Source organism: Rhamphochromis sp. 'chilingali', assembly GCF_963969265.1.
Source record: "Rhamphochromis sp. 'chilingali' genome assembly, chromosome: 18".
Lineage (NCBI taxonomy): Eukaryota > Metazoa > Chordata > Actinopteri > Cichliformes > Cichlidae > Rhamphochromis > Rhamphochromis sp. 'chilingali'.
In genome coordinates, this window is record NC_137945.1 from 12176655 (window position 1) to 12404032 (window position 227378).

The 227378-nt window shown below is 42.3% G+C and overlaps 6 protein-coding genes across 8 annotated transcripts in view; 3 read left to right on the top strand and 3 right to left on the bottom strand.

The window, feature by feature from the left end:
* gli3 (GLI family zinc finger 3) overlaps positions 1–73956 on the bottom strand; it is a 98225-nt gene extending 24269 nt beyond the window's left edge. The window contains exons 1-5 of the mRNA XM_080865790.1: positions 73518–73956; positions 56206–56379; positions 36523–36768; positions 21571–21676; positions 2697–2902 (exon numbers count right to left, since the gene is read on the bottom strand). Coding sequence (XP_080721916.1) covers positions 2697–2902; positions 21571–21676; positions 36523–36768; positions 56206–56338 — 691 coding nt within the window. The 5' untranslated portion in view covers positions 56339–56379; positions 73518–73956. The remainder of the gene's footprint in view (positions 1–2696; positions 2903–21570; positions 21677–36522; positions 36769–56205; positions 56380–73517) is intronic.
* Positions 73957–87065: 13109 nt separating this feature from the next.
* On the bottom strand, positions 87066–89505 carry LOC308385926 (C-C chemokine receptor type 9-like). The gene is made up of 3 exons (XM_080865137.1): positions 89461–89505; positions 89218–89264; positions 87066–88395 (listed from the first exon to the last, which is right to left on the bottom strand). Exons 2-3 carry the CDS (start codon positions 89257–89259, stop codon positions 87358–87360), a joined length of 1080 nt encoding a protein of 359 aa, XP_080721263.1. The 5' UTR covers positions 89260–89264; positions 89461–89505; the 3' UTR covers positions 87066–87357.
* Positions 89506–96590: 7085 nt separating this feature from the next.
* lztfl1 (leucine zipper transcription factor-like 1) lies at positions 96591–104237 on the bottom strand. The gene is made up of 10 exons (XM_080864276.1): positions 103966–104237; positions 103523–103647; positions 103184–103378; positions 99625–99682; positions 99144–99215; positions 98965–99030; positions 98795–98872; positions 98324–98500; positions 97792–97895; positions 96591–97612 (listed from the first exon to the last, which is right to left on the bottom strand). The coding sequence occupies exons 1-10, from the start codon at positions 103966–103968 to the stop codon at positions 97594–97596; spliced, it is 897 nt and encodes a 298-aa protein (XP_080720402.1). The 5' UTR covers positions 103969–104237; the 3' UTR covers positions 96591–97593.
* Positions 104238–108032: 3795 nt separating this feature from the next.
* On the top strand, positions 108033–143751 carry dnajc13 (DnaJ heat shock protein family (Hsp40) member C13). Of its 3 annotated transcripts, XM_080864954.1 has the most exons (57): positions 108033–108196; positions 110944–111024; positions 122548–122623; positions 122955–123104; positions 123506–123547; positions 124203–124403; positions 124518–124724; positions 124903–124998; positions 125183–125274; positions 126303–126469; positions 127169–127248; positions 127347–127516; positions 128349–128448; positions 128849–128956; positions 129110–129265; positions 129388–129444; positions 129538–129659; positions 129845–129920; positions 130095–130190; positions 130285–130425; positions 131391–131408; positions 132342–132424; positions 132815–132968; positions 133183–133286; positions 133383–133542; positions 133624–133686; positions 133777–133878; positions 134633–134737; positions 135356–135558; positions 135682–135766; positions 135858–136012; positions 136130–136175; positions 136266–136420; positions 136546–136747; positions 136838–136953; positions 137127–137205; positions 137304–137439; positions 137570–137754; positions 137900–137974; positions 138082–138201; positions 138300–138695; positions 138801–138914; positions 139008–139124; positions 139219–139396; positions 139486–139577; positions 139658–139757; positions 139858–139932; positions 140047–140159; positions 140284–140453; positions 140551–140593; positions 140678–140851; positions 140941–141120; positions 141242–141382; positions 141463–141606; positions 141699–141798; positions 142050–142154; positions 142607–143751. In XM_080864954.1, exons 2-56 carry the CDS (start codon positions 110957–110959, stop codon positions 142103–142105), a joined length of 6744 nt encoding a protein of 2247 aa, XP_080721080.1. In that variant the 5' UTR covers positions 108033–108196; positions 110944–110956; the 3' UTR covers positions 142106–142154; positions 142607–143751. The 3 variants fall into 3 exon arrangements, with proteins under 3 accessions (XP_080721080.1, XP_080721078.1, XP_080721079.1); XM_080864952.1 differs by lacking the exon at positions 142050–142154; XM_080864953.1 differs by lacking the exons at positions 131391–131408; positions 142050–142154.
* A 1469-nt stretch (positions 143752–145220) lies between these two features.
* Positions 145221–158814, top strand: topbp1 (DNA topoisomerase II binding protein 1). The gene is made up of 28 exons (XM_080864818.1): positions 145221–145640; positions 145819–145912; positions 146006–146140; positions 146232–146375; positions 146457–146638; positions 146769–146962; positions 147047–147223; positions 147318–147487; positions 147623–147786; positions 150007–150251; positions 150380–150714; positions 150793–150965; positions 151354–151565; positions 151929–152245; positions 152340–152525; positions 152700–152815; positions 153302–153425; positions 154021–154179; positions 154336–154432; positions 154650–154842; positions 155193–155416; positions 155714–155856; positions 156098–156191; positions 157167–157330; positions 157571–157699; positions 157782–157871; positions 158249–158410; positions 158566–158814. The coding sequence occupies exons 2-28, from the start codon at positions 145826–145828 to the stop codon at positions 158692–158694; spliced, it is 4545 nt and encodes a 1514-aa protein (XP_080720944.1). The 5' UTR covers positions 145221–145640; positions 145819–145825; the 3' UTR covers positions 158695–158814.
* Positions 158815–160848: 2034 nt separating this feature from the next.
* On the top strand, positions 160849–226046 carry tmem108 (transmembrane protein 108). Its single transcript, XM_080864819.1, is given in 6 exon segments — positions 160849–161457; positions 198965–199048; positions 215581–216792; positions 217828–217969; positions 217971–217980; positions 225799–226046. Coding segments are annotated over 5 exon segments (1521 nt in total). The 5' UTR covers positions 160849–161457; positions 198965–199008; the 3' UTR covers positions 225916–226046.
* Positions 226047–227378: the final 1332 nt, after the last annotated feature.

The window sequence follows — 227378 nt, forward strand, 5'->3', positions numbered from 1 at the left end:
GGAAAAGAGAGAGATGCAAAAGGAAGGGGAAAAATTATTAGCGAGTTAGAAAAACATGACAGGCTGAGCACCTGCACTGCGTTTTAAGTCTGCATTCATTTACATTAGATGATAATCAGCTCAGCAGAACAGTAATGAGCACATTAGCAACACCATCAAGTTTAGCAAAACAGCTGCACAGGGAGCATCACCTGAAGTGGGGAGCCTCACTGGGGATTACCGGATGCTTGCTCAGAGATTACAGTGAGTGTGCATTAGTGTTTGATTGATGCATTCGTGTTGTGAACACCAGAACCGATCGCCTTACAATACAATGCAGTTTTTAAACAGCCTTCGCTCTTCGTGCCGATCACCCGGAGAAAGGGCATGAGCGTGTACATGAATATATATATTTACTGTATGTGTGTGTGGTAAGATTATGTGGGCTGGTGCATCCTTTGCCAAACACGGCGCTTGTGCTGTGCGCATGGGGGCTGCAGATGCAGATATGCAACCTGCTCCTCGACTCTGCACATTTAAACTCTGCAGGAAACAAAAGGCCTAAATCTGCCCAGATAGATCTGCGTGCTACAATGTCTCTCTTTTTCAAGTCATTCCCTTAGTTATAGAGTACTGTAAGTCCTTGAACCATAGCCTAAAAATAAACATCTGGTGGTGGGCTTCCGTATGCAAATATTCTAAGAAAGAGAGAGGAAAAGACTAACACTGTGGTTTTGGATGCAAATATGGAATCGGTTCAGACCACTGAGTGCTGCAGATCTTTTTTTCTCCCCCAATTGAAGAAATAAAGAGAAAATAAATAAAGAAACAGTGTATGAGGAGATTTCCTCTTAAGGCTGGCCTGTATGCCTGCAGAACACATCCATGATTGGTTAAATGAATGGCAGAAAAAAATTCTAAATTAATTCGATCTGGCTTTTATGTCTTCAGTGGAAGGGGGGAGTTTCTTAATTGTCTCCAGTGTTCCGCCTTAGCTTTGCTTTTGCATTCAACCATAATGTGTCCCATTCAGGAGCCGTGCGCAGAAAAGAGCTTTGCAGAATTTCTAAATCAGAAACGCTGGCATCCGAGTGCGATCCTCGGAGCAAAATGGGGGAGTGGGGGAAGGCTGTCGGTGTGGCACTCAATGTAGGGAAGGCAGAGACATGCCTCAGGACTCCGTGAGCCACCGGGTGCTCCAGCATAACAATAGGAACAGGGGCGAGCCTAACTCTGAACTCGGTCTCATATAGAAAAGAGAGAAATATTGAAGGCGGGAGGGGGGCACAAAAAAAGAGATGTGAAAGCAAATGTGTGGCAGCAAGAGGGTGGCACTAAATCCCACCCACTTTAAATCTCCATTAGATTCTGTTAATTAATTCATCATTATTCAAATGTACTTTTTGCTGGGAAAAAAAAAATCTTTGCATATTGAAGGAGGCTCCCTGTAAGCGCGGTGATATACTAACAACACAAAAGCTGATGGGTTAATTAATCACCGGATTGATTAAAGGAGTAATTAGGTGCCTCATTCACAATTCACAGCATTATGGAGTGAAAAGGGGATCATGTGGTAGGTTGGAGAAACTATTTTGATTTAAAGCAATCCGAGACCAGCGCACATTATTTTGCGGTAATGGAAAATTGGAGGGTAGAGAGTCGGAGCTTCGGTATATCGCTCTAGTGCACGAAAAGGAGCAAGGGGGGGAGGGGGGGGGGGGGGGGGGACTCTTGGTCGTTACTTAGTCACAGCTTTCAACAGACCTGGATGAGAAGAGGTCGAATGCACGGGTGCAGAGGAAATGTCCCAGCTATTTGCCATTTCAGAAATACACTTCAGTGCAAGGTTGTGGGCTAAAGTGGGTCTCTGCTGCTGCTGAAGTACCAAAAGGCTGATGGCTGAGAAGGTGAGGGCCATAAATGATTATTGGGACATTTGGAGCTCTATGAGGTGAATGTAGATGTTTGGCAAATAAGATCTTACATAAAAATAAAAGATATTGTTTTTTTAATTAAAATATGACCAAAATCATGATGAAAATAACTCAATATGTTTATTATTAATTTAAAAAGTTTTGTTCTTTCTCTAAGTTGCTAAGACTTATTTTATATATTTATAAAATAAGGTATAAAATAAATGAACTGCTACACATCAGATCAATTGACTTCCCAATTAAAATCCATATTAAGATGTAAAATTGCTCTCAGTAGGATGCGATACGAATCACCCCCCTTTACACCACCAAACTGTGAACTTGAGCCCGACCCTCCCTCCGTGTGCACGGTGTAACTGTACGTGACCCTGCCGCTCACTGATGCATCCTCCAGAGGTCTCCGACATGACTCACAGATCAAAAGGATTAGCCTCCCTCCAATCTGAGCCCCCACCCACACGGATGGCGCTACACTCATAATACTCCCATCTACCCGCTCCCCTCACTCAGATAGCATCTCGCCAACCCCTGGGTCTTAATAGAGATGGATCTGGTTGCCTCTCACCTGACCTCTTTTGATCTCGAACAGGAATTAAACGGATACACACAACCGAGATTCCCCCTAATAGCAATCGAACCTCCGTAATCAATTCCAGCCGTTATTTTTAAGGGTCTTCTGAGGCCTTATCACCCTCTGCTAGGGTTGTGTGCAGCTGAGTGTGTGAGTGTGCACGCGTCATGCGTTGTGTGTGCGTGTATCAGTTTATGTTTCATTTTACTCACCATCTGCAGGGCTGAGGCCCCGGGTGGCTGACAGAACGGAGATGGAGGGGCTGCTGTGGAGAGAGCGGATGTAGTCCATGTATGGGTTGATGTAGGGGTGTGGATGGTGGAAGGGCGACTCAGCCCCCACAGACGGGTTCCGCTGGGGCGAGATCCGGATGAGGGAGATGTCGGAGAAAGCTGGACTGCCCGCCAGAGCAGGAGGCCTGCAGAGAAGAAAATATTAAGATAACATGACACATATGATACAAGCTCAAATCACAGGTTTTCACTAAAGGCGTCACATAAAGGGGGGTGGTATCGTGCTTTTCTTTATTTTCTGGCATTTGAACGCTCTTAGAGGGGTTCCAGTGATACAATAAGGGATGAAGTAGTCGCTTAGTATGATGTAATAATGAGGAAATATCATTAAACTGTTGATCTTAGCCACAAATCTCTGGCCATCTGCACAGAAACCTGCACCCACCAACCTGCTTTAAAAAACATCTGTTTATGAGGGGCAGCCAATCAGATTAAAAGCTGACTTAAAATGAGAAGAACAAGGTTGAGATGAATACGGATTATTTGAAACTGTGACTCATGCAAAGCTACTCAAGAACCAAAGTATGGAGCTAGAAATTTCGGCATATTTTTTTTTTCTTTACAGGAAATTTTTTTTGAATAATAAAAAATATATGTGTAGAAAGGAATATTAAAAACACACTGTTTAACAAATGTTTATCATTTTTTTAATATATATTTATATATATTTGAAAAGTCACATATAAACTTGATATTACAAAACTGAATGAAAAAATAAAAATAAACTAAAGGAGGCTTTCTGTAAAGAATTGAGTTGAATTGAATTTATTTATTTTTATTATTTCTTATATTTTTGGGGCTATCCTGGTACGTATTACTTATTTTACTCTTTTTTGTGCACAATGCTTTGTGACCGTTTGTCTGTAAAAAGCATTTAATAAGTAAACAACTTATTTTTCTTTTGGTATTTTTAACCTGATCTAAAAAGTTCAGCAGAAATTAGTCAGCTGTTAATTTGATGGATATATGGAGCTGATATTAACAGCAAATGGGGGGGAAGTAAAAAGCCTTCTTTTTATGTATCTATAAATAAAAGTAATATTTTAAAAAAATATATTTATTTAAAAATTAAATTTAAAAATTAATAAAATTAAGAACATTTTTATTAAATGATGATTTCTTTAAAGTGGCCCTAATATCTCTTCAATCTTTGACTTATAAATGAACTTACTTCAATATTGCTGTCACAGACTCCCTCTATCTGACACCATTTAGAGACCAGTTAGCCCATTAAAGCCAACATGTGTACAAGAATAAGATCTTTTGATTCCACTATGTTGTCATTTTTGAGTAAATTAAACATAAATAAGTCAGTTTCGCCACAGTTGAACCAGGGACATCAGGCTTGTTTCAGCCTGAACATCCAGGGGCCTGTTCTTCGTACCGCGCTAAGTGAGTTAGCTGGATGAGATTGTTGACGATTTCGCGTGATCCTGGATCGTTCGGTTCCCCGAAGCCCATCCGGGACTTGCTGTCATAGCAACAGAGCCGTAAGCGTAAACCTGCTGGGGAGCAGGTTTACTTTATGTAAACAGGATTAGATCGCGGCCACGCAGGTATGTCCGCGTCATTCATACGAAAGCAACAGCGATATTCCACCACTGTTTCACCATAAATAAATAACATCAATGTAACTAAAGATAATGCAGCACTTGATCCTTTTATTGATTTCACACAGATACATACAGGTCATTCCCTAAAAAAGGGAAATGTACTATTAACATTCTATTACATGTATGTGATTATTACAGATGTAATTCATATTTCAGAGTAGTAATTGTAAATTACTTCGTGTAATCAAGATGAGAGACCACGGCTATAAAAGCGAAGGTGGATTTGGGAAGTCTGTCGCAGTCATATCCTGTCCGTTTACGCGAGCAACCCATTGCGGAAGGTGCAAGATTGATAAGGAGAGTCCTCAGAATTCAGCGTATATTGCGGGACAGACAGGATCCTTTAGCTCAGCGCGACAGTGTGCTCATAGAGAGATATCGATTTTCCCGTGAGGGTATTATTCACTTAACCAACTTGTTGACGAGGGGGTGCAGGACCACCACCTGTCTTTTTTTTTCCTCTGCCCTTTTCTTGGTTGCTGTTATGAACAAACAGAGTATTTCAGGGTCTCTTTCCAAGAGACGACAAGCAATATAAGTGATAAATATTACCATTCTGTAGAATATTCTTATATTTCACTTTTACTTGTTCCCATGTTCTAGTGGGTCCTGTTGTGGCTCTAATGTGAAAGGGGATATAATATAACATATTATAATATAATATAATGTAATATAATATTGGATAATATGGTGTGATATGATAAATCTACCCTACCGCCTACTGGTGTTGGCCAGAGGGGCCGATGGCGCAATATGGCAGCCTGGCTTCTGTCAGTCTGCCCCAGGGCAGCTGTGGCTACAACCGTAGCTGCCTCCACCAGTGTGTGAATGTGAGAGTGAATGAATAGTGGCATTGTAAAGCGCTTTGGGTGCCTTGAAAAGCGCTATATAAATCCACTCCATTATTATTATTATTATTAAATTACCTACGAGTCTGATTTGTCAGCAACTTTCTGCCAGCCCTCGCTCCTTGCTTTTGCAGCCTTTGCAGTGTTCCCTTGCGTTTTAATTAAACTCTGAAACTCCTGAAATCCCTCACTCAAGAGTTCTTGCTCTGCTGCCGAAAAATACCGAGCGCGCTCCTTCGACATTTTCGCCGACCAATCAAAGGGTTGCCGATCAATGTTTCTACTATCGATGCGTAGCCCCTGTTGGGCCACCCAGTGATCTCACATTACTTCATCCAGCTATACTAATCGTCAACAACAGGTGTGTTCGGGGAACCGGAATAGCGAGCTCAGAGTTAGCGCGATGATTTGGTCTTGGATGTTTCATTTGATCTTGGATGTAGTAAGCGACGTACGAAGCACAGGGCCCAGATGTTAATTCGATTGGCAGACTGGCAGTGGCGAGACCAAACAAATAGACTGTGACACTATCTCTCTCCCTCCATCTGCAAAGCAGAGAGGAGAGTGCTGCATTCCAACTGCTCCCTACGCAGACATTTCCTCAGATCAAAGGCAGCTTTCACCACTGCGTCTTAATCAGAGGGAAACGTTAGACCGAGCTCACCGCTAGCCAGGGCCAGACAAGCAACGCTGCGCCGCAACGCTACATTGCTCAGATGGCTTCGAACTTGGCTTGGAGATGAAACCGTGTACAGAATTGCACATGACGGATACAATTTTGTACAAAATCCACTGGCAAGTCTCATACAAATTCTCATTCTTTAAATAGAAAATGTGAGCGCTATCAAGCTTCACTTTATCAGAAACCTTTACTATCAAATTTCTCTTTTCTGCGAGATGTGAAATAAAGTTGAGAACAATCAGGAAAACTTCTTAGCAGCAGAGTTTGAGATTAACTAATTTGTGCCCACTTCTTATAATTGGTTAGGAGCGCCTGGAAACTTCATAATGATGGCCTACACCACAAAGGCCTTCCCCTGAGGATGTGGAGAAAGCCCCATATCAGGCAGACATTAACGGGCTAAAAGATTAGACTGAATTAGCCCCTCTGCTTCTCTGGGGCTCCCCGATGGACTGGTCTACTGTGACAAAAGACCCCAGGAGTAGGAAAGGATGAGCGAAAAGAGGGAGAGGAAAAAGTCTGGCCCAACGTTTGTTTCGCAGTGACCTTGAGCAAGGCCAGAGGGAGTGGAACAGCCCAATTACGACCTCTGCCCCATCCCCTGTTCCCCTCCTGGCCCCTTCGTCCCTCCACTTCACAGCCCCCCTAATGAAAGAGCTCAGGCCAGGGTCAATAATGAGCACTGAGGAGTGGAAACGACACACACACCCACTGAGGAGCAGACCCAGAAACACACAGTCACACGTGAACTTCTTCATCTTCAGAAGCCTTTCTGTAATTAGACCAAAAAGGGGCTATGGGGCAATTTTAAAGGCCTGCACTGCGGTCGACAGTGTGACAACATGTCTCGCGACGCTGAAGCAGGTGGACGGGAAAAAGACGCCGGCGCTCTCCGGAGGAAGAAGAGAAATCCTGAGCAAAACCTTTTCTGTTTGAAGTGCGCAAAGGTGGCGACTTTCAGGCTCATACCTGACATTGCAACACAAACGGTCGTGGAATTTTTCTCCACCTCCATATGATTGGTGTCTTTTTGCACGTCAGCTGGAAGAAATCTCCTCCTCGCCGAGAAAGCCATCGTGAGAGCAAACGGGCACTTCAAAACAGGTGTGCGAACGAAAGAACGTGCTCACGATAAGCAAGTCATGTGCCCCCACGCCACCATCATATGCCTCATTTGCAGAGATCACAACATAGCTGCAGGGTGATGTTTGCTTTCTTGTCACATGGCAGACCTTGAAGCTCGTACACGTACGCACTCGGGGGAAATATGTAGCACGGGGGAAACTGAAAAAACCTGCTCTGTCAGTCATTAAAGAAGAGAAACGGACATGCAAACACACATTTTTAACCATTACCTGCAAAAAAAGGCATTTGGTTAGCAGCAAAGTAAGCACAACTAATATCTCTGGAAGCATTTTTCACATTTTCTGTGTTGAAATAAAAACCCAGGAGGAAGAGCAGAGGAATTTCATGGCCTGTTTGAGGGAAGCCAGACATCCACTCTGCCATGACACTGATTAAACCTGTCATGTGTTGGCTGCGTCCCCGTACGCCGGCCTAAGCTAAATGCCTCTACCTTTACTTAGTTTTTTCCAATTAATTAAAAATAAGATCAGAGCAATCGCCTGCATGGCCGGAATACTGGTGGGAAAATCGTGACAAATGGAAGAGATGACTGTGAACAGTAGTCTCAGGGAGGGGAAGGAGGGAGTATGTGAACATATGACCTATGAATTTGGGAGGGAAGGGTGGACAGGGAAGAGTTAGGGCAGAGGGGGAGTTGGACAAGGAGGGAAGGGGGGAAAAAAAGACGTCTCAAGGGGTCCGCAGCCAGGTGTGAGGGGATTTAAGGAGGACAGCGGAGAGATTGATAGTTCGGAGGAGGTTCGGCGCGTCTTTAAAAGAAAATGCAAGCGAGTGGCCGATCCTCCGTGCTCAGCTGCTCTCTGTAGGGCCGTGATCATCTCAGCATCTGCCAGCATGCATTAATCAACATGACAAAAGGAAGCAGTCTGACAATGTGCAGCGTGTGTTTGCAGGAATGTTCGCCCTGTGTGTGCGCTAATGTGAGAGTAGGTGTGTGGGTGCGGAGAAGTAGCGTCTCGGATACACCTGATTTGAGATTTACATCAAAGTTGTCCTGCAGGGTTTTACATACTTCTTCTTAGAAGAGAAAAACTTCACTCTTCTGCGTCCTTCACAGGTTTAAATAAATTCCTATTAACCCTTAAAGAAGACGTCCTGCAAAACGGGCAAAAGGAAAGCCTGAGCTCCTGACATATGGAAGCTATTTCCTTTCACGTGGCCTTTCTTAAACCAGCCAGCTCCTCTTTAAGGCATCGCATGTTTACACGGGGCGGTCTGTGGATTTTAAACTGTCGTCTTATTTCACCCAATGAATATACACTTGCCAAGTGTAAATATGTCCCCAAAAGATTTTGAGTTTTTGTAGAGTGGGAGTGTCGAGACCTTGAATCTTTGTTTGGAACAAGATTATATCAACACTAATAATTTTTTTTTTTTTGGAGTGGGGAGAAAGCGACAGAAACATGCATTTGCGGTGAAGGCTGATGACTTCACTTAGGCACACAAGGTATCATTGTGGTGCAGCAGCCTGACCTGGTGGTATTGACATAGCGGTGTGCTAAAATAGGAACCGGGCTCTGTAAAATACTTTTAGCTCAAGCATGAAATCGTTGCGCATGAAAGAAAAAAAGATGAACATTTCTTCATGTGTTCTTTGGTGACCAGCACAGGAAATTGGCGAGTCCAAATCCAATAACCCAACAACTGTATTCATGGACCTTCAAATTTTCATCTGTGAGCTGCCAGTCTACTCCCACAGAGAGTCGCGAAAGAAAAAAAAAGGCACTGAAGCCAGCAGTCATGACCCTGCCGAATTGAGAGGAAGTCTTACTAAAACCAGTCTGTACACTGCAACGGTTCATGAGTGCTGGAAAATGTAGCTTTTCCATGACACAGGCCAACAATTACATTGATTCGATGTCACATTTACAGGGGAACTAATGAATATGAAATAGCATAGATGCATCTCATGTTCACACTTAACTACTGCCTGTAGCTGCAGCTATGAATAATAGTATACTGTAGCTAGCTGTAGCTCAGGAGGTAGTGCAGGTCACCCACTAATTGGTAGGTTTGTGGTGCTGATCCAATCTGTATGCAAAAGTGTCCTTGGGCACGATACTGAATCCCAAGTTGCTTCAAAGTGTGAAAGTGTGAATGTCTATAGATAGAAAGCACTTAACCATAGAAAAAGTGCTTGTATGTATGTGGGCAAAGTATCAAAGTGCTACATAAGAACCAGTCCATTTAGCATTTAGCTATTATTACATATACATTACATATTATTACATAGTCCGGTGTCATTAACTTGATAACAAGGTTTTTTCTTCTCTCTTTACACTCGTAAATGCAAATTATAAGCAGCCAAGTGCGTGGAAGAAGCTCAAGCTAAAGTTAGTGATGGCTAATGCTCTAGACTTGTAGACAATCAGTATTAGGGGCAACAAAGAACTGCAGTTCCCTATAAGAACACTTGGTGGGCTGGCTCCAAAAGTCAGTACATTCCCACACACTCACCTGCTAAAATGTCCACTTCTAGACATCTTCTAAACATTTTAGCTGTAGCCTAACTGTAGCCTTTTTAATGAGTATGCTAACTTTCATAGGGATGCTATGGTTAGCAGCTTCGCCTCACACAATAGAAGGCAACTGGTTCAAATCCCAGCTGACGCCATTCTGTGAGGATGTGAGGTAGATAAAGTGCTACATGAATGAGTATAATACATTTCTTTTTTTAAAGATAGGTGCTTTGTTTAATTATGTTAACAGTATCTGTAGCAGTTTAGTATGATAGTATGTAGTATGCTAATAGATAGCAGCTACCTTGGTCTGTGCTATTGCTAGCACTACACTGGCTCCAAAAACCCCTGACTGTGATTACTCTAAGCACCTGATTGATGGTAATATGGGAAAATATTGCTTTAATATGTTATAAGGATGGAACTTTATTCACCATATATCAAAACCTGAGCATGTTTCCTATCCATATGCTCCCCTACTGTCAAGGAGTGCTGCCGCAGTCAGTCTGAACAAGGCCTAACCCATCACAAAGGTCTCTGTGATTCTATTATTTTCTCTGTTTGACACAAAAACATTGCAGTACTGTGAACTGACAGTTTTTTGTTCTCTCTTTTTTTTTTTGCTAACAATATTTAGTAGCAGATGGATGATTTAGTAACAGAACACTGCACAGGACTTCATATTAGTGAAAAATAAAGAAGCAGTTTACACACACGTGGCCACAAGGGGCTGAGTGAGGTGGGAACTGAGAGTTTTAGAGGGAATTGGGATCTGTCAGGTGTCAGTACCTCTCCTGACCGAGGCTGACAGCATCACATGCCCACCTCCCCCCCTCAAACCTCACCTCAATCTCACCACCTCATAGAAGCCGGCACTCCCACCCCCCTCACCCCACCCACTCTCAACCCTCTAACCCACCCAGCCACGGCACAGCACTGCCACCGCTCTGAAAGCCTAAACCAGAGAGGTGGAAGAGAGAGGCTCCTGACAGCGGAAACACAAGCACTTTAAAGCTCCAAACCCTTTCACTGAGATCAAAGGGCCATAGGAACTGAGCCAGCTGAGACCCAAGGAGAGAGAGGGAGCTGAGACAAGGGGAGAGAGAGAAGACAGAAAGAGACTGAGAGACACAAACAGAGGAAAGAGAATTCAGGGGTTCCTTCATTAAGACTTCATTAAGACCTGCAGCTAACACACATTCCAGTGCAAACTGGACTCCCTCTTCCACAGCAATCCTTCATGGCCTTTGTGACAAACCATTTTTCTTGGGATGACGAACAGAATAATAAAAAGAATTTTCTCCACACTGCGCCAGTAAGAGTCGTGCAGTGTTTTGTCTTAACTTTATTCTATTGGTGCCTTTTAGGCAAATATCTGAGAAAAAAAGGGCTTTTTATGCAGTAAATTTTACTAACACCCCTTCAAAGAAATGTGTTCTCCACTTTTTTTGCTTTTGAAATGCTCATTATTATCTTAATTGCCCCATATTAAAGAGAAGGACCTGTACAGGTTGTATCCCACCTTTTCCTCTATGGTTGCAGTAATAGACTCCTTTAACCCCAATGACCATGAACAGGATAAGCAGTCAAGAAGATTAATTGCTGGAAATAACAGTCGTATGCAGTGTATGGATGCACCTAAGCTCCAGACTGGTCACCTCGTCAAATGTTGAAGTTTAGAAACTTCAAAAATCAAATGAGTGATTCATCAAATAAGGCTGAAAAACTCATTCTTTGGCCTTTACTGTCAGCACCATCTAATCTGAATTTCCTCGTTGCAGTCCAGCAGCAGTGTCTGCTTTAAGCTTTTCTTCTGGGCAATGCAGGCGGCAGAGCTAGCAGGGTATGGTGAGGTTGCCAGGCATTCGGGGTAAATATGTTCCCCGAACGCTGCGAGGGCTCTGCGTGACCCTCAGACATCAAAGGCCTGGGTGGGTCCGAGGGGTGGGAAGGATTTCTATTCATGGTCACATCAAGCAGGATTCCCTCTCTGCGGGATACCTCTGGGGGCGTGCCAGACATTCCCATACACTGCGTCGTCAGTTCACACATACTCTCTGTGCAGTTCAATTCCCAGCAGTCTCCTTCAATCCCCCCCAACTCCTACAAGTGTGCGTTACAGTCACATTCACACGCAAGCAGAAGATACACACTCGTTCTGCCAGAACGGCATATAGCTCATCTCTGTGAGCACGTATCACTCCACGCCGCTGGAGCGGTAAGACATGTTTATTAGCAGGAGTCAGAGAGTGTGACAGGGTTGAGTCATAACACACGGGTCCAGGTGTCAGCGGCTCTGGTTGAATCTGCCACCTCTGTGAACTCCAGAGGAGTCATGAACCTTAAAAGTTGAGTCACACGTGAAAAATGCTTCTTGTTCGAGATCAAGGCGAAACGCTCAGAAAGAAAGGGACTGGGCTTTATCGAGAAAAAACAAAAACACAAGACAGATTCAAATCTTCTCACCACTCGTGCTGGTTTCAAAATGTGACTGAAAACAGTCGTCGTTTTTGAAAAGTTTATATTTGGCTTTGCCACGCAGCAGGGTTGGTTTTTTTGTGTTTGCTTTGTGTTTTTTTATTTTGTTCACAGGCAGTTTTAAAGCCTTTTTTTTTTTCAACGAACTGCAATTAAACGTAATTTCAGCCATCGCGATAAGAACGTCTACCAAAACGAATCAACTAAGTATACGGCGAGAAAATGAAAACATGAAAGTGAAATTGCACAAAATGAGCCAGGCCTTTTTTCCTGTAATTTCAAGGGGGCTGGAATCAGGGAACAAACATGAGCTCAGGGGAAAAAAACAAGAAAAAAAAGAGGATTTTCTTGTTTCTTTTTGGTCGTCTCCCATGCTTGATTTTGCTCTTTTACAAGTAGAACACCTTCATCTCTGTGCGCAACCAATTACGTACTTGATTGCTGTTTTTTCCCCCTGCTTTTCTCTTTTTTTTCAAAGCGAGAGAGTGAGTACAGGTGGAATTAGCTCTCAGTCAGTGTTTTGAGTTCCTCTGGCATGCCTCGGGCAAGAGTGAAGACAGGAGGGGGACTCCTGGGTGTTAAAGTGTTAAACTTCTGAAAACATGGAGGAAACACATCTACCTTTCTTTTCCCTCTCAAGCCGTGTCTCGATGGCCCCGATGCCTTTACACAGAAACTCAGCTGACGCCTGCAGCTAAACAGGGTTCAGGGTTCCACACCCCATCGCCCTAGCTACCCGACGAGTCAGGTAATGAGCATGCGTGCCTGCGTGTACGGCCCACAGGTGAGGGGCGGTGTTGGAGAATGAGTGTGGCCCAGGGGCTGCGAGGAGCCTCGTGGATCCGTGAGACAGCTCCGCACGATCCCCTCGCAATTCGACACGTCACACTGGGCTGCCGAAATGAGCAGCTGCACGGATGGGCCTGAGCAAATCACAAACAATACACAGCGCTACAAGACAGCAGAGACACACTGCTGGAGATGGTTAATCCTTCAGACAGAGATCTGAGGTAGAACAACAGAAAAAAAAAGGTGGGGGTCAGGAGGATGAGGAAGGGAGGGAAAGCCGAGACACAGAGGAAGAAGAGGAAGAAGCAGAGCGGGAGCATCAGGTAAGAGACAGAAATATGTGTTTCCTCCTTGGCACTAAAAATCTCCTTTTCAGAGCGAAATCCATCACGTTTTCCTAATACATACTTCATGCAGAGGAAGGGAGAGAAAAGAAAAGCCGGACAGAAGAAAGGCAAGCGCTGGTGGGAAAGTGAACAGACACAGCCTACTTTATTCTGCCCATTTCATCCATCTTGTTGGGCTAATAAAATGTCAAGTGGAGTTCCTTGATATTTAATCATGAAGGGGCCGAATGCGTGGCGGTGCCAAGCGCAGGCTCGATGAAGCTTTGGGAAGCTTAAACACAGACCTGAGGAAATTTTGGATAAACCCAAAGAGAGGGAGGACGTTTCACAAACCTCGCTACCCAAATGAAGCAAAACTGTTAAGAAATAGGAGATCCTAATAAGGGAAACTTTTTTTTACTTCCTTTGGCTCCAGGAACAAGTTTCCCAGCTTTACTCCATCCCCTTGAAAAAAAGTTAATTCCTAATTTAGTCAAATCGGTCAGAGAAATGATGAAAATGTGACAAAAAAAGAAGAAAAAAAACCTTGCTCTGTCTTATAAGCACCCTGCAGCTGCGTGCATGACTCTGCATATTTGCGAGCAGCTCCCGCCGGACACTCGCCATGAAAACATAAATAAATAAATGAAAGAACTTCACAAGCTGACGCCCTCTCAAAGAAAAGAGAGGCACCATGGGAGACAGAAATAGCAACGGGCTTCTCTTTTGACCCGCGTTGCAAACTGCACTATTAGAGGAAACCATCCTATCGGGCTATCAGATGTAATGGACGCCACATCTGATAAGGGAGATAAGGAAGGGCTGAGAGAAAAGAAATCGCTTTATGTGATATGAATTAATTTTCACTGGTGAGGAAAGTGTAAAAGAAGCGATTTAAGAAGAAAAAAATGCGATTCAGAAGATAAACAAATAGAGAAAGGGAGGGGAGGAGGTCCAGAAGCTGTAATGAACTCATTTCCTCCCAGCATTAAAACTTTCATTGGTCTTTAGCACAATGACTAAAAGCATTCTTGTAACCGACATGTGGGAATGTTTTGCATTGTTGCGTTTGGGTTCCCTTCAATCATTTACCCAAGGCTCGACCAGGAGAGTCGGAGGCGAAGGAAAGAGGGAAGAAAGGAAAGGAGGGACTGAGAGAGGATGGAAAATGAGGAGAGTTGGCGAGGATTTATGACCCTGTTCCCTTGGTCTCGTTACTTGCTATAACTGGCCCCCAGAGTGGGATCGCAGGGTCTGGAGCTCAGAGCCCAGAGATCAGAGTAATGGAAATTCCACATTTCTACACTGCTACAGCGTGACGGCTTTAGGGCACAGGTTGATTCGAAAAAAGAAGAAGAAAAAAGAAAGAAAAAAGAAGCTGAAAACTGACTCTCAATTTTTTAAAATCTGGAAGCAGAATTGATTTTTCTGCATTAGGTAAGAAGCAGCCTTTCTGAAGCTCGGTGATTCCTCAAACGCAGCAAAGGTGCGCTTAAGTGATGGCTTCTTCTGCCGGGAGGCTCTTTTAAACGCGACTTATATGTGCGGAGCAGACACCAGCCTGAGGTCGGGGAGGCGATGTGAGGCGGCACGCCATCTGTGCTGGGGTTGTATCTCGGGCCCCGCCAATGAGAGGAGGGTCTCGTAAAAGTGACACTCGGCCACACCCACCAAATAAGCCACTGCGTTTACTTCTCTACTCCGCATGCACCATAGCACGTCATGCAAAAAACTGATTTTTTTCAGAGATTACTCGATTAATCAGACGACTTACACAAAATTAATCAGCATGCTTTTTCTTTACGCAATTTCTTAACTATGCTTCTTATTTTTCAAGCTAAAATACCATAAAGTGGAATTTTTGTTACAGTTGCATTCTGAATATTTGGTGTTTCATCATATCTAATGAATGCATTCCACAATAGTGACAGAGACTACTAAAATACAGTTAGCGCTGTTATTTGTATATAAATGCTTTAATAGACGCCTTATTTTGCAGACGATAAATTGTCAGACGTCTGAACAATGTGGTGCGGACAATGAAACCGGTTAGCGGCAAACACAACAAAGAGCAGGAGTTTAGTCTCAATATCATATTAAGGAGGACAATAAAAGTTGACGGATGGCGATCAAAATAACAACAAAAAATGGCAGCGGAATAAATGCTAAAATTATTTCCAAGCACGCGTCTATCTGCGTGTGCAAGCACGGCGGCACCAGCGCACACACACGCGCGTCCAAACACACACACAGCTGTTGGCACCTGCCTGTTATCTCTTCTCCTCAGACCTGGTTTTTCATTGTGCTCCTTGGGAGAGCTACAAATTGAGATCTCAAACATGAAGAGGGGGCAAATGACTTGTGTACGGGAAATCAAATCCACTAATGTGTTACATGTGCAAATTCGCAGGCCCCTCGTATTAGAGATTCATGTATTCCTGCTTTATCAGAATGTACCTTTTTCAGAGCCGTTTTCAATGGAGCCTCAAATTAAATTCAACCAAACACAGAAGAGAATATAATTAATAGGGAATATTTGTCGAAAGGATAACCAGACAGGAACTGATTTGCATTAATAAAATGCTCGTGAAAGGGATCAGACTGGAAATGCTGTAAATTCTTTGACAATTCCCGTTTGCCTGAAAGACGTATTAAACCAGTAATGAACTATTTAAAGAGGATTAAAAACATTTAAAAGAAATGCACGTGATATTTAATAACCAGGGAGACATACAAATATACACACAGCAGCAGTAGCAGCAGCCCTGGCAGCAGTGGCCCCAGCATAAGTAATCCTAGCCTGGTAAGTAGAGTTTTGGAACATGTCTTAACAGATCTCCACAAGTAATGACTAAACCCTAAAACCTTTACAGGCCTTGTCAAATATCTGCTGTGCCAAACTCGTTTTTTCCCCCCTCTTTTTTTTTCTCTCTCAACCTGCTGGATCCATCATTCTCAAACTACACAGGTGCCTTCAAAATATCACGGTCCTGTGCACAGGGTGAAGGAGGGGATGGGAGGCAGGCTACACTGCCCATTTAGGGTTCTGAAACTAGTGTATTACAAAAAAAATAGATATACTGTAACTTCAATCTGCCCACATTTCTGCTTAGGCATTTATCTCCTTTCTCTCTAAATCCTGAAATTGCCTCAGAAAAAAAAGGGGAAAAAAGAGGGGGGTATTTTCCTCCTTTCTTGCACATTTTCAGAGTGGCGCGCAACTTTCTTTCTTCCCCTGCTCTTTTTTTTCTCCCCCTCCTGTGAAAATTGAAGAGGCTTTATGTCAAATACGGCTAAAGCCAGCCTCTCCATATCAAACAACGCAGCGCGAAAATTACTGTGGCGATGATAAGGCTGCCAGATAGAGTGGGAGAAAGAGAGCAAGGGGTGGAGTGGTGGAGGAGGGGGGGGGGGGGGGGGGGGGGGGGGGGGGGGGGGGGACTGAAAGGAAGTGACTCTACTCAATTATACTGCAAAATTGGTATGACTGAATATTTTTCATTCAGGTGACTGATAGTATCAGTGAAACTGCAATGCAGATAAATAAAGGAGCCTTCTGTCAAGAATAAACACCATTAATCATGAAGCCAGCTACTGCGTGACCGCCTGTCCCCCCGACTTACTCCACTGAGAAAGTATTAAAGAAGGGGTGGGGGGATTGTGTGCATGTGTGGGGGGTGGGGTGGGGGGGACTAAGGAAGGGGGCGGGCCGGTATTGGTGACTCCACCAGAAAGGGGTGACCTATGAAGTCACACAGAATGGGTTTTTTGGACAGTTAAGAGAGGAAGATGAAAAAGCAGCCTTCATCTTTCAGCCACTGCTTCCTGGTGACAGAAGCACATCTGGATGGAGATTATCAGATGTGATGGTGGAGCGGTCATTTACACCGGATGCAATTTATGGCTACCCTTCTCATTCTATGTTAGTCGAAAACAGATTCAAAAGTGAATAATCATAAAAAAATCTTTACATATATTATTTTTCTGTAGAAAATCTGGACTGTATTTTTAGAAAGTGGCTGAAAAGAACATTTTAATGATTAAACGAGGCCTCAAATCGCACTGTAAGTAACGCTCCGTTTCCACCAGCTTCTAGAAAAGATACGCCAGGTCCTTTTTTGTCTTTTTATTGTTGATTGTGTTATTGTTATGCTGCTTGTGTGCACATCTGTGTGTGTGTGTGTGTGTGTGTGTGTGTGTGTGTGTGTGTGTGTGTGTGTGTGTGTGTGTGTGTGTGTGTGTGTGTGTGCAACGTATTGCAATGCTCGCTCTCATCCCGTCTGGAAGGAGGTGTTGAGATAAGGCCGTGGTCTTTATGCAAAGCAACACTCGGCTCCTCCGTGAGCAGATTGGGCGCTCTGACAACAGTTTATGTAAATAACAAAAGGAACTCGGCGCACATCTTAAAGAAAACAACAAAAACCCATGCGGGCGCGCTCAGTGAGGAAAGCGGGGAGGAAGAAGTGCGTATGGGGCGATGCGTCCGAACTCTTGCGTTTTACTTCTGAGCTGATTGGATTTAGAGGGTAACAAGGTGACTCAGTCAAGTTGGTGCCATGTTTAAATGAAACAAAGCTTGAGAAGCAACAGCTCACGCAGCCTTGGAGCCAATTAATTCCTCCCTGCTTCATCGTTTCTGAGCTGAGGTTTTGTTGTGATGACAGAGATGTGCCACAACTCTCCCCCCACACCCTCCCCGGTCCTCCAGAATACCTTCTAGTCAGCCCTGCAGCTGAACAAACACTGGTCATGAATGAAATAACCACACAGGCCGGGAACATGGAAACACACCCGCAAAGCCCCCCACCTGTACCCTAACTCCACATATAGAGAAAAATAAACCGCTTTACTTTATTTATGAGACACATGAGTCCTTAAGGTCTGTTAATATCTTGAGAATAGAGAAAACTGACAGCATCTGAGCTAATTTTGCATTTTTTGGGGGGGTTGGACGTATACAGTGGGGAATATATATGCATGTTTTACTTTATAGGAAGGGAAAGCAATTTAAAGTAATAGTTACCACAAAGAAAACCTTTCATGAAAAAAATCTCTTTAGAGTGCTCGTTTACTTTTACAGCTTTATAGACTCTTTAATTGACTCCGCTGGCTTGACTAATTCTTTTTTAAATCCACATACGGTAAATGAGCGAAAGGTTGTGAGTCAATTGCTTATCCCCTAAGAATGTTTTGTCGTTTTAGTGGCCCCCCATTCACAGCACGAGGGCCCGGGACTCCAGAGTAAATTCTGATGCCGATAATTGACTTGTGACGAATACCTCTGTTTGTTCTGCACGGTCTCCGGGTGACCCAGAGCCGGCGTTGAGCTGCATGAGAGGGCTGTTTTGTTTTTCTGTATACCGCGGTCAGGCAATAAAGCTGGAATGAAAGGAGTGGTCTCTTCTGTTGGAGCTGGCCTCACCCCCACACCCCCCACCCCACCACCAAACTCCCATTAAGCCAAACCAGCACAAAGGGGACCAAAGCTCCCATGGAGAGCCTGCTCTTCACAGATCAATGTGTTTATTTAGGCAGGAAAGACTCTTTCTCTCTTTGCTAAGTCTGGAGTTAAGCTGGTTCCAGACCAGAGACACACACAGACACACAGAAAACTGGCCAAGTTTAAAGGAGGAAAAGACTCCAGCTGATCCCGGATCAGTGCAGGACAGTAAAGTTTAGGTTACTTCAGATAAAAAAGAAAGAAACCTGTTAAACGCTTCTTGTTGGTTGTTGGGATTAGCTTCAACTCAGACTGAGATTGTTGAAACTCTTGTTAAGTGCTGTTCTTGCACGTGAATATAAATTTCTCAGTAAAGAGAAATTGCCCCCCACCCCCCACCTCCTCTCCTGACCCCGAGGCGTTAATATTGAATGGCACATTGGTACCTTCCCCACAAGAATTCATAAACTAAACGATTAGCCTCTGTCTGTAATTGCACTCTCCCTTGCCTAATAGGGGCGGTGAGGTAAAGAGGCGAGAGAGAAAAAAACAAAGGACAGTTAATTTGTGATTTCCTCTGCTCATTTGAAGGCAAATTAAGTGTCAAACAGCTAATACAGAGCATATTTCATTTTATGAGCTTTTAATTTAATTCCACCGCCTCATATCACTGGAGCCCGTTAGCTGCGCTGCTAACGCCCGCTCCTCGTCTGAAAACGAGGGCCATAAATAAACACGTTTCAATTAGGCCCTTCACAGTAATAGGATATGATTCTGTTCATTTGCCACGTACGGATGGTGTATGTGTCATTGTGGCACAGAGGAAACAAGCTGCCGGGCGCTCGTGGTGTTTTTCTCCGGCCACGGATGCCCGGTGGTGGCTGGCTTGTGTGCATGGCGGGGGGAAGCCGGCTGGATTGATGGAACTGCCGCAGGGCCAACCCAACTGTAATTACAGGCCCTAATGAGAGGTTGCATGGGGAAGTACTGCAATAATAGTCCCTGTGTACTTAGGCATATCTTTGAGGGGGCTAATAACGATTAATTCTGCTCACCGAGGAGAACTTGTCTTAAAACAATTCAATATTTCTCCATAAGCCGCCTCCTGTCCTCCATTTCCCCCGAGCGACAGCTATACGTTGACTGCCTCGCGTGGGCTGCCTACAAGCAGCATTACCGAGCAGAATGCATCGCTTAAATCCTGGCAGAGATTTACGCTTTTGCGGTAGTTTCACAGTCGTAAAGTTTAGTTGCTGAAACTTGCTCAAAACCTAAAATCTGGGAGTGTAATTAACTCCAATTTGCCATCAGGTGGTTGGACGCAGCTGTAATACCACAAGTGATGAGCGCATCTTCCCACCAAGGAATTCAGGGCTGCTTTTTTAATCAAGCAGGCAATATTGCTGCTTCCCTGTGAAAAAGAATCCAAAGTAGATGAGAACAATTTCTGCATGAAACCCACGTAGGGCCCGCAGATAATGCGCATGACAGTGAGCTCACAAGACTTTATTTAAATAAGGCTGGCCACTCAACAGCTGTTTTATAATCATGACAAATAGTTTCCCTCAGCGCAGCGTGTCATATTAAACAGCTCCACGTCTAATGGTTTGGATAAACAGGCCCTAAGTAGCGTGGCAGGAGCATGGCCGTGTCTCCAGTGACAGCAAACCAAGCGCGCAGATAACTCCCGTCCGGACAGAGTGACTGAAGACACCGTTGCTGCATAACTTCTCCCCCTTAATTCAGTTCTTCAGCTCCGTGTTGTCCCTCTAACCCCCCCCACCCCCGCCTGCTTCCTCATTTTTCTCCTCCTCCCTAACCTGCTGCTCCGCTTCGTACCAAAGCGCTCCTGACAGATAACAAGCCCGGCTGTTTGTTTGAGCTTATGTTGCCTGAGCGTGTTCGCCCCATTATCTGCGCATAAGCTAAATGCTAAATTATATTTGCCATTTTGTTTGCAGTGACACGAGGCATCAATCACCTCCCCTTGTTTTTTTTATTTCCTCGCCTCGACCCCCCCTTCCTCCTCTGAGCAGGAGACGAGGGGTTGAGAGGTGGGGTGGGCTGGAGACGGGGGTGGGGGGGGACATAAAAAATTCATTACGCTTAGTGGCACATCAGCAAGGGAGAGATATGACTCCTGAGGAGGAGAAAGGGGGGAGTTGATAATGATGAAGAATATCAAACATAATGCGGCCCAAGTAGCTGCCCCATCCAATTTGTCCTCGTCGCACGCTGATCGCTTCCTCCGTGTCGGCGGGTAGGAAACAAGCGCCACAAGGACGAGGACTCCTGCACTGTTTGGATGCAAAGAATACAAATGACCGAGAGAGTAGAAGAGAAGGTAGTGACTAATAGTGAGGAGAAAGGAGCAATTTGTGCATGCGAGCGAGCTCGCTGAGCACTTTGAAGTTCTCTGCTGACCTGGCCGGCACCATCGGACCCACTCCACAGGGGCAGACTAAAGCAATAAGAGTTACCCTGTTTATAATAACTTACCACTGGAGAGCTGAGATGGCCTCGCTTTTACTTCACTTCAAAACGAATCGAATGCACACAAATGCGATTGGAAGAGGCAGGGAGGTTACTTGTACACAGTTCATGTGTCAGGAGCTCATCTGTGTCTGTCAGAGATGGGTAGATGTCAGCAGAGGCATTGCTTCCTTCTCTTGACAGGGCTTGATCACTGCTCTTATGAGAATTGCGCGCTCCCAGGCTTCCCTCGCCCTGCTCTCATTTCCCTGTCTCTGACACATGTTCATTTGCGTGTCTCTGACATGCGGATCATGTTGCGCACGTACGGGGCCGTGGCCTTTGATCCTGAAAAGGCAAAGAGAGGCGCCCCGGCACCCATGAGGAGGATGCTCCACGCCCACAGGCGGAAGGAAGTTTCGAAGCTCGATTTGTATCGCCGCTAGTAGCGGACCATGCGGCTGAGTCAAATGTGTTCTCCTGTGTTATGATCAGCAAAATTGAAGTCTGCGGTTTTGTGCTTGAGTGCGAGACACTTACACGTGAAGAGGGGGCACAGGCGAAGGATCGTAGATGTACCGTCCCTGGGTATGTCTGTCGTCGATTGGCACAGGAGGGTGGAAGGTGGGGAAGAACTGTGGAGCAGCTGTGCGGGACAGAAAAGATAAGAAACATGAGCTGTTTTTCTTTACAGTTTATAAAAGTCCCAGTTCTCCTAAAATACGTCTGCAAGTGGATCCATTCCCTCCTCGGCTAATCTAAATAGCAGCAGTAATGAAAGGCAGTGGTTGATGGCTATCTTTCAGCGGACCCACCCAAATGAGACCTCATTAAACGCGCCGAGCTAAAAGCTGCGCCGCTCGAAAAATGTTAGCTGAGGAAGTCTTTGTACATGTCTCAAGGCTGAGAGAACTCAAAATAAACAGGGATAAATAAGCGTAGGAAAAGCAGCCAAATGGCACATTTCTCACCGTGCCAAGCATAATATGGTTTTGTACAAAGGATAACATTTGAGTACAACCACTGAAACGAACAAAATGGGAAACAAAAACATCCTTTTCCATCTTGGTGTTTTATCACAGAGAATCCAGAGGCTTCTTTTACTCTCTCACCCCCCCCACCTCCAGATAAAACATTAAAATATTTGTATTACATGAGTTTTCAAGCCTTTTCTTTACTTTTACCCTCTCTATTTTAATTTTTACAGCAGAAATTGAAACTGCCACAACCAGGCTGACTTTGCACACGTACGCACTCATCGTCGAACCCTGACTTGCACTCGTTGTTATATAGTTGTAACTTGAAGCTGAATTTGTGTGTCGCAACCGTGCACCCACTGTTGGACGAGTCGAAACAAGCAACCAAAAGGTGCCTGCTTAAGTTTTGACACGTTAGGTTAAAGTGTGTATATCAAGGCAGAAACAGCAAATGACCATTGCGCACGGATTAACTGCATCTCACTGCTAGAACATTAGCCACTTTATTACCTGTGTTACTGAGACCAGTGCCAAGTTGCATTATCATCCCCCCGAGGCTAAGCATGTGTCAACATCTGTATAACGTCACGCAGCAAGTCTCTGAGGCTGCTAGCTATATATATATATTTTTTTTTTTTTTTTTATGGTTGTAAACATTTGGAAGCGTGAGCCAAAAGGGCACATTGCCAAACGGTGAGGTGCCCAACAGCTCCACGAGTGTTGAGCCATGACAGATTCAGCTGCATCGTTGGGCAATACACCAGGTGTTGATCTCGGGTCTCTGCTTACCTCATGGCTCATTTATTTACTGGGTTAATCACTGCCAGCTTGGGGCAACAGCTACAATTGAGAGGTGGTCACTTTAGTTTTGCTTAGGCTTACAGCTTTGCAATGTATTGAGTCTTAATAAGAGAAATGAAGCAGCAGAAACCAAGCGAGAGAAAAATCTAGATCCTAAACTAAGTGTCAAAGATCTTTTTTTTCTGGGAAGCTCCAGAGCTTCAGTGATGATCAACACAAACAACCTGGAGCTTTAGCCTGCTTTAGTCTGTCTGAAGCAGGAGAGCAAGGCTTTCCGTTCAGTTCCAATCATTTATCTATATCTGGCTACAAATCAGAACAACAGTCATCTCAATGCGAGACTCAAGGTGCTCTATAGTGTAAGGTAAAAACCCTACAATAACATAGAGAAACCCCAACAATCAGACAATACCCTTTGAGCAAGCACTATTCCCAACAGTGGGAAGGAAGAAAGCTCAACCAGAAGCAGGCTCAGGGAGAGGCAGCCATCTGACGTGAACGTTGAGGAGTGAGGGAAGGGAGACAGGGCTAGAGGTGAGTGAAGAAGTGCGTCATGGGAAGGCCCAAGCAGTCTAGGGTCACCTGATCCAGCCCATAATGGCATGCTTTAACAAAAAGGAAAGCTTCAAGCCAAACTAGAAGACGGCTCCACAGAAGAGGGGCCTGAAAGCTGATGGCTCTACCTCCCATTCTACTTTTAAATACACTAGAAACCACGCTTAAGCCCATTAGAGACATGCTCTAATGGGGTGGTTCATCTGTGGAGACGCACAAGTTGTTTTTTAAGAAAAGAAAGTTGCTAAAACTGAGGGCAAAGTTGCAAAGTTTGCACCCCTGCAATGATGAGTGAGAAGGATGCCAGTCAGACTTCAGGATGAAATTGTATATATTTACCCCGTGTCCAAACAGCTCTTAAATCCAAGTCATAAGTCAACTTCTGCATCATGCTGTATAACAGTACGCTATAAAGTTCTCCAGTTTCACAGAAAATTTGTTCAACAAGTGAAGAGAAAACTTAGGCAAACTTCTAGAAAGCACTCGTGGGTTTTCATCCTGTTTTTCACAATAGCAGAGATAAGTGGTAAAAGCCTCCTCCATGCAGCTCTGGCAAGTATCTGACCACTCCGTCTCTGTCTGTTTGATAGTTCTCTCCTGATGACTCAGTTTTGGCTTGGCTCACCTCAGCTGATTCCAGAGCTGCTGAGGGCGGGAGGGATGAGGGGATGCTGGGATGAAGGGATGGGCTGCTGGTAGACAAGAGCAGAATCTGCTTTGTTTACTCTCCACAGCTCCACTCCCGGGCTGTCGGCCCTTGGCTGTCAGACTCGGAAATGAAGCATCAGGTTTACCAGCGTCTATGGGAGTAAAAGCTTCATGTTCTCTAATCTTACTCATCCCTGCCCACATAGCAGGAACTTTATTATAGCCTCTGTCATGTTGTGCAATAACAGACAGCTACTGAGGTTAAAAAAATGTGCTATCAATTTAAATACTCCACCCCTTCACCGCTGCAACGTACACCTTCATTCCTACATCCGCCGTTCCTCGTTGAATTACCCAGATCCCCCTTTTGTTTATGTCTCTGGAGCCACTCACTCAGCACAGCCCTGTACTGAAACAAGAGCCTTTTTCTCACTCCTTCCCTCCCTTCCTTCCTACTCTTTCTGCTGCCCACGACTTTACAGCATGGCAAACCATTCCGCTGAGGTTTATTTAAATCCAAGTCTGAAGTTTACTTTACCACGGCCCTATCTAAATAGAGCCTGCCACCTCTTTTACACCAAGCACAGCTCCCCATTAGCAAGGCAAACCGACCCGTGTCACTACAGGGAATGTATACAGTCACGAAGAACAGAGAGCAGAGAAAAAGAGGGGAGAGCCTCCATCCTGCAATCTATCTCCAGTGTTTCCTGTAGGGACTCCTTACTGTTTACTCCCAAACTAAATTGCCCCTGCTTCTCTGGATATTCCGGGTATTCTCTTTGTCAAATACAGAATACAGCTGGAAGGCACACGGGAAGCCAAAACACATGTCACAGTTTTTACCTTCCCACTGTGGCCACACACACCACGGCTGCTCGAGCATTCCTAAAGAAAGTGTAATCCTAACGGTTTTTCTCCCTGTTACGTATAGTTAAGTTAATTATGTTTTTAAAGCATGTCAGCCAATCAAATACTGAGAATCAGGAACTTTTTGTAGTAGCATCTTTCATAACTTTCAACTAATTCATTAGCTCTTCAGAGCTCCTCTCGAACATTTTAATGACCTCTGTGCAACTTTTCAGAGCAGCAGTGTTCATTTTTGTTTTGCCCCCCTCTTTTTTCAGTCTTTTAGGAGAAAGGATGGAAGGTATTAAGACATGATCACAAATGGGTCTTAATGAAAGGGCAATTAGAAGCAAACTTTGACCAGGCTCATTAATTCTAATTCACACAAACACTCTGTACTCAGGACCAAAAGCCAGCTTCCACCTCATTAAAGAGAGGATGGTAATTGACTTGTCCTTTATTGGACACTTGAATAATTTCAAAAGAATGGGGTGGGGGGTGGGGGTGAGGACGAGGGGAGGATAAAGCCTAAAGCACATCATTTGCAATATCCTTATTGGTTAATCTCCTTTCATAGTGGAAGCTTTGGCACAAAGCGTCTTAAACGTGCTCCGGAACAAGCGTGAGCTGATACTTTTGCAGAATTTGAGCTGTCACTTGCAATTCTGATTTGGGTGTTGATAATACAAACAATTTCCCCTTGTTGCTCTTTTGTTGTCAACTCAGCATTGTGAGTTTATTGTCTTGACGGCAAAAACCTGGGCTCCTCCTCTCCCGCGGTGAGGGTTCACTGACTCTGCTCGCACAGAGTGTCACCCGCAGCCAAGGACGAAACACTCCACCATAAACGCTGCACTTCTCATCGACGCTCCACTGCGAGAGCACAAAGAGCCAGTGACAGTTTGTCATAAGCGACTAAGGCGGAGTGAGAAAAGGGCTGCTGGGGCCTGCTCCAGAGGTTTGTGAATTGCTAATGTGGAACATATGAAGCCTGTGCCGGGGCCGCGAGTGCCAGATTTCATTATGCCACCTCTTTCCTCGCTCGTGATCTCACTGTTCAGGCATGCTCGTCTGCAGCAGGGCCCACAGTTAGAACCCAACTCTGCAACACTTTGCAGCGCGTCAAAGATGCTCAAGACTTTGTGTATTTGCACGTTTAATAGCGCACGTGTGTGCCGCTCCTTTCTGGAAGTAAGTACAAGTGGAAAAGAAGACAGAGAGTGTTATACTCACTCCTGCTACATTGTGACTTCTAGAAATAGATGATGTGAAACCCAGACAGTGCTTTCTTCGATTGGTCCATTTGAATAACTTTTCAAGCTAAAGGAAATGAATGTGTTTAAAGGAGAGACTACAGTGGTCAGGTCTTTGTACAGCTGTTTTTCCAGCTTTCTTCCATTCCATCTTTTTATGGAATAAAGTCATCTATAACTGATTTGTCTAATAGCGTAACCCCACAAAAGTCCCCATATTAGGAACTGCTACAATAGCTGTGGTTAACTCTTAGCTTTTTACTTTTTGAAATAAACTGAGCACAGGAAAATGCATTTGTGGGTTTGCAGGAATGCATTTCCTTACATCTGTGCTAAAATTATATGTTTATTTATTTAAAATAAATGTATTTAAAAGGAGAGGCTGTGAAGCCAAATTATTCTAATGTATTGGTCAACGGCTAACAAGTCGTGAGTTTAAAATTCAATGGAATTTTATTGCTAATAAATCAGTCGACAAAGTCCAGCTCAGCAACATTCCTGACAGATTGGTCAATCCGATGCTATTTCGATGCTATTTAAGCCTGCCTACAGTTGCTGCATATCTGCAAGCCACTTTGCAACCCCATCTCCACCCCCAGCTTCTTTCATGGTGTGCTCCTCAAGCTTTGATTATGCAGCACATGGACACATACAGCTGGAGACACCACGTTTCTCTTATACTTTTTCTTAAAAGTCTGCTTGAACTTTTGGGTGGATGAGTCTGTACGGTCACAAAAATTAGGCGTTCATCCGGACGCCCACGGGGACCCTTGCACTCACTGTTTGATTGCAAGCAGACGCTAAAAGACTCACTGACTTTTTTTTTTTTGCACAGACACAGAGCAGGAACAGGGTTTGTTGAATACAGGGCTGAACCTGTAATCGATATCATCACAGAGATTCTTAGTATTGTTTTAACTAAGCTAACCTTACAAGATTTACTTGCGACATTTGGTGCTTGCCAGGTGTTATTTTCGAACCCTGCTTCCAATATATAAAATTGTAAGAGTATTACACCATATTTTCCTCTTTATGGCATATCTGCAGACAAGCTTTACCGTGAGTACTCAGAGTCTGCTCGAACTATTACATGATTGGTGCGTTTAACACTTCTGATCACACTTGCTTCCAGAGATGTGACGCTGAGCCTCTCATCATTATCAGGCCGGCCGGAGATTGAAAAAAAAAGCCTTCAACAGACTATCAGCAGACATAGTTTGGAAGCTGCCTCTAAATTCCCCCTGTGATCAATCCTTTCACACCCCGCCTCTCATCATGTTTGCTTACACTGAGACCTCAAGCTGTTTGGACATGTAAATAACACTTTTGGAGACTGTTTAGCTAAGCTCAATGGGAGTTGCTGTTGACTTTTGGAGCGCTTTGCTTAATTACAGGTCCCAGATTGTTTCAGGTCTAATGGCCTAATTACCGCTGTATAAATTAGCCTAATGTTCGTGCTGTGCAGAGCTTTCTCCGCTGTATGTAATGCTCGGGCACGAGAATAGAGAAAGATAAAAACAAGCCTTTATTCAGCAAAGACCAACAGTGAGAGTGAGGCAGAAGAAAGAAAGCAGAGAGGTTAAATAAAAGAAAAATGTTAAGTGTTGGCTTGCCAATCTCTCTGCCATTCATCATATGTACGAGGCTGGCAGATCACACTCTGCCCTTCCTCTGTAAGTCAATAGATTTTTTTTTTTATCTTCTCTGCTGTTCGTGCTTTCTCTGTCTCTCTTGCTCAGTTGCTCTCACACCATTAAACACAAGCAGTCTTTCTTTTGGTAAAAAGCAATTAACACAGCGGAAAAGAAAAACAAGGCAGAGAACGGAACACGAGCGTGAAAGAGAGAAACGTCTGCACGATAACAGGCTTTCTGTTTGAGCATACATTCCATCGCTACTCGCTGTCAGACGTCGACTGAACAAGTCAGTCAGTGCCCGCAAGTCTGTGCATATTTGCTCTGAGACTTAATGTTCAAACAGATTATTTATTTGTTAAGTACTGGATCTTTTTATTTTTTCCCTCCAGGGGTTTACTTTGCTCATACACCACCTGCAGGACATGCAACAATTCCCTGCCAGACTTTATCTCAAATTTTTAGAGGATTTACAGATGACTACCCATTAAAATATGTATCCAATTGCAGGACATTTAGACATAAGTTACACAAATAACTCAGCAGAGCTCCACAGCTGCAAAACATTTACGAACCAGAGTCGTAATCTTAACAAATTGCACTCCAATCTAAGGATTTTTTAATGCTAGAGAGTGGAGCTAAGCACGCACACATCTCTGCCAGGGGCCCCCAGCACTACCCAACCTCAGCAATGCACCCTCTTTTTTTCTCTTCCCCTGTATCCTAGTAAGGTTATTTCACTGGGCTGCTCTGGAGCACCCATCTATCTCTTACATTTCCCGAATTTCTCCAGATTGGGATAAGCCCGGGAGTAGAACAAAGAGCTACGCGTTGGCCCTCTCCCCTCACTCCCGCACCCTCTCTGCCCTACTCCACCCTCCAGCCTCCTCTCCCCGACTCGGCTGAGAAAAGACGCAGCAGTTTACCAGCTAAAACTCCACACTACACCTCTCTCTCCCTCCACCTCCTCCTCTGTATCTCTTGCATCTGTCTATCTCCTTTTCGCCAAACAATGACGACTCAGATAAAAGGGAGTTGATTTAAACCTCAGGTTAACTCAGCAGGACTTGGCTACATTTATTTTGCTTCAGCTGCATGATTTATTCCACTCAAATTCAAGGCCAATACTGGGCTTGGAATTTTTTGAGATCTTTATTTAGAAAAGAGTCCACTGATGCATTTAAATGCCTGTATTAGAGAAAATGCACGATAAACTACTCTGATACAAGCCGAGGTCGTATTAGAGAGTGTGTTCACGACTGTCCATGCTGCATCAGGCTACCAGGACAGTCTGACCCTCTATGCGGTTCAGTGTCACATCACATCCTCAGGCCTCTATATGCAGGTGATACCAAAACTGCATGTGGCTGTGTGACAGTGACTGCGAGGTTAACACACCTGCATTCTAATAACACACAGACTGGACGCCGCCGCCTGGGGAAAATGGACGACTATTCAATTTTGACTCACGCTGAGAGGCCACTGACCGCAGCAAGCAATGTTAATGTAGTTTGTTCGCTAAATGCATTTGCTGGTAGCCATTGTTGCTGTTAGTTCACCTCTGGGTCTTGATTAAGATTATAAATCCCTCACAGTGAGTGAGAAAAGCCCGATAATGTGACTTAAAGTGGGAAATACAATCTGAGAGAGCTTTAAGTATGAGCAGACAAAATGCATCACATTACTTAACCGCAAAACACTCTGTTCCACTTCATTTTTTTCAAAACATGACCTGGAATCTTTTCAATGTTCTTCTTCCTCAATAATCTTCAATTTTCAAATCCATGATATTATATAAATGCTGGTGTCAAAGAAATGCGTAGCAGTCCTGTGGTACCTGTGTCTTGACTTATTGCTGGATGCCAGGAGATAACACTGCGTGTTTAAACCTGCCTCTTTTTCTGCTCATGGAAAAATTATACTTTCACATACGTTTTAATGGAACACTTTCAAGAAGAACGTGCTAAATATAGTGTATGTGATGAGCTGGAAATGAGAACTGTCTCACTACTGACATAAACCTGGCACCGAGGCCACGGGCCACCATGCATATTTGTGATATGCCGGCAGCTTTGACTGCAAGGTATTTGACGCCCTGGGAATGAAAACAAGCTGGCAAGTCGAAAGCCAACGTGAGTTAATTTTCATGCATTTTTCATGCTGTGAAACCAGCAGCTAGAACATGTGAATTAAATCTAACTAATCATCCATTTTCATAACCACTTATCCAGTGCAGGCTATGCCTGCTGACACAGGGCGAAAGGCAGCGTATGACCTGAACAGCCATCGTAGGACTAACAGAGAGACAGATAACTCACATTTGGGATTCCCATTAACCTAACATGCACATCTTTGGACTGTGGGAGGAAGACGGGAGTTCCCAGAGAGAACCCATACACTCAAACTCCACACAGAAAGGCTCCAGCTGGCAGGCGGTTTCAACCCCATGGCCTTCTTTCTGTGAGGCACAAGTGCTAACCAATGCAGCACCACTTGATTGCCCAAATCTTTTATCACCATAAACATTCAAAACTACCAGTGCAGTCCTTTAAATATCTAGTTCAGAAATGGCTTTTTCTCCCTGGGCTGAGTGGCTGTTGCTCTATCTTCCACTGAATCCAGACATTAGACAAAGTCTGCTCAGGTCTCTAGAGGTATGTGGCCATTATTTGAGGCGGGTGGAAGGAAACTACGTGTCACAGAGTAAAGACAAAGCCCAGTGTTACAACAATCAGACAAATGGCTCCTGGGCTCTGTAAGACCAAATACAGTTTGATGCCTCTGGACCATTTGGGTCTTATGAGTAAAACACCATCTGTAACTCTGAGTCTCCTTCCTCTTCACTCTTTGTACAGTGTGCTTTGCTGTCACCTTACCCTCTCTTTCACCCTCTCACTCTTGCATTGTATTCCTAATTCCTTCAGTTAATCCCAGTTTCTGTCTATCTCTGTTTCTTTGCCTCTCTCGTTATTCAAAGCACATCCTCCCCGATCTCTCCCTCTTTCCCTCCTCACAGCATCCCTAAACAAGGACAAAGTTGTAATCCATTTACTACACTGCTGTCAACAGATTCCACCCAAATAATCCTAAAAGACTCAGAACCAGGCCTAGGTACTATCAAGGGAATGGCAGGAACAAGGAGGCGGAATGCACAGGGGACGGATGCAGGAAAAGAGGGAGGAGTGAGAAGAACATACAAGGGGTGTGGAGGAGTACAGACGGAGGGAAGTTGTGTCACAGTGATTTGAGTCTTTGTCACGCAGGTGGCGCCCAGGGGTTCCCTCAGTCTGGGCAGAGAGACAAACGGAGGCCCATGTAAACCTTAAAGAGGATTAACCCTGCCGGAGCGCTTTAATGAGACCTGAAAGTGCCGGGCACCGGAGAGCCCCGCTGATTGAGCCGCGCTCCAGTCGGATCCCAACGGTCCGCCGGCCCAGTGGCCCAGCAGCGCTGCTGCAGCCCCGTGGCCTACAGCTGCCCGCTCACACTGAGCCACATCAAAGCGGCCCGTCTGGGAGAACCCCGAGATGGGAGGGAGGGGGGGAGGGGTGGGCATGAGGGAGGTGGGGTGTGTGCGTGTGTGCACGCAGGAGAGGTGGGAGGAGGGTGCCTGGATGGAGGAATCCCTTATCTCGTCCTGAGAGGATGCTGCTCTGTGGTGCGAGATTGTCTGGAGCTGCCACCTGTCCCAGGCATCTTTGAAGGCAACACTAAAGCCTGTGATGGGCCTGACCTCCTTGAGCTCCCATTCTTTTATGTCTCTCTTCATTTTCTGCTTTGTTACACCCCCCCACCCCCTACACTCTCTACTGCTCTTCTCTCTACTTCTTAGCCCTCTGTCTCACTTACACCCTCATACTCAGCCGTGCCTCCCTTTCCGTCTTTCTCCTCTCTCCAGCGATATCTTCCACTTCACCACGCCGTTAGAAACATTTTAATTATACTATGTTCATCAGCCTCTTCTTCATGTAGAACAATATATACTTGTGACCCTCCAGAGACAAGAGCAAGATACGGGTTGTTGGTTGGAGGGATAAGGGTGCTTATCTTTGGCACTATGTGAGAGGAATGCAAATGAAAAAAAAAGTGATGAGATATGGATTCAGAAGAAACATGTCGGACTCTATCATACTGGTGAATACGGGGTAACTCAAAGCGGAGAGGAAAATCTTGTGATATTGTGGCTTTAACCGGAGAGCTGAGGAGAAGCCCTCATGGGTATTTAGTCTTCTTCTTTTCATAATTTGGTGCTTAATGTAAGCAGGAGGGAGTGTTTATTCTCCTTTTGGATGGACAAGACACAACAAATCTTCATTTTTAAGCTTTCCCATCGACAAAGCGCCATTGTTCCTATTTGCATCTGCGACTCGATTAACCAATCAGATTGGAAAAGAGGGTAAACACAGTGGCAGATGATGCTACAACGGCACTGAGAAACACTGAGAACATCTTCAGTCCTCTAGAAATTCTTCTTAATTCTTCTTAGCTCCTTCACATTTAATCTCGTCATTGTTAATAGGAACTGCTACTGTTCAGAGATATGCCGTTTTCACACACACACACACACATCAGCTTTGTGGTAAAAGCGCCGCATGACCTTAAGATGGTATGAAAGTGCATTCTTGAAGCACTTCAAACTCCGCTTAACCCTCTTAAATCATCAAGAACTACAAAGAGGCACATGCATGCGAGAATACTGCCTATCTTACGGTGCGAGATGCCTCTAATAAGCTGTATAAAAGGGGATCATCTGATTATCCCTGGTGTGCTGGACCAAGGGGCCACGGCAGAGCACAGGCCCATGTTGTTCTTTTTTGATGAAAGGAGGTGGATGGAAGGGATCCCTTTCCATCGCCTGCAGTGTGCCCCAGGCTTCTCTGTGCCGGCACACCACTGGGGGACTGCACCATGCCACCACGCTCAAAAAGCCAATATTGAAACAATCACAAAGACAAACACTTACCCTTGAAACAGGCACGTGTCCTCTCACCCCAGGCTCTCCTCAGTTGTTTGAGGGGGGGGGATGTTTGAACCTGCATCCAAGCCGGTTGTCACATTTAAACCAACAAGAGATCAGAAAGTTTGTTCGGTGAGAGCACTCTGCTACTTTTTTCTCCTCGTACACATGCACACACTTTATACTTTACATTATACATAGCGCACAGTGCTTCCTCTCTCTGCCACGTATAGAAAGGCCCTGTGCAGTCCATACGAAGTGAGCGACCAAGGACTGTAATTAACTGTAGCGAGGCCAGGGCCATTGTTGTGTGGATCACGTACAGTTTGATGACAGCTAATTCAGTTCAGTGGTCAGCTGCATTTTGATATAGAGGCAGACAGAATGACGCCGGGGCAGCGGCCGGCGTGCTACGGCCGAGTAGACCTGAGATCAGCTTGGCGCAGCGGTTCAGAGTTTAACCCCTGTGACTGGACACCCACCCCCCTCTCCCTATAACCATAAAATCGTGGAACAGGTTTTACACCACGGCTCAGCGTTCCCGGTAGCTTTCCCCAAACACAGGGCCAGTATGATCCATGCAGTCACCTTTGACCAGGATCAGAGAGCAGGATTCCTCCGGCCAAAAGATCCATACCTCCACCGCCTGTGCGTAGCTCAATTGGTTTCTGAGATCAGTCAAGGACAGCAAGGCTTTGGTGTGTGGGGATTAAGCCCTTGCAGCCAGATCTAGGCTAGATTTTTAAGGAGCTAAACCGAAGACTATTGAACTGATAGTTATCCATCACAGCCTGAAGATACTTGCTGTGCCTGCTCTGCCCAGACTAGATATAACACAGCAACAAAACTTCTCACTTCAGGGACGAAATTCTTTAGCATCATCTCTAAAGCTTTGCAAATTTACTGGTTGCATTCATCAACCATTCAGAGTAGTTTCAACATTTGTAAGAAAGCCATTGAAAAGCACGCGATTTAAGTCCCTCCATAGATGTGTTTAGGCTGGCAAAGAAGGGAAAGATGAGAAACTTTAAAAAAGAAAAAAAAGAGGATCCCTTTGGAGGAAGCAGAGATGCGTCGCCAGCAAGTGGGCTCACTGTTGCTGCACGACCACTGACCGGCTAATCAGCACACAATGTAGACAGATGTCAGCGCACAGCGTCGCATTCACACTTCTACACAATTAAAGATCTTAAAAAAAAAAGACTTCTCCCTCATTAATCCTCATCTCAATCCTTTCTCCTTATCCTGCAGCAAAGCCTCATGTATTAGCGTTGTGGTAAGAAGGATATGGACTCTTATCCAGTGTTTGCCCAAGAAAAGCGGCTAAGACTCAGGCATCACCACGATTAGCTAATGCTAACAATAGGAGCAATGTTTCCTTGGTGCCTCCTCTTTTCTGCGCTGAAGTGGGTGTTAAAACCAGAGTAAACAGAGACTTAGGCCAAGGACATAAGAAGAGTGGGAGATCACAAGTCTGGGTGAATAGCGCAGATTTACTCAGAGCGCGAGGCCCTGAAGATAAACCCCTCTTTCGGTCTCTTGTGGTTGCTCGACTCCCACACCTCCCAGAGCTTCGCCACCATGTTAACGACCCATCGGCCAGGTGTGGTGAGGCTGCAGGTGCCATCGCATTTAGGCACATTAAGCACTGACACACACTAGCGGTAAGAGTAATCGGATTTACCTGGCTGTCTGCTGCATGGCGTGGAGCGCTGTGCAAGCGCAGCACAACGGCTTAGGGCCCCCTCTCCATCACACACACGCACACACCTGGGATGAATTAAGGAGGTGACAAAGCCCTCATAGAGAGGGACTGCCACAGGAGAATTAAGTGTGTGTGTGTGTGTGTGTGTGTGTGTATGTGCAAAATATGTGTGCTCAATTGTGTACTGAACCAGAAACCAGAACAGGAGCCCGTAGCTTTTTACACCTTGTGGTGCAGGAGTGGCGACAGATGCTATAGGCTCCTGGTTCAAAGCAGCCGAAGAGCAGGGGTTGGGAGGGGGCGGCAAAGGTTTAAGGGGGACCCCTTTCGATCTGCTGACCCTCAGATCGTCAGAGCTCATGGGGATTGAGCTCTGGTACTGGGTTCAATCAGACAGAATGGGACCGCTGCCTTTAGGAACTCCCCATGTCCTCAACACCTGGGGCCAGAAGGAGGTGTTTTACACAGCAATGCTCTCATCTCAAATCATAAGTCTTCCTGAGCGAAGGAGAGATCATAGAAACATCAATGAAAAACACCAGAAGTCACTGACACCGACCTTGTTGGTGTTTTCATTCTTCCCTGAACACCGGGAATCAACTTTTTGTGTAATTCTTAAATGTTTGTGTTGTTTTTCTTAGTTTATTAATATTTTCATCATGCCTGTGATAATTTGGCAGATCCCAACATGATATGTAAATTGTTTGTTTTTCCTGGTCGACACCAGAAAAGAGAGAAACATAGTAAATCCTTGTCTTGAAAAACCAAAAACTACAAGAACCTTGCTGCAGATGTCTGTGCATCATGCCTACACATCCCAGCATCACTGCTATCACAGTCCTCTACTCCTGTCTGCTCCATACGTCTGCAGTCTTCCACCCTCTCGAGTCCTCGTGCACGAAGAATTCCTCTTGAAGCTCTACAGCCCTTTTGACTTTTCCTGCTGCTTTTGAACTCTCCATTTCAAGACTGTGACTTTTCCACATGACCCCAAGCCTCAGACTTAACCCCCTCCCCCCAACCCCCACCCCTCCAACCTTCCTGACTCCTACCCCAAGGCTTCAGTGGTCTGGAACCACCAGAGTTCCTTCACACATACCCACACACATACATAAAATGAGAAGTGGCAGTGTTGCTGAGTTAGGTCAGGATGTAATGGGCAGTAATGTTCTGCCCTCGAGGGTTCTGTCCAGAGAACTGCCTGGTTTTAAGTAACCTTTACCTTAAAGAGGCACCTTGATGACTCTCAGGCACCCAACCACGATGGAGAAGCAGTTAATGAAGTGGCTGAATAAATAGAGTTACAGTATAAGGTTGGGGTCCACTGGACTTTCATTACTGCCGCTGGATTAAAATCCTTCTGGCGCACTCCTCCTGCTCCCTTTCAGCACCAGTATAACCAAACTAAACAAGCTATCACATCAAATCCTTGTCTGCAGTTAAAGTCCTGGCCACCAGATTAACTTCCAAATCAGCCCCTTTGCTCTCCAAACACCCTTCACCAGCATTTCTTTTACTTAACCGCCGCTATGTGTCTCACCTTTTCTTGGAATTATCTTTGCCAGCTTCCTTCCTTCACCCGATTCTCTCGGGCTTTGTCTCTGTGAGTCTCTCTCGCACTCTCTCCCTCTCTGTGTCTTCCTCTCATACAGTCTCTGAGTCCCAGAGAGACCGAGAGGCAGAGTAGGGGGTGGTGAGGTTTGACTCTGCGTTGCTTTTGGGCTTTGAAGTGTGTGTTGATGAGAGAAAGCGGAGTACTGTGTTCAGACAGGCCCCTAATGAGGGAATTAAGAAGCTACGCTGGCCGTTCCCCATACTAACTTCCCAAGCGCAACACAAGGCGAGAGTGCGTGCGTGCGTTCACAAGTGTGTGTGCCTGTATCTGTGTGCAGAGGAGAGACGGAGTGTAAGAGAAGGGCTAATCTGTCAGACTTAATCAAGCATCTGGCGGCCCTGCCTCTCACCTACAGTAAAAAGGGAAACTTGGCTTCAGCATTACGGGTTCTGCAAGCATGTCCTTGAGCTGTGTAGCTTCTCAACTTTACACGTTAAAGTTTCAAGTTTACCATTTTAAAATGAAGTGAGCGGCTCTTGTGTTTGTGGCTCGCGGACTTACGATAGTGCGAGTCTAGGTAGCCGTTGCGAGGGTCCATTGCAAACAGCGTGCCCCGGTATGGAAGTGCATGGTCAGCCAGATGTGGCAGGGAACCGTGCTGCTCCTTCTTGAGCAAGGAAGGGCGTTCCTCCGTAGACGTAGAGGGCTCCTCATTTATGCTTCTGTCAGGGGCGCCAGGCGTCGGGACCTGAGAGCTGATGGCGTTGCGTCTCTCACGGTGGTAAGGCGTGCCTGAACTCTCGTCCTCTGCGTGGACATGAAGACAGAAAGACAGGAGAAGAATCCAGTGTTATAAATTTGGAAGGGCAACACATTTTTCTTTTAAACAGATATCAGAATAAAAGCTGTAGCTATGAACGCTGCTCATGTAGTGGGGGAGCTCATAAAAGGAGGAGCTGCTTTGCACACCTGAAACCTACGGTAAATCTGCCTTCCTTCAGCCCCTGGATATGAGAGTTCAGAAGCAGTCAGCGTATGAGCAAACGGACACCATGGAGGAAAAAATTCCAAACATCTGAACAAGTGTTTAAATTCACATCTGTCTTCTCTTTTTATATAAAAATAAATTCTCATGAAGAAAACAACTCAGGCGTTCAGTCAGCATTCAAAGATGCCCGTTAGCAAGCATCACTGGCTACACCAACCCCACCCTGCTTCAGTCTCCAACCAACCCCCACCTTTCACTCTTAAACTAAATCTTTTTCTCTTTTTCTATCTGTGTCTAAGGGGGAAATTAGGAGGCCCTCTGGAGAAAGCTGCTTGGCATGCTGTATAAAGCGGATAAATGTGGAGCTGAGTTCAAGGGCTAAGCTCCACCAGAAAGACCTGACCTCTGACCCCTTGGCTTGACCTCTGAGATGACATATATAAGGGTCAGTTATCCTCGTGACCTGGTATTAGCCCTTTCTGTAGTCTGATACCACAGAGACTAACTCAGAAAGAAACATGCCATCAAAAGTATGTCATTTTTTTTCAACTGGGTTGATTTAATCTTTAAAACAGGAGGACATAAATCCTGCCTGATGATTTAGGCCCGGACGTCATGATGCTCAGGGGCAGACTGAACTGGGATATTTTAGTGAACAGCACTTTAATGTGTTTGTGGGAAATTCTGCAAAATCACTGGTGACATGCTAACTAGATAGGCAGGCCAGACCTTAAAAGAGTGTGATTGTTTGTACGTGGCCTATTTTAAGAATTATTTTTGTTTTTATATATTTTGACATTTTGCACTATCAAAAGGGTCAAAACATGAATTCCAAATGATCTTCAATAACACGTGATCTTAGGGACTTGGGTACTTTCTTAGGTTTTGCTTTGAACTGAGACATCTGTATGTTATAGATTCAAAAAATCATCATTTGTCAAGAGCAAGCCCTTGCTTTTTTGCCCTGAGCCAAATCCTTCAGTTCCAGCTTGTGTTGCCCGCAGGTCTCCATGTTCAGCCCGGGTTATATGCAATTATGAGTTCACCACTAAGGCTGCTGGTCATCAGTACACTCCAATGTTCTTTCTTGTATTAACGCTTCTCACCGGGAACCTGGCAAAATACCGTTGTGCTGGCGCCAGAGGTACTGCAGTATTAGCAGCCTAACAGCGTGAGCAGCTCCCCCACTATGTGCCGCAACCCAACAGCATCCAACTGCCAATTAAGAAACAGAGGCGAGGGCCAGATTAAAGAGCGCACTACCTTAAGCACTGAAGAGTGCTGCTATAGAGCTGTAGCACTTCACAGAAGAAAAGAAGCGATCAGAAAGGAGGAGGTTAAGAGAGAAAAACAGAGAGGGAGAATGAGATTGAGAGAGGCGAAGAGAGCGAGAGAGCAGGAGGAGCAACCCAAGGGTCCTGCTTTTATTCCCTTCACTCTCCCACATCCATTACCTGCGTTTGGACCAGCGTGCCCTCGTGCAGCACTGGCAGCAGTTTCAAGGATTCTTAACGCGGAACTGACAACCAGAGAAGCAAGGCGCTCTCATCCCCGGGAAATGACAGTGTCAGTTATGATATAAGTATTTAATCCTATACTGCACAGCCAGTGATCTTATTAAGGGAATAATGCAACTTATACGGTTAAAGCTGGATTAATAGGTCTGCGCTTGCAAAGCGCAATATTAACATAAAGGGATTTCAGAATTGGGTTCATCTCCTGACATGAATTGAGGAAGTCGAGACTGTAAACTATGCGGGGAGCGAGCGATGCTAAGGGCAGAGCGTGTGGCTGTGTGCAGCTCCGGCTCCTACTGTGCACGCTCAATTCTTTAACATCCAGAAAAATCTAGCATTACATCTGGGAAAGTAGAAACTTTCTACATATTCATGAGCTTGTTTTTGTACTTTCATACATATATTTGATGTTTTATAAATACATTCATCACTGGGGCTTGACATGGTGTAGCGTGAAGTTATGAAAAACTACAAAGGAGACTCAAGCGTTTACTTTTTTTAAAAAAAATCTATACTTTACATTTCTATTTGCCAACTATTTCAGTGAGCACTACTCTTCTTGTCCTCAATCTTTCGTGTTCTGTCTTTTTCTTTCCTTTTACTTTCTCAGTGACCCCCACCGCTATTCAGATGTGTCTTTCTCCCTAAAGGGAGGTCAAGCGACTAATAGTTCAATCACAGCACTGTCACAGTACCACCATCCCCCCTCCAGTCACCCCAGCAAGCCCTGGGTGGGTTTCATCATTCTACCATATACCACCTAGAGGGAGTTCATTACATCAGTTCATAGGACCTTAAAGAGTTAAACAAACACTCTGCAGCACAAGGGTCAATTGACTCCTTGACTCCTCAGTGGAGGAAAGAGAGTCTCTGGTAAGGTTTTTCTTCTATGCTGCTTGTACCTGGCGAGTGGAAACTTTTTACATCCTTCTAACGTGTTGAGCATCTGTCAAGAAATGAGGTAATGAAGACAGAGAAGACACAGGTAAACACATGCAACTTTGAAAAGTTCAACCCTGCAACACTTCTCCAACTCTGACCATCAGCCCAGCAGACCCTTTCCCCTTTTCCCTCCCTCATTTTTCATTCCTCTTTTATTTCCCTCTCTTTTCCCATGGTTGCCGCATCCAGTCCTCTACCAGTTTGCAGGTCTATTCAGCCCAACACAAAAGCAGCAGGCCGGTCCTCTGTGGACCAGAGGAAAAGCATGCCTCTCAAAAAAACAGAAAAAAGAACTATCCCGCTCTCTCTATGGTGATTGAATTTCTTAACATCTTTTCAAAAAGCGCTTAAATGCCTGGAGGCGAGAGGAAGAAACAAGCTAATGGTGGATGGGGAGCACTGAACAAATTTCAGAGCCCTTTCCTGCTCGCGTTTGAGGTTGAAAGCGAGCTCCTGCCTTTCAAGTTTCAAAGTCCTCCTTCCTCCCGCAGTGTCACTGAAGGATTTGAAAAGAAGGTAATTGTGCTCACTGCCGTCCTGATCAGAGCACACGCCCCAGCTCTAGTATTTCAGGAGCTTTCTCTGCCACTATAATGGTACCTGGTGCTCCATTCCTGCATTCTTCCTCCCTTACTACTCTTTCTCCTCCTTCTCTCTCTCTCTCTCTGACCCTCTACAAATGCACTCTGTATTGCTCTCACTCACTTGGTTTCTATCCTTCTTTCACCCCCAGCAAGCCGCTCATTAAATCCTAAAACCCAGGTTTCTCCCTTTTTTCCTCTTGTCTGGGGTGTCTATTGTAGGATTCTGGTTCAAATACCTTTCAAGAAAACCCTATGCATGGCCTTTAATATGGCAGTATAAAAGACAGCGTGGATGCAATGACAAAATGAAATTTTGAAAGAGATAATGAGATATGGAGTGGGGCCAGTACCTCTTAGAACTGGGCCCTGGGACAAGAGGGGGGCTAAAGTTAAGGATGCCCAGCCAATTCAAAGAAACAGCAAGTGAAACAAAACGCTCAGCTTGTTGTTTTTGAAGGCATTTTCTAGAGGCGCAGGTTAAGAACGAGGACTGTTGTTCCTCCACATGCCAATCGGTCCCTCACTCCCAACCGTCTGATTCGCCTTCTGGCCTGAACTCAGTCAGAGTCTCCAAAGTTGGGACATGCATGTTGTACAAAGGGCCATTGCGCACCATAGTTTCCCCCATCCCCAGTTACCACTTTTTCTAAAAGCTCAAAATATCAGAAGGGGTGTTCTTGTACCTCTGAGCCAAAGCCAGACATGCGCTGTATTCCACCTTCGAACTTCTCAAAGCGCTGTTTGTCAGTGGCACAAACACGTTTTGGCTGGGGAGCACATGGAGAGCGAACAAGGAGAAGAGGAGTGGAGGATATGCGGTGAAATCACAAAACACTTCTTCAAAGCTCCTCTCCTCCTGTGCAATAATCTCTTGCTCCCTTTTTCTTTCTCTTGCAAATCAACTCCCGGGAAAGACTCAAGACTCCCCAATTAACAATGAGAGGGGGAAGAAAAATTCCAGCAGCTGGCTAGAGTTTAATAAGACTACCTCTCCAAGCAGCTTAGGCTTATGTACCTGATTCACCGGCCCTGGCATTGGAGCTAAAGACAGAGGGAATCATTCACGATTAGTGCAGGCTGAAATACGAGGGAGAGAGCGAGAGACCGTTCAAGCTCTACCAAACCCAACAGCAAGCGCGTAGGGGATTACTGCAATTGTGTGAGGTATTTTTCTGATCAACTTCTTGGCTGATAAGCTCAATGCCACAAGGAGCTTGGGGCCTTCCACAGAACAAGGTTCAGTTATGCATTATGTGAAGGTTAGCGAGCCTTGATGTATCTGACTAAAAAGGTTGACTTTTGAACAACTTCCTTAACAAAGACATCTAAATGTCAGAAGGCAGAATGAGGTCATTACTCTGATATCTGTGGGCAGGATAGTTAGCAATCCCCCAGTCTAAACGTCTGGGGAACTTCAGCAAATATAAAAGTTAGCTCCCTCTCACTCTGCACTCGTGTTTGATTCTGTCTCTGCAGAGTGAACCCGCTGTGGTACATTATTTAACTATCAGTGCCTGATTGATGCTTGGACGAATTGCAGAGAGAGGTCAGGATGTTCCCTCTCCTGGTTAGCAGTCTATTGTCGGCGGCTGATTTCCCACACAGCGTCCGCAAATGCCCTCTTCAATATTCATCTAGGCAAATTTGACGACTCCCACATCTCAATTTGGCTCTCGGCAGCCTACGCCCCAGCCCCCTGCTCCACCACTCGCGGTCCCAGCTTGCTCTCTCTGCCGCCGGGGGTCTTCTGGGATGCACCCAGAGCCTCAGCATCTCACAGTCCCAGCCTCCAGGCCCCGGGGCTGGGGAGGGGCAAATCAAAGCCTGCTTGGCTCCTTTCTCTTTCCTTGCGCTCACCTCAAATCAGCCTCACAGCAGGGTTGTGTCGTGCCAAGCCTCCGCCTGCCCTAAGCTACCCCTTATTCACCCATTAGGGGCACAGGCCCACCGTAGAGCTGCCCGAAACCCCACTACCATTTCATCAGGGCCACATTGTGAGGGAGCAATGAGCATCGCAGTGAGAGAGCTGAAAGCCCTGACTGTAAAAAGCACACTGATGCCTTTTTGACCACAGATAGTTACAGCTTTTAAGGTTTTTCACTCAAAGGGCACCTTGGCCTGTATTCTTTGAGGAATCAAACACCAAGAGATGCATTTGATCAAGGCTTCAAAGCAAAAAGATGCCATTTAGTGCTCTGATTGGCTCATAGACTGTATTAGCATTGCTTCAGACTGTCACAAGCCAGCTATCATCAGCCATAACCTGTTAGACCTTTGTAATGTCCTCCGCAACAATATAAAATGATTATGTGCTAGGGCAGATGAGGGCATAGTCATGTCCGCATGGGATAGTTTGTCTTCGAGGGTGGATCTGGGCACACTGCCCACCAGACCAGAGTGGGCCAGCTTTCCACTGGGCCATAGCACTGGAATCCCGCTTCTGACACCACAGTGATCCGGACCAAGTCTGTGGCACTCAGATTAGGGACGGCTCGCCAAGAGAAATGAATATCCAGCCAAAGAAATGCAGAGCCAACAGTTGGGATAAAATTATAAAAAAAAATAATACAGTAATTTCAAGCACATCAAACATGATCCAAAATTCCACTGTGGCTATATCTCACCTTTTAGTATAGAATAAGAATTTATAAAGCTCTAAGCATGAATAATCAGCTTTTATTAGCGCAAACCTTGTGCATTTATAATTCAAATCCTTTCATGTAAACAAAATGAGTTTTTACGTAGAGAAACACATCCACACATTGGGGTAAAGGTTTTTAAGAGCTTTTTAGTGCATTGCATTGAGACATTGAGAACCCCATTAAGATAGTTTGCCCACACTTACTGGGAGTTGGATAATTAGACACTTCAAAGGCACCTGCCCGCCCTCCCAGGGGAGACAGAAATCGCCGCCCCACGACCCGTTTAAAAGCATGTTAACTCGTATCTGAGGCTAGCAGGCTAATTTAACTTTTGACATTTGATATCTGAGGAATGAGAGAGATCAGCCATTTAGCTGGAACAGGATTACCCCCCCGTACACACCCCTCCTCCTCTCCCACCCGTTCCAACCAAACCCCCCCCCCCCCCCCCCCCCCCCCGCTCCCCCAGTCAGGCCGGATTCATTAATTTTCTTGCTGCTAAGCACTTTATCAATGACTAGTGAACATCTAAGTCCAGAGTGGACTCTCTCCCTCCCTCACTCACTCCTCCATGGTGATTAAGCCCGTGGATGTTCAGATCTGTCTGTCTAATTCACTGCCTGTGCTGTTGCTGCTGATCTCTTCTCACACCTGCAAAGCAGCTAAGTAAACAGAGGTGAAACTTTTTTGAGAGTCAAGCTTGAACATTATTCATACCGCATCCAATTTAAACAGCATCTGACGAGGTCAAAATGCCAGAAACACTTGTACAAATAGTACAGCTCTATTGCTACTCAAACACATGTCAGCTCGTGGTTTTTATCATGGTTATGACCGTTTCCTCTTTTACTATGCACCTTATAAATAGGTGAAGTCGTTCCAGAAGCCTCTACTTTGGAAACTGTATTTAAAAAGCACTTCCCAAATGATTTAAAAATGCTGTAACAGTAGGAAGAAGGCTGATCGCCTTCATCCTATTTCAGTGACTGAGTAGACCATTTTCCACCGCACAAATTATTGTGCAGTTTTAGGGTGGGTCACAGCTTTGTGCACATTCCCTACTGCAGGATGCACAGTACTTCTTTCAGAAAAAAGAAAAAACTGCTGGGGCTCTATGGGGATTCATTTAGGTTGAAAGCAACCAGTTTTTTATTTATAAATTTAAAGAAAATAGCAGTAGCAAGAAAAAAAGAGATGGCAAAGAAAGGTTTGTTGGCTTCTCATGAATTGAATGCGGGGAGATGTCAAGAGAAATCAAGAAGAATAGGTATACCTTACTTCAAAAAAGGACTATAAACATCCTTAGGATCACAACCTCAAGCTCTCCAGATTAGGAAACTACCACATGTTACAGTTACAGCAATACAGCGACAAATGCTGCGTTACATTTGCCTCAGGAGTCGGATGCTGAAGCTGGGAATGACTTAATTGCGGAATTGAGCTCCTCGGAAAGGTAGAACATTCATCCACCACAAGAAATACAGAACAAAGCTTTTTTTTTCTTACACTTAGCACCCCTGCAGCACACTCATGAATAGACCCTCATTAATGCTCTTCTTTAAAAGTTTAAGGACTAAACATACCAGCGCATTACGCGAGCACAAAACTGGATTTTAGCATTTTTTTAAAAGTACTGTCAATATTTACGTAGCAAGCACATTGTATTTTGAGAATTTTGTAACTGACCTGTTGCGTATGTATTTTGCAGAGTTTTTCTTGTCAGCGTGCAAAGAAAATATTTAAATCAATCATTTATTAACGTGAGCAACAAACAGTTTAGTGCTAAGTTTGTCAATATTTAATGCAAGAAAGAAGCGTGTCTTATTTTTTGCGCTTGATATTTTAATTAACTAATAACCTTGTTTCCAAAACGATGTAACTTTTGTAAATGACCCGTAAAACTAACCACACCTATAAGCACTATTTGGGGATTGCTTAACCACGCTCAGCCTTGCTTAATAAACCCTTACAGTTTTAGTGTTTACTGTTCTACAGCCGCCATCTTGGCTTACTTAGTCATGTTGGTGGGGTTGTTCCAACTTTCTGTCTTGAAAATTCTGACTTCCGACTTCAACCGGAATGCAGTGAAAGCTGCTAGTGTCGATGCTTAGCATACAGCAGGGGATAGCATCACAGCAAGCAGTCTGGAGATACACCCTGAAGGGCAAATGACTGACTAAATACTGTTTTATCAAGAGTTTGCTTCACATAGCATACAGCACAAGCAAGCTAGTCACCGCATCGGTACATTTCTAAAGGTGGTTTACTGGCCTGTATTTAAACACACAGCAAACATTCTTTCCTCCAAAGTACGCTTTGTTGTGTTCAGGCTAAGCTTGTTGAGAAGCATAAGGTTTGGACGTAATTCAAGTTTCTTATCTTAGTTTGTACAAACTGTTAGCTGACTTTTGTTTAGCTTGCTAATGTTGCATGCTACATAACAAGCAATCAACCATTGCAATGCAATTTAGCAGGCCAGTGGAGTAGATTCAGTTTTGGGCTCATGCAGGTTTCTCACGGAGTAGCTCGTGATTTAGTTTATCTCACCAAACACCTCATGCGAATACCCTTTTTCTGCCTCCTCCTGCTTTCTGTCATCACTTTCCCCAATCACAATTCAGCTGTCGCAGTTAAATCATTTTCTGTTTAAGCTGCAAGATGAATGACCTGCTGATTTCAAACTTGTCATACCTGTGAAACTGAACAGTCAACCAACGTAAGTGAAACAAACCTACAGGGATACATTTACTTGTGTTTATTTAAAGTACCTCTCCAAATATATTTAAATTTAGCTAGCAATCATTGACATATCACAGTTTGGGAGTTTTGAGGGGAGTTAATTTGCAACCATAAATCTGCATTAGTCCCAGTCTCATGCTTTCTGCTGAATGTCTACATTACAGGTTGAATCGGGGGCTACATGTGAGTGTGACGGATCTGGGTTAAACGAACAGCATGCCTGCAGCTTTGATGCTGCAGCTGGTAATGCTTACAGTTTCTAACCCATCACATTTAAACGCAAAGGTCTTTTTTTTTCAGAGACCATGACAATCAGAATTCCAAACTACAAGCCAAATGCCATAAAAATAAAACAACTCAACAGACTCACTTCACTGTGCTCCCACAATGAGGGGCTGTTCTTTGGCACGCACGTTAATCCACCCTGGCTTCAAAAAAGTGAATCAACACTTTACTTTTGCAACTCTAATTATCTAAAATAACATTGGCCCATTTTCCAGTTTAATCGTCAAGACTGAGCAGCTAACAGTTCACTTCATAAAGATTTTCCAACATGCTGTCATTTTATGACGCTTAATAGTCAGGCCACATTTCCTACAGAAGACCTGACCCTCACCTGCCCCCAATGTGTGATATCAGCGGGAGTGCCGGCTTAATAACAGAGGGTAGTTTAGCCCTCTCCTTCTCAAAATAAAGGTGAGATGTGGACAACTTCATTATAGTGTCTGCTGCAGGCAGGGAAAGCCCTGCAGATTAGAGGATCTGCCATGTTGGCCAAACAGACTTAACCACTGTCTGTTGGGAAGGGGCTGAAGGTTGGAGGTGAAAAAGCACAAGATTTCTATGTGATTAGATAAATGCCTCTGTAATGCGAGAGAAAGCACAATACACAGTGAAACTTGCAGGTGTGGACAATTTATGGGACTAGCTGCTGGAGAAATTGTCTCATATGTCACAGGTTAGATCAGACAGGATGCGTAAAGTATGACTGAGGGGCTATATGCTCGTTTAACGTAAAGTGTAGTATGGAGTATAGGGAATGTTTATCTGAGAGGATCCTGGAAGTTAAAGATTGTTTGTACATGTCACTCTTGAGTGACATGTACAAACACAAAAACCATAATTTTAAAGTCCACAACTTTAAAATTTAAATCCACTTCAGACGAGTACAGTCAAAGCAATGTTGTGGGTGAACTGAGACATTGTGGAAAAATTGTATTGTTACTTGTTCTAGAGAAATATGCAATATGAATAAATCTGCTCCAAAGGACCATCTGCCAAGTTTAGCTGCAGTAATATTTAGAGCACCAAAACTTTAATATTTATATGTGAAGGACTCACTTCTCATGGAGCAAGTCAGGTTTGTTTTTTGAGGACGATGAAGGGGATGCAAATACAAATACTTAAAATGTGAAAAGTGGAGCAAGCATCTTTGGCCACATTGTTACAAAAATAAACTTTTTAATGGATACTTAGCTTTTCTTAAAATGAAACTATGATGTCAGACTGATAACTGACCCAGATTTAGCATCACCTATCAAATGCATATATATTTGTTTAAAAAATATCCTAAAATCTATAAATCGAAGCCTTTACCATTCCCTGTACCGTTCCACATTCTTCTATTTGACCAGATGTATTGCAGTCTGTCCTTGTGTTTGTTTTCTCGACCTTTTCACTCCTCGTTTTTTCCTCATCAAATCTCCTCCGTCTACACTGCGTCCATTTACCTCACTTCCCATTTCCCCGACTATTCCCCCCTGCATCTCCCCTTCCTGTGGATGTCCCTGCTCAGTAATAAGCTCCTCTCATGTATGACCTCTCCTGTCATTCCCACCACTGGAATCCTCCTTCTCTAATCTCTGCATTACTTTTACATTAATCCCACACTCGGCCGTTGGAGCTCATGTGACACATTGCCATCATAAACCGCTGCTCGAACTGGAATGAATTGGTGTGATGAGGTAAAGCTGACTTAAAATGCTTAAGGCTACCACAGGATTCACCTGTAGGCTGTTGCTTTTCTTTTTCTTCTCCATCCTTAAGTCCCCCAATTTTCCCTCTCAACGCCCCAACTCCTTCAGTGCATTTTCACTCACTCCTGGCTTTCAGCTCACACTCCAAGCCTACTTCCTGTTCCCATGTCTTCCCCAAATCTTCTCAGTCTTCCTCCATCTCCTCTCATCCCTTTCCCCTTGCATTTTCTGCCTCTCTTCATCCACTACCTCCCAGCACCTCCATCCTTCTCCCTCTCCCCTTTGGGCCGCAGTGGGACTGTTGGACTCACGCAGCCCCATGCTGAGCTCCTCCAGAGCCAAGCCAGAACAAAGAGCCCATTGAGCCGAGCAGAGACATAATGTGGGCCGCCTCTGACAGCACCGAAGATGAAGTCATGAGGTCGCCAAACAGTTAATAACGACGGCCCCATCCTCCAGCTGCACCAAATGTGCATGTACAGTTTTGGTGCCGCTGAGAAAAGTGAGAGAAAACGAGGGTGTCTGCAAGTACGCATGACTGAGTTTCCACAGTCTGCAACGCGTGTGTACATATCTTAGAGCATGTGGACGGACAAAAAGCTTTTAAGGGCATAATGAGATACTCCATGACACCCAAAAATGTGCTCAATCACTGCGTAAATACCACAGAGGAGAGACAAAACCATCAGAGAATTGCACTTTTAGTTTTGGCCTCGCTCCAGCTGCAATGCAGAACACCCACCCCACCACCACCACCACAACCACCTCCCCCCCTTCTTCCTCATTGGAGTCTGTCTGGCGCAAAGTCTGACATGAGACACATCTCCCCGGGACCGGAGCTGTCGCTGCAAGGCCCACACTCTGAACATCATTAGACTCACAGCTCCAGGTGAGATCATGCAGGGTAGCAAAGACCGGAAGATCCAAGTGTATTTGTGTCTGTGCAAAAGCACGCATGCTGGAGATCTGGTTCAAGCATTCATCTCCATGCCACTGAATGACCGTGGCCTATTAAAATGCCTTTACAGGACCACTTGCTTGTCAAGAGGCCTCCGGGCTGAGTTGTGCGCGGGATAGGGGAGGGAGGCAGAGCGGGCGGGAGGCGGGAATGGTGAAAGACAGCTATGCAATTGATTAACATTAGAAGGACTTGCTCAAGTTCAAATTGCACGACCTCCTCTGCTGTAAGCTACAGACGTTTGTTTCCCCGCAAGTAGAAAGCTTCTTTCAAACCCTGTCTGTGCTACACATCTGAGTTCAATTCTCCGCATGCCCTCACTCTGAAAATCAATTCCTCCTCCTCTCCTCTGCTCTTTTCCTCCAGGTCTGCGAACAGACCAGGGCGAAGGGATTACACTGTCCCTCCCCAGATCCGAGCAAGACAACAAATGGTTCTTATCAACTGACACCCCCTCTGCCGTCCAGAAAGAAAAGGCAGAAAAACTGGCCAAGCCGCTTCAGCACGGATGTGTTCTCTGGGTTCTGTCTGCCAATCGTGGCAACTCTTTTCACACTTAAAGCCTGAGCTATTTACCAGAGCCCTGGGAGAATACGTGCACAGCACCGGAGGGTGGGAAGAACTGAGGGGAGAGAGTTGCTGCTTCTCAACCTCTGCTTCTAATCAATCACCAGAAATCACTGCCATGGTTTATGGCCTTTGATCCTAGCTCCTCTTTCGCACTGGAAGGGAGAGAGTTGGGCAGAGAAAGGGGAGGGAAAGCACAGGGAAGGGTGAGAGTCAAGGCCCAGAGGGTGTAGAGGTCAGGGGAGAGAGATTAGGGAGTACAGAGCCTTTTGCGCTCTCAAATCTGAAAGCATGTCTTGATTTAATCCAGTGAGTTTAGAGCGCAGAGCAGCAAATGGCCTGGAAATATCTTTCATGCAAAAAGCTAATTATAAAAGGCAGTAAGTACCTCACAAAGGTAAAGAATATAAAATATATTTAAAAAAAACTGACTCTAGCTCTTTGTGCACATAACATATGATTTCACAACTCTATAATATATTAATAATTTTATATTTTTTGGCTTATTTATGTATTTATTTTGCAGAAAACAAAGAATCCACAGGTTATTCATAAGCCAACTAGCTGGTATTATTTCTGAAAATGTTTCACTGTGCATAATAAATACATCTTTGTAAATAAAATCAAACTATACAGACAATATCGAAGCCTATTTTTCTTTTATATAAAATCCAACCCTGGTGGCAAGGCCACTAGTTGCCCCTTCATCCAAAGAGAAGAGAGCAAACAAACCAAACAGAGAAAAACACGCCACAATAAATCCTCCCGGTCGGGTCGTGACACTCCTGCTTTGTTCCTCCTGGCAGGTGGGAGGCCACTGATGCCTCCCGACAAATGGGCAGAATGGTAGAATAATCAACTACTGTTTCCCCACTTTATTGGTTTATGGGTTTACGGGTTTACGAGGCCGCCGGCCTCGCACTCTGAGGGGAGCAGCAGGAGCCAGCAGGACCTTAGATACAGCAGATTGAAGCTGGTCAATACGCACCAATCCTCTCTCATGAGACAAGCTGATCTGTCATTAAATGGCTGGTCATTGGTTTAGACTTGCATGACCTTTGACCCCTGGGCCTTTCTGGTAAAAATGACCTCGGGTTTGTTTTTGTTTTTTTAAGGAGCCGCTGTGACACGAACTCTCACAACATATTAAAAATCTAAGACTTGAGATGTATGCATGCCATGAATTCGAAATCATTTAACTACAATTTGTTTTAGTATCTAAAGATACACACACATAAAAAAATACCCCACAGAATTCAGCATCATTGCTGAAAGACAACATTAACGTTAAAAACAATACTGAGATTTTTAACAAAAGCTGAGATTGCCAAACTTACTCGAAGATAAGGAAAAGGGGTAACCTTATCTAATACGGTTTGCAGACTTCCTGGTTTAGACTATTGCTGTGCATTCACTCAGTTTCCTTTGCAAATCGGTAAAAACATGTGGCTTATTCAGAGATGCTTCTATTGATTATCATTTCCTGTTTTTGTTTTTTGCCCTGTCTCTTGTCTTTGTGGTGGATCTCAGCAGTTGCTATATTAAGTCCAGTGTTGTTGTAACAGCTGGCTAGCACAAAAAGAAGATCTACATTGTAATTAAGTTGATTTTTGTTCTATCTACAACAAGTAGCACTAAGTGGAAAAAAAAAAAAAGATGCAATTCCACTACAGCTAAATTGTGGTGGCACCACTGCAGTGTTCAGAAGTCTTGAGGCGGCGGCTTATATGCATCCTCCAGCAGTGAGGGAGCAGCGAAGCCCCAGCAGGCAGATCTGGGCAGGCAGAAGTGTGCCAGACGAGAGAGGCCAGGCAACGCTGGAGTGGGTTGGGCTGCTGAGGTTCCCCTCCGCCCTGAGTAGCAGCGAGGCTAAGCTAATCCTGCGCCTCAGGCCCCTGTGAGGTGGCTCTGCCAAAGTCTGTCCTCCTGCTGCTGCAGGAAATTGCCTTCAGTGCAGAAGTCCATGAAATGGCTATGGCTCACCAGTGAAGGCAAAGCACATCCGCCTCGTGTGCACATGGTGATTTTACAATTCTACAGGTAGCTTCAATATTTATCTTTGAAAGCTCATAATGTACTATCATAAAAGAGCATGCTATGGTTACATTTTGTCACCTTCTATGTATACCTTCTAATTCTAACACAATGTGTTTTTATGCATTTCTATGTATTATGCATGTAGCATACAGCGGTCGTTTGACACTTAAAGCCACTTTTCCTGTGTGGGGCTGCATGTCAGGGTCTATAACGCCTCCTCCATTGTGCTGTTTGACCCACGGGCCAGGCAGCGCTCCCATGAGGTCCCTTATCCCTCCATCAGTTCTTTCTCATTAGCTCCCACAGGCAGAGCCCCCAGCAGGATAACATGAAGAGGCCCCTGCCTTCCTCTTTGGTCCCCATAAAAAAAACATATAGCACAAATACAGATGACACAGATCACCTTTTAGGAAAAGAAAAAAAAACAACAGTTCAAGAAAACAGCACTTAAAATATTTAAGGAATCAATCCTCCCGTTAGATCTCCTCATTATGCTGAGTCATCTGATAACAGTTATAGTCAGGCTGTGTTTGAGTGTTCCTATTAAATTTATGCATTCATGAATAACTTTCCTTTATGGTAGGTATTGTTCTTTTTGTGTGTGTGTGTGAGTTTGTGTGTGTGTGTGTGTGTGTGTGTGTGTGGGGGGGGGGGGGGGGGGGGATAAGCAGCAGGGACAAAAAAGTGGAAAGCAGAGGTGACAGCATGAGGAGGGAGGAGGAGGGGGAGGAGATGGGGCAGGACACAGTGGAGAAACAGTTGATTATGAGTCCCATCAAGTGATCAATGATTTCATTAATAAGACGGATCATGCGGCTGTCATAGCTGTGACAAGGGCTGAGGGATGATCCGCTCCCAGTGCTCCATTTCAAGCCTCCCTCCCTCCCTGTCCTTCCAATGTTGCCTCCCTCTGCCAACGACAAGGGAACGCCAAGGAAAGAAAAAAAAGGGGGGCTGGGTGTTCGTGGGGATGGAGGGAGGAGGGGGTTAGTCATGAGGGAGGGAGCAAATGGAGAGGGGGGAGAAGAGGGAGGAAGAAAAGTGAAAATCCATTTTGAAACCCATTTTCAATTAGGGGTCCACAAGCTGTTATCACAGGTGTCCCAGAATGGGGGCCCGTAAGTGAAAATGTCTCCTATCCGTTTCTGAAATGAAACCTTATCTGGGAGGCACAAAGATGGCGGGGACAGCGTATCTGTAAATTACTTTCCATCCCTGCTGTTAACGGGAACTTTATTTCTGTCAGATGACATTCCCCTCTATTTACTGTTGATCATTTAAATGGCTGCCTAAAAAGAAGGAGGCCCCTCACTCTTCCTCTATCACCCCCCCTCCTCACCCATCTCTCTGTATCATTCAACCTTGTCTGCCCATCTCAAGATTTTTTTCCTTTTTTTTCAGTGTAGTCAAGTGCTCCTTTTCTTCTTTAAACACTTTAGCCACGCTCTCCATTTGCTTGGGGATTTCTGCAGTAACCTACACGAAAGCCTAACATTTGTTGCCCTTTAAGGCTTAACTTGTTTGCCTTCTGAGACCCTCACTCTCTCACCCTTTTAAGCACGCCCATTAAAGCATCCCAACTCGCCCACTTAATAACATGCTTTGCAGAGGCTCTGCAGTCGAAGCGGCGTTCACTGACAATCTTCTAAACTGAGCCCGCTTTTTCAATTCCCATCCTATTATTTACACTCGCTCCCTCTCCTTCCCTGGATCGGCAGCACTCATATCATAAACGTCCAACCAACCAGAAACTTTTACTATTCTTTTTCTCCTTTGCAAATAACCAGTCCTTTAGCTCCCCCACCCTGTTATTTATTTTATTTTTTTTATTAGCAAATTATCCCATGACGACAGGATTTATCCAACCAAGGAGCATGGACATCTTTTTTTTAATCGTAGGACCTAACAAAAGAATCAAGGGACTTTGTGGTCCACCTGCCTGCTGAATGATGAGGATTGGCAGGGAGAGACACCCCCACCCCCCACCCCCCTTCATCCCCACCCCCCCTCATCTCCAAACCCCTCCTAAAGAGCACCAATCACAGCATTGTTGTGGCACAGTCGGCTCTTTTGAGCTGTCACTGCTAAAAGGAGGGGACACAGAGATGAATGGTACACAGGATGAAGCCACCATTTAGCTAACCATGTGGGAACGCTCTACCAAGACTCAATAATTACTCCGGGGCCTGTTCATCCCGGACAAACCCAACTATGGAGAAGAGAGCAAAGGAGCAAGGAATGCTTAAGTTGGGAATTATCGCTGCAGTGCACACGAAGGGAGGATTTTGCAGCTTAAGGTTATCATCACTAATAAGCTCTGATCAGATCAATACCCGTTTCCGAGCTGATTCACGGTCACAGAAGACGTCTGTGCTTCCTGGTAGCAGAGATATCTTTGGAAACATGCGCACTAACCAGTCCACCTGCCCTCCCTAATTGTTTTCCACTTTTCACAACTTATCATAGCACGCTATTGCCAGGCACTCCGTGGGGGTTTCTGCTGTGCTGAGATCAGGGGCCGCTACTCTGCCTGACGGGGGGAAATATTTTGCCGGCCCTTCATAAGATGAACCAGTCACTGGGGTTCCACAGCTGCTCACAATTACCTTTTGTTTGGATGGATGCATTGGGGCAGGGGCTACGAGGGTTAAAGTTGAGGCGAGTGTAGGGTTACACCTGATAAGAGGTTATGAGTTCTGGGGCCGAATGGGGAATGTGCTGTAATTATAACCACACAAAGAATGTGTAAGCTATCTTATGATTCAAAGAGAGAGATTGAGATCTAAAAGGGACCTTTCTCTACAGATAAGTATCATCCCTCCCCTCGTCAAGTGAGTTATGGGACTACTGTATTTTAGGGAGTGCAAAGTCGTAGCACGCCCTGTGACGTGGCAAACGGGAGATTTTTAAGACAAAGCTTGCGCCGTTTAGAGCTGTAATTATCAGCACATTACTAAGAAAAATCCACAATCACGGTTCCAAATTACAGCCATGCTTTTTCCGTAGTAAACTTTTTCTTACTGTCCCTTTAATGAATGAAACAGAGCCAGCCATCTGGGAATGAGTAAGAGTGAGAGTGTTCCCAAGATGCTTCAGGATGCATTAGCTTACCTACTTCCTGTGATAACTTCCATATGGAGAGCAAGTCACAGCGACTTATTTACCCCTTCCTAGACTGTTTGTCTTCCGTTCACACTTGGAATGATCATGTTTGACATCAGCAGAATGAAGAGGAAGTCACAAAACACTCTATCAGGCCACCAGCTCTGCCTCCGAGAGTCAAATCTCCATACCCCCAAAAACCTTCCAAATCCTCTCACTGCTAATGAGCGCAGCTGCAGCTTAGGCCATGGTGATCTCAGCTCCAATTTTGTTATGACTTTCATTTGAACAAAAGAAAAAGTCTAATATTTCTACTCCAAGGCTCAGAACTGGGAATGAAAGGCTGAATGACGACAAGCTTAATTAAGCGCAAGCTCCGTGCAGCTTTTAATAGCAAGTGTTAAAGACATTGCTAAGTAAACATGTCAAAGTTGCTACCAGTGAGCATTGTATTTGACTCACTGTTAGCCATGAAAATAAAGAAAGAGTTATGTCAAAAAAACAGTGGGTGTCTAAATCTTTAGATGGTCGTTTAAGTCCTATAATACTCGTTGGACTGCCGGTTAGTTCAGTGGCCCTACAGCTCGAACATGTTGAGTGATGGTCGCTGATACATATAGACTGTAGATAGAAGATGGATGTAGACACCATCACGTCACCCTTTGTGGACTTTATTGTGACCTTGCAGCAGTCATTGTTGTGATTTCATGGACCAATATGTCATCGTATGTCTTTGTTATTAGCTAGTACAAGCTAGCTTGTTAGCAAAGTGCATCCATTGCCTGAAAGGATGCATCACACAGAAACAGATACCTGCTAACTAATGCTAAGTTAGATACAAATAAAATACATGCATAAAAACTGGAACACTGACTACTTTGTTGGCCTGTTAGTACAAGTAGCTTCATTTATGACTAGCAGACAGGTAGCGGTTACATAGTGGCCTAGCGGGAAAGTGGTAAAGAAATCAAATATGGGAGTGAAAACAAAAGTCATCCAAAGGTTTTGCACCGTCAAAGGCAGCTGCGGGTGCCTTTGGTTTCAGACTATAATACTGGACCTTTTTTTCTACGAAGGTTTGAACTTTGAGAGTATTTAAACAAGAGAGAAAAGCGTGAAAATGTTCATGCCTGTCTGAGAAAAGTTTATAAAGTGTGTAGTGAGGGGTTTTACAGCCTTAAAACATCATTCCTGTAGCACTTCACTTCCTGCGGCGCATGCATTGTAATGTAAATTTTGCTGACAAGTCTGCAAAGTCATAAAAAACAGACATCTTCACAGACCCTCATGCTAACTATCTGATGATGAAATGTACATCATGCAGACCCAAGTGGATCCTATTGGATCCTAGTGAACTTGTGGATGCGGAAAGCATAATCCCAGTATAAGTATTCAAAATGTTAGGCCGTGACACAATTAGAACCAAACCCAACGCTTGCAGTACCTTTTGATACAAACATTCAGAGGTTCTTGTTTCTTTAAGTGTAGTGTATGTAATGAGGCTGCCTGTCAGCAGCAGTCCATTTTAAGTATATGCACTGCCACACTATGCCTATGACTTAAATGACTTCTTAATAAGGAAGTTTATATTTAAGTTCATCAATCATTTTGGGGTTGTTTGTTTTGTTTTTTTACCTTTACCGGGGCATCAAATTTATTATTGAGAACCAAATTTCTCTTTTCCCAAGTACATATCCATATTTCTGCTGTAAAACCCGGTCTTGTAAGTCTAAGACAACTGTAAACCAGTTACAGTTTGGAGCTGGTGGCTATTTTTGGAACTGCAGGCTTTGGCACTTAATTTTTCAGCCAGGAAGTGACATATTGTAACCAAACTCACAGAGGTCTGAAATTCATCTGACCAAAAAATGCTGAATAACAAAAGCTTTTGTGACTCCAGCAAAATAAAACATGAAAATGGATAGGAAATTTTCATTCAGTAGTATGTTCATGCACACATTAGGATAGCATTTGTTATCTGATCTGGTTAACCTGAATGCACTTTTTATTTTCAGTCGTCCCAGCTGAAAAAACAACACCTTAATATAAGTTGTGTGCATTGCATTCCTTCAATTGTGGACTTTTATTACTCAAAGAGTAATCTGACTAATGGGGCGGCTTGTGGCTATATTACGAAAGATCAAAAGGTTATTGGCATAAATTACTGCAGCTCAGTTAGAGGTGACTTGTACCGTTTGAGGTGGTGCTGGAGGCCACTGCTTTCTCACTGATGTCACTTCGTGCTAATGAGCCCTTGGTAGCCACGATGGTCTCCACCCTCTTCTTCTTCTCAGCTGCTGAACTGGCCTGGGACTGGGTTTCCATGACGATTGTTCATTCCTCAAGACCTCATGGAGACGGGATAACTAATGGAGAAAAAACAGAAGATAAACCCGGTGAATGCAAAGATTAAGTATATATTTAGAAGATTAATAAGTTAGCAATAAGTTTACTTTTTCTAATGTTATCTGTAGAATGCTTCAGAAATAGACTGTGAACCCTGTGAGGAAAACTTCAGATCCAGTCCTCCCTTTTCATGGTGCCCAGAGCACACTGAGGGTCAATCCAGGAGCTCACACTGATTTATTTTAACTCAAACCTGCTGGGCTCTGATCTGCTTGTCAGGGGCCTGATTTCCTTCCTCGCTAACTGCGGTTAAATATCCAAAACCAAAATTTAGTGCGACTGTTTTCAGCTGTCACGCTAAACTTCTGACATCTTGTCAAAAACACAACAACTCTATAAACAGAGTGCGGCAGGACATCCCGACTAGGTTTTATATCTCAGAATAGAAGTAAAGGCAGCTTGTGGATATACTGATAATCCCACTCTAGCAGTCTTTCCAAAGAGAAAGGAGAAACCTTAAGGGGATACCACAGAGAGAGAAACATTCACAGTCCTGAAAAAACAAGGGTTGTTTGAAGGCCCTTTTGGGAATATCATGGTGCCGGGCAATTTTTCTTTCAAAGAATAAAGGTGGTTCAAGTTAATACTGTCTGTGGGTTTAGAAGGGGTTCAGCCAACAGTCTAGCAGACATGCTGCTCAGTTCAGCACCTCAGAGGCTGTCTACAAGCTCAACTGTATCTAGGTCATGGAGGTCTCTGATTATGGAGACAACATGGTGATACACCACAACCACTCATTTACACAAAGTATAGGACAGTTTCATTTGGTCCGTTACAAAGCCTTTACTTAGACCCCGTAATTCTTGGATAATTACTGGAAATATTTAGTCTGACTGATTTTCTTTACAATAAAGAGCAGCTAATTACCCAACTGTACTATTTAATTGTCCTCCTCTCTGTAAACACGCATGGATACAAAGGCAGTAAAGTCAGCTGTGATGCAAAGAGAGTAGTGCTGCTCAAAGAAAGAGGGGGGCGAGCTGATTTTTACCAACTCCCCAAGGAAGGAAGGCAAGGGGGAAGTGGTGAGGGGTAAACTTCAGACAAACACTGTGCGCTTTGTTTGTTTTTTTCCCCACCCCCTGAAAAACCAGAGTCTGTCATCCATTCTGACCCGACAACAACATCTGTAAGCAATTGCTGCCTTACAAAAAAAAAGGAGAGGAAAAAAAACACAATGCAATTACACCACTACCAATCAAAACAGAATTAAACAAGAGCTTGTCCTCTAATCACTCCCACATGAATACATGCGTAGCCGTCATCTCCAACCAAAGACATTTTTGTCCTACTTGAACTGATATCATCTCAAATCACTGCTGCATGTGTTTGATAGAGTGAATGCTTTCATTTCTGGGGTGGGGGTTAAGCAGCCTGAGCGAGTTATAATCATTAGAGCGTGTGCAATACATGTACAGTGCTATGACAAGGTATGTTCCTCTTTCCTGATTTCTTAGTTCTTTGCATATTCGTCACACTTATGTGTTTCAGATCGTCAAGCAACGTTTTATATTAAGTAACTTAAGTAAAAATTCAGGTTTTAGATGATGATGATTTTATCCAAACCAAACTGGCTCTGTGTGAAAAAGTAATTGCCCCCTAAACCTAATAACTGGTTGTGCCACCCTTGGCAGCAAGAACTGCAATCAAGAATTACGTTAACTGGCAATGAGTCTTTCACATTACCGTGGAGTAATTTTGGTCCGCTGTTCTTTGTAGAATTGTTTTAATCAGCCACATTAGAGGGTTTTGAGCATGAACAGCTCGTTTTGAGGTTGTGCCAAAGGATCTCAATCTGATTTAACTCAAACTCTCCTGAGGTCACTCCAAAAACTTCACTTTGTTCTGGTTTTTTTGTTTGTTTTTTGTGATATTCAGAGGTGGACTAATCTAAATGCTCTTGAGCTTTCGAGACACAAACTGCTGGCCGGATATTCTCCGGGAGCAGAATCCATGTTTCCATCAATTACAGGAAGTCCTGAAGCAGCAAAGCAGCACCAGGCCATCACACTACCACCACCATGTTTGATTGTTGGTGTGATAATATTTTTTATTAAATGCTGTGTTAGTTTGATCCCAAATGGAGTGGAATCAAAACCTTCCAACGAGTTCAGCGTTCGTCTTGTCATTCCACAGAACATTTTCCCACATTTTTCTTGGAAATCATCAAGATGTTTTTGGCAGACTTCGTGTTTGTTTTTGTCAGCAGTGGTTGTTTCTCTGGAATCTCCCATGGATGCCATTTTTTCCCCAGTTTCTTTCTTATTGAATCATGAACTTTGACCTTAACTGAGAGACGTGAGGCCTGCAGTTTGTTAGATGTTGTTCTTGGTTCTTTTGTGACCTCCTGGTTGAGTCATCGATATTAAATTTTGGTAGGTTTCACCATTGTTTCAAGTTTTCTTCATTTGTGAAGTATACTTGAGAGCCATGATGTTATGATTTTTGAGATCTTTTAAACAACTTTACTTTCTCACACAGGTTCTGTTTAAATGAGTTCTTGATCAACAGGTGTGGGGTTAATCAGGTCTGAGACTGGCTAGTGAATTTGAAGTCTTTCTTTCTAAAAAATGTGGTTAATCTCACTTAATTCATGATTTAACAAAGTGAGATAATTACTTTTTCACATAAGCTCAGGTAGGTTTGGACAGAAAAAACAGTATTTTGTATTTACTCAGGTTATCTTCGTCGAATATAAAATTTGTTTGTTGATCTGAAACATTTAAGTGTGAGAACTGTGCAAAAGACATCAGGAAGGGGCAAGTACTTTTTCGTGGCACTGTGCATTCATATTAAGTTCGTGGGTGCCACTCGTTCACTTCATCAGCATAAAGTCAAACAAGAGCACGGTGAGAGAAAACTTCACCATTGCCCCGGTGAAACTGTCATTACATCATCTGTACAGCTGAACTTGGGTAAAATCAGTGAAGGAGAAAAGAACAAGAGGAGTCCTGAGCTCCCGACATGCTCGTGTGCCTAGCTCACATAAACATGTGTGTATTCCTATCACACCCCAGGTGAGTCAGACCAAAGCAAATGAGCTGAAAGTGCAGTAAATATGAGGTTCTGGATTGGGGATCATACCAGAAGGGGGGTGGCTGAGGAGAAAGCGGGGCATTCCACTGGTCGGGCAAATATTCACAAGTCCAAGCCACTGAAGCGTGTCTGACGGGCCTTTTGTGCTCCACAAGGCAGGCCACAGTTCCAAAGCAGCAATTAAAAGCAGGACCTTTTCACCCATAATCCCTCTGACCTGGACGCCCACACCCAGTCGTGCAGATGTTGCTGTCTGTGCCCTCGTTTTTCGTGCTTGCTCATTTTTACCCCATCCACAAACACTCAAAATCATACCCTCACATAGACACATCAGTCTATGTTTAGAGAAAATTTACAGCTTTTTTTTCCCTTAACGTAAAATGTCAAAAGAAGTTTTAATTTGCCATTTGGCCCTTTGACCCCCTCGCAAGAAATCACGTTGCTACATTTACACTGTGCATCACAGAGATAATCACCTGTACGTGGACTTTCTTACAGCCCCACAGTTGTCTCCACAGATCCCTGGCACATACAGAATGACTCACAAGTAGGCGCTGGATGCCGTTGTTAGTCAGAATAAATCTTAATTTCACATTAATGTTTCTGCCATTGAAATGTCCTACACCCAATTAGAAAAACGAGGGTGTATCATTATTTGCGTTCAACTGTAATCCCTCCGCACAGAAAGGGAGGCGATTAAACAGGTTTAAAATGCCACAATTCAAAGTGTTCCCTCTGAAAAAAATGAAAAAAAAATCTTATTTTATAAGCACATTAAGCAAATCAATTTAACATAAATTATACGCTTCGGTGAAAAAGGCACTGAGTTGAAAGTCATCTGCAAATTGTACACATCAAAGTGAACACACTAAAATAAACTTTTGCCTTTGATAGAAAAAAAACTGTTTGCTTTCTTTCACGCAGGCTTAAACGAGCACTAATGCTATCAAAAAATCACCGCTGTTTGTTATTTAAAGCCTGCAACTTCACAAGTTTAATTTTATAAAGCTGCTTTAGGTGTACCTGCGTGCTCTCATCAGGAACACATTTGCAATTGCATGGCACACGCACTTACACATGCACGCACACAATCAAAAACTGGAGGACATTTATATATAAACTCTTGAAGTGTCTTCTTAGATTTGGCAACACCCCCCCCCCCTCACAGACAGGGTACTGTATTTGTGTTCATTTCATTAGGGCGACTGTTCAGTGTCGAGGGCCCCCCGAGGGGGAGACTGGCAGCACCGCAGCATTCATCATCATTACATCAGCGACCACCGAGATCTGCTATCTTAGGCTTATCAACACTGCACAAACGCACCGCGGCGCAGCGAGTTAGAGGGGAGAGATGGGAGATGGAGACGATTGAGGGAGATTGTGAGCAAAAGTGGGATAAGGGAGAAAATGAATGGAGAAAGGGAGGAGTGTGAGACTGAGACTATACGTGCACGTGTGTACGGGTGTTCACGTATGCACGCATGCGTCCGTGTGCACCTCACTGCGCCCCTGCGTGCCTGCACATGTTTTCCTGCATGCACAATGTGTGTTTTGCACGTCGCGCAGCTATGCCAACAATATTAAAAGCTCCTTCACAGCTGGAACAACTAAAACACTGAGGGGCGAAGAAGAAGAGGGAGGAGGAGGAGTGTGAGCCCTTCGGCGAGATTAGCTGAATCTAGCAATAAAACAAAGTGTGCTTCCTATGGACTGCATGTGTTTGCATTGGATCAGGTCAGTGTGAGGGGATGAGATGCCTTAAGGAGACTGTAGAGGTTCTCGGTGGTGGTTAGAGGACCTGTAATGGGTTCAAAACCCCTACTGAGGAGGCGCAATAGCTTCACATGCTTAGGCCTCGTGTTCAATACTGCACTTTTACAGCATGCCCTTGGCCCTGAAGGGCAAAGGGGAAGGGGCTGGGGGGGATTTGGGGGCTGTGGCTCTCATTCACCAGCAAAAACTTAACATTGTGCCCAGATGGCACTAAGTCTGGCCTACAGCTGATGGGGACCAGACTCTCAAGTAAGGGCCATTTAGCAAGAATTAGTCACACTCTGACACACACACACACACACACACATATCCAATCCCAGATACACACATGCAAACTGGTTTAGTGCTTGATCTTCTCACCCTTTTTGTGCAGTGTGGCATGTCTGAGTCATTAAGTTTGTTAGTCATTTACACGTTACTGTGTCACGTGTGAGTTCAGCTTTTTCTAGTTACACTGCAAAGCTTTATTGAGACTACTTATGAATGACAATTTGATGTTTTTGTACATTTTAAACATACTGATGTTCATGATTTATCTTTATATTAAAGATACGTGGTCTTAAAAGCATCCCATCAGCAAAAAAACAGCTTTCTACCACAAGTGTATTGCACAACAATTAGAAAATGGAAAGCCTGTTTCAAATGAAGACTGATTTTATTTGTATTTTATTTCCAAGGACAAACAGTGCAACAACACAGAGCATCAGTAGCTTTCACCACAGTTAATAAGATTATCCTCGCATGCGTCTTGGTCCCTCAGACCTCTCCATTTAAGATGCTTTGGAGGGCTGGTGAGGGACCTTGTGTGTTGCACAGCAGAATGAGCCGAGCGCATCTTACATTCCTGGGTAACAAACCCACACGATGTAATCACGACGCTTACACGACGCCTCTTTTGCGCTCGCTACCCAGTAGATAAGGGGCAAATAAAGCGAGCGCCACAATGGAAGCCTTGCTCCTTTTCCCCACAGCCCCATGCTTATTAGATTGTTTATTTATATATTTTTGACTTTGCATTTGTTCACGAACCACTTGTTTCAGGGCAAGTGGGGCTGTGACAACTGAGACAATGGATAATACGGGCAGCTTTGATGCTGCGGTGGCCCAGTTATGCAGTATCGGTTTCCCTTGTTCCTACTTTATCCATTTTCTTCCCATGCTAAAACACAGAGCCTTTGTTTGATCAGACACTTTTTCTGATTCTTAAGGAGAAGGAAAAGATGCTTGTTCAGCCGATTACTGAAGCCTTTCGCAGACAATGCAAACTAATACTTCAGCAAAATATCCCAAAGGTCCTTGAAAAGAAGAGAAAATGCTAGACTTGTTTTTTTTTTTACTGCACACCTTATTTTTTATCTAAAGTTTTCAAACTAATTGTTGCCAACTGCAGCAGCCCGCTACACTCTTAGCTAAGTTTTCCATTCAATTAGCCCGTGCACATGGCAGATATTTTAAAGCACAGGAGAACGGGCCTCCAAACTGCAGCGAGAACAGCTCTGTGTCTGTGGAGGCATTCTTCATACATGTCATTAAAAGGCACTCTACGCTATGCCACAACCAGAGACGCAAGAACAGCATCCTTCGCTGTGCTTTCACAGCAAAAAAAAAAAAAGTAAATGTTAAACAGCGGCTGTATGTAACCCATGTGTATGTGAACACGGCACGGGAGGAAAAGAGGAAATGTTTCGAGTAGATTTGACAGTATGCGAGACCGGCTGTGTAACAGTATGTATGGACGTGGATGCATATGTTTCTCTACATCCCTTTCAATATGCAAGCGCAATCACTGTGTGTAGAACATGAGCAAGAGAGGGGGGGTGCCCAAGGGAGGGGATGAGTGGAGGAAGTGAAATTCCTCCTCACACACATCTTTCTCTCTGCCTCTGTGCTCAGAGGAGGATCAAGCAGATGGAGGGTCCTGTGTAAGTGGAGTGGCAGCACGTATGATTTTGACAGTAGATCTTCCACTTAGCCCAGGGGACTGTAGAATACACTCCTCTTATCCTCTGCACCCCAGACAGAAGTCAAACCAGCGCTGTTTGCAGCAGCTGAACTACCGAGTGCAATCCGATGGCTGTACAGCTACAGGTTAGAGTGTTATTGTGAAGCTGTCCTGCCCACTCGGACTTGAATTTCCTCCTCTTTTCAGTTCAGTTTTCCTCCTTTCTCATTTTGCTCGCACTCCCTTTCTTTCCCTCCCTCCTTGCTTTCCTTCATTCCACTGTGTCATTGGAATAAGTGTTGAAGTGGAATGAGTCAGTGCCGCAATGTGATTAATGACGTGCTCTGGCGTCTCCGGGGCCGAACGCTAAAAACAGCCAGGGGGCAGCGTGATAATGCACAATAATAAAGCCAGCAGACAATCAGCCAGGCAAAGCAAGGCCTATTAGCTAGCCCCATCAGGACGGCTAAGTGAGAAATTAGCCCTTCCCAAGCTTCGCCGCAATTCATCAATTGCCGCGCCTGAATCCCCCCTCAAGAAGTCATAATGTTTACTTAAAGACTGGCCTCGATGCCCCAGCGGCGAGCTTTATTGGCTCTTATTAATTCCCGCCCTGGCCCTCGCGGCCATGCCATTTAAACCGAATTAAAGGGGTGAAAATTGGATGAGATGAAGTTGTCTTGGTGTTGGGCTCTCGTATGATAAAGCCGGACGTTAACGGAGGAAGACTTGGAAAAAAAAAATAAGGAGGGAGGGAGAGAGGGAGGGCAAACAAATCGGCATGTAAAGGAATGCTGAATGAGGCTGTCCAGAAATGTGCCACAGTCAGTCAAAGGAATGCATGGAGAAAAGGAGGAGCACTGCTTTAATGCTAGACTTCCTGTGTAGATGGGAAGTGATCCAAAAGGGTAGCACTGAGTCACATATTCCACAGATGGAGAAAATTATTAGGATTTTTTTTGTTTGTTTGCTTGTTTGTGGCTTTGCATTTATCTTCCATCACAAGTCATTAAAAAATACCTTAAAATAGGGTCAGCACTTCAACCTTAATTCAACATGTCAGTAATAGACAGGAAAAAAGAGGCGAGGGAATGAACTCACATGTGCAGGCTTAAACTAGCAGGACTCTTAAGCACGCTACCTTTGTCATTACTGATTACACCATAGTTGAGAATATCTTATTTAAAAAAAACCATGCATGCTAAATCTGTGAGTCTAGATCCTTAAAAGTTTGCATTTCGGACTCCTTATCAGACAGGATGAGCAATATGAGGAGTCCTCCTGATTTTTAAAAACTTTCCCAAACTTTACACTCTACCCGAGTAATTAATACATCCTAAAAAAATTAATAAATAAATAACCAGTGTAGTCTCTATTGTCATATATTTCTCTGACAGTTGCTGCTTGCAAAGTTTCCACCTCAGTTTTTTAAGTGCAGTTGCACTGAGCCCTGCGTTGCCGTAAGTGCAAGTATACAAGTTAAGAGTCTCATCTATGCGAGCTGTGAGTCTGTGTTGCTGGATCGGCGGCAGGTGAGGGTGTTCTATAGAGCAGTGTGGAGTGTACCGCAGCGGAGGTGTGAGATCAAAGACAGCTGAAGCTCAGAGGGAGTCCCAAAGACTTCTAGCTCCCTGACGGCTCTCCCCACGGCAGCGTCGGGAGACAACTCTCTCCCTTCACTTTCATATCAGCCACAGATTCCCCACCACCACCACCACTACCTCTCCCTGCACGGGCTCATAGGCTCCACACATGCACACACACACACACACACACACACACACACACACACACACACACACACACACACACACACACACACACACACACACAGGCAGTCTCCGAGGATTTGCTAGTGCTGCCAAACCTGTATCCCACCACCTACAGCAACACTCCTACACACGGAAGCGCGCACGCACACTGCTGCGCGCCAGAAACCCGTGCATCAAAAACACACAGGATTTTGAAACACCGAGTTCGGAAGAAACTCTCAGCCCAGTGAGAAAGACTCACGCAACTCAAATACCAAGGCAATATCACACGGCACGACGCCGGGATGAGATGCCTTAACCTAACAGTACTGCCGAGTGTTCGTGGAAATAAAACTTCCCATAAACTCCAAAGAGAGCAGGCACAAAATGGCCCCCTGAAAATCCCCAGCATAGAAACCGAGGAACAAGACTTGTCGTTAGACAGACAGCCCCCCCCCCCCCCCCCCCCCCCCCCCGCCTGCCAACTTGATTGTGAAGAAGCCAAACATCTGGGTGTATTTACTTCATTCAGCTGTTAGCAACCCCACCTCAAATAAATCTGGGAGCTATAACGCCATTTCTCAGGACAGCTCCTAAACAAACACACTCGGCTCGCTCACCGCCGCATGTTCGAGCGTCTCCAGCAGCCCGGCAAACGCAGGCAAATACATTTGCGAGGAGGAGGAGGAGGCCTTAATTGGAGCGTTTGACGGGCGCCTGGGGTTAATTGGGAAGCATGGAGAGCAGCTGGCTCCACCGTGGAAGTTGAGACAGGGATAATAAGTTCACCCTTTGCAGGAGAGACAGTTGGTGATGAATCAGATCAGAGGAACAGTGTACTGTAATCATCCTCACATCTCCCCTCCTCCACCTTGCACTACTGACAAGCAGAGACAACCTGGCTCCCAGCTACGCAATCTGGCACCTATCACACAGGACTGGCAGTCGCAAGGAGATCACCCAGCAATGCTTCACACACACACACCCGCGTGCCCGCACACACACACCTACTCTAACCCGGGGTTCATTCAGCTAATCACTCACACACACAATAATTCTTACCTCTAGGACACGGAACCTAGTTTATCACTTCACCGGTCGATGTATGTAAATCTCTGCAACAATGTGTGTACTAATGGCTTATTACCCTGCGTTAGCTGGTTTGCATTGATCTCTATGCCAGAGGGAGATGGAGAAACTAGAGCAGTTCGCTGCTCATATGTACCAAGCAGGACTATAATCACATTCCAGCTTGTTTCAATAAAAGACAAACATTAACATAAAGCATCTCAAAAAACACGCTAAATAAAAAAAACCTTCACCCCATCAGTGTGTGCAAGAAAAAAGGGATGGGGAAAAAACTTTCCTGGATTACAGGGTAATCAGGGCCATATGGGATGGTTCTGGGTAACTTTGTGTGTTGCTCTGAAGTGCACGACTTGTGTTTGTCTTTGCACATTATGACTTTCTGAATAAGAAAACTTTTTTGTTTTTTACAGAGGATGAAAATGCTCAGCGATTGCACATAAAGAAAAAGAAAGTAGCAGCAGCAGCAGATAAAGGGTTTAGCTTTAACACCAAACTCAGTTCCTTCGGCTGGGAGGGTGGCTGAGGGAGCATTTGGAGCTGAAGGAAGCCCAGGTAGAGTCATAGGCAGTAATGGGAGGAGACAGGGACTTAGGGCGCCACACAAAAGCCAGGCTTTATAAATAATTCCAAAAGCTAACAGGATCCCTTGTATGTGTGAATCTGTGAAATACATTCACACGTGAATGCACACACACCCACAGACACACACACACACACAAACACTGCCACCAGGGGGAATAGGTTATTCACACCGCTCCACTGGGGCTGTTGAGCGTCTGACCTGTCTGGATTGGTAAATTTGACCAAATCTTTTTTGCATAGATGATGCAAAGAAGAAAATAAGTCAGGGAATAGAAAAACAGAAAGGCCCATTTTTCCAAGTCAAACACACACACACACATTTACACACTCACTCATAATGCAGGGCAGCAAAGCACACCGGAGACCTGTCTTGTAAATCTCTTTGTGAAAGCAGCTTTGGGGAGTAGACAGGGGCTTACATACTGAACCCTGAGGTAGAGCTACAGACTCCACTCCCTCTAACCCCCCCACGGTCTTTCTCCCTCTCCCACACACATACTCTGAGCTCCCATGTTCTCTTTTCCTCACTTTCCATCTACCCCACATTTCCTCCACTTTTCTTGCCCTTCTTTCACCTTTTTCACTTGTTCCCTCCCTCCTTCCCTCCCACCGTTCTTCCTTCTCCCCTCTCTCCTCCCCTCTGTCCGACTCGGGCTCCAGAGCGCTGGTCCTTAGCCCCCGCAGGCTCCCGTGGCGTTGCAGTGACTAATGTCCTGCCTTTGCTCAGACAATGAGTTTGAGACTGAGCCGGGAAAGTGTTGAGGAGGGGAAAAAGACTCTTGCACCTTTGACAAATGGAACCCTTCGCACTCCCATGCCCACTGAGGGAGCTTTTACAATGTTGCGCTCCACGCTCCACGTCCTCCAAGGGACGACTGCGACCCACAAAGCCGCATCTGGGGGAACATAATGAATTCTTTGGGAAGTCTAACCTGGCTTTCTTCATGAATAAGATATATTTCCAAAGCATGTCGACCCCTCTTAATAAAAACACCAGTCTGGCAGGAATAGCCAAAGCCGTTTTAGGGCCCCATGTACACGTTAATATTTCTGTTTCTCGATAAATTTTCTCAGGCCTGCTTCTTTCCAGGCCTGTCACTGCAAGGCCAGCCCAACAAATTCCCTGGAAAGTAGAGAGGCCACAGTGACAAACTGTCATTAAAAACGGCTCGAGTCCATCTCTTTCAAGGAACTCAAACTCTTGCTCGCTCCCTCCTTTTCTCCACGCACCCTACCCCCCATGCAAAACTGAAAGGAACCGGGCTTTGTCTGAGGAGCAAAGGAGAGAGGAATCCCCCCCCCCACCCCTCTTCTCTACAACCCTACCTCCCCTCCCAGAACCCTGTTCCTCACTCCCTGCGGAGTATTGTTAAAACACAGCCCCCTCTCTTTCCGTGGCCCGGGCTCTTAAAACAGCGTGCTTTGCATGAGAAAAAACGATTAGTCTTCAAATGCTGCGCTGTCAAAGGAGGGCTCTTTCAGGTTCGGGTAGAAATTTGCTCAGATAGTAGAGTTCCCCTTTTGTTTTTCCAAGATGAGGCATTATTAGAGCCAGAGTCTGTTAGCATTCATTACTGAAAAGAACACACTAAAGGGGTTTATTTGGGATACCCGCCCCACACGCCCCTCCTTTTCCAACTTGCCCCAAGTCCACGGCAGACGGAAACGAAGGCGGCAGAGCGGGTAAAGAGGTACTCATCTAAAACATGTTTGGAGAGCAAAGAGAATGTCTGGGCCTGCTCTTCTTTCAGGTATTAACCTTGGGATTTATATGTGACATCCAAACAACAGACACCCCCTTGACCTCCACTCGGGGACTCACCAAAGCTCGGCGATAACTCCCACTGAAAGACAACTACAAGCAGCACGGGGCTGCAAACACACAGCGCGAGCATCGTTGCATGACAACACATAACTTAATTACTGCTGTGAGTGCAGGTGTTTTGTGCAACAAAATGCACTACACAGGGCTCAGTTTAAACAGTTATGGCAGAGGGAAAAAAATTAGTGCCCAAACTGATGCCTCGGTGCAGCCTAGCCCCACACGTCAAGAAGCAGCGGTACGTGACGGATCATTGTTCACAGCAAGCGGCCAGTTCATCTGTCTCCCAATCGCCACCCTTGACAGGAAAGCACAGACCCCCTCACGGATGCCACAACCGGCTCCCATCAAAGCTGACACAATGCCACATCTGCACTAAGAAAGAGCCCCCACCAAACCCGCCACCGCCCCGGAGCCCCAGGAAACTGTCTCTTTAGGCGCACAAACTTTACACACAAACAAATGGGCCCCCGGACTAAAAGCACTTCAACTCTCGCTGCTACACTTCACACGGCGGACTTAAAGACATTTTTACAGCAGCTACAGCAAACAGAGGAGGAGATGAGCGGCAGTCACACGCAGGCGTGACCTGTCCGCTTCTCTTCCAAAGTGTGCGAGAAAAGAAAACACCAGTCACGAGCTGGCACACCACTGGATCCTCGCACACAAGCCCGCGTTTCTGCCGCAATAAAATTTACCGTCTCCTACAGCAGGCTTTATGTCGAGCTGTCAAACACAGCTTCATCTACCGTAAATCCGAACCACTTGATTCAAATTTATGTGAATGTTTCCCCACCCCCACCATTTTTTTTTATTGCCGTTTTCTTCACCTCACTCTGGGAGGCAAATTGTCAGGTGCAAATGGACTTTCCAAAGGACGAAAGCTATAGCAAAAAAAAACTTTTCCAACTTTTTTTTCCTTTTTATTTTTCATGCAGTTAAAAGACAAAAAAAAGACAGTAAGAAAGAGAACAGCACACACACAAAAACAAAAAACTGTATGAATGAGAGAACAAGAAAGAGAAATAAGAGTGTGAATGAGCACGAGAATGCATGTGCACTCAGAGTACGACTGTTTTTGCTGGCTAGCAAACACCCAAGTGAATTACAATCCCTGAATGCGAGTCATATACATATGTGAAATTACATTTTTCCCTTCTCGAGTCTCATATCGCCTTCATCACTATTTTCCCTCCCCGCCATACGCCTTATCCAAAGACATCACCCCTTGGCTTGAAAGGTGCCTTTAGCAGGCTCCTTGAAACAGCGAGTGAGGGTCCCGCTCTGGGACAATGATGGTTGAGGTGGAGGGGAGCCGGGGGAGCAGGAACACATAGCATATTAAATCTGCTGGCGGAGCTGGGTCGTCCACGCACAGAGCCAGAGAGCCAGATCTGAGGCATGCCCTGAAGGGATGGCTGGGCCTGGGGATTAGGAGGCCAAGGAGAAGCCCTCGCACACCCGAAGACCCCTTCTTGTCTCTGCTCATACGCAAATGCATCCAGACATTTTGACGCTCCTCAGGTTTGCTGTCTCAGCCCAAGTTTTCAGAGCACTCCTCCGTGCCTCACAAACTGCACTTACACACACACACACACATTTCCACCCGCTCTCATGAACAGCCTTTTTTTCCCCTCAATCACTACCTCTGTCTGACTTGTCCTCTTTCTTTCCCCACTGTGTCTGTTTCATTTGATGTCAACATATCAAAGTACCAAATCATCAAAGTAAGAGAGTAAGAGATTTCTTTTGGGGGCCATCTATTCAACTACGCCAGCCGTATGCAAGGAAAGCAACAGCTAATCACAATGTGAGCTGATTTTTATTATTACATAAAATGAAACTGTCAGTTTTATCCTCTCAGGAAGTTTTAGGAAAAGTACAAAAAAGCGAGGGAAAAAAAATCAACGAACCAACAGCAACCTGCAGGAAAACCCACAAAGTGAGCACGATTACACAAAACCCTCACATCTGTGCTCATTATCTAAAGGATAATCAACTTCCCTCACATTACCCTCGTTTTAACAAAACGTTTGCCACCTCTTTGAGTGCTTCAGGTCGTGGCATTAGCACAACAAAACAGCTCATTAGGGCTTCTTGCATACAAACCTGATAACAGGTATACTTCCAACAGGGCAAAAAAGGCCTGAGGACACAAACTGCCTGTAACTGTGAATGTAAGGCCCTTACAAAGAGGAGCAGGCCATACCTCAAAAGCTAATAGCACATCATCTCCCTGCATTAACATGACATCCCCTATTCTGCCAGGTCACCAGGTCACAGGTGTCCTCGGCCAACGTCCCCATGCATAAAAGAGAAATTTTTAAAGTTGAGATAAAGCAGCACGCTGCTGCCGCCGCCGCTGATATCTGACGGACCGATTCCTGCAGAGGGAAACGTTATCCGCCTTTTCCTCGCGCGTGGAGTTATGAAGCACAGAGCGGCAACGATACATCTTTCCTGGCTACAGTAAGCGAATGGCTCTAAGTTGTGCATCTCATTCCAGAAGATTAGCATCTTAAACAGTGCTGCATTCATCCTTGCTGCTGCATTGTAATGAGACAAAGTCCTTTATTTGGAAAAGGTGCACCACTTTCAGATAGTATCGTGCGAAAGCAGAAGCAGCAAAATTAGATATACACACAGACAGTGTGCAGATTTATCTTTTACAATTTTTCACAAGGTAGACTTCCTTTCTTATGATTTATTATTTATTAGATATTTGGAAAATATATATTACATACATTAGATTATTGTGTAACTATAGAAATTGAAGCCATTGTTTTTTAATTGATTTAACCATTTAAAAATGTTACATATTTTGATCTATCAGCACTGAATTGTTGATTAATCGTCAAATTTAAATGTGATGTCTTATACTGAAAATAAAATGACAAGGGCCTCCTATGATGATATACAGGGAACAATATTTATCGGTGTAATTTTTTTAATTACCAGTATCATCTCAAAATGCTTAATTAAGAAGTCACACGCCATAAAAATGCATAAATACATGCAAACAAAATTTAATTACAAATTGTCCTCAAGTTGTCATTTTAAAAATAAAGCTTAGGCCTAAAATTTTCAGATTTTTAAGGCCTGACTTGTCTGCTTTTATTTTTTTAACTGAGTGCAGTGGTAAATTTTCCAGCTTCAGCCCTGCGAATGTTATTTTGTTATTATCAATAAAATAGAATGGGGGAAATATTAAATGACAGTTTATGTGACAGTGCCTATTTTATTTTATTGGACAAATGTTACCAAGACCTGCAAAAGCCCCGCTCAAAGCCAAATGCTCAGACAAGATGAACGATGAGAGCAACCTTATAAAAAAACACCCAAAAGGAGATTTTTTTTTTTTTTATCTGTGTGTCCTGTTAAACATCTTATTTCGCATGCGTTCGCTCGCTGCTCCGTCTCAAGGCAGCCAAACCTCCGTTAATAATTTGCCATGTGCCAAAAAAAAGAAAAAAGAAAACCCACACACACATACACAACACTCACAAAAAAAGGGAGGATTTGAGCTGCACCGCATGGCTGAGCACCTCGGACCCTCGTCGTCTGTATGAAACCCGAGAGCAGAGGAGCAGATAAAATGTGGAACAGCTGGCGAGGAACAGGAGGGAAAGTTTCAAACAAATATCTGCACATGTGGAGGCTCGAGGGTGGGGGGGGGCTCCCAAACGTTTTCATGTCCTGGACCCCCAAAATGAACACACCAGACTTCTGTTCCCCTGTTCCCACATTTTTTTTAAATCTGCACAAGCCCATGTGAGAGCTTTCTATTCTTCTTCTTCTTCTTCCTATAATTATTATTATTGATGTAACTTTTTAAATGACACCTTGCATGTGAAGTATATCCATCACTTTTTAAATACTAACAAACTCTAATCAACTAAAATACAGAGGATTTATGCTTTATTTAATTTTGCTTGGGTCCCCCATAAAACCTCCCCCATGGACCCCTGCAGGGCCACAGACCTCAGTGTAATGGGCTTAAATTTCTCTGAGCACATGCGCATGCCTTCAAACACACTGTGATGTACGCTTAAATATGTTCTTTCTTAAGGGGAAGAACATCATTTTAAAAATTTTCCAATGCAAATCAAATTGACAGAAGCTCTGGAGAGTCTCTTTAACTACGTCAGGTTAGCGGATGCTGACAGGGAAAACAAAGATTTATATGAAATCATCCAAATACTTTAATTTTCTCCGTTTTTATAACTAAAAATAATTTCATGAGGAAATTTAATGTTATAATTTATTGTCAATTTTTTTTGAGTTTTTCCAATTTTAAGTCTCGGCTAATTAAATATTACAAAACTATAAATGACTAGGTGCTCGATAGTGAAGCAAGGGGAGGTCAAAGGTCAAGGGGAGGGTCAGCCACAGGTTTTGGGTGGATTGAAATAAAAAGTTGAACATGTATGCCGTCACTAAGTGTTTCCCCGAGTCTCTCGCTTGTTAAAGCAAATCAATAACAGATCCTGAAATATGATCACAAATGCACATAAATATGACCCCCCCCCCCCCGTCTCATCCCACGCCACTATACACCACACCCCCGCGCGCGCTTATTTGAGGTCCAATAAAGTTTCACTTCCAAACTCTAAGAGTGTTTTTTCCCCTCTCTCTGTCTTATTAAACTTTACAAAAACACGTTTTTCATTAATGTGAAAGTTTATGCAACTGGTTTGAAAATGCACATCTGTCTGCGGTGGATACTTGTTAAGTCTGCCATCCGGGGGTTTCTAACAACCGACGCTTCTTTCACAGATTAAATCACAGCCGGGCCGAGCGTAAAACAGACAGTGGTGCATTTACGCTGTTTCTTTTTTCTTTCTTCTTTTTTTGGAGGGGGGAGTCCCTGATCGAGGCTTTCTTCGCTAGTTTCATAAACTGTTCTCGCAGTTGGTGCACTTCACCTCTACATCTGAACTTGTATGAAATTCCATCGTTTTGAAATATGAAACCTCCGCTGCTTCACAAACTCTGAGTGGCTTTCTCAACTTTAAAAGCAGACAAACGAGCGCAACAATGTTCAGAAAGAAAAAGAAAGTGTATTTGTGTGCGGTGTGTGCGAGCTTTCAGCAGATTACTTACTTCTCTCTGGGTGAATTCCCCTCTAATTCTCGACTTTAAAAAAAATCTTCTCAGGCGAAAAAAGAAAAAAATATATAGATGTGTCTTCTTTCCTCTTCTCCTCCTCTTCCTAACTTGCAGATGTGCCTCTAGAGTTGCCTGGGAGTTTTTTTTTTTTTCTTTTTTCTTTTTTTACGCTGCAACTCCAACTCCAAAACGGCGCTGCCAGACTTTTTCCTCTTGTCTGTCTTTCTCCTCCTTCTCACAGTTTGCTGTGTTCAACCACCGCCGGACTAACACCATCAGCCTGCCGATAATATCTGCCGATAGCAGACCGCAGATGTGCGTAAAAACAACATAAGCGTCAGAGAAGCGCATGGAGAGTTGTTATTACATTTAGAGCGGTTTTTTTTTTCGGGAAGAGGGAGAGAGAGAGAGAGAGAGAGAGAGTGAGGGCGAAGTGTGGGACTCCAGCTGCTCCTTCCCTCGCTTGACTCCTCCCTTCGGATTGCTCCCTCCTTTACTCACTGCCTACTCCTTTTTTATTTTGTGCAGGCTACCCCTTTCTTTCTCTTTCTTTCTTTCTTAGTAAGCATTTTAAAGACTTGTTCCTCAGTAGTACTATTTCTGTAGTAGAAATAAAGCTAGAGGGGCGAAAGAACAAAATAAAACTGAAGTTTCAGTCCTTACACCACAAAGAAGAGGAAAACAGGTCCAGGTTAAGCATGAATGACTGCATTTTAGGGACCAAGAGTTAATTGGATCCAAGCTTTAACTAAAATAGCTGAAATAATCTCATAGATCTCAGTTGAAAACACCCACTTTTTAATGTAGAAACTCATACATACATTTAACTGCAGATTTATGAGAGCCTCCTGGGCTCAGCCTTCAGAGTCATACCTACTAATGCTTCAGCAGAGGGAAGCCCTCCTGTAGGGTTAGGTGTAATCAATATACATAATCAATATACAGGGAAATTATGTGGTAAGAGAGGTCTTTAGGGTGCAGTTTCAATCAATGAAGAGGTGGGAGTTTGGGAAGGAAAATCAACCGTTTAACCAGCATTTGAATGTGTGTGTGTGGCCGAGAGGTCAGGTCCGTCAAGTCTATTTGTTCCTCATTGTAACACACATCCAATCGGCTGCTGTGACAAATGACTAAACCGTTTGATTTAAAGACAAATATCCGTCTTTTAAGGCTGCCTTATAATCACTTTCCTGACACTTATTATGCTGATAAAGTCAGCAATGACTAATTACCGCCCAATCAATCAGAGCTCAGGATCTTCTGTCACAACTGTCAACGTCTTTGTCATCGTTATAAGTGTCGGGATTTTGACTTTGTCGCAATGTGAAGATGGATTTCGGATGTCAGTTAGAAGCAAGGTGACAAAACTGTAAACTGTGATGAGTGTGTGAATGACAATATTGGTTTTCATGGGTGTGAAGTTTCTTTGGCATCCATAAATTTTTTTTAAAGATATTTATGTTTAGTTATTATTTTAAGGGGAAACAGACAAAATAAACAAGGTTAAGAGGTCATAAAACTAAATATAGAAGTGTTCCAAGTGCACAAGAATGGAGTATGAGAATATGAATAGAAAACGCTTACGTCTGTAGCTACAGGAAGTCGGGCTGAGAGAGGAGACAGTCAAAGGTGCTCTGTAAGACAGCCGCTAATTCTCCTGTTTGTCAGGCGGTGCTCATCTGGCCCGGACTACACAGAGATAAAGTCCTTGTTATGAATCTCTCAAAGAGAATCCAAGGAACGTGGTAGTAGAGGTGGGAGGCTGGGGGAGGTGAAGGGTGGAAAGAGGATCGGGGCGAGGTAGGGGAGAACAAGAGGGTAAAGGAGGAGGGAGGAGGTGCACATGGGCATCAGTGGGGTTAGCGGCTCCCGAAAGTATTTCATCAAAGAGGGCCAGGATCCTGGGGATTGAGATTCTGCCTGGAGGCAAGTAACCAACGGTCTCCCAAGAACATATTCCAAAGTAGGACTCACAGAGCCAAAGCACACATCAAAAGCACCTCTGTAGCCAAAGCGATTCTGGAGGAGAAAGAAAGGGGTTCAGGTCCCTTCTTGGCCCTCTTTAAGCCCCAGATCTCACCCCAATTAAGAAGGAACTACTGTTTGTTCCAGACCCTGAGATCTACAGACAGGGAGGTGCGCTCACTAAGGTGGACGCTCGGGCGTGCTCACAAACAGGCACACAAACACACACCGACACACACGCGGGATGCAGACATCTTATCCCTGCGCACCCAGTCTTACTTTTCACCAGCTCACAATCGAGAAGGAGCGCCGTGCGTTTAAGATCAGCATCTGGGCTCATTTCTCAAATAATCACCAACCCCACAGAGCGTGTTCCCAGTTTCAGATGATCTCACTGAAATAAAATGTAGCGCTCAGTTTGTCCGCGTACTGTATGTTACACATGTAACAGTAAATCAATACTTGGCAGAGTGTTGCGTAGGCATTTGGATTTTTTTTTTTTTTTGCCTTTAATTCTTCTCTGGTGGACAGATGTCACAGTGAAATGGATACAGCAGAATAAGCATATTATATCCACACAGATGTGACCGCTGGAAATGGAGCGGCTGCATGAAACAGAGGAATGACAGGGGCGACTGTACTGTTTGCTGCAAAATGGATAAGTTGTATTCAGATTACAGAGTTTTTGAAGTGTTTTCGGCTGTAGACAAACACAGGCCGAAAGTAGTGAGGAGCTGAATGTGAGTCAAGTTGTCAGTAAGTTTTTACTAAGCAACCAAGTCTCAGCTGATCTCTGCCTTTACATGACACAAATTGCAGGTTATTAAATCTGTTTATGCTCACAAAGTAGTATTTTAATCTTCTCGATTGGAAATAAGAGCTAGCAATTTTAAAACTAAACTCCAAGACTTAGGCATTTGGTGGCTGCTTGGTTACAAAACTTACTATTCAGTTCTGACTCCATGCCCAGGCTTTCCCAGGGGTTTATGTCTAAAAAAATGTTGTACATAATATAAGAAAATAATCACAAAAAGAGTGAAATTTTAAAATATACATCTTATAAAACATGTTGATATTAACCAGTCACCATCATTTTTTGTCAATTTTATCATTATAAGAAGAGAACACTGCACTTTCTGGAAAAATATTTAATTGCAGATATTAAAGGGAAAGCAATAAGCCATTAGCAGTGTAGTTTAAGACAAACATCATTCACAGTATATAGTGCCAGCTCGATATATTGGGTACCCTATATGTCCTTCAAAGTATTGGAGTTCAGTGCACTGTTATTCTGTATTGAGGAGCCATATATATCTCAAAAATATAAGCGTATAAAAGCGAAATGTGTGTGTGTGGACACGTACCTTAACATACAAATGAGCAAAAACACAGATTTCCTTTGCTTTGAGGTGCCTGACCTTTTAACCTGTGACTCCAGAAGCTTAGGATAGTTTGATAAAATCCTGCAAAAATGTTCAAAACTTCTAAAAACTCCCAGCAGAGAAAATCGACCTTGCTTCAGCGTTGCTTTGACAACTCGTTTGACTTTGCACAAGATTTTCTTTGTAACAAGAAACAGAAAAAGAAGACTTTTCAATCCGTAAACATGAACACCTTATCCCTCGTGACTTAATAATTACATATATTTCATTAGTTAAAGGTTAAATTAAAGGTTTGTTTGCCCATATATTTCCTGCCTCGTGTTTCTTCCCTGTGTAGTGTCTGTCTAATACAGGCCCTAATGGATTTAGTCAAAGTGTTCGCTTTCCTCAAGACCACAAATCTGCCGAACCACAAACGACGGGAGCAATCTGACATCTGCTCTGTTTGCCAGGGAAGATCTGGGGGCCGCAAAGGAGAGCGCCAGCAGCCCCTAATCTACCGTCAGGAGCATGTTACTTTGTTCAGAAGTCTCCGCTTTCAATCGCTCTTTGTGTTGTTGTTTTTCCTGCTTTCAGTTTCCTCACATGTCCTGTGCCTGTGCACACTTGTACACTTAGGACACACTCAAACGCAGCACTCCCAAACCCCCCCACCCTCACACCCGTCTTCTCCTCTCAGCATCCCTCCTTTTTCCCCCCTGCCGGAAGGTATCGGGTGGCTTGAGTGGGCCATTAGTGTGAATGACTGATAAGACTCTTAGCCCCCAATAATCAGGGGGAAAAAAATGATATTTGCAGTTATTTTGAATCCGTCAGAAATAATAAACCCAAAACTATATCCACTTGGGCTACTTAAGCAATTTCCCTGTGATAACATCCCGTGGGGATTTCATGTGGATTCCAAATGACGACATAATAAAACCACGACGCCTGCACCCCCTTATCAGGCTGGATTAAAAGGGAATAATGAAACAGAGAGAGGTTTTTGAGCCTTGTGTGGTATGAATATGATTATCTAATGGACTCCAATGGAAAGGCATGTTAATGCTACTTTAACGCGAGACCTTTCCCAGACTATCTCCTGCCCCTGGCTCCTCCAAAGACCCTGTCTTTCCTCCCCCCCACTCGACCCGTTTCTCTGCCTCTTTCTCCTCTTCCTTTAAGTTTAAATAATCGTTCTGCTATTTCCACAGAAGTCATTATGCTCTGCCGTCTATCTGTGCATGGACGTAGGCATGGGAGTGATAAATCCTCGTTTTTCACACTCTTTTCCAGGCTGATTGGGCTTCGTTGGCCTCTTAACTTTCAAACAAAAGCACTCTAGGCAATTTATCAACATTCAAATTTTTTCCTTTTTTCCCGACGTTGTTGCTTTAAGAATATGGGTCACTTTCATACGAGCTTATAGCAAACTTTCCGAGCATCCAGTCGGATATTACACGATGCTTGCTTTGAATAAGTATTTGAATGCTCGGCCAAAACAGCCTCAGTGTGAATAATCCCCGGCTATTTAAAAACAGTTTTCCAACACCGTTATTCAGTTTTAATTGTGCGCTCACTGCATGCACATCTGAAGCTGTTGCACCTTTGTTTCAAGGGCAAACAATTACCCGTCCATCACCAAATGAAGATTTACGTTGTGCAGGTTTGCTGTCAAGCTTCTGTTTAGATGTCAGACACATATCAGCGGTGTATGTATTTTGCAATGGGTGCCGACTGATTAAATGCACCTGTTCTTTTGATCAGTAGAAGAAGCCCCTGACCAATTCAGGCCCAGAGTGGGGGGTCATCATCGGGCCCATTAGGGCCGATAACACTCCTTGAGCTCCACGGTCAAGTCTGTTCTCATACAGCCGAGCACGCAGCAGCATTGTGGATCAGCGCACACATCCTAAGAGCAGACTGAGCTCCCACAGGACACAGTTAAAAAAAAAGCATCAATATTTCATCAAACTACTCTCTCTTTCTGGTCCAGATCAAAGCCTCGACTCCCACAGTCCTACAGGTAGAGATGGCTCTTTTGTTTTTGCTCCTCAGGTAGAGCAGCAGTCAGACTCTGTTCGCTTTTGGAAATCTTGCAACGCTCAGCCCATCCATCTCGCCGCTTGCTGCCTCGTTTTTGGAAGAGGTGGTAAAAGGCACGAGTAGAGACTGTGAGGGTGAAAACATGTTCCAGAGATGTCCAGAGATTGAACTTCTTGGCCTTGTAGTGCTTTATTATTTCCTGTTTTTTTCCTTTTTCCACTTTTGCCCATAGTGAGACTAATAGTAAAAACAATGCTGTTGTAATTCATCTTTTAGAAAGGCTTCCCAGCTTCGGTACTCACTGATACCTGAACCATCATCCTTTTCCACTGTTTTAGTGCATGATTCCTATTGAAAACGCTATAATTACAGGGCTGGCATTTGTAATAAATTACAAAGTTTTGCATAACTAATCAAATTGGTCCAAAGTACAGTAATGTAACAAGTTACTGCTCTTACTCTTACTTCTCTTTTATTTTTGAGATATATTATAAAGTGCTGCCATTCATTCTCACCAAAATATGTTTATGCAATATTCTCCTTTCTGTTGGATTTGTGCAAATTCTCGATTAAAGAGTACAGCAGAAACATCTTTTGCATGCCCGCCATATGAATATAGAGATTAGTGCTGCTATTTAGGCATGTGTACGGTTTAAAGCTACATAACTGATAATATATCTTCCATAATTTTGGTTTATAGCAAACATAGTTTTACAATCAGATCAGATGTTTTCAATCAGATGTTTTCCAGATGTTATTGCATGGTGGATCAAAACCTGATGGTGCATTTCTGTATTTATACATCCATCAGTTTTTATCTACTGATGATCTACAACACTGCTGGCTGAAATCCGAACCATAACAGAGCCCCCACCATGTTTTACAGATGGCTCCACAAACACTGATGACAGGTGGAATCCAAATTTTTTCCATAAGACTTGTTGCCACTGATTTTCAGTGCGGTTCTTGTGTAGTTTTACACACTTCAGCCTTTTCTCCCTGATCCTCTTCCTTAAGAATGGCTTCCTGACAGCCACCCTCTCACTGAGACAATTTGTTATGAGGCTTCAGTGAACAGCAGATGGATCAACTGAAGAGCCAGATGCATCTCTCAGGTCCTGTGTCAGGTCTTTGCCGGATTTTTTCCCCCTGTTACTTAAGGACAAGACTTTCAGATGCTTGTTGTCTGCTGCAGATAGTTTTTTTAAGGACAGACATTTTTCTTTTGTCTTCCATTTGTCCGGTTTCCTCAAACATTTTAAGGACAAACTGCACACCATGCAGAGATATGCCAAGTCTGGGAATCCCCTTATGGGCATTCTTCATGGATTGAGCTAAGGCGATGTCAGTAACAAAATGTCAAAAGATGCATTTTTTTGTTTCTTTTACTCATCTATTGGTCCATTTGTTGAGTGTAATGCTTTTGTTGTGCTCAAAAGACTCACAACTCAGTGTTAAGTGGTTTAGCAAGGACTGGACTTAAAATGAGATTGCCCAAAGAAAAATGTTGAAGGACTCAGAAAGCCTGGAGAACTACTCCTCAAAACCTCCTTAAAAATGACAAGAAATCCTGGCTCGGTGGAAATTAAATATAAAGAAATGAGGGTGGCTCAAGATAGACGTTTGCACAGCGCTGCAGTAATCAAGCATACATGTGCACAAAGTAAAAAGTACAAAACAGTTAACTGTACAATTTTATATTTCGACTTTTCTTTTTGTTTAAGACTCAAATGAGACACAAATCTTTGGGTTTGTGTCAGGAAGGGTATATGGTGTAAAAAGCCTGCCAAAGCAAACATACAGAGCTACCCTGAGTCATGACTCCCTTGTAAATAAGAGAGCAGTCAAAGTAGCGGCTAAAGTCAGCAGATTCTAACGATAAAGCAAAGAAGCTCACAAGTGCACTTGCTGTACTAAATTCTAACCAAACTACAACCTATTTTGTTCTTCAGGGCTAACCCATTACAGTCTGTGTTCATTTTTAATATACATATTCCCCCTGTCCGCAAAAAGAGTGCAAAAGTGAATATTAAAGTGGCAGCTGTTAGAAACGATGTGAAACAGAATCAATGCGTAAAAAAAATGCGTTGGGTTCACACTCAGCACCCTCACAGCAGGCAGCTCTTTTCAGTGAAAATGCTCCGAAACTGTGCTGTTCACCACAGAGGCATCAAACAGCACGCACAATAGCTAGATAGCTAGATTGTAAATAAAAGCTGTTGTTGTTGCACAAGCGCTTGAAGTTTAAATGAGCACCTGGTTACTAAGTTCAACACAAAAAGCATTAAATATGTCAATTTTCTGCTTTCAATTTGCACCTGCTGCCTCCAGAAAACCCACTTTCAACTAAACTGGAGCCTAAAAAGGTAAACAAAACAGACATGTAAGAGCTGTACTCACTGTATAGTGAGTTTGCCATTCGATAGTATTATCCAAATGTTTAATATACATTATTACCTATAAAGTGCACTCAAAGTACCCAACAATGCTTTAAAAAAAGAAGTGTGCTACATTACAGCGCATTACAACACAACCTGCTAGTAAGGAGGTTTTCTTTAATAACTGATTGTTATAATATGTATTTTTTCAATAATTAATGGATATAAGGATATAATATAAGGATAAGTGCAAGAAAATAGAAGGATGAATGTTAGTATTTACTGCTGTTGTCTGTCAGCTTTAAACTGTGTGACAGCAACAATGCTATGAGTGGCAAATGCTGGAAACAACATTATTTTTCAATTATAAGATTTTAAGAATATAGGACATAATAAAAAAAACATTCTGATCCTTAAAAGGTCTTAAAATGAATGAAATACAACCTCAGATCAACTACAAAACATTGCATGTGCCTAAATTAAAGCCTCCAAACCTCAAATAAAAGCAAAGGTGTGAAGACTTGTGGGCCAAAAATCCTCCATAATAATGTGAGAGACTGATAAAGTCATACAGACAACCTTCTGCTAAAGGTTCTACAAGATACTGAATCATGAGCCGTACTGTATGTAGCATGGTTTAAGTGCCTTTATAAGCAGTAGTGAACAATAATTTATTTAAAAAAACTGATTTCAACAAACTCACCTCAGCAAACACAGAAAATGCAACCATTTCAGGCATGAATGCTCGGGCTAGTTGTTATTTATCTAAACAGAAAACAGTTTTTTCAGGGGACACGGCAGATCTGTGTTCAGCGTTTCTTGGAGGACGTCAGATCTTCTGTGCTGTCGCACTTGCTCTTCAGTAGTGGTGAGATCAGAGCTGCGAAATGTACCTAAACACAACTCATCTCTCTCCATACTACCTTTGCTGTGGCAGATGTTTCAACGCAGACTTGAGCCCAGGTGTAGACGCTTACCACATCCTCACTGCATCTCTTACACCTTCTACACGGTGGAGGCCAGTTTTCCTCATGACCAGCAGCACAGGAGCTGGTAACTAAAACGATGACCGAAATGCATTTATTTTATTCGTGAAAAGTCAAATTGCACGTGAAGATAAGGATGTAGGTGTTACCACTGTATATATATAACATATAAAATAAAAGAAGAAGGAAAAGAAAACCTGTCTGTGTTGCACTACAAAATTAGATGTTTATTCCCATACGCTAAACAGCGGCATGCATTTACACTACAATTTCATTTGTGAGATACTTCTATTATTACTTGAGGAACAGTGGATAGGTTTTCCTCTCCACACAGAGGATAATATCAGAACGTATGTGGTAACAACAACTGGCATGTGCATGAGCCCTCAACATAGACTCATAAAAATTTACATAGGTGAAGCATTATGACGAAAAAGCTAATTTCTGCAATAACAGGGTGCTAAATATTTTTTGCTGCAGGGCCAGATTTGTTTCCCGCCCCAATGTGGACATAAAATGTTGATTAGAAATCACTATAATAAGGTTCCAGTTGCATTGTATCCTGTAACAAACTTTGCAGCAAGCAAGAGTAATAAAGGAGTCGATACTTAGAGTTAATGCAGAATTAGTTGGATTGTTCCTCCACAGGATTCTGTAAATTTAGGGTGGAAAATATTTAAAATGCACTTAATTAGAAAAATTGGATGTTTAGCTCTAAAAACTGAAAATGATCCATGTTTTCTTTCTTAAACCAAAATTTTACTGGTAAAAAAAAAGAGAGCTTTGTCTTTCCTATTCCTGCATTTTATGTCAGATTATGTTACCAAACAGGTAGATCAGTTATTAAATTGATACATTTAATTTATTATAATAAAGAAGTGTAACTGGTAGTAATTGTTCACCATTAAAAAGAATGGCAGATTTTATTTATGAGAGCCAAGAATTATGCAAAGCGTGATTTTGCAAATAAATGCACCTTGTCGTGCACTGAGTGTCTACACATGGCTTTGTGTTCATCATTATAAGTGTGCAAATGTCTTTTCTCCCCTCCACCCACTCCCACCCCTGCATCAACCCCGGTTTTCTCTGTCGTCCCTGAACACACCGGGCCCTCTCCTCCTCATCATCAGCGTCAATCTGTGGCTGTCACTCGGAGCCGGACAGTGACTAACGACACTCCCAGTCAGTCAAACACTTATCACCACACAGGTAACACACAGGCCTGGAAATGACTGACATGAAATGGAAACGTCTCTCATTCTGTGGGCCCGGGAGCTGAAGTGAAATATTAGCTGTGGGAGAGATGGCGGATGATAAGCGGCTCCTTGTTTGGGCTGGAATTGCGGAGGTCCAAGTTCTATTACATTTCTTCTGTGTGTGTGTGAAGCTGCTTCTTGCTTTCCTCATGAACCAGTTTACAGCAACAAGCTTTGAATTTAACAATGAACCTAACTTCCAGCATAAGCTTATTTGTGACTTTCTCTAGCAGTAAATGGAGCTCAGAGCCGGTGGGTCACTGCTGATATGTAAGCCATTGTCCCTGCAGCTTTCGGATGTCCATAAGAAACAGACCGCAGTCTGCTCAATGTCAGTGGGTCACATATGTTTCCACTGTCTCTCCTATTACTCACAGACTCCACAGTATCCTCCCTCCATCCCTCTTTTTTCTTTCTCACTCACCTCTCCTTTATGCACACACGCACACAATTCCCCCTGTGCAGAAAGATGGATGGGATGTTCCCAACCACAGGTGCTGCTCTACTTGTGAGTCTTTTTGCATTCTTCACTGCACGATCCAGTCCTGCTTTTAGAGTTATGTATGGCAGTGAGTTCAGTCTGTTTGTAGCTCAGTGGGAATGGGCTGATGTTCAAAAACAAAGAAAAACTCACTGACTTCATATTTAACCCCGCTTTCCCAGACTTGGTCTCCCAACCAAAATCGCCACTAGATGGGGTTGATTTCTTTTCCAACTTGTCTGTTTGCTGTTGACCCTATTGAAACCTAAACTAGGAGCTTTCTGCTGTGCACATCACACCACCTTGTGGCTGATATTAGTAGCAGCCTGAAATAAAACAATATAGCAAAGCTTTTGCTGTATACACTAGCAGTTTGGTACTTTTATGGCAGTAATTCCCAACAAAAGGCCTGTCCATACAAAGAGTTGAGGGTGTTGTAATGTTCAGTGTGTTTGTAAGACAAATATATGCACAAATGGGAATATAAATTAGTGTTATTCAGTAGTTCAGTAGGTTTAAGATTAATTCTTTTCTCTTCTCACACTAACTGGCTGACCCTCTCAGATATATCAGTAAACCTTTGGAAGATCAGGGTTTTGCAACATCAACTGGTAAGAATGTATGAACGCTATGAAGGAAAAAAGACATGAAGCCTAAAAACATGCAAATCCCTGACAGGCACTCACCAGCCCCTTTGTTAGGTACAGCTGTTCAGCTGCTTGTTGACACAAATGTCTAATCATCCATCACATGGCAGCAACTTAGAGTACGTACACATGTAAACGTGGTCGAGACGAGCTGCTGAAACTAAGCTTGAGAATGGGGGAAGAAAGGTGATTTAAATTGCTGTCAGTGTGCTGTGGTTGTTGGTGACAAACTGGTTTATTTCAGAAACTGTTAATCTGCTGGGATTTTCCCACAAAACCATCTCTAGGGTTTAGAGAGAATGGTCCGAAAAAGAGGAAATATCCAGCGACAATTCTCTGTTTGAAAATATCAGGAGAGAGTGATTAGATGACATTGAGCTGATAGGAAGGTAGCAGTAACTCAAATAATCGCCTGTTACAACCAAGGTACGCAGAAGAGCATCTCTGAACGCACAACATATAAAACACTGAAGTAGATCGGCTACAGCTGCAGAAGGTGCTACTCCTGTCAGCTAAAAACAGGAAACCAAGGCTACAGCAACACTCATCAAAACTGGACAATGGAAGATTGGAAAAATGTTGCCTGGTCTGCTGAGCCTTGAATTCTGCTACAATATTTAGATGGTGATGGGTCAGAATTTCCTATAAACAACATGCAAGCATGCCTTGTATGAGTGGTTCAGGTGGTGGTGTAATGGTGTCGGGGGAAATATTTTCTTTGCACATTTTGACCCCATAGTGTCCCCATCTTCTGTTGGCTGTTTCCTCTTGGATAAAGCAGCATGACACAAAGTTCAAATCATCTCAAACTGGTTTCTGCAACATGTCAGCGTGATAACTGGCCTCCACAGCCATCACAGGTCGATCCAATAGAGCATCTTTAAGATGTGGTGGTTCGGGAGATTCACAACATGGATGTGCGGCACCTTGTTGAATCTGTGTCAGAATAACCTTACGTTGCAGGGTGTGCGTAATAAAGTGGATAGTGAGGGTAGACTAACATGTACAGTCAGCACATCCTATGTTAGCTCTGCAGTTTTGTTTAAATCAGTAACAGGAAACTAAAACAGGGCATTTAAGCCCATCTAATGCCATTTCATTGTGCGTGTGTATGCATTAGATGTTACCTTAATAAGCTATAACAACTATTTTTCCTTGTAACCCAAAGCCCAGTGTAATCTTTCATTGGATCAGTTATGAAATAAAAACACTGATGCAAAAAACAGATCTTCACTTCTGCTTCTAAGACAAACCGTGGGACTGACCCCGACTTGAGAAACTGAAAAACCTATAACGAAGCACTTCATCTTACCACAGTGCTGCGCGCCCCTTCGGTTATTGCGTAACATTCTTTTCCCTTGAATTCATATGACCGGGACATTGAGGACATCTGTAGGGAGGCCTCAGCTCTGCATTTAAGCGGGAACATCTTGTTGTTGACTTGACTGATGGTTTCCTGTCGTGAGATGAAGAAACAGCACAAAAGAGGCACTTGAAAGAACGTGTCTGTGGTCTCACCTGAATCCAGCAGGTATGTAACTATGCAGCAGTCTCTGTGGTCACCTTGGTGACCACAAAAGCACCTCATATTTTGTTTCCTGCAGCTAACAGGTACTTTGTGGTGTGCTTTGCTTCTACCACCTGTCTCTTGTTTTTGTCTTCCAGCACAGGAATTTGTATTGTATTGGTTAAAAATTTAAGATCAGGTTATCTGACATCTGCTGCTTCTGATTGTGGGCGCCGGGAAGAGTAAACAAACCTCTCGTAGCTCATCAGCAGCAAATTTAAATGCCAGCTTACTGATACTTGAATGACTTGATGTTTTCAGGCCAGATAAGTTAGAAACAAGCACTACTATGCAGGGATTGACTTGCACGTGCCATTAAAAACTGCGCATATGTGTATTTAGTGCACCCTGCTGAAACGTTACCTTTTGCGTGAGAGTGGAGCTGCAGTAGAATTGGAAAGTTTTTCAAGCTGTGACACCTGCCTGCACGGATGTCTGTCACCTGTCTGAGCTACAGCCGTTGTGAGACCGCTGTGGGAAATGTCTTTCATGGCAGTATGAATGGCTAACGTTAGCTTTCGCTGTGAAACTGCCAAGTCATACCCAAACAAGGTTCAATCATAAAACAGTGTCAGCAGACAGGATGGCATAGACTTTTAATATGAGGATGTGTACTCAGATCGAAAACAGTGAACTTGCCACATTCGAGTATGTTTCCCACCACACTAAATACGTTATACTAGTGAAAGCATTTAAATACTTCCCCAGGTATAAACTGCTGATCTCATCACTTAGCCCCTGCAGAAAGGGGTACTTGAACCGACCGTTGAAGACTCATCCTGTTTGTTGTTGTGCGGTGAAGTATTGAACATAAGCAGCATAAACTGGAGTATGAATCGTTTTTTTAATGTTTCGTAGTCATTTAAAGCAGCACACAGCAAATACATGATGGAACAAATGTTTAAAAAAAATACAAACAGTATTTACAGTAATGTACAGTTTTTACAGTAATTTCAGATAAAAATGTGCCTGTTACTGTCAGTATGTGGTTGAAATTAATGTAAAGGCTTTTATTTTTTTTAATTGTTGTTACTTTTGAAGTTGCAAATGCCATTGTTGCTCCTCTAATGTGGAGTAATGCATGAAGAACATAGGGGAAAACATGAATTGGGCTCAGATCTCAGGTACGGTTAGGGAAAATGGGCAGTTATATGGAAAGGGCAGGAGTAGTATCAGTGTCTGACATGAGAGAGGGGCGTTTGGGAACTGCCTGCGTTTTACTGAGCCCTCCTTTGCTCATACCTCCAATGCAAGTCCTCACCATCCTTTGCAGGTCTTGTCTGAACCGAACTCCAATGAAGACGTAGAGGAAGGGGTTGAGGCAAGCGTGTGTATATGCCAAACTTTTGGCAACCTGTCCAGCTATATCAAAATTAATTACAGTGTCACAATCTGTGTAAGTCATATTAGTTGCCTGTCTGGCTTCCACAATCAGCAGGCTATTGTAAGGCAGTTGAGAGAGGACAAAAACAAACACCACAGCAAGGATGACACGGAGGGCCTTGTGCTTTTCAAAGCTCTTGGCCTGCATAAGTGTGCGAATGATGACAGAATAACAAAAGAACATGACTAGTAGAGGAATGCAGAAGCCCATGCAAATCTGCAGGGACAGCACGAGGATCTTTGTATGATTGTTTACATTGTTCCAGTAGACCATAGTACAAAATTGCATTTCTTGAGATATCTTCACCTCGGCGAAGATAAACTCAGGGAGTGTGAGGAGAGCAGAGACAAACCAGACACCAAGGCAAGCAAGTTTGCTGTAGAACAGCCTCTTTTTCTTTAGGTTTTGGGCCTTAATAACTTGAACAATAGCAATGTATCGGTCCACACTAATGCAGGTGAGAAGAAACATGCTGCTGAAGAAGTTGATCTTATAGACAGCGGACACTATTTTGCAGAGAGTGATGCCAAAATCCCAGCCTTTAATGGCATCGACTGCCCAGAATGGAAGCATGCACAGGAAAAGGAGATCAGCCACTGCCAGATTTAGCAGATACACATCGGTCATTGTTTTCAGGCGGTTGCGCACAGTGGTGTAGATCCAAACCACCAGCAGGTTACCCACAGCACCCAGGATGAAGATGATCCAGAAGAGCGGCGGCTCGTACTGCCCACGAAACTCTCTGACCCAGGTTCTGTCACACATGCCTGATTCGTCAGTTGGCAGAGAATAGTCCTCGGTCTGAAATCAGAAAGCAGGTTTTCTCGTGAGGTATTAAAGACAACTGTTTGCAACAGATGCACTGTCTTTTTGTCTTGCTTTGAGTTTCCTGTCATGCATTTTTTTTTTATCTCTCTCTCTCTCGTTGAAACCCAACTCACTCTCTCTTGGTTACTCGTTGGTGGTTACATAAGATAACATGTTTACAATGGGAATACAGTGAAATTACATCAAACACTGTCTGTGACGTGCAAGCTAACCAGAGTATGCAAAAAAAACTGCCGTCAGGTGCAGGTGCCGTGTCTGTACTGGAGAAACCACACTACTGCACAGTTTCCTGCTGCTATCCAACCCTGAGGCGAAGGGGGGGGAGTGCGAACGATCCCGAGGGGCTCCAGAAAGGGGCCCCCTGCAGAACTCAGGACCCCCAGAAGCATGGCATTTAGATATAGGGCAAAGATAAAAAGCGGCGTCTTGATGTTGAGATACAATGGAAAATTTGATGCGAACTACAGCCGTGGCTCTCTGTGGTAATTTAGTATTCTAGAGATGTCTGCTTTAGATAAATCGACTACACTTGGGTCACTAAATGGATTCTTTTACACTTTCAATAAAGATATATAATGGCAAATAAACAAACTCAGGTTTTGTGTACATACAGATTTTTAAACAGCATCTTAAATTAAGTTTTACGGTATTTTTGAATACTTTAAATACAGCAAAACAATACAAAATGTCACTTAAGCACTCCATGTGTAAGCAGGCAATACTAAGAATGGCAAGTCTACTATATATAGAATACAGACATTAGTGTTTATGAGTTTTTTTCAAAGTAATACTCACTGGAGAATATGTTGTTTCATTGAAATCACTGAAATCCTCCATGATTGCTACAAAGGAACCAGAAAATGTTCAAATTAAAAACAAGATTAAAAACAAGATTAAAAAAATAGATTGCAAAAATAAAATAAAAAGTAAAAAATAAATAAATAAAATAAACATTAAATAGAACAAACTAAATATAACCTGGAGCTGAACTAAATGTTAAATGGAAACATCTTTTCAGCAGACCAACAAATTACTTACCCGCTCAGTAAGGCCGTAGTAAGCAACTTCACAGTCACAGGGTTGTCACTTTTACCAAGCACGACTCATCTTCACTAACTTATATGGTTTCTCTGCAACCACAGAATCACGTGACGATATCAGTTCACTTCCCCTCTAGGCCTTTGTTGATGCACGCGCATGTCTTTATTACAGCTAGCAGTACTTCAAAAACTAGCATCAGACATGCATGGTTTCAAACACTGACAACGTTGCACCAGTTTAAAGGAGAAGTTGTGATTTTTAGGCTGCACCATCTGAACCCTGACCATCAGGCTGGAACCAAAGCACATTCTCTCCACAGCTGATTGGGTTTGATCGAGTCGTGGCCCATTTTGTACACACAGGTGTGGAGCACTTAGAGCAGGAGATGAGTGATGCGTGAAACTGAAAACCAAAGTGCGATTAAAGCCTAAAGCTAAAAGATCGTGGGCGCTGCTGTTTCTTTGCAGTTTCAGTGGTCTGAAATTCAGACGATGTGGGCTTGTGTCAAAATAACAGTATGTGTAAGCCTTCTTGTTTCTTATTAGCATGTGCTCTTACTTAGTAAACAACTCATTGTCTGCATGAGAGAAACCGTGATTTCCCTTTGAAGTATGAGGAAATCAAATCTGGGAAGTAAAAAGTTCGTTTGGTAATGCCTAGACTAGGCTAAAGGGAGTTTAATAAAAAACATGATCATGCTGGATGCTGACCACAGTGGTGCAAAACAAATGAAGAAGAAAGTCCCTGACATACCACCTGACATCCAAACAAAACTGAAAACATAAAGTCATCTTGTGACCCGGGATGGAAGATGATGATCACACTGTGACACACTCATCAACAAGAGCCTGACACACTTTGAAAATGATTATAGATCAAATTATTGAAATAGTTCATCTGTTTTTGCTTCCTTATAGGGTTCTCTTGGGGGGCTATTTTGACCTCTCAGAAGGCCCTCCGTATGACTGAGTGTGTTGTATTCTCAAAGTTTCACTTCCTGGCCTGGATTCCTTAGCACTTGAATCAAGAGGATGAGCGTGCGAGCCATTACCTCTTCAAATTTCTACCAATTGCTCACTGGTTGCGTTTCTCGGTTTTGATCGGCGTGAGGCACGAGGAAATGAATATGTCATGATCAGTATTTACCTTCTGGGAACAGACTGTTGAAAGTGTAGCAGCCTGAGAGGTTTCACTCACTATTTGCCATCTACCAACTGCCAAAGTGCGGCTAATTGCATGGCTTTGATCTGTGGGAATGAAAAGCACCATAGCAGAGAGACCATTACATACCGTCAAACGGAAAGTTTCGTTGGCATCGGTTGATGACGGCGCCACATCAGGCTCCAAATTGAAGATGAGATCACCTTTCGAATCTTTGATGCAGTGCCTTTATTGGGAACTTTCTATGAAAAACAAACCAGTGGACATAATAAGTGCGTAATCAAAGTTTAGTGCCCTTTCAGTATCAGTATCAGGGTCAAAATGGCGAAGTCATACATCGCAATCCATCAATCTCCAATAGCTGTCATAGAGTGAGAGACAGGGTACAGGTAAGGTCAACACAAAGACGCAGACAACCATTTAACAAGTGCAGTCAACTTAGCTTTGCTAGTTAACCTACTCGTGTTTTTGGACTGCGGGAGGAAGTGGGAGTAAACAGAGAGAACCTATGTAGATGCATGAAGAACACGTAAAGTCTGTGTCATAAATGTTGTTTGATTCAAACTCGGGACCTTTCTGCCTTGATGCAAAACTGCTAACCACTGCGCCACTATATGAACCACAAATCACATACATAGATAATAAAAACAAAAAACTTGCTTTGAGAGTCTTTTCACTCCCCCCGAAAAATGCTGCATAGAATGACAACGCAATCATGCAGTGTTTCAGTGTTCCATGCAGCTGTTGTAGATTGTAACCACGGTTATGCATATTTAAAGGTGACTAAACGAGGTAGTTTACCCAACACGACTGCAGACTGCCGCCTGAATGACACACTTTAAGGCTTCATGCATCTCATGACATCTTATGACATAGCTCTCACTGCTGCTGTAGCCATGGGCGTGCTTTGTGTTTTCGTTGTTGTGTAACACGTGTGTGTGTGTGTGTGTGTGTGTGTGTGTGTGTGTGTGTGTGTGTGTGTGTGTGTGTGTGTGTGTGTGTGTGTGTGTGGTGAAGGTTTTGTTCACTGAGGCCCATGCTCTTCAACCTGTGTGGTGTGTTGATAGTAATGTCTGTCATAAAGGAACCGTTGCGCTGAGCCGTTAGCTGTGGATTACAAGAGTCTTTTAAAACAATAAATAAAATAATAAATTAATAAAAAGCAAGTTTCCTGATTAATTAAACTGTATTTGTATTTTTTGTGCTTGGACTGAACCAATAAATCAAACTATTTAATGCACATGAAATGCAAAGGAGATTTTGTTTTTAAAAGTCCAGGAAAAACCAATAAAACTAACAGATCTGTTTCTGAACATTAAGGATGAATTTCGATGGCACAAAATAAGAATTATGAACCTTCTCCATGCTCTGTTTTCAGGCTTTAGAAAATCTAACCTGTGACGGCACACTTCGCCCAATCACACATCTTTTCAGCCGTATCAGGTGTGATGTGGTGGCACTGCGGTTCAGGCAGAGGTCTTCCAGCTGTGTGTGTGTGGTGGCGTTTGTTCAGGCCAACCGTCAGTACTGACCTGCTTTTGAAACACACACAAATGGAAAGGAGAAACCTCCAAGGCTGACTTTCAGTGGTGTGCTGAATATAGGAGCAACCAGCAGCTGCCAGCTCAGCCTTATCTGTGCCAATCTGAGCCACTGAGCTGGATTTCTCATCCATGTTTTCACTTGCGGAGTATTTTATCCAAAATGATCAGAGAAACATTTGTGTTTTAGTTTTAGTGATTGATAAAACTGAAGTTATTGTACTGGGCCCTAAAAAATCAGCTTCCAGGCCGCTCTCTTTGGAACCAGCTCCCAGACTGGATTTCAGAGACAGACACTTCTCGACTTTTAAGGCCCAGTCTGCTGGGGGGTTCCCATGAGGCACTGAGTGTTTCTTCTTCACTTACCTTTTTCACTTTCTATTCGTTTACACATTACTCTGCATTTCCTTATTAGTTATTATCCATCTCTGGCTCTCTTCCACAGTGTGCCTTCTTTTCTGTCTTCCTTCCATCACCCAACTGCTCATGGCTGCCCCTCCTTGGGTCTAGTTCTGCTGGAGGAGCTTTTACTTCTCACTGTCACCAAGCGTTTGCTCATGTGTCTGCATATTGCACCAACACAGCGCATCACTTCCTCATTCATATGTGGTCACTTGCAATTCCAAACAACAAAAAACCCACATGCCAAAACGCTGAGGCTCTGAGATGTGCCTAGAAGTCAACTGCTGATGTCATGCTGCAGTCTGTGGGATATTCCCATCATCATCTGGTGGGAGAGGCGTAGAACAGAAAACCAGACGTGGCATATTCTGCTACCTTTTCTAAATCTCCAACTCTGAAGAATATAAAGCAGGGAAAACACCCTGGAATGACCATGTATACAACCTGAAACAAAAAAAATACTAGATCTCTCAACCCAATCATCCCTTGTGGGAATAAAAGACTTTGAACATGTTGTTTTGATACCTATTCATGTCAACATAACAACAAGGCATGAAAAATCACAGAAAGTCCAGAAACAAAGGATTGTCCCATTTGTAAAAGCAAAGTAAACAGTGTAGTTTCTGTGTTAAGTTTTGTAGCGTGAAATGAATTTCCACTGTGATAGACAAAGTCACAAAACATAAGCAACAGATTCATATGACAACCTGACTTCTCTCTGATTGATGGGGGAGATTAGTCAACAGAATGAACAAGAGGGGGAAAAACCTCCCAATCACTTCAGCTAAACCAGGATTATGTGTGTTACACTTACAACTGGAGATCCTCGTAGCACAGAGAGGCAAACTTTGAGTCGTTTTGTGAACTCAGCATGTATGTGCCATTTTATTTCACAGAAAAAGCAAGATAAAAAACAACTGCTTTAAGCAGTTATTCTCAGAAGTGACTAAAAGCTGCTTCCAGTATCTCTTTGTTGTCATCTGTCTCATCTCTTAGCAACTGCCAGTTACTGAGTGATATCGAGCGGGCCCGGGAAGCTGAGATATGCAGGCCTAACCTTTTTACAACAATGTTCCCACAGTGATAGTGAGGTAGCCGGCGTCACAGAGATAAAGGCAGAGACAAAGGATATGAGAGAAGGGAACCAACCTGGAAGCAGCAGTTGATGTAACAATGTCAAATAAAACATACCTACTGGTTCCACGGTGTTATGATTCTGCCACATTATGGTTACTGGGGCGATTCAGAAATCTTGAGAGACGGCAGCGTTGTTGAGTTTGTCTTTTGTTTAACGAATCCAAGCAACATGGATGGATTAACAGACAAATGTAATATCTCAGCTATCAATACACTGCCATACACCTTTACACTTACATTAACATCACCTGCAGGACAAATAGTGATCAAATATGGCTTGTGATACGTGACTGCTAAATCACCCTAGTACAAGTTCAGGGCAAGATTGAACAGGAATGTTACACTGCTCTGTAGTTACTGAATGCCATGTGGGTGTAAATATGCCAGCGCTAACATCGAAACCTGAGATTAGCGTAGATTGCCGCAGTCTTTTCTTCCACTAAAAGTCCAACCATCTTTGTTTTAGGACATTTACAGTCTGAAACTCTCCCCACCAGCACCAGCAAATGTCTGCTTCATGATTCTGTAGAAAACCAGAAGCTTCTGCGTTGCTAGTGAAACTGAGAAAACCCCTTTGATGCCTTGTCAGTGAGCAGGAAGCTGTTCTTCACCAGCTTCACTACTCTGAATTAACTATTGCCCCATACTGTGGGAAAGTGCTGTGACTTCTCTCAGCAGTGCAAGAGACTCTGCTTGGTACATACAAGTCACCACTTCCTGTGCCTGCTGCTGTGATTTATTGTCAGTCTGTTGTACAGCAGCTTAGCTTGTGCATCCTATCCGAACCAACCAGCGGTTCTCAATCCCCATCTTGTTTACTCTTTAGCTGCACCACAAGCACGCGACTACATGCAAATATAGGGCAAGGATTTATTTATTTTTTTGCTAAACACAACTTTCATTAGGTGGTGGAGAAGAAATAATGTAGATGCCATCTTTCTGAATCAGAGCAGCGCTAATGGGTTTTAAAGCATCATCATTGTTATGAGTTTACAGCTCGTATAAGCACGTAGTGTGTTTCTCACCTACTCCCTCCTTCAACACGTATGAAAGGAGGACCACCTCATGTGCATAAGTTCTGTGCAAGATGCATAACTCACATGAGTTTAATTCAGGACGCTGTGGCTTTTAAGGGTTTCAGTGAAAACAAAAAGGTTTGACGGTTGACTTGCTGGTGACCACTGTTTCTTATTTTGGTGCTATCTTGGTCTACTTTGGTTAGGAGAAACAGGGAAACAAAACACATGTTTCTCAAGATAAGCAAAGCAGATTAGATATGGTAAACTCTACAACAACAGCAATTCTTTTGTGCAAATAATATCAGTCAGCACTATTATTACGACTATCATCAGAGAGATTTACCTCATGGTCATTTTACCCCCCGGAATCTTCTTAACAGGTAATTTTTTTTTTTTTTTTTTTTTGGTGGTACTTTACTAAAACCCCTTGCTGATTTAGCATGAAATAATACAGAATCCATAAACATAATAATACTCCTGCCCACAGATTTGTAGTTAAAAACATGTAGTTTTGTGCTTTGTTGTTCCTGGGTGTCTTAGTGTGTCAGCATTAGCATCTAGTCTTACTTACTGGCCTGAAAAAAACATACATGGGTCAACACACAAAACACAATTGCATCTGTAACTTGAAAAAAGGGAAAAGAAAAAATATTTTAAGTACTTGTGAGTAACCAGTGCAGTGACAACCGGCTGCAAAGTCACTGACATCAAGCACCTGTTGCCCAAACTGAGTTTTTTCAAGGTTATAATGAGATACATTTATTTGTGCATGTGTATTTTTGTATTACTGCATTGTGGCGCCCCCTGGTACAGATTACACAAACGTGCCGTGTGTGTGGCATGGCATTCACTACATCGACTTTTTTTTTGTTTTAAATGAATAGGGTGAGTATTTTTAATCAAACACACTCAACTCCCACGTTGTTAGGTGGACCTATTCAACAGTTTGTTAAGGGGAATCTCTAATCATCAAATCTGATTTTCAGAAACTGCTGATTTACTGGGATTTTTCCACTCCCGTTTACAAAGGAAAAAAAATAAAAAGAGAAAATATACAGTGAGTCCCAGTCAGACAAAAATTCCCAGATGCTTTGAGCTGAAAGGAAGGTAAGTTACTCAAATAACAAAATATGTAGAAGAGCATTTCTGAATGCAGCACACATCAAACGTCGAAGCAAATGGGCTAAAGTTGGCATTCCTGTTAGTTAAATGACAGAACACCAAGGCTGTAATTGACATAGCACGACCAAGATTGGACAGCAGAAAAACAGAAAAATGTTGCCGGGTCGGATGATCCTCTACAATATTCGGATGGTGGGGTCATAATTTAGTATAAACAACATGAAAGCATGGATCCGACCTACTTGTATCAGTGGTTCAGGCTTCTGGTGGTGGTGTAATGGTGTGGGGGATATTGAATTGGCACACTTTGGGCTCCCTAATATTAACTGAGCATCATTTAGATGCCACAGCCTACCTGAGTATTGTTGCTGACCATGTCAATCCTTTTACGACCACAGACATCAGTGTACCACAAAGCTCCAGTGATCTTAAACTGGTTTATTGAGCGTGACACTGAGTTCACTGTGCTCAAATGGTTTCCAGTCACCAGACCTCAATCCAGTAGAGCATCTTTGGGATGTGGTGGAACCAGATAGTCACATCATGTATATGAACCAAAATCTCTGAGGAATGTTTCCAGTATCGTGCTGAATCTGTGCCATGAAGAATTATGCAGTTCTGAAGGCAAAACGAGGGTCAGGTTACTAGTGCACTAGAAACATGTTCATGCAGTAAAGTGTCTGTTTAGTGTATGATATCAGCTGAAGTTAAATGTGAAGAAGAAACTTTCATAAAACCGACGACATATTTTAGTACCAGCTTTTATTACCCCATACTTTGCACAATACAAACAAACACACATCTAGTGTAATATAGGGTAGATGTGTCATACTCTACAAGAGCATTACTTCATGAACATCATGTAAATATATTTTTTTTTCCTCTTACACTCCATCGCCCACAGCAATACGAAAAGTACATGGATAGAGATTCCACACAAAAATATTCTATGCGATTTTGAAGGGGAAGTAGGGAAATCACTGTAAATCATTATTCATGTCATTTAATAGGCAAGAGCAGAAAAGTAAAAGCTCCGGGTTTTCACGCATTGGGAAAAAAAAACAAAAAAAAGAAACACTGTAGGTATTTGGTGTGAAATACTATTAAATGCTTAGGTAACAAATCAGATGAACCGCAACAGATCAATAAACTTTTTTCTGTGGCTTGGATTTGCTTGAAACTGCATGTAACTCAAAAGCGATGCCAAGTTCACTAGAAAACGGGGCTGCTGAGATTAAGACTAATCAGCAGGATATCAGTAATCACCTGATGCATGAATGCCAAATATTTTAACCTATGATCACACAATAATAAGACTGCAAAGCTTCCGGCAGACAAAAACGTATCTGTCAAATTCAGCAAACAGACAAGGCCTCTTCAAACTGGGACGTGTTGGTAATTGCATAGAGCACAGAGGGAAGTCTGCTAGCTACTGTAAGTGAGCTCTGAATTGAGACACGGAAAAAGAAAGCTCGGCCATCACTACTACATTTGTGTGTGTGTGTGTGTGTGTGTGTGTGTGTGTGTGTGTGTGTGTGCTTCCAGCTCCTACTCTTTACTAAAGCCGATTACTAGTGAAAATGCCAGACAAAGCGTGAATAACAGTTTCCTTGTGGAAGAGCTTTTTTTCCTGTCTCTCTTGTCTTACAGCAAAAGATCAGATGGTTTCGTATCCAAACCACAGTCGTAAATCTTGGTCCCACTTTATACCCGCAAACATCTGTTAAACCAGCTGTCCGGGGTGGAGCTCACTCATTAGGCTCATATCTGAAACAGAGAGCAAAATCTGAAATTAGTCAAACATGAACAAGAGAAGGAAAATCTCACAATTAGCTTATTAGTATTATATATTATGACTACACTGGGATGCCGTATGATTTTATTTTCAAGGGTGCTGATTCATTTTTACCTACTAGATTTGGATAATCTCACAATCATAGACTCACCTCTGCAATCGTTTCCTAATCTCTTTGATCTGCTCGTTCTTCTTGGTTAGAATCTCCTTCATGTTGCGGTAGGCCGCAGTTTGCTGGAACTTCTTCTCCAGCTCCTGCGCGCAACACACACACACACACACACACAAACGCACACACACACACATTCAAACGTGAGAAAAACAGCACAGATTGCTCAGTGCACCTGACCAACTGTCCCAATGGCATCAGGCGGCGAGTACAACATTCAATTGCATGACCTTTTGCTTAGAAACTCATGACAGGAAAGTGAACATGAAAAAACGTTTGCTTCCGCAGTGCCACTTGCAAAATAGGAACTGGCTGATGAAGAGCAAGGAGAGATTCGTAAACAGCAAGAAAGGCCTTTTGCGTGTCATGTTCGCAGACTTCATGACACCCTCATTGTCTCACAACTTCAATAATAACTGGGTAGAACAGCAACAACAACACTTGACATTTTGTGGGTGTTAACTATATGTTTGCTCGTTACTTTCAATTCCTGGAAGAGACCAAAGTTGCTCACTTTCTCTGCCAAGGCCAGCTGCTCTTGCACTCGCAGAAGCTCATGTTTGGAAGAGATCAGGTTGTCCTGCAAATCTTTCTGGGTTGCCACGTTGGCGCTGAGAGACCTTTCATAGTCCTCTTTCAGAGCTGCCACTGTGTCCTCTAGACTGTTGATTTCCTTGGATTGAGCAGCCACCTTAAAGGGAATGGCAACACCGTTACCTCACCTTTTTTTGAATGAGTTGTGACATCAAGACTAAAAAAATCTATTTCTAACGACGACAAAATACACACTTTGACCATGTGGATACATACCATTTAGGTCCAAGTTGGCAGATAAAAGCAAATGGCAGAAAACATTTATATGAAAACGAAAAACTGTAAAGTTAAACAAACGAAAGTAGCGAAATGGAACGCAAACCGAGACCCAAAAAAAAGAAAAAGTGAGAAGATGACACTTGCTGACTGAAAGCCACTTTTGGAAACGTACCTGCTGTTCCCCTTGCACTCTCTGAAGGTCTTTCAGAGCTCTCTCTGCCCTGGATTTCTCATCTAGTGCACTCATGGCCTAAACAATCAAGCAGGAAGAGAATTAACAACACAACTATCGCTATCAAGCAGGAGTAAGATAGCACGTTGTTTAAATTGTTATTTGTGTACCTGGGATTCTAAAGTCCGGAGCCTCGCTCTCAGTTTGTCATTTTCCTGTTGTAGTCTCACTATCTCCTGAAGAAGTATTAAAGATACAGTAGCTGTGGTTTACTATGTAAACATGCGGACAATCCAACATCCCAGTGAATCTATGGAAGCAATCCATATAATGTACCACATTTCTTTACCTTGTTGAGAAGTTCAGACACTCCACTTTCATTCAGAGGGGCCAACTTGGGTTTGCTTGTTTCTTTGTTTATCTGGGGGATATTTTTAAATAACAAAGATTAGATGGTCAATTGTTCTTTATCTAACTGGTATGTAACTGTAAAACAAAACAAAAAAAAAAATCAACACCATTTAGGCAAGTCATTCACTTTCCCATAAATGTGATCATTTCGTCAGAGTCATGAAAGAGCAGTTCATTTTGTTTGTCATAAAACGGTATGTGATAAAACCACTTGTCAACCTCAGTGATGTGTGAGTAAGTAACCACCAGGCTACTATAGACAGGTACAGAAAACTATTTAAAATGCACAGAAGCAGCTGCACGCCTCTCTAGTTACTAACTGTGGGTACAAATACGCTAGGGACACATGATCAATGACGAATATCTCAGCGGTAATGTTTGAAGCTCTCACACGTGCCAAAACTGCACCTTATGCTCACCTTATCGGTGGTTTTAAAGTCAGTCTTCTCAAATTCAGCCACTTGCTCCAACAGCTCCCTGTACGGGTCAGACGATAACAAAGCATTAGACGATAGAAGTAACATTTATTTATATAGTGCTTTTCACAGACCTAACAGTCACAAAGTGCTGAACAACAGTGAAGACATGATATTGCATAATAAGACCGAAAATGAAAAATATTACATGCAGAGAAAAATTATGACAGTTTATTTATTATGACAAATGTAGGGTTACTGTAAACAGCACTTAGATGCTACACTGGGTGCACTGATATGACAATCTGTGTGATCTCCTCACATCAGCTAACTTGTCACCACAATGTCGATGTTTATGTTTTTGAACATTACAGCGATCTACCATCTAAATGTTTGGCAGGGAAACTTAACACCCTATCTCTTGGTGGCAGTTTAGCACTCATGTTTTAAGATGCACGCTTGTGGTGAGCAGATCAGGCTTCTGAAAAGCTGTAATGTGGTTTTAAATAGCAGATGAAGACACGTAGCCTGTGATATGGGGCGTATTCCTAGCTTTAGACACCGTATAAGTCACGTACAGCTGAGCCCTGTGAAAAAAAGGCTTTGGAGGTTATTCATCCACCCACTGTTCGCATATTACAAAACTACTTTTCCAAAGAACACACACAGTGTGTTAACAAGGTGAAAGGTGAGAAGAGGTCACATTCATTTATGAAGTTCATCAGAGTGTCACAGAAAACAGGCGGTGCGTTTATACTTGTGTATGAGCCATGGGGCGCTGCACTGAGCAACCTGGACCCCGGGTCTGGGTCATTAGGTCATCGTAAGTAGGACATTTGGACAGCAAGCTGATGTTATCTGACTGAGATAAAGAAAAAAAGTTGCCTTCATATCCTCACTCGTGAAAAAAAGGACCGGTCGACGTGCGGTTTGGGCTTAAGCGTGACCATGAAATTTGAATTTTAAATCAAAAGCTTGCTCATTTCAGAAGTGAAGCCTACAACCTGTGGCACTGTCAGTTTTTGCTATCTGAACTTTTTGTTTGTTTGTTTTTTATTTTTTGGAGAGGGATGGAGTGAGGGATGATGGGTGAGGGTTGGGGCCTCTACGGAGGCTCGCAAGGGACATTGGACAAAAAAAAATGAAAATGAACTTTTGCAAGATTCGCAAAAGGCTTTGCGAGATCCCGAGTTACATTTGTGGTATCTCACAAAAGTAACTCGGGATCTCCCTCGAGAGTAGACATGGAGGAGGATTTAGAGCGTTTCCTGCGGTCAAGAGAGGTCCCACAAGAGGACATCATGCACATGCAACAAGACAAAAGTTACGGAGCCCCGCGGCTCCATACCATTGTGCACCCTTCATATACCCAATTCTGTTGCTCTGAGATATAGGCATACTTGAGCCAGAAAGCCCTGATACCTTTGTGCCAAAGAGTGCAATATTCTGACAACGGTTCACATGTGATGTAGCTTTGTTTCTGGTATCACATGTGCACGCCCTCATTTCTCCATGTTTGGGCTTGTAATATGAAAAAAAACATTCTCTGAAGAACATCTGGCACACTTGTTAAAGAAGAACACAAGAATTATCTTTCAGGTTTAATTAATACATATGTTATTGTAAGCAAATGGCTTTGTGCCACTTGCTAATGATTATTACTGTCAATAAATATTAGCGTTGTAATTTTTGTGAAATTAAAGTAGCAGACTTAAGTAATTCAAATCTTTTGCAAATAGTTTCACAGTTTAAAAAAAAAAACACTACAAATATATCTGTATTTGTTTCTGATACTAAACATATCCAGAAATAGCCTTGAAAAAATGTTCAAATGTTAAAAGGCCTAACGGTCTCCTCTGCAAATTATAAAAAAAAGGTCATGCACTTTTCTGAGGTTGCACGTTTCCATTATGCTTTTTAATATTACTTTTAATGCTAAGGCTTATCTAAATTCACAGCTCAGTTTACCCACACTGCATAGTGCGTGTGCATGTTGTGGTTTTCAGGCTAACTGAACATCCCTGCAAAAAAAAAAAAAAAAGTGAGAAACAAGCGTAATGGAAAAAAAGGGTTAAACTGACAGCGAGGGCTGGCAGTGACCTTTTTACCTGGCATGTAACATGTACACGATCTAAATCTGAGCAGCACTGCAGAGGAAGTGGTCTATGATACAGTGTGGTGGAACCTTTCTCTTTAACATGAAGCTTACTTTTTACATTGCTGTGACATGACCCCTATCACATCATTTTAACTACCTCCTGTCTATGTAAAAAGGCCTAACTGCTGAGAGGCTTGTTCAGATAAGCCAACCATTCAGCACGCAATGATAAATAATCCCACAATAAACATAATAAAAATGTAGACATTAAAAATGTCACAAAGACTATTCTTCCTTTTTTTTAAAGGCATCTTTTTTAGGCATCTTTCCATTGATGCCTAAAAAAAATGCCATGATCAGGAAGGTTGGCACTGTGAACTACTCTGCTGCCCCCACAGTTAGTGTATGAGAGGAGGGTGTTGAACAAAGACCTCAGAATAATGAATAACATTTCACATCCCCTGCACAACCTAGTGGTCAGACAGAAGAGTGCTTTCAAGTAGGTTTATATCTGGGACTCTCCACCATTTGACCGTAGAACTGAAGCAGCTTCTCGGATGAGAGGTGAAACGTCTTCAAGTAACTTAAAGAAGTCCAGACACTTTTCTTTGCAAGCTCCTTTGACTTCAAGTAGGAGGCTCTTTCAGCTTCAGTGTAACAAATTTTGGCCCACTGTTCTTTGCAGAATTACTTTAGTTCATCCAAACTGGAGAGTTTACCAGCATGGATGACGTGTTTAAAGTCATGCAAAAGCATTTCAGTTTGATTTAAGTCCAAACGCTGACTTGGCCAATCCAAGTCATGGTGTTTGGGATCACTGTCCTGTCGCATAACTTAAATGTGCTTAAGATTCAGGGCATGAACTGACGGCCAGATGTTCTTCTTGAGGATTTTCTGGTAGACGACAGAATTCCATCAATTACAGCAAGTCATGCAGGTCCTGAAGCAGCAAAGCAGCTCCAGACCACCACCACTAACATTTTTGACTGTTTGCACAGGTATGATGCTCTTTTTATGAAATGCTGTGTTACTTTTATGCCACACATAACGGCACTCAAACCTGCCAAAAAGTTCAGTTTTTGTCTAATCAGTCCACAGAATGTTGTCATAAATCATCAAGATGATTTTGGTAAATGTAGGACAAAGCCTTTGTGTTTTTTTTTTGTTTTGGGGGGGGGTTTGTGGGGGGGGGGGCAGCAGTGGTTTTCACCTCGGAACTCTCCCATGGATGCCATTTTTGCCCAGCATCTTTCTTATTGTTTAGTAATGAACACTGACCCTAACTGAGGCAAGTAAGACCTGCAGTACATTTTGTAATTATCCAGGTTATCTTTGTCTAGTATTACAATTTGTTTGATGATCTGAAACATATAAAAAAATCAGGAAGGGGGGCAAATATTTTCTCACAGCACTGTATGTCCGTTTGTCTATATATATCTGATAAGCAATTTCTAGATAGACCACCTGTTTTCCAGCTCCGAGATATCACTCTGTAGTCGTAGGTAAAACTTTTCCGCCTGGGAGAAAAGCTGCCTAAGCAGCAGCACATTGGTGTGGGCTGTGTTGATGAGCTCCATCTCCACCTCCCCACGCACCACCGCCTGCAGCTCGTCCAGCATCTCCTTCACCTCGTCCACTGTGAAGGTTTCCTCCACAAGCCTTCACAAAAATGCACGTAAATTGGAAATGTTTCAGGTACATCTGAACCGAAAAGCACTTCTAATTTCATTTTCCCTGCATATCTACTTTATATAGACAACTGAACGGAAGTAACGTGAGAAAAGAGAAGAAATGACCAGTCACCTGCTATCTTTGAGCTCCTCGAAGCATGAGTCGATAGTTTTGAGCCTTAGAACTCTCTTTGAACGTGCAAATCGCATATAATTGATGATTTCATTCTGATGGTGTTCATTAAATCCAAATTCAGCCTACACGAAGATAAGAGAATTTTGATTTTAAGCAAAGATCGGCACACAGAATAAAAAATGAACACAAATAAGGTGTACATAAACAAGCAGATAATTAGCTAACTTGAAGAGGATTTTCTCTTGCTAATATGCAGCAGGGCCTTTTCACATGGGCTTGCACATCCAGCGTACTATTTATGTATATAAAGGGTTGCTCGCTAACATTAGCGGTTCACTCGTCTTTTGATTCAGCTTTAGGGCACAGGGCTAGGCGTCTAGCATGCTAAACTCCTAAAAGCGAACAGGTGGCCTGTACAGCAAATCATTTCAGCTACTTACCATGATGGCTGTGCAGCTAACGTTAACGTAACTAAGTTAGCTAGCTTGAAGACTGAGCTGCTCCAAAAGAGGGAAAAAATGGGTTTTTCTGGCTATAATTTAGATCATTCAGTGAGCAGACTGAAAACCAGCGGTGAAATGCTGGAATCGAGTGTTGTTGAAAATCTCTTATAATTACATTCGACGAGGCTAAACAAAGGTTATATGACAGCTATAAGACTATCAAGCAGATTTGCTAGCCTCCTAGCAGCTAGTGTTTGCATTGAGAATGCCTTGGTAACGGAAAAGAGCGTCATCACCTTGGTTACCAGAGGTGCATTCAATGGCGCTACGTAAAGATTTGAAACAAAAAGTGAATCCCAAAACAACATTAACTGCCTCATCTTAACAACATTTCATATACACACGTGTGTGATATTCACTATAAGATTTTTTTTAAACTGGTTTTAATTTAAGGGTAGTTGTTTAGTCTTGTTGTTGTTCTACGTTAATTCGATCTCAACATAGAACACGCTATCTGCCTTTAACTGCCTCAAAAGTAGTCGGTAATCAAGTCATTCAGTTGTCTGCTTCGCAGTTCAGTGTTTTGACAAGATTCATCCCAGTCAAAATTTCAGCCCCACTAAAGAACTAGCCCATTTGTGAAAGCCTATAAACACATGAGAAGCAGAGTTTTGGTGTGTGTTCCATATACATATATACCCAGTCTACATTCAATTAATGCATGTATACTGTGTCTTAATGTCTGTCTTGGACACACATACACATAATGCAGCTCTTATTTTTGGTGCTACTGAATCTAGAGCAGTATTTAGATATCGAACATCTCCCGATCAGGATGATTTTCTAAATGGATGACTATTGGCGATCATATGACTATTCAGTTTCACCATTTTTTTGGCATCCACATTTCTACCCTTTCTAGTTGCAGATGGGTTTGCACTGAATGTGACTGATGGTCAGTCATAAACTCATTATAAGACTGAATTGACAGCGCTACTGTAGCACACCTGATTGAGCACCGGTGTGCTTAGAGTCCTCATTGCAGGGGTCTGAATCTGATCCAGGCCATTCCCTGTGTCATTCCCCTTCACTCTCTCCCTGCCTTGCTGTCTATTGGCTGCACTGTGCTATAAAGGGGAGAGAATGGATTTATGTTCTGACAACTCTTCCCCTTCATCTTTCAAATCTTCTCTCTCATTGAGATTCTCTGAGTAGAGATTCTCACCATCTTGCTACTTGTTGTGTCTCATCACTGATTTGCAGCTGTGAGAAAATATAGGGTGATTCCCAGAAAACAGAGGATAAAATGTGTGGGACTGTGGGAACAGACAGATGTATGTCATAGAAATGTTGCAATAGTGAAGCCTTATGCGGGAAAAATAGGAACAGAATCACATTACTCCCTCCCACACAACCCACCCCCCCCACACACACACACACACAGAGAATAAAAGCAGACCATGTAAGAGGAGGACAGTGTGAAGAGACACAGCACCTTCACACTTTTATGAGCCAAACACTACATATGTAGTGTAAAAATCTTTGGAGGTGTTGCACTGAGAACTGAAAATGTTTTACTAATAGAAAATTAGCCAGGAAAGCAAGTAAGAGTTTGAAATACTAATTAATCATTTCGATCATTACATGCAATTTGTTTTTTCCTCTCATTTCGTCTCAACTTTATTTTTCCGTCTCTTGTCTTGTGATTGCAAAAAGCCTAAATTGTCTTCTTCTGGTTTTTTTTCCTTTAGGGATCACCACACCGCATTACCTGCCTCCATCTCCACTTATTCCTAGCACACATCCATTAATCCTCTATGTGGACTTCCCGGCAGCTCCATCTTCAACACCCTTTCCCTAGTATATCCACAACCCCTCCTCTGCACATGCCCTAACCATCTGAGCCTTTCTTCTCTAACTTTGTCTCCAAAGCACTCAGCCTGAGCTGTCCCTGTGATGTACTCATTTTGCCCAGTGAAAATCTTAACATCTTCAATTCTGTCACCTCCAGTTTGGCCTCCTGCCTTTATATCCAAATCACACATAATATCAAGTCTCACTACCAAAGTATTTATTATGCAGCAAGTACCTGCCTGAGCTCATTCATTGCACAGTATACAGCAGTAGGTGGCACCATCTGGCTAGAAAAAAAAGTATGACAGGAGCACAAACCACAAACACAGGAACCCTGTCCAGTCTAACCCAGAGGGTTGTAACAACAAAGCCAAACTCTCAGCTATACATTTTGTAAAGACCATAAAGTTCTAAATATCAAAATTTAATATTTTCAGCAACAGATTGCAATGCTTTTAATTTCTCATTTACTAGACAGTTAGTCTTTTTGTAGTCTTTCAGATTCTGTTGATCGTCTGGTCTGTTTCTCCATCAGTCAAATGCAGTGGACATCATCTGAGCCAAATAAAAGCTTCACTGATTGGCACTGTCTTCTCATCCTCAAGAACTTCACCCTCCATTTGACTCCATGGAAAAAGACGGAAATGTTTTTTTTCTCCCCCTCATGTCTCTCTAGCTCTAATTAAATTAGACTAACGGGCAGCGCATGGTTAGTCACCTAATCAGATGGCTTATAACGTGACTGCTGCACTGCTCAAGTTTAGTTTGCAACATCTGTCAGTAACAGTCAGTAACAAGGCAAAGATGTTTCCTCTTTACCTGCAGTCACGGTGAGTTACTTAAAAATTCAGACAGGGGTTGAAAAACAGTAAAGTTACACGCGAGAGTAACTTTTTAAAGAGTAACAAATTGTTACTTTTTCTTAGAGGCCTTTATGATGGTCCTGTTATACATCTCAGTTGTTTCTTTGTAGGCTGTTCACAGTTTAACATTGTATTCAGGTAGTTTACTTTGATGGGCAGCTGAAATATGAACAATGTGTCAAAAAGAAATGTAATATTATACGAATGTGAGTCATTTCAAGACCAAATGCATGGAAAGTGAATGGAAAGAGAAAAAAATGAATATGAATGCAAAAAAAGTAATGAAATATAATGAGCAATAAAATACATAAAATGATGTAAAAATAACACAGTGCAGTAAGCAGTGTGTAGATTCATGTTAGGATTACTGGGGAAGGATGAAAAATACTGTTTTCTACGTGTTTATTTAAAGTTGTTTGAGTGTGCCTGACATATCTGTGTCCTTTATTATGCTCTGGAACTTCTCTGTCAGACACCGATTCGGTCTAGTGTTTTTAAGTGGAGATCCTCATTTAATGTTTCTTCTACTTTAGGAACAGGCTTAACCCATGTGCGGGAAACTGGCTGTATGAATACTATGCCTGAGCAAAAGGAATTGCTGCATTGATGGGAAAGTGTCCCTAGGGGGCAGAATAGTTGTATTTATCCCAGGAGTTGCGTTTTATTGAACAGGCTACTGTTCAGAAATATGTTCTTTCCAGCTATTTCCCCTCTCTTTCTGCAAATTTTTTTTTGTAAGATTAAGAGGTAAATAGTAAAATATAAAGGAATCAGCGAGGTTTAATCTGCTGTCCAGTTTACCAAGCATCCCTTCGACTATCCCTATATTTTCGTCATACATAACTTTGATGAAAAATAAGCAGACACTTTTAGTCATGAAGGTTATTTGGAGTAATAATTATACAACAGGCTACTTGCAAGTAGAGGAGCTGTACTCCGTTTTCATTCCCTGATCGTGCATAATTTTGCAAACTACTTATTCTTATTTATACCTCTTTACTTGAATTTTTTAATAGTACCTTCACTTCTTTACGTGTGTAATCTGTATGTGCTCGACTATTTGGTGAAAAGGGAAATGTAAGTATTATGTCTGTGGTCGCATATTCGGTCATTTCTTCTCTAAAAGAAACTAGAGATTTCCAGTAATAAACCCCTTCCGCAGTATATGGCATCGCTGAACTGTTCCGAGGTCAGTTTCGAAGGTATGTACCAATTGAAAAATAGAATGATTCGACGTAATAACCGATCTGGTATCAGGTATCTTCACAATGTTGGTTCCTGACAAACCAATCAGCTGACAGCCGCATGACAGGCAGGCCTCACGCTTGCGCAGTAGCACACTTTTGGTATGAGGAATATGGCAGCGTCCTGAGTCCAGTTGGGGGGGGGAATACGGCGTAACTGAGCACCTTCAGCATCACACTGGGAAAACTGAGACGCACCGGGCACAGTCAGAGGAGGGTGGGGGGCTGAGGGACGGCTACGAATAACACCCGTTAGCGATTTTACAGGTAAACGCGGCCGTTAGCGCCTGCCACTGTCTGCTTCTCCAATGTTTGCTTGATTGAACCCTGTCGCTAATGCGACTAGCTAGTTCGTCCGTAAAACCTGAGTGATGTGCTAGTTAGCCGTTAGCTGGTGGCTAACCCAAGCACTGGCCTGCCACAGCCCCTTTTTCTGCATTTGTCAAACAGACGCTGATAACAAAGTATATCGGCTGGTCACTGTAGTTAAGCGGAACAGCAAGTGTCGACGTCGCAAAACTATGCCGCCGTGCTTAGCCTGACAGTGAACCGCGTAGGCCTGCTGAAATGAACCAGTCTGGCTAACTGCTTGGTAACGTTAATGCTGTTTGTCATGGATTTACTTGACAGATCAGCAGCCAGCGCACAACCTGCACACAATTTAAGAATTGCTGTTTGCCATTTCAGCCTATTTCGTGTAACTGTTAGTTTTATATTTCTAGTTAGCTGTTTTTTAAAAAAGAGAGAAGAAATGATAGTTTTCGAGAAGATATTTGCATAAAATCCTTGCAGATCCACAGAAGATAATGCAAACTAAGTTCCCGTCTCGGTTTAGAGATTGTTTCATATAGTTGGCTAATGTCGGTGTGTGTTGCAATATATCTGCAGGGCACAAAAAACCCAAAACAGGTGAAAATAAGATTATCAAGCTCATATTATGTGTTTGGCCTGGCCTGGCCTAGATATAAGATTTTATATGGTTCTGAAGGTCTGCATCCTTCATGTGTTTCCCTACTCGAGCATTGCGCCTTTTAATTTACATGAGCTTCACTAATATCATTGCAGAGAAGAGAATTTAAACTAAAGGTATTTAAAAAACCTGTTAGAGCCATATAGTGATGTCATAGCACATGATATTTTGACCCTTGCACCCACTCTGATGCTAAAGTTTGTCAGCCATCTGCTTTCCAAAGGAAACAGGTGACCTAGCCTTGTAAACTAAATAGTATTTTTATAGTATGTAGAGTACTGAGAGTTACCTGATCAAATTGTTGTGATGGATACAACCTGTGGCTGCAGTCTAGTTGGGTAGTTCCTTGTGAGTAACATGGTATTAGATAAAGATATTTGGTAAAAAGGACACCCCAGTATCCTCTGTGGGATTGCGGAAATTGTCACAGACATCCACATAACAAGACCTTTGATTATTAAAAACTGTATTTGTTAAAGGAAAAGTTGTGAAAATCTGTTTGGATCAAGTTGTCATGTTGATTATGTGCTTTGCTTGCAGTGTGCTGGGTTCGCCTATCTCATATTTCTTTTTTCTGTTTTGTTAAAATGTGTTTGAGGATAGACCAGGAATAATTTGCTGTTGATAAGGGCAAAAAGGGACAGATGGGTACAGGGAGGGGTAAATCACATGACCCAGCACTGGAATCTACCTTGTTTTTTTCTTTTCCACAGTCGTAGCAGCACACTCATCCCAGTAATGTAATAAAACTGCTCTGCTCTGTGCTGCAGCAAAGCACAGTCTATGCAGTCCCTCATGCTAACATCTGCCTGTATGAGATTATACAGTTACATGACGGTATATTCGGAGGGAAATAAATTATTTCTTTATTCTTCCTGAAACAGCGATGTCAAACCTTTAAAACTTTGGAAGATCCTCATCCTGTGTTGCCATACTTAAAATTTGCCTAATATTGTGTCTGGTCCTCGGTAAAAAAACAAGAAACTGTGATAAATGCATAGATGAATAATTTTGCTGCTCCCTGCTTTATTTGCACTCCGATCTGGAGAGGAAGGAAAACTGGAGTCAGATTTTTTTTTCCAGGATCCTGGCAGAATGCTGACACAGGTTCCCCTTGTCACATTGCAGTCGCTTACAATTTACTGCACTAAGGATAGCAGAGGCAGTTTTTCCCACCTTTTCTCTACTGTGTTCTGGTGACTGGTTTATCGTTAACTGTCCGCTACTTAAAGTAATGTTCTGTTTTGTTTTTATTGTCAGCTGGAAAAGCAAACCTGTTAATCCTTGTGCACCTGTCCTAGTCTGGAAGTAAAATTACAGTGATTTATTTTTCCTTCCCATTGTAAATTCAAATTGGGAGCCTGGCCAAACCCTAAGACACCATCTAACTTCTGTATATTTACGTAGCCTCAATTATCCATGCTGGCTTCATGCCAGACTTTATTGACACATTCTCAGTTCGTGAACTGCTGTATTGTTTTTGCACCTATGGTTATCAGCATGGAATGGAGACATTTGCTTCCCCTTTGTTTATGCTGAGCAAGCTGTAATATCCCAGTTGGTTCCTTGGGGGTGTCACTTTTCAAAGCGAGTCTGCAAGAATGCAACTATAAAGGATAGAGGTAGAGCATGAAGAGACAGGGTTGTCCCTGCTGTAGCTTATAACAGTGAAGAATGACTCAGTCATGGACTCCCAGCTGCAGAAGACTCTTCCCTGTTAATGGATAATCACTGTTTGCACTGTATTAGTTCGGTATCTGGTGGAAATCTCAGTCAAAATATGTTCAGAGACTGTGTGACATGTGTGTCACGGTATACTGGAATGTGTGTTATGTAAACATGGTATGGTTGTGAATTACAAAAGTCTGGGTTAAGGATTTTGGTAACAGCTGATATGACAACTGGAAATATAATACTTACCCTAAAGAAATGCCTAAACGAACATCTTTAAAACATGTTTTTCCTTGACCTTTGTATTTGTTGAAGGTGAAAAACTTGCTTTTTAAAAAATTCCTGTCATGGTAACTTTCCTTCTGTGTTTTAGGTCCTGTGAAAAGATGAATGTCGTCAAAGAAAACAGAGACCTGGCCTGTTTCTATACTACCAAACACTCCTGGAGGGGAAAGTAAGAATGCAACTTTTGTTTTGTTTTTCTTTTTTTAGACTCACAAATAGTATTTCAGTGTCTTCGGTATATTTTGTTTCAGATGTTATGCGTATAATTTCACAAAACAGTGGATCTAAAGCGGAAATGTCCCCAAATTATCACTTAGATCTTTCTTTATTTTTGGCTTCTTTATCTTGGGAAAATATAGGGGGTCATGCATGAAAAGCTGCTTTACTAAATGATAGAGCTAGTGTTCTTTTTCTGTCAAACATTGTAGGTGGTAATGAGTGCCTATCAGGAGATTAAACAACAGTAAACACTGTATTATATCTTGGCTGGGACAAGACATCAAACATTTTTGTTATGTCAAGAGCCTATTGGACTGGGGAAACATGCCTTCTTTCATGTTTACTGCCTACCTTATAAAAATTATAAGCTAATGTGTTTTATGTGTGTAGAAAAGTTAAGATACCCAACTGATTTTTATCCTAACTATGCCTTTAGGAAGTAACTGAGCCACTGTATGTTAATGCATTTTTAAAAGGAGATTAAAAACGGTTATGATGTAATACAATACAATGAAGCCAACGTACTTATCTGTGAACATGTATCTGATTAGCCCCCAAAGTCCATCATACACCGATTTATGGGACATTATACAGCATTTAAGTTGTGTCAGTGTGCAAATTGAACCCTTAAACCGGCAAATGTGTAAAACTAGTAGCTGCCCTGTACTTGGAAGCCCTCAAAGCTAATAGAAAGGACAAGTCCTAGTTTGAGCAGTCAGGAGGTGGGATCACATTACCAATACTTGCTTTCTAAATGCCTTTGTCCCATTAAGGCCTGCTATTGACCTGGGAAACTTAAGCAGGGCTGCAAAGCATTAGCCATCGTCAGAGGTTCATCCACTAATGCTTCTTGAAGTGTCCGGCAGAAACGCACGTTGATGTACGATGACCCCTACAGTGAACACATCCAGTGGCTCTTTTATGCTCTATGAGGAATCTTGTTGGTGTGGGAAGCATAAGTGAATATCCTATGATTGAGCATTTCTATCCTCATAGTCTCTTCACATCCTTTTGGGAATGGTTTTCTGAGCAGGGAAAATTTGAATCGTATGTAATGGCCTTTTCATTCATCCCATGTTAGCTGAACATCTATGGGAGACTTGGGACGAATATGTTTGCTAGTGCTCTACACTGCCATCACAAGAAAGCCAGAGCTCATTTTCCCAGATATGATTTAAACTCAATCCTAGACCAGAGGTCAGCAGCTCTTCTTCTAATAGAAGAATCTGTTAGAAGAGGCTTTTTAAAAAAAAAAGAAAACATTGACCAGAAAATTATTTGTGACTGGCCTGTTATGATTATTTGGTACTTTTCATCGCAGCTATGAAATCATAGAAATTTAATAAAATAAGATGTTTACTTTTCTTATGAAACAATTTTGAAGTTGTGGTAAAAAATAAATATGATCATGTTTGGGATTATTTTGAAATGGAGTAACTGTGAAGTTAGGCAGGGCATTTCATGCAACATGAATGAAATGTATTTGTACTACTGCAATTTGACAGTAAATGCAACATATAGTAGCCAAATGGCTTTAAAACAAAAAATAAAAATAAAAGATGTTTTAGATTTCATATAATTTTGTCAAGCTGCAACTAAAGCATACCAGTGAGCCATAAGCATTGTTGGTTTAAAAAATCTGTTTACATGTTCTTAAGTATTTTTTTTCCTGATTTCACCCTTCTTATGCCTGAGCAACACGAGGATCCAATTTAAGGTCCTTTTAGTGGTTTATCGGACTTGCAAGGCTCACGTCATGACCCTCCTGACCCAAGTTAAATGCAGGTCATTAGGTCAATGCTTTAGTGAACAGGAATTTCTATCCTTATAGTCTCTTCCCATCCATACGGGAATGGTTTTCTGAGCAGGAAAAGTATGTGAATCACATGTAATGGCCTTTGTAAACATAAATTGTTGCCATCAACATTTGAAGGTCACTTTACTGACTCACTGAGGAGAGTGAGAGAAAGTGACAGAAAGTTAAGAGTAGGGCGGCAGAGAATTATGCGAGTGGGTGATCACAGAGAAATGAAAATGAAACTTGAGCTGGTGCTTGTGTAACCCATTTCTGTGCCTCAGACAGAAAACGTAGACAACCTGAGATTGAGTTGAGCAGTCTCTCTGGTGCAAGTCAAACGCAGTTTAGAGGATCTGCCACACAGGGCTTTGATAGATCAGCAGAGAGAAAGATTCTCATTAGGGTGCAGGTTTTCATCTTGCTTTATACCAGCTTTATTGTGGGTGGCTTTTGTCTTTAGTGGGTAGTGAGAAATATCTTATACCATTTGGTTTTAACCAACCAATTAAGCACTTTTTTGCCACACCACGAAGCATGCCAAGGAATGATGTTCTTGGTTTTATTTAATTATGCAATTGCAATACCCGCAGTAAGAGGAAGCTGTTTCAGGTTGCCACAGGAGTGCCTCAGAGTCACACTCTAATGTGTGATAGAGACAGACTTTGTGACATGTCATGTGACATTGCCAGTTGCCTTACAGAAGGAATAAAAGGACAAATTGTCAGTTAATCAGTTTGTTTTTGCCAAAACATCACAGTTAAGGAAAAAAATAAAATTAAAAAAAGATTTAATAAAGAAGATATGTGAGTTGTTGCATTTATCCATTTTCAAATGAAACCCTTTTCTCAGAACTTTAATTATTTCTTATAACTTTTGGTTGGTTTTCTATTTTTTGTTTAACTTTTTTTTTTCTTACACTTTACTAAATCATCTCCATCAACCCCTTTTTTAACAGCACTGTGCTACAAACTGACTTCCTATAGGCAAAGCTTGCAGAAATAGAGACTTAAGGAAAGTATAAATAAATGGCTCAAATTGTCTGTAAGAGAGCCTTCATGCACTTTACCAATTACAGTAGGACAGCCCTTATGTTTTATTTATAGAACTGCAGTAAATCTACAGCGTAGGCTATGGCTTAGCTGTGTACCATATGCTGTACCTGATGTGTACCTTCCCAGAAATGTAACTGTACATCCCAGTGATGCAGACCTCCACTGTGATTGGTCTGTTTGGTAGTAAACACAGTTTATTGATTAGCACAAAGATGATTTCGCAGTGAAACAAAATGTATTAAGCTATTACTGTATCTGTCTTCCTCAACTTCCTCGACTTCCTCAAATGGAATACTTTGTATTCTGCCAGTGTAGACAGATGGAGGTTTTCCTCATAATAGCTCTAACAGTCCATATACGCAGGGCCGGTTGTTCAGAGTCTCTCCTTCCTCCATTTCAGTAAAAGTAACTGTTCAAGAGTTTCTCAAAGTTCAGTGTGAATGGCTCAGTTTCGCTTGTGATGGCAGAGCGATACAAACACACCAGCACACTAGCATAAATGTCGCTCATTACTTAAGGGATTCAACACAGTACTATAAATCAGGCATTCGCTTTCCAGTGTGGACACAGGGATTGGGCCAGAGACAATATTTGTGGTCTTTTCTGCAGGGATGGTGGTGGGAAAAATTTAAAAAAAAAAAGAAAAGGTTTTGTTTCTGTATTTTTGCCCGCTTCCTTTTTTACACATTTCAGATTCAGTTTCAGATTTACTAACAGTGATGAAAATCTCGTAGACTTGAGTTCACTCACTGTTGCTGTAGAGTTTTCCACTGAAATATGCTTGTGAATAGAGCAGGGCGATATGGCCAAAAATATTTATCACGATATATATTTGAAAATTTGCGATAACGATATAACTGACGATATAATTGATGCGAGACAAAATACAACTCCACAACATTACTAGCGCAAAAAGACAACCTTCCATTTATTTTCACTTAAACAAGAAGCTGGTTTTTATGTACATTAAAGCTTTATAAAAATGTAACAGTACAAATGCAAATTCCTTGCTGAAAGTTTAACCAAAAGGCATTTCCAGTAGAAATGGGCTGACATATCCTGAGCATAACCATGTATAATATCCACTGAAGTTAAAAAGAGGTGCTTTGCAACATTAAACTGCAGTGTGCAGTATGTATTTTTCGGACCATAAGGTGCACGGGATTATAAGGCACATTAAGCGAAACAAAGCAGTCAGATAAATCAAACTTTATTAAACTCATTCTTCTTGCTTCCTCCACTTCTGTACCATTGATTCATTAATGTTGAATTCTCTGGCAGCTGCTCTATTCCCATGTTGTTGCAGTCTATTAATGACTAACCTCATATTGTGGATGGATTATCTCAGTTGTTCTCCTGACTGAAGTTTGGTCCGTTTACAACATCCTGCCATGCGATTGCATTTGTCTCTAACCATGAAGAACCTTCACGTTAACTTTTATAAGTGGAAAAGTGTTAGTGTTCGTCCTCCAGCTTCACTGTTTATGTTATGCTAACATAGCTGTGTCGCTAGCGATCACATAGCACATCATTATATACCAGCTAGCCCAACTTCAGTAACCCTACAAACGTCACTGCTGTTTAGTTTCCTGTCTTCATTTATGTTGGAAGTGATAGCAGAACTGTACGTTTGATTTTTTTTCAGAAATCTCTCAGTCAGAACATGCTATATCATGCTTAGGTAACTAGCGAAACTAGCGAGCTAACTTCCGCTAGCTTCCTGCTAACGTCTAACTCCGTTAAATGTAATAACTTTAGTTTTCATGGATGCCTGGAAGTTAAACTTCATAGTTACACATGGTAAAGCAGCAATGCTGATCGTTTTATTAAAGATGAAAGAATTTAGACAGTTTTTAACTCTAAGTGATGCTGCAGTGTTGTTTGACCTGAAAAAGACGGAGTTTAGGACCCAGATTACTCCCAGATTTAAGAGCATCTTAGTCCGACAAATATGACAATAACAACGGCCGCTTGCATGTTCTGCAAAAAAATGTGCTTTGTCATGTATCTGACGGACAAACACCAAACCAGTTCCACATCACGGAAGTTGCACCATTTTTACAAACCAATTCTGGTTCATCTGTTTCACTCAACAATCGGCCATGTGCGTATGAAAACAAAGGCACTGTGCATGCGCGTTTTACTCCCATTCTATCGCGATATTTCATTTTCCTATCGTTGCCTAACATTATACCAGTATTACCGTGAACGGTATAATATGGCCCAGCCCTACTTGTGAACATGATTTAGTCAAATCTTGTGACTAGTTTTAGAGAGTATTAGATTAAGATGTTTCCCTGACTTTTTACACAAATTGATTTTCTTTTATAGCTTGCTTTATATTTGCAAGTGTAGCACCTCTATTCAGTCTTTTGAAAAACTAGGCTCACCCTTATGGCTTCCACAGGAATTAAAATTTTAAATGTCATCCAGGAGTAGGGCTGCCACAAACGATTATTTTGATAGTCGACTAGTCACCGATTATTTATGCGATTAGTCGACTAATCAGATCATCATCCACTGGACGTAAAACTACAGCTTATTGCACCAGCAGCATCTGCTCTTATATAACTATCATTAGCTTACAGCTTTAAGCTTTTAAGGTGCTAACTAAAAATAAAGACAAGATGATAGTTTATTCAATTTTAATGAAATTTGCAGATTGTTTCGGTGAAGTTTAATAAACTCCTTGCTATCTAAAATATAACAGGACACCGGAGTATATTCTCCAGCATCTCACACTTCTGATAATCAGCTGTCTGCTTGACGTTTATTCAGCTGTGTAAAAACTATAACTTTAATCTCAGCCAAACCGATTTACTCAGGAACAAATAAAATACTAAAAAAAAGCCAAACAATAACATTTTTAATTTATCTAAGTGACTCATATATATTTAACCTGAGTCGCGAAAGACGGCGGTGGGTTTGAAAACAATTTGCCGGGAGTCCGGTGTTCTCACGGCGCTAGTGACCTAGCCCCCGGCTAGCTATCGAGCTAGTGGGTAACAGACGTCTCCGAAAACGTCGGAGCGCTTTTGAAAATATGTGGTGTCCTGATAAACTGAGCAGATATTTGAGGTTTACACAGCTACATTCTCGCCTGAAAATATGTTAAACGTTTATTTTGTGACCCAGAAAGAATAATAAGAGTAATATTAAAACTAACTAGCTACCGCCATTGTTGGAAACTAAGCTGGGCCGCGCTATGAATTCTGGGACACAGCTGCTTCTTCTTCTTCGGGGTTTAACGGCAGCTGGCATCCTTGTACATGCTGTGCTGCCATCTTCTGTTTCAGTCCGTTATTACACTCTTAAATCCTGCTATTATTCCTGCGTCTTTTGGGATCTTACAAAGCTTCAAACGACACGTCGACTATTAAATCAGTCGTCGACGATTTTGATTGTCGACGTAATCGTGACTAGTCGACAAATCGTGGCAGCCCTATCCAGGAGCTGTGTGAGCACCGTTTTGACAGTGTTATCATTTTGGTGTGTGTTAATACAGTGCCACAATCTCTGTTTTTTGTTATTCAGTTTAAAGCAGTCATTTTCTTATTGCTAGTACAGCTATGCATCTTTTTCACTGTTAAAATTCTGTGTTTATACTTGGGGTCTTGTCATTGCCTCCCTTCATAGTATTATAGTTTTGGAGCGCACTCTATTCACTGCTTTCTGCATCTCTGTTATCCAGTGTTTATGTTGAGTCTTGTACGAAAGATTATTTTGTGTTGCCCTACTAACAACTCTTAAGCTCAGATGTCTTTGTGAGAAATGGAGCACGTTTTAAGGAGAGACGGTTGAGAAGTGTTCAGTCACATACGGTACAGGAAGTTGCCTAATGGGAAGATTATGAAACCTTAGTAATGGAGAGAGGAGAATGGTGATTATATCTGTGGTGTAAACTGTACCTGTTTTTGCTTCTATTACCATGATGGATGGCTAAACACATGATTGTTCCAGGTCTTGGCCAGTTGATTTTCATACCTTTGTATGAATGTAAATCTGAAATTCAACAGCATATGTTTAAAATGTTTTTAAAGGATTCTTGCAAAAGTGCTTTAAAGGTTGTTTAATATAATAGGAATAATCATTCTCATAATCTCTGCATAGTACTGCATAATAATCATTCTAATAATCTGCTCTCCTAAATTGATCTGAGTTGTGCTTCATCTTACATTGTGTATTCATTTCTTCCTGTTATTGTGTGCTTCATCCTGAAAGTCAGTTCTTGTTAAGTCTTTATTGTTTCATTTAAAATAATGGCATTGACGTTTACTTGGTTTACTATGCCGTTTCTCGTTTTAATGCTGCTGGCCTCTGTGAGCTACCAAACAAATTTCGTTGTATAACTACAATGACAATAAAGTTCTTTAAGTTTAAGTTTATTTATTAGCAGCTACATTCTACTATTCAACACAGGTTCAATTTAAAGACATGAATTAATTGTTAAATCAGAAAATTAGGCATAAATTTGGCTTTTTTTTTTTTTTTTCCTCCACGTGTATACCAGATAGAGAAGACTGGATATTGCCTTTGTACCAAGATTGTTTTTTTGTTTTTTGTTGTTTTTTTTTTAGTCTATCAGCCCACAGAGAATTAATAATTAACGAAGTTTGTGCTGACATCCAATTCAAGCCATTTGGCACCAAGGTCAAGACATGTAGAGAGCCAGAACCCTGAGATCAGGGCAGACTCATGGTTTTAGACTTCATTCCTTAAAATAACATAATGATGCAAAAGAGGCAGTGGTGTCAAGAGAGATGAAGCAATTTATATAGTTTTCTAAGGGTGAAGCTTCCCAAGAAGGACATGACATTGGTATATAAAGGAGAAGGGGTGGGACAGCCTGAGGGATGAGCCTGAGCCTAATGGCATTGCCTAAAGCAACTGCCTGTCAACTTGTGTTAGTCATTTCATTCATACAGAATTGCAAATGGATTATGTAAAAGTAACCACTAATATTAACTTCCTCTTACTCGGCTTTCTCATTGGACTAGCTCATGTTAACGGGACCTAATGAGGATGTACAAAAAGGAAAGGAACTAAGTCAGCATGTTCAGTCTGCACACTGTACTGTGTACTGTGCAAATATCTTGAGCTACCACTCTTGTCTTTACATTTTGGTTCAAAGAAACCAGACTTTTTGTAATTTTCCTGTAAAAATTTGATGAAACTGAAAAAAAATGAGCAAAGACCGTTGAGCCATTATATATTTAGTGAAGCCTAATCAAAGATGCAGAAATGCTCTCAGGTACCTGTCAAGAAGCCGTTTGTAAGGTACAAAAATGATGAGTAAAGGCTAATATATTCCAGATTACACAAGAGCTGGACTTAAAATCAGTGACAACAAATCTTGTGAAGTGATGAATACAAATTTGAAGTTTTTGACTCAAATCCTTGCATATATGTACATAGGAGGTCAGAGGAGCAGTAAGACAGTGAGTATGTGCAGCCATGGGTAAAACACAGTGTTTGGGAAATTATTAAACGCACAGGTATTCCTACTTTTGGGAAGAATGTCGTGGTTGCCGGACGCTCCAAGAACGTGGGCATGCCCATCGCCATGTTGCTGCACACAGACGGCCGTCACGAGAGGCCCGGAGGTGACGCTACAGTCACAATTTCTCACCGGTAAAACACAGTGATGAAAATGGAACAAGGGCAGCCAACATCCAAAGAAGAACTTTGAATGTCCTTCAAGAAACACAGAGAACTATTAAAAGAAAACTTGTTTAAGAGCGTTCAAGCTGGGTTGAAGAATCAAGGTGCTTGTTCCAAATATGGACTTTAAAGGTCATTAGAATTGTACAAACTCTGTTTTTTTGTTTTTTTTCTTATGTTGTGTATTTCCATGTATGTGTGCAGGTTTAAATTAGTCTCTTCACCCATTTCCTGTGTTAAAAGCAAAATATGCAGGAATAAGGGTAGCTCAAGACTTATGGAAAGCACATCGATACCAGGTACAATTTATATGTAAACACACTGTGTTTGCACTCTTTCTCTTAATAAACACAGCATAAATAACTTAATTTAAAAATGAAAATGTATGAATTGGGCAAAAACAGCTGAAAATGTTGCTGTTGCCAAAAAACTCCAACCAAGCACATATTGATCTGCCACATTTGACATGTGCACACTGTCAGCGTAACATACTAGAATACTGAGAAATCATAATTCAGCACTTCCTTCCTGTTATGTTAGAAAGCACCACTCATAACTTCTCTTGAATTTGTGTTTTCATCACTATTTAACAATGAGTCATCACAGAATTGCTGAGATACAAAAGGTTGTAACCTTTTGTTGTAATATGTCAGATAATATTCTTAGAACAAAAGCGATTTCGGAGGACGTGCGCTTAGACGTGACATGCCCTATATCGAGTAGGGCTGAACGATTATGGAAAATAATCTAATTGCGATTTTTTGCCCCAATATTGCGATGCGATATGCGATTATTTTTTAAGGTATTTGTCTTCTGTATTATTAAACAAAGACAAGCAATACATCATATAGTATGGCCAATACTATATTACATTAATTTTAAACTGTTCTTTCCTGGAAGACAGACCTCTGTTATGATGACATGAGGTGATGCATGAATTGATGACTGACATTTTTATTTAACTTCTTCAATCACAACAGTATATTTGAACATACACAATAGTTTATTTTTAGCTTACAAACATCTGAGCATAAAGTGCTGACAAGGAACCCTGGTGTAAACATTAAAATGAAAGTCAGTACAATGTGCAGATTGCAGAAATATACATAAAAAAAATCAGTGGCTTTACCACACTCAGTTTTTCGACATCTGTGAACTACTAGACAGTCATTCAATTAAAAAATAATATTAAATAAATAAAACTAATAAATAAAAAAATACACACATCTTACTGATCTCTGCAGTCAGTAACATTACACATAAAGTGCAAACATAATAGCAATTGTATAAACACACACACAAACACGCCTTTAAAGTTTAAAGGCGTGAAATTGGACGGTCTAGCCTTCTGATTAGCGTCACCGCTGTCTCGGTGGAGTTTAATAAACTCGGCCGTCTGCTTCTTGCTATCTAAAATATAACCAGACACTGGTGTAAATTCTCGACTGTCTCATACTTCTGTTTAATAAGTTTTCTGTTTGACGTTTAGTCAGCTGTGTGAAAACCAAGGAGGAACCCACCCGGGGGATTAATAAAGTTTTATTTTATCTAATCTAATAACTTTAATCTCAGCCAAACCGATTTACTCACGAACAAACAAAACACTGAAAAAAGCCCAACAATAACATTTTTAGGTTGTCTAAGTGACTTATATATTACGTTTAACCCGAGCAGCGAAACTCCGCGGTGATCTGAAAATGATGTGCCGGGAGTTGTGCCGTTCTCGGCCGCATCAGTAACCCTCGAGCTCCCGGCTAGCTGTCGAGCTGGTGGGTAGCAGACGCCTCTGAAAACGTCGAAGCACTTTTGCAAATATGGGATATCTTGATAAACCGAGCAGATATTTGATGTTTACACAACTACTTTCTCGCCTGAAAATATGTTAAAAGTTTATTTTGTGACCCAGAAAGATTAGTATGAGTAATTTTAAAACTTAGTAGCGGCCGCCATTGCTGGAAACTGGAGTTTGGCTGGGCCGCGCTATGAATTCTGGGATATGGTAGTAATTTGGACAGCCTTCGGCGCGTCGCTGTGACGTAATCGGTCTACAAATGCGGCCTCAGGAGGATGCAGCCCATGAATTGTATAATATAATCGCAGTATAATCGCAGCCTTTGCGGTTAGAAAATTGCACTTGATCATGTCGCGATATTATCGCAAATGCGATATATCGTTCAGCCCTAATATCGAGCCCAATCCCCACATCACAGATTTAAAGAGATTTATCTGGATTTTCCCTTAAAATTTAAATGCATTCTGTGTATTGCCTATGCGCAAACCTGCCCTAAAATTCAATGAATAACCAAAATTTGCCTCACTGTTTTGTATGGAACCTTGATGACTCACACAGACAAAAATCAAAACCCACTGAAGGCAGTGTGTAAATGTTTGGAAACTACACATTGTTCACGTTCACTGTCGTATAGGGCCAGTGAAGCTAGATACTGTTAGGAGTTAAGGTTTTCCTGTGACTCACAAAACACCTGAAAACAATGTTATGACTATAACTTCCGTTCCCTGAAGGAGTGGAATGAAGTGCAACCCAAATGGTATGGGAAATCATGCTGCTGTATCCTGTATTCCTATTTGGGGAAAAGGGGAACTGACCTAACCAACCTGAATATGGTTGATGCCGTTAGGTAACCCAGTCTTTATAAAGTTACTTTGGTTGAGTCGTCATTGGCTTACAGAGGGCCAAAAATAGAGCTTTTCATTTCACATTATTCTTACCCTCTCACATGTAACGGAGTGGGAATTTTAAGATAAGTTAATGTGGTTCTTTTCAAGGCTGTCAAGATTATCAGGATCTCGCATAATAATAAAAAACCACCACACTTTCGCCCTGTTCCCCACACTCTCAGCGAATATTATGTGACTGCCTGGGTTGGTGTAGGTGTTGCTTCGATGTGTGGTTGGTGATGGGTAGGCTATGTTTCTGACTCATTCCATCTCTGTGTTCCAGGTACAAGCGAGTCTTCTCAGTGGGGACACATGGCATTACCACTTACAACCCAACCACGCTAGAAGTAACAAATCAGGTCAGTATGAATGAGAACGCCTTCATGATGTATGAACCTCTTCTTCTACCTCCAGTGCCTCACAGATGCTTGTGGGATGTGCTGCTCTTGGCACTTTGTGGCCCACATTTTCTAAACGGTTTAGTATCACAGCTCTGAATATATTTTTCTGTGTTTATCGGTGCACAAAATTTGATCCTGCTGTACTGCTGCATCATTGCATCTTATAAGACATTTATCTTTATGCTTCTTGTACATTTGGAAGCACTTGGAAACTTTTTAAATGTTTGAACTGGTCTTTTGATGCTTTAACATGTGTTTAATCCTGTATTTTCACTGTCTATGTCTGTAGTGGACTTATGGAGACATCTGCGGTATTGGCCCGGTAGGAAAAGGTCAGGGCACAGAGTTCAGCCTCACATTCCGTAAAGGCAGCGGCAAGAAGTCGGAAACGCTCAAGTTTTCAACAGAGCACCGGACAGAGCTGCTCACAGAAGCGCTGGTGAGGATAAACACATGGCTAGTACTATAGTACCACCATTGACTGAATAGACTTTACATCCTGACTGAGGTGTTTTGATGTAGCCTATTGTAGCTGTAGTGTCTTAACAAGGTCACTTAATGTGCAATGCACTTTTTTTTTTTTAAGAAATGCAACACTTGGAAGTCACAACGTTTGATGTGCTGTCAGTGTTGTGCAAAGATATGAATCATTGGAACTGTTGTTCTTGTAAAGAATTAAAGTCATTATGCTGAACTAAGCAGCAACAAGTATTTCCTATGGAAGGAGTTGTATTTTTCCATTGTTGAAGTTGTGTTTTACAATTATTAGTCATTAATGATTCAACAGTTAGCTGTGTAAGGTTGCACACTGTTGACTTCCTTATTATTCTTTTTTCACAGCGATTCAGAACAGAGTTTTCTGAGGGGAAGATAACTGGAAGGGTAAGTATTTATTTTTGTGCTTAAAAAAAAAAGAGAATAAAGATCAAAATGAAAGTTTGAATATACATTTATATGTACAGAAGTACTGGGCCACCCACACGTCAAACCTACAGGAGCTTCTCAGCCACTGAAACACATGGCATGAAGCTCCTGGTGCACAATTTATGTGCTGATGTTAATGTCAGATGAGGTTTGGAACTCTGCAGTTTGCCAACAGAGCGTTGGCGACTTGCACACATCGTGTACCTCAGCACTCAGTGACCCTAATTTGTAACCTTGTGTGGTCTGCCACTTTGAGTTGTTGTGGTTCTTAAATGCCGCTAGTTTGCAATAATACCACTTACAGCTGATAATGAAATATCTAAGAAGGAAGAAATTTCACAAAATGACTTTGCAACGGTGGCATCCTGTAATTGTACCGTGTTCAAATTCAGTGAGCTCTTTGAAACAACCTATTGTTTCACAATTGTTTGTAAAGGCAGAATGCATGAGTAAATTAGCTGCTTGATTTTATGCAGCAGTAGCAATGGGAATCAAAACACCCACAATTCAAAGATTAAGAGTTGTGGCCCAGGTTTGTCCATATAGCGTAGGTGTACCATTGCTGGGTCATTATATTCAATGTCTTACAACACATGTGCCACATTCTTGGCAGCGCTACAATTGCTACAAGCACCACTGGAGTGACACAAGGAAGCCTGTGAGTTTAGAGGTGACACCAGGCGGCATCGACCAGATCGACCCCCACACTAACCGAGTGGTGTGTTCCTATGATTACCGAAATGTAGAGGGCTTTGTCGAGGTCTCCGATTACCAGGGAGGATTTTGCATCCTTTACGGTGGCTTCAGCAGACTGGTATGTGTTCATAAAGTTTGTGTTTTTGTATATTAAGGAGCTTTTTAAAAATTCATTATTTCTTTAAAAACATATGAGCAAGTTTCTCTTCACCTTCCTTTTCCTTTCTTTCAGCATCTGTTTGCCTCAGAGCATCGAGATGAAATCATTCGCAGTGCCATAGAGCATGCCGGGAACTTTATTGGCATCACTCTTCGATTGAGGAAGGAGGCTCTAACTTTTGAGGGTTTCATGACAGACAGGTTGGGGAAATACAGCTCAGACGAGAGCATAACTTCCCTAGCAGAGTTTGTGGTGCAGAAGATCACCCCTCGACATCCGGTGAGAACGCTCTAGTTTATTTTGCTCTTCTCATTGTTGTAGGGTGGTGGTTGTGAACATTCTATCCAAAAATTGACTAGGTTTCTAATCTGATTATGTAGTGGATTATTTGAAAAATGTGCTGATTTTTTGAGAGTATCATTCATGTTAAGATGTTTGTGCTTTTTGTCTCTTCCAGGAACCCGTTAAGCGCATCCTGGCCCTGACAGAGACGTGTCTAGTGGAGAGAGACCCCGCTTCGTACAACATAGTCACCATCAAACCCTTTGGAGAGGTGAGCCTTAACAAAAAGTTGGAATAATTTTGGCACTAAAAGTCACTCACTCAAAAGCATATTGTGTGCAGCTGTAATGAGAGGTAAATGTTGTTGTTTTTTTTGCTTCATTATATATTATTAGGCTAAACTATCCCCTCCCACTCTCTTTTGGGCATTCTCGCTCTGTCTCATCTCCCCTCAGATATTTGCTCTCATCTGTGATGTGGAAAATCCTCAGGTGTTTACTGTAGAATTTATCCGAGGTCAGATCAGGAAGTTCTCCTCCACAGAAAGGTACGTTCGACAGTGTTTTTTGTCACGCTAAATTTCAGTTAGAATTTTTTTCTCTTTAACCGTAATGGCACATCGATCAGGCATAACATTATGACCACTTACAGGTGAAGTGAAGAAGTGAATAACATTAATTATCTCTTAATCAAAGCACCTTCTAGTGCAGGGGTGGGCAATTCCAGGCCTCGAGGGCCGGTGTCCCTGCAGGTTTTAGATCTCACCCTGGGTCAACACACCTGAATCACATGATTAGTTCGTTATCAGGCCTCTGGAGAACTGCAGGACTTGTTGAGGAGCTAATTTAGCCATTTAAATCAGCTGTGTTGGTCCAAGGACACATCTAAAACCTGCAGGGACACCGGCCCTCAAGGCCTGGAGTTGCCCACCCCTGTTCTAGTGTGTGGGATATATTAGGAAGCAAGTGAATGTTTTTCTTTTTCTTCAAAGCTGATGTGTTAGAAGCCAGAAAATTGGCAACACTAAGGATTTGTGAATTTGCCGAGGGCAACATTGTGATGGCTAGATGGCTGGGTCAGAGCATCTCCAAAACTGCAGCTCTTCTGGGGTCTTCCCCAGCAGTGAAGGTTGGCCGGTGTGGTCTGATCCAACAGATGACCTTCTGTAGCTCAAATTGTTCCGATAGAAAGGTGGCAGAATAGGAGGACAGCGAGGAGTTTGAGGTGTTGACTTGGCCTCCAAATTCCCCCGATCTCAGTCCAATCGCACATCTGTGGGATGTGCTGGACAAGCGAGTCCGATCCATGGAGGCTCCACCTTAAAGGATCTGTTGCTAATATATTAGTGCTAGATACCACAGCACACTTTCAGGGGTCTGATGGAGTCCATGCCTCGACATTTCAGGACTGTTTTGGCAGCAAAAGTTGGCCCAACACAATATTAAGCAGGTGGCCATGATGTTATGTGTGATCCGTGTTTTCTATCCGTGATCTCTAAGTTAATTTATTTTTCCGGTGCCACTCCCTCTGATCATTAGTGCATTTTGCTGAGTCTGTCTGTATGTGCGCTTGTAGGGACTCCCTGTTAGCCAGCTTACTTGATGGAGTCAGAGCATCAGGCAACAGAGATGTGTGTGTCAAGATGGCTCCCACCCAGCGAGGACAGAGATGGGGGCTACTGAGCATGCCTGTGGATGAAGAAGTGGAGAGTTTGCATCTCAGGTTCCTGGCAGCACCTCCCAGTGAGTCAGACCCCTTTGTCTCATAAAATCTGATACAAATTCATGGATCTTGTTTTTGATCTGCTCTACAGTCATATTTAAATGTTAATATTTTACACAGTAGTGTAAGTGGTGCTTCTTCGGTGGCACTGGTGATATTTTCCTCAACCTCTTTGATTTTTATGAAAAATGTAATTGACATTACATTTTTTCCCCTTAATGTTTTTTTTCACTAATTCCTTGTCTCACTAATTTTAACAGAATTATTATACATGACGTTAAAAACCGGCACCACGCGGTGTCTTAAGTACAGCCACACAGACCTTTAAAACGTTCCCTGACCAAACTGCTTATCACATGCCCCTCCCGTCCCCCACGCCTTTCCAAAATGAGATATTTGGTTTTGCGTGTGTCACACATTATCTCTAACTTGAACCTGCATCCCTGTATTCACACTGGCGTCCCACTGTGATTGAGTCCGTTTTATTTCTTTGGTTTTTCTGATCACTGTTATTTGTACAACCGAGGATGACACTGTTAACATCTCCATGGAGCAATTGTGAGAAAAAGTGTTCTGGTTACTCTTGTTTTCACCCGCCTCTCTATGATCGCCAGCCTTCCAGCGTTGCTGCTGAGATAGACAGACACACTTTTGTTTGGTCAGACAGCACATCCTATTAATTTCTTTAACATTGCTTCCTCCCTTTTCCCTTTGCTTAGATGGAAATTTTGCAGATGCAGTATTCAGATTCAATGCCAACATATCCTACAGTGGAGTGCTGCATGCAGTAACCCAAGATGTGAGTGGATTTATTTTCTGTGTGATTAATCTCTATGCATTTGCCTAAACAGGAGTCACAGTAATTTCTTTGTATGTCTCCTTTTTCATTCTCTCCAGGGTCTTTTCTCTGAGAACAAAGAGAAGCTCATCAACAATGCCATCCTGGCTCTTTTAAGCCAGGATACAGAGCTGCCGGCTCTTAATACTGAACTGGAAAGTCATTTTCAGGCCATACGACGCTTGGTGGCATCTAAGGCTGGCTTTCAAGCTTTCACCCAGCTGCCAAAGTAAGATTGTCCACATATGTACTTTTGCCCATCTCCTTTTACTTGCTGAAAGTATACATTTGAGCTGCTGGTAACAGGCATGCTCTGTCATTCCAAGGTCTGGTCAAGGGTCTGGACTCACAGATGCAACGTAAATATGAATCCATACATCTCAGTCTGCCCTTTCTCTGTATTTCATATCCTTCTTGATCTTTTTCCACAGTCTGTCCTAGCTGTCTATCAGCCTTCTTCTTTTATCTTTGTTCTGCTTTCATCTCAGGCTGTACGATGAGCACTTCTAAAGGGAGGTTGTGTTGCTTCACTTTGTTCGGTCGAGCTGTCTGCCTCGATTTGTCTTGACCTTCCACCATCCCCATGTCCTCCTCTCATTTTTGCGCCTTCATCTCTCTCCCTTTATCGGCTTCGGTCATTCTGATCTTTACATTTCTGTATTGCCAGGAGCCTTGCAGTCTTCCGGGGTCACTGAGATGTATGAGAGGAACTGTATTTACTGTTTATTCCTTGTTCCCTGTGAAGCAAATGAGCCAGAATTGGTTATCCTGAGAGATTCATTGCTAGCGTAGCTTGGTGTTTCCCTGCCAGATTCACAATACACACACTGTGCTAAATAAACAATAAACTCTTTCCTGAAAGATGGCTGAAAAGCACGAGAAACAACAAGCCACCTCTGAAGCAATGAATTCTTTGTGTATCCAACCCCAGACCTGTTTTTATAATGTATGTAAAAAAAAACAAAACAAAACACAAAAATAATACTGTTTCTGTTCCTGTTAACTTTACGTTGAATGTTTAGTTGTGTTTTTAAATCTGCTAATTTGTCTGTGTGTTTTAGGTTCAGGGAAAAGTTGGGAGTAAAGACGGTAAAAGCTTTAAAAAGGAACAACAATGGCGTGACACATGCTGCTATAGACATGCTCTGTGCTCTTATGTGTGTAAGTCACCTAAGTATGGAGATGTCAAACATATTTAAACCCATGGTAAAAAGAAAGCACTCGTCTTTCAAGTCTAAGGACAAGGTTTTGGACAAGTCCAGACCTTAGCGTGATTGAAATGTTGCTGCGGGCCTTTAAGAGAGCTGTGCATACACAAATGCCCATAAAGCTCATTGAATTGAAACAATGCTATAAAGAAGAGTGAGCAAATATTCCTCCACAACATTTAAATAATTTAAAATTTTGTAAAGACCAGATGATTTTTTTCCCCCCCACTGTGTCCTGTTACATAAAAAAATTAGAGTTGATAGAGGGTGCACTTTCTTTTTGCTATGACTGTACAGGGACATGGAGTTTGCAGTTTGACTGAGATTTTTTTTTCTTTGATCTTTTTCTCCAGCCGATGCATGATGATTATGACCTGAGGCAGGAGCAGCTGAACAAGGCCTCGCTGCTATCCTCCAAGAAGTTCCTTGAAAACCTTCTTGAAAAATTCATTACTAATGTGGTACATGTCTTTTTATTGTCAGCAAGCTGTTTTTCTCTCCTTTTTTCTGAAGCTCAGGCATACAAGGACATTCATAACTTTTTTGTATTTAAAAAAATCACATCATATATACTATGTTTCTAATGTTATTTCTCTTTTTCTCATATTTTCCAGGACCATGGAACAGGAGCTTTGGTCATCAGCTCTTTGTTGGACTTTTTAACCTTTGCACTCTGCGCCCCCTACAGTGAAACCACTGAGGGGCAGCAGTTTGACATGCTGCTTGAGATGGTCGCCTCTAATGGGCGAACACTTTTCAAGCTATTCCAGGTGGGTAACTTGACAAGCAAGAAACTAAATGGAGAGGAAAGTAAATTAGGAATACTGTCAACAATTAGTCTGATTAAGACAAAAATGTAAAATATATTGAATGGTGATGTTCGTTTCTTTAGCATCCTTCTATGGCTATAGTGAAGGGAGCAGGTCTGGTGATGAAAGCTATTATTGAGGTAAGTCTTTTTGTAGGTGCTATACAGTGACGTCTGGATGTGTTGCGCCTCAGGATTTATGATAATAACCAACTAAGCTTTATTTACATTCAGGAGGGAGACAAGGAAATAGCCACCAAGATGCAGGAGCTGGCCTTGAGTGAAGGGGCGCTGCCGAGACATCTGCACACATCTCTGTTCACCATTAGTGCAGACCAGCGGATGCTTACCAACAGGTCTGATCTCAGTAAACATGAACACTGACACATAGTAATGTCGTTTTTTTCTTATCTTTTTGCTGCTGCAGGTTTTTCCTCTACTGTATTTGTATTTCAGTAAAAATCTATGCAGATAAGCATCATAGGACAGAATTTTACTTGTTACTGGTGATAAATATCTGCCAATAAATGATGTTTCTCAGGCAACTCAGTCGTCACTTGGTGGGACTGTGGACAGCAGAGAACCCTGTAGCAATAAACCTTCTCAAGAGGATACTGGTAAGCCGATTTCAGACTCTTAGAAGAAAAAAAAAATTGATGCCGTTCCAATACTCATGCCAGAAGCTTTTAGTGTGATGATGGTAATAGCCTGTACTTTTTGCTGGCAGCTGAGGTAGCTTGTTTAAAGTCTTCATTTATTTCATTTCGGCTTGTTCATCTCTATGCTTGTAGCCAACAGGCCTGTTGGCATACCTGGACAGTCCTGACCCTGTCCCAGAGAAAGATGTGGACAGAATGCACGTCCGTGACAACTTGAAAATCGCTACGGTATGTGGACAGACATGCACCTTAATGTAATGGAGTCAGTAAAAAATAAAATGTTTGCCATCTGTAATTGTTTTTATATCTTTGTTTCCCACAGGACCAGCTGAATCGAAACAAGGTGCCTGAATGGCAGCGGATAGCAGGAAAAGCAGCCAAAGAAGTGGAGAAGTTTGCCAAGGAGAAAGCTGATCTCGTGCTGATGCACTGGAGAGATAAAATGGGCATAGCCCAGAAGGAGGTGAGAATGATATCTTTTAATTTGTAAAAAGACTTCATGGCTGTTTAACCTCTGAGCTATCAAAAGAGCTGCTGCTGCAAGTGTGTTCTGCTCAGGTTGCTTTAACTTTCATCTTTTTCTATTCTCGTGCTGATGCTGAATAGTGCTGCAGAATCCAAAGACAAACTCAATGGCAGACTTTCCACTTGCTGCTGGTATTTTGCATGTATGGCAGTTAGAGCTTTGCTGCAATCACATTTGACCTTTCTTTGAAAAATATGTGCCTCAGTTATATGCTCTATACACTGCTTGTGCTCCTTTCATATGTGTTTGCCATAAATCTTTTATTTAGGTATGGAGAAAATTTTGCTTAACTCTTTGTATGGCGAGGTGCAGAATGCGAAGGGTTACCGCTTACTCTTAAGGAAAACCTCTGTTTGGATGCGTGGTGTTTCAGTCTGAACACAAATAGGTGTTTTGTTTTGTTTTTGTACACCCAAAAAATATTTGGGTGGGTCAAGATTGGTGGTGACAGCCACCAAGCTATATCAGGTATTGCCTGCTCCTTGTGCACCCTAAATCAAGACTCCCTTAAAAATAAAATGAAGTTACGTTTCTTCTCTTTCTGTTTCTCTGGCTGCATGATAATCACCCCAGATTTACTGAACAGAGAAGTACAATGATTGGTTTGCTTTCTCTGTGAATCACGGCCACCTTTTTATTTTTGGATTTGTTACTGTTTTTCAAATGAGTATAATTACAAAATTAGTCATGCAGTACTACAGAAATCTTGTGTAAAGTCATCTATTAAATCACAGATTTAGTTGTAACTTTTATGACTCTCACTTTGTATATTAGTAGCATCGTGATCTGTGACCCTTTAGCTGCAATTCATCTGTTTGATCTGAGGAACAATAATCTCTCTGTGTGTCTCCACTCCTCCCTCCCCTTGTCTTGTGTGGTTTCTCTGCTGTCAAAATTTGCAGCAGGACAGAAATAACCTGGTAAGTAGGACTGACCAATGGGATCCTTTTTCCATTCTCTCCATGTTCTTTCTCTCGATTAAACCATTTTTCATCTTCACGAGACCCATCAGGCGTGTTTTTGTTTGGTTTCGTGTTATTTAGTCGGGCAGTCGCATCTTGACATCCAAAAGGGATTTCCAGGAGTCTTAAAATAGAACCCAGGAAAAAAGTGTGATGAAAGAGCACGTCATGTCTTTTCTTCTCCTTTTGACAACAGAGGGCATGTTCAGGGTGGAGCACAGGCTGAACTGGATCTTTGCAGCTATAAGTATGCTTGTAGCTATATATATGCTTACCTGCATATTTAGTTATCAATAAATAATGACCACACACAGCCTTAAACAATAAGACCTTTACAAATATCCCATGCAGCAGTGTTTTTTAATATCCTTGATGAAATTTCAGAAAAATTGTTGTTATCCTTTCTAGCATCTAAACTACAATGTTTTGCATTCTGAAACTCGGAGTTGGCGGTAGTGCTGTGAAAAGGCACTCATCAAATGCATGAGAACTGTGTTCATAATTTTGAAACCATAAATTAGCTTCACATAGGTATGTAGAGCGTAAACATGCCACAGACCTGGTTCTCCTGAACACACCCAACTTTGGGATCCCACCTTGGTTTTTTGTGTTTGTTTTATTCTGTGTTTGTACGGTTCATTGTTTTGTTTTGTTTTTAATATTTGTGTTTAATTTTTCTAATATCTGACTTCCTCCATTCTAAAAAAACCACCCCAACATGTTATTATCCATTCATTGAATTTCACTTTATTATTCTTTTCTGTCTAAAATGTTGCTCATGTTGTCGCTGTCTTTACCACTCTGTGTGCCGTGATGTGACAGAGCAAACACTGAAGTCTGTGAATAATGTGGAATACCTTACAAAGATGTCCCTTTGTGATTTAATTTCAGAATCCAAACCAAAAACCTGTCATCCTGAGAAAGAGGAGGCAGAGGATAAAGATTGAAGCAAACTGGGAGCTCTTCTACTACAGGTAGAAATTTCTAACTATGGTAACCCAAAATTGCAATCAGATGTGAGTATGGGACCTTCTTTTGCTGTACTTTATTGTGCCAATACTGCACAATAAAGGGGCACCCACACAGGAAGTAACAAGCAGTAATGTGGAGAAATAACCACTAACCATGTGAAGTGGGCAGAATTTTCACTGTTGAGTGAAATATCGGTTACACAACCAGAGCTTAGAATGCTTATTAGTGGCCAGCTGTCATCTTTGAAGTGATGAGCAAGTAAGTTTATATATGGAAACGTTAAAACGTTGTTAGGATGTATGTAGGCATCATAAAGCTTGGCTTGTTGGTATGATCCACTTACATTTTTAAAAGGACATGATCAAGCGTCTCGGTCCTGTTTTTTCATTAAGATTCCAGCTTGACCATGCGCGATCCAACCTCATCTGGAACTTTAAAACAAGGGAGGAACTTCGCGATGCCCTGGAGGGGGAGATGCGTTCCTTTGGCGTGGACCGCGAGCTGGGCAGTGCCACAGTTATCTCCTGGAACCATCAGGAGTTTGAGGTTTGTGCTCAATTACTAGTACGGTTCAGTCTCTGGGCTGTCATTTACTTTAGAAAATCATTTTATAGTAAACTTGTATAATATTTAAATCAAAAGAAAACTGTAGATTGTAAGGTAAAACCAGAAAATTGTAATCCAGTCTTATTCCAGTGGTATGCAGATAAACATGTCATTATTCAAATCCGTGCTCCTATGTGTCATCTTTTTGTTACAGGTGAAATATGAGTGCCTTTCAGATGAGATAAAAATTGGGGATTATTACTTGCGACTGCTGCTTGAGGAGGACGAAAACGAAGAATCGAGTGCTATCAAGAGATCGTAAGATTTTTAACCTCCAAGCGAGCTACGCCCATGTCATTATTCCCTCCCAAATCTATAAAGAGGAGTCATGCTTCCCCTTCGTTGTGTTTTCAGATACGAGTTCTTCAACGAACTCTACCACCGCTTTTTGCTTACACCCAAAGTTACAATGAAGTGCCTGTGCCTGCAGGCACTCGCAATAGTCTACGGCAAGTGCTATGAAGAGATTGGCCCCTTCACTGACACAAAATACATCGTGGGGATGCTGGACCGGGTAAATGCTGGCAAACTCATTTCACTCTGCTTTTGTGTTGTTTAATTACTCCTGAAATCTAACACACGTTTGTCATTAAAGTGTACAGACAGACTGGAAAGAGACAGACTCATACTCTTCCTCTACAAGCTCATTCTCCACAAGGTAAGCTATACAATTAGTCTCTTTGCGTTGCATGCTAATTTAACCCATCGTTTTGTTTTTTCTGTGCATTAATTCCCCTTTCTTCTATAGAAAAACGTAAAGGATGTCATGGACTCAAATGGAGTTCGTATTTTGGTGGACCTGCTCACTTTGGCACATCTGCACACCAGCAGAGCTACCGTGCCGCTACAGGTAAAAAGAAAAAAGAAAGAGGCTAATTGGTTTCTGTTTGTACTTCGTTTTGTTTTTAGATTCTGACTTTAGATGCGACAGTAGTCTTTTTTTGTGCCAGAAATAACCATATTTAAAAAAGAAGTTGGACGAGTTACCACTGTCGAGCATGATTATCAAGCTGCTTGTCTAAATGTATGGGTGTGATGCGCTCATGCACATACATGATTATACGTGCTCAGTAACAGACTGGCTGTGCCACATAAGAAGCTACCTTATTTCTTATAGTTTCAATGAAATGGTCAAAAAAGCAAGTGCACAGGGTCGAGGTTTAGTTCACAGACTTGAGTTAGCAGAAGTTAAGCCTAGCACAGAGGGATTGTCTCCAGAAGGCTTTGTGACACCAGTCAATGAAAGCAGTAGTGCCCCTAACTCCATTATTCCCTTAGAGTTGTTATGAAGGAGGAGAGTATCCATAGAGGACAAATATTTTTGTAGCAGGCTGTGAAAAGGCTTTGTAAAAATGACAATTGGGATTGACTCCATTTTTGAACCATCTACAAGTCGCCTACAGAGAGAATGGCATTTTAGCACTTTAACGTCAGCTTCTTCGGCCCCAGAGGTCAACACTTGTTAAAAAAGGGCTGTAGCATTTTTCTAATTTGTTTGATGAGCTCAACCGCACAGCCAGATGTTTTCAGATGAATTAAAATGGCATTGACTCTTGCGTAACTAATGTTTGCGCAGTTTCAAAGGATGTCTTCAATTTCCACAGAGCAACGTGTTGGAGGCAGCACCAGATATGAAGAGGGAAAGCGAGAAGGAGTGGTACTTTGGTAATGCAGACAAGGAGAGAAGAGGACCTTTCAGCTTTGAGGAGGTTTGTAATTAAAAAATATAACATTAGAATTTTACTTCAATTTTATTTGTAAAGTCATTTTATACAGAGAAGAAAATGCCACAGTACTCAGTGAACTGAAAAACATCCCATCAGTTTTTATCATTTGTGTTAAATCAATAAAACAAAGTACAATTATTAAATAAATTTAATTGAATATAACATTAGTGCATTACCTCAGTTACTCAGTTGGGCAGGGATAGCTCAGTAGGTAAAGTGGTCGCCCCATGATCGGCAGGTCGGCGGTTCGAATCCACTTAACGGCTACCCTGAGGTACCCCTGAGCAAGGTACCGTCCCTACACACTGCTCCCCGGGCGCCTGCTTAGTGGGCTGCCCACTGCTTCACTGAGTGAATGGGTCAAATGCAGAGAAAAACAAGTAATTTCCCCATGGGGATCAATAAAGTATCCATTATTATTATTATTATTATTATTATTATTATTATTATTATTATTACTGCAGTGCAACATTTTGTTCATTTTTGTTGATCTCATGCAGTTGTCTACATTTATTTCTGTGTGGTTTTGTCTTTGTTTTGAGTTGCTTAGTTTTCAGCTTCTATTTCTGCTCACCATTGTGTTTTATTTATCTTTTTCAGATGCAGGAGTTTTGGAGTACAGGTGTGCTGACAGCAAAGACACGCTGCTGGGCTCAGGGGATGGACGGATGGCGCCCCCTGCAGGCCATTCCTCAATTGAAGTGGTGCCTCCTGGCTACAGGGCAGGCAGTGATGAATGAGTCTGACCTGGCAACCCTCATCCTTAACATGCTCATCACGATGTGCTCGTACTATCCCAGCAGGTGGGACCCATTGAAATTGTCTCTATGGTTGTGTGAGCGCCAAATAAACCACCTGTCCTCTTTTACAACTTTATTTTATGTATTATATACAGTAGGATTTATTAATTGTTTTTCTTTACTCAGGGACCAAGACAATGCCATTATCCGTCCTTTACCTAAGATCAAAAGGATGATTGCTGACAATGCCTGTCTCCCACACATTGTCCAGGTAGTTGCACAATTCGTCTTGAAGTTGTGTCACATGACCAGATGATACTCATCACTGAACTGAATAAAATGCTTGTCTTTGTCCTCTGCAGCTGCTCCTAACCTTTGACCCCATTCTGGTGGAAAAGGTGGCCAATGTTCTGTACCTGGTGATGCAGGACAACCCCAACCTGCAGCGTCTCTATTTGACTGGTGTCTTCTTCTTCATCATGATGTACACAGGCTCCAACGTGCTTCCTGTGGCAAGGTGAAAGCACGGCGCAGTCAGCTGGCAAAATCTTTTCTAGAAAGGAGTTTTATAACAGTTTTGTGTATGTATGTAGTGTTGATACTGATGTCTGTGATTTTTGTCTGATGTCTTCAGATTCCTGAAGTACACTCATCTGAAACAAGCATTCAAATCAGAGGAGGTGAAGTTCCTTATATTTTACAATAGATGATATCCTTTGAATCTTAGATCCTTTTGAAAATGGCATTGACCTGTTGCGCTGTCTTTACAGTCTAAGGGTCAGGACATTGTGCAGCGTAGTGTTCTGGGACCTGTGTTGCCTGAAGCCATGGTGTGTTATCTGGAGAACTACGAGGCCGAGCGATTCTCTGAGATTTTTCTGGGAGAATTTGACACGCCTGAGGCAATTTGGAGCAGCGAGATGAGGTCAGAAGTAGTCTCTGTCTTGCGTAATTAGCTTACTTAAAGATCATGTACAGATAACTGCAGCAACAATAGACATTGTCTAATTTCTGAGAGTTTTAAAAGTTTCTTTTTGAATTCTGTTTCAGGCGGATGATGATAGAGAAGATAGCGGCCCATGTTGCTGACTTTAGCCCCAGGCTGCAGAGCAACACGCGGGCCCTTTACCAGTACTGTCCCATCCCAGTCATTAGCTTCCCTCAGCTGGACAATGAGCTCTTCTGCAACATCTACTACCTCAGACATTTGTGTGACAGCACCCGCTTCCCTGACTGGCCTATCCGAGATGCCGTACGTCAATATTGAAAATTTTCTACTTTTTCTTTTTTGTGTTTAAAATGTTTGGTTTTTAAAAGTATCATGATTTGATTGTCCCTTCAGGTGAAGCTGCTTAAAGACACTCTTGAAGCCTGGAAGAGGGAAGTGGAGAAGAAACCTCCTTCAATGTCTGTGGACGATGCCTTTGAAGTCCTCAACCTCCCCAAAGGACAGGGGCAGTGAGTGTTGTTGTTTTCAAAGTAGCAGGCAACATGCATTACATTTTTTACTATAATCATAGATGTCTATATATAGATAGATACAGGTATATAGAGAGATGTATAGATATATAGAGAATGCTTTGAGTTGCTGTCATTAAATGCACCCTCTTTTTTTGGCTTTTTGTCTTTAGGCACGAAGAGAGTAAAATCAGGAAAGCCTACTTCAGGCTGGCACAGAAGTACCATCCTGACAAAAACCCAGAGGGCAGAGTGCGTACAGTCATCACCAGCTCTACAAAAATGACTTTGCTTAGGTTAAAAGTAATTATGAATTTGATTTCAGCAACTTTTTTTTTAATGTGTTTTAGGATATGTTTGAAAAAGTTAACAAAGCCTATGAGTTCCTCTGCACAAAGACTGCGCGAATCGTGGATGGCCCCGACCCAGAAAACATCATTCTCATCCTCAAAGCCCAGAGCATCCTGTTCAACCGGCATAAACAAGGTTTGTTTTTATTGCTGTTTATTCTATCTCCTGTAAAACATAGCCTCGCAGTATGCAAGAAGAGAGAGTGAGAGTTCCTTCAGCTGCAGTCTTTCAGCTAATGCTGCTGATTCTTTCACTACTTCCTCAGAACTGGAGCCTTACAAATATGCTGGTTATCCCATGCTCATCAAAACAATCACAATGGAGACGGAAGATAATCAGCTTTTCTCAAAAACGTCCCCTCTTCTCCCGGCTGCTGCTGAACTCGCCTTCCACACTGTAAACTGCTCGGCTCTTAATGCAGAGGAACTGCGACGGGACAACGGCATTGAGGTATTAAACGTCTTAAAAAGCTGTGAAATATCAGGCAGTTTAAGGGAAATAAAAAATGTACTTCATGTGGTTATGTGTAAGTATGCTGGGGCATGTGGAGAAGCTGTGGTATGTGAATAATGAAATTGTGCTTGTTTTTATTCAGATATTGTTGGAGGCTCTGTCTCGGTGTGTCGCTGTGTTAACTGCGTCCAGCAAGCCTGATGACATGGCTGTACAGGTGATGACAAAACACATGATTTCCCTTTCCTTGCAGTCACATTTCTGTATGTGCACATTTTGATCTTGTCATTTTATCACGCTTTCTAAATGCCAATCGTACCACAGGTGTGTGGGCACATCTGTAAGTGCTACAGTGTAGCAGCTCAGTTTGAGGAATGCAGGGAAAAAATCATCGAAATGCCCAATATCATCCGAGACCTCTGTCACATCTTGTACTATGGAAAGGTCAGTCTTGCATCTTCTGTGTGTGCTTTATTCTTCTTTTTCTTTTCAGCAGTTTGAACTAAAAATAGCAATTTCCAATTTTCCTCGCTTCCTCTCAGGGTCTCTCAAAGACTGCAGCCCTGGCGGTTCAGTGCGTCAGCTCCTTTGCGGTGGATTTCTTCCTACAGACCCATCTGTACCACGCTGGTGTGCTTTGGCACCTGCTGGTCTATCTGTTCAACTACGACTACACTCTAGAGGAGAGTGGCGTGCAGGCTAGTCAGGACACAAACCAGCAGGAGGTCGCTAACAACTTGGCCAAACTCAGCCTCATAGCCCTGAGCCGTCTGGCAGGCTACACACCAACGCCACAAAGCCCTGATGGAAACAACCCTGTTTCAGAGACCAATGGCATAGAGGGTACGCCTCCAGAGAACCCCACTATCCGAAAGAGCTTAGCAGCCATGCTGACTCCATACATCTCAAGGAAGCTGGGCACGACATCTCCCGCTGAGGTCAGTTGAATATGTTGCTAAGTAGACATTAATGGACGTTGCTAAGCATCAGTGAGCAGAGGCCAAATGCTGTGCTCAAAGCAAACTTCTCTTTTTTGCGTTCAGGTCTTGAAGTTGCTGAACAGTAACTCGGAGAATCCCTACTTGATCTGGAACAATGGGACACGAGCCGAGCTGCTGGAGTTCCTAGAGATTCAGCAGGAGGGAAACATCAAAAGAGTAGGAATGACTTACAAGTGCTTTCAGACTGCCTTTCACGATAAATGATCCAAAACTGGAGTGAATCACGCAACTTCTCTGGTTTCTTGGCAGGGAGAAAATGATAAAAGCTTTGGTGCTGAGTTTGTGTTCAGTGATCACAGCAAGGAGCTCATAGTGGGTGAGATTTTTGTCCGAGTCTACAATGAACAGCCATCTTTTCCACTGGAGGTGAGGAGAAGAAAGTATTAGACAATTAGGACCAAATTCAGGTTTGGACTTTTAGTAATCCATAAGTAACTTGTTTTACAATCTCTGTCTTCAGTACCCAAAAGCATTTGCAGCCAGTCTGCTGGACTATGTTGGCTCCCAGGCTCAGTACCTCAACACTCTGCTGGCCATGAGTCAGAGTAACAAGGTAGAGTCCCAGCAGCACGCTGAAAGGCTTCGCTTTGCTGAAATGGCTTTAGAGGCCCTCCGTAATGTCATCAAGAACAACCCTGGTGAGCTTCCAGACTGACTGACGTTATGTTTATTTAAGTGCTGTGAGTTTGGAGCTTCTTTCTAAGTATTTCTCTTGGTGTAATTACAGGATCAGAGTCGGAGTGCATCGGTCACTTCAAGCTGCTCTTCTCCTTGTTGCGGGTTCATGGAGCTGGTAGAGTGCAACAGCTGGTTTTGGAGGTAGAGATCAACAGGTCTTGGGTCCTTACATGTACTTACTGTGAATCCCTGGATTGTTATCATATTGGTGTCTTCTGCAGGTTGTGAATACAGTGACATCAAATCAAGAGTGTGTGAGCAACATCGCTGAATCTCTAGTGTTGTCCAACCTTCTGGTGCTGCTGCACTCACTTCCTTCCAGTGAGAAAACACAACTGACTGTCATACTCTTTGTCTTTCCTCTTCTCCCTATCCCTGTAATGCATCTTCACACACTGAAATACTCCTTTGTGTCCTTCAGGCAGGCAAATGGTGCTGGAAACCCTCTATGCACTCACGTCTAACACGAAGATCGTCAAAGAGGCAATGGCCAAAGGTCAGTGTTCTACTGTTTGTTTGTTTTTGTTGTTGTTTGTTTTTTAGTGATTGCTGGCTACATTTATCTGAATTTTGAATCACAGATGTTTCTGTTAATCTTTATGTCCTGCAGGTGCTCTGATCTATTTGCTGGACCTCTTCTGTAATTGCACACACCCCCAGGTTCGCACACAGACTGCAGAGCTCTTCTCAAAGATGACTTCAGACAAGCTGGTTGGGCCAAAGGTCAGATTGGAGTTAAAAAAATAAATAAAAGACTTAATCACTCTCCTCTCCCTTTTACCTTATGATGTGTCGCAACATATCTTCAACTCACTTTTGCTGTTTCATATTCTGCTTTCTCTTTTAGGTGCGTCTAACACTGATGCGTTTCCTCCCTGGTGTATTCATGGATGCCATGCGGGACAATGCTGAGGCAGCAGTTCACATATTTGAGGGAACGCACGAAAACCCTGAGCTCATCTGGAATGACAGCTCAAGGGAGAAAGTGTCTACTACTGTCCGGGAGATGATGCTTGAGTGTGTGACAAACACTGTTTTAACCAGATAAAGAATAGTTAGACACTCTAATAGGATGTTTTATGTCTTGTACTAAATCACTTTAAATCTTTTCCAGGCACTTTAAACAGCAGAAAGATAATCCTGATGTGAACTGGAAAGTAAGTATGAAAAGTCATTATTTTAAGTTGGTGTATCTGTAGGAACTATGAATGTGAAACTAAACTCCTAATCTGTGTGCTCAGTTGCCAGAAGACTTCACAGTGGCTTATGGAGCCGGACAGGGCGAGCTTGAAGTTGGTGGAGTCTTCTTGCGCATCTTTATTGCTCAGCCTGGGTGGGTGCTACGCAAGCCTCGAGAGTTCCTGGTGTCACTTCTGGAAACCCTGACTGAGCTCCTGGAGAAGAACAATCCCAATGTGAGCTTCCTAACTGAGAAACAACAGTACAAATTTCTAGTGAATGCAGAAGTTAGACTTTTTCTGTCTTATTCTGTTATCTTCTGCAGGGTGAGGCCCTGGAGACGGTTACCACGGCGGCAGTTTGCCTGTTCAGCACACAGTGCCAGCTGGCCGACCAGGTCCCTCCTTTGGGCCACCTGCCTCGGATCTTGGCGGCACTCAACCACAAGAACAATGCCGTGCCCAAGAGCTCCATCCGCCTCATCCATGTACTTTCAGATAATGAGGTAAGAAACTAATTTTAATGCAAGACTACAAAAAATCAGAACCATCTTAAGCCAGTTTAAATGTTTTATGTAAAAGTGACACCTCACCCACATCAACTAAGATATGCTTTGTTTCGTGTAGCTGTGTGTACGGTCCATGGCTTCTCTGGAGACTATTGGCCCTCTGATGACAGGGATGAAGGTTCGGGCGGACATGGCTGGATTGGCTTGTGAAGCTCTCAACCGCATGTTCCAGAAGGAGCAGACAGACCTAGTTGCCCAGGTGCACTGTCACCCTTGCTGTTATTATCCCTCACTATGTTTCATGTGTCCTTAATGGAACTTTCTATAACAACTTAACAGGCTCTGAGGGTGGAGCTGGTTCCATACCTCTTGAAATTACTGGAAGGAATCGGCCTGGAGACGTTAGAAAACCCTTCAGCTACTAAGGCCCAGATAGTTAAAGCTCTGAAGTCCATGACTCGTAGTCTACAGTATGGAGAGCAGGTATGATCGAATTATTAAAGTCATCGAATGATTGGTATGATTGTTTATTTAACAATCAAATATTTGAACTCTTGCTTGTTTTTTTTCCATAGGTGAATGAAATTCTTGCAAAGTCTTCAGTATGGAGTGCCTTCAAAGACCAGAAACACGATCTTTTCATCTCAGAGTCTCAGACTGCAGGTTACCTGACAGGTAAAGTTTTCTTTTTTGCATATTAGAAGAGTGATTAACCTGAATAACAAGCTAAACTGTTAAAATATAAAGTGCTTTAAAAGGTAAGTCTTCTGCATCTTTCTCTGAGCTGATGATGAATCTTAATGCTTTGCTTTACCCTAAAAAGGCAAAACACCTTATGGCTGACTCCTCACTTATGCTTAAACCCAGCTGTCCTATAACTTCCTGGCCCTTCCCTTCCTCTTTTTTCCTCCACATTTCCTCCTCAGGGGTTTCCACTCCTTCTCTCCTGGCCGCCAGCAGCCCACTGCGAGGTGGGCTCTAGACTCCTGAACTGGGCCCTCACAGCCCTCCTCTCTTTTGCTCTGATGCAGGTAGACCGTCCTGGCTCCTACCGTCATTCCTCTTTACCTCCATCCTGGCTGCACATGCCATTCTCCATTCCCACCCATTTCATCTTACTCACACTGAAAATAATTCATTACCTCTTAACACCCGTTCTGGATCCTCAACAGTGTATTGGAAAACAGCCAGCTTGTGTTATGTATGCAATATGTAGCCAGCACATTTTAAAAGGCTGAAATGTAGAGTTACAAGTGAAAAACATAGAAAATAGAATCAGATTTTCTAGAAAATTATCCATTAGTTGTTTACACAGTAGTCAAACTAAATTAAGCCCATGGAAAACATTGTAGCCAGTGTAGCGATCATCCCATCCATGCTTGGTGTCTTAGTGTGTAGTACATCATTCTAGCTCCCCATTAGCCCTGCATCTATCCTTGTAATTTACATCTGAACTGTCTCTTCTGCCTTGCTGTCATTGTAGGTCCAGGAGTAGCAGGTTACCTTACAGCAGGAACGGGCACCACAGTAATGCCCAACGTCCCACCCCCTGTGGACAATGACACTGGAGACCAAGGCTGAAGGACACGCACACTGAAAGGCTCAGGCACCCAGAGTGCAGCTTCACGGCCGCAGCTCAGAGAGGGACTGTTCAGCTCCCCACATGAAGGGGATGTTGAGAGGAAAACAAAACAACTGAAAAAAAGACGAGTGAGAGAGCGGGCCGTCATTGACTGTCACCAAAACCTCTGCGACACCTCCTGCAGCGTCACTCTGCTTTGCCCCTTACAAATGACACTCAAGTCTTCAGAAATGCTTTGTTTTAATGGATGACCACATTTGTTTAGTTTCTGTTCTACTTTTCTTATTTCTTCTAATGACAGAGAAGAGTTTACTTTTTGTATGAATATATTTTTTACTCTTGATTTTTTTTTTTTTCATTAGACAGTCATGGGAAGACTGAGGCTTCTTTTTTGTTAATTTTTTTTTCTCTTTGGCATATTCTGATTGGCTACCTTAACCTTACATCTCTGAGGCCTCATTTGTGACGAACAAGCGCACAGGACCTATCCACCACTGAAATAAACATTTTGTTTACTTGTCTATATTAACGCATTCTCATGTGGAAAAGAAAAAAAAAATCACGGGACATGAAGAAATGGATGTGTATGATTTCTCTGGCCTATTTCTCCAAAAGAAAATGCCACTTTAACCCCTTAGACCTCTGCTGACCTCTGGTCTGCTTTGATCAGGTCAGCTTCAGTCCTCTTCTGTCAAAGATGACACAGAGCTCTCATAATATCCAGCCTTTTTTTCCTCTGATCTTATTCATACTTCATTCTGCTCTCTCTTTGAAGGCTACCCTTTTCTGCCTCATATTTTTTAAAGTAACTCTCCCCCAGAATGCAAAAAGCACTAGAATATTTATGAGTGAATAATAACCACCTGAAATGAGCTTCTGCTGACATGACGAATGACATTGACTCTGATTACCAATCTATGTGAAAGACTAGTGCAATTTGTGAAATGTTCAATGTAATATTACGTATATAAACTTTATATTGAATGTACATTGAAAAAAAAAAATCAGTTGACACTTGTACATAAAATTTTAAGAATAAAAGGGAACCCACAGTGTTGTTCTACTTGTTTTTTCTGTTCACAATAATTATAGATGTTAAGTCTGTTGAGCGAGAGAGAGAGAGATGAAAAGGGGGGCGGGTATGTATCAAAATATTTCTCAATCCAATCACTTTTGCAGTTAAATGTTTTTATACAAGAATCAATGTGATATACTTGAGGCCTCAGGCAATATGTTTGTTTGCTTATAAGTGCAAATGTTTCATAGAGTTATGTCATTTATATTATGTCAATCTATTTGAGAACCATAACTTTTCACGGATGTGGATATTGAATTTATAGTGGATTACACCAGCTACATAGATGCCATGAATTAGGGACTAGGTCTCACCTCATAAGCCTGACCGTAAGTCAAGGAAATTCATAAAAATTGTCAATACAGCTGCCATTGAGGGCAATGTGAATAGGGAAAATGTGCTAAAAATGAAAACTGTTTTAATATATTTATGTCAGAATTTAAAAAAAAAAAAACACGGTCCCTTCAGTGAAGTTTTCAAGTTTCTAATTTTTAAAACATTAATATATAGTTTATCACCCCCAATTCGCTTTCTAATTAGGGCTGGGTATCGTCACTGATTTCTAGAATCGATTCAATTCCGATTCACAAGGTCCCGAATCGATTCGATCCACGATTCGATTTAATTCGATTCGATTCGATTTGAATTTGGGAAATTTTGACAGTCAGAAATATTATAATTCAGATCAGTACATTTACATATTTTTGTATCTATAAAAAGGAAGCTGACACACACAAGACTTTATCAAAGGTGTGAGCATCACAGCAGAGGCCTTTGTGTCAAAGTAGCTGAAGATAAAACACAGAAAAACATGAAGGTGATTTTCCTGGCCTGGGATTTTATAAAAATATTCTGCAGTAGATCAAAAAACGAAAGAAAACCATTAATCAACATATGAACATTACCTCTGAAGTTACAGCGGTTTTATTAGAGACACGGTTAAGCGTTTTGCATTTTGCATAATTTTAAAAAGTTTAAATTTGTTCAATATTGAACGGCAGAAATGAGGTTTTCTTTTCGGAAGTATGTAAAACGAAAAAAAAAGGGCGTAAACAACAGCGCAGACCCGCGGATCAGAATCAGCGAGCTGTCGGCTTTCAGCCCCGACCGTCAGCTGAGAAAGGAGACATCTCACTGATTCTGATCCGCGGGTCCGCGCTGTGTGTTTACGTCTTTGTGCAGAATCCGTCTACCTGCTCTCATTTACTGTTTTAGCTGTTTGGTGGTTGTTGAAATTTTGTGAGGTTTCATCAGAGATTCTGGCATTTCGGGCAAAATAAATTTATATTAAAAAATCGATTCAGGATTTTAATGAATCGATTTTACGTTATCTAAGCCAGAATCGATTTTAATCAATAAATCGATTATAAAAACCCACCCCTATTTCTAATGTCTGTAGCGGAACCTTTGAAACGTTCACTCCAGTCGGTCAGATTAGCAGGTAACGCCGGAAGTTGCGCCAAAGGCGCGAACACTATCAACAAAGATCACAATTTATATATCTAAACTATTACGATTAAATTGTTTTAAAATGTATGTCAGTTAGTTAAACCCATATCTCGGGACTGTTGGTTGGACTGTTGGTTTACGATAACATGAGCAGTGGTAGTTTTTGGATGTTTTTATGTTGTAACTGAGCTACATGCAGGTTTGAACGTTAGCTCGCAAGTTTATGTTGCGCAGCTAACATAAAGTCAGTGTAGGCTTTCTAAAAAGTGACAACAGACTTCACAAGCGTCAACTCGCTGACAAGCCGCACTAAGGTAAAACTAGCTTCATATGACTAATCAGAGTTTATACTGATTCCCGTCGGAATACACAGACTGTCTTTACTGGCGCTCTTGAGCTCTTCTATTAAAGGTAAGTAACTAGTAAGTTATTATTTTAAGCTAATAGCAGGCTTGTGTTGAATGTATGGCGGTGCTTAAGGTGCTTAGTCATAACTTAATCTTTGTAGGTGATCATTTTATATTTGGATGCTACTGCTAAGGCCAGCCACAGCCATTATAATAAATGCCAGGTCTTGTCGCTGGTACAGGGTCACCATGTCTAAGGCAGAAAAAGTAGCCTTCATTGTGAAGTTTGTGGAAAGTGAAGGATCAAAAAAAGACTGTGCTGCCAAAGCTTATGAGGTAAGCTCTACTGCCTGGTCCAGTCTTTCTTCTAGTGTTTACTGTCTCTTTGTTTTACAAATTGGTAATCATGTTTGTCTCCGGTTTATTCAGGCCATTTTGGAGCTGCAATCTGAAAAATATTTGAAAACCATCACAGAAGATGATGTTTTGCGCATGGATAAGAAGGACAAGTCTCTGTTTGTGTTCACCAGTTTTACATCTCCAGCCTTTCTTCACTGCAAGAAGGTTGAACTCTACACTTTTAAACAGTGAAATGTCACTCCTGAGGCTCTATCAGAGATTGACTCTTGTTTTGTTTTTTTTATTTCTTGTGCAGCTTGGTTGCAGAATAGTGAGTCCACTGGTGGTGTTGTACTGCCTGCAGCAACAGCGTTGTGTCCCCAAAGCAGAGAAGCCTGTCTATAACATGGCCATGGCTGATGTCACCATTTGCTGCACCAGTATGGACAGAGCAATACGGGTAAGAGATCTGCTATATACATTTTAATAAAATATGAAGCACTGAGACATGTTTATGTCCATACCTTCTCTCACACTCCAGGAAGAGCTGATGGATCTGGTGCAGCTCATGGGTGGATGGGCCTATTCGGATCTAAACGTATCTGTTACACACCTGATTGCAGAAGAGGTGGGCAGTAAAAAGTACCTGGTAGCAGCCAGCCTCAGTAAACCCATCCTGTTGCCTACGTGGGTTAAAGCCTGCTGGGAGAAATCACAGGATAGGTATGTACTGTGATTTACATGGCTACATCTATTAAATGAAGACTTGTGTTTCCTGTTTGATACAAATTCACATTTTAAATCACTATACATTTACAAAAACATGAATGGTGTCTCTGTACTGCTTTTCCAGTCTTTTCAGATATACAGACCTGCCCTTAGAGGACTACCTTTGCCCTGTGCTGCGTGGCTGTAGTGTTTGTGTGACAGGTCTGTCCAGCACAGAACGCAAAGAAGTACAAAGACTTTGTGAGCAGCATGGGGCCAACTACACCGGTCAGCTCAAAATGAATGAGTGTACACACCTCATTGTTAATGAACCAACAGGTAAGTCACCAGTATTTTTTAAAAAAATGATGTAATGCCATCATTTGTGCGTCATTGATTGTCATCGATCGTACTTGGTTCTAGGTCAGAAGTACGAGTGTGCTCGGAAGTGGAATGTGTATTGCGTGTCTTTGCACTGGCTCTTTGACAGCATAGAGAAGGGCTACTGTCAAGATGAGAGCAGGTACACTGTGGAGCGCAATGCTTCAAAAACCACTCGACCACACACTTCCACACCTACTGCTACCAGCAAGAAGGATGGTGAGTCGCATTTGATAAGATGATAAAGGTTTTCCACAGTAATTCAGAACCTGTTTGTCTTTAATGATTGAAGAGTTATGTTTTTCATTTCCAGAGGGTCCGTCACTGTTGGGCTTGAGCAACATTTCTGTGAACACTAGCAGAACAATAAACGACACGGCTCTCACCAATAACAGCACTGTCAGCCACCTGGAAGCTCCAGACCCCATAGAGAGTCTGGATCTTACCGTGTGCCCTGCTGATGATTTATTGGATGGCTGTAAGGTAAGTAGATGGTCTGCAGTTTTCTTTTTATAGAGATTTTATGTATTTCCTCTTTCAATTCTGTAGTAGGAGTTAGTTGAGTCTATAAATGATAAACTTGAGGCTTTCTGTCATTTTGTGTTAAATGTCACACAGCTGTATCTGTGTGGCCTGCCAGGGAATAAACTGGAGAAGTTACGGCGTCTTGTAAATGCTGCAGGAGGTCTGCGCTTCAACCAACCCAGTGAGGAGCTCTCTCATGTGGTCATGGGCGAGCTGGACCAGGACCTCAATAATTTTCTTTCCAAAGCAACTCACAGGTCTGAACTAAAGAGCTTTAATAACCTTCATGATATTTATATCCTCTGTATTAATACAATAACTTGGAGATTCTAATGTTTCCTTTCATACCAAAATATGTTTGGTTGGACTGCAAAATAATTTAGACTAAAGGCTATTACACACTGAGAAATGGAGATTCTAGGTTTATCCAATTCTCAACAGAATTCAGCAACAGGGAGAATTGCGTGCTTTGATCCAGGAGTGAAAGCTCTATCGTGGCCGCTTTTTGCCCACTTTAATATCCTTTCTGCATGTATTGAAACAGCAGCTTTATAGTAAAAAAGTCCAGATGCAAATGGGTCCATCACCCACTGACTCATTATAATACAAAAAGTAAGTCAAAGTAACCATTGAAGAGCTAAAATCTTATATTAAACAAGAATCTGAAACATTTGTCTTTAAAATAGTCGGTCGTCTCAGCTCTTAAACACAGAATGTTGGAAAAAAAAGTCTTGATGCATGCTCAATCATCCAGGTAAAATTGAAACTTAAAAAAAAAAAGTTTATATTTTATCTGTCTAACATTTCCACACACACTTTTTCAATGTAGCCTTTAAATCTTTCTCCCATAAAGATGACATTTAATGAGCTTCCCTGTACCCTTAATGACAAGTTTTGTCAGCATAGGTCAATAAAAATGTGGTTTGATGACCATTAGAACAGGGTCTTAAATCTTCAACTACATCCCAGCTTTTTGGATGTCAGCATTCTCAAAAAAATTAAAAACACAAATATGAAAAAAGAAAGGCAAGGATTAAGACTAGAGATGGACCGATCCGATATTATGTATCGGTATCGGTCCGATACTGACCTAAATTACTGGATCGGATATCGGAGAAAAATAAAAAATGTAATCCGATCCATTAAATATCACGAAAGCACCTCACAAAACTTGCAACACGCCGTAACTCACCTCAGAACGTTAGCACGTCGGAGCAGTATGCATCACGTGATAGAGCGGCTGTGGCATGCGGGACCTGTCGGTGGTCTGGATAGCATGTGGAGCTTCGCTAGCAACCCGGCATTTCATCTCCGACAAAGTTATCCCCGAGAGAAGTAAAGCAAGTGTGTAAGTCCATCTCTGAATGTTTGTAAAGCATTCCTGCGTTAAGCTTAACTAGCGACTGCCTCTCGCTCTCCGGCTGCTACTTCAATCATGAAACTGCTTAACGATCAGCTGATCGGCTTTTCTGTCGCGAGTCCGTCTCTCTGGTTTGTTTTTGGCCCACTTTGCACCAGAAAGAGGAAACCAGCGGCTGAACAACAGCAGCACGTTTAAGCTTGATCAGCTGTTGTTAGAATTTATTTAATATTACTTTCTACTCGAGGATCTTTTTCTACGTAGCTGACGCTGGTAACTGTGCAGGGGCGGATCTAGCAAAGTTTAGCCAGGGGGGCCGATAGGGCATGAACAGGGAAAAGGGGGCACAAAGACATAATTTTCTTTCTTATTCTCATTTAAAATGTCGAGCTTTTAATTATTTAATATTTATCTGAATCTTACACCCAAAGTTTTAATCTGATGTAAAATGTATAGAAGTCCATTATTGTATATAGTAACTGTTAAGTCTAATATATATACCCTAGTAAGCTATAGTACTTTTTCCTTTGGGAAGGTACCATCTGTGCAGTCTGCAATTTTGTTGAAGAAAGATGTTGAATCTATTTAATATTTCTTGAAAAATAATTGATTTCTGTGCATTTTTTTTTCACACTGCATCAAATTAAGGTTGGTTACGTCGATTAAGCATCATGAGGTGGAGCGTGAGGGGTGGTTCCCTATTTTTTATTTATTTATTTTTGTTGTTGCTGGGAGTTGGAACCCTATTAGTTAGGTTGCTTAATATTTATGCTAAGTACTCTTTAAAATACCAGAATAGGGAGGATGGTGCAGGTTTGAGTTTATTAGATTGATCAGTATTGCTGAACTATGAAATATTTTTTTTGCATATAGGTATAACAGAATAGCTTTAGTGTAGTTGTTGTTTTAAACTTGAGTATGAACTTATACAAAATGCAGCAAGATATTTAAAAAACAGTTTTGTTGATTAAAAAACATTATATCGGATTCATATCGGTATCGGCAGATATCCAAATTTATGATATCGGTATCGGACATAAAAAAGTGGTATCGTGCCATCTCTAATTAAGACATAATGTGGTTAATATATAATTTATGTTCTCTCTGTAATTCACAGGCCCCATGTAGTAACAGTAAAGTGGCTAATAGACAGCTTCTCAAAGGGCACTCTGCTCCCAGAAGCCAGCTACCTCCACCCTGACTGTCTGCCTCCTGCTCCAGCTGATGTAGTGGTGCCGGGTTACCACACTCCCAAATCCCGGATCTCAACTGGTCCACCTGCTGGCAGCCCGAGCACTCCGGGGAGAAAGAAAGCAGACGAGGATCTACTGTCACAGTACATGGATGATGACCCTACAGTGAGTAAGTATCTGTTGCTGACGGTGTTCGTATGGGATCAAGAGTCTGTATAAGACAGCTGAATGAATAAGATTCAGACTTAGGTTAGTTTTACATATTGGTACAGCTGCTCATATCCGTTTGTGTTCCAGTTGATATGCCGCCTCCACCACCAGCAGAGAGTAAAAGCAGGAAGTCCATTAGTACAACTGCAGAGCTCCAACCTGAATCCTGGGTACCAAACCGCACTAATGGGACAGAATCTACCCTGCAGGAAGCCAGCGAGGCAGGACTGTTTTTCGGGAAACGTTTCCTTCTTGTGGGGTTTGGTACGGAGGCAGAGGCACAGCTCTCTCTGCTGGTGACAGAACATGGAGGCAAAGTGCTGATGGGCCGCTCCCGGGTTGTCGCAGACTATGCTGTGGTCCCTCTCTTGGGGTGCTCAGTGGAGGCCACAGTGGAAGAGGTGGTCACTGATACCTGGCTGGTAAGTTTGTTAATAGTGCTCCATGTTATGAGAGTGCCTTATGCTTTTGATTGACCTATTTCTCTCATTAAACCTCAGGTCATGTGTGTGGAGAAGGAGTGTGTCCTGCAGTTGTCCTCCCACCCTTTGTTCACTCCTGTCCCAGTGATGGACGGACAGTTTCCTCTCAAAGATTGCGTCCTCTCTGTCAGCCAGTTCACCGGAGCAGAGAGGGAGTCTTTGGTGGAGCTTGCCAAGCACCTTGGAGCCGAGTATGACTACCTTACATGCACCAGTCGTTATGTTTAGGCATAATATCCATAAACATTAACTACTGCAGGAACGTTTGATTAAACTTTTAAATTAGCTGGTATTTGCATTCATTATTATGCATGAACACTCAATGTGAAGCCAGTTGCTTTGTGTTCAGAGCAGTAATGAGGATGAATTTCTGTTTTCTGTACATTTTTCTATCTGTATGTGCTCCTGAGCAGTAGGATGATACAGCTGTTTAATAAAAGAAGAAGCTGCCCTGGCCTGTGTGCATTGCTGTAACTTAAATTCACTTGCTCTGCTGCATACTTTATAGCCCAGTCTTGCTGCTCATTAGGAGATATGTGTGTTAAATCTTTAAATTTGTTTTGTGTCTCCTTGCTGCAGCGTCCAGGATTATTTTGTGCGCCTGGCCAACCAGAAGAAAGGCATGCTGGCCAGCACGCATCTGGTGCTGCAGAGCCCCGAGGGCACAAAGTACCAGGCAGCAAAGAAGTGGGGGCTTCCTGCTGTTACCATGCACTGGATACTAGAGTCTGCTCGAACTGGGAAGAGAGCAGAGGAGGGAAGATTTTTAGTTGATCTGCCACCCTCACCAGGTTAGATAACTAACTTTGCTAGATCTGTTTTATGATCTGTAATTCTCAACACACGATATAAATTACATTAAATTAAACCGTATGATGGAGTTTGGCTGGAGTTTTAAGAGGCATTCATTTGTAGCACCAGTTTGACCTGATTGCTAATGACTACCACCAGAGATTTTCCTGGCTCGGGATGGGTCTTTATAAGAACGATAGTTTAGTTTTTATTGGTTTTTAATTTTAGTTTAGTTTTAGTTCCAGTTCGCTTAATTTATTAAATTCATTATGTTGTTATTAAATGTAATTGTAGACTCAAGTTTGTCTAGTGTGTCATTGCTTATTAATGAGACTGGCTGTTTTTATTTTGTTCTTCCACAGAGAGGGATGAAGAGAGTTTTGTAGGTGGTTCGCAGAAACAGATTATGCCTCCAGCGGCTCGTTCCTCTCCAGAAATCCCTTTGTTGGGTCCCCGGAGCGGTAAGGCTGTCACTCCTCTGGATTTAGGCCGCTTTCAGAGCAAAGTGTTCCGATCTGTTTTGGATGAGATGAAGCCCAAAGAGGACATCAGCACCCCAAAACAAAACCAGGAGGGTGGCAGAAGGAACCCACTACAGAACGAGGCCTCCCTGCAGCTGGACACCCCTTCTCGTTTCCTCAACCGAGACCAGCTCTTCAGACCCTCTTTTAATGTCAAGGTTGGGATTCACTGAGCAGCTTACACTTCTGGCATTTCATGTTTGCTGATATTTGATTAATGTTTCTCTAAATATGTGTATTTATATTATTTAGGATGCACTTGGAGCTATGGAAACTCCGGGTGGGGCATCGAAACCAGGGAAGAGGATTGAGACTCCACTCACTGATGTCATCAACAGGAACCTGAAAGTAGCGCTGGCTAATAGCACCCGCAATAATGTCTCAGAGATGCAAGCAGTCTCTGCCAGTCCCCAGCTTGCAAAGACAGCTGAGAAGGAGGTAAACACTAGTACTGCTATACAAATGTGTTAGAGCCTGGTGGTTACAGAGCCACAGCACATCTTAGCGATTATCAGTGTTAGATTGAAGTACACACAGGTTTTTATTTCCCAGTCACAAACATAACAACTCAAAAGAAAGACAGACAAAAACAATATGGTGTTTGCGTGTTAGAGTCCACGAAAAGAAGCCGGGCCCCTGAATGGTGTTGTGGTCTGCGTGGGAAAGAAACTGAGCAAAATGCAGAGTGAACTAAACGCCATCGCTGCCTCGCTTGGAGCCGACTTCAGGTTTGTAAACTTTACTTAAGAGATTTTTATTGTATTTCATTTTTTTAAACCTTTCAAATCCTGGTTCTATCTGTCGCCACTCTCCCTCTATTTCGAGCTAAGCATGCTTTCCCAGTGTCAGCATTTTAAAACCACAGAATGAGAATTAATGTTTGGTTTTACCTGTTTGTTCTTATTTTTTCATCATATGACTTTTAGAAATGACAGTTTTTCACTTTGATTTCCTTCAAGTCTGAGCAATAAATCAGTTCCATAAACTGGGCTTACATAAGGATTAAGGCCAAAGTCCAAGTATACTGCTTCTAAATCATCATGACACCTGTACAAAGAATGGGTGAAATGTTTTGCTTACTGATCACGAATTATCAAAAAGTAACCCATCAATGTTGTAAGAAAGTCCTGGAAAGTAACACTTTATCAATTGATTTTATTTTTTGCAAATATGATGCAAACGGTACAAACATATCTTTGCTAACTTCTTTTCAGGTGGGCTTGTGACGATACAGTAACACACTACATTTACCAGGGCCGTGTGGGGGACAACACCCGGGAATACAGAGGAGTGAAGGAGAGAGGGCTCCATGTGGTCTCCCAGTACTGGTTGCAGGCGGTGGGTTTCCCAGTAGTGTAGCGTTTTCTCACTGATTTCTAATCATTTGTGACAGCTGATTAAGTCTGCTGTGTGAAAGTGATGCTGTGTTCGTGTTATTTGAAGTGATATAAGGTAGTGTAAAACACAGTACACTGTTGAAGTCCATCCCAGTATTTAGTGGGTAAGAGGCAGGCATCAGCTGATCTGCAGAAAATTAACACACACATGTTAGGAAACAATTCAGTCTTTAGTTTCTTTCAACCTGAGCACATAAACCATGCCTATAAAAGGTTCAAGCCACATGCTTCTGTTTCCTTTGCTTAAACAAGCATTTAGAGAAATTACGTCTTCATAAAGATTCACAAAGCTGCATTAAGATGCAATTGATTTCATTTGGGTATTATTTGTATTCTCCTGCAACATTTCACCCGGGGGAAGCAATTAGCATCTCATCAACAAAAGCAGAATACTAAATGAAAAACGTCTTTGATGTGTAAATTCAGAGGCATCGTCGTTTCAGTGGTGTGTCTCCTCATAATTGTTTTATTTAGTTACGTTTTGGTGTGTAGATAAATACTGTGTGCAGTAACGTGTCTGTTTTCATCCTGTGCAGTGCGCTGATGAGCAAAGGCACGTCCCGGAGTCTCTCTATCCTTTCACCTACAACCCTAAGATGAGTTTAAACCTGAGCCAGGTGCCCAGCAACTCTCAGAGGTCACCACCTGTAACACGAACACAACGCAAAGACATCAGGGAGACGAAGGAAGACGAGGTGGGTCTGATTTGAAAGTCAGAGTTAGTGGGGGACCTGTGTTGGTTTAGGATGGAATTTCTCAGGAAAATCAGGATGTATTGTTCAATTAATGCTGGGATGTCACAATTATCTTTCTTTTCCTGTTTAATTGATCTTTAGTTTTCTTTGTCGCAGTTTGTGCACAATCCCACACAAGAAGCTGCAACCCAACGCCGTGTGAGTGATGGAAGCACAGACCAAGAAGAGATGAATGATAGCACAGAAAGGAGGGGTGAGTGTCTTTTCTGTTGCTGGTAATTAAATCCACTGAGCTTCTGCATGTACTTGAAACGAGTCTAAGACTCTCAAGGCTCACCACCAATCTGCAAATCTGTCCATAACTTCTGGAGTAATCCTGACAAACCAAGCCTGTCACAGAAGTAAAAGGTCTTCAGTATACATGGTTGTATATGAGGTTTTACATATTTTTTGCTATCCTGATATTTTAGAAACGCTAGAGATGAGAGAGAACCTGCAAAGACAACTGCAGGAGATCATGTCAGCCACTAAACTGACGACAGGGAGGCGTACCTCAGTCAGGCTCGCTAGGATGGGATCCGGAGGGGCAGACTTGGGCCCCCACACACCCGAAGGGAGCAGAGTTGGACGGAGCGGTAATAGACGGACTCTAGAAGCTCTGAGGTATGAAAGAAGCTGCTTATGTTAAAACTAAAAGAAGCTTGAATCTCTTAAGGAATCTGGCAGCAGCTCAGGGCGTTTTGCAGAGTCCACTATAAAAAATTTAAAGTGCTTTTTTATTTGTTTAAAAAAAAAAAAGTGGAAGGTGCTGTATGCATGTTTGGGTACAGAGCTGTGGTGACAGCAGAAGAAATAGTAAATATCATCATTTTACCTACAGAACTATGTTAGCAGTAGGGGCGCGTTGAGCTTTGAAAAGTCCTTTTGTGTTAAATTCAGGATCTAAACCATATAAATACCATAGATGGTATTCTTTTGGCTTCACATAGCTGACTGCTCTGTTGTGATTTCAGGGTTCCTCGAGAAGCGGCTATGGACATGAACACAGAGCCATCCCAGAGTGAACAGATAGTTTGGGATGACCCCACAGCCAGAGAAGAGAGGGCCAAGCTCGCTGATAATTTACAGTGGCCTGGAAGCCCATCGCAGCACTCTGAGCCCCTCGCTCCTCCTCCAACTGCAGACAGCGGACCACAGCTAAGGGACTCCATGACGGACTCAGAGCTGGTAGAGATGGGTAAGAAATGAGGATCCAGCTGCACCAACTGTCTGAAAGCGTACAATGGGCTAAATTAATGCATAGAGGGGTTTACACCTACCTGGACAGATAAAGAAGATTTTGAACTGTGAATCATGCAAATGAAAATGAAAGGTCTAAGCTTTGGGAGGATGTAGCGATACGGTGAAGAAGTGGTGCATCTTAGTATAGAGCTCTCAAGTTAGTCTCAGGTCTATTTAAAGTCTGTGTATGCATATAATAGGGAAACACTGTTTCTGATATGTTGGTAACATTTCACCGTTTTCGCTCCCGCAGCTGCTTGTGACGTCATTGAGCAGCACATGAACAAGAAAGTCCTGACGCCTCCTCCCGAGGAGCCAGAGAATGACGTCCTCACTCCTAAAGCTCCCAGCATTGCTTTTCCTCTCGCCAACCCCGCAGTAGCACCAGAACCACAGGTGAAGGGTTCGAAATTTGCACTGACAACAACACGTGAAGCTTTAATCTGGTCTAAATGAAATTTAATTGCTCAGCATTGTGTAACACTTCTCTCCACTTTCCTGCGTTACGCAAACAGCTGCATGCTGGTGCTTATTCAGTTACATAATAATGAACTGATCATTTGTACTGCGCAGTGTACAATCTGTACGTCTCTTTCAAGCAAAGTACTAGTGCTAAAAGGTTGTTTATTTTTCTCAGGAGAAGAAGGAAGAAAAACAACCTCCCAGATTTCAGCTGTCCTCCCTCAGCCCCCAGGAGCGCATTGATTACAGTCACCTCATAGAGGAGCTTGGTGAGTCTCCCATCTAATTAGCGATCTAACGCTGTTTCATCGTGCTGCAGTACAAAAGGCAGCACATCAGAGGCTGGAAGTCAGAGGAGCTAATCCCTGATGACTATAACTGAGGATCTGCCTCCAGGATATGGAAGTAGTTCCTCCAGCACTGTTTCCTCTGTCAAAAAAAGCATGACTCAGATCTTCACTGGTCATGACAAGTTATATCATTATTAAAACTTTCACACTGTATTTCTGCCTCAGCGCATCTTACTAGCTTAATAGCTTGACAGCCGTTCATCTGCTAGGCTTTAAACTTGGTGGGTGTATTGCTGGGAACTGAAATAAGTGCAGCGTTGAGTTTGAGGTTGTTAGAATAAACGGTTGTCATATATTGGCTAAAAGTTCACTTCATTACCAGCATTTCCCCTACAAGACGTGTTTGTTTGGCTGTCTCTGTGAGGTCATTTACTAACAGTAAAGCATTCTCAGTCCTCTTACACATGAGTTTAATCTTCACTAATTATTGGCAAACCGTAATCCAAAACTAAACCTGTTTCAACCAAACAAAAAGTTGCATTCAACCAATGTCTGCTACACTGATAATGTTGCATTTACTTCATCAGCCATAAATGCTGAAAGACCAGTCTGTTTCCACCGTTTTTGAGTTGCACATCTTCTCTTTCCAACCTGTAGAATATGAAAATACTCACTGGGGTCAGCGATCACATGTGAGGTCATGGAAAATGTGCTGTGATCCAACCTTTCGAGATCCAAACCAGTTTACCAGTTTAAAATAGGTGCACAGATGGTGACTATATCCATGGTGCTGGAAACATGTTATCAGAGGGTCTGATAGAGTCAGTGGAATAGGATAAACTTCATATTTATATTGCATTTTCATGCCATTCAGTTATCAGTGTTGCAGCCATAATCCCTGCACAGGCCAAGTGTACCATGTGTGTAGTTTTCTGTCTCTGTCTGTTGCTGTAGGTGGTGTAGTCTTGGATAAGCAGTCTTTTGACCCCAGCTGCACACACATCATCGTCGGGACACCCCTGCGTAATGAGAAGTACCTGGCAGCGATGGCAGCTGGGAAATGGATCCTGCACCGCTCGTACCTGGAGGCGTGCCGCTCTGTGGGTCTCTTCATTCAGGTCAGAATCCGAAGAGCAATCTTTGCCACACGTAAATATGATAGAAAGTCTGGGAATGTGGAATATAAGCGCTCGGATAACACCAATACTTTCAAGGAGAGTCCTTCATGCAAGTATCACCACACAGCCGTCATCTTAGGCTGTTATTTTAGACTAGACAAGGAACGGGTCACTTCTAATAAAAACCACAAAAAAGGTTTTCTTGACTTGTCCCCAAAAATCTCCAAATCTGTGATCTAGGAGGAGGAGTTTGAGTGGGGCAATAGCTCCATCCTTGACGCATTGCCCTCCATCACCTCCCAACAAAAGAGACTAGCGTTAGCCGGCATGCGCTGGAGAAAAAGCCTGCAGGGTCACTCTGAACACGAGGTACGAGCAGGCTCATACACACAATAAAAACCACGGCTCTGAGGCATTTTGTGTTCTATAAACAGGCATTTGTATTTTTCAGGGCGCCTTCAGTGGATGGACAGTCATGCTGAACATCGACCAGAGCAGAGAATCGGGATTCAGGCGGTTGCTGCAGTCTGGCGGGGCGAAGGTTTCTCAGTGCTTTTCTTTTCTGAGACACATCCAGGAGCATGCAGTCTTTAGCCAAGATAGATTAGCATCCTAAAAGTGTCTTAAAACAGCAACAGCTTCAGTAGGTTGATATTTATTTTTTGATATAATCTTTAGAAATGTCTGTGATGTAAAATTTGGAATCCTTGATAAAAACTGAGCTAGTGAGTCAAAAGAAAGCGAGGAGAAAAAAAAAAGAGCTAAGAAGATGGGGCTGTTGTTTTAGATGGAGGTAAATAACCATCACAGCAGTATGCTGAAGGAAAGAATTGTGTTGTTTGCGGGTTTACGTTTGTCTGCTTCATTTGACTTCTTTCCACAAACACAGCAAACACACAGTCTGTCATTTCTCTGCAGGTCCTTCCTGGTCCCTCCCCATCCATGTACAAAGAGGCCACACATCTTTTTGCAGACTTCAGTCGACTCAAACCCGGAGACTTCAGAGTTGATGTTTTAGAGGCTACCTCACAAGGAGTCACATGCCTGAAGCCAGAATACATTGCAGACTATCTCATGCAGGTTAGCAGGGCTCTTCATTTATATATTCTCAGCTGAGTCTGATGCTGAATTTCTCACTTGAAAGACGTTTGATGTCTTCCATGTTGCAGCCCACACAAAATTGAATGTTAAAGATGGATTTTTAGCAATGGCCTTTTTTCCCATCTTTGCTTAAGGAGCCAACACCACCCATCGAGCTGTACCACCTGACTGAAGCTCCCTCTGAAGAAGCTCCAGGCACACCGTCACGTAAACGTAAAGCAGCAGCAGAGACCTCCAGGCTGAAAAAGAGCCGTGTGAACTGAAGTTAAATATCTTAAATATTTTCAACAATGTGAAGATGATTGTAAAAAAAAAATCCCTATTTTTTATGACCTGTATGAAAATAAAATAAATGTAGCACCTGTATTGTAATACTGCATTTTTCATAGAGCGCCCTGGAGCTGCTGCTTGCACCGAGAGACTCTGCTTGTGATGGATGAGTTAATGAACGTCTGCAGAAAATGTTGAGTCACGTTTTGTAATTGCATGCGATGCTACTCTCTGGCCTGTAGAGGGCAGTAGTGTGTCAGTGCATGCCTCAGGTCTGATTTCTCAGCAGCAGAATGTAAACTCAAGTCTCCCAAGTGCTGTTTTAACATTTATATATTTAATAACTTTACTTATTGTTTAGGATTTTTTTGGGGGGGTTAACCAAGCCTTCTATGATTTTTTTTTTTTCCAAATGTCCTGTTATAAGTGTGTGTTGTTAACTTTCTTTCTTTTGCAAAATAAAACCTGCCTGTGTATTTATTGAGAAATCATCCTGCCTAAGGCAGCTTATTAACTTAGTCTCTGACAAATTTGGTCAAATTGACATGTTTCTTGCCCTTCACTGGTTATAGCCCATTTGCATCATCTGTCGATCCCCCCTCCAGTCTAGTAAACACTAGATTTTGTTTACGCTGTTCATGTAGGCCTCTGGTACACTGATGTGTTGCTTCATACCAGCGTGCCAGCTGAGGTTTGAGGCCTCGGTTCTCTCTCATAAGATGGTTAAGTGGTTTAACCTCGTAATAGATGGACCAGCTGACCGCCTCCCCACAGGTTCAGTATTTAGAAGTGTGGGATTAGAGGAGGAATCCTGACAGGGAGGGAAACATGACTCAGATCCCAGAGGGCAGCTTAAGGTCACTCACAAAGTTTGGCAAGTTTCAAATTTTACAACCAACTAATTTTAATGGTAACAACCAAACCGTATTTAATTAAGCTGCATATTATAGGGCAAAGGACCTGTTCTTGCACACCGCACATACCTGTGAGCTGTGAACAAGTCCACCCTTGAACAGTTTTTCCTACAGGAAAGGCAAGGGTTAAATTATCGTATAATTTATATTGCTGTTAATTTTATGCCAGCATAGCCAATATGCGACTTAAATATCAGGGATATGGAAGATGAAGACTGCCAAAATAAAAACCCCAACTAATAAAAGAATGACAAAGCTAAATTATAATGTATGAGGAAGGCATGTATAATGTAGCTTTGCACTGATGTTTAACAACTAATAACATAATACAAAAGTTTAAAAAAAACATGATAATGATAAACATAATCTGGCAAAAGAGCAAAAAAAAAAGCAGATAAAGCAACTTCCCCCCCCCTCTAAAAAATAAAAATTAAATATAGAAGCGATATATAAATTATGTAATGCTTACATCTTTTTATTTAATGTTGTATTTTCATATTTTGAGTCTTAGTTTTGTGAACGTGCAAGCTGGAGATAAATGCCAGTGGAAGTGGAAATTTTGGGTTTTTATTTCAAAATTTCAAGATTTTTGAGAGATTAACACGAAATTTTAACCTACTTCTACTTGGTAATCGATCAATTAATAAATAAATAAATTTTTAAAAAAAACAATCAGCGTGGGAACAAGCTTGCATAGCCCTCAATAGGTGGAGAGCCACTATAAGTCCTGCACTGAATCACACTTTCAGCAGTGATGGGAAACATTTCAGTGCTTATTTATTAGTTTTTATGTGTTGTATCAATTTAGATCAAATTAATAATTAGTTATGGTTTAATTAACTAAATGTTCTCACAGAGCTAAATCACGCCTGTAATGTACTTATTTTATCTGTCTGTAAACAACAGAATCATTAAAAAGCAATGTTTGCTAATAAGTCTATTAAACCAGTAATGAAGGCAGGATTTTAAGTGTTTCTTTCTCTCTTTTACACTTTGTTCAGGAGTTAACGCATCGTTTCTTAAACCACTGCAGCTCATAAAAATCCCGGAGCTCTGCAGCTGGACACGACAACGATATTAATATTCACAGGTCCCGCTCCAGGAAGTGTGGATGTCTGAAACAGTTTTCCATCAACAGGTGTCCCACAGAGGTGGACTAACGTCCCACTTTGCTGACTGGCAATTGGCCAAGAGTTCAGCTTCACTGACGTTTCACTGCGTCACGCGGTCCTCTTTCTATATGCTAACTTTGTGGGTTTCGTGTTGGGACGGGGGATTTCAGCGCGACCCTGCGATCAGGGAGGAAAACTCTGCAGCAGTCCTCATTAAAATTCCCCGTCCGTACGCTCACCACGAGAACCTCCTGTGGTGGGTGGCACCGGCGTCCTGCGCGCCTCTTAATTGCGCATCAAGCATTAAGGGGAGATCACGGATCACAGTTCCATTACCCGTGGCCGCGGATTACGCTGCCTTGAGGCTGGGAGGGGGTTGCTTCACGTCCCGCTATTTACGGCGTTGGGGCTGAGAGAGGAAAGGTGGACGCAGAGGGGTCTAGAGGTCCAGCGAAGGGTGGCGCCCTGCGCATGTTGTAGTCCAGCGCCTGGACGCACAGTGCCGCTTCCCAGGGGCCGGGGGACCCACAGCGACACGGTCGGCTCCTGCAGTCCGCTGCCTGGGCTCCACTGGCTTCTCGCTGCAGCTCATGATTCGGACATTTCTGTGCGGGGACTGGCAACATGTGCGCCCGGATGGTGTGAAGTGTGACACGGCGGCTTTTGGGTTGCATTTCACTCGGATACGCCGAGCAGGCTGCCCGACGTTACGGCGCACCTTGTGCAGTAGGTAAGTCGGCTACATCTTCATCCCTGTACTTCAGATTACACACATCACCCTCCAGCTGCTCTGCGCATCCGGCGAGTTTTATTGATCGCTCTTACCTCCCTTATTGATTATGTTAAACGTCCGATTTGTTGAAATCTGCTCAGGGTTTCCGGGCAGTTATGAGCAGCGGTGACAGACACGAAGGTCTGGGCTTCAAATCACTGTCAGTGCTGCAGAACATGTCACTGCAAGATATCCTCATCCATGCCCTATCAGCTCAGAGCATCAATAATGCATTGCACGATGTGAATATTGATATCAAGACTGGGAAATGCCATCGTCAGAAGTTGAGCTCGCGTTGCTTTCTGGAAGAATCATCATGTAATTGAGGAATAGTTTTTATTTATTTATTTTATTCAGTGTGATCTTAGGGGGCTTAAGAGGCTTGAAAATCATCTTAAATGAATGAACATTACCACCTAATAAAACATCTTTCGAGGGTTTCAATGGACTTTTGGTGACACTTAGTTCTTGAAGAGAGTACAGACTGATTTGTCCAGTTTTTTTTCTTGGATAAAGTTTGTGAAGACAATAAAAGCCATGAGTCTTCCAGTCTGATCATCTTTGTCCCGAGTGCTTTATTTGTCAGGCAACATGGACAGAAACAAAGGAGATAATAGAAGAAACTCTCTTAAAATGCCATAGTGCCAAGAACAAACTGCATCACCAAATACCCCATTGGAGTGTGAAGGTTCAGCTTTGTTCAAGAACAGAGGGTTCGTATAGAGAACAGTTTAAAGTGTGTGCTAATTGAACCTGCCGGCCACTCTCCCCCATTGTAACGGGAATGTTTGGTTGCTCGTCCTCCACAGAAACCCCCCACTCCTTTGTTCTGGGGGGACAATCCTCCAGTGCCATGTGTGCAATGGTTTGGGGGGGAGGGAGCAGGGTCAGCAGGGGTATTGACATCTGCGGCTGACAGCTTCCTCGGAGCGAGCTGACATGCTGTGATACCATGAATGGGTATTAGGAAACATATGAGCAAAGCACTTAACACTAATGAGGACATTTATTCTTTGTCCACGATGCTTGGGCACCAGTTTTACACAATACTGCTGTTTTTGTCATTTGTCTAATGTAACTAGAAGTAAGGACAGTTACTCGTGTCACGCGGTCACTCAGTTTAAAGCTTGGCTTCATTTAGCATCAAGAGTTCAGAGACCTTTTATTTCTCAGCGTTTTTGGACTTAATTAACCGATTGATTGTAGTTAGAGGTTGATGTTAAAACAACTTCAAGTTTTAGTCACAGTATCCCAAATCTAGTGCTCAAACTGGGTAATTAATTGATCTGTTAACTTTCATATAACCTGAATTATTAGTACAGCATTGTGGTAGATCAACTGTTTGTTGTTTTGAGCAATTTGGGGAACAGTTGTTTAGATATTTGAGCTTTCTTCTTTTTTTCTTTTCGCCTCGTATTGTCAGGTCTTATAATATTAGAAGTGATCACTGTTGTGAACTGAATTGAGTAAGTGTCTTAAATCTGCAGTATTTCTGTTGGCCAATAGAGTGGCGACTACTCTGGTTACAAAAAGCAGTCATTGTTTAGAAGTTTACAGGAAAATTCCTCTGGTGTTCACTTGATCAAGACCTCAGGAAACACCTTTCCAGTGAGTTTATGCTATCACAAGTTTGGCATCTTATTTAACACAACAGGATATACTTTCTTTTTAAAGTAAAATAGATGATTATTCAACGTACGGTTTTAGGGTTTGAGTAATTCTTATGCTAATACTGCACTGAGTTTGCTCTGTTCTTGGCTAGGAGGTGATATAGACTTAAAATTATATCCAGGTATTTAAAGGAAATAATGATTTTTATGGTTATGTGGGAAAAAGGACTGAAGGGTGTTTTATCAATGGAGTTATAGTTGCAAACAAATTAAAGTACATTTTTCTTTTACAGTGAGCTACTGTGATTGATGATAGACTACTTAGTAAGTGTGAGTCTATCAAGGTACCAGCAGCAGCATTGTAGTGCAGTAGTAGTGACACAGCATAAGTTTAACAGTAACTAAAGTAGCTTAACCTTGTACATAATGAGGAGATGCACAATATTATCACATAATAAAACAGAAAACAAAGAAAAAGTAAACGTATGGCATCGCTACATCGTTGATGTTGTCATATGAAACCTTTATCAATGGTTATTATGAGTGATATGATATAGCACAGCCCTGTTTCTCAGTCCGTATCTTTACTCAGAAGACAAAATAGTTATGGCCTGATTGGGGCTCTAAAATCAGAGCCTATAATGGGTAATGTCACAGTACATCTTTTATGTACAATCTTTGCTAAAACACCAAATATTGAGAAGTAAATTTAGCCATTTTTCCATCTGTTCTCTGTTTTTACTCTGTCATTCATGTTTCTGTCACATGCAACTGCTCAAAGGTAGAAAGCCTCCAGAAACTTGTTCAAATACATAAACTGCAAACAATAGGTTACATGACAGGTTACCGCCCACAAATCCCGCCACTTCTTTCTGATCCCTGTATTATTGTGAAGGTCAAAGTGTCGGTCATTTCAACGCCTTTCTACTCCTATCTGCTGTCAACTTTAGAAGGAACTTGCAGTGGCCAGGAGCTGAACAGAATCCACAGCTACTTTCTTATCAGAAATGTCAGGAAAAGCCAACATTAACACCGAAAAACAACCAGAAAATATCAGCAATCACATCCAGAGCTGCACACAAATTTATCAGGGAGTTTCCTGGGAAAGGGACGTCTGGTTTCTGACTCTTGCAAACTGCAGTCAAACTGATGGGAACGTTTTATGGGAATGTGGCTATGACGGTGTGAGCTGGTCCTGTACTTGTAAGCAGGCGTCTCTCATGACTGGTAGAGAATGGTACACTATGAGTTGGAATGCAGCCCTCATGGGCCCCCTCATGCTGCACATTATGTGTTCTAAATGGACTTTGCACCTTCCTCCAGTCTGACAAAACAGCAAGTGGCCAAAACAGGATTTTACCTTAGCAAAGGAAGGAAAGCCAGCCAGCTTGCGCCTGTGTTTCTTTTCCTGTGTTCTCTAAATGCCATCCAGTATTAACGAAGGCCCCTTAGCTGCTTTGGAAATTACTTTCATTAAACCAAGAGGGGGATTCATAAACAGGAACTGCAGGGGAAGGTGGCACGCTGAAAGAAACCAAAAGTGGCTCTATTCAACCTAGAAGAAAAATAAAGTTTACCCCAGAGCCGGTTATGATCCTATCGGTTAAAGAGTGCTCCCATAGGACCAGAAGGAGACGGGGCTCGAGAAAAACAGCCTGACTTCGAAATAAAAAAAGAAGAAAGGAAAGAAAAAGCGGCTCTCTTTCAGGGTGTTGACATTTGAAATCCAGCATACTGTATACAGTAGTATCAGAACAGGCTCTATTTGCCCGCTGGGGGGGTTCAAAATGAATAATATACCATGTGGTGCCTCAGGTAAACAAAGGGTTTCAGTTCTTGGCAGCAGCAGAAGACCCACCTGCCCACAGCAAGCAGAGGTCACAGGAAATTCAAACAGAATGGTAATGAATAACTAACCATTACGATGATTAAAGGGGGGCGATGGGCACGGGGAGATAAGTGTGTGGGGACCGTCCGAGCGTGAGGTGTTTACAAGAGGAATTCCTCGCATTCCCCATCTGCAGTCATGCCACTCCAATCTGGACCTCCACCCACTGATCCACTGATGGTCACCCTCCATACCAAGAGGGACACAAGGGGCGTAAAAGGGTCCATAAGCTCTATCAAAGTTAAAAGCTGCTGCGAATGTGTTGTGTAAGAGGGGTTAACGATTTTTTAGGAGCGTTTGATGGCGTCCGGAGCACTAAAAGCTCCATAAATGAAAAACGACAGAGAGAATAATGGCAAAATCTTTTGTTTTCCACACAGTCAGTCTACTGCAAAATGATGGTGCTTTCAGGGGTTTTAGCTTGATCAACTTTGTTTGATAGCTCTGCATGTTTAACATCCCCAACAGCAAACGTGCTATTTTTAGACCAGCTGTCAGATTGGCTCTAGGGATGAAAATGTTGGTCTGTTTTTCAGTCCACAACAGTGCTCAAGACTGAAATATATCCAACACTGTTGTAAGGGTTGTCGTAAAATCGAGTTCAGATATTCATTGTTCTCAGCAGATGCATGCTAATCACTCTGAAGATGTCCTGCTATTTACTCCAGTGTTTCTAGCACCTAATGAATTTTGTCTTGTATGTCAAAAAACGCTGTAAAGTGCTGTGTCAGATAATCTGTAATAAATGATGGACGTAGGTTTTGTGTCTTTAAAAAATGAAGCCATTTCTGAACTTGCTTAAATCTCCATTCTTCTAAACATCCTGCAGGGGATAAAAAATGAAGTCTAATAGTAAAGAAGCCTAAAGGAAAACAATCATTCCTCTCAGCTGATCTGTAAATATTTTCTTTATGAGTTTTATGATCTCAGTTTTTGGTTTTGAGTCCTGCTGAATGCAACATTATATTCATTTTGCAAAATATGACCTTTTTTAGAGCCACTCCTTAAAGCTAAGAACAGGAAGCTTAGGATACAATTCACGTGGGCTCACCACAATAGGACAATGGAAGAGTGGAAAGGCGTTCCACGGTCTGAAGTGCCTTGATTTCTGCTGTCTCATTCAAATATTATGGTCATAAACAACATGAAAACATGGCTCCATCCTGCCTTGTATCAGTGGTTCACATTGCTGGTGGTGTAATGTGTGAGGGATATTTTCTTGGCACACTTTGAGCCCCTTAGTACCACCTGGGGAGTATTGTTGCTCACCATATCTATCCCTTTATGACCACAGTATATCCATCTCCTGGTTTCTTGAACGTGACAATGAGTTCACTGTACTCAAAAGGCCTCCACAGTCACCTGATCTCAGTCCAGTAGAGCACCTTTGGGATGTGGTGGAACAGGAGACTCTCATTATGGAGGTACAGCAGGCAAATCTTCAACATCTGTGTGATGATTTCATGTCAACATGGAGCAAAATCTCTGAAGAGCATTTGCAGCATGTTTGCAGAATTAAGAAGGTAAAAAGACCCAGTAATAGCAAGGTGTACCTAATAAAGTGGCTGGTGAGTTTAGTCTTGTTGGTGTTTCCCCATACTTTGCCACAAAGGTTATTTAATATAGATTTAGTCAATATAAAGTTGTAAGAAATCTAAGAAATGAGGCATATTTGTTCATAAGGTTCATAACTCTGTTCTTTACCCCTGCAGTCTATACGAGTGTTTTATTTTTTCAACGGTCAAGTTCTTTAAACGACGCAGTTGCTCAGCATATTTTGCTCTTACATAATCCTGTTTGAACAGCGTTTGATTTTCTTCGGTACCATCTGAGAGCCTCTTTAATCCAACTGTCTCTCTGTCACATGCAAAATAAACTAGACGCAGAAGAAGGATCCCACTTTGTTAAACCCACATGTGAAAAGTGAAACATCGAGAGGTGCGATCAAGACGCCGAAGGTTTGTGGCTTAGGATCAATCAGCACATTTTTTTTTAATGCATTTCAGATGACTGGGGCTAATAGGATTATGAGAAGTCCTGGGGGAGCTGCATGTTAGTTACAATACTAGAAGGTGTCAGCCCAGTGATTACCAGGTGTGAGGCTCACCTATGAGGATTAGTCAGAACCTCTAATGGATGGCAGGTTGTGACCACGGATAACAAGGAAGCAAATCGCAGCCCTGTCGTTGTGGAAAATGCTTTTCCATCAGGTTAAAAAAAAAACGGAGGTTCTAGTTTCCTTGGCAACTTCTTGAATCTGAATATGTGCAAAAGCAGCTCTGAACTTCTTGCACCACCAAAAAGCATAAAGATCCTCTGATTTGGAAATTGCTAACCCGTGTCAGTCTGACTTTGAATTTCTTACATTGTGTGTCCTTTGCTTCTTATCTTCGCCTCAAAGCTTTTGAGCACGTAATCAGTTAAAAGAAACCTTGTCTACCAGCCAGACTTGTCTGATAGAGGCTGCAGATTAAAGTGGCACCATATGCTTGGGAATGAAGTGCCCCCCCCCCACTGCCATGCTAGAGCTTATTACTGGGCCCCTGTGTCACTGTCAGCAGCTAATTGTTCTTGTGGATTGAGGTGATGAGGGGGAACAACTCCCCTGTCTTGTCCTAAATGCCGGGTCATCTTTACTCTTCTTGCTCTGCAAATCAAAGCATTTCCTTGTCCAAACACACAATATGTGTATTTACAGCCAGCTGCCAGGCCTAGCACTTACACTACCCTTGTTCAAAATGCCTGCATCTAAGCAGAGGGAGCCAGGAAAAGAAAAGCTCCGGAGTATATAAAACCGTTGCTTTCTTTCTATGCCCTGACCATGCCCCATATGGCTCATTTCATGGATGCTGGAGAGTCTGATTGAAGGGCTGAAGAGCAGAACTGATGTTCTTTATACACAGTTAGCAAAGTGGGAGCCAAGTCCGGAGCAAGGTTGCATGAGGTAAAAGGAAATATGTAGGAGATAGGAAAATGATTTGTTCGAGTGACGAAGCACAATGCGGCACAAAAGAACAGGAAAGATTTCTTTCCAAAGAAACCTTAAGGTTATATCAGGGATTTCCACCATTTCATACAAGTACCCCAGGGGGCACCTTTGCAGCAGCTAAGCAGTATATGAAAACATTAAATCAGCTAATCGTAAAATGTGGACCTTAAAAAGTTTCAGCAGAAATGTTAACAGTTAACGAAAAACAATGGTAAGTAAAAGACAAACAAATATTAAAATACATGAGTAATACTAGTCAGTACTGTTAAAACAGTTAATACAGTTCCAACACTGGTAACAGTATATCTGTAATCTGTTAAAAAATGTGCGAAGAATTAACTATCAAATGTTTTGGCTACAGATCAGCAAGAGAACAAGGTGGCTACATTTAATGGTTAAGTACATGAAATACACTGTTGTGCAAAAGTCTTGAGCCACCCCTTGTTTCTTTATATAGGTGCAGCGATTTATTGAAACATGAAATACAGTCAAAAAGGCAAAAGCAGAGTTTGTACAATTCTAATGAGCCTGAAAGTCAACGTGACCGCCTTCATTCTTCAACACAGCCTGAACTCTTCTAGTCAAGCTTTCTTGTCATTTCTTTATGTAGTTTCAGGAATTGTTCTCCAGACTTCTTGAAGGACATTCAAAGCTCTTCTTTGGATCTTGGCTGTCTTTTGTTCAATTCTCTGTCAGGATGATCCCACACTGCTTCAGTAATCCTAATGACTCATAGTATTTCATGGTGTTTTTTTCTATCCAGGTATGTACATTTTCATAAGAACATGTCTTTCACAATCTGCCACTTATTCAAGTTTTCAAGTAATATTTTTTTTCAAATCATCTTCAAAATTACAAAATATACAGTTAAAAATACAATTCAAAATGTAAAACTGTTATATGCTATATGTAGCGATATGACTGGTTTATTCCTTGAATCAGGTGCGTTTTTCACTTTGAAATGATTCACAGGTAAGGATTAAGCAGCTAATCAGACAAAAAAGCATGTAGAAAATGGTCATGTAGAAGGACTGGACTGAAAAAGAGTGGAAAACCATAAAAGACCTTTAAAAAGATTAGGAGAAAGTCTGGCATGTCCTCCTTCCTTTAAAGAAATGAGGGATGGCTCAAGACTTTTTTACAGTTTTGTACAACTGATGAAAATCAGTAAGAATAACACTGGAATTGGTTTATACAGACAGCTAACAGTTCAAAATTTGAACAAAACTATGGCGAGTATGCCTCTGATGTCCTCTTATCCAAAGGTGTCACAGGAGCTGACATTTCATTGTAAGCTAGTCATTAACCACCTCTGGGAGAACGCCTCAAATATGAAAATATCAGCACTTGTCACCCACAATTAGACAGAGAGGCTTATACAGTTTCCTTCCATTCTCTCCCCCGTCTGCCTCTCTAGGCTCGGAGATTTGTGTCTTCAGAGGCTAAAAAGCTGCCTGGTAATCTGAGACAGCATTAATAGAGAATAAGATGGAGCGAGGCGACCCCACAAATTAATTACTATACACAGAGCGGCAAAAAACAAACAAACTGTCAAGTGACACAGTGGGATTTTGTTTTTTTTGTGATTGTGTTTGTTTGTGAATGTGTTTGTGATGCTGGTAACGGTGTCAGGTACATCACCATGGAGACTGTGGTTTTATTGTGTGGGGAGGATGTTGATGCTGGAGCTGGCAGCAGACAGAAGCAACGTTGTAGCAACAGAAAAGTCTGACTGGACAGCAACTGGACAGATATCAGTTTTGTTTTTGTTTTTTTATAAACAAGGCCCGTTTAAAAAAATTGATGTGAGCCTTGCCCGTCTCTCACATTTCCACCCCGACAAATTGAAGGCCCGGGACCGCTCGCCCACAAGATCCATGTTCACACCCAGATTATCTCATATACAGAATAGCAGTGCAGTGAATGAAAGGCAGCACGAGCCCAATGAAACTGCCGCTGAAGCTGCTGGAACGACTCCTCTCCTCTCATCCCCTCTGCTCCCTCGCAAAAGAGGAGAGTGAGGGTGTCCTTTGGGTAGAAGGGATGACTTGACGTTTTGGGTTTGTCAGAAGCCGCAAATAAATTGGACTCACTGGTCGCTCCACGGGCTGTTTGGGCTGTAAACACACTGCAGCTCGATATGTCAAACATGCTGTAGTAACTGCAGTTCTTTTTCTGCTCCCTTTCAGCGCTGTAATGAGAGTTTATGCATCTGCTGCTGCTGTAATAACCATATTTTTCTTGTTTCCTCTGCATAATGTGCTCTTGCAGGACCATATGTATGTTTTTGTAAATGTAGGCTCTGTCATTTTATAATCCTAAAATCTCTCTATTGGCTTAGGCAGCACGTGTAAATACAGATAACAAGATATCAACAAGAGTTATACATTCCTTTAGAAATTAATGCATTCGAACCCCTGTGTGTTGCAAACATCTAATCCATTATACAGTAAGTTAATTGTATAGTACTGTCTTCTGCACTGAGTCTGGATGTTAACTGCTAGTGAATGCGCAATGGGATTTTATTTGAACTGAGCTGCACAGACATAGCTAAAAAACAACAAAAATAACCATATAAACAAGTATTTTGGCTCCTTCATTTTCATAGTATTTTTACATGACTGTTTCATTTCCAAACATCTGAGGCTCTATGATGTCTCCCATTGGTTAATGAAGTCCTGGTCCGGGCGTTGACGATGACAATTTTAATGAAAATTTGTTAGCCAATGAGCAAACCCTGTTTATCTCCTTCTCTATAGAGATATAGCAGCACAGAAGTTTAAGATGCAATTTTAAAAGGTAAAATTAAAATAAATATTAAATCAGTATGTTATGAGCACACATCCCAAATCCCCTCTAAGCACTTGTGGGAGCATTTTGAAGTAGGAAGAGTTTATCTCAGGTCCCGCCCACTTTGCGCCGCCAGCAGTTATTTGCCCCGTTGTTGAATGCTATTCGTTTTCTACAGTCTCCGGACGCTCCGTCGCTGTGGATCGCTTCCAGGGTGGATGCTGCTTTGATGTCTCCGGTGGGGACAGAGACAGCATGTTTTATTTAGTAGGACTTTAAACTAGTGAAATGAGCCCAGGAAGTCAGGAAAGTGTTTGCTGAGGTCAAAGAGCAAGGGCCCGAGAGCCATTTTCTCATAGACAGTCCGAGTTCTTTTTTGCAACCAATTAATTGGCCATTTAAAAAAATGCATGCTAAATCCACTCACACAGGCTTCTCCTTTCAGACCAGGAAGATGCAGCATCTTTTATACACAGTCTATGGTCCTAGCCCTCCTCTGAAATGCGATGCTAAAGTTATATTACAAGCATCAAAATTATAGAACAACCAGCAGCTATGTTGGCACCAAGTCCCTGCAGCTGTAGCGATTCTCAACATCATCCCTGGGCTTCTTGTGTGTGAATATTGAAGCATTTGATGGCTGAAGTTTCTTTGCATCTTTGCACTGCTGAACATAGTTGGTCAGCTGCCCGTTTGTAGCTTCATGTCACTGACTTTATCGAAAATGATTTGAAGCCATTCTGCATTGGTAGTGTGAAGTGGATGTTTTCTGTATCCAGAAGAATGCGAGGGTCGTGATTAGACTCGCGGACGCCTGCAAGCTCTTCAGCTTTTTGTGACAACACAGTTATACTAAGTAGCATGCTAAGGAGCATAGGAAGAACAAGGTATTATAACAAGAACAACAAAGCACCTGTGGTTTTTGCAGCTGTGTGTGTACACAGCATAATCCCAACCTTAGAGGGCAACTGGCTCACGTGGGAGGCCTGTCAAGTAATTCAGTTCACTCAGGCCTTCCAGGTTATAAAAGCTGGACCATTTCTCTGCCTCCTCTCCTTCCACCTGGGTTTAATTTTTTGTGTTTGCACTCCAAAGCGCAGATGACATTTATTCATCCATTGACTATTTGCATTGCTGATATTGCTGAGGCCGACTTCCACAGCTTAAAACACGTAAATGTAATTTACAGACTGTAGTGAATGTCTGGAATGTGTAAGAAATTTATAGTTTGGTTTGCATGTTTTAGATTATGGTTAGCTGTGTTGTTATAGTTATCAACAGAAACAATGTGCAAAAAAAACCACTGGAATGGTCCTTTAAATTGAGACGCAAACAAAGCTTTGTCATTAGTGGCAAACAATTCCTCTCCCGCACAACTGTCAACACACAAACTCTTAAAATAATGTCCGTGAGGTTTGGTTGCCACCTCTGCCTTCCCCTGGGGACTCGCTCCATTCTTCACTCTTCAACTAATAATAGATGCTACCGCTCATGCCGCCATATTGTCCCATGTCCGGCATCACAGAGAAGAGAGAAGAGGTGGAATGATGGAGGCAGAGACACGGAGACACCTACAAATTTGCTCCCAGCCAGCTCGGTTTCCCCGCGGGGCCAACCATCTGACATTTAGCTACGCTAGCTGTAAACAGGCCACTGGAATGCCATTGACATTCATTTTGTCTGAAACAGTTTGTTTGCTTTTGTCACTCTCCTCATTGGTAAGCCCTGGAATTTTCTTCCAAAAATTAAATGCAAGCCGAGAGCAGCTAACAACGACTAATATCAATCATTTTGTTCACTGGTCATCAAAGGAGTTCATGAGTTATTTTTGGTTGTTGTGTACATATAAAGAGAAATATATACTGATACTATTCCAAAAATCGTTAGCTTCATAGCATAAGTGCCTAAGTCATTTTTTGGTCAAATTGAGATTTTTGCCTAACTTTACTCCCCTACCACTGCTGCATCATCCTGTCCGTCTGCCTATGTCATTGGCCAAAAATGACTTAGGCAATTATGCTATCAAGCTAACGAAATTATACATTTAGATTTAGGTGTGCAGAGATCAGAACTCAAGCACCTACTTGCTGGTAAATTATAGGTATTTTTCACAATATTCAGCCCTGAAAATATGTGGAGTGAGCTGAACATACTTTAAAAAAAACTGTAGATTTGCTGTTTTTATGTCATTACTTTGGCAGAAATCTTGACCTAACTTAAAATCTCTACTTACAAAATCATTGTTAAAATGAAGCAACTGCTGCCCCAGCTCCACTGCATGGATGAGAGGCACTTATGTAAATTTTTTACATAACCTCATCCAAGGTCAGAATGACATCTGAGCAACTCTAAAGGAAAAACCTTAAATTTGTCTAATCAAAAGTGTAAATTAGAGAGTAAGCCAGTACACTGACTAAAGTACTGGCTGTATATGTATCATTTATTAAACCGATACTTTACTAGATTAATTAACTGGCCTATAAATACTGGAAACTGGATGTCAAAGATCCTGAAGCTGAAAACAAAAAAATGTATTGAACTAAATCTTGTGTGGAGGGAAATCACTATGAATCATATAAATTAGGTTTTGATTCATGTTAACCTGCTTCATCCATCCCAAAGCCAGTTTTGATGTGTGTTTGGGATCATTGTCCTATGGGGAAACCCAACTGTGCCCATTAACCATTTAACTGTTGATTTGAGGTTAAGTTGAAGAATTTGGAGGTCGCCCTCCTTCATTATTCCCTCCACTTTGTGCAATGGTGCAACACCACCGGCATGATGCTACCACCACCATGCTTAACAGTTGGTACGGTGTTCCAGAAGGATCTGACTTGTCCAAGCGAGCAGCTGCACATTTTAGGTAAGCTTGAAGGTATTTTGAAGCAAGATCTTCCTTCTTGGTCCATACTCTACCAGTTCATGGCAGGCTTGAGCCTTGGCGGTTCCTATGTTGTTCACAGTTTGGGTGTTTTTCCAGATCCAAACTACCTCTGAGTTCAAAGTTTAATGACAAATTTATCGCAGTATAATTTTTTTGATTAAAAATCTTGTTTATTCCTCCAGATACTTAGTTACAGTCGCTTGTTAACTATTTTCGTGTAGATTTTTCTGTAATTTGTCACTCGTTCCTTATTTGTCCCCCGATGGGAGTCTTAAAAATTTATGATAATCCCGTGTAATTATCCGATGAAAACAGCAATCATTTTTTAAACATTGTTAATTTTCTCACCTGTTTCATGTAAAAACTAAGAGGCGTGGACCATCTGTGGTTCATCACTTAATCATAAACTGTCTGAGGCACCCGCAGTTCTTGCTCCATCTCTTGTTTTTAACCACTTCTTCATTCATAATAAACACTGCTGACTGTGTGAGCAGGGGTGTTGCAGATTTCATCCAAACCACGCAGAGTCTGCCTTGTTCCTCTGCTGTTTACCTATTCATTAATTCAGCCGTGAATAATGGCACGGGAGAACCAAAGCACCTCATCCTCTGGTAATTAAATGTCTATTGGTGAGACATTTTTCTCCTGGAAAGGATTTTTAAAACTGTCACATGTGCGCATACACACACTCTGAGAAGCTGCCAGTGGGTGTCCTGGGCTGGCGTTGGTAATTAGCATGCTGAGTGGTTGCACTGATTGCTTCATTATTTTTCAGATTGGCATCAGCGGGAGATATATGATGGATATTGTTTGAGTGTAATCCATCCTAAAGCCACTTATACAGTACGTGCATCAATTTCTTCAGTTGTTGATGTTGCTTCACACCTATAGGAACAAGCCCATGTATTTAAAAAATGTTCCTCTAAGGCGCTTGCACCCTAATCTTGATCCTCTTGCGTCAGGTTAAATGGAGCTCCAAACCTCAGTGAAAATAACCACCATCATTGTGTTACTCAGCACACGGATCATGTTATAACTTGTGCTCTCTTGGTTTGGGGTGTTGGAGTTATGAAAGCGAGGCTTATTAGCAAGGCTCAGATCCTGTGTGTTCTGAAGAAAAAATCAAAATGGTTTCAGAATAATTGGCTTGTTTTGTTCACAGCAGTTCGGCCTGACACTGTAAGCAGGACAGCAATTATCAACCCAGTTTCGCAAGGATTATTTTTGTCTACGAAGAAAATAGTGGCTGCGTGTAATTGGACATTTTAGGCACACAAAATTGAGAATTTATAAGGCGCTAGATGTTTCATGAAGGCTTTAGTGCAGTACATTTTATGCTTAAGTGTTTATCTAATAGACTGTTGATCAAAAACAGTCAATTAATAAATGCAAGATAGAGGTTTCTATGGTAACATCACCCATTTATTTGTGGACAACTGTTTTGAAGCCTGAAGGGTGTTATTTTGGCCATTGCAGTATTGTTTTTTGGACCCAGACTTGAACACATTTTAACTTAAAGGTTAAATGTCAAGTTATTAGCTAACGCCAGTTAGCTGGTTAATAAAATGCACAAAGTATGTGTGCAACACAGATAGAAATATCTGCTACTAACCGGGGATAGAATATAGTACTGTGCAAAAGTCTTGAACCACCCTTCATTTCCTTATATTTTGCTTTGGAGAATTGGGAATGTTAAAATGTGCATACATACAAGACATACAGTATGTAAAGCAAAAACAATGTGTTCACTTCTAACAAGCTTGACAGTCTGTATTTGGAACATTTTTATTCTTTAACAGCCAGAAATCTCTTAGACAAGCTTTCCTGTCATTTCTTTAAGCAGGCTTCAGAAATATTTCTCCAAGCTTCTTTAAGGACCTTCAAAGCTCTTCTTTCTGGTTGTTTCTGTCATTTGTTCTGTTTTCTGTCAAGATGATTCCACACTGCTTCAGTGATGCTGAGGTGCAGACTCTCGGGAGGCCAATCCATGACTGATTTTGTTCCACTTTGTGCTTTTCTCCATTGGCAGCTGGTTTTTGAGGGGGACATTGACATACAAAAAATAAAGCTGTTCCCAATCAGATGCATTTGAGATGGTACTGTATGGTGGATCAAAGTCTGTTGGTTCTTTTCTGTGTTCATAATTCCAACACCACTGGGTGAAATGCAGCCCCAAGCTAAGACAAAGCCTCCACTGTGTTTTACAAATAGCTGTAGAAACTCATTGTTGTACCTCTCTCCTGACTTCCTCAACATATATACCCAACTACAGATTTCAACCAGATATCTCAAATGTGGATTCATCATTCCATCAGCGCTGTTGCCACTGATTTTCAGTCCAGTTCTTGTATATTATATTGCATATCTGGCATACCTTAACCCTCCTGCCATCCTTTAAAAAACTCACACCCATCACCCTAGGGACCATTCTCAGCCACGCCATAAAAAGACCATATATCCATATTTTATTCCACTTTAAATTAGCCAACCTTGTAAAACTACTTCTCCCTGAAATATTCATGTAAAGTTTTAATTATATTTTCGTTGTTTTAACCCTTCAAATCCCAGTGTTATTACATGAGCGCCCTGTGTTATAAGCCCCAAAAACCAAAAAACGAAACTAAATATTTCCACAAAAAACCAGTTGAAGTAATATGTGATTGTCATTATAAGTAGGCCTTTAGATGGACCAAAGATTGGCACCAACATACATTTTGACCTGCCATTATTTTTTTTGCATTTTTTTTGCAATTTAAAAATTAAAACTTCAAGGCCCTGAGTCTTCATTGACATCCAAGAAAAGAAGAAAAAATAAAATCATATGATGATAATTTGGGGTTGAAAAATAGCGTTTATAATGGAAGTCAATGGGCAGAAAATGGTCCCCAGGGTGATGGGTGTGGGGATTTCTGCTGCTCAGCCATTTTAGGCTGATTTAAGGAATTCACACTGGAATATTAACATTGACAGGTAAAAACTATCCTGTGGCAAGTTTGGTTATATTCCACTGAACACAGTGGAAATGGCAGCCATTTAACACATAGCAGTGGCACAAAAAGGTCCCAAGAAGGCAGGAAGGTTAAGTTTACTTCCTGTTTCCCTTCTTTAAGATTGGCTTCTTGGAAGCCACCAACTGAGACCATGTCTGATCAGGCTTCAGTGAACAGTAGATGGATCAACTGAACACGACTTTCTGATATTTTTCTGCTGGAGAAATGACAAGTATTCAGCTAAAAGCTCTTTAGGAATCATTTTGTTGGTGGAAAAACACAATTGTATGCCTGTCAAACTGGCTTTTTATATAGATTCATATAAAGGAATTAGAACAAATTGTGTTTTTGTGAGTAACAAAGTGCCTAAAGATACTATTTAAAATGGGTTATTTGCTAAGTTGTCTTTTATTTGTAGATACATCACTGGTTCATCCCTTGAGTTAGGTACTTTTTTAAAGATCGAGCATTTCATAGGTCCGTGCTAAGCAGCTTTCCAACAAAAATATTCCTCTGAAATGGTCAAAACTCTGAGAGACCTTCAGAAAGCCTGGAGAGCTGCTGCTCGAGAACACTTTTAAAATAACAACAAGAAAGTCTGTCTCCTTGGAAGCAAAGTATAAAGAAATGAGGGGCGGCTCAAGACCTTTGCACACTATTGTACAAATAAAATAAACATTAAATTTCACTCACTAAACAAACTAGAGCACAGACTTATTCCTGGAAGTACAGCAAACCGCACAGCAAGTCATGTGACTCATCAGATAATTGGATAAAAATATTTCTAAAAAGTCGCATCCTGTTGAGAGGTCCAATTTAGCGACTTGGATTTTTAGAGGAGAAGCCATCTTTCATCCTCTGGCAGCTGGGATAGGCGCCAGTCCTCTCATGACCCTGTATTCTTTAAGATTTTATACAGAGTCATGTAAAAAATTAATCCATTTCAGTATGGGAATGGACTGTCTCCATTTAGATACAGCTTCAAGTGGCCATTCAAGGAACATCTGTTTTTTAAACAACTTGTATATAAACATTTTCTTCCATTTATCTGGGAACGACTCGCAGGAGCAGCAGTCTATCTGGGGGATCACTAAGAGAGATGTAATGTGTGGGACATGCCCAGAACACGTCACCCAGGAGGTGCCCGGGAAGCATCCTTATCAAATCCCCGAACCACCTAAACTGGCTCCTTTTGATGCGGAGGAGTAGTGGCTCTCCTCTGAGCCCCTCTCAGATGACTGAGCTCTTCAGGCAGGTATTTTAAGGAAGAGGAAGAAGCCAGCCACCCTTCAGGGAAAAATTATTTCCACTGCTTATATCTGCGATCTTGTTCTTTCGGTCACTACCCAGAGCTCGTGACCATAGGTGAGGGATGCAGATCGACCAGTAAATTGAGAGCTTTACTTTTAATGCTCACTTGCCTTTTCACCATCAGCATCACTGCAGCTGTGCCCCCAACCCGTCTGCCAATCTCTCGCCCTCTTCTCCCCTTACTGGCGAACAAGATCCTGAGGTACTTAAACTCCCGCACAAACAAATGCGCAGTTAGATAAACTAAGATGGTAAACGTCTTTTCCATTTTTCATTATTTGTTAGTGAAAATAGTCATTTATAGCTCAATTGGAAGAAAGACTGATGAATGGATTGCCCCTCATTGTGTACAGATTTCAGTGAAACCTGTACACGATGATCACCTAATGGGTCTTCACTCAAATTGCAAGGCCAGGATCATGTTTGTCCTTTTGTGGGCAGAAATCTGCAAACTGTGATGGATCATGGATCTGTTCTTTTCCCATGACTGGAGAGAGAGAAAACACCTGCTTGATACTTTGTCAGTTTCCGCCACTTCTAATTTGTCGTTTGCTGCTTTCCCGATTACAGCGCCGGCATCATCGGGCGCTTTCTGCTCAGTGATATTGATCCAAATGTTGTGTCAAACATGTTCCTCTCTGACACCTCCTGCACTGCAACCGGAGTCCCACCAGACCAGCATCAGCAGGATCTCACTTTAAAATGTCAACCCTGTCAGGCCTCCAAGCCATCATATCGTCTGTCATCTCTGAGTGAACATCAGCCCCAGAGCTGCAGGAGATGTTGATTCAAGTCATTACAGCTGCTCTGCTTGCTCCTGTAGTGGCTGGAAGGGGGAGGTCACCCCTGTGAGGACTCTAGGGCGCTCTCAGGGTGTGCCCTTCACGGGCATGTTTGGGTGCTGCAGTACGCACAGTTTTAGTCTTTAATTGCCTTATTAGAGCTTTAGTCTGTTTGGTGAACTGAGCAACCGGGGTGCTCATCCATAAGTAAATTCTCCCGCTTCAGGCCAATTGTCCTGGCCGTGTTGTTGTAGAGCGCATCTGCCTTCGCCTGTCACTCTGAATAACAATAGGTCTAATTGATGCAGTGTCTGTGTGTGTATCAGCATACAGCGAGCCAGACACACTCTACACTAGAAGCTCTTGGAGTTAATCCGTCTCACTAATGGTGGTGGGTAAGGGGGGGGGGGGGGGGGAGGAGGAGGAGAGAGGAGAGAGGAGAACAATGCGACATCTTTCCCTCCGTCTCTCCTGCTGTTTGGGCTCCGGACACGTGGTCATTGTTATGGTAAGGACTAACTCAAGGGTTCATGCAGCACCCTCTGGTGGTTGTGCCGTGTGTATTGTATGTTTCAGTTTGGCAATAAAGGGAGTCGCCACGATAAGACAGAGCTGTCCCAGTGTCGTTTATGGCGTTGCTATTAAAGTCACGAGAGCTACCAAAACATGGTGTCAGAAGTGCTCGGGAGAGAAGAAGAACATAACGGAACACGGAAACTTCCTCACCGGAGAGAACTCGCCCTGCAAGGTTGCAATAACAGCCACAGTAAGAGCTAAGCTAACAAATTAGCAAGAAGCGCTAACTAGCATCTCGCGACTAGCAACATGGCGGCCGCACCAGCAGCCTTTCAAGTATCACCGCCGTCGAAGTTTGATTTTTCAAAGCCGGAAGAGTGGCCGAAATGGATCCGACGCTTCGACAGGTTCAGGATAGCATCCGGACTCGAGCTACAATTGGACGAAAACCAGGTTAACACTCTGATATATACAATGGGCGATGAAGCTGAAGACGTGATCACCTCGTTGAACCTGACCGAAGAGGAGGCGAGTGAGTACCACACTCTCAAAGACAAACTCGAGGCACACTTTGTAGTCAGAAGAAATGTTATCTTTGAACGTGCAAAGTTCAACCAAAGGCAGCAAGAAGCAGGAGAGACTGCAGACGGGTTTATTACATCCCTATATGCCTTGGCTGAGCATTGTGGCTACGGGGCGCTGCACAGTGAAATGATAAGAGACAGACTCGTTGTCGGAATAAGAGACAAGAGACTCTCGGAGCAACTACAAATGGATGCGGAGCTCACATTAGAAAAAGCAGTGATACGGATTCGCCAAAGTGAACTTGTTAAGAAACAACAGGATCTTCTTAAAAACAACTTCAAGCAGGAGAATCTTTGCAACGTGGACATCGTTAAAGCAAAAACGAAACACTTCAAACCACGAAAGACTGTACCACAAACCACGGAGAGGAATGTGAAAAGCCAATGCAACCGATGTGGAAAGACACCCTTTCACAGCAAACACCAGTGCCCAGCCAGAGAGGTACTCTGCAATCAGTGCAAAAAGAAAGGTCACTACGCAAGAGTATGTAGGTCTGGGGCAGTGGGAGAAATACGTGCAGCGGGTGGTAACAGAGAAGAAAGAGAAATAGCATTTCTGGGAACGGTAGCCTCAGATAGAACAGAGGATGCGTGGTTGACTAAAGTAAAAGTTAACAATGCAGACTGCTGGCTAAAAATTGATACAGGAGCGGACGTAACCGTCTTGCCTGAAAAAGAGTACAACACTCTAGCACAAAAACCGCAGCTGCAACCCACAGATCTGAAACTATATGGGGTGGGAATGTCTCCATTAACAGTTAGAGGGAAATTTACTGCTAACTTGAGCACTCCAAGCAAAGCTACAGTACAGCCTGTGTATGTAGTAGCAGACCTGACACAAGGATTACTAAGCCGCATAGCAAGCGTAGCACTCGGGTTAGTGGCTAGAATAGAAACTGTGTCACTCACTTCAGTAGAAACAGTGAAGCAGCAGTTTCCAACACTATTCAGTGGGTTAGGCCGGATGGCGGGGGAATACAAAATTGAGCTTAAAGCAGACGCCAAACCGTTTGCCCTGTCAACTCCAAGAAGAGTCCCGCTTCCCCTGTTACCCAAAGTCAAAAGAGAGCTTGCTCGGATGGAAGAGTTAGGTGTAATCTCCAGAGTAGAGCAGCCTACCGACTGGTGTGCAGGAATGGTTCCAGTACCTAAACCAAACAGAGATGAAGTGCGTGTGTGCGTGGACTTGACCAAACTAAATAATTCTGTGAAAAGAGAAAGACACATGTTGCCATCAGTTGAGCACACCCTAGGACAGCTAGAGGGCGCAAAGTTGTTCTCAAAACTCGACGCTAACTCAGGGTTTTGGCAAATACCTTTGTCCAAACAGTCAGCTCTTCTCACAACCTTCATCACGCCATTCGGAAGGTTCTGTTTTAATAGACTTTGTTTTGGCATATCTTCGGCCCCCGAACACTTCCAAAAACGAATGTCTCAGCTTTTAGAGGGGCTGGAAGGAGTCGTCTGCCAGATGGATGACATTCTGGTTTAGGCTGACACACAAATCCAGCACGACAAGAGACTGATCGCAGTCCTGGAACGGCTCACAAAAGCTGGGGTGACATTGAAAAGTGAGAAGTGTGAGTTTGCAAAGACCTCAATCAAGTTCCTCGGACAGATCATCGATGCTGCAGGAGTCAAAGCAGACCCGGAGAAAGTGAAAGCAGTCAGCAACATGGAAGCGCCCACGGATGTGGGTGGAGTGAGACGATTCCTAGGAATGGTTAATCATCTAGGCAAGTACCTTCCCCACTTAGCAGAGAAAACACAGCCGTTGAGAGAACTACTCAGTACCAAAAACATGTGGTGTTGGAGTGAGGCTCAACAAACAGCATTTGACAACATTAAGGCAGAACTGAGTGAACCACCGAACTTGGCACTCTACAACCCCAAAGCACAAACAACAGTATCAGCTGATGCATCCTCCTATGGACTAGGAGCGGTGCTACTTCAGAAACAAGAGGATGACGCAACCAAACCAGTGGCCTTCGCTTCAAGAGCATTAACCCCCACAGAACAGAGGTACGCTCAAATAGAGAAGGAAGCGTTAGCCATAACCTGGGCATGTGAGCGATTCTCTGATTTTCTTATAGGCATTGAGTTCCATGTTGAGACAGATCACAAGCCTTTAGTACCACTTTTGGGCTCCAAGAACTTAGACGAACTGCCACCACGAGTACAAAGACTGAGAATGAGATTAATGCGGTACTCTTTCAGCATCTCACATGTCCCAGGCAAACACATCGCAACTGCAGACGTGCTGTCCAGAGCACCAGAAAAAACTGTTTGTGACGAGACATTAAGAGACGAAATGAACCTGTATGCACATCAGGTGATTTCAGGTCTTCCTGCAACAGAGGAGAGACTACAACAAATAAGAGAGCAGCAAGACAAAGACGAAACACTAAAACAAATCAAACTCTACTGCAAGAATGGCTGGCCGGACAAACTCAAAATACCAGGTCCATGTTTCCCATACCACCAGCATGCAGGGGACCTGACTGTTGAAGATGAACTTCTCCTAAAAGGTATGCGTATAGTTATCCCAAAAATATTACAAAAAGATGTTTTGACACGACTGCACACAGGTCACCAGGGCATTGTAAAGTCCAGGGAACGAGCCAAGCAGTCGGTATGGTGGCCAGGACTGAGCTCTCAACTACAACAGCTGGTAGCAGAATGTGAGACGTGTGCAAAGGTGAGACAGCAACCCAGAGAAACACTCATGCCAACTGAGTTTCCTACACGGCCGTGGGAGTTAGTTGGTGCTGATCTTTTTGAGTGGAGTAACAGCCAGTATTTGGTTGCAGTGGACTATTTCTCACGATACATAGAAATAGCTAAGCTGTCCTCTACCACATCAGCAGCAGTGATTGACCACTTAAAGTCCATATTCGCACGCCACGGCATTCCAACAGAGTTAAGGTCGGATAACGGTCCACAATTCTCCTCAGAACATTTCCAAAAGTTTGCTTCAGGGTGGGGCTTTGCCCACACCACTTCCAGCCCGAGATTCCCTCAGAGCAATGGTGAGGCTGAAAGAGCAGTGAGAACAGTAAAGAGCCCTCTACAGAAAGAAGGAGACCCATATCTTGCTCTCATGGCATATCGCGCCACACCACTTGCCAATGGACATAGCCCTGCAGAGCTTCTGATGGGGAGGAAACTTCGTACCACAGTTCCCATACTTCCATCCTGCCTCAACCCAGGCTGGACAAACATCACTAAACTGAGAGAGAGAGAAGGGAAGGAGAGAGAAAAACAGTGGAAATGGTTCAACAACAGACACAGAGCACAAGACCTCACTGGACTACACCCAGGAGATCAAGTCTGGATAACAGACATGAAAACAAATGGAACTATATCAGGCAGAGCAGAGACGCCGCGTTCTTACCTTGTTGAGACCCCGAGAGGACTTCTACGTCGAAACAGGAGCCATCTCATCACACTAAAAGAGACCAAGACGGAACCGACAGAACAGCAAATCCCTGTCATACCAGAAGACAGCAGCAGCCCGGTTTCGAACCAGGCACAGCAGTGTCTTACACCACCGAATGACCGGATTACTGAGAAAAGATATCCCACCAGAGACAGAAACCCACCGAGGTACCTTAAAGACTTTGAAGTAGGTAGTAGGTACTCTCGAGCACCTGAGTGACCAGCCAGGGGCAGCATAATCCCCTCACTCAGCGGAAGGATTGGGAAGCTTACCCCACCTTCATAGTTGGATAAGTTCACACAGTTAAATAAAATAATTGTTATAAAGTGGAAACAATAAATGTCCGTTACAGAATAAAAGTTAACGTAACAGCATTGAAATATTCAGCTACAAGTTAAGTTGCAGTGAATGTAGTGTTGACATAAATGTGGATTAGCACAGGAAACATTATGGTTATAATGTACTCAGAAAGGGGGATGTTATGGTAAGGACTAACTCAAGGGTTCATGCAGCACCCTCTGGTGGTTGTGCCGTGTGTATTGTATGTTGCAGTTTGGCAATAAAGGGAGTCGCCACGATAAGACAGAGCTGTCCCAGTGTCGTTTATGGCGTTGCTATTAAAGTCACGAGAGCTACCAAAACAGTCATCACCCGGCGGGAAATCTGGGGACCTTGGATGTTCTGTACGGATGTTGCTCCTCTTGTTCGCTCGTCCCAGCTGGCTCTCAGCAATCTCTGCTGCACCACTCAAGGAAACGAGGTACAATACACACCCCAACCCCCCTCCATGCCTCCAAAAAACATCCCTACTGCTTTTCGTTCCTGCCATTGTCATGATACAAGAGGCTGCGTCAAGAGGTAAAATCAGGAATGTGTGTACAGAGCGTGGAAAGTCCTGGAGATTCTGAGGTGTATGCTCTGCTGTTTCTCCTGAAACTGTGTTTGGGGCCCATTAACTGAGACAGGAAGCGTTGAGACAGAGTGGAAACACTATGAATTTCCTGCTTTGCGATGCAAATTCTTGGGTACAACACGGACTTGCTGTGTCTACTTCACGGACATTCCTAAATGTGCCAAAGGGCCCCGTTTCCTGCCATTCTCCAGACGTAGCTGCCGTGTGGTTCATAGATACTCGCAGTTGGATTATCAGATGATACGTCCACAGGAAAGCGTGAACTTCGCTGCCTATTGTCACATTTTTACTCACATCTTTAAATTCTACGTTACTGAATAGTACTGGATGAAGAGGATTTCCGAGGTTAGTTATTTCCTTCAGTGGTGACATCAGTTTCCTGACTTGCATTCAAGTATCAGTTATGTGGGTTGCAACCCTTAAAAATTCAGCAGTTCGCCATCTGTTAAGCAGCACTGATACCTACATTTATCTTTTGTTTTTTGTCCTCGACCCCCCAGGATGCTGAAATAAGCACACTGTCCCACTCTGCTACATCTTATGTTTATTTGAAGGGATTAAGCATGTTTATGGTATTATTCCCTCTGTGATGGTAGCTACCCTGAGCCTTTTGTTCTGCGTTAAGTAAAAACTTGAAGAGTAGGAAGTGGCTCATACCCTGGAGGCACAACCCTTGGTTAGTCATCTTGCACCGCTGCATTTTTAATCTGCAAGCCTCAAGGCAAATAAAATAGCTTTCATGTTCATGCATGACACTTGGTTAGATGACACGAATCATTTGGACATAGTAACATCAGACCAAATTGTGTCCTTATATATGAGAGCTGGCTTTTAACAACCAATGTTTTCTGCAGAGGTTGTGTGGACGCGAAGGCATTTTTTGCTGACGCAGAGGTCGTCGTTTCTTCTGTGGAAGAAGTTTTAAGGCTACAAAGTGTCGACTCCTCGGAAGCGGCGTCACATCAGGGATCTCTGGTGGGAAGCACTTTGACAAATGGTCCTGCTTAATGTCGCAGCAAGTTGTGCTGCAGTGCACAAAAAAGTGTTTCTGCTGTCGCAGGGCCAAACATTTATATCAAAGCTTGTGTTCTTGCCTAAATGCTGATTTTTCTGAGTTACCTGCTTAGTATAAAAGGCTAAGGTGCATTCAGGGAGGCCTTGCGGGAAGCGTGATGTCCACTGGGTAGCCGGAGGATAGATGGCGGCTGACAGCACCCTCGGTGTTGCAGCACTACTGCTGTGTCATGCTATTTTGCTCTGTTGTTGGCTTGTCTGTTTGTCTCAATTTTAAATCTCTGGAGAAGTGTCTGCTGTTATTCAATATGTGGAGCTAAAAATACCCTCTCCCTTAACAATCAGAGCAGAAAACAGATGTTACGGTAAGATGTGATTGGATGTTTTGTCCCACGGAGACTGCTAACGTTTGTCTGACAAATGCAAAAAGTATCTTTATACATGAAAAACAGGCTTTAAAGTCACACCTTGTAAGTTCATAGTTCATTTGTAGACTTTGCTTCCTTTGTAAAGTCTTCATTAGTTTGCATTTTTCATCCTCTTTGCCAGTCATTTTACTCTTTCCTGTTGTTAATGTGATACAAATTTAGCATCATACTCAAATTACAATCTCAAACATGTATAGTGAGACCGATCAAAACATGACAGAATAAAAAAAGATAGTATGTCATGGTTTAACGTAGTTGTAAATACTACCATGCTCTACAGAAAATGTGAAAAATTGTACTAGTATATTAATATCACCAGAATGTTATCGATAGCAATACAGAAAGTGTTATGTAAACAACATAATAAGTAAAAGTTTAAGCCACCAAAAGCCACAAAATCCCACAAAATGAGAAAAATGACAATGTATTAAAGGAAATACGGTAAGACACAAGAAATGACAGGTCTTTAGTTTCTTGTCTTAAACCTTTAGAGTTCATGAATCTGGACAGATTGTTAGGCACACCATGTTTGCAACAATACTGAAATATTTTGTGGCATTTCACACTATCCCAAACCAATGACAAAATAATCCACGAATCAGTGTTTTCAGATACTGCAATAGTGGCATTTTCCTCAAGAGAACTGCGCTCTCTGGGTATGTTCCCTTTTTCCGATCGTTCTCTGTAAACCCTGGAGATGGCTGTGTGTGGGAAATCCCAGTAGATCAGCAGTTTATGAAGTACTCAGACCAGCCCATCTGGCGCCAACAACGACACCACATTCAAAATCACTTAAATCACCTTTTTTTTTCCATTTCTGATGCTCAGTTTGAGCTTCAACAGGTCGTCTCGACCATGTCTACATAAAACTGAGTTGCTGCCATGTGATTGGCTCATTAGATATTTGTCTAAAGGAGCAGTTAAACAGGTGTACCTTTGTAACAAACCTCTTTTGCCTGCTCTTTTGGAACATAAGATTCATGTTCAGTTGAATCGAAATGCCTTGCCACTGGGGATCTTTCGTCTCTATGCCTTGTGCTACTTTTATGTTCAAAGATTCTGATTTTTAAATCTCATTTTCCCTACATGTATTCACCTAAAAGGACATTTCATTTAGCAGACCACATATCGGGCTTTACAAAAGATTCTGCTTTCAATTTTCAACTTCTTTCCAGTGTGGGGATTTTGTCCCTTTCTTCCTTTCATGTGCTGAATTTATTTCAAAAGTTAAGGCAAATGTGCAGCATCGTATTCAGAAAGACCGGCTCTTTTCTTGAACAGCTCTAATGTGGATTTAAAAAAGGTGAATATATGTCCATACAGAAATTCTCTGTTGTACGGTTTGAATAAATTCAAAAGATTGTTTTGGTAAAAAGGTCTAACATTGGGAAAAAATACTTTATTCTGCCTCCAGCTGAGTCACTCTGTGTCCACCGATGGGTACCTTTTAAACTATGTGAGCTTGCCCTGAAGGGCAGTTTGGCCACCAGCTGGTCTGCCATCACCTTCCCTGACAGACAGTGAAGAGTGACAGGTGTTCGACCTGCTGCAGATGAGCTGTCAGATGGAGGACAACCACGTCTCTGGCATTACAGGAAATCTGATGTAGTGCTGAGCTCCACAGTCACACATACAACCTTGTGCACTCTGACGGATTAGCACTGCCAATCAAAAGTTTTGCACCGCTTTCTCTTAGATAAGAAAAGTGAATAGTTCCAAGTAAAACTTGAAGGGTCAAAAATGCAAAATGCTTTTAAATAATGAAGCTGTGACAGGAATGCTGGCTGCTTTATTTCCAGGAGTTAGACCACACCGATCTCCAAATTCACTCATCATTTGGATCTGACACTACAGTCCACTTCAGTTTCTTTTGAACCGCAGGAACTGCATTACTGTAACTAACAGTGATCCTAAGAAGCTAAAGTGAATACATCTGTAACCTTTAATTATTGTATCATGCACTGCTATGATGCTATTGTGGTGATAAAATCTTTTCATAGACAGACACACATATACCAGCGAAAGTGCTTTAAGCTGCCTTTGTGTTACATCTCAGTGGAGGACCAGGACCCCATCTTCCCAGGATGACACACACAGACGAACTCACCTGGTGACAACAACAATGCCAGCTTTGCTGTTTTTGCCAGTAAAAATGCTTTCTGAGCTGAACGTACAACAGGCATAGCCTCAAATTAAATTTCTATCCATTTACTGTCTAAGGAGCTTTCCCGGGGAATTCGGGGGACAGTACATGTACTCAAGGGGAAAGCTAATGCTCTCTTGCACTGCTCTTGAGTCAGCCTTTTGTTATGCAAGCAAAGGACCCTGAATTTTAATCTGATTTAGCTTATAAATCTCCTGTGGTTCTTCCTGTCTGCTTTTTCTTGTCTTTAGAGCATTTGATACAACATGAGTTTTGACATTTACCTTTAATTTTTCAGCTGTAATAACACTTTGGCTTTTTTTCTTGTGATCTGACATTTGCAGGATAACTGTTAATGCAGAATATCTTTGGGTACACATTATATGCCAATTTTCAACATGTCATACAAAGTAAAAATGGTATTAAAATGTTTTTTTAAAGATGCGACCAACTACCTGTTAAGTTGCCACTCAAGCTATGTTTTCTTTATCACATCTATATATATATATATATATATATATAGATGTATATGTGTGTGTGTAAACTCGGTTTGTGCACAGGAGAGCACACAGAGCATACATAAATAAAAATAAAAGCTGTCTCTTCATGTAGATGTTGGATGGAAGTCTTTAAATTATTCCTCATCATTTAAAAATCCCATTTTCCAGCTTCCAGAGTCGGCATTAAAACGCCCTCTTTGCTTTAAGGGACTTAGAGCATGAAGCTCAAGTTTAAAGTAAAGATGAGAGAAGGGAAAGAGCAAGATACTTATTTGGATGGAAGCATGACATGACATTAAAGAGGTGGGAAGCAGAAAGAGATGGGAGATGAACGAGGAGAAAGTGCTTGCAGCTCAGGGTTTATTTTCCCTGATCTTTTACGTTTAGGCCTGTGTTGAAACTGCTGTTGGAGATCACTTTACAGACACGTAACCGCCTCTGATGTCTCCCAGCTTCAGGCACTCAGATGGCTGAAGATGTGTGCCGGAGGACACACAGGTAGGAATGTTATCGCCAGCGAATGGTTTGTCTCAGCTGCCGGGGAGGTAAATTTAAAAAAGCTCAAGTCAACAACCACACTCTTTGAATCCAAATAGTTGTTTTTCTCCATAATTCTTTAGGATTTAGAGAAATTAAAAGTCTTTGGTTGATTAGCTCTCCTTGCTTATTTTCCAGGTATAAATTTAGACAGTCATTACGAGAAGGATTATGTGCTTGTTATCCGTTACTGTGGCCTCACCGAGTGACACAGGTCCAATAATCAATGTGACAGGGCAGGAGAGACAGATTTTACATATCAGTCTGTCTGCTGACCCGACACGTACAGCCACGCTGTGAGATGTAACGGCCTAGAGAGCAGGCTCTGAGACAGAAGGCAAAAAGGAGTCTTTGATCAAATGTTTTTCCTCGAGTGTTTTAGATATGAAAGAGAAAAAGGGCAAAGAGTAGCGTTTTAACTCAGTAAGGCAGCTCTATATGCAGCTGGTTATTCGCTTATTCTCAAAGCAGCCAATCAGACACCTTGTTACTTTTTTATACTAGTCAACCTGACATCCGACCTGTCCCATTTTGTCCTTTCTTATTGTTGAAAAAACCTTTTTCCTTCATTAGTGCAGAACCTCAAAGGAAAACATGTAGATGAATAAAGAAATGTGATGCAAAGCTTTAAAATTTACTTTAGAAATCCATCTTTAAGAGTTTATTTAGATGTCTTTCATGTCCTTTTTCATGAATATCAATCGGATCATTCACATTATCTCGCGTGTGATTAAATATCTACATGCAAGGAGGTGTGTCACTATTTCCTGTGGGGACTTTCTTCATGCATTTCTGTGAGTGTCTGGATTTTGGTCAGACTGAAGCCTCAAACCCCGGATGAAAGTGTCATTATGCATTCAGTAAGTGTGGTGAATTTCACTGTCATCCTAAGCCCCCTTTTTTTTTTTTTTTTTTGCAGCGATGTTACTTTTTGATTCTCTCACCGGTTGTGACAAGCGTAGCGGGACACGACACGTTGTAGTTTCACGTTACTCTTCATCATCAGTGAGCCGCTCGCAGCAGCAATCAGTCAGTCACTCAGTCGGGGGGGAGTGTGTGGTTCACGTGAGGACGAAAAGAAGAAAGAGAGGAAGAAGAAACGAGCGATGGAGAGAAGGATATTTACGACTCAGACAGTGGCGAGGGTGAGCTGCATCCCAATGTCTGTTCCTTTACTGCCTGGCTCAATAACTCTCAGGAGAGTAGGTATATGCCTGCGCGGAGATTTGCAGGTATTGCAGGTGTCAAGGTCTCCAGGAGTGTGTGTGTCTGAGCACTATAAATAACAAAAAAGCCAAATATCACCCACTGGGGAGATTTTATAGTAGATCAAATCAGCTACTGTGCTATATGCATCATGTTTAGTACACTGAAGTTCTTCGTAATTTACCTCTTTTTTTTTTGCTGTTATGTTATAAACATCCCAAAATCAACCACCCTTTGCACTCCAGAGGGTGGTTGATCAAATCAGGCTTTTGTCTGTTGACTCATTTGTATGTAAAGATGTAATATCCAAAAACTTTGGGCACAGAAACGCTGGGGCATCTCTAATAAAGTGTTTCCTCTGCACTGAAGTCTGTCAGGTCTGACTTAATCAAATCCCTCCACTGACAGCGCTCTCAATCATTCCAAGTGCCTTTCAGTCTGCAGTGTCCTTTTTCCAGTGACATAACGAGTCTGTCACAGCTTCTTCCCTGGGGCTCTGTTACCTGTCTCACTCTTTGTACCAAGCCCGACCTTAGGTGTGTGTTACACTGTGTGCCGGAGTATGTCAGGCGGGTCTAGCCTTCCCTCAGTTCCCAGCGTGATGCTGCCTGGGCTGACACCTTCTCTTACAGAATACAGATTATTTAGCTCTACGTGAGTTTTCACTTATTTGAGACGTGAGCTCAGGTTGGATTTATGTGAACAAAATGAGAACTTGAGCTGCTCTGTAGACTTGACTGCTTTGAGATTTAAACTTGATTGAGAAAGAATTTGGAAATATTTTATTTATTGATTTTTAAATAAATGAACAAGACGTGCCAGACACATCATTGAAGATGATGTGTCTGGAAGTGTTGACGCTGAGGTAACATCACATAAATATAAAATATACAAACAAAATTCGACATCCTACTGGGAGAAGAGAAGAGTAAAGATCACTCTTTGTGAGAGTTAATGACTTGACTCAAGCGTGATTTAATATTTTTAAGACTTTATTACCAAAGGCTTGAATTTGAGAATCAGCTGCTTTCTTCGCAGCACGGTGGTGCAGTGGTTTGCCTCACAGCAGCAATAAACTGGCCGCAAGTGTGAATGGTTGTCTGACTGGCAACCCATCCAGGGTGTTCCCCGCCTCCAGCACCCCTCTGACCATGAAATAAATGGATTGACGGCTTTTCAACTCCAGATTGTCTTTAAGTGTGGAAAATGCATGGCGACTTGAGACTTGATCAAAAGTCAAAATTAAACTTAAACCCTGACTTTGACGAATCAGGAAGGAAATTGTTGGTTAGTTTGCTGACTTTGCCTATTGTGGGAATTTTCATGGCTTCCTGTGTAGCTTGGATATCCAAATAGCACCGATGAGACATTTGGTCAAAGGTGTCCTGATATGTGACAAAAAACAACCCAACTAATTCATCCTCAAATAAACTCGATCCCTCTGTCCTCGCACTCTGTGTGCAAAGGGTCTACAAACAGATTCAGACATACTGATAACAAATACTGCATAGTCATTTACAGTAATCTGATTACTAAAGAATTGATCCACTTGAGTATTTAGTCCTGAAAGATCTAACTCGAGATGTTAGACAAGGACACAGTTTAAAAATGGAAGATTAGGATCTGAGAAGCAATTTGGAGAAATAATTACTTGAAGACTTGAGGCTTCAGGCAGCGTAAGTCCCAAAAACAAAGCAGTGGGACTGTATTGTTGCCGGGCTCATTTGACGTGTTTCCTCGAAGACCAGATTTGAGACTTTGACTTGAGCTGAGCCTAACTTATAAAGATTTACAAACTCATTCACCTTGAGTGATGTGAGCCTTGGCTTACTTGACACCTGAGGTTCTGCCTTGGTGAGATCTTGACTTGCACTCTGCTTATGGCTTCAATAACATAAAAGAGCTTTAGCATTCAATGCCAGATTTGCTTTCACAGAGCTGAGGCTTGGTTTGCGTCACCTCCAGGAGAGTAAAAACATTCCTGAGGTGCACAGGAAGCTGATGCTGTGAAACATTCTGCTTATAAATGGACTCTGCGGCAGCTGTACAAATCGGCAGGGATTCTGGTCGACTACCATTTATCTCTTTGTCTGTGTCTCACATGTGTTCACACACCCACAGATAGGGCTCTGGACACAAGTCCTCTGATGAATTGCTTTAGTCATTGGTCCAGGCTGTGTGTGCGTGTGTGTTTGTCTGTGTGTGTGCTGAGTAATGAAGAGGCCGGTGATGTTGTTCTACTCCTCCTCAGTTGCCCCTGAGCACAGGTGCTCAGCTCTTTCTGAGTGGGAGTTCTTCAATTTTCAATTCATTCATCCAGGCGAGAGCTGCAGCGCATTTATTCGTTGCTGACGTGAAGCGAGCATGACGCTGACATTCTGTGTGTTTGGCACGCATGACAACAAGGCACATCTGTAATAACATACCCACAAAGACACGTTTGTGCTGTGCTGCTTTCTATATTAATGATCATTGACAGGCATGTCATCTTTAATGCTATACTGTCCTTTCAGCTCTGACATATACAGTATGTTAACTTGCAGATGGCTAAGACAAGGATACGAGCTGACAGCTTGCTCACTAAAAACATAAAATCAATGTGCACAATCACGATGCAGCGTTTCTGTTGTTGGGCTTTGTTTTTATTTTAGTTCGTAACTGTTCAAACTACTATCAAGAAATGTTGGGGCTTTACAGCTCTTTATTCATAGCTTAATACTCTTTGGCTTCTGACATCATGATCTTGTCGTGGAGCAGATGGATGTTCAGTACCATTATATTTTATTAAAGAAAAAAAACAGTAACAGATCTTTTTTGCAATTTAAAAAATAAAGAGTAGTTTATCCAGCAGAGCTGCTCAGATTCTACCATTTGCTGTCTGACAGTGATGCAAAATCAAGCAGTATCTTCACAGTCTAAATGTGAAATATACTGCTGAACAACTGGAGAAAACTTCCTCACATGGCCATAAGACTGCTTGTCAGCCAGCTGTCCAGTCACCTTTGAGCATCTAATAATGGGGAACTATGTATACAGATAGCTGTACTTAGGGACCTAACTGTGTTTGGTGATCCGAAAGATGCTTTTTCTGTAGGTCATAGCACTGCGTGGCAGAACTGCATAGCGGATGCACCAGTTGTGGTAATTTTCACAAAACAAGATGTCTTTCCAAACATGAGAACAACCATCAGAGCAAAACAGGAAATGAGAGCAGTGATCTAGATATCTAGAAGCCGGCTACTTTAGTTCTGTGCAGAAAATAGAATTTCTTAAAAAAAAATGCATACAGCTGATTTTTAAAAGTCCACAAAAGATTAAAAAACAAAAAAAAAGGAAAATAAATGAATAAATGCCAATGAGAGTTCTCAAACAAAAAGGGAAGAAACATCTTGTCTCTGGCTTTCTCAACATGATTCAGATAGTCCAAAAATGTTAGTCTGAGCACCATACATGCATGTTTCTTTTAAAGTTATAACCACGAGACTGGACAGGACGTGGAAGACAATGTGTTGGTAGTTTACCATCAGGCTGAACGACACACTGGGAGCCTAATGTTCTTTTAATGGCTGCTGTGTTACTTTATTGTAAGGAGGGCCTGGAGAGAAGTGAATGTGCTGATTGATAACCTGCACAATCTCCGCTAGCCTTCATGACACAGCACCGGCAACTCATCCTGCCAGGTTCGTTATCCAGAGCCATGACTGGCAGCGCTCATGCACAGCACAGCACAGTGACTCGGCAGTACGGCAGTGCATTCAGGGATCGAAGGATTAAAAAAGATACCTGGAAATCAGCTCCTTCTGCTGCTTGTATTCAATTTGGTCCTGTTGTTGCCTCCAATCAATACTTGTAATCATTCAGTTGTTGTGCGTATAAAGGCTGGATAATTACGTTTTCAAAGTCCCAGTGGTAAGCCAGTCTCTCGTTTTTTAGTCACTGCCACTGTTATTTTTTTAAAACTTCTCACTGATGAATAATAGTTTTATAACAGAACTTGTAATCACTAATCAGCTTGCACAGTCAGGCTTGAACTCGTGCGAATGCTGGCACGTAGATGGTCATTTTGGTGCCAGTGTGCCATCATCACTTTTGGATTGAAAAGAGCACAAGAAAGAAAGCAAAGAATTTATTTAATGCAAAACGAAACAGCATAATTGTTTCATTAGTATCTTTAGTGTTATTACCAGATTTAGCAGAGCAATCTGTTCCATTACTGTGTTACAGAAAAATGTAATTACAGTAACACTCAATAAGGCGTTACTCCCATCACTGCTCCTCAGGCGCAGCCACAGTCTCTGCTGGGGCAATGCAGGAAACACATGAATTCGGCTATCAGGAGCAGTTTGCTGATTTCCATCAAAGGGTAAAACAGCATCAAAGGGAAAAGGGACGCCCTCTGACTGGGCATGTCCCCTGGGATGCCTTGGAAGGGCAGGGTGGAGGGGAAGTTGATTTTGCACGATTTAAGATGAAGCTAAACCCGCTGAGATCACACCAAGGAGGAGGTTTGACGCAATGAATTGTACACTGATGTACTCTCAAACCACAGCTTCCACATTTAGTGTTTGTATCTCTTTCCTGAGCAGAAGCTATGTGAAAGCTCCCTGCAGTTCACAACAAAGAGATAACCCAAACCGTGAGGGTGTAGCATCAAAACTGGAGGGACAAAAAAGGCATCAGTTAGAAGAGTTGTGATTGGAAGTCCTGTTATCAGTTGTCTGAGAGAGGCCAACAGTGTGGTTCACACCATCATCATCGACTCCCACACTTCCCTCCCTCCCTCTCCTCCTCCTCATCCCTCCCTCCTCGTGTTGTGGAAAAGCTGCCAGGCTGCAGCCACTGTGGGCAAGCAGCCAGCCTGCTATCACAGCCCCTATACATAACCGCAGAATCGTGGGAAGTCCAAAATTAAAAGCATTGTTATCCCTGCGGCTGGTGGCCACAGTGCAACGGAGTGACAGGTTTATTTCATTGTGCCGTCTCGGGTGACCTTGGCTTTGGCCTCTAGTCTGTACCCCCTCCAGACACACTATTCAGACCTGGTCCTGTCAGCAGGGCTGCAAGCACAAAGCAGAGTCCCAGAGACAAGCAGGTTGCTACTGGATTTCTCATTCTACCTGTGGTGAGTGAGAATTTCCAAATCTGACTCTTTTAACATTTTTCCCAATTGTGTTTGAGCCAAAAAAATGTCCTTGTGAATGAATTTCAATATAATCTACCATTAGGGTTGCTATGGTGATGGCTGTGTGCATGTCAGTTGCCATGCAACTTTTTTCCCTCTTCAGAGGAAGCACATAGCTAGGTGGCTATGTGCAAAGATCCCAGTGTATATCAGTGAATTGTTTTTGTTGATTTGCTTTTTATTTGTTGAGAGTTGGACAAAGATTGTATGTTTCCCCCAATTTCACCAGTTTAGGACACATTGGATTTTTAAACTGGGAATGGATGTTGCTTATCAGATGCACGTGGAGAGGCATTTTTCATAAACCGATGAAAACATGCTTCACATCAAGGTCCCTACTTGCAGTACTTACAAGGAGTTAGGACCCTAAAGTGTGTTGTTAGCGATGCAACGACGAGCAGGGGAAGACGCAGACACTAAATACAAGAGGAGATCAGGACTGAGAGGAAACAGCTGGGAGACACAGCTGACGCTGATTACACAGACGAGACAGGGAGAACACAAAACTGAACACACCGACCTTCAAAGTAAAACAGGAAGTACACGAAGAGGTAGACTGGAAAAAGAGAGAGAGAGAGAGAAAACAAATCTGGAGAAAACAAGATGGCACAAGAACTCACATCACCATAAAAACAGATACACATAGAGGGTAGAGACACGAAAGGAAATGCAAAAAACTAAACAACCTAGGAAACCATAGAATGAATACAAAAACACAAGAAAACTAAGAACGCTGGGTCAAAATGACCCAGGACCATGACAATATGTCAAGTGAGGATTAGGTTCATTTTCAGCCGTTTTGCAACCAGTGGAGTCACCACCTGTTAGAAAAAGTCCAGGCTTTAAGGCTCTTCTCCACTGTCTTCGCTTTTTAGACCCCAGAATGTACATCCATCCTTTATGTGGCTTTCAGTATTGCTTTAAGTAAAAATACAAAAAATAAGCTACAGAGTTGGGTTTGGACTGGGCCAATGACATGACACAGCAGAAAGCGCTACTTGTAGCTATGTTCTCTGTGCCAAACCTTTCTGCATACCCACATTACAAATCTAATCTATGATGTGCCTACAGTTGTTGCAAGCCATTTTGTAACCCACCTCCATCCCAGCTACTTCTTTCATGCAGAGACTCACTGACCAAAATCATGGCTGTTGTCACTGATTGCTGCTCTAGTTTGCCCCATTATTTGGTTCTTGAATTAATTAAAGAGTGATTTAAACCAGACATGCTTTCTTAAGCATACTGTATTCTGCAAACAGATGTTTTTTGTTTTTTTGCTTGCATTTGTGACTTACAGCCACCCTGCAATCCCTTCTAATCCCAGCTGCAAAGAAGTCTGAGGTAGTGATATTGAATCCAGGTTGGTGAACGAGTGTTAAGCATCAAATCTGTCAACAGCTCCCAATGAACCTCTCATCCTGTCTGGGATTTTTGGCAGTGCCGTGACCTTGACTGTCATGCGCTATTATCTTTTACCTGCTGGTGTGCACAGAGCTGAACCATGAGCCAGCTCCACAACAGGAGGCCAGAAGAGCTGAATCGCATTTCAACAAAAACTTCCTTTCCCCTGTGATGACTAGTATACATGAAACACCACCTGGCATTATCTTGTCTCCTCCATCCACCTACCCATAGCCTCACTACTTGTGCCTTGCAAGTTAAGGATCACCAATATGAGTCTGCACCGGTTTGGCAGCACTGATGAAGCGTAATTAATGTAGAGAGGCTCAGCTGCTGTCTTTGCACCTTTCCATTGAGCTCATTAGGCCGGGAACGTGACGCTAACAAATTAAAGCACATGAGGGAGCTATGGTGGTGAGATGCTATCATCTCAGCATCCTCATGGTCATATGAAAGTGAAGATGGGTTTGGGACTGTTGTAGCTAGTTCCATTTCTTCATACGTGTATATCTGAAAAACTCATTTTCTGCTGCTGCTGCTGCTTCTTCTACTACTGTATTCTTGCAGCCCATTACAACCAAGCTCATATCATTATAGTCAAAGCTGTGAGTTAAGAGCAGTGAAGCAGCGAGCGTCTCTGTTTTCATTTTCTAAACATTGAGAGCAAAGAGAGCAAAATTGAGAGTCTATGTCATCTAATGATGTGTCACGATAGCCTGTTTAGTTGCGTATTTTATTATGTTCTTTTTACCCGTCATTTTAGTCTATGTTTGTCTTTTGTAACATGGAAATAGAGCCGGGAGAATTACAGTTTTGCAGTTGTTTTCCTCGTTTGTAATTTGATAGAAGCTTGTCTCCATTATTTCATGTTTATGACTTCCCCTTGTTAAATTTAACAAGTTACATTTTCCTGCCACGTTTTGTGTCTGGCAGTTGTACCTGCAGGAGCTACTCTTAATCCTCCAGTCTCTTAACAGTACTGGAGTACTAATGCTAAGGGTGTATGTTTTACAATATATATTTATTTTCTGATCCCATATATAGGCTCTATTTAAAACTTTAGCCATACTGCTCCAGCCATTGATTTCTCTTGTTTAGGATTGTTTCTGTAAATGTTGTTCCTGCTAATGTTTAGCTAACACTAGCAGGCTTGGTTAGCAAGCTGTGTCCATCTATACAGGTGCATCACATCTGCTAACTGACGCTAGTTAATACAATAATCAAATAAAACTGAAGCACAGACTTCTTAAACAGTCTGTTAGCAACAGTGACTGCAAGGTAAACCATGCTATTTGTCAGATAATTGCATTAAAAAGACTCAAAATGACACCAACAAACACAGTTAAGATATTACACCTGCTAGCTGTTTGCTAGCCTAGCAGACAGCTAGCAGCACCCGGCTGTCAATCAATATAAGCATCCTTCTAGCAACACAGCTGTAATGCAATTTAAATATTTGAATGTCATATAATATATTACAAAAAACATCCATCTATGTATCTGTTATTTTATGTATCTGTTGCTTCCTTACCTGTTACTTAACAGTCTTTTTAATAAATTATAAAATTGCTTAAGGTTGCATTCAGATTTATGGTCTCTACTAGTTTACAAGCATTAAAATGTTCTCCAGTGACAGCGATAAACTGGATGACTCAGATGTAATGTGTTGTCTCTTTTCATTTCTCTGAGTGGGACTACATTTATGGGAAATAAAGTGTGCTTTTGTTATCTGTCCCTCTTATCTCACACGTCTCCCACAGAAGCACAGGTTGCCTGCAAGCAGAGCCCTAAACCTGGAGGGGGCATATCCACAAAAGGAGGCAAACATGAACACACGCACACTCCTCCGGGGGTGAATAGAGATATGTGTGTGTATATATGGCCTTTTATTTAGCAGAAGGCCATCAGTGAGTCATTCTCCTAAAGAGCGCCCTTGGGTACTGGTCTCGCTGACACACACGCAGTGGCTGTCTCAGAACAAGGCTCACTGGTCAATGTTTAATGCCCCATAATTGGTTTTACTGACCAGCACAGCCTGCAGGATGCCAATGCTGATTTGCAGCCCGACCATTGAGGCTGACCACCACTGCAGTCCTACCTGGATTTGTGAAATATGTAATTCATTTGCTCTCACAGGTGTAACTGCTGGGTGGCAGTCATTACAAGGATTAAGCTGTCAAGGTTAAGCTGGACGATGTTGTCTGCGATCTCGTCCTTTCCCCTGTCTGTTCTGCTAAAAGCGTTCCATACATAGTCACGGTTTATCACACTGGCGTTTAACGATCATTTAAATGCGAGTTGATATCCAAGCCCTGAGTTTCATCTCACCTTGCTTTCTTTTTGCTGTGTTTCTCTCAGAGAACCATGAGCACTGTGGAGGAGGAGCCGGATCACATGATACCATGAAGACAAGCCTACAGGTCCTGCGCTGCCAGCTGCTGAGTGAGTAAAGCCTGTGGGGGGTTAAAAGGGAGGCCCAGCAAGCCAGTCGACGTTTCACATGCAAAACAGAAAGATTGGTTGGTTTTGAAGAAAGCGACCATTTTTTAAATTGTTCTAAAACATTCCGGTTATTTATTTGCAGCTTTATCATGCTTGATTTATATGGAGCATTAACATAGAAACATAGAGGTGAAGATAAAATGAAAGCAAAAAATGGTTTAGAGTCAAGCATTAACCTAGAGGACTGAAAAATTAAGCCATTTTAAAGCTGCACTTGCTTGAGTGGGCACTAGAGGCTCTCCCTATAGACTCCCAATGTTAACATTTTCAATGGACATTGAATGTTCACAAAAAGACTAATTTATTGAAAGTGTATCAAAGCTTTACAGCCTCTATTAAGTACAGAGGGGTATAGCCACTAGCTCTCTGCTCAGTCACATCACCGCTCAAGTGACTGAATTTGACTTCTTCACTATATTTTTGCTTTTGGAACCTTTTTAATTAAAATAGCATTCAAAATATCATTTTGAATATTTATATCCTACCACCAAGTAGCATACAAAAATCAGAAGGTCACTCTCAGACTTCTCTGGTCTGCATGTCGAAGCATCCTTGAGCGAGATACTCAATCCTGAGTTGTTGGTTGGCAATTTATGCAAATGCTTGATGTCTGTATATGTGTGAGCAGCTGAGTTTGGTTCATAGTCCAAAAGCACTTTGCATGCTCAGTAAGAGTGGAAGCATTATACAAGAAGCAGTCCAGTCCACTAATTAACATGTATTCATTTCTGTGTAATCCCCCTATATAGTCTGGAGTCTGGTGTTAGCTGATAACTTCACCACCACTTCACCCTATCATCCAAATGTGGACTTATGGACAATTTAGCAAATGCGAATTTACAAAATAAAAATCCTTAAAACTCGAATTCACTAACCAACAGTTAATGTCAAGGGGGCTACGTCCATCTTTGATATACAGTTTATATCTATGCTGCTATTCCCAAATTGGTTATATTGGAGTGTTCAGAGAAAATCTAAGTTTTCCAGATGTTAGCTGTTGTAATGTGGTAATTACCAGAAGGCAGCTTTCTTCATCGTTTGCCAGTAAATTATTCCAGTGTTTTCATAATTTCTCTAACTTTAAGTCTTGCATCTCTTGGCAACTTATCTTCTAAAAGAAAAGAAAATTATTTATATAAATTCCTCTATAGCTGAAGGCCATTCCGTCAGGGATCCCCTGTTTGTGGACATCAGATGCTGTACATACAGTGCTGGACCCCCCGTTATTGTCAGTTTAGGTCCGTGCTGTTTTAAATTCACAGGATAGAATCAAGGCCCGATGTACAAAGTTCTGGCAGGCTACCGCCGCAGAATGTCACATGAATATGGAACATGTTGGTCACACTGAAACCCACCAGGCTCCAGGACTGTTAGCTGAAAGGGCTGATGATATCTGGTATTCACCCCCAAGCTCCACCTCAGGGCGCTGGAGCCCAAGGCTGTCTGACAAGTCTGTCTCAATCCCTCAGAAGTGATAAACTTGGACTAGACCACTGTGAGCTGAGTGCTTTAAGCTGGTGCAGAGGTGGAGGGAGGTCACCCTGCAGCCGTTTAACCTGAAAAGAAGAAGTTTGAGTTGAAGTTGTCGTCTAGGTTTGTGTGGATTTTATTTTTGAATTTGTCCTGGTAAATCTAAAGCTCAGTTTGCTGTCATGCATTCAGTTGGAGATCGAGTCCAGTCCTGAATTTCCTCGGGCGCATAACTTTTCCATTAGTTTCCCCAATCAAGTGTGCAGAGACGAGAGACCCACCTGTATCTGTTTCTCATTTCTCTCTCTGGATGAGCCATCTGCTAGAGACAGATGTGCCTTAACATCTCAAGGCTGCAGGCATGAACAGGGATGCTTCAGATAGAGAAGAACTGGGACAGATAATCCCATATTATAACGGGACAGTGAGTGTCACAATTTGTTTTAGAAAATTGAGTTTTTGCCTCCAAAGCTAGAATAAATAAAAATTTGAAAAGGCCAGTTGGTGCAATGTGTAAATGAGTACACAGGGCTTGAGAAATCTTCCCATCTGACTTCTTCTTGTCTTGTATTTTTGAAACGTGCTGTTGGATACTTTGTCATCTTTATAAAGCCACTATCAAAGTGAATATGCCAAAATTCTCTCGAAGACGCTGTCAGCGTCTGTGACTCTGTGTAATTGCAGATTTGCTGCTCAGCGCTCCGCCCAGATTCCAGACAACTTCCTGTTTAATCTCTCGTCTTCCTGTCAGGTGCGGTGCTGCTGTCACACTCGACGAAGCTAAATCATTATCCCAGTAAACAGCAAAAGGACCCTTTGTTGTTCTTGTTTTCGCATTCTCTCTCCACCAGATTTTCAGATAAACACGTCCCCGTTCAAAGCTGCTATAAGCTGACAAACAATTCAAATTCAAACAGGAAGCCATTATCCTGTTACCCAAGCTTTGCCGCTTATCTCTGAGCCCACATCTGCAGACCTCCCTGTTCCGCCTCTCCACCGCCCTGCCCATATCGAAGCCTTCTCCGGGACTGTCCCACAGGTCCCAGAGGATGTGCCTCATCTATCTGCTGAGACACACCCAGAAGCAAACCAAAGGAATTAGGCTCTTTGTGCTACTGTAAGGATGCCACTTTATTTATACGCATGCATATGTCGTTCCAAAATGAAGAATATTGCGATTTTTCTTGTTTTCCAAGTCACGAGCGAGATTAGCAGTTGTAGCAATAAAAACGGCTTCCCAGCAGTACAGTTGAAAGGCCCTTTCACACAGATTCAAACTGACAAGCTAATTCAATGCTCATACTAAGTTTGAGCTTCTATTGTGAGTCACAGAAATGTTAATTCTAAAATGAGTGGCTTTCCTGATTAACTGAGCAGCTTTAGGCACATGATTCCTTTCATGGCATGTGCCTTTTTTTTTTTTGCCTTTGTGTGAAAGTAAGTATCTTGCGGATACAAAGGAGGGCTGCAGAACAAAAAAACATTTTGAAAACGTCTCAGTGCAACTCTGAATAGAAGTACCATACATATTAAAGGGAAGAAGGAGGTGTAACGGCAGCAGGAGGTGGACTGCAGCAGGAGGTGGACTGCAGCATTATTAGGGGCAAATAGATGCAGTAAAAGGATATTAGCATTTAGTGAGTATATCAGCATTTTTTCTCCTTTGGAATTTTATATACTGTGGCGGTTTGTTTTTCTAAAATACCTCCTTGTACTCCGTTTCACTGATTGCAATCTGGTTCCCAGTACAACCCCAATTTCATCTGTCTGCTGAGCCGCTCCACTCATTTATGAAACAGACTTCAGATCGATTTTGATCTTAAGCTTGTCTCCGAGGGGCCTTATTATGTTGATTTCCAGCTCGACTTTGTTATTCTTGGGCTACTCCACTATCAGCGCTTTGCATAATTCACAGTTCATCCTTTTATAGCCAACTTACTTCTGATTGGCTGCCCCTCATAAACAAAGCTGGTGGGTGGAGCATCTGTACTTACACTCGGAGCTGTGCGTGTGAGATGGCTATATTAGGGATGTCATCTCTCACTGGGATTATGGAAATAATTGTATTTTATTTGATCCAAGTGATTTCCTGCCGGTTATTGCATGTGGTTTGAAGCCTCTGGTGAACTTCCATGACTTCTAAATGCGCTAACGAACCTCTTTTCATTGGTTTGTTTGTTATTTGATGTTTTTGCTTGCTTTTCACTTTTTGATGGATGCCAATTCTCGACTAAACCATGATTTGTGAAGGCATTTTGTCATATGGTAGAATCACAACACGAGTCCAGTCATTTATGAGAAATTCAAGATTTACAAAGATTTAATTCAGTTCAAATTTATTTAAATTGTATTTATACTGCGCCAAATCACAACAACAGTTGCCTCAAGGAGCTTTCTATTGTAAGGTGCACCCTACAATAATACATACAGAGAAAAACCCAACAATCATATGACCCCCTATGAGCAAGCACTTTGGCGACAGTGGGAAGGAAAAACTCCCTTTTAACAGGAAGAAACCTCTGGCAAAACCAGGCTCAGGGAGGGGCGGGGCCATCTGCTGCGACTGGTTGGGGCGAGAGAAGGAAGACAGGAGGAAAGACATGCTGTGGAAGAGAGACAGAGATGAATAAGAAGTGTGATGCAGCAGAGACGTCTATTAACACATAGTGAGTGAGAAAGGTGACTAAAGAAGAAATACTCAATGCATCATGGGAATCCCCCAGCAGCAAACACCTATTGCTGCATAACTAAGGGAAGATTCAGGGTCACCTGATCCAGACCTAACTATATGCTTTAGCAATACTCATCACAGCTTTTTTATGCTTATTGTCTTCTATTAATATAATGTAAGCACACTTTTGGGAATGATCTTTACTTTTCTTACAACATTTCTGTGAATATATTCTCAATTCTGGAGCTTTCGGGCACTTTTTAACTCCAACTTATTAAACTTCAGAGGCGGCCACTTGGTCAAATTCAAAAGAAGTAATCACAGAGGAGCTGGGGTGTGAAACTTCTTCATAGTTTTAGACTCTATTTTATTATTTTTTATTTGTTTTTTATTATTACCAACTATATTAAAGCAGATATTGGTGGTATCATAGGTACAGTAACCAATGGTAGCAGCTGTAGTGGCACACATTGAAGTAGTACCACAGCAGGCCTACTAGAAACTGTTACAGAAGTGCAGTGGGACCACTGAAGTCAGTCAGGGCTGATGGCTCGCTGTCCAGGCGAGATAATCAAATCTTAGCAGCAGTTAGTCAGACAGCTCTCGGCTGATAAAGGGTTTTGTCCGCCTGAAGCTGATGGATCCGATCTGTTTCTGTGGTTCTGTGACAGCACGTCAAAGCTTTAAATTAAAGGCTTGGACTACCTTTAACAAAACTTCTCTTAAGCTTTATGATTACTTTGATTCGGCTCTGTCCGCTTTTATTCCTCAAAAGTTGAGATATGGACTGATTTTATACTGGGGGAGACGAGCCGTGCTGTGTGTGTGCTGGCATGGTGTGATATGGGCTCATTGGTATTCTGATGAGAGCTGCAGATAAAGCCATCTTCGTTTGCCCCAGAGGATTGAAGGGGAATCCCACAGAGGGCTGTCTGCTACCGTGGAGTGGTTTTTATTAGCATAAATGAGGCTAAATATGATCCACGGAGGGTCGGCTGGGCGGTGAGGAGGACATCTTTAATTATGGGCTGTGGTTTAGTGATTTGGAGCTTCTAAACCAGCGGTTTGGCATGTTTATCCCATTAGACTACGAGACATAGTGGACATACAGTAATTCCCTTTCGTTCTTGTACATTTGCATATCAGACATTTTGGTTAATGATTTTATTCAGTGAGATCACAAAGAAATAATCTGCTTGTGGATTTATGGTTGTTAATGCAGCACGGGCATTATTTCTGACTAACAACACTTTTAAAAAACCTTTGCCGCACCTCTTATAAAGAAAGATAGATCTCAACCTTTAGTCACTCTTTAGGACACGGAGGTTGTAATAAACTTACTTCATTTACATGTATTAAAAAAAACATTTGAATACAAAAAACAACGGCTCTCTTTTTGCTGCTTGTTCAGCTTGATTGTAAAGAACTTGTGATTCCAAGGGAATTGTTCACAAGCAGGTAAAAGTACCAAAAATTGGTACCAATACTCTTTTATCGTCACTTTTTGTGACTTTCCCTGTGGTTTAGCCTGTTGTTCCTGAGGTGGAACAGGCCATCTACTAATTGGAAAGTTGGCTGTTCTGTCCCAGAGTGCTCCGGGCTCTCCATGCCTAATTATCCTTGGGCAAGATACTGAACCCTGTGCTGCTTTCCGATGCATTCATCAGAGTATGAATGTGTGGATGACAGAAAAAAGTGCTTGTGAGGCATGTTATATAAAGGGCTTTAAATTGTTCAAGTAGAGTAGAGAAGCGTTATTCAGCAAAGAACTAGCCCATTTACCACTTTTTCAATAAAGTCTAATCAAGACTAATTATCTAGTCTAATCTAGTCTAGTCTAATTATGCACAATCAACTGTGGAAGTCGACTTTAGAATCTGAAATTGCTCTGAAGTTGTTGTTTTTTTTTGTTTCTTTGTTTGTTTTTGTAAATAAAAATAGGTTAACAGATGTGTGGATAGTGTGCAATAGTGCAAGTAATTCTATTTGTTCCAATCACAGAGCTCCCACCTCCACCCAAAAGCTTGTCAGTTATGATGGCTTAGAGTTTAGAATAGGTTGCCTACTATTAGGAAGGTTGACAGTTCAATCCCCAGCTCCCAAATTCTGTATTAACCTGTTGAACCCCAAAGGATCTACTGCATCAAATTTTCAAGAGAGCTATATGCTATAAAAGACCAAGCCAGGAAAAACTCCTTTATACTTTTCTGTGTTTTATCCTCAGTTAGTTTGACAGAATGGCCTCTGCTTGCACTGCTGATGAAGTCTCACAAGTGTCAGCTTTATTTTGATACCAATATAGTTTACACAGAGCTTGTAATCGCAGAGAAACAGTTGATTCACTTTGGGCCTGTCATTTTTAAGGAGGAACCTCAGAAACACCGCGGGGCTTCAGGTCAAACAGTCCTTGGACAAGATATTAAACCCTAAGTACCCTCTGATGTTTACCTGGGTGAAGATTGGAAATGTGTGTGTGGATTCTGCTTGCAGTGTAAAAAGAGCTTTGGGTTCACAGTGATAGTAAAAGAGGGCTGTATAAATTACAGTCCATTTACCTTGGACTAAACTAAGAGAAGGTAGAAAGCAGAGAAGACTAAATAACCTTAATAGTGTAGTTAAATTAACCAATATAACAAATAGCTGTGCAGCACAGTGGTGCGTCAGTCGCCTTCCAGAGGAAGCCTCTATCTTTGAACCTGTCCAAAGATACTTGTCAGTGTAACTGGTGATCCTATAGTGGCCGTCGGTGTGACAGTAAATGGTTTTCCGTCTTTAATTAATGACAGGAATGAGAGAGGTGGATGAAATCCACTAAACTGGCACTGGATCTAGTTGTGTATATCACAGAGCCATCAAAGGGTAATCCTCAGACGTGCACAGCACTGTGCACCTGCACGTGTCATCGGCCTGTTGGAGCGACGTGTAACATGTCAGCTCAACCTTTTTTATTCTAATTGACACCAAAAAGCTCTGAAGAGGTTTTTATGAAGGAGTAAAACCTTTGAAATGTACCAAGTTCTTGAAATTCTGAAGTAAAACAGCTGCTATCTAAGCTGGAAACTAGGAAAATGTAGACAGATTATTGGTTTACAAATCAAAATACAAAGTTTAACAAACGTATTAGACCAGCACAAAATGTAAGGTTTATGCCACAGCTGCCCTAAAGTACCAGTATTGGTAATTACCAAAATCATTTTTGATGTTTCTGTGATGGTTAATCCACAAGTAGGGTTGGTAGGGTTTGGAAATTATACTTTTAATGGAAAAATATAAATAAATGAATATATAAATATATAACTGTAAATAGTATAGTTAAGCAAATTATTATTATTTTTATTAAGATGTCAACTTAGAGTTATTTACTTGCATTCCTGAAGAGACAAATTTAGTTAAATATTGTGCTTGATTAATTTTTGACTTTAACTGAGCACAATATTTGGGTATAAAAAGATGAATTCACTTCATTATTTGACTAATAAATAAAAATCTTATTTTCAGTTTTGTCAAAGTTTTTGACAGTTTTCTAATCTAATAATTTTGGTAACTACTGTCTACATAAGACATTTTAGAACCACCACAGTCTGGAGCTAAAATAGTCTGTGACGTGATGTTATTTTATATAAATAGCTGATATTTATATTTATTTTTCATCTATTTCCTCTCAAGTATTAAATAAAGCGTTGAGAGTCACAAATCACATCACAGGTGTTTGTTTTTGTACTTTGTTTAGAGACAGAAAATGTTTTCTGACAGAAAAGTTGAAATGAAGTTAAAATAGTATTGGTATCAATAGATGTTATCCTAACTGATTAACTAAGGATTCAGTTTACACCCAAATTATTTTTCTATTGGATAACAGACAGACTGCTTATACAGTTATTTTTAACAGCACCCAGAGCAGAAATAGACAGAAAATGTACAACTAAGCTGTAGTGCCTCTTCACCTCACTGTACAATACCTTGTGCAATACTTTTTGTAAATAGTCAACAGTGCAATAGACTCAATACTTGAAATGTGCAATTCACTTGTATTTTTATTTTTTATTCCTATTTATTCTATTTATCCCCTTTGTATATTTTATTTATATTTGTCTCTGTATTTATGTGTGTGTGTGTGTGTGTGTGTGTGTGTATATATATATATATATATATATATATATATATATATATATATATATATATATATATATATATATATATATATAACAATTCTGTAACTGTAACTTCGGTCGTTGCTGTGCTTTTTTTTGGAAGTCGAATTTCCCAGAGGAACCCACCCGAGGGATTAATAAAGTTCTATCTTATCTTATCTCTTATCTTGTCAGGTATTTTATCTTAATGCAACTTTGCGCTGCAGTTCTTTTTCTTTATAAACCTGACCTTGGTCTAGGTTCTCATTGAATCTAGGCTTTTTGTTCCCTGCGTACTGTTCTGTTACTCCCCGCTATGCTGCTGAGCAGGGAGATGACAGAACAGAAGGATTTCAGAAGTACAGCCTGACGAACCACGACTCACGAGTCTTATTGATGGATGATTTTGCAGCTCCTATTTTTGGCTTCCTGTAGAGCCTCCAGTTTGAATAGTGGCACTGGCAGCTGCCCACTGATGATACGGCACAACCAGCCTGCCTCCAGAACCCGCTTCATAGGCAGATTGTCGCCGTACACGTCATAGCCACATCATTCTCCGTCGCACGTAGCAGGAGGTGACCCCTGGAAAGAAAGATAAATATCCCAGCCTCCTCTGCGAGTAGCCCCCACCCCCCCTTTAGGATTGATCATGCAGCCAGGCTAGTGCATAAGCACTGATAGCCTGCATGCCGTACACTAAGTGCATCGGTATGATTGATTAAGCCAAAAGATTCATGATGCACTGCACCTGAAGATTATTGTTCCGTGGGACTGAAGTCTTAGCTTATGAGTGGCTTCAAAACATAAGGCAGGATTCCTCAGCTTCAGGAGCAAATGTTAGGTTATCACAGTGTAACTTTAGATTCGGAGTCAGAGGCTTTGGCCTCTCAATCTAATTGTGAATGAGTAGTGGGACAAAGCCTGCTTTGGATCAGCGCACAGGTGCCTGCTTTGCAACATGATTTATTGATGTCCCTCGTGGCTTCAATGGAGGACTTCAGCGAATGTCACCGGTTTTCCTATGCACTCAAAAGAGCCCTAATTCAGCAGGTTTTCTTGCATAAATTGCCCCTCCCTCCCTCTCTGCCTCTGTACACCCTGCGCTTTTATAATGGAAAACAGGTTGACACCATTAGTCAAATAAACGAGGGCACAGTCTCGCAGTAGTTTTAGCCGGGCCGTTATTTGTCTTCATGATATTAGCATGTGCTTTTCTTGATGGTGATCGTCTGAGTGACATAGATAGCGAAGGCAACAGGTTGGTGCGAGTGATAAACGGGCTCCTCCTCGTGAAAGGAGAAAAAGCCTCAGTTCACCAGCGAAGGTTCAAACTCCGCACTCGCCTCCTCACTCCTTCTTTCATCATCGCCACTGAAAGTGGTCTGACTCCTTTTGTGGGGGGTTTTCTGCTTGCGAGAAAATATCATGTCAGACTGAAAACAGCCAACATGCACACACAGCCGTCATGACAAATTACACCCATTTGGCTCAGTGTGCAGCACAGTGTATGTGTAAAGACAAGCAGGTACATGTAATCACTGCAGACACAGAAATTCAACAACACAGACTGTACAGGTCGGGAATAGGTTGATTTCCTGTTTTCAGAAAAAAATAAAGATGCAGGTGTAGCAGAGGGCAGAAAACACGATAACTCACCTATTATATTATTATATTTCCTGTTTTTAAACACGTAACTTTTCCTGTGCAATCTGGGTTTATGTAAAGCAGACGTCAGAGGGTGCATTGCATATAAAGTCTATTTCAGAGAGAAAGGAATAAACATACTACCCCGTCACCATCTTCCATTTATTTTATTCCTATTAAATCTGCCCAATAAGGCTAAACCATCAGTTGGAGTGCCGACATTTTCCTTCAGCCGTGCTGTGTCATTGTGTATGCTTTTATATTTAACTGCTGCTACTTTTAGTCTTCAGCTGAACACAGAAGAGTCAGTTGTAGGGATACAGCAACAAGCAAGACGTTGGAGGTGCTCCTCATGTCTCAGCTCTTTTTTTTTTCAAACCACAAACACACCACTGTTTAATAAGAAAGTCAGTTTATGCTATACTGCATAGAAAAATATCACAAAACGTAAAAATCCAAAGCAGTCAACAATGAGGGGACCTGTTGGCTCTCATTTGCTGTGAGGATCACTGCAAACTAACCCTTAAAACTAGCAGAATGGATTGATGAGTGTGTTGTGGACATCCCCAGATTTAAACTGTATTTGACCGACGTGTTAGGCAGCACAGTCATCAAAGCAAAATGAGGGAATAATGTAAGAATTCCACCTGCAGAGGCCTGCAGGTTCAATGATCAGTGCTGAGGTGCAGTAAAGCCTTTTTGGTGGCTGCCCATTGATTTCTTAGTATTACAGTATAATAAACCACCTTGTTCATAATAATGTATTAATTATGCACAGGCAAAGCTACAGCCACAATATAGCATAAGTTATTGCATAAGTTATCTGCCATGAGGGTCTCATAACTGCTCCCCACAAAATCAAATATCTGTTTTCCTCTGGCCTCTGGCACTACTTGAATTGTTTTGTTGCTAGCTGTCCAGTTTTGATATTTATGGTATCTGGAGATAACTGTTGTGGAGATGCCCGTCTTCTTTTAAATATAATGCCACTAAATTGAAGTTGCCTTGTGGTGTTCAGAAAATGTATTTCAAAGAAACTCAGCAGCAGTGACTCTTCATGCAGTCACTCCAAATAAATCTATTTCCTTTCTATTGAGTTATACTTCTTCTGGTTCGGTGAGAAACTCCACCACGTGTCATTTCTCTGCACCATTCAGAGCTCTGATTCTGCCCATCGATGGCGGCTAATTTAGGATCACCAGTTAAACCTAATTTTCTCTGGACTGTTGGAGGAAACCTATGGAGGCAGAGGGAGGACATGCAAACCACACAGGAAGGCCACAGACTCAAATCAGGAACCATCTTGCTGTGAGGCAGTAGTGCTAGCCACTGAAACACCTTGCCACACAAAACTAATTTCAATTAGAGAGCCTTGAAGGAGTCCTGTAATGTTTTTTTTCTTTCATCTCACATGATCACAGAATTGGAAGCATGCCTGCCGCCTTCTTTGGCCACCTGATCCATTTTAGCCAACTTTCTTTGCCCCTCACTGGAGGACAGAGCTCTGCACCTGACACGACGACATTAAGGGAATCCTCTCTTTGACATCATACAGAGCCAAGTGTCGAGTGTTTACAGCAGGTCGGCTTGCACTGACCTTAATATTTGAACCTTTAGCCACGTTTAATATGAGAATCCACCAGTGTAAAAGCATACTGGTCCCCAGTAATTATAAAAGTAAATGTCATGGTTACATCAGAAAGAGCGTCACTCAGAAAAGCTAATAAATCATAAATCTCCACACCTCTAAAACAGAATCTAAAGGTTGACCTCATTTTGTGTCCTGCACTAATTAATATTTGGGCAGTCAGACATCAGTGCATGCTAACTTTAAAAAAAAAAATCAGTTTTGGCCCTTTTCACATTTTAGATGTGATGTTTAATAAAATATAATTCGACTAAACTGCAAAGTCCTAAATGAATATTAATCTCCACGCTGGTTACAGATCAGAGAAGCCCATGTTTGAACTAGCTGGGAGAATCTGTGCCAGTGCATTTAGTTTGTTCATTTCTGACATAACTTTATAAACGGACGCTATGTTTTATTCAGCAGCAGAGTGTCAGGTTGCCGGGTTGTGACAGCCAGGCTTGTGTACTGATTGAAGGCATGACTCAAGCCAGACCCCGTCATGATAAACATCCTCTCTCTTAATCGGCCTCCGTTACCTCTTTTATCTCCTTATTTAAAGCCTTCTTGCATCTACGTGGTTTCAGTTTGCACGGAGACATCTTACACCTACCTATCCAAGGAGTCACTATTTAATTCGTCCCGATTCAGTGATTCGGCCTCGTTTCGGAGGTTGATTTTTGTCCTAATATGCACACGATTCACATTACCCAGCATCAGTAAAAGACTAAACACCTTACAGTTGACAGGCTGCATTTTATTCTCCTGCTTAAAAGATAATTTGAGGGTAAATAGAGCATCCATAAATCAACAATGGCCCCGCGTGTTGTCTCCCCAGACATTGGTCTGGAGCGGGCTCTGTGGATTAGAGACGTGACAGACCTGGTTAATGGAAGGCAGTGCCTGGACCCTCTCTCCTGCAAGTCTGTGTGATTGAGTATGGAGGAATATGATTAATGATTCAGAGGCTGAGTTTAAATAGTCAGTGCTTTGGGGTTCTGCCCGAGTGTATTTTAAACCCCTCATGGAAGAAAATGGAAAAAATATTCCTGTGGCGAATAAATTATACTACTAATAATATTTGATCTCTTACTGCAGCTCTTTGTTGTACGTTCTACCCAGATTTCTGTTTCTGTCTTTATCCATTGCTCCTTAATGATGGTCATAACCTCTCAGTCATATTAGTACCTCGTGACTGTGTTTTGAGGTATTTTTTTAATGAATTAACCTCAAATTTACTTGTTTGAGGGTCTACAGCTCTGCCTGTGTACACAAGCTGTTTTCTTTCCCTTTCCATTTTTATTTGTTGAGGTTTTCGTTTGTCATCAGCATGACCATTGCATATTATTAAGGTTATAATAGACATAAAAATTGAATAAGATTTAAACAGAATAAATATTTTGTATTTTCCTTTTTTCCGTCTAATCTTTAAGCCAGTTTTTAATAAAAGATTGTGAATGATGATCGTTAGTGTAATCAGTCAAATCTGATCCCACTAAAGCCTGATAGAGCTCATTCGCATGTGTTACAGCACTCGATTTACCATAAACTGGTAGAAACATTCAAATGAGCCACTAAAATAAGCTGACATGCTTTCCTATTAATGACAAAAAAACAACAACATAAAACCCCACTTTATCAGCAGCAAATAAATATATGGCCTCTATCAAATACACTATTTCTTGAGTGTTTAGGGAATCTTTCGACATTCCTACTTTGGACATCCGCAGACGGAAGGAATGACATTTGACCCAAGTGCCACAGACAGGTCTGAGAAGTTGAAGAGTGATCTCACACTGATAATGGTCTGTTTGTGGCATTTGTCGTCATTAAGATAAATGTTAAGTAATGCTGGTCTTAACCTTGAAGCAATAAGCCAGTGATTGGTGTCAGACTAACTTAATCGCTTCCCTATTTCAGTAACCGTGACTAAAACACACTAACGTGCAGTCGTTTTAAAAAGAAATCATCCTGTATCATTCCTAATGATCAAGATATAGTCGATCTAGCCCTTAACAGATTTTAAAATAAGGTAAATAAACCTCAGATGATCAGTCACGGATGAAATATCACACCATGTCATATTCATTTAACAATAACGAAGACAAACTGGAGAAGCACTGTGTCAAAAACTAAACATCACTTATGATTCGGTAGTTTGTAGAGGCACCTTTAGCAAAAGTAATTTAAAGTAATTCTTTTTTTGTATTACTTTATCAGTCTCTCACATAGTTGTGGAGGAATTTTGCCCGCTCTTCTGTACACCATAGCTTCAGTACTTCGCAGGCATTTGTTTATGTACTTTCTACTGTCTCTAAAGTTCCCAGCATTTCAGTCAGGTAGAGGTCTGGACTTTGACTGGCCATCACAGCACTTTGATTCTTTTCTTTTTCATCCTTTCTGCAGATTTGCTGCTGTGCATTGTGCATCGGGCCAAGCATACTGTAATTCATTGTTTATACGTCTAAGCAAAAACTCCTTGGAACGTCTGCAGGTTGTTCAAACGCCGCAGATAGACTTCTGACCAAATCTGCTACGTACTCGCATTTTACACCGTTGCTAATACAGCTACGATCTGTGGACTCTGTGAATTGCATTTGTCTTACTTTTTGTCTGTGTTGCTTTAAATGCCCTGGATTTTTATTTATTTATTTTTTTTGTGAAACACTTTGTGATTCTTGTCTTGAAAAATTATAAATAATTTTTTGCCTTACTTACTCACTTAACTATATAAAGGACTTCAACTCAATGACTGCAATGCACCCGGGTCCTGTGGCTGCAAAACAAGCCCAAATCATTACCCCTCCACCACCGTGCTTGACAGTCAGCATTAGGTGTTTGTGCCGATATGCTGTTTGGTTTTTGGCTAGTGTGGTGCTGTGCATTATGGCCAGCCATCTCCACATTGGTCTCATCCATCCAAAGGCCATTGTTCCAGAAGTCTTGTAGTTTGTTCAGATGCAACTTTGCAAACCTAAGCTGTGCTGCCATGTTCTTAGAAAAAAAAGCGGCTTTCTTCTGCCTTCCTATGCTTCTTTATTGTTTTCCTAATTGTAATTTCATGAACTTTAACATTTAACACGCTAACTGAGGAATTTCGAATCTGAGATGTAGTTCTTGTGGGTTTTGTTTTTTGTAGTGTCTGGCCTTGGGGTAAATTTGCTGGGATGTGCACTCTTGCAAAGATTGTAAACTGTCTTCAGTGTTTCCCACTGGTGAATAATCTTTTTCTAACTGTAGAGTTATGGACTTCACATTGTTTGGAAATGGCCTTTTAACCTTTCCCAGATTGATGGGCGGCACCAGTTGCTTCTCATGCCTCCTTAGCATCTGACAAGATGTTCTGCTTTCATAAAGATGCTCACACTTGCTGATTAACAGTTAATCAAGAGCATTTAATTAGCAGCTTCTGGCTTCTACCTAGTCTCTTAATTCCTTTGGAAGCAATGAGGATGTTCTTAGGTTTTCAGAAACTGTTATATGTCTTGTTTTGTAATTTATCTGAGCTTATATTTACCTAATTATAAGACCAGCTAAGGACTAGATGTTTTTATTATGTCTTGATATGTAAAACCTTCAAATTGAAGACCGTGTTGTGCTTTCTTTGTGCTATGACTGTATACCAGACAAGAATTTAGATGATATTTATTGTTGCGTAGTCTGTTGTCTGAATATAGAGTCTGCACAGTGGGGACTCTGCTAATGTGTCGGATTAGTTGTGATTAAGTATAAATAAGGGGTGGAAAGGAGAGAGTTAATGTGGAAATTAATAAGCCCTTTCACATTCCTCCCTCTATGACTTTCTAGCTGTCTAGATAACACTATTCCCCGCTGGCACCTGCTAATGTCTTGTCACTACGCAGCCTCCTTACGGGATTGAGCTTGAGAAAGCAAATCTGTCAAGCTCTTAGAGATGGCTTTAGCATTTTAAGTAGGCCATACTGACACTGAGACTGTCATAAATCAATCTACTGTATTAATTGTAGGAAAATCATTAGAAGTCATTATGTCTACTAACAAGACACATTTCACCATCTGACTGTTGACTCTATTTTATGATGACAAAGGACAGTGTAAGAGGTGAACAGAGTAAGCATTTTTCCTTTATGATAAATCATCTTTTTCTATTACTATTTTTCTATTTTTTTATGTCATGTCTAAATGTGCAAATGAGACCTTATATATTTAATGTACCAGAGTGCATAATTCCCCGTAAACTTTGGTTAAAGTAAGGTTAAAAATTCTAGTTTCAGCTTGTTGACATTCCAAACTCAAAGGTTTGTAACACTTCATAAATTAGGAAATAACCAAGTTTTAACTGATGGACTAACTAATATAGATGTGGTACTTTACTGGTTACTCAGGTATTTTGTGCGGCTGTCCAATGGTAAATGTGTAAAAAAATAAATCTAAATGTTGTCTGAAAGGACAAATTAATGACTTACACATGAGAAAACTTGTTTTTTTCCTGATGTCTTGCTTTAAACAAGAACATTTATAGAAACTGGATTGCTAAGAATATTATTTGCAGCTATATCTTACTGTTTTATTACAAGAGAACTGCGTGTCCAAGGAGAGAAGCATCCTCTCCGTCCCAGCTGCCACCTTATCCATGCACAGATACACGCAGTAGCGCTGTTCTAGTGAATAATGCAGTTAATAAAGCAATCTAGTTAAACTAGGTGACTGACACGCATAACGCTTCAGTAGATTAAAGGCTAAGAAGCATAATGAATGCAAGACAATGCCACACTTATCAACTAAACAGCCGAGCAGTCAGTTATAGCCGCAGGGCTGCAGCTTCATCAAGGTTTGCTAAACAAAATGCACAGGAGAAAAAAAAGAGTTTTAAAAAATCAACTTTACAGGAAACAATCAAGAGTTCGTGAGACTAAAAAGGATTTCTATGTTATTCTGTTTGCTTCTGCAGGTGTTCTAGCATTCCTAGCACTGCCAGCAGGACTGGTGTCATCAGCACAGGAGCTGTACCTCAGCCACACATCCCAGGACTCTGTCTACATGGCAGTCACACACAGCAGCCCCTTGTCCTCGCCCAAACCTCCACCCCTGGACTGGCATCAGGAGGGGTCGAGTAGCGGGGAATGGTCACCCAAAGGCATGCAACCCACAAATGCCCTCCTTCCTACGTCTGCTCTTCCCCCTTTACACTTGCATCGGCTTGCCCAAGCTTCCAACTTAGCTCGTGAGGATCCTCCCAGTTATGACAGAGTCACCCCAAACACTGTGAGCACTGGCAGTCATGTGAATCACCCCAAAGAGCCCAGCTCTGATGTTGTAAACAGAAGTCTCATGCACAAATTGGTCAGGGCCCATAACCCAGTTACAGTCAGCACTAACCAGGCCAGCAGCAGCAGCAGTCCTAAATTTCCTAATGCAGAGAGGCCAAATATAGATGTGGAATCTGCTGCTATAGGGGCCCCAAACCCCCTAGCACCTCTGTCCAGCTCTGGAGCAGAAAAAGGGGATGCACTCGATGCAAACCACACAGGGCCTCAGAAGCTGAGTGTAGAGGAACTCGGGCAGCGGTATGCTCCACGCCTGCAGCCCCCCTCTTCACTCTCAGTCGATGCTGATGCTGCACGAGGCCTGAAACTCAGGAATCACGCTGTAGGATCCTCGCACCACGCCATCACCCTTCGCGAGGTGCATGGAGTGGACGAGCCCCCCACTGCTCAGTTGGTTGTCACTGTCAAGAGCCCACCACAGAATCAAACTTTCACTGCGTCCAGCGCCCCGTCCACCGTGACGGGCGTCACAACACAGAATTCAACACTCACGCCCGCCACTCGCACTGCAGCGAACGACATCCCCACTGTGGAAAGTCAGTCTCAAGGTTCTGTTCAAGGTAACAGCACTGACCTGCTAGGGAATGCAACTGCATATGGGGAGCACTTCTCCAAGAGCACATCAGTCAAGATGGAACAGCAGGCAAACAGCTCAGAGCCCACTTCCACAACCAGCGGGAACTTCCAGATCACACAGTTGCCAATCACCACCGCGACACCTGGCCACAACCCAGGCACTGCTATCGACTCCACGTCATCCCAAAAGGACATCTGCTTTAGCAGGATGGCCATCGTGTGGATCGTGCTGGCCATCAGTGTGCTCGTGTCCTCGTGTTGTAAGTAAAACCAGAACAGCTTGGAAAACAAAGAGAGTCACATTCTGTCTGAAAGAAATGGTTTGGTATTTAAAGAATCTCAATCGTCTGCTGCACTGCAGAGAGTTTATACCACCTTCACACTTGTATATTTAATAAGAAGCCACAGAAGCCACCGTGTAGTTTCACATAAAGAGTGGGAAGAAAAAGAGAAATGGGCTTAGTTAGATAGGCATATCTAAGTTAGTGGGTTTCCCTTGTTTGGTTGTGGCTTGAGATTCATATTTAACCTCTTTACATTCACCTGCTTGTGGTGACCTGTTTTTTATCGATTTAGCTTCCACCTTCTTTCATCCAATTTAAGTTTACACATGCCATAGTTAAAAAGTTTAAGAAAAGCTGCATGAAAATCATTTAAAAGGTAACATCTTGTGTGTTTTTTGGTTTTTAATGTGCTTGTGCTCAACCCTTAATGGTTTAGCAGCAGCCTATGTGTTAATCCTCTCATCTCACTATTGGAAAAAATGACACCGCACCAGGTCACAGTATTTTATATTGTAGATCACATTGTTATAACACATGCATATTTTAACCATTATTAGTAATTTTATTACATTTCTGAAGTGAGTTTAATTCATTCTTAAATTTTGACTTTTCTTGTCTTTGTTTATCTCAGTCAGCTTCTAGATTTCCCAGAATCCCTTTTGACTGCCTCCAGTTACACTTCAGGGCCGTTCCTTATGAAATTAATTTGGTTTAAAAGGTTTTCACTGGTGAAAAGCTATTCCACCCAAGGCAAAATATAATTTTGTGCACTCCAGCCCACTGAAAATGAAGTACTTTTACTTTCTGGTTCCTGAAAGCCTTCTCGTATATTTTCACCGAACGACTGGCAGCTCAGAATTTGCAGTATTGATTTCCAACTGCAGCATGTTGTCCTGAAACATGACAGGCTCTTGCTGAGCAGCAGGTGTGGGTGATTTCAGAGGCTTTTTGAAGCAGCAGCTATTCCCGTTTCTGTGCTGAGCCTCGTTTTTTTTCCTCTGCCCGCTGTAGCTGTGCTGTTGACTGTGTGCTGCATGAGGAGGAAGAAAAAGTCTTCAAGTCAGGAGAACAACCTCAGTTACTGGAACAACGCCATCACCATGGACTACTTCAGCAGACACGCCGTGGAGCTGCCCAGAGAGATACCACACTCTGGAGAGTGAGGTACAAACTACTGGACACTGTTAGGCTGCCTTTCTGTTACTGCTCTGCACCGCAGACACTTAAAGAGGCCGCACATTTACTTGATGTTTCGCTATCAGTCAGCAGAATGCATTTAATGAATATGGAAACAACAAGAGGATCCATGTCCATGAGCATGACGCTGTGCCGCTGCGATTAACGAGGATTTTTTCAAATTTTTCCTCAGGGCATCTGATTCTTAGACAGTTCTTCACATCAAGTATTCACTTAAACTTACAGCAGCAACTGAATCTCAAAGACTGGCTTCAGTGTCAGTATACTGAGTAGTCTTTTTTTTTTTTTCATCATTGTTTTTATTGCAGATTTTCCTTTAACACGACAGTGTCTCGACAGTAGACACAGAACAACAAAACAGTACAAACACAAAACGTACACAACAGCTCTTAAATAAGGCATAATACAAGATACAAAATACAAAATATAACATACAAGAGGTGGTGAGTCAGTCTTACAGCGCCCGGGTGGTGATCACGTGTGTAGTAGTCCTTTGAATAAGATAGCGGAAAGGTCCGGTCCAATATAGTCCAAAAAGGGGTGCCACATCCCATAGAACTGACCCACACTGTGGTGTATAACGTGTGTGAGGTATTCCAGAGGAATCAGTTCAAAAACTATTTTGCGCCAGCCACAGACAGTGGGAGTCCTATCGTTGATCCATTGTAAGAGGATATTTTTCCTGGCTGCAAATGTTAGAGTGTTATACAATCTTTTGTTGGCCGCCGCTTTTAGGCGGTCACTTGGAAGACCTAGAATCAGGGACAAAGGGTCCATCTCTATATCAACGTGGAAGATTTTCCCCAGTTCACCTGTAATGTCAGCCCAGTATTCTTGAAGCTTATAACAGGACCAAAAACAGTGAGTTAAAGTCCCTACATCAGTTTTGCACTTAAGACACACAGGGGAAAGAGAGCGGCTGAAGAGGTGTCTGCGGTGAGGGGATACGTGTAATCTGTGTAAAATCTTAAATTGGATTGCTCTTGTCCGAGTACAAATTGAAATCCTTTTTGCGAGAGACCAAACGGTATCCCACTTATCTTCATCTATGGTTACCGACAGTTCCCTCTCCCACACACCTCTAATCCCCTGCGCATCAGTGGTAGTCAAAGCATTAAGCACATGGTAAAATGAACTCAGAGACACCGTCAGCTGTTGCCCAAACAAAACCCTCTCAACATCAGATACTTCAGGGTGCTCAGCAAGGGTTGTATTGTGAGTGATATAGTGTCGTATTTGCAAAAAACGAAAGAAATCCTGTCTAGGCAAGCCGTAACTGTTGGTAAGCTGTTCAAACGACATGAGTTCACCACCCGAGAAAAGGTCACCAAGAGACTTAATATTCTTATCAGACCATCGTTGAAAGCCGGGGTCCAAAGAACCCGGAGGGAAAGCAGGGTTATTCATTATAGGGGTAAAGGTTGATGTTATTCTCGATCTTCCCTCAAGACGGCGGACAATTCGCCACGCTTTTAGGGTGTTGATTGTTACAGGATTTGTACAAAGGGCCTTAATTCCGTTAAAATCATTACAAAATAATAGATCGCTCAGTTTGCATTGTGACAGAGCTGTCTCAATATCCGACCAGATTGAGGTTTTACCCCTAACCCAGTCGCTCACAAATCTTAAATGGGCAGAAAGCTGATACAATCTAATATTAGGTAGATCCAAGCCGCCCCTGGAGCTTGGCAGATGCAACACTGCCATCTTGAGTCTGGGTCTGCGCTTGTTCCAGATGAAAGAGGTGAGCCAACCATTTATGTCCTTCAGTACTCTCTTAGAGAACAAGACGGGGATCATTTGGATAGGATACAATAGCCTGGGCAGCACATTCATTTTGATTAGGGCAATGCGTCCTAGCCAGGAGACAGGAAGTGACGCCCACCGCTCTAGGTCCTGTTTGAGTTTGCCAAATAAGGGTGTGAAGTTGGCTTTGTACAATTGGTCGAGAGACGGGGTAATAAAGATCCCCAAATACACAAATCCATTAGGAGACCATTTAAAAGGAAAGGAAGGAACAGTAGCCGGCATTGTGAAAAGAGTACCGAGAGGCATGGCCTCTGACTTAGCCAAATTGATTCTATAGCCAGAGAAATGGCTAAACCTGTCAATCACCTCAATGAGACTGGGTACGGATGTTACAGGGTTAGTCAAAAGAATCAAGATGTCGTCCGCGTATAAGGTTATTTTATGACACAGCTGTCCAATCTCTAAACTACGTATTGTGGGCGTCGCCCTTATGGCCTCAGCAAGAGGCTCTATGGCCAGAGCGAATAGAAGGGGCGATAAGGGGCAGCCCTGCATAACTCCCCTATGAGTGTTGAAGTAATCAGACCTAAGTCCATTAGTCAGGACTGCTGCCTGTGGATTATTGTAGATAACTTTGACCCATTTTATAAAATTCTCCCCTAAGCCGAATTTGCCCAGAGTATACAACAAATAAGACCACTCAATTCTGTCAAATGCTTTCTCCGCATCGAGAGAAAGCACCAGGCCGTCAATAGATTTTTGCTTGAAAGCTACAATAGCGTTCAGTAAGCGTCTAACATTGGTGGCTGAGTTTCGACCCTTTATAAAGCCTGTCTGGTCCTCCCTTATCAGCACAGGTAAAAAATTTTCTAAGCGGGTGGCCAGAATTTTAGAAAGCAGTTTCCTATCTACATTCAAGAGGGCTATAGGTCTATAGGATCCGCACAAATCAGGACACTTCCCTTTCTTTAGAATTATGGAAATGTTGGCTTCCTTCAGTGTCTGCGGGAATTCACCCGTAATGAAGGAGTGGTTGAACATATCAAGAAGCGGTTCCACAATAATATCCCGAAACTGTTTATAAAATTCACAACAGAAGCCATCAGGCCCTGGCGACTTTCCACTTCGCAGTGATTTAATAGCCTTAAACACTTCGGTCTTAGTTATAGGGCTGTTAAGGGCAGTCTTCTGTTCCTCTGACAAATTTGGTAAGTCGAATTGGGTGAAGAAATTATGCATCAGCTGCACCCCCTCCGGGACTTGTTGAGAAGAGTACAAGGCTTCGTAGAACTTCTTAACACAGTCATTTATCAGTTTGTTTTCATATATCTTGTGGCCACCTTCATCAGATATCGCTGCAATGGTATTCGATTCTGCGCGCTTCTTAACATAGTACGCCAGACATTTACCGGCCTTATCTCCATGCTCGTAGAACCTCTGTCTGGTGTATTTAAGTTTCTTCTCTGCATCTCTGGTAAGAAGGCAATTCAGCGCTGACCTGAGTGCGGTTATTTCTTGCCATAATGGTGGTGATGGGGAGGCAATATATGTTTTCTCCTTATCCATCAATTCGCTCTCTAAAGATTTTTGTTCCTCCATCCGTTGTCGCTTCTTTGTCGCAGAATACGAAATAATTAGGCCCCTCGCATAAGCTTTGCATGTTTCCCACAAAACAGAGGCAGTAGTAGCTGAGGGGGTGTTGATATCCAAAAACGCTTTAAATTCTGCAGAGAAGTGAGAGGTAAATTCCTCATCCTTAAGAATAATGGTATTAAGCCTCCAGTGGCGGGACCTATGAAGCGCAGCTTTAAGATCGAGATCCATGATTACCCTAGCGTGATCTGAGATGATTATACTTGTTATGTCGCACGATACTACTGAACCTAAGTCAGTTTTCGGGAGAAAAAAGTAATCAATTCTAGTTTGGGACCTATGCGGAGCCGAAAAAAATGTGTATTGCTTATCGGAGGGGTGAGTATATCTCCAAGCATCCACAAGTCCAAACTCGTCGCATAGAGCATGAAGCGCTTTGGCCTGAGGAGAAGGAGTTGCAATGCTGTGTGGAAATCTGTCCATAAGCGGATTTAACATTAAGTTGAAATCACCACCAATAATAACGGTAGAGTTAGGAAGAAATGGGGCTAATTCCAGAAACATTTTGGTAAGAAAGGTAGTTGGGTGGGCAGGTGGAAAATAAACATTCAGTAATAAGATATTTTGGCCTTGCAAAATCCCTTTGACTATCACGTAGCGGCCCTTCAGATCCTTAACGCAATCAGTTACTACAAAAGGTACATTTTTCCTAATCAACACTGCCACTCCTCTACTTCTTGTAGTGAAGGATGAAAAAACACTTGTCCATATAATCCTTGTTGCAACTTCAAGTGTTCATTATTATCAAGATGTGTCTCTTGTAACATAGCAACATCTACACCGTCCTTTCTTAGACAAGTAAATATCTTCCTCCTCTTAATAGGGCTGTGAACCCCTCGTACATTCCAGGTGCATATTCGCAGCCTACTCATTATTAGACTTATTCATGTATCACACAAAGCATATTGAGCCAAAGGGTTCACCACACCCTGGTTGAAAAAATAAATAAATAAAATAAAAATAAAAAAGGCATGAAAGAGCTGTGTGACGGAACATTCAAAGAACAGTGATTTGGCAACAGCCCTACTAAACATGCATAATCCACATTCTTCTTCCTCAGGCAGCTTTTCACCTCGTCGAAAGCCTTGCGTTTCTTGGCTACCGCCGCTGAATAATCATTAAAGAAGGAGACTTTGATCCGACTTGTTGGTTGGTTCGGCTGCGTAGCCAGGCGCCAAGCTGCGGCCATCACACGTTGTTTATCAGCAAAGTTGTGAAGCTTCATAATGATGGGTCTGGCGCGCTGGCTGGGGCCCGGCCTCGGTGCTAGAGAGCGGTGAGCGCGGTCTAGTTTGATCTTCCCATTTTTAGTTGTGAGCTCGAGATAGGAGGGGAGCCATGACTCCATGAAGGCGACAACATCATTTCCCTCCGTGCCCTCGGGAAGCCCGACCAGGCGAAGGTTACATCTGCGGCTGCGGTTCTCTAAATCGTCCATGTGGTCTGCCATGTCAGTTACTTGTTTTTCGAGTCGAGCCACTTTCGCCTGCAATACACCTGCCGTGTCTTCCACGCCTGAAATCCGTATCTCGGCGTCTCCCACCCGTGTCGCCAGAGCCTGGATCCGAGACGTCTGTTCACGGATTGCGGCCAGCACAGTATCAACTTTAACATCCAATAAAGTTGTAATGCTGTCAGTTATCTTACTCAGAGCCGCAAGGATATTCGGGTCGATATCACTCCCAGTTTCCTCAGCGTCAGCGGAGATTTCTGTGTCGCTGGCGTTAGCTTCTTCAGGCTCAGCCGCCATAGGACCCACAATGTCGCTAGCTTGCACAACCGGAGCTGTCTTTTTCTTAGACCTGACGTTAGGCATTTTAGAAAAATAGTCGTCCAGACTCATTATAGAGTTACTCCCACGCACATTTGTAACGTTTCACCAGGTGAACACGTATTTTAGACGGATAATCGGGGGACCTCACCGGAGCACAGCGAGACGGGTGTTCGCGCTACGACGCCATCTTGCCAACCTACTGAGTAGTCTTTACTGATACATTATTAGTAACTTGGTATTAGTAATCAATAAACCTCAGCTGAGCGGGTTTAATTACATACAAGACTGCAAACTTTCAGTGAAGCATCATTTTAGTTATATTTATCAATAATATCGGTCTGTGCATGCTCAAAAGATAGAAACCAGTGTATAAAAATCCAAAGATTAAAAGTTAATTTTCTGATATTTTTGAGGCATCCAACAAGCATTCATTATATCTGTTTAAAAGAAAAGCATTAATAAGCCAAGATCAGTGTTTCATAAACACGAGTGGTGGGACCCACTGCAGGTGCTTCAGATTACTGCAGACAAAAAAATGTGAATAAAAGACAAAAATCTGTCAAGCTTAATCAATAAATAAACCTTAAGAAAGATCAAAGATCTTCAGTCATTCTCAAATTATCAGAAAGACTCATTTAATGATGAAATTTAATGATCGGGTATGTGTATTTAATAAAATGACACTGAGCTGTTTTTATAATGTTTTTGGTCTGGTTGAGGATTTTTGACTACATAAAAAAAATCTTTGAAGCAATGATGCGTTTATATTATTTTAAAAATTGCTTTACAGAACAGAAAAACACATTTAGGCTTCACAGATCAATAAAACAACAGCTGATGAGGTCTGCGTTTTCATTTTAAAAGGTCTGTATCATCTTCTTGTGGTAAATAACATGTCTTCCATATCTTTCCTTCTCCGTCATGTTACGTATTTTATGTTTTGTTGTGAACAAATGGATAATCCAAGCTAAACTTTGGTCTCTTTAATTCTCATGTCGCTTTGAGCTCTGGTAGGAATCTTCTGAACCAAGAAATTCTACTAATTGGCAGCGTTTCCATTTACTCAGTAAATTCACAGCTTAATCTTTCAGCACACGTGTTCCCACTTAGTTTTTGCTGTAAGTAGCTTTGGGATTGGTAAAATCATCTTGTTCCCAACTGTATTATATCATTTGTTTAAAATAGTGTTCTGGCATGAATTCAGTCTTTATTCATTCCAAAACAAATCACATAACACAAGATAAAGACAAATCTGGATTCTTCAGTATTCACCTCACAGCGTCGTCCATAAGCTACATGAAGTTTCCGTAAACTCACTTTCCTATAATTCGTCAGACATTGCCTATAAATATAACAAGATGTCCAACATATTTGACTTAAGATTTTTATCTGACACTTTAAACTCTTTAAATCCTGTGTATCCTCTTTGCTTCTGCAAATCATTATATCTGATATCACGCTCCACACCAGAAGCTCCCAGGTTTTTAATAAAGTGATATGAGGCTTTTACACTGTAAAATCTGCAAACCAGGTCATTTTTAAGCTACTGTCTCCCACTAATTAGAAATATTCTGCACTTAATGATGATAATTTTACACACATTCCCCTAATCGGTGTGCTTTTTAAAGGGGGCTTGGAAACTTTTAGGCAGCATGCAATTTTATTTATTTTATTTTATTTTTAACTAACCCATTCATATTTATGCAAAACTAAGGCTTTGTAGGCTCAAGTCCAGCTCAAAGCAGAAAGTGTAATATGTTGTTTTTAGGTGCATGGCAGCGCCATCTGTTGGAAAAGATGGGATATAACAGAGGCATATTATACTCTCTGCAAATTCCCCCCTCTATTCTTTTTAACTGTATATTTTTATGTACCATTGCTTGTTCTCTTTGCATGTTTATTATCTTCTCTGTGTGTTTCCTTTATTTTATTTCTCTGCCTCCTCAATTTGCATTCCTTTGCCGCCTGTCGGAGGTGTCAGGAGAGGGAAGCTGAGGATCGTGTGTAGGATGCCCTTGGTGACACCCAGGTGTTGTTTCCAGCTTTGCACGTGTCCGTAGAGCAGAAGCCTCGTACTGTAGCCTCCCTGGTGCTATAGGAAAATGACAGAAATGACTGTAAACCTGATGATGGTGATGGTGATGATGATGGTGTTCCTGTAGTTCCATGTGATTGGATGAAAAAGGACTTTTTCAAAACGACCTCCTGCACCACCTCATTACTGCTGACTCACCATCACCCAGCACACTTAGATTAACACCCTCTGCTGCCTTCTTCTGAGTCATTCTCCCTTTTTATTCCTCCACTTGTGAGGCTCTTACATCTTCCCCACCACCTCCCCTTTGTATCTCTGATCGCTGAGCTTTTTTCCACATATCTTTGTTCACCATCTCCTTAAAAGCCCTGATGTGCACAAAACCCATATTTTATCTGTCCTCTTCCACGCTAAACTTGCTGCTCGTCGCCTGTAGAGAGACTCAGATACAGTAGCGTGTGCGCTAACGGTGAGCCCTGAAGCGTGAATCATGAATTAGAGCTGCTGCTTAACAGTTACACCTCCTTTCCTTTTTTTTCCACTACGTCTTATTTTGTGCATGTACTTTTTGCAGGATCATGACACCTGTCTACCCCCTAATGGAGACTACAGCGGCAGCAGCGTGGTCCTGGTTAACCCTTTCTGCCAGGAGACCCTCTTCATCAACAGAGACAAAGCTTCTGCCATATAGAGACACAGAGGGGCGAGAAGCTCTGCAGATCCTCGTCCTCCTCTCCCCCTGCTGTTCTTGTCTATTTTATATATGTGGTAAATATTCAGAGACTTCGACTTTATACTGTATATCACAAACACAAAGAGCAACCTGAAAGAAGCGCGGCGTAAACAGACGCTTATTTACTACGAGGATGCACCTGCGTATTTTTCTGATGTACATTTTCTACAAAAGGCTTAATTGTGATAAAGGTTTTTATTGTCTTTATAAAATTACAGAGTATATGTGGTTTTGTTTCTTTGCAGTGGCTTGATGGTGAGTGCACTGTGGATGTTGCCACACAAAATCTGCTTTAGAGAGAGACACATGTGCTATAAAAAAGATTAAAGCTGTTCTTTGTAAGTTTAACTTTCCTTTAAAATCAATCCCTGAATACTTACAGCCTGTTGAACTTGAATAAGCACCTAGATAAGTCGGGGGGAGGAGAGGCAGGGATATGTGGAGGAATAATGGTTGTGAAATCTGAGCCTGTATTTATCAAACTTACTAAAAATGATCATTTAGAACTAAAAGTAAAGACTGGCATTAAAATGACTCAACCCTTAAGAGTGGCTTTCAAATGATCAGTTTGCTCAGACTAGTCAGATACACAGATTGATTTTAATATTAAAAATGTATGTTCTTTTATCTGGTAATGTTCTAATTAAGAAGATGATTAAACATCCATCTATTTTTTTTGGCCATTTATCCAGCCCGGGTTCACTGAGAGGTTGGAGCCAGTCAATCACAGGCCTAAAACACAGAGACAGACAAGCTTTGCCAGGTATCGAGGGGACTAGGGGGTCTGAGGGGACGGTGTAAAGCTGTAGTGGCATCCTGGTTATTAAACATACATAAAATAAAACATTAAAATTAATTTGTAGAGTCAATACGTTTCTATTGTGAAAGTAAGAATTAAACCTCATGGTCACAATTTAAGCAAAGCAATAAAAACTCGCTAAAGTGAAAAGATGTTTCTGGGAGCTGGGCCCTTTATGAATTCACTGATTCACTTTGGTTTTTAAAAAAAATATTATTCTAAACAGAAATTTAAACATTAGATGAAATCAGGTATACAGCTGCTACACTTTGAGATACATTCTAGGAATTATATAGCAGCTAAGGGGCTTTGACGCAGGCAGCAGTGCATGATGATGATTCCAAACACCTTAGCCTCAGAAAAACAGTCAAAAACAGTGAAGACCGGAGCTGTGCTGTGCAGCAGACAGTGATAGCATGGAAACACACAAGTTCACCAGTTCTGCAGTTTGTTTTTAGGTGAATTTTAACCCTCGGCAGTTTGATAAATACAGGCTTGGATCTTATCGGTCAGTCTGAGCAGGTCTTTGGGCGATGTGGAGTCCAGCATCCAGCAGTTTTGAATAGCAGCTTTCAGCTCTCAATAAAAATGGAGCGGACTTAAAATGGCCTTTCCCCTTCAT

What these genes read in the sequence shown, in the direction of transcription:
- lztfl1 (XM_080864276.1), bottom strand. An exon ending in TGTCTGAACTTCTCAACAAG is followed by an intron (nt 99,031 to 99,143) that starts GTAAAGAAATGT and finishes ATACTTCTTCAG; the next exon opens with GAGATAGTGAGACTACAACA. An exon ending in AGCTGGCCTTGGCAGAGAAA is followed by an intron (nt 97,896 to 98,323) that starts GTGAGCAACTTT and finishes TGTTGCGCGCAG; the next exon opens with GAGCTGGAGAAGAAGTTCCA.
- dnajc13 (XM_080864952.1), top strand. Translation starts at nt 110,957, where the DNA reads ATGAATGTCGTCAAAGAAAACAGAGACCTGGCCTGTTTCTATACTACC. An exon ending in TGCATGCAGTAACCCAAGAT is followed by an intron (nt 127,249 to 127,346) that starts GTGAGTGGATTT and finishes CATTCTCTCCAG; the next exon opens with GGTCTTTTCTCTGAGAACAA. An exon ending in CTGATGACATGGCTGTACAG is followed by an intron (nt 137,975 to 138,081) that starts GTGATGACAAAA and finishes ATCGTACCACAG; the next exon opens with GTGTGTGGGCACATCTGTAA.
- LOC308385926 (XM_080865137.1), bottom strand. Translation starts at nt 89,259, where the DNA reads ATGGAGGATTTCAGTGATTTCAATGAAACAACATATTCTCCA. An exon ending in ATGAAACAACATATTCTCCA is followed by an intron (nt 88,396 to 89,217) that starts GTGAGTATTACT and finishes TTCTGATTTCAG; the next exon opens with ACCGAGGACTATTCTCTGCC.
- topbp1 (XM_080864818.1), top strand. Translation starts at nt 145,826, where the DNA reads ATGTCTAAGGCAGAAAAAGTAGCCTTCATTGTGAAGTTTGTGGAAAGT. An exon ending in TGGGAGAAATCACAGGATAG is followed by an intron (nt 146,639 to 146,768) that starts GTATGTACTGTG and finishes CTGCTTTTCCAG; the next exon opens with TCTTTTCAGATATACAGACC. An exon ending in TCACCTCATAGAGGAGCTTG is followed by an intron (nt 156,192 to 157,166) that starts GTGAGTCTCCCA and finishes CTGTTGCTGTAG; the next exon opens with GTGGTGTAGTCTTGGATAAG.